Source organism: Mya arenaria, chromosome 14, assembly GCF_026914265.1.
Source record: "Mya arenaria isolate MELC-2E11 chromosome 14, ASM2691426v1".
NCBI classification, from domain to species: Eukaryota; Metazoa; Mollusca; class Bivalvia; order Myida; family Myidae; genus Mya; species Mya arenaria.
In genome coordinates this window covers 25,370,649-25,659,006 of record NC_069135.1, presented here as the reverse complement: position 1 = coordinate 25,659,006, position 288,358 = coordinate 25,370,649, and the positions used below count along the sequence as shown (strand labels likewise).

The 288,358-nt window shown below is 35.4% G+C and overlaps 3 protein-coding genes and 2 long non-coding RNA genes across 7 annotated transcripts; 4 read left to right on the top strand and 1 right to left on the bottom strand.

The window, feature by feature from the left end:
- The first annotated feature begins 37,755 nt into the window (after positions 1-37,755).
- Positions 37,756-90,150, top strand: LOC128217880 (plexin-B-like). The gene is made up of 31 exons (XM_052925317.1): positions 37,756-37,852; positions 40,496-40,598; positions 42,410-42,512; positions 42,907-43,002; positions 44,331-44,435; positions 45,764-45,860; positions 46,832-46,992; positions 48,344-48,546; positions 54,806-54,926; positions 60,841-61,031; positions 64,585-64,785; positions 65,313-65,400; positions 66,131-66,412; positions 66,832-66,993; positions 67,373-67,490; positions 69,425-69,532; positions 69,709-69,857; positions 73,666-73,796; positions 75,074-75,133; positions 76,366-76,440; positions 76,814-76,880; positions 77,684-77,869; positions 78,167-78,323; positions 79,571-79,744; positions 80,329-80,462; positions 80,940-81,011; positions 81,745-81,899; positions 83,359-83,506; positions 84,156-84,293; positions 85,885-85,962; positions 86,486-90,150. The coding sequence occupies exons 5-31, from the start codon at positions 44,433-44,435 to the stop codon at positions 86,573-86,575; spliced, it is 3,549 nt and encodes a 1,182-aa protein (XP_052781277.1). The 5' UTR covers positions 37,756-37,852; positions 40,496-40,598; positions 42,410-42,512; positions 42,907-43,002; positions 44,331-44,432; the 3' UTR covers positions 86,576-90,150.
- A 1,761-nt stretch (positions 90,151-91,911) lies between these two features.
- LOC128217883 (uncharacterized) lies at positions 91,912-95,343 on the top strand. The gene is made up of 3 exons (XR_008258281.1): positions 91,912-91,976; positions 93,838-94,040; positions 95,214-95,343. It is a non-coding gene; the product is annotated as an uncharacterized LOC128217883 (long non-coding RNA).
- An 11,212-nt stretch (positions 95,344-106,555) lies between these two features.
- LOC128217881 (uncharacterized) lies at positions 106,556-108,518 on the top strand. The gene is made up of 4 exons (XR_008258280.1): positions 106,556-106,596; positions 106,941-107,033; positions 107,734-107,811; positions 108,360-108,518. It is a non-coding gene; the product is annotated as an uncharacterized LOC128217881 (long non-coding RNA).
- A 21,605-nt stretch (positions 108,519-130,123) lies between these two features.
- On the top strand, positions 130,124-241,961 carry LOC128217879 (plexin-A1-like). Of its 3 annotated transcripts, none has more exons than XM_052925314.1 (38): positions 130,124-130,220; positions 152,571-152,621; positions 163,239-164,225; positions 164,509-164,730; positions 169,432-169,566; positions 170,649-170,764; positions 171,160-171,283; positions 180,407-180,536; positions 181,043-181,133; positions 181,583-181,712; positions 190,583-190,672; positions 190,909-191,016; positions 192,576-192,672; positions 193,970-194,124; positions 195,230-195,417; positions 198,540-198,660; positions 205,341-205,513; positions 208,452-208,628; positions 208,930-209,017; positions 209,502-209,780; positions 212,101-212,259; positions 214,895-215,012; positions 218,520-218,621; positions 223,737-223,885; positions 227,145-227,275; positions 228,532-228,591; positions 229,961-230,035; positions 230,410-230,476; positions 231,257-231,442; positions 231,740-231,896; positions 233,148-233,321; positions 233,906-234,030; positions 234,512-234,589; positions 235,323-235,477; positions 236,935-237,082; positions 237,732-237,869; positions 239,436-239,513; positions 240,023-241,961. In XM_052925314.1, the coding sequence occupies exons 3-38, from the start codon at positions 163,266-163,268 to the stop codon at positions 240,110-240,112; spliced, it is 5,574 nt and encodes a 1,857-aa protein (XP_052781274.1). In that variant the 5' UTR covers positions 130,124-130,220; positions 152,571-152,621; positions 163,239-163,265; the 3' UTR covers positions 240,113-241,961. The 3 variants fall into 3 exon arrangements, with proteins under 3 accessions (XP_052781274.1, XP_052781276.1, XP_052781275.1); XM_052925316.1 differs by having other exon boundaries at positions 130,125-130,220; positions 223,737-223,870; XM_052925315.1 differs by lacking the exon at positions 130,124-130,220 and adding an exon at positions 136,686-136,723.
- A 24,515-nt stretch (positions 241,962-266,476) lies between these two features.
- LOC128215948 (uncharacterized protein DDB_G0290685-like) lies at positions 266,477-267,744 on the bottom strand. Its single transcript, XM_052922548.1, has 2 exons — positions 267,608-267,744; positions 266,477-267,440 (listed from the first exon to the last, which is right to left on the bottom strand). Exons 1-2 carry the CDS (start codon positions 267,742-267,744, stop codon positions 266,477-266,479), a joined length of 1,101 nt encoding a protein of 366 aa, XP_052778508.1.
- Between the last annotated feature and the right edge of the window lie 20,614 nt (positions 267,745-288,358).

The window sequence follows — 288,358 nt, the reverse complement described above, 5'->3', positions numbered from 1 at the left end:
TTGTTCACAATAAGTGGCCAAAGATGACATGGGTAAGTTTAACTGCTAAATAAAATTACTACGCGATCAATTGCAGCAGACATAAACGTAACACTTTTTGTGTAATTTAACCGTCCAAATACATCTTGGGTTGTTTTCGATAGAAATAACCACATAAATATTTGAGGAAATTGGGACAGCCAAGTAGGTAGGTAACTTAAATGTGTTGATTGTTCTCAGTCCCTTTTCCATGCAATCCCTACATGAGCGAAAATATGTATAATATTGGCATAAAAGTAACTGAAAAACACATGAATCGTGCTACATTCGAAGTGTAAACACACAAGATAGATTGTAAAATATGACATATATTCAGTTTGTCGTCCAGTCTATCGATCACTTCTTCATTCATTGATCAAATGATCCAAAACATCCACTGTGCTGTCCATAGAAGTGAACCAAAAATGCCTTGATAATACTTAATTTCGGCTTAATTAACCGAAGTTTGCACTGTTCATTCGATAGTTATAGTAACGCAACACGCGTGGGAGTACAATCAAAGCCCTATAAATTAACAATAATAAGTAGATCATGTACATGTAGATATTTTTTTTCAATTTAGCTTTGTTCAAAACATACAAAGATCGAAAACAATCAGTGGTCTGCTAAGGTATAACAATTCTTTGATTCACTGTCATGTGTTAATAAAGGGGTGGGGGCGAAGAAGTCACTTCCAAATTTATGAAATTTGCGCTTTCTTCGAAACTGTTTTGGGCACGCTCAAATCTGCAGCTCGGCTGAAAACCTGTTGTTTGCTTCCGTGGGGTTTGAAAAATGCAAATTCGACTCTGGTTTACAGTTTTAAAATTAACAATGGCCACTGAACAAAATCCATGCATGCATTGTTGACATCATTCGCCTGCAATTTGGTTGCCCAGACTGCCTAGTTATGCCATGGACATATAAACCCGTATAGGTCCGTGGTAATCTATAGAAAACTTGAGCTTTTGAATGTATTTTTCGCCTAAATTCCATTTTTTTAACGTCAACAATGCCTTTATTTCCAACATTTTTGTAAATCCACAGCCTGTCGGAAGTTGCAAATGTGACTATTATTTCAGGTTGACTGCAGCTCCAAGAAGCTCCGATGACACGACGCCCATTGACGAAAATAATGCTGCCTCCCGCCTTATATTTCATTTTTTAAAGTTATTCAGTTATTCCGTTTTTCGGTAATTCCGTGCATGTGTATGAAGTAGTTAATACGTCCTAGTATGAAACGGTCAGCTCTTCAATCCCAGGAATTACCAATGACCAACAATCTGTGAACATATTAGAACTTTTTTTGTAAAAATCTGTAAGGTAATTGAAGTGTGACATATTTTGATTAATTAAATAACTATGCTTTTATTGCGTTTTAATAACTGTATATCCATCACTTATCAAAGTCTCCGCTCTAATTATAGAGAGTGTAACCCCCTTCTGGTACGCTGGGCCATTTTTAGACGGTATTGCAAATGCCGAGGTCGGGTATGCTGGGCCATTTTTAGACGGTATTGCAAATGCCGAGGTCGGGTATGCCGGGCCGTTTTTAGACGGTATTACAAATGCCGAGGTCGGGTATGCCGGGCCGTTTTTAGACGGTATTACAAATGCCGAGGTCGGATAAGCCGGGCCGTTTTTAGACGGTATTACAAATGCCGAGGTCGGGTATGCCGGGCCGTTTTTAGACGGTATTACAAATGCCGAGTTCGGGTATGCCGGGCCGTTTTTAGACGGTATTACAAATGCCGAGGTCGGGTATGCCGGGCCGTTTTTAGACGGTATTACAAATGCCGAGGTCGGGTATGCCGGGCCGTTTTTAGACGGTATTACAAATGCCGAGGTCGGGTATGCCGGGCCGTTTTTAGACGGTATTACAAATGCCGAGGTCGGATATGCCTGGCCATTTTGGATGATATAACAAATTCCGAGGTCGGGTACGCCTGGCCATTTTGGGTTATATTACAAATTCCGAGGTCGAGTACGCCGGGCCATTTTGGGCGGTATAACAAATGCCGAGGTCGGGTACGTATAGTACAACTTTACAAGATTCGGATTCCATAAGAAAACAAGCAAACATACATTACAGTTCGTCAATTTTGCATCATTATCTAAGGGAATATGTATATATATATTTATTCGCACAACCGCTACCGCTGGTGAAGCGAGAAAATTGTTCTGCAAAGTTCCAGTGACGATACTGTTAACGTTTTTTTTTTGATCAGGAAAAAAAGTTGGTTAGCTTTGACTTTGGGTGAAAGACGGACATCCTCCAACAACGTGATGCTTATGAATTTAGCATGTTTGCATACATGTAACACTTTTTAGCTTAATTCATTTATAAGCAACTTATAAAGAATACAACAATGGCTTAAAAGTCATGTGTTTATTTTCATTTACCTTTATAATGTAAATTATCCATAAACATAATGAACAACAATTGTAGATAAATAACTTATATATCACAAAACATGACAAATGCCCCTGACCATTTGTTTAAATTGGCAAGTGCATGAGCTCAAACATGGGTAATTTTACTTGCTACATGTATGATAGTGTTATAATCATAATCAAACGTTTTTGTATGTTTATCAGCTGTTAGTTGCCTTTTTTTAAACATGATCGGTTTTTACAACAATGATATAGCATATATACATAAAGCAAATGGCTTGGACTCCCTGATAAACATACAAAAAAAACATGCTAATAACAAATATACTAGCCAGAGTGACTGGACTTACTTAACATATGCATGGTTTTCTTTATGTTTAAAATGTAGTATACATGCATATACCAAGTTGCATGTGAATACAAGTATCTACGGGTTCCTGAGTTCTTGTTTTGGTGTGACTGTCCCTTACGATATCCAAGCATACCTTGACTTATTTTTATTTCAATCTAACAAGCTAATAATGGCAAGATGATCAATGCTTTAACCCTTTTCTCGACTAAAAGAAAAAAAATGATGAAATAAAAACCTTTTATCACATACTTATTGCAATAAAAAAGCGTTTTTACCCAGAAGAAAATCCGACTTTACCCAACATTTAAGTGTTATAAGTGTATAAAAAGGGTTTCACAAGAAAGCGCCTTTTAACCAAAACCCACTAACCAACTTAATTTTTTTTGTGAGTAACACTTTCATTTGAGCTTTCTGGTACAAACGAATATACTTTTCTTAATGCTTAATGACGCCCGTTTTTAAATTGTTGGTGTTAGGTGGTTTAAAGTGAGTCTTTGAAAAAAGCTTGGTCATAACCTTAAAACACACACCAAAACCCATGCCTCAAATAAATATTTATTATAATTTGAGTTGTTGAAACCTATTAAATTTACTTATCATAAGGAAGACACCACATGAATGACACAATGTAATATCAAACCTAAAATGAACATTTAAAACAAGAGCATTTGAGCTAGTCTGTTTTCCTCAGTTGGTGGAGGGCATACTTTAATATGAGTTCAGGCAAACGGGACAGCATTGCCACACAAAATATAAGTATTTTCGCAGTAACAGGTATACTTAAGTTAATGAGAATATCTCGAGCGAATTATGAGAAACAGTGATTTTTTTTTCTAAAAACTCATTTATGTCAAGACTTTTAGCGCTTCGAAAACAGAAAAAGGCACATGCATGAGTATATGAAAGACAAGATAAAATACTTTAAATATGTTCACAAAGAAACAAATCTTACAAATAAATATGTATTATTTACAAAGAATAATGGTGTAATAGTGAGTAAAATAAAACAAAAAAACAAGAGCTTACGTAGGACGGCACGCTCGACTAATACTCTGCTCTGTCTTAGAAATGAATACAATAATGTAATATGTGCCTGTCAAAAGCAATAAAAAAAGTCAAAATTAAAAGTGTTAAAAACAAGATACGCAGCAATGCGACAAAACCAGGTTTTCAATGATTGACAGAAGAACTATAGCATTTGTTGTGATTCAGTTTCAACTGTTTTTTTTCAATCTTTAGTAACAGTGACCTTTGACCTAGGGGCCCCAAACCCATTCCATGGAAGTCCTCCATAAACTCTTCCTACATACCAAGCGATTTTTTACTAAACAACATAAATCATTTTTCATTCGAAAATACTTGCATCACATTTATTTTAAAAACAGTTAATGTTAAATTTTATTTAGAAAAGTATTTCTCTAGTTATAACCTCAAAAAGAGTCCGGCAACTGCTCAGGTACTGTTTGTGCAAAGCGCTATGCTCCGCCCACTTATCTACCTCATTAGCATATAGTGAGTCAGTATCGAGTTAGGGACCCCCTTGGTATTTCCCGATCATTCCTCATTAATAAAGCATCGTGTGAACCTCGAGATTTAATCAAACATTATCTGAGATTTTATCAAAGTTATACACGCACTTTATATTATTCTCTAAATATTTAACTCTAAGATTAATAAAATTAATTAAGTGGTACCGGGACTTTAACCTATGTGTGCTTACCTGCAAACCCTTAACCAGAATTTCTAAGTTGAATTATAAAGGCCAATTATTTATATCATTTTCAAATAAGTGGTATTTTCCTTCATTAATTAAGTAGGTTGGATAGTTGGTAACTCTTATCTTAATTTCAATGCAATACATGATTCATTTGCTGAGATAATGACATGAAGTTGCTTACATGCAAAAACTTAACCAAGGTGTGACGCCGACGCTTTGGTGAGTAGTATAGCTTGAATAGTCGAGCTTAAAAAAGCAGCAATTGAAATTTCACCAATATCCATGTGTCAAAATTGATGAACATCGTACCCGGCACTGTTGAGATATCACTGGGAGAAACCTCGTTAACATTTTCATGTTCAAGGTCACGGTGACATCAACCTTTGACACAATGACGCCCCAAAATCAAAAGTTGTCACTTACTGGTCAGGCCCAAACTTCACGTCAAATGTGATGACCAGGAACAGGAAGTGTCGAGTTTGCCTTTAAGGTCACTGTGACCTTTGACCCAATGACCCCTTAAATCAATAGGGGTCATCAACTTGTCAGGCCCAACCTCCAAGTGAAGTTTGAGAATCATGGATGCAGGCATTGTCAAGTGATCACTCGGACAATCTTTTATCATTCAAGGTCACTGTAATCTTGACCTTTGACCCAATGGCCCCTTAAATCAAAAGGGCTCATCTACTGGTCAGGTCCAACCCTCAGGTCAAGTTTGAGGGCCATGGGTGCAGGCATTGTCGAGTTATAACTCATTTTTTTTATCATTCAAGGTCACTGTGACTTTGACCTTTAACCCAATGGCCCCTCAATCAATAAGGGTCATCTACTTTTCAGGCACAGCATCCACGTCAAGTTTGATAACCATAGGCCTTGCCATTGTTGAGTTATCAATCGGACAAGCTTTAAAATCCTTTTACCATTCAAGGTCACTGGTCTAGGCATTGTTTAGTTATCACTATTTTTGTGCACTGCACTTCCTCTCATTGCCATCTATCTAAATACCAGGTTTTATTCCAATCCCAACATTAGTTTTAAAGTTATATCCCGGACATTCACCAACTATAAAATTTCTCCTAAATTGGCCCCTAAAAGGATTACGGAGATTAACCGTGAGGTCTCCAGAAATTAATCTGGGCAATACCCCTCGGTTCAATCTATAAACAAAGGAGTCCTCGGAGTAAATAACCATCTAACACAAGAAGAGTAGCCCCTTAAATAAATACAGACACATCCCGAGAGCGGCACTATCAATTAATATGGGCAATATCCCTTGGGTACATCCGTTAGTAAATTATAAGCTGGTCCTATGAACAAATACGTATTTTTACAACCGAGGGAGGCGCCTAAAATGATTACAGAGATTAGCCATGAGTGGCTCCAGAAATTAATCTTGGCTATACCCAATTGGCTCAATCCATAGGCAAAGGAGTCCTCGGAGTAAAAAAACATCTAACATAAGAATGGTCGCCCCTTAAAAAAACAGACACATCCCGTGAGTGGCACGATTAATTCCGTTAGTAAATAATGAGCTGGTCCTATGAATAAATACGTATTTCAGACCCGAGGGTGGCCCCTAAAATGATTAAGGAGATTAACCGTGAGTGGCTCCAGAAATTAAACTGGGCGATACCCCTCAGCTCAATCCATAGTCAAAGGAGTCCTCGGAGTAAATCGCAAGAAGAGTAGCCCCTTAAATAAAAACAGACATATCTCTAAAGGCGATGGCTCCATAAATAAGTAAGGTACCTTGAATAACAAGGTTCCTATGAGTAGCCCAAGGCAGTTGTTTTTCTGGCAATGTCACCGACTGGTGGTTGGATATAATTCTGTTGACTTACACTTTCAAGATGACACAGTTCAAGCCGTATGTAAGGAAAAAGATATCAATCATATTGGATATGCAATATTCTAAAAAAAATGTAAAAAATCCAATGAAAGGTCTTCATAAAATCTTCCTTAATACCAAGTAAAGTCAAGATATGTCAGTCATATCTAAAGTTATTCAGTTTTAACCGTTTTAATATTTTTATTAACAATGATCTTGATCCCAGGGGCCCCAAATTCAGTCCCATGACAGGTGTCCTTAATCTCTTACTATACACAAAGTTTGATAAAGATATGTCAACCCTAACTTGAGTTATTTAATTTCATAGGTGAGTTTGACCCGCATGCCAGCTCAAATAACGACGTACGTAATTCTTATGTTTTACTTTGTGAAAACCTGGTTAAAAATGTGCTTGTCGAAAGCAATAAAATAGTAAATAAAAAAGTAAATCAAGGGCCATAACTTGTATTAAGGTTTAAAAGGGAGTTGTGTAACCTAATTGTAAAATAGTTGTCAATATTTGTGTGAAGTATTAAGTCAATTAAAAGAAGGGTATAGAAGTTATTAATACAAATACCAATTTGCCCTTAAACTTTAACCTGACACAATGTGCCCTAAAACATTAACCTAAGTTTCTACGTCGACCAGAGGCCGTAACTTATATTTAGAATAACATGAAGTTATGTTTAATACCATGAGCTACAGGGGCGCTTCGCCTCCTCTGAACCCCCACAAGGGCGCTTCCCTGGACCCGTAAGGGGGCCTTTTTGCGGCCCCCTTTACCCCTGGCGGAAAAGTGGCGACAACTGTTTAAAACCCAGAGGGAACCCCGGTTGAGGGACATGGAAAATGGCATGACATGCGAGTGGTGCTCCTGTTTCGGAGATGATCCATTGTCCGTACTTGTAACAAGCTGTCAGAATAACAAGTAAGAATATATACACCGGGCTCTTAACCGCACCATGTTGTCCACACTAGCCAGGAAGGTCCCCATCTTTCCTGAACCTATGCGCAATACTAACATCCACCAGGTAGCATTGCTACCCAACCGTAGTGACCTTTGCACTATCTATGAAAGTGTAACGGAGACAGTGCAATCAAGCATTTGCCCTCGTAGACGGCTGTTTCCAGGTCCCGAAGACCTCCCAAACAGTCCTGACCCATCAATATGTTGCAGACTGCTTTGTCTGGCACTAACAGCAAACCTTGTCTACACTAGCCAAAAAAGCTCGTAGCTCTCTTGAACCATTGCGCACTCCTACCCCCGCCACACGGCAATTCAGCTACCCTATCATGGCAACCCTTGCACTCTCTTTTTAAGAGTAACCGAGAAAGTGCTTCTCAATCCATGATCTGGGCCAGCATGGTACTTTTGTACCATATTCACTAAGGGCTGATCAGGCCCTCTCACACGTTGCCCCTGTGGTTCCAGGAAATATGTCAACCCCTTCAGACTATTATAAATGATAGTCGATCATTCACTAGGCATCTAACTTGGCTTGCAGCTACCATCGAGAGAGCTCCCCCCCCCCCCCCACCACCCCCGACTGATCTCAAACCAATTAGATAGTACCCAACGTTGGTTACCACTCAAAATCTGTCACTAGGGTCTGTAAGGCATTTCACGTATCCCTTTAGTTCGTAGTAAGGCAAAACCTCACACGTACCCCTTTATTTCGTAGTAAGGCAAAGCCTCACAGGCATCCCTTTATTTCGTAGTAAGGCAAAACCTCACACGTACCCCTTTATATCGTAGTAAGGCAAAGCCTCACACGTATCCCTTTTATTTCGTAGAAAGACAAAACCTCACACGTACCCCTTTATTTCGTAGTAAGGCAAAACCTCACAGGCATCCCTTTATTTCGAAGCAAGGCAAAGCCTCACACGTATCCCTTTATTTCGGAGTAAGGCAAAGCCTCACAGGCATCCCTTTATTTCGTAGTAAGGCAAAGACTCACACGTATCCCATTATTTCGTGGTAAGGCAAAACCTCACACGTATCCCTTTATTTCTTAGAAAGCAAAGCGCCACACGTATCCCATTATTTCTTGGAAAAGCAAAGGGCCACACGTATCCCTTTATTTCTTAGAAAAGGAAAGCCCTACCCGTATCCCATTATTTCTTAGAAAAGCAATGCCCCCCCACGTATCCCTACTTTGGTATTTAACTAAAGTCTCTTATTAAAAAAATCTCTTATTTCCTAAGCTACACCTCAAAATATATATTTGTATTTTATATGAATGATATAATGTTTGTATTGTACTGTTCGGTTGCATGTATGCTTGTGTGTCATTTTAATATATTGTGGCCATTTGGATGTGGATAGGCTAGGATATTTGTTTTATCATTTAAACAGTAATTGGTTTAGATACGCAATATCTCATTAATCTCGTGTAAACTTTACAAACATTTAAAAACATTATTAGCGTGTTTGAAGAGCCTATTAGCTGTGTAATTAAGTACGAAAGCTCCGGAATTATGAAATTCATTTACAGGTATGAAAGTAGGGAAGTAAATACATTCTATAAATTATCAAATAATGAGGGCAACAAGAGATATCAAAGTTGAGACTTCTGAAACTCTCGCTTCACCACAGAGGCATGTATCAGATATTTTGTAACAAGATAAAAACAATTTATAATTGTATAGAAAATCCAAATATTGCTGACAAATGTAAGTTTTACGGGTTAAGGAAGAATACTTGAGAGATAAAGCCATATTTGAGTTGGCACGTTTCGCTATCAGGCAAACATTTAATAGAAGCATTCAAGAGGACTTATGCAGCTTGTAGTCGTTACTATTAACAAATAAATTGATTAATCAACAGATCGTATCTTTCAAGGGTCGTTTGTCTGAGTTTGAGGGTCAGGTATTAAACATCCTAATTGTGTGTGCAATATTAACACAGTTTTTTTTACGATAGATTCAAGAAGTCATCACCTAAGGCTTATTTACCAAGTTTTTTGGTCGTAAAAATGAAAATGACAGGAAATGGTTTATCATTTAGAATTATGAGTAGAAAATAAAATACCATAGTAGGTTAGAATAAAAAAGAATATTAATTAAATAATCAACTATTTGAATATAAAACACATTTGAAAATATTTTCGGTACCAGAAGTCTGTGGGCGAATCCCTTGAATAGCGTTCTAAACTATAACGTGTCATTGTTAAATACATTTAACTTTGTTTAGTCAGTGTGTGTTCACACATTTTCTAACAAATAAAAATATAAAAGAGAAATGAAATTCGCCAAACATGTACCATTGTGATAGTTGTGTTATGTTTGTTGTCCCTTGTTTGACGTTTGTTTTGGTCTTCATTGGCGTGCCTTTAAACATAACAATTTTGTAAAGTGTGAGTGTATATGGCTGAAATTTTGATTTAAATTTTATTTTGATAATAAATCACTTTGAGTAAACTCGTTGACCTGCAAATCTATATAAAAGACACGTCGAAAGTCTTTATCGTTTTAAATCAATAGATAACGTTAACTTCCTAGTTTGTCTTTATTTTGTCAGAGGACAAATAGCTATCTAGATTCGATTAGGATAGCCTAGCTGTTTATTCGACTAAAATTCAGTAAGTTCTTTTTTAAGTTAAACTTTGTTTGTATTTATATCTTTTTAAAAGAAACATTGTTTTATTGTTTTTAGATTGTATAGTAGTATTTGTATTGTATTTATTGACTATATTGAAAGTGCCATGCTTTTACATTAATATTTTTAATAATAATAATAAATACAAACTGCATTATACAATAAGTAGATATTAAAACGGAATCTTTTCAAGTGTTTGTGTTTGTAATTATAATATAAATAATGATACTAATTCTAATTAAAATAATAGTAGTTTAATAAAACCAATAATAATATTTAATTTAAGTTTTAGTTTAAGTTTTAATTGTTTAAGTTAACTGAAGTTTGCATCTTCGAAATCAATAGTTGTATAGCGATTAGTGTAACCTTTCCGTCGTTTTGTAGCTGTTACACTTAAGGTCGTCGTTGTTTCCCCAGCGATCACCATAAGTAACATTTCCGTCGAAATTGTTATCCTTCCCATACACATGATTACCATTGACCATTGATCCCACTTCCATCGGAAATGTGGCCTCGTATAGTCGCCGTTGTTACCCTTCCATCGCTGTTGCTACCGCTTCCATCGGAAATGTGGCCTCGTATAGTCGCCGTTGTTACCCTTCCATCGCTGTTGTTACCGCTTCCATCGGAAATGTGGCCTCGTATAATCGCCGTTGTTACCCTTCCATCGCTGTTGTTACCGCTTCCATCGGAAATGTGGCTTCGTATAGTCGCCGTTGTTACCCTTCAATCGCTGTTGCTACCGCTTCCATCGGAAATGTGGCCTCGTATAGTCGCCGTTGTTACCCTTCCATCGCTGTTGCTACCGCTTCCATCGGAAATGTGGCCTCGTTTAGTCGCCGTCGATACCCTTCCATCGCTGTTGTTACCGCTTCCATCGGAAATGTGGCCTCGCATAATCGCCGTTGTTACCCTTCAATCGCTGTTGCTACCGCTTCCATCGGAAATGTGGCCTCGTATAATCGCCGTTGTTACCCTTCCATCGCTGTTGCTACCGCTTCCATCGGAAATGTGGCCTCGTATAGTCGCCGTTGTTACCCTTACATCGCTGTTGTTACCGCTTCCATCGGAAATGTGGCCTCGTATAGTCGCCGTTGTAACCCTTCCATCGCTGTTGTTACCGCTTCCATCGGAAATGTGGCCTCGTATAGTCGCCGTTGTTACCCTTCCATCGCTGTTGCTACCGCTTCCATCGGAAATGTGGCCTCGTATAGTCGCCGTTGTAACCCTTCCATCGCTGTTGTTACCGCTTCCATCGGAAATGTGGCCTCGTATAGTCGCCGTTGTTACCCTTCCATCGCTGTTGCTACCGCTTCCATCGGAAATGTGGCCTCGTATAGTCGCCGTTGTAACCCTTCCATCGCTGTTGTTACCGCTTCCATCGGAAATGTGGCCTCGTATAGTCGCCGTTGTTACCCTTCCATCGCTGTTGCTACCGCTTCCATCGGAAATGTGGCCTCGTATAGTCGCCGTTGTTACCCTTCCATCGCTGTTGCTACCTATTCCATCGGAAATGTGGCCTCGCATAAACGCCGTTGTTACCCTTCCATCGCTGTTGTTACCGCTTCCATCGGAAATGTGGCCTCGTATAGTCGCCGTTGTTACCCTTCCATCGCTGTTGCTACCGCTTCCATCGGAAATGTGGCCTCGTATAGTCGCCGTTGTAACCCTTCCATCGCTGTTGTTACCGCTTCCATCGGAAATGTGGCCTCATATAGTCGCCGTTGTTACCCTTCCATCGTTGTTGTTACCGCTTCCATCGGAAATGTGGCCTCGTATAGTCGCCGTTGTTACCCTTCAATCGCTGTTGCTACCGCTTCCATCGGAAATGTGGCCTCGCATAGTCGCCGTTTTTACCCTTCCATCGCTGTTGCTACCGCGTCCATCAGGAAATGTGGCCTCGCATAGTCGCCGTTGTAACTCCTCCCATCGCTTTTGCTACATCTTCCATCGGAAATGTGGCCTCGTATAGTCGCCGTTGTAACTCCTCCCATCGCTTTTGCTACCGCTTCCATCGGAAATGTGGCCTCGTATAGTCGCCGTTGTTACCCTTCCATCGCTGTTGTTACTGCTTCCATCGTTGTTGCTACCGCGTCCATCAGGAAATGTGGCCTCGCATAGTCGCCGTTGTAACTCCTCCCATCGCTTTTGCTATCGCTACGGTCGGAACCCCGGCGTTGATGGTGCCACTGCCGTTATCTTTATTACTGTTTCTGTCGTCTATGATGGCACCCTTTGTCGCCATCGTTGTAATAATTTTCGTCATTGTTATAACCATTCCTTCTGTCGATTATACAAGTCCAGTGTTCGTTATTATTTCTACATCCGGTCTCTGAATGTCCTTCGATTAATTTGAATAAAGAGTCTAGGTTTTCTACCCCCACCTGGCAACCATTATCTACATTTAAGCGGCGTTTTAAAATATTTGTTTCGAAGAAGTTACCGTTTAAGCCGCTGATCACGAGTGATTCCGAGATATACCATTCTGAGCCAGATTCATATCTCACTCTAGAATTTATCTAATTTTGCTTTATTTCTGAATAATTGGATAACGCCTAAAGGAGCTAGTTGTCTGATCGCTCCATGAACCTTAATGTTAGATAATGATGCCTTGAGACCCCAATCAATCTATGAAAGATATTGCTTGCCGATTACCAGTATGTTAAATAAACAACTTGTTTATTGTATTATTTCTAGCAATGGTTTCACATTTTCTTTATCGATTAACACAACCCTCTGAAATTATACCAAATAATACGGGGTCCCCATGCATTTGGAACTAGTTTGCACATACATTTTGATTGGTCAACAGACAAATTATTGGATGATTTGACCAATTATTAAGAATTTTGGCTCACTTAAACAAAATGAAAGAAACTCTGTTGCTGGAGAACAGTAAACTAATTCAAAAAAGATTGCTGTTAACCACTATTTTGAACAGCCTTTGGATGCACAAAACATAATTTAAGGTGCGTAAACAGCAATCACAGTTGCTTGAAATTGTTTAATTCAATAAAACGTTAATTGCAGCACTGTCAACGCGCCTTCCCATTGACCTCCCATAACACAAAAACTAATGATCCGAAAGGACCAGAATATAAATGACTGTGATGTACATTATACTTACGGTTGCATGTTAAGCTTCCTTAGAAACCAACGCTGCTAACTCCCTGTCCTTCGATTGCCACTTGCAGAATCGCTGTGTGGTAATAATGATGATATAAATGAATAACAAATATAATTTTACAGATATGTATTCTAATTAGAAATGAAAGAGTTTGAACAACAGCTATTGATATTTATGTATAATCTTCGGCGCATTTATCTCCCTTGACGAGCAGAACAGATCTCTGCCAACAAGTTCAGCTAGATAAGAGAGTGTTTTGGCAAAACATATTTTTATGTATGTAACATGAAATTATTTATTGTTCATTAAGATAAAACACTTTTTACTTTTGATTACCTAGAGGCTTATGGTTTGGCTTACCCTAGCGCCTGTCAAGTTTTCTATGTCCTTTGTTAAATATTGTTAAACTTACTCTAGCGAATGCCATTTTTTTTGCAAATGATAGTTGACCTGCCCTAGTCGTTGTTTACGGTAATTTTCTTTAAAAGAAACATTGAACAGACCCTTTTTAAACAACACTTCTTCGGAGCAGTAAGAAGTATCTGCGATGGATGGAGTCAGGTTTTTTAAAGTGTTATTTTTCTCAAAAACAAGTATTCATTTATGTCTGCTAAGTTTCTGACCATCTTGAAGATGATGGTGTTTCTGGCTACTATTGTTTCCTCAAAATAAATGTTGCTCTATTGGTGTTATGGTTACTGTTGGTGTTCAGGTTTTTGTTGCTTCAATGGTAACTGTCGGTGAAGAAACTTGCAGTTCTTCTCTGAACGTTATGTGTGTGTGTGTTTTAGTGTTGATATCATATACTAGTACATAACTTTGGTTGTGCGGTATTCTAGACGCGGGACAGGCATTGATTTAGATTTATTAGATATTCTATAATTTCGTCGCAAAAGATATTGCTCTTCTAATTCTAATTCTAACTAGATAGTCGACCCATATATTATAACAGATGAAATTGCATGACGCAAATAATTTCCGTTTCTGTGAGCGATCTCATAACGCAAGGACAAGCTAGCCAAGTAACCAAACATAAAAGATAACCCTATTTGTTTGCCGACCGGCTAAGGCCAAGGAATGGCTGGATGGCATCATCAACCACAACTCTCTGAGTCCTGTTAAACATTTATTCAGGATAGTTGGATTTCTCTTATCAAATGATTTGCTAGTGTGATATTTTTAGCAGACTTGACTGTATGAGGGGTTGCATCAACGGGTTTACCGGGATAAGAACTGTGTCTTACATTTTGGCTATTCATAAACGAATGTCGGTTGGAAGTTATCTCGAACGTTATTATTGTGAAGATATTTGATCATACTTGCGTTATAAAGATTAACAGGGAATGTTTTTTATATGTTTAATATATATCGTTTTATTTTTTGACAGCTTTCTAATTGTGATATGCTATAAATGAAACAATTAAGGGATATCTCATTTGGCGATGCATGTTCTGCACATCATGCAGGGGAATTAGGGTAATGCGAGGTCCGACACCTTGCAACTGGGTTGTATCAGGCTACATTGAAGTGCGGCTTCCTGTGGTATGGGCTGATATTTGTTATTTTAGAAGTTTCCTGGTCTTAACTGATATCGCATATAACGTTGTCTATTTCTGGTTGTTGTGTTTACAAATTATCCTTGTATTGATTAAAACTTGTGTACGAATATGTTTACAAATGATTTAGTTTTGGCTTCCGATGTTAGTTTTTTCTATTAGATTATTCTTTAGAACGGTTGGGTCTATTCTTGCAGAGGGCAATAAACCAGAAAGTGCACCGAAACATGAAATATGAAAGGATTTAAGTTTATAAATGACAAGCTGAATGAAGGAATTATTTTAAAAAAGATTCTCATTTTTAACACACTATCTTAGACTAAGCAGTTGAATAATAAGCATAGAAACGTAGTTGGCTATTATGAATTTCTAATTTCTCTTTAAATCAGTAGTTTTTTTTTAATTGTAGAGTGTAGTTATTTAGTTATTACATACTTTCCTCCAAGAAACCCTCAGGCTTGCAATAACAGAAATAAATATGAGCTAAAAGACAAGGATAAAAATTATAAACAGCATTGGTAGTTGAAAGTGCACTATTACTCCCAAATAAGATTTACCATATTTAATACAATTGTTTTAATTTACAAAAAAGGATTAATACAAGTCAAAAACAATGGTTCTTATGAAGGATACTGCGTTTAATTTGAAAGAAATGTGCAGAAAACACGGTATTTCTACCTTATGAGCCGAAGGTAGACCACAGTAAATCTTTTAGCATTCACCAATCATTTAATATCTTAGCTATTAAATACACGGTTATAAACTTGTTATCAGTCATTAATATATTCTATAAATGCATTATGTAGTAAGTAGTTGAAGGTTTATCACTCAAAATTTATGTTTGTTGTACATGTGTATGTTTTGATTTCGAGTGTCACTTTAAGACATTTCGGCCAAAGTTTGTGGACCATATAGCACAGAAAAGCTGACCACAATGCCAAAATATGTTTTTTGATATATCATACAGAGGTTTATACAATAGTTATGCAATTGTATATGAATGCTGATCTGGTCCATATGGTACGCACCTATCTGAGCTGTTTTTGCTTTAAACCTGGGCTGAGGCGTCTCAACGACAATTCTGTATTGAATATGTGATGGGCCGTATGAACTGTATACCATTTGACTAGTTGTAATAAGCATGCACGAGGGCTGCTCGTAAAGTTCATGGACACCATTTAAATATGATTAGTATTTTTAGATATAGAAAATAAAATGATACAGTAAAAAAATACATTTAATTCTGCAATGGATACACGAACACGTGTCAAAACATATAACATAAACTCGCATACTTATAAATGGCCAATGAAACAGCATTGATAATTTGAACTCCCATACGTTTTAAGCAATATCGAGGATTTTAAAATAAGTTGAATGTCTTTCAATTTATTGTATGTATGATTCACAACCTTTCGAAGCTTCTTCGATGACAATTTCACATGGGTTCTTGTGATCAACCATATTTGGAAAAGAAGCGTTCAACTTTGTTTCAAGTTATATAACACTTTCTGTTTAAAATCTACATTGTATTAGTTAATATGACTAAAACATTTAATTATTGTCCAAATTCTGCATTGTAGGAGTGGTTTAATAAGACATTTGAGCTGCATTATCACACCGAAATCTTGACTGTACTGTTTCACAGTCTGGGGTTGAATATGCTTACATTGCTGAATATATTTCAATTTAAGTTTTGAAAGATAGAAATAACTTTTAAAGGAGGCATTTGACCTTTTCCTTGAATCAGTAGTGATTTAATCTGGGAAGGGAAGTATATTCTATTCATATAGTGTAGAAATAGTTTGATTATTTGCCCAGTTTTATGGTAACATTATTTCCATTTATTCATAAACCCAATCTAAGGATCATACATAGGTTTTACTGTTAGATTCACAAGGTCCATGGCATCATTGCATCACACTTCATGAGGCTCAGATCAGTGAATACATATGTTTGTAGATTTAGTCGTAGGCAATAAGTTGTTTTTTGTTAAGTCAATAACAAGGGCCTAAAAATGGTAGGATTTCTAGGCCGTCTGAAATCACCCTGATTTCCTGTAAAATTCATAGAATACTAAATAAAATAAATGTTTTCATTGGTCGATATAAACTTAAAATAGAAATCCCTTTGAGCATCATTAAATTAAAAAGTAAATAAATAAGGAGTTCCAGAAACAAGCTCTTTTGAATAAATCTCTGATTGTTTGAAGTTGAAGAATTTAATAAATTATTTCCCTGCGACTATTTTTCTTGAAATGTAACAAAGATCATCTTTTAATGTTAAATCATCCAGCAAAAAAAACTAAAAATAGTTTACACATTAGTTTTTTTTTTATTTTGTAAGATTGTTATGTTTCAAGCTAAATTTACTTGGTATCCTTTTATTTTATAAGGTCGTTTAGTTTCCAGCTAAAACTGGTGTACTACCTTCAAGGTTGATCAATATAGTCTAAACAAATGTTCTCAAAATCTCAATTTCTGTGGGTCTTTTATATTGACGTCCTACAATAAATCTTATGATACAGCACACAATATTATTGGTGTTTCGTTACCTTCATAGGAGTGGAAACATAAATTTCTGTATTGAAAAGTCGCATGTGTATAGTGAAACATTTTAATACTCTGTTATACTGTAGGCTGAGGGTGAGCTATTAGGATCGATGAATGTCCGTCGTTTGTCGCCCGTCCACACTTAGTTTGTTAACACTATAGTTACATTATATTTACTCTGACGAGTTTGAATATGGGTCATCTGGGATGAAAAACTAGGTCACATGACCCTAAAAAATACAAAAACTTGTTAACACTCTAGAGGCTTCTTTTTCAGTCCACATATCCTGGAAATTTGTCAGGAAGGTTGTTTCGATGATTTCTAGCTCAAGTTCGAATATGGGTCATCTGGGGTCAAAAACTAGGTCACAGAGCCCAAATATGGAAAAACCTTGTTAACACTCTAGAGGTAATATTTTCAGCCCAAATATCCTGGAAATTTGTCAGAAAGGTTGTTTAGTTGATTTCTACCTCAAGTTTGAATATTGGTTATCTGGGGCCAAACATTAGGTCACAGAGCCCAAATATGGAAAAACCTTGTTAACAATCTAAGGGTAACATTTTCAGCCCAAATATCCTGGAAATTTGTCAGAAAGGTTGCTTCAATGCTTTCTAGCTCAAGTTCGAATATGGGTCATCTGGGGACAAACATTAGGTCACAGAGCCCAAATATGGAAAAACCTTGTTAACAATCTAAGGGTAACATTTTCAGCCCAAATATCCTGGAAATTTGTCAGAAAGGTTGCTTCAATGATTTCTAACTCAGGTTGGAATATGGGTCATTTTGGGTCAAAAAATAGGTCACAGAGCCCAAATATTGAAAAACCTTGTTAACACTTTAGAGGAAGTATTTTCAGCCCAAATATCCTGGAAATTTGTCAGAAAGGTTGTTTCAATAATTTCTAGCTCAAGCTCGAATATGGGTCAATTGGGGTTAAAAACTAGGTCACAGAGCCCAAATATGGAAAAACCTTGTTAACACTCTAGAGGTATAATATTCAGCCCAAATATCCTGGAAATATGTCAGAACACTTTTTTCAATGATTTCTAGCTCAAGTTCGAATATGGGTCATCTTGGGTCAAAAACTAGGCCACATAGCCCAAATATGGAAAAACCTTGTTAACACTCTAGAGGTAACATTTTAAGCCCAAATATCCTGGAAATTTGTCAGAAAGGTTGTTTTGATAATTTTTCAGTCAAATTTGAATGTGGATCATGTTGTTTTTTATTGTTATTTTATTGTTTTAAAATCATTGAAAGTACCGACTTCAAACAGTTCCCCGCTGGAAAATCGCAAAATTGGCGACAACTTTTCAAATTTGGCGAATTTATGGCGACAACGATGTTTTCTAAAATATTTTCTAAAAATGACGTAAGTGGTGTCCATGTGGCCTGCATGATAATCGATTCTGTCACTGTCATAAATCAAGCGCATCTGCTGGTGCGACAACAAAAATTAATCCGATAATTAGGGCAAGCAGTCACGGCACTGTCACTCCTCGCTAAATATTGCAGAATTTTATGGCTTTCACGGATAAACAATGACACCCTTCCTTTAACTGTTATGTATCTTTTTAGCAAAACAATTTTAATATTTAGCTCAACAGCTTTGTTGTTGCGTAATTTTCGTGTAAGCTTTAAAATGCAAATCATAGAATTTTATGTTGTCGGATGGTCACGTGATATGCAAATTTCGTAATGACGTTTACGCGCTAAAAATAGATTTGCTTTCGGTTTTGTCGCAATTTGTAATCGCTATAAATACAGCATTCTAAGGGTTCAAAAAGATTGGGTATGCTTACAAATAAAAAGAATTAAACCCTATTTGATAAGGCTTCTAATAAGTTGGCTGGAGTAAAGAGTAGGTAGACGAATTTCTATTAGGAAAGTTATGGCCCTAGTTTGACAATGTATATTTGTTTGAGTTTCCTTCTATTTTAAATTTATCTCATAATTTCACAATTGTATTCTTTAATGCTATGACACTATTGTAAGCAGGCATTAGACTGAAATCAACATATTGATGTTTATGTCACTTTTTTGCAATATTTTCATATTTTTTTTAATTTACATACTAGTCCATATACAATGTATTTTGTCAATAGAATAACAATTTGCTAATATCTTGTGCTTCATTTACAACAAAATATTATGTTTTTGCACGATAATGTGCTAATTAAATGCAATTTAAGGAACTTAAAATGCTTAAACCCCATGAGCTTCAGGGGGCTTTGCCCCCTTGGCCCCCACAAGGGGGCTAACCTGGACCCGTAAGGGGGCCTTTCGCTGCCCCCTTAACCCCCCCCCTCGCGAAATAGTGGCGACAAATTTTTAGAACCCAGGGGGAACCTTCATGAACTTATTCACAGTAAATTGTGCTTTTTTGTGACGAGTTATATAAATCCAACCTAAATATTGTAAGAGTTATTGCCCTTTGTATCTTTTTAAACAAATACGTATTTGTCATGTTTTTACACGCTTGTTTGAAAAACTGGATATATAATAGTTGCACCTTTTTTATTATAGAAATTGCCTAAAGTTGCTCTTGTCCTATCAATAACTTTTTAGGCATTTGTCCAATCTTCACAAAATTTGGTGAGAATGTGAATGGGCATAATACATCATAGAAGCGAAATCCCTGTTATTGCCCTTTAAGTATCAGCAAGTCTATAGCACAAAGTTTTACTCAGGTGAGCGATATAGGGCCATCTTGGCCCTCTTGTTTTAAGTAAACAATTTTATTTTATACAATAAATGCCCTATTAAACAGCAGGGTGAGTCTTTTTAGGAACCAAAAATTGCGCGCTAAACCCCCCCCCCCCAAATGTTCCCCATTACAAAATCTAGTCAATTCCAGTTAAAAATATAAAATACCAGTCAGTATATACTGCATAATGCAGCTATAAACATACCTTGCTGTGTAAATCAATTAAATGGTTTACTGAGCACATGGCTTTAATATATCACAAAGCACAATTCAGCAAGGATGAGGAATGACTTACAGCTCTGTCATAGTATACACTAGTGTACCTGGGTAGGGTTTTTCTGTTTATGCATGTCAGGAGGAACTCTAAAATGGTGATAGATGGAAATCTTTTTATTGGAATAAATTCCATTTTGTTTTGGAGTTAAAAGGTAATCATTGTTTACATGTTGCAGAATCAGAAGATATACCAACAAAAAGACCTGTCTATTAGGGCATGCATGTTTAAATGATATTTACATTCGAGCAGGCATATAAATCTTTACTAATACTTATGTGAAAAACTACAGAAACAAGCTCAGTAGCCAAAAGTTTAAACATAAACCCTGCACTGGGTAAACGCCAAAGACTTAGAACACAAAAATTCACAAACAAGAAACATGGAAGCACAGCACAAAACTCCACAAACAGCACAATGCATATATACTATATAAAAATCTAGGTATGTTTATCAAGGATTGTTAGGTACCGCCTTGGTCAGTAAAATGTAAATTTACTGGGGGTTTTAACCAGTTTGTGTGCACAAACCTCACTCGTATCCCAACAATCCTGAATAAAATAATAACGTAAATTGTTGAACATCAACATTTCAAGGTGTTTCTTTAACATTTGCTTTCCGAGTTTTTGCCAAAATCTCATCTAAATTGGACTTCTTTAACAAGGATTGTTAGGTACTGCTTTGGAGTGGTCAGTAAAATGTAAATTTACTGGGGGGTTAAACCAGTTTGTGTGCACAAACCTCACTCTTATCCCAACAGTCCCGAATAAAGAAAAAACCTAAAAGGTAAATCTTATCAAAGTATGCATTAACTTGAGGAAACTTAACAATAAAACAAATAATGATAAACTAAGGTAAACCCCAAGTATTTCAATAATCAAGATCCCAACTCTATCTGCAGACGGAGGAATACAATTCCATGGTCTAAGACTCCTATTTTACATTTAATAAAGTCCCCCAAAAGTGTTAAAATTAACATCTAACATTTTTAGCATTATATCTACTATCCAATATTTTTATATTCTATGTATTAAAAATACCAATATAACATACCAGCTAGCCTGATTCTGTGTACAAAAAATCAATGAATTAGAGTTCTACCAATGTGGTAAAGTTCATTGAATTCCAAACGGAGTTTATGAAAATGTTTTCAAGAGGTTAAATCATGCACAGCGCAGTCATCATACCTTAACAAAAAAGCAATGGGAACTTCCAGAATCTGTTCATGATATTTTTTGCAGGACTTTATTTGGACCTTTATGTTTTAAACAGTATTAATTTTTAAAATGTAGAACATACCTGAATTTTAAAATTGAGTTACATGGAAAGCTACAGTAGCAAAATTTTCTTTTTAGGGTTTTGAATATTCTGGTTGACATATTTCCTTTCATTTCAGAAGAACAGGCCATGGAAGGAATAAGAATGCATGCCATCCTCCTCCTAGTTTTGACTACTTTTGCTGCTGTTATAGATAGCGAGGCTGAAATTGTCCGAAGAGGAAAGGAGTTGTCAAAAATAGTTCCTTACAACGGCAGTTTTTACATAGCTGATGGAAATAAAGCGTACAAGTTAAATTATAGATTTGATGAGGTGATGAAAGAGGACATAAGTGTACCAGATTCAGATACAGTAGCATTGATTTTGGTTGATGACAAAACGGATTGTTTGATAGTGTGTGGACATTATGGGGGTATTTGTAAATGTTTAGGTCTTGATAGTTTTAATGAAACTACTCAATCTGATCAAAGAGTAATCCAGCCCCATGCTACATATGTAAACGGAATCGTTACACAAACAGGAAATCAATCTTATTTGACTCTAGCAGTTTCCTGGAAAGAAACAGACGACAGTCTACGAATGATTGAACAATTTAAAATAGGAGATGAATTCAAAAAGACAGGTTCTGTATATGTTGAATTAAAAGAGCATGTAGAAATAGATTACAGAGCAGTTTTTCAGTTTGATGGACACATTTTCTTTTTTACTAATCAACAGGAACAAAACTCTTCAAAGTATATTTCCAAAATATCAAGAGTTTGCAAAGACCGGTTTTTAACGTTTGTTGATATGCAACTGCTATGCAATTCTTATGAATCATACAATTTAGTTCAAGATGCTATTTTGGTTGAAACCAGTGATGCTGTAACGTTATTTGTAACTTTTGCGAATGGAATTAACACAGAAAAAATAGAAAGTGATCATGGCATACTGTGTTCTGCAGATTTTAGAGGTATAAATCAAAGCATAACAGAAGAGCAAAAAAAAGTTATTGATTGTGAAGATTGGGTAAAGCCAACATATTTTGAGAGCAAATGCCTACCAAATGTAAGTTGATCATGATTTTATATTACACTCAAAAATTGACATGGAACCATTATTGTAATATTCTTCAAAATAAAAGTATCCAATATTAAGCTGGGATTTCCCCATACGTAAATGTGCGGAACCAAGCATCAATAATATCTTAAGTATATAAAATATAAGGGCATGACCATAAACCATTAGAAAAATGATAATGGGGTGATGAGCTGTACGCCCGGGGTTTCATTTCTCATCTGCATTTGGTAAAACTAGAACTATGGCCCCTAAACTGGCAAAAATTGGAATGTTGTTTAGGCCACACCAAATTGATGTTTCGTTCCGCGGATAATTTACTGCTCGTATTTTTTGAAAATGTAAAAATATTATTTTTGTTGTGCGCCCGCTCCTATGTTTTAATCGCGAACCAGCGAAATAATTTTTTTATAGGCTGAAATAATAGATTATAATTTTCTATGCTCTTTGAAGTATTTTAGTCAAGGAAAGTATTTTTAACTGATGCATAGTGTTTTATACTGTATATCTATCGAATCAGCATTGGTTTCAATAAATTCAATCAAAATGGCGGCTTCCGGTATAAACACTGTGGCTCGAATTTTGGAAATTAAATCTTATTTTTGACAATAAATGTGTTTGACCATACTGGAAGTTATTTTCATCGTCTCATGCACTAAAGGATCATTAATCCAATCAATAATTATGCAAAAAACATGTGTATACATCTGATAATGGTGGTTATAATATTGCGTAATTATTGATTCGTTTTGGATGGAAGTCAGAATGATGAAAATTAAAGGACTCAATTAAGTATTATTTGATTCAAGTCATAATGCAAGTGACCAGAATTTTACCTTAAAATGTCGATTCTGAAGAAGACACCTTCACTTAACAGGAACATGGTTCATTGTTTGGTCCAAATTGATGTATCATTTTTTTTTACCATAGTCTGACAAAACAACAGATATCTTTTCACAAATACCGTATTATACTATGTATAGGAAGCTAGTATAAATAGGACGCAGGCAAAACAATTGTGAAAAAAACGGGTAAAAAGCCTTAATATATAAGATAGGACGCAGCGGAAAAATGTCAAAATCAGAGCGTAAAAATTTAGGTTGGTAAAGTATTTATAATATATATAAAGGTAAAAACAATAAAATAAAATGTATATGAAGGCATATTTCGATAACTGTGTATTTCGTTAGTTATCATCGTATATCAGTAATTTAGCATTCTTGGTTAGTCCAGTATCCGCCATTTGTTTTGACGATTTATTTATTGGGATCGTGAAAATGGCAAAGGTCATTATAAGCCATGATGCGATATTAAATTTCATAGCAAACTGATATGTACTTCGTTGTTTATTTCAAGTAAATTTATACTTTGGATACGTAAGAAAAGTAACAGTAGCACAGATAATAATACAGTTTTATTCCGTCAACCTGATGACGGTTTTCATCAATTTGACTTAGTTGTCTTCTGACGGTGTATCGAAAAGAAAAAAGTCTTATAGTATGCGTGAATGTTCTCAAAATGTCAACACCCTCAGATAAGTATTAAACACGTGGTAAAGTGCGAACAAACAACCATACGGTATTACCATCGCAAATATTTGTTCTATTGATATTTTTCTAATGACAGCGAGTGTTTTTTTACACCTTTGCACATTTGAAAGATTTGATAGTGACGATAATGCTTCTTTGCAGTATGCACATACCATTATTATTTTTTTAAAACAGTGACATCCAACAAGCGCTGACTCACATCAAGTTTTGTGAGTAGTTCCCTTTGGTAAAAAAGTAAACACTCACTCATGTTTAGTTTATTTCTCAATTAATCATTTTAAAGTAAACATTCAATATGTTTATGCGTGTGTTAACTTGCGTGATTTTTACCTACGTCAGTTGTTCTCTTCTGTGGGCACTGAGTATCAGTACTTACCATTTCCACGTTTGTCTCCGGTCTGACATTTTCTGTCTGAAATGGACTTGTGACAAACAGGTAAAATCCTAATAGCATAGAAAGGACGCAGGCAATTTTTTAGGTGATAATCTGGGGTAAAAAAAATGCGTCCTATGCATAATACAATACGGTAGCATATCAACATTGGCCCCGATAGACCAATAATAGGTAAAGCGTAATCACCTTAATTTCTCTTTTCTTTTACAATAATCTGTGATTATTAAAGCATCTCACTGACCATAAGAGAATGGAGTCTGATGTTTGATGATGCCTGTGTAAAACATCATTTTATTAACACCTGAAATCAATCCTAATGAATGTCAGTAAATACAATTGCAAATTATGTTAAAGTGATTCAGGTAGATTAATATTGATAATAAGAAAAATAAAATTATTTCGCTCTTCGCTCGCTTCAGGTTTTATGAAAACTGACAAAATTGTGTGTTTTTTCGATCGCTCGTTCGCTCCCTATTTTTTTTTTTGCAAAAATCTGAGGAACGAAACATTAATTTGGTGTGATGAAGTTGTGCACCTGTGGTTTCATTTCATGCTGCACTTAGTAAAACTAGAGTTCTGGCCCTTTGATTAGTAAAAAAATGGCATTTCTGGACTTGTGTCGATCAAAACTCCAAGACCATTTCACATAGAAAAATGAAATTTGGGGGAATGTTCTTCAGGTGATAATGTTGTGCAAATTTGGGGGAATTTTCTTCAGGTGATGATGTTGTGCAAATTGGGGGAATGTTCTTCAGGTGATGATGTTGTGCAAATTGGGGGAATTTTCTTCAGGTGATGATTATGTGCAAATTTAGGGGATTTTTTTTCAGGTGATAATGTTGTGCAAATTTGGGAGAATGTTCTTTAGGTGATGATGTTGTGCAAATTTGGGGGAATTTTCTTCGGGTGATGATGTGCAAATTTTGAGGAATTTTCTGCAGGTGATGATGTTGTGCAAATTTGGGGGAATTTTCTTCAGGTGATGATGTTGTGCAAATTTGGGTGAATTTTCTTTAAGTGATGATGCTGTTCAAATTCGGGGTTATTTTCTTCAGGTGATAATGTTGTGCAAATTTGGGGGATTTTCTTCAGGTGCAGATGTTGTGTTAATTTGGGGGAATGTTCTTCAGGTGATGATGTTGTGTAAATTGAGGGAATTTTCTTCAGGTGATGATATTGTGCAAATTGGGGGAATGTTCTTCAGGTGATAATGTTGTGCAAATTTGGATGAATTTTCTTCAGGTGATGATGTTGTGCAAATTTGGGTGAATTTTCTTCAGGTGATGATGTTGTGAAAATTTGGGGGAATTTTCTTCAGGTGATGATGTTGTGTAAATTTGGGGGAATGTTCTTCTGGTGATGATGTTGTGCAAATTTGAGGGAATGTTCTTCTGGTGATGATGTTGTGTCAATTTGGGGGAATGTTCTTTGTGTGATGATATTGTGCAAATTTGGGGGAAAGTTCTTCAGGTGATGTTGTAGAAATTTGGGGTAATGTTCTTCAGGTGATTATGTTATGCAAATTTGGGGGAATTTTCTTCAGGTGATAATGTTGTGCAAATTTGGGGGAATTTTCTTCAGGTGATGATGTTGTGCAAATTTGGGGGAGTTTTTTTCAGGTCATAATGTTGTGCAAATCTGGGGGAATTTTCTTTAGTTGATGATGCTGTTTAAATTTGAGGGAATTTTCTTCAGGTCATAATGTTGTGCAAATTTGGGGGAATTTTCTTCAGTTGATGATGCGGTTCAGATTTGGGTGAATTTTCTTCAGGTGATAATGTTGTGCAAATTTGGGTGAATTTTCTTCAGGTGATGATGTTATGCAATTTGGGGGAATTTTCTTCAGGTGATAATGTTGTGCAAATTTGGTGAAATTTTCTTCGGGTGATGATGTTGTGCAAATGTGGGTGAATTTTCTGCAGGTGATGATGTTGTGGAAATTTGGGTGAATTTTCTGCAGGTGATGACGTTGTGCAAATTTGGGGGAATTTTTTTCAGGTCATAATGTTGTGCAAATCTGAGGGAATTTTCTTCAGGTGATGACGTTGTGCAAATTTGGGGGAATTTTTTTCAGGTCATAATGTTGTGCAAATTTGGGGAAATTTTCTTCGGGTGATGATGTTGTGCAAATTTGGGGGAATTTTCTGAAGGTGATGACGTTTTGCAAATTTGGGGGAATTTTTTTCAGGTCATAATGTTGTGCAAATCTGGGGGAATTTTCTTTAGTTGATGATGCTGTTCAAATTTGAGGGAATGTTCTTCAGGTCATAATTTTGTGCAAACTTGGGGGAATTTTCTTTAGGTGATGTTGTGCAAATTTGGGGGAATTTTCTTCAGTTGATGATGCTGTTCAGATTTGGGGGAATTTTCTTCAGTTGATGATGCTGTTCAAATTTGGGGGATTTTTCTTCTGGTGATGATGTTATGCAAATTTGGGGGGAATTTATTTCAGGTGCTGATGTTGTGAAAATTTGGGGGAATTTTCTTCAGGTGATGATGTTGTGAAAATTTGGGGGAATTTTCTTCAGGTGATGATGTTGTGTAAGTTTGGAGGAATGTTCTTCAGGAGATGATGTTGTGAAAATTTTTGGGAATTTTCTTCGGGTGAAGATGTAGTGCAAATTTGGGTGAATTTTCTGCAGGTGATGATATTGTGCAACTTTGGGGGAACGTTCTCCAGGTGATAATGTTGTGTAAATTTAGGGGAACATCTTTTCGTGCAAATTAAGGGGAATTTTCTTCAGTTAATGATGCTGTTCAGATTTGGGGGAATTTTCTTCAGGTGATAATGTTGTGCAAATTTGGGGGAATTTTCTTAAAGTGATGATGTTGTGCAAATTTGGGGGAATTTTCTTCAGGTGATAATGTTGTGCAAATTTTAGGAAATTTTCATCGGGCGATGATGTTGTGCAAATTTGGTCGAATTTTCTTCAAGTGAAGATGTTGTGCAAATTTGGGTGAATTTTCTGCAGGTGATGATATTGTGCAACATTGGTGGAACGTTCTCCAGGTGATGATGTTGTGTAAATTTAGGGGAACATCTTTTTGTGCAAATTTAGGGGAATTTTCTTCAGGTGATGATATTGTGCAACTTTGGGGGAACGTTCTCCAGGTGATGATGTTGTGTAAATTTAGGGGGATTTCTTTGGGTGATGATGTTGTGCAAATTTTGGGGAATTTTCCTCTGTTGACGGTGATGTGCACAAGTAGAGTTTTGTTTGCCGCTGCACATATTATATCCAGAGTTAATGTCCTTTAATTAGCAAAAATAGCATTTTAGAACTTGTGCCGTTCAAAACAACAATTATTTGACCTAGAGTCATATAACCTTAGAGGAGTGTAGTTCAAGGGATGAAGCTGTGCGCTTTCTGCAAAGAATTGCTGTTTCCAAGACAAAAAATAAAAAAAGTTGTAAAAATGATATATCTGTGAGAGTGCAGCTTTAAAGAAAAATTTATTACGCACAATATCAAAAAAATATAGTGCGCTTAGCTTAATTAGGTTAAAAGAGACTTAATAAGTTTCAAGTAATTGGAGATTTTTTCCCCACTGCACATAGTACAACCTGAGTTTTGGCCCTTGAATTAGCAGAAGATTTTGGCTTGTGTCACTTATTACTGTAATGTAATTATTTTTTTTACACTCATGAGAACTCTGGTTTTTGATTGATGTTATGTAGTTGTGGAACTCATAATTTTGTTGCACATTTATATTAAAAATGAACAAAATGACCATTGCTTATTTATATTGTGACAAACACGGAATATGGGGGCCTACTTGTCGGATGTGAAGATGGTCCTTTCTTTAAGGAAAGTATAAGTGACCAGGTTTTGGTCAAAAATTGTTATTTTTGTCAATAATATGTTATAAGATTAACTTTATATATCATTTTAGTTCAAACAATTAGTCAAATTCCTGTGCTCCGTCAATACATAGATTTATCATGACCACATTTAATCTAATGGAAAAACGTTCCAAGAAAAATTCATAATAACACAGTATAAATATCCGAGGGGCTTCCAGGGCCGTTTTACCAGGCCCTTGCTTTTATATATTAAGGCGTTGAATTCTCCAGTTCATTTCCCCTTGTCAAATCATGTCCAGTCAAGTCCTATTTCATTAAGAAGGGTTGTTGAAAGAAAATAGATGGCAGACAAAAGTTTGCTCACATGCTGTCACGTCATTGTGACTCCGCCTTTTCACTGTTGACATTAGAAGGGAACATCTTTTCGTGCCTGACTGATATTAAAAAGACGATGTAGCTATTGCTGGCGTGCAAGCATATATACTTCCTAGTGAAATATTTTGAAATTTTGCCCCTTTATGAGATTTGAAGAAAACACACACTGAAACAATAAAATCCACACATATTTTTTAGCTCATTGGTGAGGTATAGTAGTATTTTGTTGTCTGGCATCCAGCATCAACAAAAAGACATTTCATTCAATACCGCTTTTTCAAATTCAGCAGTTAGGATAGGAATGGTTATTGTGTTATACTCTTCCAAAATTGTTCAAAGAAATATGTTTCCCCTTCAAAAGTCTGGTTACATTTGCAATCAAAAGAGCTAAATGAAACACTGAAAACCCCCCACATTTATTCCAAATTAACAAGGCTCAGAATTCAGTTTTTTTACCATGTTGTATTTTTTGTAGTCCGTACCAAGATTGTTCAAATCATGACCCACACAGTTGTCAAATATGAGACATATGTTTTAAAGGACTTGTGTAAGGAAAATTTAAAAAATATTTTCCTAAAAGTGAAATATTTGCTAGGTAGTGTGGTTGAGTGGGTGTTGGCAACAACGCTTATAATTGGCTTATTATCTTTTACTGAATTGAATTACTAGTCAGATCGCCATTCTCACTCTATGCTTCCAATCTTTTGTCGGCATAATGTGCACTCCTGAAAGATACCCACATTGGATTCACGTCATCAAAGTTGTTATTAAAAGTTCTTTACACAAGTTAATCTAAATCTTTTCACTGTTATTTTTCTATCAATAATTTCAGGCGACCACTGATCTTGAATCTATAGAATGTTCGGAATGCTACAGGTACTACTCAAGTGGACAAAGTCCGATTAAGCTTGACTTTGTTAATAAGACAAGTGCGGAGGAAGGATATATTACAACATTTTCCAAGACCAACCTGGAAAGTTCTGATGTTATTTTAGCAGGAACAGCAAATGGATTTGTTCTTAAAGTGAGTAGACTACAAGAAATCGATACATTCTGTGATGTTAGATACTTTATCATTTAATTTGATTATAAAATATTTTATTTCTTACCTTATTTCTTTGTAATGTTTGGAATAAAAATTAGTGTATTCTTAATGAAAAAGAAGGTCATAGTATTTAGTAAAGAAGGAAAGTGCCCAAGTTCTTAATACTTGGCATATAGCAATTAATGTTCATCTGATAAAAGTGTTCCATAATACCCAAAACAATTAAATTGATGCCATTTGAGTATTAATAGGCTTTTGAGGATTATCACTTACTAGGCATAACTATTTAATGGCTTCTACATTTGCTTAAAAGCTGTAACAAATTGATCACCTTCATTATTAACATAATGATTAATGAATTGTTATATGTAATATGGGGTTGTTTAAATTGAATGCAAGACTTGAACAATTGTGTAATTTGACCTGCATGTTTTTTTAAACTCGCCAGCTTTTTTGGAAGAAAAATGTCAAAATATTATTTTCTCCCACCCATTGAAGGTGCAACATTATGCTCTGTTAATGCCTGAAAACCAGTGGGGCAATGTGAAGGTGCAATATTATGCTTTTTACATGCTTTAAAACCAGTGGGGCGATATGAAGGTGAAATATTATGCTCTGTAAATGCTTCAATACCAGAGGGGCGATGTGAAGGTGCAATCTTAGGTTCTTTTAAAACTTTAAAAGCAGGAGGGCGATGTGTAGGTGCAATCTTAAGATCTTTAAAAACTTTAAAACCAGGAGGGAGATGTGGTGATGCAATCTTAAGCTCTTTAAGTGTTAAATACCAGAGAGGCTATATGTAGGTGCAATCTTAAGCTCTTAAAATGCTTGAAAACCAGGAGGGCGCCATGTAGGTACTATTTTAAGCTCTTAAGATGCATTAAAACCAGGAGGGTGATATGAAGGTGCAATCTTAAGCTCTTCAAATGCTTTAAAGCCAGAGGGGCGATGTGTAGGTGGAATCTTAAGCTTTTAAAATGTATAGAATTTCAGGTGTAATTCTTAATTATCTAAAATCGGTGTAAAAGTCACAATTGGCAAACTAATACATTTTATTTATTTCCTCAATTCCTTGTTCATCTCCAATGCTGATTAAGTACTGTTCATACAAATAAATTTTGTAGCAAAATAATGAAACTATCATAGGCACTGAGATAATTTTAATTTACGAAGATCTACATTGAAACGCCCCCATTCCAATATCTTTAAGGGGGCTTCCCCCCTGTGAAACCTGCCAAGGTGTTGCCCTTGGCCCTTTGGGACTGTGGCATGAAATTCAGGAATTTTGCTAGCCACCATAGTCACCTCTGATTTTCCGCCTTTTTAACAAAGCATCTGCATCTGTTTGCAGTCATTTCATGAACAAAGAGCAAATATTCAATATGTAGAATGAATTTATTGTCGTTCATTTAATGTTTTAACAATCAAGAAGCAAAATTACCAAAATTATATGGGAGTAACTAGGCATCAACATTTAACAATATTTTTGCAAAGCTATCAATTTAGCTTTAACCTATTTGTGAATCTTATTCCTTAAAATGAGAAAAAAAACTGATGTCGCCTTTTGCAATTGAACTAATTAATGCCAGTTTTTAACCATTTTTTAACAATTTTTAATTTTGTAACACATATTTACCTCATCATTGTTAAGAATATATATTTTGTCGTATGCTTTTCATAATGACAATTGAATATATATTTAATAACTAGCCCTGTATGTTTTTTTTACAGTATTTGCTCCATGGAGATAAAAACATATCAAAGTTTACATCATTTCAAATGGAGAAAGATGGCCATACACCAGTAAAAAGTGTTGTTCAGATTGAGGATGACTTGACCTTTGTTTCAACATCTTCAAAGGCAAGATTTAGATGTTTCTGGTCATCATAATGATAAAGTCGAGCACATTCTTTTGTAGTAAACCTTTAATCTTTGAATGAGGCATTCAAAGCGTGATTGTTCCTGGTAACCTATCTTATTCTGTAAAAAGACACTGACCAACCCCTTTTTCTCTCAAATGTAAAATTTGTTATTTTTCTAGTATATTTGATTATATTTAGCTCACCTGAGCACAATGTGCTCAAGATGAGCTATTGTGATCGGTTTATGTCCGGTGTCCGCCGTCAAGCGTCAACAATTGCTTCTCATCTCCTCCTAAACCGCTTGGACAATTTTGATGAAAATTCACAGTACCTTGGGTGGTGCTTTTTTAAAATTGTCCAAAAAAACTGAATTCCATGCCGAACTCTGGTTGCCATGGCAACCGAGCTTAGATATTTATGTGTAACATTGTCTAGTGGTCGTCTATCAAGTTTGTTCAAATTATGCCCCTGGGGTCTAAACTGACCCTGCTCATTGGATCACATATTCCTTGCACACTTTCTTAATGAAATCCTTGAAACTCTTCTTGTCTTAAACTGTAAGGCATAAACACTCGGTATTTATCCTCTTATACATTTTGTTAAAATTTGATCACGTAAAAGTTTACTCTTGAAGAAAGGGTTTTAAAAACGTTTAAGATCGATGAAACTGGGTACACAAGAAATATTTCCAGAGACTTTATACAGCAAAGGTCATCTATCTTTCTTCATAAGTTTAAGAGTTTATACCCTTTTTGACTGAAAAAACAACAGTTGACTGGTAAGCATTTGCATTCATTCTCTAGCGTGCTTGTTTTACTGCAAGAATTGCACATCTTTGTGTTTATAAAATATTTACATAGGTGAAAGCAAGCATGTTATGGACATTATAATAAAACCTGTTAGTAATTATAACCCACTGATTTGGCATTGATAATAATTTCAAAGTAACTTTTGATTGTTGATCATGCATATGGAGCTTGTGCATAAGTATTATCAAATGTTATTTTACTGATTTTTAATTTGAAGGTTTACAAGTTTTCAAGTACAGATTGCTCTGAGTTCATGTCTTGTGAACAAACAATGGAAGGAAAAAATCCTCTTTGTGGATGGTGTGTTTATTCTCAAAGGTATGGTGATTATCTTTTTCAATTCTTTCAGTGAATACTGCCAATTGCAGCATTTTACACTGCATGCTTTTGGCTGGATAGTTTTGATTTTGATTCAAAACAATTAAATAACAATTTCATCTCTCTTAAAATGGATATGCTTTGTAGCATCTAATTACAGTATCTGTGAAATGCCTATGCTGTGACTTTATTGTAACTTCTGCCTGTGTTTATTGTAATTCTATCAAGTGCATTCACTTAAAAAATAAAATTTGACTTAAGTATCCCTTGTTAATTGTGCCTGTACACTCATTGAATAATCTACCTGAAAGTGCTACCAGTATACTCATTGTAATATCTAATATCATTATGGTAAATTCTACCTTAAAAATATGTCTGTAGACAAACTATAAATTCTACATGGGCACTTACCGGAATTGTAAAATCTTGATGTATATTACAGACTGTAAATTATATCTATTATTATAAAATCTGCATGTACACTGACTGTAAATTATATATATAATTGTAAAATCTGCATATTCACTGACTGTAAATTCTATGTATAATCGTAAAATCTACATGTACATCAACTATAAATTTTATAGGTAGACATACTTGGAATTATGTCTGTACATATATTGAAAATGTCCCAATAACATACAAAAGTGTCTTATAAAAAAGTTCAAATTAATCTGTATTTTGATGAAAATCAAATTTGTAGATTTTCTTTAGCTTAATAGAGGTAGACATATTGATTATTACAAAATGTATTTGGACTTTTGTTTTCAGAATTGTTAATACATTGCATGATTCTGATGTTGTTTTTTCTTTGTTAGAGCCACCAGGAGAATTGCTTGTACATACCAGAAATATCAGAACCACTGGCTGTCGGCACTGTCTAATTGCTCATCACTACAATTGCAACCCACAGGGATTCTCATTGGCAAAAACAAAACAGTAAGTTAAAAGAAGAGGTGGGTTAAAAACTAACCTTGAATCTTGAACCTATTGTATTACTACATACCGAGAACATTTTTTTTTTTTATAATAGCCATGCTTACGATGCTAATAAAAAGGTGTTGTATGCGAACATAAGTATCTACATGAAAGTAGGTACATACAAGGACCATTTAAGAAGTATGTAGATTCATATTCACTTTAAGAATTTGACGTCTTCTCATGATATTTTGTGAGAATATAGACTAAGGTTTTCTTTTGAAGAAACTGCAAAAAAGATAGAACATATGCATTAGCTTTGTATGTAAATGCTTTAGTGATTAACAAACAAACGCATCTTAATAAAGTTTCTTAACTTTAGAGAAAATATGACAATTTCTGTGATATGTATGAATATAATCCTTTTCTCTATTAAATATTTTATGTACAGTGTCTTCATATTTTTTTCAATGGTCCTTGTATACTATGTTACCAGTGACAATATTTGTATTATTATGCCCCCCTTCGAAGAAGAGGGGTATATTGCTTTGCACAGGCATGTCGGTATGTCGGTCGGTCGGTCGGTCGGTCCGTCGGTAGACCAAAGCTTGTCCGAGTGATAACTCAACAATTCCTGGACGTATGGTCATCAAACTTCACATGAAGGTTGCGCCTGACCAGTAGATGACCCCTATTGATTTTGAGGGTCATCGGGTCAAAGGTCAAGGTCACAGTGACCTTTAATGGTAAAATAATTTTAAAGCTTGTCCGAGTGATAACTCAACAATGCCTGCACCCATGGCCCTCAAACTTGACATTGAGGTTGGGCCTGACCAGTAGATGACCCCTATTGTTTTGGGGGGTCATCAGGCCAAAGGTCAAGGTCAAAAAGACCTTGAATGGTAAAAGGTCATCCGAGTGGTAACTTGACAATGCTTGCACCCATGGCCCTCAAACTTGACATGGAGGTTGGGCCTAACCAGTAGTTGACCCCTATTGTTTTTGGGGGTCATCAGGCCAAAGGTCAAGGTCACAGTGACCTTGAATGGTAAAAAGGTTGTCCGAGTGATAACGTGACAATGCCTGCACCCATGGCCCTCAATCTTGACTTGGAGGTTGGGCCTGACCAGTAGTTGACCACTAATGTTTTTGGGGGTCATCAGGCCAAAGGTCAAGGTCACAGTGACCTTGAATGGTAAAAGGTTGTCCGAGTGATAACGTGACAATGCCTGCACCCATGGCCCTCAAACTTGACTTGGAGGTTGGGCCTGACAAGTAGCTGACCCCTATTGTTTTTTAGGCTCAATGGGTCAAAGGTCAAGGTCACAGTGACCTTTAATGGTAAAAGGTTGTTCATGTGATAACTCAACAATGCCTGCACCCATGGCCCTCAAACTTGACATGGAGGTTGGGCCTGACCAGTAGATGACCCCTATTGTTTTTGGGGGCCATTGGGCCAAAGGTCAAGGTCACAGTGACCTTGAATGGTAAAGGGTTGTTCGATTGATAACTCAACAATGCCTGCACCCATGGCCCTCAAATTTGACTTGGGCCTGACCAGTAGATGACCCCTATTGTTTTTGGGGGCCATTGGGCCAAAGGTCAAGGTCACAGTGACCTTGAATGGTAAAGGGTTGTCCGATTGATAACTCAACAATGCCTGCACCCATGGCCCTCAAATTTGACTTGGAGAATTGGCCTGACCAGGAGATGACCCCTATGGTTTTTGGGGGTCATCTGGCCAAAGGTCAAGGTCACAGTGACCTGGAATGGTAAAAGGTTGTCCGAGTGATAACTCAACAATGCCTGCACCCATGGCCCTCAAACTTGATTTGAAGATTGAGCCTGGCCAGAAGATTGTCCCTATTAATTTTAGGGGTCATTGGGCCAAAGGTCAAGGTCACAGTGACCTTGAATGATAAAAGGTTGTCCAAGTGATAACTCAACAATGCCTGCACCCATGGCCCTCGAACTTGACATGGAGGTTGGGCCTGACCAGTAGATGACCCCTATCGATTTTAGGGGTCAAAGGTCAAGGTCACAGTGACCTTGAAAGCAAACTCGACAATTCTTGGACCTATGGTCATCAAACTTGACATGAAGGTTGGACCTGCCCAGTAGATGACCCCTATCGACTTTGGGGGTCATCAGGCCAAGGTCAATGTCACAGTAACCTTTAACGCAAAAAAGTTAACAAATCTTCCCCCACTGATTTCTCAACAATGCCTGAACCTATGATCATTAAACTTGACATGGATGTTAAGCCTGACCAGTAGATTACCCTTATTAATTTTAGGATTCATAGAGCCATAGGTCAAGGTCACAGTGATTTTGAATTGTAAAAGGTTGTCAGAGTGATAACTCAACAATGCCTGAACCCATGGCCTTCAAACTTGACTTGGAGTAACATCTGACTTGTAGATGACCCCTTATGATTTAAGGGGTCATCAGGTCAAAGGTCAAGGTCACAGTGACCTTGAACGAAAAAAACTTGTCTTTTGATAACTTGACAATGCCTGCACCAATGGCCCTCAAACTTGACATTTAGGTTTCTGGTGACCAGCTGATGACTCTGGATTTTGAGTTCATAGAGTCAAAGGTCATGACGGTCATAACACACTTTATCCTCACACTTTAATGGTCATAATCTTAAAACAGCAACAAATCAGCTGTCATTTCGGTCCATGCATATTTCATTCAATTGTACATTTAATCCTGACAACATGGCGCTCAGGGGGGGGGGGGCATAATGTTTGACAAACATCTCTTGTTGATATTGGATGAATATTTGGGAAATACAGTCAACACATGCTTTATCTTATTAGCTCACCTGAGCTCAGGTAAGCTAATAAGATAAAGCAGGTGTTGACTTGATTGTGATCGCCCTGTGTCTGTCGTCCGTCGTAGTCATCCGTCGTCGTCAGTCGTCAACAATTTGACTGTTAACAGTCTAGAGGTCGCAATTTGGGCAAAATCTTAATGAAACTTGGTCAGAATGTTACCCTCAATAAAATCTTGGATGAGGTCGATATTGGGTCATCTGGGGTTAAAAATAGGTCACCAGGTCAAATTGAAGGAAAAGCTTGTTAACACTCTAGAGGTCACATTTATGACTGTATCTTCATGAAAGTATCTTCAGAATGTGCATAGTAATAATCTCTAAGTCAAGTTTGAATCCGGGTCATGTGTGGTAAAAAACTAGGTCATTAGGTCAAATCATAGGAAAAGCTTGTTAGCACTCTAGAGGTCACATTTATGACTGTATGTTCATGAAACTTAGTCAGAACGTTAATATTGATTAGCTCTAGGCCAAGTTCGAATCAGGGTCATGTGTGGTCAAAAACTAGGTCACCAGGTCAAATAATAGGAAAAGCATGTTAACACTCTAGAGGCCACATTTATGACCATATGTTCATGGAACTTGATCAGAATGTTATTCTTGATGATCTTTAGGTAGATTTTGAAACTGGATAATCAAAGGCAAAAACCAGGCCACTAGGTCAAATCATAGAAAAACTTTGTAAACACTATAGAGGAGGTTACATTCTCTCTTTAATCACCATGAAACTATATTCAGAATGTTTGTGTTTATGAAGTCGATGTCAAGTTTGAAACTGGGTAACCTGAGTTCAAAAACTAGGTCACGAAGTCAAATCATGGAAAACATTGTTAAAACACTGTTGAGGCCATATTTTCTACTTTATCTATATGAAACCTGGTCAGAATGTAGTTATTACAGCAAGGTAAGGTTTGCAACTGGAACATCCGTGATATTAAAAAAGTCATTGGTGATATTAAAAAAAACCTTGTCACTAGGAAGGATCTAACCCCCTGTCACAATTGCCCTCGCCCTGAAAACACTTATTTGACACTTGAATTGGATCAGGTGAGCGATACAGGGCCTGGGCCCTCTTGTTGTTTTTTTGCTGTTGTAGTTTATCTTGGCAGCATGCTAAACCTTAACTTGTTAAAAGTATTCGATACTACCATGGCTCTTGGTACTTATGCTAACAGTTAGCACATACACATGGATAGCAGGTACATCTTAGAAAAGCAAATTTTAGTTGAGTTATGCAACTTGGTCAATGGAAAAAACAACTGATATGTGTTGGTTTATGTTCTTTGAGTTGTATAACATAATTCAACTAATAATAATATAAATCTTTGCCTTTATTTTAGGTGACGTTAAATGTGGCCAATTTTCCTGAACGCTTGGGAAATGATACATACTTCTGTCAAGTGGAAGGTGATAAAGATTTCGTGCGTGCAACTGAGGCAGAGGGAAAACCAATAAATTGCACCATTGCTGGCACAAAAGGTATAATGAATGATGTTATTGAATATCAACCTGGCAAATTGAGTTTATGTGAATGCGAATAATTATGTTTTATTTAGTTTTGTTATGTTTACTGCATTGATAAATAATGAGCTAAGCTGTTTTCTTTAATTTTATCGATATCATAATTAAATGTTTACCTTACTTTATTTGTTAATGTGTTGAAGGTGGCATTAGTAAACTCTCATAACGATTGCCCCAAGTTGTTTTAATTTTAGAACACTACACAATGCGCACAAAATGATTGGTCATGTCAGTCATGTGATAAGATATTTTCGCTGGAACTTCATAAATCTTACACTTTGGTTGGTTCACGTGCTGTTCACACTTGCTTGGGACGTATGTGATTAAACATATGCTTTAGCCTATGTTGTTAAGCAAAGGACTACAAAAAATTGAGAGTTTCATGGTAGCGGTTCGCATTCAGCTAGACGCATAAAATAATTCTCCTTTTTTTCTCAGTAGCTAACATTTGTATATTCATTAAACAGTAATTAATACATTTTTTCACTTATCAATTTTAATGCTTTAGCCTATGTTGTATGTGTGTAAGCACAAATATGCCATAATTAAAACTACTGATGTGATTGAAATAAAATTAAGTACATAGATACATGGCAATGAGAGTAAGTGCAGTGCACAAGCACCATAACCGTATCATGTAATTATTAAGGTAGCACACCCCTAATGAAAATCTCCACTGGAAACTCTTCAATTTTAATTCTTTAGCTTCTATGTTGTTAAGCACAGAACTACGAAATCAAGACAGTGGTTTGATTCCATCCAGAAGCACAATTTCTTTTTCCTTTTCCCAGTAGCTTCCATTTTTGACAGAAGTTTATATTGTATTTATATTAAACAGTAACTATCACAGAGTTATTGCCTTTCGTTACTTTTCCTTGTTCGCAGCGTCACTTCTAAATTACTATGATGGATTTTAATTGAACAACATACTTTGGACAATCATTATGAGTTGAAGTGCAGTGTACAATAACCTCGAAGTTATGGATTTTCTTCAAAGAAATATTTTCCCATTCCTGTTTCCAGGCAGCATTCTGGGGTATTCGTCACTCATGTTACATCTCTATTTTTCATAAATAGACACGTGTTTAATTTTTTTAACCAATACAACAAATGCGTACCACATGTTACTACTAACTACATTCAAATCTACATTCAAATTCGTAATTACAGGCGAAAGGTCATACAACTATATTTTGATTCTGCACCATAACTGTTTAATTGCTAGAAGGACTTTGAAATGAATCGACACAAATGATCATAGTAAGTCGATATCAAGACCATAAATAACAATCAGCTTGTATTAAGGTCCAGGACGCAATTGCATTTGAAGCCTAATAAACACTTCTCAATGCAGTGAAAAGTTTTGATTACAGATAAAAACATTGGGTAATACACCCTGAAAAGAACAATTTTCCCTTAGTTTGTTTGCATCATCATGTGCTCATTGACCGTTTCTATTCATTGATTTTAAACAAATGCATAAACTATTAAACGGCACCCTTTGATGATTTGCATCAATGGTCTTTCTTTTATACTTAATATACTGAAGAAAAAAAAGGATTGATGCGGGTCACAGGTTGGATATTGCTGAAACACACTTCTAAAATTATGTGTTACATGTACCTAGCTTGAAAAAAAAACAACATGCAAAGTGCTTTGTCAACTTTTTCCAAGCATTATTAAACTTCATCCAAAAACCTTCAGATGTTGATTTTTTTTTAACCTGCAATTCTATTTACATTGATAAATACTTTCACCCAATTTATATGACCAAATTTGAGTATTTTAGGACTTGTTTATGTAGATAAAATTTATACTTATTGCACAGTGAAAGGAAAGCAACCCTTAATACTTTGATACAAGCCTTAATTTAGACCAAATGGCTAAACATGAAAAAATCAGATGTGAACATTGTACTGTCACATATCTGTCGCTTTAGCCGGAATCATTGAATAAAATTTGGGTCATATAATAGCGAAAATCGGCGGGCTGGGGGTTTATAAGTTTGTGGGCTGTCCTGAACAATTCTGTGTTAAAGGTTTTATTCTATGTCATAAAGTGAATAGTTTTTATCAGATTGTTATGAAATTTTGTCAGAAAACATATGGTCTGCTTTGAATGTGTGCTTTAACTAGTTTGTACATGCTTTGGATATGACCTGACTGTCACTCGCACATATTAACTAGTTCCAATCAATCCGCTTCCTACATTTTCTGTCTTCACGTGTTAAGCACTTAACGTTTCAGTAAACCCAAACACGAAATATTCCAATTGAACTATAAGCTTTGTGCATATAACCCATACAAACAAGCTCTGGATTGAACATGACCTTACGCGCCATGTCAGTAGAGCATAGACACTCATGGGCCTCTTGTTTATTTCATTGCTTGAAATTTTGTTGATATTCTAATTCTCAAAACTGCCCATATCCTTCCGTGTAATGATTTTTTCCACTTTGTATATAATAATGCTACAACCATTTGTCTCCTACCAGCACATTGCAATCCGATTTCTGCCTGTTCATAGACAATTGTCTATGGGCAGCATCCATCGCTTCACGCAATATTCTTATTTCAATAAATTTTTGTTTTGATTTTTCAGAGCATAAAAAGGTCGCAATAAGTCTTATAGTTGCGCACGATTCGGTGAAAATTCCAATAGCCAATGCATCTTTCCTATTTTATAATTGCTCAACTTTTGATAGGTAAGTCTAAAATAATGGGATGTCTTATTTGGGTTATACCTTTTAGAAGCAAATATGCCTGTTGTTACAAAATAATAGGATACTTCTTGATCATCTGCATTTTTGTGAGTTGTTTTATCCAGATTTCTTTTATTTGTCGATGGAAAAATGTTATCAATTGTTTCATTTTAGAATATTAGTTTATCAATAAAAGAATTGTATGTGTATGTGTGCCACAAGTCTAAAGCACCTGACCCTTGTTATTTTTACGGTTAACATTTAAAACAGTTCTTCATTATATATACATGGAAAACCAAATGAGGCATATTTCCCTTTAAAAACGTATTAGAGAATTGTTAGGCTGAGAATTATTATGTAGTTAGACATAGTTGTTACTTTTGAGTAAATGATACTGCCTCTGTGTATGCCTCCTGTGGTCTTTGCCGGAAGGTAATATGCACGCATGGATATATTTTAAAATGAGTTTGCACACATGTATTACCATGTTTGGACATGTTTGGACAGTGTGTTGTTCGCAGGACCGAACATGGTTTACTAGTTCTGAGATGGGACTCACGCTAATGAGACAATGGTCAAGATTTTAAATTCACCATGTATATATCTTATTTCAATGATGACTCATATATCACATATATATCCCTGGAGTTTTCTAGGTTTGTAATTATTGTTAAACTCATATATGAAGAGGATACGAGTATGAGTGAGTTTGTATAAGCCGTATTGATGTTTAAAAAAATTGATAAATATTTATAGAAAGGCAAGATGAGTAGAATATAACCATGTAAACACAATAAGACACTCACTGCAGCTCCATGATGTTGTGTTTGTTGCCTTTGTATGTATTAATTTGGTTGGTAAATCTGTTATTAACATTATCTGGTTTTGGAAAACAAGGTAGATTTATGTGATTTAGAATTGATACCTTAAGTGTCATTGTTGGGATGCAAACACATTCAATTTGGTCATAACTGAAATACAAACATATAAAACTTTGCACACATATTACCAGAGGTAAACACACAAGTGTAGCAATGCCCATATCTCGAGCTTTAATCATCACTGAAATAGCTATAGCCCCATTTGGCTGAATAAGTACATTTAAATGCACATAGCGAATATAGTTTGATCTAACTAAAGCAATTCTTATTTTAATGCATTATCGTATATAACTCATTTTACTTTAATGATCAAAAACAAAAAAACCGCATGCAATTTAGGTACCGATAAAAAATATAAGTAATGTGTTGGTGCTTTTTTTTAACTGGGGAATTGGTGGACACGTAGCTATTAATAAAACAGGCTAATACTTGTTTAAATGAACCTTAATCGTATGCTTGTTTTTTATCAGTAAAGTCAAATGAGTTATACATGATTATGCATTAAAATTAAACAAACAAATGCCCTTTAATGATGGCATCCGCATGTGTTTCTTTGGCTAAGAGTTTACGATATATCTGTTTAAATGACCTGATGCCAGTTTCTCTAATAACTTGATAATTATAACTCAAGTAATTCAGCCTCTTTACAGCAAAGAATGGTTCATAATGCAAATTGTTTTGACCCTGAACCATATGCTTTCAAAGATTATATAATTATGGATTAAGTTTTTTGTTCAAAAGTTCAAGAAATATACTTGAGTAATTACTTAATAACATTGTAACAAAAGTTGACTCACAATATTAAGTAATAGCTAAATAGCAAAATATGAAAGAATCAGAATTATTTTCCAGTCGTATTTACGGTATACTCGAAATTTATTTAGTGTACTCTGTTTTATAAACTGGGGTCAGGATACTATTATTAATTTTTAGGTGCGGTAAATGTGTGGAAACCTTTGGTGCTAATTGTACATGGCACCCAGACAGTGGTACCTGTTCTTCGACTGAAGCTGATGGACGAAATAGAGTTTACCAGGTCAGTTTTTAAAACAATTGGATACTGCAATAATATTGTGCAGGTCTAAGAGTTGTTTTTGCCTGATTCATTTTCACAAGTTTACATTAATTAAAGAGTTAAAACATGTTAATATATTTTAACCTTAAGTTGCTTGTGTTATACGTCCTTGGATTATTGTGCCTTTAAATACGCTCAAAGGTAAATTCTTCATTACTGGAATGTATTGTTTCTTTTGTATTATTGGAGATAAAAATCAGAAAAAACAACAACAAAGAAAACTTAAAAATACATAATTAAAGAACAGGTCAGCGAAAAAAGCGAAATAACAGGTCAGCGAAAATGGTAATTATGTAAAAAAAAACTATCATATGAGTGTAAGAATGATACTTATTTATCAATCTTTAAATTTCAGGTCAAAGATTGCCCGCATCTTGAAAGAATACACTCAAAATATATTCCAAGCGGAGTTGAAACAAATTTGACATTGGAGATTGGAAACCTGAATAATGTATGTAACTATTTGGTATTTAACTACCGGGTATGCAAATTCAGTTCGATTTGGGTACATTATATTGGAGTTTATATATTGCTGGTTGGGACATACTCTGTTGGTCTCTGTTGGTTACCGTTTGTTGCTGAATGATAGTATTATTTTCTGAAATCTTATTCCTTAGTACTTATTATCAACCTGAACTGCAGAACTGCCTTAAAAATACTTTTAGTGAGCCCCTGAGTCTTTGAAAAGATAATAGCTGTTTTGTGCCCAACTTTACTTGTGAATTAAGTCTATTTTCAAGATGTTCATAAGATTGTACTAAAACTAATAGTACACATTACTTCTGTTTACAACAGCATGTAGCTTTTCAATGTTTTGAAGCATTTTGTCTGTGTTAAATCTGCATCAATCCATGGTTGCATGCTAAATGATTTATATTGCCGAAACATCAACACACAGCTAATAAAACATGTATAAATGTTATGTGACAGAACCAACAAATTTAAACAGCCAGTCTGTTCAGAAACATTAATCTAAGACATGTTGATACGTCACTTCAATGATTGACAGCCCACAACAGGCTCTTCTGCAAATCACAATGCAGCACAGTGACTATTGAAATGTTACTTAAATCTCGTTTGAATGTTTCTTCTGATTTTTTTTTATTTGGGTGGTATAACATTATTATAACTGCGTCATCATTGCAAAATTACAATGTGACTTTGTTTAAATGAATGCCAGGCATGTTTCACTTAATTTGTTAACAAAACAAAAATACATATCGCCATGTAGTGTATTAGCGTGTTCTTAACCTTCATGCCTAATAGATGTGCAGACGGTCATGCACATATTCCCAAAGCCTATCTAGGTTACAGTCCACCTATGTTGATAACAGTCCAAAACGTTTTTCAATCTTTCGGTTATTCTTTGATTTACACACCACTGGGTGTAGCGGATACTGATCGCAGATTGGTCAGTCACGATATTTCGACACCGCCTTCTACCTTGGCGATGGGTAATTGTGACAAGCGTCATTGATATTGGATATTTATGACTCGAAACAATACTGACCAGTTGATTTAACGGATTTAAAAAAAGTCTAAATGGGGAAAATTAGTTATTAATTAGTGCACAGAGTTTTAAAAAAGTACATTTCCAGTATGTCTTTCATTATTTTCGTAAAATTATCATTTTATTTTACTTGATATAGTATTGATGGCATTGAATGCCATAAAATTGAGTTATAACTTTTGCACACAACTGAGTTGAACTGTAATCCCAATGTATGTTGACCAAATATAACGTATAATCTGCTAACGAATAAGTTGTTGTTTTTTCAGTTAAATATAACTACAGAGTTTTCTATTCATGTGGAGTTCCAGCAAAAGCCATTTGGTTGTTCTGATATTACTAATGGATCCATCAATTGTACAGTTAATTGGATGGTAAGTCATAAATTAAATTTATTTTAACCACGATATTTTAAATTTTTTAAATTCTAATATTTATAAATGTGTTCCAGATTTGTTCCATTACAAATTAAAGATACATGTTCATATTTTTTCTTTAGTTTTATAACTTTTAATTTTTATTGCAATTAAATGTTAGTTTTAAATTCATAATAAAATAACTAATGAACTTGACTTGATTATTAAAATACCTTAACTGTAAACATTCATAGAAGGTTGAAAATGGAAGACAAGAGTATATTAAATGAACGCTTCATTGTTTTTAAAAATAGAACGCTTGATTAACAACACACCAGGTTATAAGAATGTGGATGCATGAAGTGCGATTAGCAAGCGGGCAGTAGTTTCTTGGTTTTTGCACAAAACGATAAGTTGGGAATGATGTACATTGATGTATAGTGATGACTGAAGTTTTGTGTACAAAGTAATACTTACTTTGTGGATACTTCCTTAGGGATTGCATTCGGGGTCCCTGGGGTCATGGTCAAGGTTGTTGAGCACCTTAAAATAGAAAAACGGTTTGCACTCGCTAGCTTTTATTAGATATGAAGCATAGTGGTAAACTTTGTGTATAGCAAGCTCATGTGAAAACTTACCTTCGAGTTACATTTTGGGTTGGTGGTATCCAGGTAAAAGTAACTGTTGCTTAAAACCGAAAAATGTTTTTCACCCAATAACTTAAGTTAGGATAAAACTTGGTGTATATTAAAAAGTAGAAGAAATATTTTTGGATTGTATTCCAGTTAAGTTATGGTCAAAATGCCACTAAAAGCGGAATAGTTTTCATAATATTTTGAGTTAAGAACATCATATACTTATACACTTGTTTAATTTTCAAGCTCATGCAGAGATCTGCTAAGATTTGCGCTTTGTCTTGGTACATCAAATGTTCAATTATCTGTTTGTTTTCAAGGAGTAAGTTAATACTTGTATTTAAATACCCAAAACTTAGATTGCCCTATTTGAAACCTTATTCCTCATCGCATACAGTCTTTATAGTTTTTAATGTTTTAATAAAAATGGATATTTTACATCTAAATGTCAGCCTCGTTCTCCTGGTTTTGCACCCTTTCTTGCTGAAGCCACGTTGTGTTAAATTATGCTCAACAAATCTTGTCTGTCCTTGTATTATCACTTCTACAATAAATAAAAAACAAAGCAAAAAATATTTCAGTGTTCCTTCTGCTATTTTATAGATGTCAACAACATTGTTGATAGTTTTACTGTGCTGACTAATTTTGTTTTTCTTGAAGTTGCTTCAGATTATTTTTTATGTTGCTAAATGATTATATTTCCAATTGCAGACAAGCATGAAAAAGGAAACCTTGACTCTTGAAGTATTTTATAAATTGAATTCTGAAGGTCCCGGAGTTTATCTAGACAATCCAAACCAAATTGATGGTAAGTTTTGAGAATATCTTTTCTCTTGTGCAAATACTTTTTACATGTGCCAGCACTTGTATAGTGACAATCTGGTAGGCGAAAACACATATGATTTTATTTTAGGTTACCGAGAACTTAGATTATGCCCTTAATTAGTGATCCAGAACTTGATTTAAAATCAAAACATTATGTTTTTATCACGTCCATAGTTGTAAAAATGGTGGTCGAGTGTAATTGTTTGATTGAGTGTGTCTGTCCCTCTTTTTATCTTGGTCATTTCTTATTAATCTTATTCTGGCATTTCCTCACATAAGCCGATTTCCTTAAAATATCAAAGTAAAATTAATTGAAGTAAACGTTATAGCAGTATTTCTTTTCAATGAGTTAAATGAAAGAGTATCGCAGAAATTATTGAGTAATTGGGATGCTTAACTTAGGAACATGACAAAAGCTCAAAAGATATGGTTTATTATATTTTATGGCTTCCGGCACTGTTCATTAAATTCTGGTCTTGTACAGGCTGAAACACGATCTGGATGTCATGCATTGGCAAAATATAATTCGGCATACATGTTCATCATGCGACTATATGTAGGGCACAATACACTGGAGGACCTCTTTAAATATTGATCTTGTTCGCAAATCGAAATGATCATATTGGCATAATTACTCATTTTTTGGCCAAATGTTGAAGATTAGAGTTACTCTGAAGCCATTTGTGGCATTCCTACATATTGAAGAGTTTTGCCTTTACAACTTGGCTATTTTATTGGAATGAAGCTCTGATTCTTTGGTTATTAAGTTCAAATTCTCGATTTGAATGATTAGAACAACGGATTGAACAAGTTACTTTGGTATATTTTTAATTGTATTTAGCATTTTAATGTTAACCAGTTGCAGGTTTGACATTGAAGATATTCCGCATATAAACACATGTTGAAATTGTTATGCACTGTTAATAAAGTTGTTACTTAAACTTGTCTTTTCAGTAATTGTGTACAACTGCTCCATTCTTTCCCAAGGGAAATGCAACTTTTGTAATGCACTTAAGTCCGAATATATATGCCATTGGCCTTTAAACTCTGGTGATTGTAAGCACGGTCAAAAGGTGGGTGAAGGGTATACATGTCCTATGCCAGAAATACCTAAGGTAAGAACAAGTGTTTTTTTTTTGTTTCTCACACAACAATGATTGTCGTTCAACCGTTAAATTGTTCAAAATAGGGTTTATATTTCATCAATATATAAATCGGGTAAATAGGAATAACTTATTTGTAGTATGCGTTGGAAATCCATTTCTCCCACCTCAGATAAGTAGATCCAATTATTTAACCATGTTAGAAATTCTTATTTTGCCCACGGGCAAAGATAAAATAACTTTTCAAGAAATAATGCTTTACTCTCCTTAGAACTATTTAAAGGCCGATTGGACTTTTCACATAATCTGAATTACTGAGCGCATATCCATGACAACCCCGAATTATCGCATATCCATACGCCACTATTTTCACTAAGCAAAACAATCATAACGTTCTTAATTTTGTTTAACTGAAGTGGGAGAAAAAGCATCTACCATAGCCGCTCGTGTAAGATACATTCATCTCGACCCTCGCGCTGGGTATTTTGCGGAAACTCGGTAAACCTCGTTTCCGCATAACACCCTATGCTCGGGTCGGAATGAACCTATCTTGCACTCTCGGCCATGGAATATACTAATAGTCTACTGTTGTGGTAACAATTAGTTTGAAATTGGGGTAAACAGTCTGGAGTGTTATGGCTCAATAGGTTTTAGGTATTACTTAATGCATACATGTTTCCACCTTTACAAGATGATATGCTTCATGCACGATCAATGTCAAAAGGTCAAAGGTGAAGGTAACGCTTAATGGTCATTTGTCAAAATTTCTTTAATATGGTGTCATCATTTTTTTTCTAGGCTCTTAATTGGCCATGCGTAAGGGGATAATAAAATAACTTGGTACAAACAATTATCACAATTGCAACTCGTTTTGATGCTTTATATGTTGCCTGCAATACCCTATTTCTTTAAGTCAAATGTCGAGCTCACATTTCAGGGTCAACATTCCTTAGAAATTTAATTGTCCGCTTTATAGCTTGGCCTTACAGAGGGAATTTTTAAATAACTTGTGCAAGACAGTATCATAGGTCAAGGTTGCACTTAAGGGTCATTTGTAAAAAGAATCTCTCGTTTGTATGGTTATCCTGGCTTTAATAAATTTGGCCATGTGTTTGAAAATTAAACTGTTAACCATGAGTCGGTGCTTGTAGCCTGAACTAAGCCAATTGGGTACCACATTCATTCAAGTACTTAAACTTTTAATTTAGCAACTTTCCAACTTTTTCCTTCTCTGTCTGTATGCCATCCCTATACACCCCTTTTTTAATTTGCCCTAATTTTGTATTGTGCAAATTGAAAAACCTGTTTTTGGTGCATTCGTGTAGTTATTTTAAAATTTACTTTAGAATATATTTTTATTCAGATTTTGCCTAGGGATGGGTATACCGGAGAAGGAACAATAATCACTGTGTATGGAAATGAGTTTGGAACAGAAAATGATACAATTGTATACGGAGATACCTCTGTTAATCCAGTTGTTGTTAATAAAAGGTGTATTTCGGTAATTGAAAGCAACTACAGAGATAGTACGGACGCTGAAGACTTTAATCCAGGAATTCGAGAAAGGTACTGAGGATTACATGATAATCTGTCATATTTCATATACATTTTGATCCAACTCTACTCCGTGGCACTCATGTTTTTAACCAGGTTTTCAACGAAAACCGGGTTATTAGAATGAGGTTGTCGTTGGGCGGGCGGGCGGGCGGGCGGGCGTCAAACATTGGTTTCTGTTCAATAACTTTGTTTAGCATTGATAAATATTGATGAAACTTGGTGTGTAGGTAGCTTATGGGAAGAGCTAGCTTGGGATTGCTTTTGAGGGGGGTGGGCTAAGGTCAAGGTCACTGTTACTAAAAATAGAAAAATGGTTTCTGCCCAACAACTTTAGTTAGCATTGATATATATTGACGAAACTTGGTGTGCAAGTTGCTTATGTGAAGAGCTAGCTTGGGGTTGCTTTTGAGTGGGGAGGGGCTATGGTCAAGGTCACTATTACTTAAAATAGAAAAATGGTCAAGGTCACTGTTACTTAAAATAGAAAAATGGTTTCTGCCCAATAACTTTATTTAGCATTGACAGATATTGATGAAACTTGGTGTGTAGGTAGCTTATGTACAGAGCTAGCTTGGGATTGCTTTTGAAGCGGGTGGGGCTAAGGTCAAGGTCGCCTGTTGCTAAAAATAGAAAAATGGTTTCTGCCCACTAACTTTAGTTAGGATTAATAGATATTGAGGAAAGTTGGTGTGTAGGTAGCTTATGTGAAGAGCTAGCTTGGGATTGCTATTGAGGGGGAGGCGCTAAGGTCAAGGTCACTGTTACTTAAAATAGAAAAATGGTTTCTGCCCAATAACTTTAGTTAGCATTGACCGATATTGATGAAACTTGGTTTGTAAGTTGCTTATGTGAAGAGCTAGCTTGGGGTTGCTTTTGAGTGGGGAGGGGCTAAGGTCAAGGTCACTATTACTTAAAATAGAAAAATGGTCAAGGTCACTGTTACTTAAAATAGAAAAATGGTTTCTGCCCAATAACTTTAGTTAGCATTGACAGATATTGATGAAACTTGGTGTGTAAGTTGCTTATGTGAAAGGCTAGCTTGGGTTGCTTTTGAGTGGGAAGGGGCTAAGGTCAATGTCACTATTACTTAAAATAGAAAAATGGTCAAGGTCACTGTTACTTAAAATAGAAAAATGGTTTCTGCCCAATAACTTTAGTTAGCATTGACAGATATTGATGAGACTTGGTGTGTAAGTTGCTTATGTGAAAGGCTAGCTTGGGGTTGCTTTTGAGTGGGGAGGGGCTACGGTCAATGTCACTATTACTTAAAATAGAAAAATGGTCAAGGTCACTGTTACTTAAAATAGAAAAATGGTTTCTGCCCAATAACTTTAGTTAGCATTGACAGATATTGATGAAACTTGGTGTGTAGGTAGCTTATGTACAGAGCTAGCTTGGGATTGCTTTTGAGGGGGTGGGGCTAAGGTCAAGGTCGCCTGTTACTAAAAATAGAAAAATGTTTTCCGCCCAATAACATAAGTTAGCATTGATAGATATTGATGAAACTTAGCGTGTAGGTAGCTTATGTGAAGAGGTAGCTTGGAATTGCTTTTGAATGGGGAGGGGCTGAGGTCAAGATCACTATTACTAAAAATAGAAAAATGGTTTCCGCCAACAGTAATTTTCAGTTACGTCTCTTTTTAATAAAAGTAAAGATAAAGTCATACAACAAATTAATTGGCTATAATTTCTGATTGCCCATAACAAAAACCTGGTTTCGTCGCATTGCGGCGCTTCTAGTTTTGTATAAAATGAGCATTTATTTGTTTCAGTGATCCATTATTATCATTATCTTTGTCGGTCTTTCGACTTCTCGTCTGAAATCCTAATGCCCCCCTCTACCAACTTTCACAGACCAAATGCATAACTTTGATTCTTTAAGACTGAAAACAACAGCAATAAACATTTAGCATTTGCGTTCATTCCACCGTGCTCTTGTTTAAATTAAAGCTTTAAGGACGGGCATTTGGGGGTCATTATCAGTTTTGCATTTAATTTTAAATCATATACAGAGTAAGCTTTCATCAATACAAAATATTAACTTAATGAAACCGGGTCAGAATATATGTCAGCATAGTATTTAAGACAAGAGTGCATATGATATTTGGTTATCTCTTGTCAAAACTAGGTAATTACGGAAACTTTAAAGACAAAGTTTTGTATAAGAGTTTCATTTTTATGCCCCTGAAGGTAGGCATATTAAAATCGCACCGTCCGTCCGTCCGTCCGTCCGGCTCTGTAACTTGCCACATGTGTTCCACATACCAAGACGACGTGTGGCATGCAAGACTCGTGTCCCTACCTCAAAGGTCAAGGTCCCACTTAGTGTTTATTCACAATAGAGTGCTGCATATAATGACATAGAGTATAGGTTTGTCCGGGCTGTAACTTTCTCTTGTATGGACAGATTTTAAAATAACTTGCCACATGTGTACCACATACCAAGACGACGTGTCGCGTACAATACCCGTGTCCCTACCTCAAAATCGCACCGTCCGTCCGTCCGGCTCTGTAACTTTCCCTTGTATGGACAGATTTTAAAATAACTTGCCACATGTGTACCACATACCAAGACGACGTGTCGCGTACAATACCCGTGTCCCTACCTCAAAGGTCAAGGTCACACTTAGTGTTTATTCACAATGGAGTGCTGCATATAAGGACATAGAGTATAGGTTGTCGTGTCCGGGCTGTAACTTTCCCTTGTATGGACAGATTTTAAAATAACTTGTTCTTTCACATATTCATTAGTGTTCATCCAATTTCAAGAAACTCAGTCAGAATATAACTCAGCATGATGATATTTAAGAATATTGGTCATTAAGGCCATTTTTTGTATTCTTTTTTACGGCAGCGCCGGAGCAATTCTTCTCAAAATTGAATGAAAACTAATACAGTTTTGAGGAACTTTATTTTTTTTCCGCAAACCAAAATATTTCATATTTAACAAAAATAAAACCGACAGCATATATGAACATCTTTCTTTCGTCAAGGAAAATCACTGCATATATAGGATTACCAATTATTAGTTTAGTCAAGGCTCATGTTGAGCATCTGACAAAACAATGCAATAACCAATAAAAACATGTCTAAACAGGGTAAGATGAATAGTAAATCAAAAATGGAGAATGCGACATTACAAATTTGTATAATATAAAAAAGCAGTAATGGCATTTTGTCAGAATATTAGTAGATATTTGAAACAACGTTGATTTGTTAATGGTCACTGAATTTTATGATCTTCCAGACCTTAACTGCTTTTGCCTTTGCATGATTTCAATCGTATGCATAACATAGATGTATATACCAGTGTAAAACCAGGGTCCCAGGTCAATATTCATGCAAAAAGCTACAGAAACAAGCTCAGTAGCAAAAAGTTAAAACATAAACCCGGTTTAGTGGCACTGGGTAAATGCCAAAGACATAGAACATAAAATCACAAACATGAAACATAGAAGAACAGCACAAAACTCCACAAACAGCACAGTGCATACATACTATATATACAAAAATAGGTATGTTTATCAAGAATTGTTAGGTACCGCCTTGGAACTGTCAGTACAATGAAAATCAAACCGCAATGCCAACAATCGTTTTGTTAAAATGGACTTTAAACAATAAGGTTTGATGCTATGAAACATTGATAAAAAACAACAACAACAAAACGAGTTAATAGTATGCGCATGTTAAACTTTTCCCCCCAAATGATCTAGCCCTATTGGATCGATTTCCAGGTTTTCTGGTACGGGGGATAGTAATTTACACTTAGTTAAATTACACAATCAGAATTCCTCGACCATTTTCCATCGACAACAACCAGGGATGTATATGGACGGTAACAATGTTACATTTAACCATGCTGCAAGTAAATTGCGAACTAATTTCATTTTAGCAGTTAAACCTTAGGCAAAGTTATTTATGCAATAATACACTTCACTGGGAATTAATTTGAACTTATTAATACAAATTGCACGTTGAAATACTTCAATTTATCATTATTATTATTATAATTATTATTATTATTATAATTATTATTATTATTATAATTATTATTATTTTATAACAATGACCTCAGCCATTGATCCAATATTCAAAGGTAATAAGCACAAAACATAAAATGAAGCGTTTTCCATTACTATTATGTTGTACCTAAATATATATACCGGTATGCCTTTTTATGCTCCCGATGGTGGGCATATTAAAATCGCACCGTCCGTCCGTCCTTCCGTCAGTCCGTGTGTCCGGCTCAATAACTCGTGTCCGGGCTGTAACTTTCCCTTGTATGGACAGATTTTAAAATAACTTGCCACATGTGTTCGGCATACCAAGACGACGTGTCGCGTGCAAGAACCGTGTCCCTACCTCTAAGGTCATGGTCACACTTAGGTGTTTATTCACAATGGAATGCTGCATATAATGACATAGAGTATAGGTTGTCGTGTCCGGACTGTAACTTTCCCTTGTATGGACAGATTTTAAAATAACTTGCCACATGTGTTTGGCATACCAAGACGACGTGTCGCGTGCAAGAACCGTGTCCCTACCTCTTAGGTCAAGGTCACACTTAGTGTTTATTCACAATGGAATGCTGCATATAAGGACATAGAGTATAGGTTGTCGTGTCCGGGCTATAACTTTTCCTTGTATGGACAGATTTTAAAATAACTCGCCACATGTGTTGGGCATACCAAGATGATGTATGGCGTGCAAGAACCGTGTCCCTACCTCTAAGGTCAAGGTCACACTTAGGTGTTTATTCACAATGGAATGCTGCATATAAGGACATAGAGTATAGGTTGTCATGTCCGGGCTGTTACTTTCCCTTGTATGGACAGATTTTAAAATAACTTGCCACATGTGTTCCACATACCAAGACGATGTGTCGCATGCAAGAACCGTGTCCCTATCTCTAAGGTCAAGGTCACGATAAGGTGTTTATTCACAATGGAATGCTGCATATAATGACATAGAGTATAGATTATCGTGTCCGGGCTGTAACTTTCCCTTGTATGGACAGATTTTAAAATAACTTGCCACATGTGTTCGGCATACCAAGACGACGTGTCGCATGCAAGAACCGTGTCCCTACCTCTTAGGTCAAGGTCACACTTAGTGTTTATTCACAATGGAATGCTGCATATAACGTCATAGAGTATAGGTTGTCGTGTCTGGACTGTAACTTTCCCTTGTATGGACAGATAATAAAATAATTTGCCACATTTGTTTGACATAACAAGACGACGTGTCGGATGCAAAACCCGTGTCCCTACCTCTTAGATCAAGGTCACACTTACTGTTTATTCACAATGGAATGCTGCATATAAGGACATATAGTATAGGTTGTCGTGTCCGGGCTGTAACTTTCCCTTGTATGGATAAAATTTAAAATAACTTGCCACATGTGTTCGACATACTATGACAACGTGTCGCGTGCAAGAACCGTGTCCCTACCTCTAAGGTCAAGGTCATTCTTGGGTGTTTATTCACAATGGAGTGCTGCATATAGGGATACAGAGTATTGGTTGTTATGTCCGGGCTGTAACTTTTCTTGTATGGACAGATTTGAAAATAACTTGCCACATGTGTTCAACATAACAAGACAACGTGTCACGTCCAAGACCCATGTCCCTACCTCTAAGGTGAAAGATACACTTAGTGTTTATTCACAATGGAATGCTGAATATAAGGATATAAGAATGTAGGTTGTCAAGTATGGTTGGTATTTTTTATGTTCTGAGGCAATTTAAAATAACTTGCCATATGTATTTGTTTGATCTTTAACTTTTCACGTACTGACCTTGTTCATAGGTCAATGTCACATTCGGGGGCATTCGTCACATACTGTGACAGCTCTTGTTATTTTTTTCTTTTATCTCAATAGTGCTCAATCTGAGATGTTATTTTTTTTTCCCTGCCAGACTATCTTTTTCCTCCAAAAAAAATGCCGTCAAACAGAATATTGAAAAAAATAATGGCCTTAATGAAGAATGAGAATAATTTGTTCAGCAGCATTAACTTCCATTAACATACACTCTTCCACAAAATCGCATTTGTGAAAATAAATTATCCAGCTTTAATGCGGTTTCCGAAAGTCCTTGTTGTTATTAATGTGATTTCCATTAATATGTATCATTCAAAGTAAAGTGCTTGGTACCAGTAATTTTAATGATGAAAATATATAAACAACATAGAATTTTCAATATTTGAAAAATTATTCAGATTCATAAAATGAGCTTTCTTCAAACACAAGTGTTTTTATATTTTTCAGCTTTCAGTGTACACTAGGTCGGTATAGCTATGATAAGCAAAATAAAACTGGATTTTCCATTTATGATGTCATGTACAAATCTGAAGAACCAACGGTTTTGTTGCCCATATGGAAAGGGCAGGTAAGCATGAAATTTGTTCTCAGAATTCAACAAATTGCTGAACATAATTTTAAACTGAAATAATATGTCAAATTATCTACAATTTTTAAAGTCATGGGTGAACTATGTTTTCTTAATAGTTCAATAAAATTAATGAGGTATGCCATTTTGTTTTAATACTCCGGAAGGAGAGCATATAAAAATTGTATTTGTCACGCACAGTGATTTTTTTAATTAAATTAAGCATGTGTTCTGTACATAATGTGTAGCGTGTATCTTCAACATTCCTTCCTTAAAATTCAAGGTTTATTTATTATGGAATGCTGCATATAATATGAGCATTGAGAATAGTTGCTTGTGTCCGGGTTGTAACTATCATGCACAGAGGGATTTGAAAATATATTGGCACATGTATTCAGTAAATTAAGGCAATGCTTCGTATGCAAAGAACCACGTCCCTATCGCACAGTTCAAGGTCAGACTAAGAAATAAATTTTCATGGAATGCTTCATTAATGCATACAGAGTGTAGCTGGTCGTGTCTTGTATATGTGTTCGGAATTTGTATTGAGTGCAAGGCCAATGTCTGTTCTACTTAATGCATCACTTATCCACCATCATGATGGCATGTGCATTAAGTTTAATTTGTCTGCATGGATGTTGCTTTTTAAAGCATACTAGTAATTGCATAATTCATTGAGATTGATTGGACTTCCAGGGCATTTGATATTTACTTGTACAACGTTTGTAAGCTCACCTGTGCACGAAGTGCTCATGGTAAAATACTTAAGGATCGGTCTTTGTCCGTACGGTCGTCAACAACTACTTGAAAGACGTCTTCTCTGAAACCGTCTGGACAAAATCAATGCAACCTCACAGGAAGGTTTCTAGGGTGACATTCTACTAAAATTACAATAAAACGTATTGATTGACCTACGACAACATCAAAATGGCAAACTTCCTCGTTTGCTTTAAAATATATCTTCTAAAACTACTGAATCAGTGATATTGAAACTGCATAGGAACTTCCCAATTACTATTACAATGACTGTTTACAAATATGGAACAACGCGTCTTAATTGACTTACAGCAACATAAAGAAATGGCCGACTGTCTCTATTATATTAAAAAATATCCTTTTTTCTTCAGCTATGTATAAAATCAAAATCATTAAAACCTGATTAAACTTTGATAAAGCTTTTCACTTGATGTTTATAGTTATAATTGTAAATTGTAAATATGAAAACTTGTATTTAGATGAGGTTTAAAATTCAAAATACATTGTGTATGTCTTTATTTCGACAATTGTTTTTTAAAAACAATGGGAAATACTTAATTTTTCAAATAAATCATTTCTAATGTAAAAATTGTCCTTTTTATATACTTAACAATTAAAGTGATGGATAATATTTCTTGTGTTTGTAGAACTACATTTTCCCCATTATTTTAATCTATAAATCCAGAATTTTCCATTGAACCTTAGGCCACTGTACAGATGTAAAGCTCTTGCATCCTTCATACGAGGGTTAGTCATAAATGACTGAGCCAGAGATCACGCCAGGATTTAGAAAGAGCAGGGTGCTAGGTCAGAAAGGGCATTTTTTGATGCGAAACAAATTTTCCTTAATAGGGTACTTGCAAAGGTCAATGTTCAAATCATTTTGTGTAAAAAATTGTTGTAACTTCTTTCAATACTAGTTTTCTTATGAGTACATTGGCTTTCTTTACGTAAGTGTCAAGATATGTTTATTTATTTATTTTTATATTTATTTCCTAAAATTGACTTAAATATGAATATCACATATAATTTATAATCATCAAATAGGGCTCTGTCAAAAAAAAGGGCACAGCAGGGCATAATAAAAAGGCAGTAAGATGAAGGAAAAAGGGCATCATGGTACCCCACTGCTTTGTAGGCCTAGCTGTAGCACTGATGAACCCTACCCATCATGATTTCATTATATAATATATGATAAAAATATTTTGTGCATCTTTTGCGCAGAAAAAAACTTACGTAACATGAAGTCATTCATATGAGATATCATTTTTATTAACATCGTGGCGTTCGTAGATAAAATTGCGTTTATTAAGGTTGAAGCTGGACGAAGAAAAAGCGCATCTGAAATTCTAAAAAGCGCTTCATGAAGTTGCTTCAGAGTCTCTCCTCGGATATATTACTATCAAGCGATGGGTGCGAGAATTTAGTACTGGGTGAAAACCCTTTAGCAACAAGCACCTGTGTGAAGGAACTTTGTCTTCGAGATGTAATAAAATGTTGAATATGTAGTAAAACTGCTAAACAGTGATTGGCGATACACTTGCTTTAAGATAACTTATAAGTTGAACATTAATCATGGATCAGTATATAGAATTCTGACTGAACGTTTGCAAAGGAAAATCGCTGTTTGCAGGGTTGGAAAAAGTTAAAAGTTTGAATATCGCTCACTCACTCCTACAAAGGTCTGGGGAAGAAGGCGATGAAATGCTGCAAATAATCTTTGCTAATGATGAAACTTGGGTACGATCCTTTGAACCTTACTAAAGGGACAGAGTAGTGAATGACACACTAATAACATGCCATGACCTGTAAAATTCCGCTGAAGTGAGACTGTCCCTAGATGATTATGATATTTGCTTATGATTTTCGCGGGGTATTGACATCACATAGGGTACCAGCGGATTAAACAGTTAGCATTGATTACAAAAAAATGTTCTAATGATAATATTCCATCCAGCATTTTGCCGCAAGATAGTTTTAACCAAAGTGAAACCTGTACATTTGGATGCTGTCATTGTTGCTGGAAAAGTTCGGCATGAAGGCGGCATCAAACTCACCTTTTGCCTAGAATAACTTTCGTTTTGTTTCACAAATGGTGACCAAACTTGGTATATTGGAAGAGTTTATGGACACCGTTCATGAGATTGTTGTTGAGGACGCTAGGGTCAAGGTCACTGAAACTTAAATATGAAAAACGGTTGTTACAGAATAACCTTAGTTAGGGTTGACATATTGTCACCATACATGGTATATAGGAATAATTTATCACGACCTTTAATAGGGATGCGTTTCGGGCCCTTAGGGTCAATGCCACTGTTACTAAAATAGATAACCGTTTAATACTGTAATAAGTTAGGGTTTACATATTGTGATCATACTTCGTATGTAGGAAGTGTTAATTGCAGCTTAACACGGGGTTGTATTTGGGGCTCCTAGCATGAAAGCAATATACCTAAGCGTCAGCGTCACACCTTGGTTAAAGTTTTTCATGTCATTATCTCAGCAAACACATCATGTATTGCATTGAAACAAGGTAACAATATACCTTAGCATCAGCATCACACCTTGTTTAAAGTTTCGCATGTAAGCACCTTCATGCTATTATCTCAGCAAACACAGCTTGTATTGCATTGAAACTTAAGTAATGTGTTACCAGCAGCTGCTATCCAACCTACTTAATTAATCATGTAAGATAACACTGATTTAAAATTAATGCTAATTATGGCACTTTAATAATTGACTTTGAAATTCTGTGGTTTTGCTTGTAAGCACACATAGAGTAATATCACAGCAACTACTTGCTGTACATCATTGAGACTTTATACAATAGTACTCAACCATCCCACCTACTTGAATAATCAAGTTAGATAACTATTTTTTGCATATTATAATGCTTATCATGGTGATTTATTATTTGCCGTATAAATTTTAGGTGAGGTTATGCATTTAAGCAGATTTAATTGAAAATCTCACTGAATACATTATTTATGATTGCATTGAGACATGTGTTCCCAATCATCCAACCTACTTTAATAATCAAAGAAGATAATCGAATATGCATATTGCAAAATAGAAATTAATTTTACACCTTTCTTTTTCAGCTTTCTGGTTAAGGTTTATCTAAACACATAAAAGTCAATAACTCTGCATGTTTATAAACCGTGTTTTTCTTCACACATCTCAGGTTAGCAATTCAGGGCCACCATGACTCTCTCGTTTTTATATTAATGTTTAACTCAAATTACAAACTTATTTGCCAGCTAACCAAAACAACAACACCCCCACCAAAAAAAACACTGAAACGGTTTTTTTTGCTAGAAGGTCAGCACACCAGCCCATGTAAACAACACGTAATACATACATGGAAACTACTTGTGCAAATTAGTGAACATCATACCCAGTTTTTTAGCTCTACTTGCCAAAGGCCAGAAGAGCTTATGCGATGGTAATGTGTACGTAGTATGTGCATCCGTGCGTCCGTGCGGTCGTGCGGTCGTGCGTTCGTGCGTCTGTAAACAATTGCTTGTGAACACGATACAGTCTTCTACAGTATCTAGATATCCATTAGAGCTCGGTTCCTTTCGAAAACCAGCCAGATCCGCCCATAAATGCCTAGATTATGGGCCATGAAAGTTTTAAAGAAATGCTTTCTATTTTTAGCCAGGTCTGCATGAGCGAATTCTATTTTTAGCCAAGTTTACATGTACATGTAAATTTAAGTCTAGAGTTGAGGGAGACAATTTGCAAGTCTAGGATTTTGAGAGACAATTTGCTTTTTGCTTCTGCAGTTGATTTTGTGAATTACTCTGCCTTGTTCTTGTTGAAAGCCCAAAGGCCATTTTTTAGCTTTCAGTTCTGTAGTTTGCGCATTCATCTTAACAAAATTGGTTGTGAATGTTTAAGTTATGCACCTGGTGTCATTACTGGCCACACCCAGGGTTCACAGGTTTGGTAAACATAAATCTGGAAAGGTTTGAAAATCTTTTTGTGTGTTCATGCATCCATCTCAGCACAATTGATTGTGAATGGTTGTTCAAATTGATCAATGTTGTCCTAGGATGCCCTTGACTTTGACCTTTTGACCAACTTTTTTAACTTTTAAAACTACTGAAATTTTTACTATGAGTACAGTTTTGAAAGCATTTTTTTTTGTCAGATGACTTTTACTTGGCACATATTAAAATAGTTCATGCAACTAATCTGCTTACAATACTTTCTGGGCTCAGATGTTGAACGTGCTACGTTTTCAGGTAACCCAAACACAAAACATAAAGTATATGTCTGTTGCCTTTTACCCATACATACATGCTCTGGATTGATATGACCACAAAAGCCATGCCAGTAGAGCATAGGCCCTTTTGGGCCTCTTGTTATATATAGTATAAATTCACTGTGCTGTTTGTGGAGTTTTGTGGCTTTTACCCTGTGTCATTAAACCGGGTTTATGTTTAAACATATTGCTGCTGAGTTTGTTTCTGTAGCTTTTCGCATAAATATGGATTAGACAACAGTATCTGTCAAAACATAGTTTGTAAATTAGAGTACATTTTAATACACTTACATTGTATTTCTCTATTCAAAAGCTGCATGAAAAAAAATATAGTGCAGTTTTTTTACAAGATTTTCAAAATTACAAGACATCTGTATATATTTGGGTTCTTATAGTATGTTCTATTTATATATTCTTGTCTAATTGTATAAAATAAAGGACACCAAAAGAAAGTGATATTCTGTCTCTATAACATCTTTTTAATGAGGACTAAACCTTAATTATCTTTCAACGTTTGTATGATGGTCACGCTCTTGAAATTGCTAGGGTATAAGCTGTTCAGCTCGGAAACGAACATACACATTCCTAGACTTCCTAACACAAAGACAATTAACATACGCTTCAGTTCTAAAATTGTATTTAAATCCTATATAACACTAACCATTTGATTGACTATGTAATGTTTGATCACAGAGAATGGTTAAATTAAATTAAATCATTTAAATGTGACACAGTATGCAAGGGCATTGAGCTATATGTTTCACATTCAATTTGCATACATTTTGCAAAACAATCATAAAGTATCAATTTCCTTCTGAAATTGGGCCGCATCGCAGGTAGATAATGAATAATTGTTTCTTTTTAATATTTATTAAAAAATGGTTTCAGGATGATGTGTATGTGCAATCAATGGAACCCAAAAAAGGTCCGGCAATCGGGGGAACAGTTATTTCATTATTTGGAAAGAATCTTGGTATTGGTAATCGAGTTGTTCAGAATGTAAAGTTCCTGTCTCGAGAGGGTGTGCTTCCAACAAGTACCTGTAAACATTCAAAAGTTCAATCAGAACATTTGGCTATGTAAGTTTTTTTAACCATTACCCTGATGTTTAGTGTTTTTTATGCATAGATTAGTTATATGAATTGTGAAATTGTCTTGTCTCAAAAATTGGTTTAGTTGCCATGCTAAGTGAATGTTACAGAAAACTTAGATAAAGTTTAGAATTTCTCATAAAATTACTACATTTTACATTGCATTTTGTGACAGTTTTTCATAATGATTATTTATATATTATACCCTCATCGCTCACCACATTAAATTACAACCTGATTTATAAACTTGCGTTTAATCCTTAATGTGATGATATTCATTGGCTATTATCTAAAGTACTAGTTTTTTTCACGACACCCCAATTTACGCCGAAACTTAAAAAGAATATTATATAACAACACAATGGCTGGATATTAAACATTGTCTAATCTCCTCTAACAACAACCATGTATTACATTCTCGTTAATATCATTCACATATTGCTCTTATTTCAGATTTTTAAAAATAATATTTTTGGTTGTGAAAGGTTAATTGGGGGAATTAGTGTAGGTTTTGTGGGTAATTAAGAACCAGCCCTTCGGTAAACCCAGTTGTGTTCCCGCGGTCGTGGATTCGAGCTTTTTACATCAGGGCCACTTTTAAGTTAAGAAGACCTTTTTAAACTCAAAATTAATGTTACCGAAGACGGAGTGTAATTTGTGTTTCTTGTCAATGTGGTTTTCCCTTTCTTGATTATTTTCACGACCTATAATGTCACACAAATGTATGTAATGCAGCTATGTAGAGTTTTAAATAAATCTGAAAACCAAAATTCAATATTTACAAATAAACACTAATTTCAGTGTAGATGTACTGAGCCTTACTTGTTGACAAATGTAGTAAACCACTGTGATAAAACGGACTTAATTCAATGCACTAGAATAACGTAGTGGGGGAGATTAGTTCAAATTACTAAGGGCCATGATCATAATTTGAAAGTCATTGGCAATACGCTGTAAACATTGATTAATAAAATATATCTGAAATATTTTAATCAGTGATGGGAAAAATACAGCTAATACATGAGACTGATATCATTCTTAACAACAAGGTTGTGGTTTAAAAATATATTGATAGAATAAATATAGGGTACTAGGTAAGTGTTGAATATGTAATATTGATGGCAAGACTAAAAAAAATAATTTCTAAGTCTCACATGATACTCTTGATATGTGTTCAACACTATAACCCATTATTTGACAGGCATTGTTTGGAAATTTTATAATTAGCTCTACTGGCCAAAGGCCAGCAGAGCTAATGCGATGGTAATGTGTACGTCGTATGTGCGTCCGTGCGTGCGTCAGTGCGTCTGTAAACAATTGCTTGTGAACACGATACAGTCTTCAGTTTTGATTGTATCTCGATGAAACTTGTACAGTATTTAGATATCCATCAGTACTCGGTTCCTTTGGAAAACCAGCCAGATCCGCCAATGCATGCCTAAATTAAGAAAGTATAAAAAAAATGTTATTTTAGCTAAATCTAATTTTAGCCAAGTCCACTTGAGCGAAGTCTATTTGTAGCAAAGTTTACATGTAAAGTCAAGTCTAGGGTTAAAGGGAGACAACTTGCTTTTTGGTTATGCAGTTGGTTTTGTGTACTACTCTCCCTTGTTCTTGTTGAAAGGCCAGGGCCATTTTTAGCTCTAATGGCCAAAGTGTCTGTCAGTCGCGCATCAATCTAAAACAATTGGTTATGAATGTTTGTTCAAATTATGCTCCTGGCGTCATTACTTGCCATGCCCCAGGTTCAACGGTTTGGTATACTTAAATTGGGAAATGTTTGAAAATCTTTTTTGTGCTTGCGCATCCATCTAATCACAATTGCTTTTAAATGTTTGTTCAAAATATGCCCCTGGGGTCATTACTGGCCATCCCCCGGGGTTCACAGGTTTGGTATACTTAAATTGGAAATGTTTGAAAATCCTTTTGTCTGAAACAGCTATGCAGACCCTTGCTATTTTGAATAAGGCATAATTTAGTGGTTCGCTACCATGGTTGTTCAAATTATGCCCTGGGTCAAAACTGGCATTGCCCCATGGGTCACAAGTTTCCTAGATACTTATTAAGAAATATTTTCAAAATCTTCTTGTTTCAAACCACAAGGCTCATACCTTTGATATTTGTTGTGGAGCATCATATGATGACCGTCTAGCAAAACAGTTGAAATTATGTCCCTGGGGACAAAGCTGGCCCCACCCCTTTTGACATAATTTTATATTTTTAAAGCTACAGCAATGAAATTTGGACCATGTGTTCAGTTTTGCAAACAAGCATCAAATTTGTCCTCGAAGACCTTGACTTTGACCCTTTGACCAAATGTTTTGTTTTTAAAAGCTACAGAAATGATATTTTGACCATGAATACAGTTTTGAAAGCAAATATTTTTTCCTCAGGTGACCTTTACTTGGCACATATTAAAATAGTTCATGCAACTAATCTACCATGGTTGTTCAAATTATGCCCTGGGTCAAAACTGGCATTGCCCTTGGGGTCACAAGTTTCCTAGATACTTATTAAGAAATATTTTCAAAATGTTCTTGTTTCAAACCACAAGGCTCATACCTTTGATATTTGTTGTGGAGCATCATATGATGACCGTCTAGCAAAACAGTTGAAATTATGCCCCTTTGGGACAAAGCTGGCCCCACCCCTTTTGACATAATTTTATATTTTTAAAGCTACAGCAATGAAATTTGGACCATGTGTTCAGTTTTGCAAACGAGCATCAAATTTGTCCTCGAAGACCTTGACTTTGACCCTTTTGACCACATGTTTTGTTTTTAAAAGCTACAGAAATGATATTTTGACCATGAATACAGTTTTGAAAGCAAATATTTTTTTCCTCAGATGACCTTTACTTGGCACATATTAAAATAGTTCATGCAACTAATCTGCTTACAACACTTTCAGATGTTGAACGTGCAACGTTTTCAGCTAACCCAAACACAAAGCGTTAACTATATGTGTGTTGCCTATTACCAATACATACATTCTCTGGCTTGAAAATGACAACAAGAGCCATGCCAGTAGAGCATAGGTCCTTATGGGCCTCTTGTTTTTTTGTAGTTAAGGCACTTCATGGCCATCAGAAACTTGAAAAAAAGCAAACAATAATGACTGTGTCAGGTTCTATTAAAATGAACTGTATACATCAAAAGTACCTGCCTCATTTGAACAATTTGTTCATAAGTAAAACCTAAAATACTAGCATCTAACCACGTTTGTTTTTGGAATACATTGCTGGTATCATTGAGGTGACGTGGCTTTCCGCGTTATGCACTTACGACACTTATTCATTGTTACCCCCCCCCCCATCAAAGATGAACATAAAACATAGTTCATAATTTTGTTTAATTGAGTCGAGGTACATGTAGCTAGATGAATAATTCCTACTATGATATTTCTTTAGTTAAGCCCTTTGAGCTAAAATTGCCAATAAAACAAAATTATTATTGTATAAATCGCTGAACTGCTTTTCTTTAAAATGTTTGTGTCTGTGTTTATTATACATCTAAAAATCTTTAACCACTTTCTATTGCAGGACAGTTTTTGAAAACTTTTACGTCACATGCGAAGTAAGTATTGATGTCGACAGAGAACCAGGAACAAATATGACATTTAAGGAACTGGAAATTCCAGTAAACCAGCGTATAGAGGGAAAAAATGTACTTTCGGATCTGATTTTCAAATTTTTACCAAACCCTGAAATTAGAAGCATTCATCCAACAAAGGGTTTCTTGAGGTAAGCTAACATTATCAGGGGTACCTGCATAATAAATTGACAGTGTAACGGTGTTATGCTTCCAGGACGGAGATTATTATTTTTATTATCATAGTTCCCATATTGTCTGAGCATCTGTTCGCTGTCCATTTCGATATTATCAACAATGATACAACTTAAATCATGAACGGTATAACACTTAAAATAGTTTTATTAGCGAAAAGTGCTTGTACGTCAGCTGACTATATAAGGATCACGATGCAATTTTAACTCTTCTGTTATTTAAAAAAAAACTGGAGGTATGGAATAGCCTTGATGTCGTCATCGAGACCGTCACAGCTGATATTTTGTACACATTTTGCCATAGACAATAGATAATGTAAAGCAATGCCTGGCTTTAGTAAGTGTTGAGTTATGCCCCCTTTTCGACTCCCCTCTTCCGATACGTGTTGCCGTTCACTCTATGATTCTCTTGTTAGATTATAATGGCCCACAAGGTCTTATTATACAGTGGTGTTTTGTTCATGATGCTGGTTTATTGATTTCAGTGGTGGTACAATATTAACAGTCAAGGGACAACATCTGAACAGTTCGAATGTTGGTACTGTATCCATAAGTAACGAAAAAGAGACACAGGTAGGCTAAAATAGACATGTTTTATGTTTAGTACTTAGTGAAAAGGCCTGAAAGATTTTCCTAAATATTTGTCTTTGATTGTTCTTCATTCATGAGCTTAAAATTACATACTTTGAAAGTAACAAACTTTGGTGCAAATAGCAACATAACAGTATGGTACAATGTCATGAAAATGCCACGGTTCTTTGCAGGATTTGTCTTCAGTATTTGACCTCAAAGTTAACCATTAAATAACAAAATATGCAACTCCTTATTGTGCTTTGAATGATGAGATTTGCTGTCTGGCGAATTAATATCAAAATCATCTAAGCGGGCTCACTGCAGAACATTCGTAAACGAGTACTATGGGTTACTCTTGGAGATATTTAAGATTTCATCACATATTTTCATGTCTATTTATGTCGTTATGCTGTATGAACACAGGTGAGCTCCGAGCGAATCTTTAAACAGTACTAACCGGAAAATAAGCTAGCATTCCAACCTCCATTCATATAGCATGGAAACATTTAACAGATGTTAAAGTTTTAATAATTGTTTATCATATCTGTAAATGTATATGTATAGGAATGATTCCAGACAGATTTCCACTGGTCTTATTCACTGCAAATACAGTGAAATTGAAGACTGATTTCGAATGGTTATAATCAATACTACTCGTACAAAGGAAAATTCTGGAAATTTTAGCAAATGTAGCAAAATATTATGTTAATGCCTTTTATTTATTTGATAGGAAAACTGCATAATAGATCCCAATTCGGCCGACCAAGTTCTCTGTAAAGTACCAAATGCCACAGTTGGTGTGAGGAATGCATTAGAAAGTAACACGCCCTCCAATAGCCAAAGGAAGAAAAGGTCATCACACTGCGATGGATGTGTAACAGTTGATATTCTTGTAAAACTGGACGGTGTTGAATCGCATTTTACCATTTCATATTATCATGATCCTTCCATCAACAAATTTGATGAAAATGTTCTGCTTTACCAAACAGATCAACAGTATTTGGAAATAAAGGTTTGTAGTTCACAATAGTTTTAGAATAATATTATTTAAACCTTTGTAAGTAATTTACTAGCACGGCTAATGCGTTGTATGCAATTTGCTGAAACAGTTATAGCTCTGTACGCAATTTACAAGCACTGTTAAATAACATGGGACTTTAATACTAAGCTTTTCAAGCTATGTATGCCATTAACATTATCGCGGCAAATGAAATTAACTTTAACAATTAACGAGTGTATGCACTAAACTGATAAAAGATGTGTATGCGATTAATTCGCTTTGCTTCGTATGCGATTTACTTGGATGTTTCGCATGCAAATAAGCATGTGCACAATTCTGTAACTACTTTTGTGATGGAGTTGAATGTTCATCAATATTATGTTTTGCTATTAGACAAGTTACACAATTATCCTATCTATGTTGTGTTAAAGGGCGAAAATCTTAACCTTGTTGCGGAGATGCATGACATCAACGTTACGATTGGATTAGGTGAATGTAATGTTGTGGAGCTCACAGGCACTTATATGCGATGCAAGGCCCCAAGTTCTCAACCACAGCCAGGGATACCAGGAGCTACTTTGCCCGAAGTCAATGTAAGAACTCTAGCATAACTTATTGCTAATAAGTAGAATTGGCCTTTTCTCGAAACGTACCATTAAAACTTCACAACTGACTTAGGGTAGTAGGATATCTGAAAGTTTAGTTATAGAGAATTAAGGTATCATATATAATAGAATTGACAACATTTTTTGTGATTATAAAAGCCTTATACCTTTGGCAGGCAGTTATGATAAAAGCTTCTGATCAGTTTGCTGCAACATGTTGAGCTTATTTTCCTTCATTCACTGTAAAACATATTTTGCTAGTTATATGACCGACGGTACTTGATTAGGACAGAGTAGTATCAAGTATCCAGGGTTTAGTGATGATCTGAACTTAATGATGTTAGTTTTTTCATTCCTTACATTATAGGTGACAATAGGAAACATACAAAGAACTGTTGGATACATTGAGTATCAAAAGAAGTTCGAGAACGTCCTTATCATAGCCGGAGCAGCAGCTGGAACTGCACTGTTTCTTCTTGTTTTGGGTGATAATTTTATAACTCACGCACAATATAATTTTTAAATATTATTGTTTTGTTGAGAGCATAAACCAAGTAAATTTGATTTGTAATTTTATTTAACCATAGTAGACATTATGGGTTAATAATTGAAATAAATGCTCCTTTTAAGACTTATTTATCATAAAATACTTGAAACTTAATGAATAAATATTTAACACATACTTTATCAAAATGTTCCTGTGCGTAAAGATGTTTTCAGGTACAAAATACAAATTACCATGTATGTATTTTCACTGATATTATTTTTATGTAATACTTCCAATGAAAGCATTCTTGGGTCTGATACATCCAGTGATATCATTTTGCCACCCTTCGAAGAAGGGGAGGAATATTGCTTTGCACATATCGGTTGATCGGTATGTCGGTCGGCCCGCCTGTCTGTCGGAAGATTAAAGCTCGTCCGAGTGATAACTCGACAATTCCTGGACCTATGGTCATGAAACTTGACATGAAGGTTGGGCCCGAGATGACCCCTATTGATTGGAGGGATCATGGGGTCAAAGGTTAAGGTCACTCAAAAAGGTTGTCAAAGCTTGCCTGAGTGATAACTCAACAATGCCTGGACCTATGGTCATCAGACTTAAAATGGTGGCTGGGCCTGACCAGTAAATGAACCCTATTGATTTTAGGGGTCATTGAATCAAAGGTTTAAGTCACAGTGACTTTGAATGCAAAAGGTTGTCCGATTGAAAACTCGACAATGCCTGCACATATGGCCACCAGACTTGACCTGGAGGTTGGTCCTGACCAGTAGACACCTTTTTATTAAAGGGGTTATCGGGTCAAGGGTCAAGGTGTTGTCACAGTGACCTTGAACGCAAATAAAATTTGTCCGTATGATTACTCAACAATGCCTGCACAAATGGCCCTCAACCTTGACATTAAGGTTTGAGGCCTAGATGACCTCTATTGATTTTGAGGTCATAAAGTCAGAGGTCAAGGTCACAGTGACCTTGAACGAGAAAACTTGTCCGAATGATAATTAGACATTGGGTAGATTTTTGGGCCTCATATTTTACGTGGAGTTTGTGCATGACCAGTTGATGACCCCTATTGATTTTGGGACCTTCAACACAAAAAGCTTGTCTGAAGAATGCTATTGTGAATACCAGATGGAGAAACTTCAGACGCATTTATTTCTAGTAACAAGGTGTATATAAGGTACCCTCAGCTGACAACTCTTGATCATCCTGCAAGACAAGTTGTGTTTTTTAGACTTAGTGGTAATAAACTTACATAAATTGCCAAAATGCTACAAGATCTTGACTATTAACATATTACTAGTTTTTTTATAACTCATACTTGTAAAACTTACATCATATTTACTGGTTCCCTGCTTCTAGAAGGATACATGTTTATCTGCATATATCAGTCATCATAAGAACATGATTAAAAATTGTACCTTTTATCTTCACACTTTGGTCATAATCTTAAAACTGCCTCAGAGGCATGCACTGTCATTGAAAAATCAGCTGTCATTTAGGTCCAAGCATAATTCATTCAATACTCCAAATATAACATGACCCTTAGGGGGGCATAATGTTTGACAAACAAATCTTGTTCTTTCTCTCTTTTCATGCAATAATAGTAGTATGTGTCTTTATATTTATCTGATGTTTCCAGTGATAACATTTATTGTCTGATACCAGTGATAGTATTCTTTGTCTAATACTTCCAATTTGTATTATCCTTCCAGTGAAAACATTAATTGTCTAATACTTCAAATGAAAACATTCTTTGTCTGATACTTCTAGTGATTATTTCATGTTTTCTGGCAGTAATAACATTTATCTGATACTTCCAGTAAAATCATTAATTTAAGCATTCTTCGTCTGATGCATCCTGTGTATTATTTTCTGTTTTTTTTTCAGTGATAACAATTGTTTGTTTCCTTACAGTGGTAGCGTTCTTTGTCTGCAAGTATCGGAAGGTGGGATCCAAAGCGAAAGCCCTGGAGAAACAACTAAACGACCTTGAATTGGAAATCAAACATGTTGCAAAAGAGGGTCAGTTAGAGCGATTAGTACATAAAGAATGAATTATACTGATAAGGGAAACATTTTTTTATGCTTTAATTATACAATGAGGAAAGGATCTCAAGTTGATCAACTAATTAAGGCGAATCCTAGAATAAGATGTAATAGCTGAATTAGTTTGAATATCATTTCCCAAACTATTTCAGAGTTCCTTGACATGCAGACGTCCATGTCGACAGTTAACCGTAACCTTATAGAGCAAGGATTCCCCTTCCACTCGTATCAACAGTACGCGTGTAATGCCATGTTCGCTACCGACTATCTGATGTCAGATCCTGTAGTAAGTAGTTACAAGGTACGCATGCTTTCTAACCCTTTCCCACCTTGTATATCAATCACAGCATCACCTGTACAACATTGAATACACTTATCGATTTGAAACACAAAGGCCATTTGTTCATAATTTTAAGTTTACTTAAGTTCATGGTTTTAACTTAATATTCACATGGGTCTAGAACAACCTGGCCAATGGCTCTTAGCAATAATTTTGCTTAAATCGGATTACGTCCGACCTCATAAAATAACTACTTTATTAAACAAACGTATATATTGAATCCAAGCCTACTTGCCTTTGTTTTGTCCAGTATATCATGTGGCTCGTAAATCTTTCCATTCGTTTAACAGTTTTTGAATATTTCTATCAGGATTGTTAAGCATAATGTGAATGGTAATAATGCAAAGCTGCCTAAAATAGAATATTTATAACCTGGAAACCAATAAAATGATGTAAGATCATTGAATTTACAAATGCATGTGGACCTGGATTCAACTTTTTTGTTAAAGCCCTTTTATATATCTATTATGACCAGCGTATTTGATTATGAAGAATAAAGTAGGAAATAACTGGCTTGGTTATGTCTCTTGAATGCTTCTTATTTATCTTTTGTCTGATAGTGAAAATTGTCGACAAAAAAATTGTGTTCAAAAGGAGACTGGTATAACATAAGAATATAATGTTGACATGTTCCTCTGCAGTGATGACAATTACAATTACAATTATGTATTATAAATTTTGTTTTATGAAACCCTTGAAAAGTATCTTTTTGGTGTGCAGCAGTGCACATAGCTCCCTTTTACAAACTAACACTCTTAAGGTGTAATTCCTGCCGCCATCTCTTTTATCTTTCTGTTTATAAAGTTGATTTCATTTTTTATCTTTACGCATTGAGATGTTTTTCAGAATTTTATTTTTTTATTTTACATTTGATTATATCCAAATATTGGCTAATGTGCTTTAAACATTGATGGTAATATAGCAATACTTTGTACAGGTAATGCTCAAAGTAACCACTTCCTTATGCCATGTTTCATCAAGTATTATTGTATTGTTTGTTGAATGTTTCAAAGATGTCAAAAGGTACTTACATACAATAAAATAAGTGATATTATATGGGAAAAATGCATTTCTAAACTCTGTTTGCTCAATTTTGATAGCATGTTGGTTCCATGAATCAATTTTTGACACAAGCAATGGTATGGTATAGTCTTTGTTTTGTACTGACTTTTAAAGCCTCTTCGATTGCTGCATGCCACATTGTCAGACACAACTCAGGATGTTAGAACTATCAAACTCTGGTGAGGCAAAATGTAGATTGATTTTCATTTGTTCCAGCAAGTTGAATGTGTAAATTGTTATGTGACTGTTTCCCTCCTTGCATTGTTTTTGGATATATATGAATGTCGACTTAACTGTTTCTTTTGTTTGTTTTTTGTGGAGTAAAAACAGGCTAGAATCAATTATTGGCATTACGTTTGGTGTCCCTATTGCAAATGTGGAGTTTTTCAAAGACTTAGATTTTGTAATAGCTCTTGCATCATTGACAATACCATGAAACCTTTAAGACACACTCTTAGTTGTCATTCCCCTCAAAGAGATGCAATTCCCATGTTTAAGCATATTTGTTGTATTAATCCCTACGTTGTTTGACTGAGTAAAGTGGACGAGCAAGCAGGATTTGCTTGCAGTGCTCGATACTGGGCTTAGCGGCTCCAAATGATTTTGTCTTCTAGTGTGTGTTATGTTTTGGATTGTCTGCCTTTCGAAGAAAACATGACATGTTATTGTCATAGCCTTGGTGTAGTTATCATTGGAGTCTGCGTCATCAGCACATTTGTTGTGTGCAAGAACACAAGAATTGGCTTCAACCTGTAACAAGTCAAAAACAGTTTGAGTTTTAAATGAAACTTGGTAAATATATAGCAAGGGGCAATACACTCATGTAGCAAGACTTTAACTCTTGTTTTACTAATGTTCAAAATAAAACAGACATAAATTTAGCCTTCGCTTTCACTCTGTAACTGTCTTATGTAAAGAATGAAATTACTCCTTTATCATTCTATATTTCATATTGTCTTTTTAATTTGCTGGTTGTATCAGTTTGACTATGCCTTTATCTATGTGATAAAAGACTTTGATTGAATGAAGAAATACCTCTGGGAAACTTGGGCTTCTGATAAGCTTTTTGTTTGATCTCCCAGCTTAAATCTCATTAACATTATGTTTATGTACTTTTATCAATTTATAGGTCCTAACATTTAATGTTGATAGATGCTATTGTTAATGTACTTAAGTTTCTCTTCATACCGAGAAGCAGTAAATGAACTGTTAATCTACTAAGGTACATTTAAGAGTTCCACAAGCTCATAGTCATAGTAACTACAAACTTTCACTATGCATGCATGGATGACACACCTTAATAAGTAGGCTTCTTATTTTTTATGCCCCCCTTCGAAGGAGAGGGGTATATTGCTTTGCAAATGTCGGTCGGTTCGTCGGTCTGTCGGTAGACCAAAGCTTGTCCAAGTGATAACTCAACAATTGTCGAATGGTCATTAAACTTGGCATGAAGATATGGCCTGCCCAGTAGAGACCCCTTTTGATTTTAGAGGTCATCAGGTAAACGGTCAAGGTCACAGTGACCTTAAATTTTAAAAAGATTTTAAAGCTTGTCCGAGTGATTAATCAACAATGCCTAGACCTATGGTCATCAAACTTGACATGGAGGCTGGGCTTGACCAGTACTTGACCCCCGGATTTTAGGGGTCATTTGGTAAAGGTCACTGTGACCTTGAATGATTAAAGGTCGTCTGATTGGTAATTTGACAATGCCTGCACCCATGGCACTCAATCTTGACTTGGAGGTTGGGTCTGACCAGTAAATGACCCCCTGTAGATTTTGGGGTTCATCAGGCCAAAGGTCAAGGTCACATTGACCTTGAATGGTAAAAAAGTTGTTTGATGGAAACCCCACAATGCCTTCACCTATGGCTCTCAAACTTAACTTGTAGGTTGGGCCTGACCAGTTGATGACCCCTTTTGATTTTGGGGGTCATCAGGCCCAAGATCAAGGCAACATTGACCTTGAATGATAAAAGGTTGTCCGGAAATAACTTGACAATGCATCCACCCATAGCCCTCAAACTTGACTTGTTGGTTTTTCCGGACCAGTTGATGACCCCTATTTATTTTGGGAATCATCAGGTCAAAGGTCAAGGTCACAGTGACCTTGAAGGCAAACTCGACGATTCCTGGTCTTATGGTCATCAAACTTGACATGAAGGTTGGGCCTGACCAGTAAAAGACTCCTCTTGAATTTTGTTTTGATCGGGTCAAAGGTCAAGGTCACAGTGACCTTTTACACGAAAAATTAACAAAGCTTCTCCCAGTGATATCGCAACAAAGCTTGGACCTATGATCATCAAACTTTACTAGGAGGTTGGGCCTGACCTGTAGATGACCCCTTTTAATCTAAGGGGTCATCGGGTAAATGGTCAAGGTCACAGTGTTCTCGAAGCAAAAAATTGTCTGTGTAATAACTAGACACTACCTGCACCCATAGCCCTGAAGCTTGACTTCATTCAATTGTCCAAATCCTGACAACATGGCGCTCAGGGAGGCATAATGTTTGACAAAAAACTCTTGTTTATAATTGTATATGTGGCAGTAACATAAATATAACATCTCATCAAATATCATTTTGCTATGATGTGTACGTACATATTGATGTTTTCCATATCTAATATATTTTTAAAAGATTAAAAAAACAATCTGATATGCCACTCAATGACAGCTGATGTTTAATGATTATTTATCACCTTTACAGATGTCTGATGAACTGCGGGCTCGAGCGAGGACAGGAATGGAACGTTTCCAAGGTCTGCTTGAGAACAAGTTCTTCCTCGTTTCCCTAATAACGACCATGGAGAAACAGAAACACTTCTTTATCAAAGAAAAGTATGTGATATCGATACAATTAATAATGTAGTTGGAGATTGAGTAATAGATTCTGCACGTATTACTCGAGTTATTCAAATTGTACACACCTAGCAGTTGCACAAATTATTTGTAATTCTAATCACAAGGGTAGTGGGTGTAGTAACTGTTTTGTACCATATATGTGCAATAAGTAGCGTGCCTATTATTAATAAGAATATTGATGTAATTTATATGCAGGCTGCTTAATGCATGGTAAGAACTCGAATAAGGGATTTAATGGATAATGAAACGAGAGCAAGCACTCTCAAATATTGTACAAGTAGAAGATGTGGCACTGTGTTGATTGTGAAGTTTATTTCAAAAATATTGTTCACATATTAATCACAGTAAGCTGTATTGGATGACATAACAATGAGTGGAAGTGTAATTTTCTGTGATCGCAAGCCAAATGATTTTACATGTTATACCAAAACCGCTTATTGTATGTTTTCGTTTGAATCTTATCTTACAAGAGGAACATACTATCGGCTACTCATTCAGCCACAGTTCTGGTTTCTGCCAAGAAATGGACTTGATAGCATTTCATATCAGCGTTCAGCTATCATCACAATCAAACTAAATGAATTTAGAATAAACCAAAGTTATCTATTTATCATTGTGGATGTCCAGTAAAGATATTGAAACTTTTCATTGAATAGAAAAAATAAAATATTGCTCTTTTTTTGGCAAGTTAACTATATTTCAATAATTTGCAAAATCCATTGAAAAATATAATGATTAAGCTATTTTTAAGTACATATGATGAAATTTGGAATCATGACGTAAGTGGAAAAATATGACGTAATCCAGAAATATGATGTAAACGGGAAACAATATGTTAGCGGAAAATATTATGCAAACGGGAAATATGATGTTACAGGGAGTAGGTTTGCAAGCGGGAAATATGACATAATTGTGAAAAATTACATATTCGGGAAATATAATGTAAGCTGACGTAAGCTACAGGAAATATGGAATCATAGTTTGCTGTGAATTGAAATATTGGCAATCCATTGTGTGACTGACATGTTAACATGTAGCAGATACTTTTAATGATTTGAACATTTCTTTGTTTTGAAAAACATATTTTAAATGCTAATGTATAACACCATAAGAACTGTCACAGCATGTTCCTGCATGTTGTGGTTCAAATATTATAGTTTCAGATGTAGCTGTATTGTTGAAGTGTTGGCCGTAATAATTTTGGTATGTTGTTTATATCAGTGAATGGTAATTGACTATTTTTGGTATTACAGATCCAATTTTGCTGGCAATCTATGCGCCATCATGATGGGACGTATGGACTACATGCATGAGTAAGCTTATTATACGCCCGAAGGGTCGTATTATGTTATGGCCTCCATCGTCTGTCCTTCTGTCTGTCCGTCTGTCCGTCTCTCCGTCCGTTAGCAATTCCGTGTCCGGGCCATAACTTGATAACTAATAAAGCGATTTTCAAATAACTTTATACAAAGCATCATTACATTAAAAGGATGTGTCGCGCGCAATTTCCAGGTCCATACCTCAAACACTAGAATCACCATGGAGGGGCGTTAGCAATTCTGTGTCCGGGCCACATCTTTGTTACTAATAAAGTGATTTTCAAATAACTTTATACAAATCATCACTACATTAAAAGGATGTGTCACATGCAATTTCCAGGTCCATACCTCAAAGTCTAGAATCACCATGGGGGGGACGTTAGCAATTTCATGTCCAGGCCATAACTCAAAGACTAGAATCACCATTGGGGGGGGGGCGTTAGCAATTCTGTGTCCGGGCCACATCTTTCCAGGTCCATACCTCAAAGACTAGAATCACCATGGGGTGCGTTAGCAAATCCGTGTCCGGGCCACAACTTGGTCACTAATAAAGTCATTTTCAAATAACTTTATACAAAGCACCATTACATTAAAAGGATGTGTTGCGCGCAATTTTCAGATCCATACCTCAAACACTAGAATCACCATGGGGGGCGTTAGCAATTCTGTGTCCGGGCCACATCTTTGTTACTAATAAAGTGATTTTCAAATAACTTTATACAAATCATCACTGCATTAAAAGGATGTGTCACATGCAATTTCCAGGTCCATACCTCTAGAATCTAGTCTAGAATCACCATGGGGGGACGTTAGCAATTCCATGTCCAAGCAATAACTCATAAGACTAGAATCACCATGGGGGGGGGCGTTAGCAATTCTGTGTCCGGGCCACATCTTTGTTACTCGTCCGTTAGCAATTCCGTGTCCGGGCCATAACTTGGTAACTAATAAAGCGATTTTCAAATAACTTTATACAAATCATCACTACATTAAAAGGACCTCAAGCCGAATCTTCTTCGGGCGTATAATGCTCCGTTTCGCGGTGCTCTTGTTATTTATGTGTTAATACAGGGGCCATAGTGCAGAATCATCTTGAGGAATTGAAAAAATAATTTAACAGATGTCTAGAATAAAAATCTTAGTTTCGATAAAACAAACAAAAACACTTTTGCTTTGAAATGGTATTTTTATTTTAAAAAACCCTATGTTGTTTATGATGTTTTAAGAGTGTTACAAGTTCTGATCACCCAATTGGTTGAGGACCCTTCTTCCAAGAGAGGCGTGAAATCATTGTTCAGAAGGTAAATTTATTTCCTTTTATGGTATCCGGTAGACATACATTGTATATGTGAACTATGCATGCTTGGCAACATTATATTATTTCAGTAGCTATGTGCGGAAGAAAAATATATAAAAAAACATAAAGATATATAAAAAAAAACTGTTTTGATATTGAAAGCTTGCAAATAGGTCTTAGTTGAAATAAGGGGCAATTATACACATTGTAACAAGTTTTTTCCAATTGAAAAAAACAACAACAACAAACAAAAAAGTTCGAAAGCAATCGATGAGCGAGGGATTGTAAACAATACATTTCTGCCATTACCTGTTCCTCATTTTGCCAACAGTTATGTCTTGCATACATGTGCGATGTTAACAAATTACTATTTACAGGAGTGAGAGTATCACGGAGAAGCTTCTGAGCAACTGGCTGTCCCTCTGTTTGTACCCTCACCTAAAGGTAATGTTCTTAGTTGAGTTGGGACGATAATTCTGAACAGATCTTAGTTTATCTAAGCAATGTACCCTAAACTTATTGTTAAGGTAGTGTTCCTTGTTGAGTTGAGTTCTTCTGAGAAACTTCTTAGCTGATAATCACTAAACTATGACAGACAAGTTCAAAGTTCTTATTGATCAGCGTAAAACAAACTAGCGCAAAACCAATAAATTGAGTTCCATTTGATGTAGCGTCACAGTGCAACAAAAAACATGTGTGAGTTCAAAATAGACTTTGCCAAGGTCTAATTTTAAACAGCTTGTACAAACAAGTTTTTTTCTCTCCCCAGAACTTATCTATTAAATTAAACTGATTAAATGATATTATTCTGACGAGACCAATGTGTTTAGTCTTGAATAGCAGGTTTTAATGGAGATTATATATAAATTATATATATATATATATATATATATATATATATATATATATATATCCTATAAACATATGATTTAGAGGAGACTTAGAGGTGACCTAGATGAGGCAGAAAGGGGAAGTTAAGCGTACTTTACGAATAGTCTCTGACATACGTGAGTCAAGACTGATAAATTGGGTGAGGTCGGCCAAGTTTGATATAGACAAAGAGAATGATATAGACAAAAAAAAAATTGTACTTCCGTTTCCATTTTAATAAGGCCTCGCTGTCATTCTGAATATCAATGAATAAAAGCAATACATTAGACATGAAAGAACGACATATTTATGCAAAAGAACCTTGTTTTACTACTTAATTTGGTGTTCACTCATACCTGTGTGAATTCAATTTTAAGGATCACACCGGTTCACTTCTGTACCTGTTGTACATCGCCACGAGGAAAACGATGGAGGCTGGCCCTATCGATGCTTTAACCAACGATGCAAAGTACACACTTTCGGAGGAGAAACTGCTCCGGAAATATCAAGGCTCGGCCACAGACGAGGAAACGACGGATGTGAAGTTTGAGGCTAAAGCATTGGTAGGTGCTCAACATAAAGAAGGACATGATATTCTGTGTTTTAATTTCTTGTTAAAAAGTATATTATTTTTAAAATAATGGAAATCTTTAATTCGTGAAAAAAGGGAGAAACTTATGTTGTCATAGCGTGGTCAACATTGTTGGCGTAAACGTTAAATTAACATTATGTCTGTTGGAAGCAACATCAGGATTGCATTTAAAATATTCTATGTTTCATCACGGTAATTGCTGAAACAACAAACTCCTATTGCATCTGTATGTTTTAACTATATTGCTGAATGTAAACTTGCTTCCTAGACATTGAACGTAGTGGTCGACAATGGAGAGGAAATCTACCCATGTAAAGCTCTCGACTGCGACACAGTTAACCAGGTGAAAGCAAAGTGTCTCGACCAGATCTATGTCAACTACCCGGCCTCGCAACTTCCCGTAGATCCCACTGAACTTCTTCTTGGTAGGCATAGCAATTTCATTGTGTCTGATACTTGCTCAAATGACTTATATAGGATCGTACATGAGTTGCCAGTTCATACAAAATATATTAAAAATAAGATAAAGGAACTATGTGAGTCTTTGTCAAACATTTCACCCTTGCCTAACTATATTCAGAAAATTTGAATTCAAGGACAAAAGGCAATTCAATTTATAATGACATCACCATTCATTGCCTAAATTACAATTTTTACTCGTTTGTCAGTAAAGGTTTTAATAGTGAATAGGTTGTATGAAATGACGCCAACTAAAGTTACATTACACTTGTGTAATACAATGAAATACTTAAGTGTTGTATTACGCCCCAAACAAGGAACGACAAGATATAAGTTTGCACTAATGGCCATTTGTGCGACTGCTCAAAGGCAATGGTATACTGATATCTATTACAACCATTATCTAGAATAATTGATCCTTAAAAATCAATTTATGTTATGTTTTGCTTATCTGTTGTTAAAGAAACATGCAGCTCTTGTGTTGTTATTGTCATGTTCATATAAGAGTCGTTCAAATATGAGGAACGTTTTATTGGTAGTCGTAGTGGCAACATTGCTGCAAAATGATGGTTTCCTTGTTCATATACATTTTTAGCATTCCACTGGAATTGGCATTGACTAATCTGTCCTAGAATTTTACACTTCTTCCACATACACAAGTCGTGTTATTCAATTTGAAAGGCAACATAGCAAGTCAAACAGCATTTCATACCGACTTAAATATGGCTAAATCTGGCAAAAATATCCAAGAGCAAAGAGCGTATGGTTAGATTGGCTGCTCACTGGGTAAAAACGCATTCGAAATTAAAGCAAATGATGGTGTAAAAGGCTATTTTGTACTGGTAATGTTGCACGATGGGTATTCTCCAAAGGAATGGATCAAAGATCATAAAAGATGAGCGGTGACCTGGCTGACCATAATGGTAGGCTCTGATAAAGATATTGATACTGTCAAATACATAATATTTATTGTGGGACTTAAATAGACATTTCTGCAAAGACTCAAGCTATAACGATAACGCACCGCTGCTTCCACAATAAAATGCACAATTACATGCTAAACGTCTTTCGAGTTATTCGACACTTAATAAGCTGAAAAAATAGATGAGCTTTGGCATGTGTGTGTTGGGATCTTGTTTTAATGGATGGTTCACAAATGTTTAAAAGTAACATCTAATTTTCAGCATTTTTTTCATATTATTTCTTATATTAGAGTGGCATGCCGGATTCAGCGGACGTATGATACTTCGTGATAAAGACAACACGTCCAAGCGTGATGATGAATGGATTCGTGTTAACACACTGGCGCACTACGCAGTGGCCGACCAAAGTAACATGGCCCTAGTAGATCCACGGAATGCTGAGCTCAGTCAGCAGGAGGATTATGGTACTGTAGATTGTATTAATTTCACAAGGATTCAATTATGATTGTTTTGCTAATCAATCATGTAAGGATTTGAAGACCAGACAAAGTATTAAATTTACAGTTACTTTTAAACGTCATAAATTAGCAAAAAATAATAAGTCAAAAAAGTACCAAACGAAATAATGCAATCTACGTCTTTTTATTACCGTTAAAGAATATTACCAACAAAATTGTGAATCTAATTTAAGTGAAATTATAGTCTCTGGATTTAATTTAAAGGATATATAACACACTTTGGTTATAAAATCGATAATTTGGAATGATAACAAAACAGAATTTTGTATTGCCACAATTTTTATCAACCGCGTACGAAAACATAACTTGATCATTTTGATGCTGCACATAAGCTTTGGAATTAAATAAAGGAGTTATTGCCTTCCTCATCTCTTCACCTGTTTGAATGTTTTGACAACAACAATATACATGTAGTTTACTATTTTAGTTTATGTTATACCCTTTCTTATCTCGTACTACAACCATGCTAACTTTATATAAATTATACAGGACAAGAATCCCCCCAAATTAACACTTATATCTATTTACAGTGAACTTGGCACAGATTGACCCTGGCTTCGATGTCAACAGTATGGGGTCAGACCAACCGTTGACTGCCGAGTGTTCCACTTCGCATGACGAAGAAAACCCGATGGAACTGAAACAGTGGCACTTGGTATTTAATGTTAAACATCACATACATTTAGTAGTTTTTAATTGCAGGTTACGAGTCATCAAATGATACACACATTAAGCTCTGAAAAACAATAATAGTAAGCGAGCCTTTCGCACGCTTTCAAAAATATTTCCTGGGTGCTTTGAATATAACTGTGTATAATGTGACAGATTCTTTTTAACGCAAGCCTTCTCCAGTATAAACAGAAAAAGGACCAACCGGTTTTACTCGTGCTGTTATATTGATTTATTTACGTCGGGTTAGTTAATGTAACCAAAAATACATTGAAATACCATATATTTTTTAAAACAGTCTAAAGATTTAATGATTGTGCTATGATATTTTATAATATATACCCTGAATAGAAACAGAGTCATAGTATTTAATTAAATATGTAAGTTGAAGAACTATTATTTATAATAAAAAAGATTTTTGTCTTATGTTGCCTGCTTATAATTTAAATATAACATAAAATTTAAGTTAAAGGATGATGATGCAAACAAGAAGGAGAAATCTGCCATTGATGAGCTGTACTTGAACAGGCTTATAACAACCAAGGTAATTGTTATATAATGGGATGTGAATCACTACTAAAACCTGAACATAGCGTAACATTATTCACTTAACTGACAGCGGTGTTTGTGATAACATAAGCCCAAGAACAGTACAATTGTCAAAGGGCAAGGGAAAAACTCAGTCGGCTTATCTGACTGGGCAAGTCAAATAGAAGATAAGTTGTCAGCAGAAACAAGATCAGAAATATTTTTCATGGTTTAAGGCTTAGTTCGTGAATTAAATAATGAAATTTTATGTATTTTATATAATCAAATAGAAATGGATCTGATAAAATGTTTTTATTCGGTCGATTAAAGTGACTCCAAAATCGAACGTTTGTCTTGTGTTTTAGGTGATCTATTGACCGCTTTTTCATCTTGCGAAACTTGTATTTGCTTACTATTGAAATGTCGGGTATATTTTATAGAACCTGCACCAGTACAAGCATTCATACCTAAGTCAATCTTAGTAACAAAAGTAGCACTTTGGTATATGATGCTCTTGTTTTATTGAGGAAATAAAGAATGGGAATCACATTCAATGATTTTGACCTACTGAGCTTAAACATTTATTTGCATAACGTCTTAAGTTACTTATGTTTTATCATTTTACCACATAACGTATAAATTGTGATTTACATGTAATCTACCCCTATGCACTATGACTAGGTAAAGGAAATAAACCGTATCTTATAATGTCGAAGACATGTTATACAAACCTACTTCTTTCCGCGCAGTTGTCACTTGTGAAGTACATTGATGACTTGTTCAGCCTGGTATTGGAGAGCAGCAAGTGTCCTCCGCCTGTCAAGTTCCTCTATGATTTCCTGGATGATCTTGCAGAAAAACAAAAAATAGATCCCGACACACTACATGCGTGGAAAAGCCATAGGTAAGCCTAGTAGTTTGCTGAAAGGAATGATGATCGTCGTAAAAGCTTGTTCTTTTATTAGCATACTACCAGGTAACATCATTGCAAATAATATGCCTTCAAAATATATGTTATATAGATTTATATGTATTAAAGCATGCACGAAAACATGTTATGCTCTTACAAATATGTTGTTTTCACATTTTTTTTTAAAATAAGTTTAACATATAATTATTTTATAAATACTTATGTGAAAAACTTCAGAAACAAGCTCAGTAGCCTAAAGTTAAAACATAAACCCTGTTTAATGGCACTGGGTAAACGCCAAAGACATAGAACACAAAAACAAAATATTACAAACGAGAAACATGGAACAACTGCAAAAAACTCTATAAATAGCACAGTGCATATATACTATATAAAAAACTAGGTATGTTTATCAAGGATTGTTAGGTACCGCCTTGGAACGGTCAGTAAAATGTAAATTTACTGGGGATACTTAGTGTAATCATTTATTTTCGTTGGCATGAAATTTCGTGGTTTTCTGAAAATTTACATTTTCGTGGGTATTGATTTTTGTGGTTTTTCATTTTTTGAAGAAAATTAATCCGAAACTGCGATCATCCTAAGTTGTTCGAAGAATCTCCACGCGCTGTGCATGTGATTTTTGTATTCTACGTCACACCGTTTATGACACCCTCTAGAGTAGTACTACATGCAAATTAGTGCATGTACCCATGTCAATTATCGATTTAATTGGAAATTAAGGTCATAAAAGAAGATGTACCCTGATGAGAGATATAGTTATGCATAACCATTTAATGCCAATTAAGAATTTTGCAAACTGTGAAAACACCGAAAAGTTGCGTATATTTGAGTAAACAATCAATGTAATTGGTTAAATATTTCATTAAAGAAAAATATCGAGTACTGATATTCAACACGCACATAAAAGACACAGTGAATTGATTTGGTAAAAAAACACAGTGAATTGATTTGGTCTATTATTTGTTAAAGGCAGATATAATATATTAGCAAAACATTAACGGTACGATATATTTTGAGATCGGTTTTTACGCCGTATACTGCCGTATACTGAGATCTCTATGAAAACTAGACTAGAGTATGTTCATAACATTGCAAATGAAAACGTGAATAAAGGGTCTATATTTCGTGGGATTTTGAATTCGTGGATCACACAACCCACGAAAACCACAAACATTAATGTCCCGCGAACATTAATGATTTCACAGTATTTAGCAAACGTCAGCCTAAAAATGATCATGATAAATGTATTAAATGATATTGATCCATGTACAGATACTATTTGATTTTGCAAGTTACTTCATTCGTATCCGGCTATCCTCTGCCGGTCCTTTTTGACATCATGGACGGCCGTAACTACCTAACAGAGGTCTTGAATGCAATCCACTGCTTGAATTGGTTTGTATTCTCAAATATTCTCCTATATTTTGTCTAGCTACTCCATTCGCATCTGGGCCATGCTTATCAAGACACCGTCAATTCTGTTCGATATCAATGCCCCGTCCTATGTTTCGGAGAGTCTGGATGTGATCAGTCAAGTCTTCATTGAGAGCTTCAGTCGCACGGAACAGGCCGTGTCAAAGGTTGAGAAAGCTTTTATTATTAAAATTCTTTGGGAATGATATTTGTACATTTTAAGCTTGCTTGTGACACATGTAGCAAGGGACAAGTCACAAGAAAGACAGGTTTTCAAATTTATTGACATCTGCCTGCCACTTGTTTTTATTTGATCATTTTTACCTTTTTATAATATCTGTTAAAACTTTATGTATAGTGTAATTTGGATCATCTATTTTACATATTAGTAACGCACGCAAAATAATTTCAAATGCTACCTGATGACTTCAAAATGACATGGGGACAACAGGCATCAATATTTAACATTGAGCTATCCGAAAAGTAGCATGTGGGTCGGCTGCCTGAATAGATTTACTCCGTAATGTTATTAATCTATAGGTACCAATACTTGGTTAACCGTTATGACTTATGTCATCTAAATAATTTATTATGGACAAAGGACATACGAATTAGCTGAATTTTAATATGAATAGATCACCACAACAATCTGGGCTTAATGTGTTTGTACCTACATGCAAATTAGCGGAAAAACCTTTCTCACTGAATTCCGGATTACAACTATTAAAGGCAAATTGGTACACAACTGTAGTACATTATGCACACATATTACAAAACATATTGATGCTTATCTATTATGAAAATTCTTTATTCTAGGAATCGCCAACTCAGAAGCTTATTTTCCGAAATGAGCTGACGAAGTTCAGAACACATGTTCAGGAGTTCTACAAAAATGTCAAAGAGAACGTGCAGAAACCCGATGAGCTAGGACAATACCTGACAAGTATTAACAGAGTACGTATTCATTTAACCTGGTAGTTTTAATGGGTCTATCAACCAAATAGTTAAGGATTCTAATTACACCAAGACGAAAGTTGTCATGTAATGTAGGTGTCCACCTTTCACCAATGAGGTGGTGGATTCAAGTGCCTCAAGCGTGTGAGTTGTCTCTTGGTGTAGGAATCCACCTTTTACCCAAGAGGTCGTGGAGATTCAGCCCAACACGTTTGGGAGTGATGAAGTGGTGTAGGTGTCTACCTATCATCCAAGTGGTCACAGATTAGCGTCCATCCAGGGTGAGAGTGCTTTAGTTGTGAAGGTGTCCGCCTCTCACCCAAGAGGTCTTGGAATAAATCCCAATTAATGTTAGAGTGGTCTAGGGTTGTAGGGGAATAACCCCAGGGTAAGGTGGTCTAGTTTTATGGCTGTATTTCACTCACTGAACACTTGCTCTACCAAGGAAACAAACCCTAGTATGAGTGTATGAGCAACCAACTTTCTTCTAAATTGTGCTTAACAAAATAAGAATAGTCTAATCAACATGGTAAAGGAGACATCTCTCCGTTAAAGGATTGCATGAATGGTAGAGTAGCTAGGTATATATTCCTCAACAAAGGTCACATTTATAAATGTTTCTTCATGAAAGTTGGTCAGAATGTTTCTATTAATAATTTCTAAGTCAAGTTTAAATCTTGGTCATGTGCGGTCAAAAACTAGATCATTAGGTTAAATCATAGGAAAAGCTTGTTAGCACTCTAGAGGTCACATTTATGACTTTATGTTCATGAAACTTAGTCAGAATGTTTATATTGATTAGCTGTAAGCCAAGTTCGAATCTGGGTCATGAACTGTAAAAAACTAGGTCACCAGGTCAAATTTAAGGAAAAGCTTGTTAACACTCTAGAGGTCACATTTATAACTGTATCTTCATGAAAAATTGCCAGAATGTTATATTATTAATCTCTAATTCAAGTTTGAATCCGGGTCATGTGTGGTCAAAAACTAGTTCATTAGGTCAAATCATAGCAAAAGCTTATTAGTACTCTAGAGGTCACATTTATGACTTTATGTTCATGAAACTTAGTCAGCATGTTTATATTGATTAGCTCTTGGCAAGTTCGAATCTTGGTCACCAGGTCAAATAATAGGAAAAGCATGTTAACACTCTAAAGGCCACATTAATGACCATATGTTCATGGAACTTGATCAGAATGTTATTCTTGATGATCTTTAGGTAGAGTTTGAACTGGGTAATCAGAGGTCAAAAACCAGGCCACCAGGTCAAATCATAGAAAAACTTTGTAAACACTGTAGAGGTTACATTCTCTCTTTGATCACCATGAAACTATGTCAGAATGTTTGTATTTATGTACTCTATGTCACACCTGACATTGGATCAGGTGAGCGATACAGGGCCTTCAGGGCCCTCTTGTTTTTTAAGGTTATTTTTGTTTCTTTCAATTAACCGTTTTTAACACATTGAATAGATATAAAACTCATTAATGCTTGAGGCGTAGTACGTATGTAACACATAGTACTGGCTACTGTGACAATGAATCCAAGATTGATTCATATAATGTGATGTTATTTGGCGTACCATTTTCAGAACCAACAGGAAACAACTTTCAACAAGAACGCAGCACTTTACAGATTATACGAGCAGATCAAGCCATATACAGACGAGGTATCAGAACTTTATTTGATACATATATTTTTTAGTTTTTTTGTATAGGATTGTCTTGTTTTAGCTCACCTGAGCACAAAGTGCTTAGCGTTTGTGCTCAGCGTTGTGTTCTCAGCATACTGCCAAGACCAATGTCCTGTTTTTGTTGTTGTCGGCTTATGCCCCTTTTTGACTGAACAAAACCCAACCTGGATAAAAGTAGCCAGTTTGCTGCAATGTCCTGTTGTTTATCCGATTAAAAAAAATCCTTTTCGCATGACTTGTATAACAATCCCTGTTAAGATTCTGTTGGTACTAAAATCTTTAAAACTCAGCCACAATCTTTATTAAGTATTTTTTAAAGTGGATTATCGTTAGGCCGTTGCATTGCTTATGACAATGTTTTACTAATGTCTATTTTATTGATCATTGACTGGTTTCAATCTCTGAAAATATATCGTAAAAATTTGGTTCTGATTTCAAACACCTGTAGTGATATTTAATTGATTGTAGCTTACTTGATTATTTTCTTTTTCTTTTATAGATTCTAGACGACCTGTCAATCTGCCAAGAGACCAGATGTCTGCAGTTGAACAAGAAGTTAGATGACATATTCTCTATGATGGAAGAATAGAAAGGGAGTTTTTCGGAATAGGGCAGTGTTTAACAAAACAAAGATATTTGATATTAGTGATTTCAGTTTAAAGGTGTTTGCACAAATAGTTGGTTCATTCAGTAAACAAGACAGCATTCCTTTCATGATAATTGTTACATGCATTTATTGAATTATACAAACAAAACGACCTTAAAGGCTATCATAATATTATCTCCATGACATTAAAGATGTATATACGTATAGTTTGTGTAAAGTGAAGTTGTTTTTATTACCCATAATGTACATTGAAACGAAGTATTATACAACAATTATGTTACACGTAAATATTTCTATGTATATGCATGTTGATATATTCAGTATATTGAGTTTTGTTTTATATGTAATCAGATTATTGATAATATGGATTTATAAATAGATTATTGCATTTAGAAAGAATATACATGAACAGTTTTTGTATGATATCACGCATATTTAATTATAAATTGTGTTATTCACATTTGTGTGTTTTTCAAAAGTGCTAGTATAAAGGTATATTTGATCATCTAGCTTTATGTATAAGCAACGCTCAATGTATTCTAAATTTTCTCTAATTTTATACTATCATTTGTGATTGATTTTGTAATGATAACTGTGTGATATATATAATAATATTATATAGTTTATTGCTCATTTATTATATTAAAAAGTGCCTTTGTCAACGTCCCACATTTATCATACTGTATTGTTATGTATGCAAACATTCCCTTGATATATTTCTCCACAAACGTGTACATTGTATTTATATTTCCTTCGATCATTGCGGGTTAGACTGATTGATATGTTATTATCTATTCAATGTTTGGTATTTTTTTATTAATTATAAGTAAATGAATCGTGTGAACTGTATCAGCCATCTTAGTGTTTCACAAAAGTAGCTTTATGTATAATTAATTTTTAAAAATCCGATTCTTACAAATCTGCTGATAAATTGCGGATAAAATAGAAATTATATCTTTTACCAAAACATATATCCACATAAAGCCTAACTTATACTGCCTGTTTGACCTGGATAAGGTTTTAAAATCCTTTGATCTCGAATAGATTTTGCCAAAACTTTTTTTCTGCAATTAACATGGACGAGTAAATTAGTCCCAATGGTCCATATTCATCAACAACCCGAGTCTGAGATTGAGGCCCACACTCACAATAATACATCATGTTCTTGCGTGTTTCTCACAAAGAGTTGAGTATTGAAAATGTAGAATTTATAACTTACACAGCAAATTTTCAACAAGCTATTTTGACAATAAACTGGGTCCATAATGACCAATGTCTTGAGTCTGAAATACAGATTGTCTTAAGTACATTCTAAAACTGCATGAGAAGAGCATTCGTTGTTCAAAGCATTGACTATTTTATAATGAACACATTTTACAGTGCTATAAACTTATCAGTAATAATTAGAATCTCAGATTTATTTTGCTTCTCAGACTCGGGTTCAAGACGTTATTCACTAAAGGCCCATGTACGTGAACGTACATTTTATACTGTATATAATGATACTGTTTTCGAAACATCACACTGTTCTCATATCTATTGAATAACATCATACTTAAATATATGATTTAGCCAAATCATTTTGATATCTCAAATATATATTGTTAGTTTAAAAACAGTTTTAATCAAATGTGTCAAAATGCCTACAATGTAACTTTGTATAAGAGTTCCTTGCCATTCCAGCCAGCTTGCTTGTTTCAAAATATAATTCGCTACATACCAGAGCAAAGCCGTCTACAGCTCAGAATGAAATATTTGAAACAACGATGTTATGTTAATATGTTATTCACTTGTTGATGTGATGGCCTCTCTATAATAAAATATATGTGGTATGTTAATTTCTCATCGAAATTCAGGAAATCTTCACTAACTTAAACGCACTAAGAAAAAGTAATTGAAGATAGAAATATTTTGATCATCATTTTTATATTTTGTTCCTCATTCTTTCTGCAAAAGTTATCAATTGCTTTACACAGATTTTATCAGAATGGGATATACGTGTACTGTTGTGATGCGGCGTCGTTTGCTGCATCATTGCGGCGTCAGTGTCACACACCTGTTCCCGATCAATAACATTTCTATTGTTGTGGAGTCCTTATGTTTTTGGTAAATGACCTATTTAATTTTGGGATCAGTCAGTCAAAGGTCAAAGACATGGTCACCTAATTGATATATGATGGATACCTTCGAATGGCGACACATCCTATTTGCCACATACTTGAAATATACTACTGTTGAACAATAAATGTATCTGTGATTGTAAATTCAAATTATGAATAATTTCTTATGCTTGCCAAAATGATGATGAGATTTTAGTTAAGTTTCATTTTTTTGTCTGAATGAAATCAACGTTAATAGCTTTTTGTAATCGTTTGCAATGAAGCTTCCATTGATTTGATAAGATGTAATTGTTTAAGTGAAATAACTTGCTAAAATTTATTGTTTACATTTGTAATTGTCAAATAGATTGCTAAAATGAAATTTTTGGAATTGTTTGGATGTAATTTTGTATTGTATTTGTTTTGTTTTTATGATTTTCGCTTGACTGCATAAAACTGAACTGTTTGTTTATTAACCTGAAAATCAATATCGCCATATTGTAACATCTTTACTGTATTCATCATTTCGGAATTTGCTTTGTTTGTTTACAATACATATTTTTAGCTTTAATATGCGAAGAATTAGGAAGAATAAGGAAAGTTATTCTATGCACTCTAGAGTTGGTGTCACCCACGCCTTCGGTGTCACACCTTGGTTAAGGTTATGCGTGTAAGCACGTTAAAGTCATTATCTCAGCAAATACATAATATATTGCATTTAAACATTCGATATGTTCTCCCTACCATCCCTCCCACTTCATTAATTGAATTAAAAGGATTTGCGTGAAGGACACTTACCGGTAAGTCAATATCACAGCCAATACATATATTGCATTGAATCACACATGGGCTCTCAACCATCTTAATTTATCAAGATAGATAACTCTATCTGGTCTTTAATATACATTTTGACCCTTGATTATAAGACTTGGAAATTCTGGTAAAGGTTTTGCATTTAAGTCTCAATAACTGTGATTCATGCATGTTTCAATATAACATTTCAACCGTTCAATGCGGCGGAAAAGTCGAGCGCGCTGTCCCTATGACAACATTTTTTTTAAATAAACATCAGTCAATTGTACAGACCTGGATAATATATAATATCAAGAATTTCAATTGGATAACAGTTTAAGTCACGTTTTGAATCGTATAGGCTACAAGTTATTAGTTTCGAATTCGGTAATAAAACAATTCAGAAATAACCATTGAAGCGACCACACTCGTATTACGTTGGTTAGATGGCACATTATGCTAAGTGCTTGTTGTGTTTCACTCATGTTTGTTTTTCGAGTAATTCAGTGTGTCCTTTTTTCAGTTTTTTTCTTCTCGTTGATATCAGTTGTTTGATTTCAATATAATGTTCAATATATTAAAACTTCGAGAGAATTCCCTCTACTTTTAATATTTATCCTAATTGAAAATATTTATCAATGTTATTTTTGTGCTTGTCTAACGGATTTCTTGTTAATTTTTAGATTTAAAAGGGAAACGTTCAAAAACTGTTAAGCTAAAAAAATGTTTTTTTCATTGTTGTTTGTAAAAAAATATCATCACATACCTCTGTATTTACATATTACTCTTTGCAATAAAAGTCTAACCCAAAAGCTTTGTTTGTTGAAAAGAGCATACCGAATAAAAGATACTGATTTTATGATGACGTGAACTAATCAAGCCCACATGAAGTCGTCCCTTAACTAGATTTTGATAAATCGTCACAAAGTACAACATTACCGATAATTGATTTTATAGCACCAATAAGATAAGGATTATATATATTTCGGTTAAGGTTTATCAAGTTTATAACATGTGAAATAAAATGTGCATTAATGTATTTGATATCACTAAATTGTAGGTCAAACTTCATCTGAACAATGAAATAAACATGGGACGACTTGTCCAAATTTAGGACGACTTCGTTATTGGTAAGACTTATGGTTGACACGATTTCTCTTGCATCTGACTTAATTAGAGAAACAAGAGATAAATACACGAACGGAATGGGGGATTTTTGATGTCCATCGAAAGACATATGAATATAAATGCAACACATAATGTACCGTTTAAGCTTTGAAATATACATATTTCATATTATCAAAGGTTAACCATAAATATTTCGTTTTGACGCATTGAGACGCTCACCGTAAGTTAAATCCCCTAGTTGCGCTATTTCTTACGCCGAATCCTGGACACACCTGTTATTTAGCGTTGTTAATTCGTTTGACAGATATTAATAAGTATTAAGTTTGTTCAGGTTATATCACGTGCATTATATTATACTGATTTTCGTTATGCCGTGTTGACCTTTCGTTATATTCTCCCTGTGTCCGCGTCTGTTAAATGGTGCATATAACCTGTCTATGTATATTAACGCACCACCCAGAAGAGATTTACCCTTTTCAATTTGTGCTTATACATAGTTTAACAATTTTAAGTGTTATTGGTTTTTAGACTGTCGGCTGCAAGCCGACAGTCTTTAGAGAGCGGTATTTCAGAAACGCGACTAGTCGCCTGACACGACATATTGAACATGAATATATTAATACACACCACCTGCGTAGCAACAGAACTACTTATGTGAATGTGGGGCGTCAAGTACCTGCTTATGTGTATTTAACGCGTTATTGCCTTTTTTATGACAAACATTGCGTGTTACTCTTAGTATAGTTGTACCGTTGCAATTTGGTGAGTTTTATTGAACAAAATAATGAAAAAAAATAATGAAAGTATAGCATTTACATACGAAGTCATTTTACCCTACATCCAATAGTAAGCTACACCACATGTTTGCACCCCGTGTGACGTCACACATATCCCGGCATTCAAGACTGACCCGGCAAACCCCGGCAAAGAACTTATTTTATGAATGAAAGCTATTAAGAAATAAATCATACGCGGTTAAAGAGTTCATGTCATGTAATATTTTGTGAAATAGCTTTTATGTTTCAAATGGGTTTTTTTCAGCAGCAATCGAACTAGTGTATTTGTTTGAGTAAGTTATTTGGATTATACCTATCACAGTGTGTCAACGTTATGCCTATTGTTATTTTGGACTATAGGGTGTAGTTTTTAAAGTCATACACAATATGGCAGCGATTATGCGGAAATGAAATTGAATGTTACTTCGAACACGTTTTTCTACAAAATAACCGACCTGTATTTAGTGCTATTGCTTTAACATCAATCGAAGCAAAAATGGCATCAATGTATGCGTCTAAAAATGTTAAATTTAGATGGGGACAATCCAGAAATGAGCTACCAGGAAGTGATCGATTTCGGACACGAAGGTTCATGTACATTAGTCTGAAATAAAAGACGTGTTATACGGGATTCTTCCAATCCCTAACGTCTAAACGGTTTTGTGCAAAAAGCGGGGGTGTTTGAAAAATATTGAAATTGTATTAAGTGAAGTATTTTATGGTTGAAATGGATAATAAAGTAAAGATTTATATTCATATTTTACCATGGAAGTGCAAAGCTACTTTGCAAAACAACAAGCATTTAATGCATTAAAACACATTATTTACCTTTTCATTAAAAGGAAAGTTGACTGACACAGACAACAATTATGCCAAGTGGAACAACTTGACCCAATCGTAATAATTCGGCCACCTCCGACAAGCTTCGAGATAATACAATCGTAACAACTCGGCCTTGGCCGAACAATCTGAACACCTCAGCCATATCCAACAGGGATTGACTATCTCGAAGCTTACCGAAGATGGCGAGTTGTTACAATTGATGGCCGAAATGTTCCGATTGTTGTAAAATTGTGAACTGCAGCCTTGCAGGTGCCTTCATGTATATATTGTTATGTTTTGACAGAATGAAATGAAGAAAAAACCATCAAACACATAATTATTTGCTTGATATTACTTTTTGGTTATGGAATTTATATAAAATAACATTATCTGGTAATATTTCTTGTTTTTATGATATGTTATAGATGCAAAATGCTTTAACCCGGAATCCCGATCGGAATATCTATCCACTTTTCGTACAAAACAATTTGTACGTGAAGGATTTGCTGTATCAAAAATCGTAAAAAAATCTGTCAACGTACAATTATTTGGACTAGAAGGTACATCTAGCTGATTTACATCTCTTAGTCTAAATATTTGTACGTTGACGGACTCTTTTTACGATTAAAAAAATGTATATATATATATATATATATATATATATATATATATATATATATATATATATATATATATATATATATATATATGGCAAATCCTTCACTACAACATCTTCATGTTACTTTCAATTCAGAGTTGATTATTCACTAAAATTATTTCGCATTTTTAATTGTTGTTTAACCTGAAACGTCTCAACCATCAAAAAAGAACATCTATGCTTCAATAGTCTAAAAAAATAGACGTGTTATATGGGATTCTTCCAATCCCTTACGTCTATTCGGGTTTGTGCAAAACAGGGTGGGGGTTGAAAGATATTGAAATCGTAGTTAGATAAGTATTATATGTTTGAAATAGATATTAAAGGTTTATATTTGTATTTTAGTTATTACCATGTAAGTGCAAAGATTTTTTTCACAAAACAAGCATTTAATGCATTTAAACACAACCATTTTACATTTATGTAAATCTATGCACCGCAGCCTTGCAGGTGATCTTCATGTATAACAGTTTATATCATTATGTTTTGACAGTATGAAATGAAGAAAAACACTCATCAAACTCATAATAATTCGTCAGCTTTTATTTTTTGTGTACATAACTCATATTTTAGATATATATAATTATCTGACCCGGAATCCCAATCGGAATAGCTACCCACTTTTGGTACAAAAAAATTGTATGTGAAGGATATGCCATTTCAAAATTTGTAAAAGATCAGTTAAGTTACTATTATTTGGACTAGTGCTTCAAGTGTTTGATTTATTGTCTCTATAATGTATAATGCACCTGTCAATTGTAGAGCCAAGCTGGGAGCTGCCTAAAAATCAGCTACCCGGTTAGCTCAGTTTGACAGATCTCCATGCAAGTGTTCACATGGTCGTGGGTTCAAGCACCATACCAGTAGCATCTTTTCTCAAAGGTTTAATTTAGAACCCATCATCCAGGAGTAAACAATTATGATATTTTTATTAAATATTACAGGCCATGTTCTTTTGTAAACTTTCAGATTGAGAAGTGCCTGGATACAAGGCTAGTATTGTTAACATCATCTGATACAATCAACTGGAACAAAGCTGAAATGGCTGCCTGACCTGACTTAAAAATTGGATGGCAGTACATCAGACTAGAAGATTACAAGTATTGAGGTGGACAAAATGAAACCTGAGCCTACCAAAGCTGACAGATTGCACAAGAAACACATAAATGCAGGTATTTACTGAGATATTGTAATTATTTTTTGAAACTTCTCATTCATTTAGGAAGTTCAGTTGAAACAGAGTTTGCAAAAAAAAAGAACAAAGGTATATACATTTTGAATTCTAATTCAAATGAGAAAATTACTGGCCAGCACAGAATGGTAAAATGCTAGTCTATCAATATAAATGTGCCTGGTTCGAATCAGTAAAGCTGATGAATGTACTGGTTGTGTAGCCAGGATGTGAGTAGGTCTGCACTTGGCTGATAATGCATATCATATGTTTAAGCTGCACTCTCACAGATTGTCTGTTTTACCAACTCTTTTTTTTTTATTTCTTGGTCGTGTAATGAATTATTTTATGCGAATTTCTGAACACTGGACATAACAGACAACTGGAAAAAGTGGATCGCTGCTTTCTTATATAATAATTCAGTCAAAAAAGACAACTGAAAATATTGGAACGCTGTTTTCTTATTTTAATACGGTCAAAAGATGATGTTATATGCCAAAAATCTCATTATTAGTAAAGCGTTAGTTATGCTTTTAACCATAAAACCAATAGTTACAAATGTAAATATAAAAAAAACATGATCTTATCTTTTGTCAGCAGTATTTCATCAGTTTTCATACTGCTTTTCATTAGCTTATTCCAAGCCAAAAAGTAAAAGAAGTTGTCAAAACCTTCAATCTGTGACTGAGAGTGCAGCACTCTTACAGATTGAACGTTTTGACTACTTTATTTTTTTTTTGTCTTGGAACGGGCAAATTTATGTGAACATGCATGTTAACCATTCATATAAGATTGCTGACAATAAATTTGTCAGAAAATGTTTATATTTAAGTTCAAAATGTTTTATGCATTTTTCTTAAACCGTTAGTAACGCTTTAAGCCACAAAACCTTTGTTTTCGACCTGAAATATGGAAGTCTGCAACTAATATTTTGTCAGTAGTCTTATATCACTGGTTTGCAGATATTTTAGCAAAAAAATAGGTCATTCCAAGACAAAAAATACAAAAGTTGTAAAAACAGTAAATCTGTGAGAGTGCAGCTTTAAATGACTAAATGTTTTGATTTGTCTCAATTTTCACCTAAAATCTTATAGTTTTGTGCCATCTAAATGGTTTGTTTTTAACAACATTACATGTGCATATGTACATATTTGTTCTTAAATTTGTAATTTAGATTGGAAGATTCATTCTCTGGAAAGTAGAAAAGGGCATGTTACATACTGTTATCACTGCCATGACAGAAACCATATTGAGGAGCTGGTCCACCTGTAGGAAGAATTGCACTATTGGTTGGAGCAGCACTATTACCCAGCCTTACACCAGCACTTAGTTTGTCATAGGGAGCATTTCTGAGCAGTTATGGAGACCACTAACTATGCAGGTATGTCATAATCAAAATCTTGGTTTATATATTTTTTTATAATTTAGCATCTGTTGAGAAGAAATTTATTTCTAGATTGAAGGCACACACTATAAATTGATACCCAAAAATATATTTCTTATTTAATGCATTATCATGTCTAACTCATTTGACTTAAATGATCAAAGCAAAAGAAATGCAAATGATTAATCTGCAGATATACAAATGTAAGCTTTTTTAACTGGGGAAATTGTTGCCACTTGTCTATTAATTAAAGAACACATTAATAATTAATAATGTTTAATCTGTACACAAATCATATGCCTTCTTTGTTTTAACCATCAATGTCAAAGAGTCCAGCATGATAATGCATTAAATTGAAAAAAATGCATTAATTTATATGAACCCTTTAAAACAAAGACATTTCCTAAATCCAATAAAAAATAAGTGAATATTGATGCAGAGTTCAGTTAGAATATAATATAACTTTTTTGCAGTTATTGCAGTGAAACTTGCACCCGTGTGTTTTCTGTGGAGATAAAGAGATAGTGTCCAGCAATGAAGACCCAACTCAAGATCTGACCTTGTAAGGCCAATATGAAATAACTGTGTGGGAAAATGGGAAAACCTGCAGTCAGGAATGCACGGAAATCATCAAAAGAACAGTGTTAAATTAATCTTGAATAACTTGACATTTATTTTGTTTGACAAATTTATTCATGGTGCAGTGAAAACATTCTTTTTTTCTCATGGTTATTTAAATTTAGAATTGATAGGAGGGAACATCACTATGTAGTTTCATGTTCATAGTCAGATCAAAACCCATGTACATGCCCAAATGAGCATTCGAAAATATCAAAATGGTACTTGTTGTATGTAGTGTAAGTTAATTAACATAATAAACAAAAATATTTAATCAATTTCAATTTATTATGCCCCTTTCAAAGAAGAGGAGTATATTGCTTTGCACATGTTGGCCGCTACGTCCGTCTGTCTGACAGTAGACCAAAGCTTTTCCGGATGATAACTCTACAATTCCTAGAGCTATTGTCAAACTTGACATGAAAGTTTGGTTTAACCAGTAGATGACCCCTTTTGATTTTAGGGGTAATATGGTCAAAGGTCACAGTGACCTTGAACAGGAAGGTGTCAAACCATACATCTGACTGATAAGTTGACAATGCCTGCACCTATTGCCCTCAAACTCAACATGGAGGCTAAGTCTGACTATTAGAAGATCCTATTGATTTAAGGGGTCATTGGGTCAAAATTCAAGGTCACAGTGAAAGGTTGTACTAATAATGACTGGACAAAGCCTGCACCCATGGCCCTTGAACAACTTGACTTTGGGGTTGGGCCTGACCAGTAGGTGAGCCCTATTGATTTGTCACAGATCATTGAACGCAAAAAGCTTGCCTGTGTGACAACTCGACAAAGTCTGCACCCATGGCCTTCAAACTTGAAATTTAGGTTTGGGGTGACCAGCAGATGACCCCTTTGGATTTGGAGGTCAAGGTCACATCTCCAATATTGGTCATTTAAACTATGTCATTTACTTATTCCCTGCTGCTAAGACGATACATGTTTATCAGCAAATATCAGCCATCATCTGAATATGAGTGAAAACTGTACCAACTACCCTCATACTTTGAATAGCATAATCTTAAAACTGCCTCAAAGGCATCTTTTGTCAATGAAAAACCAGCTGTCATTTCGGTCCATGCATATTTCATTCAATTGTGCAGATATTCTTGACAACATGGCACTAATTAATGCTGCAGGTTTGAAATTTAAGACATTAGTTTTTTTTCTTCAGCACCATGCAGATTTATTAACACTTTTATAATAAAAACAAACTAGAAAACAAATTTTAAAGATATTAGTTTTTTTCATGGTATGATGCCACGGCACCATGCAGATTTGTTTTCACTTTTATATCAAAGAAAGTAACTCGAGCACAAATTTTGTAGATATGTGGACTCTGTTGATAGAAGTTCTGGGAGGCATTTTTAGGCTTGAAAGAGCATCATTTTAAAGTTATATTTTTAATATGTCCCTTGAATCTTGGGTATAGTTTGTATTGTATTTGCATTTTAAAGACATTGGCTTCAACAGACCCTAATGAAATGAAGGAATGTAATTGCTTACTGAAACTGTTATAAGCGACGTCATAAATTGAAGCAATTTTAACATAATAAATATGCATTTAACTAATTTAAAGCGGTTCAAAATTAGGAAATTTGAATTAAGAATCTTTGGATACATGATTAAGTAGGGCCAATATATTTGTGCTTATTATAATCACATTTATCCTTCTTCATCTACCTTAAAGAGTGTTCATCATTTGTATGAAATCATTTGATCACGTTTCATTTGAAAGAACTTTGCGGTAGTGTTTGCTTGCTTCAGTTACGTCACCGACAGTCTTGCAGCGCTTTCAGCGCTTTGATTAAGTTAGCGAGTGAACATAAAACATAAATAACCTTTATCCCAATGCTCTTCAAAGAAAAAAACAGAGCAGACACTTGTTTCTGTCTCTGAGGTAAGAGAGCATCATTATATAACTAGCAATAACAATCGAATGTTATATTGTATAAATCATGTGTATCCATTCTAACACATGAAACACTCATGCCCGATTGCATTACATCGTTAATAAGTCATTGCTTTAGAACGATTGCTCGCTCGCTTTAAAACAAATGATGGAACATCCTAATAATTGTGTGATAGATAAATATCAATCTCTTAAATTTCATAAACAAAATTTGCGAATCAATTTTGTTTTTACTAATCATTAAAAAGGAGATGATGGATCACGATGAATTCACATTACTTTCGTTTCATAACCGTAATCGGTGTTCACATGGTGCACATGTATGAAATCAGAGACATGCTGATAGATCAAATAAGTGCCACCGTCTTTTATCGAAGTTATATTTATTTCATTTTAAACACAGTGTTTCTCACAATGATATATAAACATCATACTTGATAAACTAACAACTTGCAACATCTTGCATGCTAACAACAATCCAAATATCTATGATGACAATTATTATAGCAATATGATATTTTGCCGTAAGGTCGATAAGTGTAAACACATCCGAATTTAATTAATCATTTATTATTTTCAACGGGCTTTTTTGCTCGTGCAGGTAAAGGAACAGTAAAGACATCGGCATTAACATGAAATGAAATGTTTGGGAGAAATATGTACTGTCGGGGTATATCTTTAAGTATTTTACTGATTCACGTGACGGAATTGCAAATGAAACGTGTTTCATATTTAACATCGTTTTCTATCTATTTCAATTTGCCTATATTTCAATGTTCATTTTTAAACAATTAAGAGTACTTACGTGTAAATTTGTTTAACTTACTTTGTTCGTGCTCATGCTACGACTTTGTCTTTTATGTAGTTTTCTGGATCTATGACCAACCTGTAATTAATTCAAATACACTTTTTCATTAATATTCATAGGTCTATAAAATGAAACACAAATATACATTAATTGAATCGTTAACGTCATAAAAGTAAATTCAAAATAAAGAAAAACACTGAAACTATTAATTCTACACGTTTTTATGTACATTGATGGCTGAACCACGTGTTCGCTGAAGTTAACCAGTGTTAAGCTCCAGTTAACGTTTCTCTAGTTAATATGCAAATGACCATGGGCGTATTTGTTGTGATAAAAAGTACCGTTCTTCCCTTGTGACAAAATGACTTTTTATTTAAACACGTACACAATATATACTTTCTTGATGCAAGGGGGAATTGTATACAATGAAACCATGTATAACATTAAGATGCTATTTTAGATATAAAATTTATCATGTTATGAAAATTTACAATACTTCATCACATGCAGAACATTTTCAAGTGTCCGGGGGTCTTGAAAATTTGAATGTTGAACTACATCACTCAACAAGTGATCAAAATCGAACGATCCACCATCGTGTTCCACGAGGAAATCACATTGTTCTTGTTTGTGTGTTTAAATTTAGTTAATCACGACGTCTTGTCTTTCGTAGAGGCTGACATTGCAGTTGGGACCCTCAGAAGAGGCTTTAAAACATTATTCTTAAGAGGTCCTTTGAAACATTTGAAGGGTTTAGAGCTAATACATGTGAGAATTAAACAGATTTTCACAAAGTGAAGCCCGGTTATAAAATTGACGAACGGTGTATTATGACGGGTGGCGGTAATTCAATCGTGGCGTTGAATAACTTACGAGGGGTCAACATATTGTATAATACTTTAATATGAGTTCAGGCAAAAGGGACAGCCTGTCATACATAATATTAGTATTTTCGCAGTAACAGGTATACTTAAGTTAATGAGAAAATATCTCGAGCGAATTATGATTAACAGTGATTTTTTAAAAAAAAACTCATTTATGTCAAGACTTTTAGTTCTATGAAAACAGAAAAAGGCACATGCATGAATATATGAAAGACAAGCTAAAATTCTTTAAATATGTTCTCAAAGAAACAAATCTTACAAATAAATATTTATTACTTACAGCAGAATAATGGTGTAATAGTGAGTAAAATAATACAGAAACAAGAGCTTACGTAGGACGGCACGCTCGACTAATACTCTGCTCTGTCTTAGAAATGAATACAGTAATGTTATATGTGCCTGTCAAAAGCAATAAAAAAAGTCAAAATAAAAAGTATTAAAAACAAGATACGCAGCAATGCGACAAAACCAGGTTTTCAATGATTGACAGAAGAACTTTTAGCCTTTGGTGTGATTCGCTTTCAACTGTTCTTTTCGATCATTAGTAACAGTGACCTTGACCCTAGGGGCCCCAAACCCATTCCATGGAAGACCTCCATAAACTCTTCCAACATACCAAGCGATTTTTCACTAAACAACATAAATCATTTTTCATTCAAAAATACTTGCATCACATTTATTTTTAGAAACAGCTGGTGTGAAATTTCATTTGGAAAAAGTATTTCTCTAGTTATAACCTCAAAAAGAGTCCGGCAACTACTTAGGTACTGTTTGTGCAAAGCGCTATGCTCCGCCCATTTATCTATCTCATTAACATATGGTGAGTCAGTATCGAGTAGGTTGGATAGTTGGGAACACATATCTTAATATCAATGCAATATATGATTTATTTGCTGAGATAATGACATGAAGGTGCTTACATGCAAAACCTTAACCAAGGTGTGACACCGTCGCTTTGGTGAGTAATATAGCTTTCCTTATTCTTCGAATAATCGAGCTTAAAAAAAGCAGCAATTGAAATTCCACAAATATCCAAGATATGGTCGGGTCAATCTCCGATCAGAAAAGGGGAGTTTTAGGGGAGGTTACTAAAATATGCAAGGCAGGATTATGGTTCTTGTGCACTGCAATTTCTCTCATTGCCATCTATCTATATTTGAAGTTTCATTTCAACTCCTATAGTATTTTCCAAGATATGGCCTGGACAAGCCCTAATAATGAATACAATGGATAAGCCTTAAGGGGAAATTACTTAATGAATATGTATGATAGGGTTTTGGTTATTATGCATTGCACTCTCATTGACATCTATCTATAGACCGAGTTTTGTTTCTATCCTTTTAGTATTTTCCCAGATATGGACAGGAACTAATTTTCGTAAAATATCATGTATAGGAGAAAAAAACTAAAACAAAATGTAGGGCAGGATTATGGTTCTTGGGAATGCACATCCTCTTATTGCCATCTATCTACATTCCAAGTTTAATTTTAATTTGTTCATTATATTCCAAGAAATATCCCAGACAAACACCAATTATGAAAACATGATTAAGGGAGATAACTTCATATGTATATGTATGATAGGATTATTGTTCTTGTGCACTGCACTTCCTCTCATTGCCATTTATCTATATTAATATACCAAGTTTTTTTGCAATCTCATCATTACTTTTGAAGATATTCACTGGACAAGGTTGTACAAAAACCAATTATGAAACAAGAGATGTTTGTCAACCATTATGAACCCCTGTGCGCCATGTTGTCAGGATTATTTTGACAATTGAATTGAATATGAATTGAAATGACTGCTAATTTGTCATTGACATTGGATGCCTTTGAGGCAGTCATGAGATTATGACCATTCAAAGTCTGAGAATAGTAGGTACAGTTTTTAATCATGCTCAGATAGTGACTGACATTTGCAGATAAAAATGTATCCTCTTAGCAGCAGAGAATAAGTAAATATAATGAATACGAGTTATGACCATGTTACTTGACTCTATGACTTCAAAATGAATCGCAGTAATCAATTGATCACCCCTAACCTTAATGTAAAGTCCGAAGGACGTGGACGGGGGCATTGTAAATTTATCAAACAGACAAGCTAAAATCAAATTGGGTCATCTGCAGGTCAAGTTGAGGGCCATGAGTGCAGGCATTCTCGATATATTAATCGAACAACATTTTCGCATTCAATGTGACTGTGACCTTAACGTTTGACCAGATGACTCTTAAAATCAATAGTAGTCATCTATTGGTCAGGCCCAGCCTCATTGTTAAAATTGATGAACATGAGATATTACTGGGAGAAACCTCGTTAACATTTTCGTGTTCAAGGTCACGATGACATTAACCTTTGACACAATGACGCCCCAAAATCAAAAGGAGTCATCTACTGGTTAGGCCCAAACTTCACGTCAAGTGTGATGACCAGGATCAGAAAGTGTCAAGTTTGCCTTTAAGGTCACTGTGACCTTTGACCCGATGACCCCTAAAATAAATAGGGGTCATCAACTTGTCAGGGCCAACCTCCAAGTGAAGTTTGAGAACCATGGATGCAGGCATTGTCAAGTGATCACTCGGATAATCTTTTATCATTCAAGGTCACTGTAACCTTGACCGTTGACCCAATGGCCCTTTAAATCAAAGGGCTCATCTACTGGTCAGGCCCAACCTCCAGGTCAAGTTTGAACGCCATGGGTGCAGGCATTGTCGAGTTATAACTAAAAAAACAAACTTTTATCATTCAAAGTCACTGTGACCTTGAGCTTTAACCAAATTGCCCCTTAATCAATAAGGGTCATCTACTTTTCAGGCCCAGCATCCATGTCAAATTTGATGACCATATGCCTAGCCATTGTTGAGTTATCACTCGGACAAGTTTTAAAATCATTTTAACATTCAAGGTCACTGGTCTAGGCATTGTTTAGTTATCACTCTTATTGTGCACTGCACTTCCTCTCAAAACTATCTATCTATACACCAGGTTTTATTTCAATCCCACCAGTAGTTTTAAAGTTATATCCCGGACATGCACCAATTATAAAATATATGGTTAAGGGGATATTTAACTTAATAAATATGAATGATAGGATTATGGTTCTTGTGTACTGCACTTCCTGTCATTGTCATATATCCATATCCCGTGAGTGGCACCATCAATTCATTTAGGCAATACCCCTTCGGTACATCTGTAAGTAAATAATGAGCTGGTTCTATGAAAAAATACGCTAAAATGATTACGGGGATTAACCTTGAGTGGCTCCAGAAATTAATCTGGGAAATACCACTCGGCTCAATTAATAACCAAAGGAGTCCTTGGAGCAAATATTAAAGCCTCTAACACAAGAATGGTGGCCCCTTAAATGAAAACAGATATATCCCATGAGTAGCAATATCAATTCATTTGGGCAATACCCCTTTGGTACAGCTGCAAGTAAACAATGAGCTGGTCCTATAAATAAATACGTATTTTACTATCGAGGGTGGCCCCTAAAAGGATTACGGAGATTAACCGTGAGGTCTCCAGAAATTAATCTGGGCAATATCCCTCGGTTCAATCCATAGACAAAGGAGTCCTCGGAGTAAATAACCATCTAACACAAGAAGAGTGGCCCCTTAAATAAAAACAGACATATCTCTAAGGGCGATGGCTCCATAAATAAGTAAGGTAACTTGAATAAGGAGGTTCCTATGAGTAGCCCAAGACAGTTGTTTTTCTGGCAATGTCACCGACTGGTGGTTGGATATAATTATGTTGACTTACACTTTCAAGATGACGCAGTTCAATCCGTATGTAAGGAAAAATATATCAATCATATTGGATATGGAATATTCTAAAAAAATGTAAAACATCCAATGAAAGGTCTTCATAAAATCTTCCTTAATACCAAGTTAAGTCAAGATATTTCAATCATAATTATTTAAAGTTATTCAGTTTTAACCGTTTTAATATTTTAGTAACAATGATCTTGACCCCAGGGGCCCCAAATGCAGTCCCATGTCAGGTGTCCTTAATCTCTTACTATACACAACGTTTGATAAAGATATGTCAACCCTATCTTGAGTTATTTAATTTCATAGGTGAGTTTGACCCGCCTGCCAGCACAAATGACGACGTACTTAATTCTAATGTTTTACTATGTGGAAACCTGATTAAAAATGTGCTTGTCAAAAGCAATAAAAACAGTAAATAAAAAAAGTAAATCAAGGGCCATAACTTGTATTTAGGTTTAAAAGGGAGTTATGTAACCTAATTGTAAAATGGTTGTCAATAATTGTACGAAGTATTAAGTCAATTGAATGGAGGGTATAGAAGTTATTAATAAAAATCCCAATTTGCCCTTAAACTTTAACCTGACACAATGTGCCCTAAACATTAACCTAAGTTTCTAAGTCGACCAGAGGCCGTAACTTGTATTTAGAATAACATGAAGTTATGTTTAACACCATGAGCTTCAGGGGCGCTTCGCCTCCTCTGAACCCCCACAAGGGCGCTGCCCTGGACCCCTAAGGGGGCCTTTTTGCGGCCCCATTAACCCCCGGCGAAAAAGTGGCGACAACTGTTTAAAACCCAGAGGGAACCCTGGTTGAGGGACATGGAAACTGAATAACAAGTAAGAATATATACATCGGGCTCTTAACCGCACCATGTTGTCCACACTAGCCAGGAAGGTCCCCACCTTTCCTGAACCTATGCGCAATACTAACATCCACCAGGTAGCATTGCTACCCAACCGTAGTGACCATTGTACTATCTATGAAAGTGTAACGGAGACAGTGCAATCAAGCATTCGCCCTCGTAGACGGCTGTTTCCAGGTCCCGAAGACCCCCCAAACAGTCCTGACCCATCAATATGTTGCAGACTGCTTTGTCTGTAACTAACAGCAAACCTTGTCTACCAGCCAAACAAGCTCCTAGCTCTCCTGAACCATTGCGCAGTCCTACCCCCGCCACACGGCAATTCAGCTAGCCTATCATGGCAACCCTTGCACTCTCTTTTTAAGAGTAATAGAGAAAGTGCTTCTCCATCCATGACCTCGGCCAGCATGGTACTTTTGTACCATATTCACTAAGGGCTGATCAGGCCCTTTCACACGTTGCCCCTGTGGTTCCAGGAAATATGTCAACCCCTTCAGACTATTATAAATGATAGTTGATCATTCACTAGGCATCTAACTTGGCTTGCAGCTACCGTCAGGAGAGCCCCCTCCAACCACCCCCGACTGAGCTCAAACCAATTAGGTAGTACCAAACTTTGGTTACCATTCAAAATATGTCACTAGGGTCTATATGGCATTTCTATCATCAACTAGAAATGTGTCCATAGGACACGGATGCCCCCACTTTTTTGTCACAGAAAATAAGCCATAATGATTATTCAGGATAATCTGCACATATAGGATAAGTTGAGTTGAGTTGGGTTTTACGGCATCGCAAGACTGTATAGGTTATATGGCGCCATTCAGGCAGGAAAAAACTTGTTGGATCCACATTGGACACATACTTTTCAAGAATTAGATTGGAAACATATATTTTTGAAGTATTTTTGGCAAAAAAGGGCCGTAACTCCTAAATGACTAAAGCGATTTCCATGACTATCGAACTTGATCAAGATATTATGGTCACAAACATGTGTTTAAAGTTTGGTGAGGATTGGACAAACGGTTTTCAAGAATTAGATCGGAAACAATCTTCGGGACGTACGTACGTACAGACAGACAGACAGACAGACAGACAGACGTACGGACAAGGGCAACCCTATATGTCGCCACTTTGTGGGGGCATAATTACAACATACCAGAGTCCAACCCCCAACATCAGGATGGACATGGTTACCTGGACGGCACCCGCTGCTCTACCTGCAGCCGGAACCACGGCAAATACAATGTACAACCATCTCTGTACTAGAACAATACACAGTAGAGTGAACATGTTGATACCTTTGTACCAGTTGTATTGCCGGCATTCATAAACTTTTCAAGAAAGTGTCAAAAGGTTTCCAAAGGTCATAACTCAGTTCCTGTCAGCTCAGTGTTACCAAAGCATCCCTCACAATTTGAGTACGAATTTGCTTTCAAAACGTAATAATCAGTTCCTTTGCCTGAAAGGCACTAGCAGAGAGCACACAAACATTCTTTCTGTCCAACCAGAACACCCAGAATAAGTGAATTTACTGCACCCCAATTCCCCACCCTATCCCAAATTAGGAATAATTGAAGATTACTCGGAAATGTTTGTTGCCGATTATTACGGAACCGAGTCAGAGTAGCAGTGACACCATGGTCGCTGCAACTATCGACAGATTTCCGTGTAAAATCTGTTGGAGTCGTTAAAATCAGGCCAGTTTGTTTAACCTTTACTTTTAATGAGTATTTTCAGTCATTTTGTAAAGAAATAGTAAAAGTCCCAGCCGCAATCAAAGGATCGAAATCAGAATGATGAAAGAAAATGGCGGCCAATTTGATTTTTTTTTTATTTTTCCGGCTACGAAAATTCAGAAAAATGCAATATTTGACAAATTGCAATCATATTGTTTTAGCAATTCAATAAAGCTCGTAGGCATTACTGTTTAGAGCTTTATTGCATTGCATCTTTAAAATCAAGCCAAACAAGAAATGTGAACCCAGCCAGAACAGCTGAGTCACACCTCTTTCCGAGCGGACGAAAATCTCAACGGGTTCTTTTCAAACACCGCTGCCACCATTGTGGTGTTTTTCAGCTCACTTTAATATACCAATAATCATAGGTTGTTTGGGACAATTACCTCTCCTTTAGGTATCTGCATAACCCGTAGATTCGTCTAAAAAGAGGCCTTTTACCTTCAACTACAGCAAGCATGCTCCTGGCCTCATGCCTCGGATTCACTAGTCTGGAGTTCCTTCCCCTAACACTATCGTTTTCGGGTCCGGCAAAGGCCAATAATGGCGGCGCCCAGTGGACGCTATAAGGTTACCATTTATTTTACTTTTGTTGATCAAGTTAATATAACAACGGCATTTGAACACTATTTATATGTAGAATATAACGGTACACTCGAGTTTCGGTGATCACTTGTCTTGAAAGAAATATTATGACTTAAGTGAAGTTTACGTAATTCGGACGTTGTGTATTTTCGGATGTTTGTCAGTTGGAAATGAATGTCTTATTTGACTTCACCCTGTCTTATTAAGACTGATGGTTAAAATGGGAAATTCAAATGAATAGTGGAACAAGTAAATATAACTATTACACTGTATTTATTGCATGATTTGATAGTTTGCTTAAAAATAAATGGAGATGTTTTATGTTTTAGATTTTTCAAGTTTCTAGTTCTGATGTCGGAAGACGTTTGCTGCTCACCGACAAACATCAGGCCAAAAATGGCTATGCCCAATGGCCATTAAAGGTTGCCGTTTATTTTATTTTTTGTTGATTCCATTAATGAAATAACGGTATTTGAACACTTTTTATCTGTAGCAAATAATTACACAATTGATTTCAGTTATTTCCTGACTAGACAGAAACATGAGGCATAAAAGCTACAATTCCTATTATCTAGGACAAGTAACAATTCCCCAATCTTAATATATCAGCCTTGGAATAATTTTAACTTTTTGGTAATTGTGAAGAAGGACCATAGGGGTATGGCATTACAACACACCATGCCCCTGCGATCAGTTTTTACTACTATTATTTCATTGACCTGGTTTGGGTTTATGTCTTGTCTGAAGCAATGTCAATACAAAACATTTATTTGTTAAGGGTATTGGTTGCAATGGCCGAGAGGTCAGCTTATCAGACACTGATTCAGAGGGTCCGGAGTTCGATCCCTACCTGAAGTTTTGATGAAAATAGTTCTGGATATAATCAGTAAATGGTTCTTTATTACATACTCAAATCAGATTTTAAAACTACACATCAGTTCATTGCTAAAAACCTAGAATACCTAGTGTACAGTTTTGACCATATAAGCTATCCAAACTGATTTGAGCAATTGCAATCATAAGTATTGTATGAAATATAAAAAAATGTAATACATAGGAACAAAATACTTGTTTATATTGTACATCATTAAAATCGTAACACATGTCTTTTATAATTATCAGACCAAGAGATCACCCTAGGGACCAAATCGCTGGAATTGGATAGTTGGGATAGCTCGTCCGGCCAAATCCAAATATGAGGTAACTATGCTTTAAAGGCACTTACATAGCTTACCGGTAATGCTGTTACACATTTCTGACCATCATGACATACATAAATCTGTATGTCTTGCGACTGTGAGTTCATCTAGATACAGAAGAAATCATTAATATAGAACTGTCTAGTGTCGTAATGCACCTTTAATGATTTCTGAGACTAGATACCACAGGATAATATAGTGTACTTTTCTTGCTTTATTTTTAGGATAATTAAAAAAATTCTGCTACATTTAGTGAAGTTAACCTTCCTATGAACCAGATCTTCAAAGAATTAAAAGCATTACAGATAATACAATTACTTTCCTTTCTCGATTTTTTAACAAATTTGGTGTTTGCGGAAATATTTTCACTTGAGGTTTTATTGGCAACAGAAAACTTTCATGTCACACCCACCTGCTCAGCAAATCATATTATGATGAGTTATCAGTAAAGGTAATTATGTGAAAAACTATGTTTTTATAGTTAAGATTGTTATGAGGATGAATTAATATTAAATATATGTTTAAGATTTGAAGCTATTTTGGTTTCAGTTTACTCTTGTTAAGTTCTGAGAGCTCAGTCAGTTATGTTAGACGACCTTCACATCCCATCCAGAAGAACCAAGGGCCAACTGATGTGGCCAAGCAGGCATAAAGACACATATTCAATCTATTTATCTTACAATGTAAAAATTGTTGTCAATTACAAGCCTTAATCCTTGTTTAGTCTTGTTGTTTGGTGAAGGTAGTCATATCTTCAGTCATCTCCCGTCTGTATGGCCTTGTGGTAAACAATCCGCCTGCGGAGCAGGGGATAGTGGGTTCGATCCCTGGCCGCATCATACCAAAAGACTTTAAAAGTTGGTACAAGTAGCTTTCTTGCCTGGCGCACGGCATTTAAGGGTAGTGCTTGGAAAAGTGGTGTACTCAATACTGGTTTAACCCAGGCAGGAAAGTTGTACCCCGTGTATCTGTGCTTTACTCGTAAAAGAACCAAGGGGTCTCTTTGAAAAAGAACTTTCTCTTCAGCATGCTTTCCCTTCAGCAAAAACAAAGGACCCCGTTGGAAATAAGTGCTTGCACGTTCACGGGTTATCCTTGACCGAAAGGTCAAAAGAAAAATACATATATACATCCTTACAATATAGTAAGCCAAATCATTCTGTTGTTTGTCAAGCTTTGTGTTCAGGTTACCTTACTCTTCCTTTGACCTCAATATCTCAAATAAGGACTCATCTTGTGTCCTTCACCAATCTCTCTACCAAGTGTTAGGACCAAGCTAGTCTTGAGCATTTCTAGTTTCAACCTCACAAGCATTGGTCTACTGACAGAATGACCAGCATATGCAAAGTAATGCACACCCACTTGTTCAAAGTGGGGCAGAACTATCACAATAAATAGATGCTAACTGTCACTGTCACAAAACACTCCTGTCCTAATTTTATGACATCAGGTTTGGTGATGAATGGTTGTATGTTAAGCAATTTTTAGAGAGCAGACACTGTGAAGAAATAGTTTGCCATTTCAATGGTCCTATCTCTAAGAGTGATAGTCTGATATAATAAATGGATATGGATGGTTAAATGAACTTGTCCAAGATATAATGGCAAACACATTTTGACCGAACTTGCAGATAAGACCTAAATAAATTTGTTTGGTTAGGGTTACATCCTTTTCCGAAATAGGTAGGGTAGGTTTTCTTTTTATTAGGCTTTATTAATGTCATTTTCATCATTAGATAATAGTGTTAAAATTATCTTTCCTGTATAAGCATTTAGGTTTTAACTACAAAGTCAAAAGCGATTAAACTTTTTTGGTTTTTCATTTTTTTTCCAAACTGACTATAAAACAGTAGTGTCGGCGCCTATTCTGTAGGTAGGGTCGGGTAACCCAAAGCAAATGTATTTTTATAGGCCTTAAAATTGGAAAAAGAGCTTCTAATTTAATTGAGCTGAGAACTTATGCACCAGTCAATTGTAACCACGGGTATTTTACCATCAGTTTGTCCCCCCAGGGCAGGCATTTTACCCGGGGTTGGCTGGACCGAAAGTCAAAGTCCCCGCTATTCCTGACCGGGGGGGGGGGATAACTAGTCACAATTTCGTCTTTTTAATACTTTCTGTACTGTGACATCCATTTTCCACTTTATGTAGGTTGAAAGTTCAAACATGTATGGCGAGCTTTATATTCTGTATCTATGGTGAAAGCTTACACACCCAGATAGAAAACTCTTACGACAAATGGAAATAAACTGACACACTTGTCAATAAGAATGTTTAAATCAGGTGATGTAAGTCATTGAACAGCAAACTTCTTCCAACATCAGAACTGGGAAATCTGAAACATAAAAATTTAATCTTTATTCAACCAAACAAATCATGCAGTAAATACAGTGTTAAAATTATACTTACTTGTTCCACTATTCATTTAAAATTCTCATTAAAATCATCAGTCGTAATAACAAAAGGTGAAGTCATAAGGCATTCATTTCCACTTGACAATCATCCGAAAATACACAACGTCCGAATTACGTAAACTTCACTCAAGTCAAAATAGTTTTTTCCAGACAAGTGATCACGGAAACTCGAGTGTACCGTTATATTCTACATATAGATAGTGTTCAAATGCCGTTTTATATTAACTTGATCAACAAAAGTAAAATAAATGGTAACCTTATAGCGTCCACTGGGCGCCGCCATTATTGGCCTTTATCTGACGTACTGTATGAAATATCAGTAAGCAGGGAACCAGACTACGGATTCACCTCTTCCCAGGTCCTGGTTCCTGGTTATCTCCCTTGGACTTATCTACTAGCTGGGTACCAGTACCAAACGAAATCACAAAAGCAATATTAACCATTGACAACAGCTGGGAATAGTAATGGAAATGTTAAATGTAAGAAATTTATCAAGTAATAAGTTTTTCAAAAAATCCGGATGTCATCATGTGACCTGGCAGTCAAAATGCTCGTAACAGAAACGGTCGAAATCAACCTAGCCTGGATTCCCTGCCCTTACCATTTTATCATCGGCATCACGACAACAGTACCGCTTTCCAAAACTGGAGTGGACGGTTGCAAATGTGTATTTAACAAAGGGATGATACTACGAGCGTATGTAATACGATTTTTGCGTATATGTTTTTATTAACGGGGGCATATGTATAAGAGATCGTCACAGTGTATTAAAGAGGGGGTATGTATAAGAGATCGCCACAGGGTATTAAAGAGGGTGGTATGTATAAGAAAGAGATCGCCATAGGGTACTAAAGAGGGGAATTTGTATAAGAGTTCGCCACAGTGTCGGAAAAATGGGAACATGTATAATAGATAAAAGATCGCCACAGTGTCTTAAACAGGGGAACATGCATAAAAGATCGCCACAGTGTATGCAACAAGGGAACATGCATAAAGGATCGCCACAGTGTATGAAACAGTGGAACATGCATAAGAGATCGCCACAGTGTATGCAACAGGGGAACATGCATAAAAGATCGCCACAGTTTGTGCAACAGGGGAACATGCATAAGAGATCGCCACAGTGTTTGCAACAGGGGAACATGCATAAGAGATCGTCACAGTGTATGCACAGGGGGACATACAGAAGAGATCGACACAATGTCTGAAAATGTTTCATGTTTTAAATTTCGATATAGCGTCTGAAAAAGGTGTCATGTGAAAAGATCGTCACAGTGTATGAAATGATTCATGGTAGTGCGTTTTGTGGATCTTACTAAAAATCCATCTAACATCACATATTTTCACCCATGTCTTTATTGAGCAAAACCCAGGGCGTGTCTCTACAATGTTTATAAAAGAAATAACACTCTCATACACTGCTCACTATATTTCGTATAAAAGCAAAGCCTCTCCTACGGTATCCCTTCATTTCGTTTAAACGGAAAGCCTTACATATATCACTTCATTTTTTATAAAAATACAAAAAACTCTTTCATTTCTTATAAAAACAACAAAAACTCCAACTTATTCCTACATTTAGTAGAAATAAAACATTCACACTATCCCTACTTTTCCTTTTAAGTAATGCATCCTATACTTATTCCTTTATCTAATTTACATGACAATTATCGTTTCGTATAGTAAGCGTGTCTCCCACGAATCGCCACAGTTCGTATAAAGGTAAAGCGTCATACGTAACCCTGAATTTCGTATCAAAGCCTAGCCTCTAGCGTATCCCTATAATTCGTATCTAAGAAAAACCTTCAACTTATCCTTACATTTCGCATAAAAATAAAGCCTCCCAATTTTCCCGATACTTCTTATATACAAAGAATCACAATCAAGAAACATGGAACAACAGCACAAAACTCCTCAAACAACACAGTGATAAACTTTTTTTATAAATGAACTAGGCATGTTTATCAAGGATTGATTGAGGTACCGTCTTTACCAGTTAAATGTAAATTTACTAGAGTTTTAAACCAGTTTGTATGCACAACCGCATTCTTATCCCAACAATCAATCCCTACTTTAAAAGGACAAACCCTTACTCTTATTCCTACATTTCGTATGAAAGTAAAGCCTTACAAGTAACTCTTCATTTTCATAGAAGTAAAGCCTCACAGGTATCACTTTATTTTGTAGTAAGGCCAAGCCTCACACGTATTCCTTTATTATGTAGTAAGGCAAAGCCTCACACATATCCCTTTATTTCGTAGTAAGGCAAAGCCTCACACGTATCACTTTATTTCGTAGTAAGGCAAAGCCTCACAAGTATCACTTTATTTCCGTAGTAAGGCAAAGCCTCACACGTATCCCTTTATTTCCGTAGTAAGGCAAAACCTCACACGTATCCCTTTATTTCGTAGTAAGGCAAAACCTCACACGTACCCCTTTATTGCGTAGTAAGGAAAAGCCTCACAGGTATCATATTATTTCCGTAGTAAGGCAAAGCCTCACACGTACTCCTTTATTTCGTAGTAAGGCAAAGCCTCACACGTATCCCTTTATTTCCGCAGTAAGGCGAAGCCCCACACGTATCCCTTTATTTCCGTAGTAAGGCAAAGCCTCACACGTATCCCTTTATTTCCGTAGTTAGGCAAAACCTCACACGTATCCCTTTATTTCTGTAGTAAGGCAAAACTTCACACTTACCCCTTTATTTCATAGTAAGGCAAAGCCTCACACGTATCCCTTTATTTCCGTAGTAAGGCAAAGCCTCACACGTATCCCTTTATTTCCGTAGTAAGGCAAAGCCTCACACGTATCCCTTTATTTCGTAGTAAGGCAAAACCTCACACGTACCCCTTTATTTCGTAGTAAGGAAAAGCCTCACAGGCATCCCTTTATTTCCGTAGTAAGGCAAAGCCTCACACGTATCCCTTTATTTCCGTAGTAAGGCAAAACCTCACATGTATCGCTTTATTTCATAGTAAGGCAAAACCTCACACGTACTTCTTTATTTCGTAGTAAGGCAAAGCCTCACACGTATCCGTTTATTTCCCTAGTAAGGCAAAGCCCCACACGTATCCCTTTATTTCCGTAGTAAGGCAAAGCCTCACACGTATCCCTTTATTTCCGTAGTTAGGCAAAACCTCACACGTATCCCTTTATTTCTGTAGTAAGGCAAAACTTCACACGTACCCCTTTATTTCATAGTAAGGCAAAGCCTCACACGTATCCCTTTATTTCCGTAGTAAGGCAAAGCCTCACACGTATCCCTTTATTTCCGTAGTAAGGCAAAGCCTCACACGTATCCCTTTATTTCGTAGTAAGGCAAAACCTCACACGTACCCCTTTATTTCGTAGTAAGGAAAAGCCTCACAGGCATCCCTTTATTTCCGTAGTAAGGCAAAGCCTCACACGTATCCCTTTATTTCCGTAGTAAGGCAAAGCCTCACACGTATCCCTTTATTTCCGTAGGAAGGCAAAACCTCACATGTATCGCTTTATTTCATAGTAAGGCAAAACCTCACACGTACTTCTTTATTTCGTAGTAAGGCAAAGCCTCACACGTATCCCTTTATTTCGTAGTAAGGCAAAGCCTCATACGTACCCCTTTATTTCGTAGTAAGGAAAAGCCTCACACGTATCCCATTATTTCGTAGTAAGGCAAAACCTCACACGTACCCCTTTATTTCGTAGTAAGGCAAAGCCTCACAGGCATCCCTTTATTTCGTAGTCAGGCAAAACCTCACACGTACCACTTTATTTCTTAGAAAAGGAAAGCCCAACACGTAACCCATCATTTCTTAGAAAGCAAATGCCCCCCCCCCCCCACGTATCCCTACTTTGGTATTTAACTAAAGCCTCTTATAAAAAATATCTCTTATTTCATAGGCTACACCTCAAAATATATATTTGTATTTTATATGAATGTTTGTATTGTACTGTTCGGTTGTATGTATGCTTGTGTGTCATTTTAATATAGTGTGGCCATTTGGATGTGGATAGGCTAGGATATTTGTTTTATCATTTAAACAGTAATTGGTTTAGATACGCAATACCTCATTAATCTCGAGTAAACTTTACAAACATTTAAAAACATTATTAGCGTGTTTGAAGAGCCCATTAGCTGTGTAATTAAGTACGAAAGCTCGAGCATTATAAAATTCATTATTACAAGTATGAAAGTAGGGAAGTAAATACATTCTATAAATGATCAAATAATGAGGGCAACAAAACATATCAAAGTTGAGACTTCTGAAACTCTCTCTTCACCACAGAGGCATGTATCAGATATTTTGTAACAAGATAAAAACAATTTATGATCGTATCGAAAATGCAAATATTGCTGACAAATGTAAATACTATTAAGTTTTACGGGTTAAGGAAGAATACTTGAGAGATAAAGCCATATTTGAGTTGACACGTTTCGCTATCAGGCAAACATTTAATAGAAGCATTCAAGAGGACTTATGCAACTTGTAGTCGTTACTATTAACAAATAAATTGAACAATCCACAGATCGTATCTTTCAAGGGTCGTTCGTCTGAGATTGAGGGTCAGGTTTTAAACATCCTAATTGTGTGTGCAATATTAACAAAGTTTTTGTTACGATTTATTCAAGAAGTCATCACCTGAAGCTTATTTCCCAAGTTTTTTGGTCATGAAAATGAAAATATGACAGAAAATGGTTTATCTTTCAGAAGTATGAGTAGACAATAAAATACCATAGTAGGTTAGAATAAAAAAGAAGATTAATTAAATAATTTAGTATCTGAATATAAAACACATTTGAAAATATTTTCGGTACCAGGAGTCTGTGAGCGAATCCCTTGAATAGCGTTCGTTACTATTATGTGTCATTGTTAAATACATTAAACTTTGTTTAGTCAGTGTGTGTTCACACATTTTCTAACAAATAAAAATACAATAGAGAAATGAAATTCGCCAAACATGTACCATTGTGATAGTTGTGTTATGTTTGTTGTCCCTTGTTTTACGTTTGTTTTGGTCTTCATTGGCGTGCCTTTAAACATAACAATTTTGTAAGTGTACATGGCTGAAATTTTGATTTAAATTTTATTCTGATAATAAAATACTTTGAGTAAACTCATTGACCTGCAAATCTATAAAAAAAGGCACGTCGAAAGTCTTCATCGTTTTAAATCAATAGATGACGTTAACTTCCTAGTTTGTCTTTATTTTGTCAGAGGACACATAGCTATCTAGATTCGATTAGGATAGCCTGGCTGTTTATTCGACTTAAATTTCAGTAAGTTCTTTTTTAGTTAAACTTTGTTTGTACTTATGTCTTTTTAAAAGAAACATTGTTTTATTTTTTTTCAGATTTTATAGTAGTATTTGTATTGTATTTATTGACTATATTGAAAGGGCCATGCTTTTACATTAATATTTTAAATAATTATAATAAATAAAAAACTGTATTATTAATAAGTAGATATTAAAACGTAATGTATTCAAGTGTTTGTGTTTGTAATAATGATATTTAATTTAAGTTTTAGTTTATGTTCTAATTGTTCAAGTTAACTGAAGTTTTCATCTTCGAAATCAGTAGTGTATAGCGATTAGTGTAACATTTCTGTCGTTTTGTAGCTGTTACACTTAAGGTCGTCGTTGTTTCCCCTGCGATCACCATAAGCAACAGTTCCGTCGAAATTGTTAGCCTTCCCATTCACATGATTACCATTGACCATTGATCCCACCTCCATCGGAAATGCGGCCTCGTATAGTCGCCGTTGTTACCCTTCCATCGCTGTTGTTACCGCTTCCATCGGAAATGTGGCCTAGTATAGTCGCCGTTGTTACCCATCCATCGCTGTTGCTACCGCTTCCATCGGAAATGTGGCCTCGTATAATCGCTGTTGTTACCCTTCCATGGCTGTTGCTACCGCTTCCATCGGAAATGTGGCCTCGCATAGTTGCCGTTGTAACTCCTCCCATCGCTTTTGCTATCGCTACGGTCGGAACCCCTGCGTTGATGGTGCCACGGCCGTTATCTTTGTTACTGTTTCTGTCGTCTATGATGGCACCCCTTTGTCGTCATCGTTGTAATAATTTTCGTCATTGTTATAACCATTCCTTCTGTCGATTTTACAAGTCCAGTGTTCGTTATTATTTCTACATCCGGTATATGAATGTCCTTCGATTAATTTGAATAAAGAGTCTAGGTTTTCTACCCCCACCTGGCAACCATTATCTACATTTAAGCGGCGTTTTAAAATATTTGTTTCGAAGAAGTTACCGTTTAAGCCGCTGATCACGAGTGATTCCGAGATAAACCATTCTGAGCCGGATTTATATCTCACTCACCATTTAGAAATTAACTCATTTTGCTTTATTTCTGAATAATTGGATAACGCCTAAAGGAGCTAGTTGTCTGATCGCTCCATGAACCCTAATGTAAGATAATGATGCCTTGTGGCCCTAATCAATCTAAGAAATATATTGCTTGCTGATTACCAGTATGTAAAGTAAACAAGTTGTTTATTGTATTATTTCTAGCAATTGATTCACATTTTCTTTATCGATTAACACAACCCTCTGAAATTATACCAACTTATACGAAGTCCCCATGCATTTTCGGCTAGTTTGCACATACAATTTGCATGGTCAACAGTAATATTATTGGATAATTTGACCAATTAGTAAGTAGTTTGGTTTACTTAAGCAAAATGAAAGAAACTCTGTTGCTGGAGAACAGTAAACTAATTCAAAATAGATTGCTGTTAGCCACAATTTTGAACAGCCTTTGGATGCACAAAACATAATTTAAGGTATGTCAACAGCAATCACAGTTGATTGAAATTTTTTAATTCAATATAACGTTCATTGCAGCACTGTCAACGCGCCTTCCCACTGACCTCCCATAACACAAAAATTAATGATCCGAAAGGACCAGAATATAAATAACTGTGTTGTACATTATACTTACGGTTGCATGTTAAGCTTCCTTAGAAACCAACGCTGCTAACTCCCTGTCCTTCGATTGCCACTTGCAGAATCGCTGTGTGGTAAAAATGATGATATAAATGAATAACAAATATCATTTTACAAATATGTATTCTAGTTAGAAATGAAAGAGTTTGAACAACAGCTATTGATATTTATGTATAATCTTCGACGCATTTATCTCCCTTGACGAGCAGAACAGATCTCTGCCAACAAGTTCAGCTAGATAAGAGGGTGTTTTGGCAAAACATATTTTTTGTATGTAACATGGAGTTATTTATTGTTCATTGAGATAAAACACTTTTTACTTTTGATTACTTTTGAGGCTTATGTTTTGGTTTACCCTAGCGCCTGTCAAGTTTTCTATGTCCTTTGTTAAAGATTGTTAAACTAACTCTAGCGAATGCCATTTTTTGCAAATGATAGTTGACCTGCCCAAGTCGTTGTTTACGGTAATTTTCTTTAAAAGAAACATTGAACAGACCCTTTTTAAACAACACTTATTCGGAGCAGTAAGAAGTATCTGCGATGGATGGAGTCAGGTTTTTTAAAGTGTTATTTTTCTCAAAAACAAGTATTCATTTATGTCTGCTAAATTTCTGACCATCTTGAAGATGATGGTGTTTCTGGCTACTATTGTTTCCTCAAAATAGATGTTGCTCTATTGGTGCTATGGTTACTGTTGGTGTTCAGGTTTTTGTTGCTTCAATGGTAACTGTCGGTGAAGAAACTTGCAGTTCTTCTCTGAACGTTATGTGTGTGTGTTTTAGTGTTGATATCATATACTAGTACATAACTTTGGTTGTGCGGTATTCAAGACGCGGGACAGGCATTGATTTAGATTTATTAGATATTCTATAATTTCGTCGCAAAATATATTGCTCTTCTAATTCTTATTCTAACTAGATAGTCGACCCGTATATTATTACAGATGAAATTGCATGACGCAAATAATTTCCGTTTCTGTGAGAGATCTCATAACGCAAGGACAAGCTAGCCAAGTAACCAAACTTAAAAGATAACCCTATTTGTTTGCCGCCCGGCTAAGGCCAAGGAATGGCTGGATGGCATCATCAACCACAACTCTCTGAGTCCTGTTAAACATTTATTCAGGATAGTTGGATTTCTCTTATCCAATGATTTGCTAGTGTGATATTTTTAGCAGACTTGACTGTATGAGGGGTTGCATCAACGGGTTTAACGGGATAAGAACTGTGTCTTACATTTTGGCTATTCCTAAACGAATGTCGGTTGGAAGTTATCTCGAACGTTATTATTGTGAAGATATTTGATCATACTTGCGTTATAAAGATTAACAGGGAATGTTTTTTGTATGTTTAATATATATCATTTTATTTTTTGACAGCTTTCTAATTGTAATATGCTATAAATGAAACAATTAAGGGATATCTCATTTGGCGATGCATGTTCTGCACATCATGCAGGGGAATTAGGGTAATGCGAGGTCCGACACCTTGCAACTGGGTTGTATCAGGCTACATTGAAGTGCGGCTTCCTGTGGTTTTGGCTGATATTTGTTATTTTAGAAGTTTCCTGGTCTTAACTGATATCGTGTGGAAAGGTGTCTATTTCTTGTTGTTGTGTTTACAAATTATCCTTGTATTGATTAATACTTGTGTACGAATATGTTTACAAATGATTTAGTTTTGGCTTCCGATGTTAGTTTGTTCTATTAGATTATTCTTTAAAACGGTTGGGTCTATTCTTGCAGAGGGCAATAAACCAGAAAGTGCTCTGAAACATGAAATATGAAAGGATGTAAGTTTATAAATGACAAGCTGAATGAAGGAACTATTTTAAAAAATATTCTCATTTTTAACACACTATCTTAGACTAAGCAGTTGAATGATAAGCATAGAAACGTAGTTGGCTATTATGAATTTCTAATTTCTCTTTAAATCAGTAGTGTTTTTTTAATTGTAGAGTGTATTTATTTAGTTGTTACATACTTTCCTCCAAGAAACCCTCAGGCTTGCAATAACAGAAATAAATATGAGCTAAAAGACAAGGATACAAATTATAAACAGCATTGGTAGTTGAAAGTGCACTATTACTCCCAAATAAGATTTACCATATTAAAAAAAATTATTTTGATTTACAAAAAAATGATTAATATAAGTCAAAAACAATGGTTCTTATGAAGGATACTGCGTTTAATTTACAAGAAATGTGCAGAAAACACGGTATTTCTACCTTATGAGCCGAAGGTAGACCACAGTAAATCTTTTAGCATTCACCAATCATTTAATATTTTAGCTATTAAATACACGGTTATAAACTTGTTATCAGTCATTAATATATTCCATAAATGCATTATGTAGTAAGTAGTTGAAGGTTTATCACTCCAAATTTATGTTTGTTATACATGTGTATGTTTTGATTTCGAGTGTCACTTTAAGACATTTCGGCTGTTTGTGGACCATATAGCACAGAAAAGCTGACCACAATGCCAAAATCTGTGTTTTGATATATCATACAGAGGTTTATACAATAGTTATGCAATTGTATATGAATGCTGATCTGGTCCATATGGTATGCACCTGTCTGAGCTGTTTTGGCTTTCAACCTAGGCTGAGGCGTCTCAACGACAATTCTGTATTGAATATGTGATGGGCCGTATGAACTGTATACCATTTGCCTAGTTGTAATAAGCATGCACGAGGGCTGCTCGTAAAGTTCATGGACACCATTTAAATATGATTAGTATGTTTAGATATAGAAAATAAAATGATATTGTCAAAAAATACATTTAATTCTGCAATACACGAACACGCGCAAAACATATAACATAAACTCGCATACTTATAAATGGCCAATGAAACAGCATTGATAATTTGAACTCCCATACGTTTTAAGCAATATAGAGGATTTTAAAATAAGTTGAATGTCTCTCAATTTATTGTATGTATGATTCACAACCTTTCGAAGCTTCTTCGATGACAATTTCACATGGGTTCTTGTGATCAACCATATTTGAAAAGAAGCGTTCAACTTTGTTTCAAGTTATATAACACTTTCTGTTTAAAATCTACATTGTATTAGTTGATATGACTAAAACATTTAATTATTTTCCAAATTCTGCATTGTAGGAGTTGTGAGAGTGGTTTAATAAGACATTTGAGCTGCATTATCACACCGAAATCTTGACTCTACTGTTTCACAGTCTGGGGTTGAATATGCTTACATTGCTGAATATATTTCAATTTAAGTTTTGAAAGATAGAAATAACTTTTAAAGGAGGCATTTGACCTTTTCCTTGAATCAATAGTGATTTAATCTGGGAAGGGAAGTATTGAATTCATATAGTGTAGAAAAAGCTATTTGTCCAGTTTTATGGTAACATTCTTTCCATTTATGCATAAACCCAATCTTGGGATCATACATAGGTTTTACTGTTAGATTCACAAGGTCCATGGTCATCATTGCATCACACTTCGTGAGGCTCAAATCAGTGAATACATATGTTTGCAGATTAGGTCGTAGGCAATAAGTTGTTTTTTGTTAAATCAATAACAAGGGCCTAAAAATGGTAGGATTTCTAGGCCGTCTGAAATCACCCTGATTTCCTGTAAAATTTATAGAATACTAAATAAAATAAATGTTTTCATTGGTCGATAAAAACTTAATATAGAAATCCCTTTGAGCATCATTAAATTAAAAAGTAAATAAATAAGGAGTTCCAGAAACAAGCTCTTTTGAATAGATCTCTGATTGTTTGAAGTTGAAGAATTTAATAAATTATTTCCCTGCGACTTCTTTTAATGTTAAATCATCCAGCAAAAAAAACTAAAAATAGTTTACACATTAGTTTTTAGTTTGTTTCAAGCTAAATTTACTTGGTATCCTTTTATTTTATAACGTCGTTTAGTTTCCAGCTAAAACTGGTGTACTACCTTCAAGGTTGATCAATATAGTCTTAACAAATGTTCTCAAAAAATTCTCTGGGTCTTTTATATTGACGTCCTACAATAAATCTTATGATACAGCATATAATATTATTGGTGTTTCGTTACCTTCATAGGAGTGTAAACATAAATTTCTGTATTGAAAAGTCGCATGTGTATAGTGAAACATTTTAATACTCTGTAATACTGTGCATGGTTATGATATACCTTTAAAAAGCTACACTGACATAGGAATTACCCATAAACAATTAAACCAAACACAATCTCTGTTACATGTGGAACACTCAAACTATTCTGACACTAGTCATCCCGCTGGTGTTCCATGGCTGAGTATTTTTTGAAGAAATTCTTGTTAAAATATCTTGCTAGTACACATAAATTGGTTTAGATTGTCTATAGACTAAATATCATTATGCTCAGGACAAATATACTAGCGAAGGAATAATTCTCCAGCCATGATTTAAAAAGGGCAGGATGCTGGGTCAGACAGGGCACTTTAGATGCGCATTGAATGAGCCTTACTGGGGCAAAAGGCAAAGGCCAATGTTCAATTTATATTGTGTATGTATTGTGACTACTTAGTAGTTTGTTATGAATACCTATGTTGTTATCTTTATTGAAGTGTCAAATTATGTATGACAATATGCCCAATAAATATCCATTATAGCTCAAAATCTTCAAAGAGGGTTCTGTCAAACAAAAGGGCACAGCAGGGCAAGATACATGTAAATGCCGGGCAATGCTAAAGGGAAATCCCCTTATTTTTTCCGCATCTGCTAGTATCCATGAGAGTGTTTTTCTGTTACAATAGGGATACTTGCCTTTAAAGAAAAAGGACTTCATAACATTATAGAACGGGTACTGTTACTTAATTGTGACAAAGGTAACCAGTTAATACTGCATGAAATGTGATTAATACTGTTGACAGCAGATGTATTGTTTTTTTTTTCATTATCATCCGTCTTTCTCAGTTTTGTTCCCATAATGTTAGCATTTAGCACATCTTAGTCAAAAAGGAAGAAAATAACGCTGATATAATAGCCTTTTTATATGCAATGTCAGATTTATGGGATATTTGGGCATGCAGCCAAGTTTCACAAATATGATATCTTTTTTTTTTTAAAAGAAATCTTAATCATCTATTGAAACAGGTTGTTATCTTTGAAGAGGGTATTTTTATTCTTTTGAAACTGTCAGTTATCTGAGATACACTTAGAAGTAATAAAATAATAAAAGAGGTTGTTCAACACAGCTTGTAAAATTTCATAAGGCCTATAAAACAAAGAAATTAGTTGTGCCTGTCCTAATTTGTTTAACCTAACCCTAATGTTTTATTACCACTGGACAAAAAAATCTTACCTTTCAACTTTACTTCTTGGTTTTTCCTTACATTTGTAGCTATATTTATTGGCTAAACGTTGATTGTTCTGTTTTTATAGGGTTAAGTCAATAATGAACCTGACAAAATGGGTACAGTTCAAGCGTGGAAATGAAAAAAAGTGTTGATACACTTCTTCGATCAAATCTAAAAATGATGATTCTGACCTGCCTACATAAACCCTATGTTTTGGGACTGAGATAACAAACAAATAAATATTTTGCACTTAGTTTTACAAAAATATGTAATTTAGCACATGTGGAGCAACTCGTATAACTCTTGGTTTAGTATGTGAGGAGTCATTTCCCTTATATGTAAAAATAGACTGAGAATAAAAGACATGCATTGGTATCCTGTTGTGGTGCTTCTGCTTCTTTTCATATATACATTATCTTAGGTTTGGAGAAATTAAAGGGCTGGATTTGCTTTTAGAATCAACCTCGTCTGATAAACAGGCTATACAAAAAAACCCTAGATTTCAGTGGCAAAGTAAGGGGTAGTCTTATAAGCAGATCACCTCATAGGTTGTGATATTTTTAAATTTTGAAACTGGCCCAATTTTCGACCCACTTCAGTTTAAGAAAAACACTGGTGTATGAATTGAAGTATTCAATTCGTATAATATATAACCAACAACCTATTTCCAGCCTGCATGTATGTTTATCACATCCATATTCAATAGGTTATTTTCTGACTTTTTCACCATTTGAGGAAGTTAATGTTTTGAAAAAAAATACGATTTGGACAAGAATCATACTTGTACGGAAGTGTTTGTGTATTTGTAACTAAACAAACATGATCTTATATCAATTTTTTAAATCATTTCTGTTTTTCTAGACAAATCTATAATTCCTTATTGAAGACAAGATATTTGTGTTGAATGTATTGCATTGTTTCATGCAGCTTTTACCATGTTGGAATGTGTTTTCTTTATTTTCGTCTTGATTGTGTTCATTTACATTAACTGTTTCTTGGAACTCTTTGTGATTGGAATCTAAACAATAAATCGTATTCTAGCTATTGTTAATAGTTTTAAAAACATGGGTAGCAGACGCATGAACTATTTATAATAGAGTAAAAATGAAGGAGTTATTTTAAGTTGAAAGTCACTTATTAATGGACTTTGAAAACTCGCCTTCTTAGTGCTAATTGAAAATCCCATTAATGACTCAGTAACAACACATTTAATTGACTTGTTAGTAATGTCATATATTTTCCGTGATTACGCCTAATCACTTTTGTATTGAGGATATTACCTATTTAGCTTCATCATAGTATTTTAAGGCGTTACCAAAAAAAGTTTGTTTCCAATTTCCAGACCGACCCTACATGTAATTATTTTACATAGCTCTCAAATTTCATTACCAGCAGACAATTATGTTTTTGGACCATTGATATCTCTTCTTTCCAGAATATATTTCCAATTTTTTATTGCACTTGAAAGAGACATAATATGTATTCGTGTTATTTAGCGCTTAAGTTGTTGTTGTTGACCCAAACAAAATAATGAAGGTTTAAAGTGTGAAAGGCAAATTTACCTAGAATAAAGATACTATTTCTGTTTTTGGCAGTGAAATTGGAAACACACATTTAATTTTCTTGGCCTAAACAGAAGGTAATCCACTCGTAATTGTGGTAATCATTGTTTTTTGGGCAAAACAATGTGTCAGTGACATTATGTGACTTTAACATTAATGCTAGATCGCTCACTTGTATACATGCATTGATATTATAAATATAATATGTTACCTCAGCTTTAACATGCAGGTATATTAATGTTTGCAGATACGGAAGTTTGGAACTAATTACCATGACACAAGTTTTCTCAATATTGACAGATATACTCCATGTATTACAATAATTATACAGATTATTTAACAGTGTTTGCAGACTATCAGCAGTATATGAAAATAACACAGTATCATCTGCAAATAACAACATAAATATACGAATATCATCTATAGTAACAGCATCTACGTCATCGCTATTCAAATGCTGTTGCATATCGTTAATGAAAAACAGAGATAAAAGTGGAAAGAGTGGTTCCCCTTGCTTTACACCCATATGACTTTTAAAGAAATCAGTATACTCTGAATTTACTCTGACACATGAAGCAACGACATCATATATTTTCCTAAGCATTGATACCATTCTACTAGAAACGCCGTAGCGAATAAGCTTAAGCCAAATACCTTTCCGATAAACAACATCAAATGCATTACAGAATTCAACAAATGCACAATACAACTTTCGTTTATCATTGTTAATTACTTTCTTAATAATAGACCATAAAACAAATATGCAATCAGAAGTACTTCGTTTGCTTCTATTGATAGTCTGACAATAAGTTGTTATTGTCCGCCCACAGCCGCTGTCTATTATCTAGAATAATTGACTATAATTTCGAAAAAATACTTGTGAGGGTAATGCCTCTGTAGTTATTTACATCGTTTAGATTACCTTTCTTAGGTACGGGGACAATAATACCTTTTGTCCAGCTAGTAGGATAAAGAGAGTTGAAATACATATAGATAAATAATTTGCATAACATCGGAGCAAATATGTCTTTTACATGCGATAAACATTTCCGGAGTTAACTTGTCTGTACCAATCATCATTGGCAGCTGTTTTGGTTAATTATTCCCATTAGCCACACTTTTAAAGTTACTGTAATTATCAATTATCAATATTTTGATAACAAGTCTAAAACAAACATTTAAAGTAAGAAGTTTTGTAATGAAATGTTTTTCATAAGTATATAACTAACAAAACAACCTTTTAAGAATGTTATTTTTCTCTTGTTTTAGTTGAATTAATAACTGCCATTGAATTAAAATCTGATTATTTACTGTTAAGGAAATGTGATCCACACCAGGAAGAGATTTTACTTACGAGTCTTTGTGTGTATGTACATTCTGGCAGCAAGGATTTCTTCAACATTAATACATGTAATGCATTGTATGTATCTATTATCAGAAATGATGAATATTTTCAGGCAACAGAACAAAACTGATAAAATAATGTAAAGACACCAAGCAGTATTTTTAATACCTTATTTTTAGGTAAGTTTATGAAGATTCTCATTGATTACTTTTTTGACTTCATAATATGTGGAAGGAAGACTTGAAGCAAGTATGTTTTCTTCTGAGGCTGTTTTTTGGGTACAAATAGAATTTTGATAGTTTTTATAGTGTCAAAATATTATCTCATGCAAATACTTAAATGAATGGTGGGAGGGTTTATTTTCTGATTTAATTGAGAAAAAGAGACATTTGTTTCTAAACTGAAAATTAATGTTGGATATTTATACCTATTTTAAGCTCACCTTAGCCGTAGGCTGAGGGTGAGCTATTAGGATCGATGAATGTCCGTCGTCTGTCGCCCGTCCACACTTAGTTTGTTAACACTATAGTTTCACTATATTTACTCTGATGAGTTTGAATATGGGTCATCTGGGATGAAAAACTAGGTCACATGACCCTAAAAAATACAAAAACCTGTTAACACTCTAGAGGCTACTTTTTCAGTCCACATATCCTGGAAATTTGTCAGAAAGGTTGTTTCGATGATTTCTAGCTCAAGTTCGAATATTGGTCATCTGGGGTCAAAAACTAGGTCACAGAGCCCAAATATGGAAAAACCTTGTTAACACTCTAGAGGTAACATTTTCAGCCCAAATATCCTGGAAATTTGTTAGAAAGGTTGTTTAAAAGATTTCTAGCTCAAGTTCGAATATGAGTCATCTTGGGTCAATAACTAGGTCACAGAGCCCATATATGGAAAAACCTTGTTTACACTCTAGAGGTATAATTTTCAGCCCAAATATCCTGGAAATATGTCAGAAAGGTTTTGATAATTTTTCAATCAAATTCGAATGTGGGTCATCTGTTTTTTTTATTGTTATTTTATTGTTTTAAAATCATTGAAGGTACCAACTTCAAACAGTTTCCCGCTGGCGATCGCCATTGTCGCCATTTGCGACAAAATCGCAAAAGTGGCGACAACTTTTCAAATTTGGCGAATTTATGGCGATAACGATTTTTTCTAAAATATTTTCTTAAACTGACGTAAGTTGTGCCCATGTGGCCTGCATGATAATCGATTCTGTCACTGTCATAAATCAAGCGCATCTGCTGATGCGACAACAAAAATTAATTCGATAATTAGTGCAAGCAGTCACGGCCCAGTCAACACCTCGCTAAATATTGCAGAATTTTATTGCTTTCACGGATAAACAATGACACCCTTTAACTGTTATGTCTCTTATTAGCAAAACATTTTTAATATTTAGCTCAACAGCTTTGTTGTTGCGTAATTTTCGTGTAAGCTTTAAAAATGCAAATCATAGAATTTTATGTTGTCGGATGGTCACGTGATATGCAAATTTCGTAATGACGTTTATGCGCTAAAAATAGATTTGCTTTCGGTTTTGTCGCAATTTGTAATCGCTATAAATACAGCATTCTAAGGGTTCAAAAAGATTGGGTATGCTTACAAATAAAAAGAATTAAACCCTATTTGATAAGGCTTCTAATAAGTTGGCTGGAGTAAAGAGTAGGTAGACGAATTTCTATTAGGAAAGTTATGGCCCTAGTTTGACAATGTATATTTGTTTGAGTTTCCATCTATTTTAAATTTATCTCATAATTTCACAATTGTATTCTTTAATGCTATGACACATTGATGTTTATGTCACTTTTTTGCAATATTTTCATATTTACAATGTATTTTGTCAATAGAATAAAAATTTGCTAATATCTTGTGCTTCATTTACAACAAAATATTATGTTTTACGATAATGTGCTAATTAAATGCAATTTAAGGAACTTAAAATGCTTAAACCCCATGAGCTTCAGGGGGCTTTGTCCCCTTGGTTCGCACAAGGGGGCTGACCTGGACCCGTAAGGGGGCCTTTTGCTGCCCCCTTAACCCCCCCCCCTCGCGAAAAAGTGGCGACAATTTTTTAGAACCAAGGGGACCCTCATGAACTTATTAACAGTAAATTGTGCTTTTTTTGTGACGAGTTATATAAATCCAACCTAAATATTGTAAGAGTTATTGCCCTTTGTATCTTTTTAAACAAATACAAATTTGTCATGTTTTTACACGCCTGTTTGAAAAACTGGATATATAATAGTTGCACCTTTTTATTATAGAAATTACCTAAAATTGCTCTTGTCCTATCAATAACGTTTTAGGCACTTGTCCAATCTTCACAAAATTTGGTGAGAATGTGAATGGGCATAATACATCATGGAAGCGAAATCCCTGTTATTGCCCTTTAATTATCAGCAAGTCTATAGCACAAAGTTTTACTTAGTTTAGCGATATAGGGCCATCTTGGTCCTCTTGTTTTAAGTAAACAATTTTATTTTATACAATAAATGCCCTATTAAACAGCAGGGTGAGTCTTTTTAGGAACCAAAAATTCGCGCTAAAACCCCCCAAATGTTCCCCATTGAGCAGCTTTACAAAATCTAGTCAATTCCAGTTAAAAATATGAAATACCAGTCAGTATATACTGCATAATGCAGCTATAAACATACCTTGATGTGTAAATCAATTAAATGGTTTACTGAGCACATGGCTTTAATATATCACAAAGCACAATTCAGCAAGGATGAGGAATGACTTACAGCTCTGTCATAGTATACACTAGGGTACCTGGGTAGGGTTTTTCTGTTTATGCATGTCAGGAGGAACTCTAAAATGGTGATAGATGGAAGTCTTTTTTTATTGGAATAAATTCCATTTTTTTTTTGGAGCTAAAAGGTAACCATTGTTTACATGTTGCAGAATCAGAAGATATACCAACAAAAAGACCTGTATATTAGGGCATGCATGTTTAAATGACATTTACATTCGAGCAGGCATATAAATCTTTACTAATACTTATGTGAAAAACTACAGAAAAAAGCTCAGTAGCCAAAAGTTTAAACATAAATCCCGCACTGGGTAAACGCCAAAGACTTAGAACACAAAAATTCACAAACAAGAAACATGGAAGCACAGCACAAAACTCCACAAACAGCACAATGCATATATACTATATAAAAAACTAGGTATGTTTATCAAATCAAGGATTGTTAGGTACCGCCTTGGTGAGTAAAATGTAAATTTACTGGGGGTTTTAACCAGTTTGTGTGCACAAACCCCACTCGTATCCCAACAATCCTGAATAAAATAATAACGTAAATTGTTGAACATCAACATTTCAAGTTGTTTTTTTAACATTTGCTTTCCGAGTTTTTGCCAATATCTCATCTAAATTGGACTTCTTTAACAAGGATTGTTAGGTACTGCTTTGGAGTGGTCAGTAAAATGTAAATTTACTGGGGGTTTAAACCAGGGCACTTTAGATGCGCATTGAATGAGCCTTACTGGGGCAAAAGGCAAAGGCCAATGTTCAATTTATATTGTGTATGTATTGTGACTACTTAGTAGTTATGAATACCTATGTTGTTATCTTTATTGAAGTGTCAAATTATGTATGACAATATGCCCAATAAATATCCAATATAGCTCAAAATCATCAAAGAGGGTTCTGTCAAACAAAAGGGCACAGCAGGGCAAGATACATGTAAATGCCGGGCAATGCTAGAGGGAAATCCCCTTATTTTTTCCACATCTGCTAGTATCCATGAGAGTGTTTTTCTGTTACAATAGGGATAATTGCCTTTAAAGAAAAGGGACTTCATAACATTATAGAACGGGTACTGTTACTTAATTGTGACAAAGGTAACCAGTTAATACTGCATGAAATGTGATTAATACTGTTGACAGCAGATGTATTGTTTTTTCATTATCATCCGTCTTTCTCAGTTTTGTTCCCATAAAGTTAGCATTTAGCTCATCTTAGTCAAAAAAGGAAGAAAATAACGCTGATATAATAGCCTTTTTATATGCAATGTCAGATATATGGGTTATTTGGGCATGCAGCCAAGTTTCACAAATATGATATCTTTTTTAAAAAAAAATGAGATCTTAATCATCTATTGAAGCAGGTTGTTATCTTTGAAGAGGGTATTTTTATTCTTTTGAAACTGTCAGTTATCTGAGATACACTTAGAAGTAATAAAATAATAAAAGAGGTTGTTCAACACAGCTTGTAAATTTTCAAAAGGCCTATAAAACAAAGAAATTAGTTGTGCCTGTCCTAATTTGTTTTACCTGACCGTAATGTTTTATTACCACTGGACAAAAAAAATCTTACCTTTCAACTTAAGGTCTTGGTTTTTCCTTCCATTTGTAACTAAATTTATTGGCTAAACATAGATTGTACTGTTTTATAGGGTTAAGTCAATAATGAACCTGACAAAATGGGTACAGTTCAAGCGTGGAAATGAAAAAAGTGTTGCTTCACTTCTTCGATCAAATCTAAAAATGATGATTCTGACCTGCCTACATAAACTTGTTGTTTCGTAGTGTTGCATGAATCTCTTGTTTGGCCTTGACAAGCCTTCCTTTAAACAGGATGTTTTTGGTAATTGTTGGCTGATGGTAGTGTCCATGTAGTGCACACAATTCATATATTGAATTATATTTAACAACAATTTGAACCTCATTGCTGTAAACTCGTTGACCTACAAGTGTATCTAAGAGGCATGTGAACAGTCTTAATCGTTTTAAATCTTCAAATTATGTTAACTTCCTGGTTTGTCTTTATTTTGTCACCGGGCATATAGCTATCTGAATTCGATTAGGATAGACTGGCTGTTTATTCGACTTAAATTTCAGTAAGTTCTTTTTTAGTTAAACTTTGTTCGAATTTGTTAAAATAGAAGTTTTTTATTGTGGCATTTGCATTTTTTATTGACTTGGTGGTTTATATTTATAATTTAAATAATTTTTTAATGCATAAAATAAATATAAAATAGGTAATTATATATATATATATAAGTAAAACGGAATATAATAATAATAATAATAATAATAATAATAATAATAATAATGGTTAATAATAATAATAATAATAATAATAATAATAATAATAATAATAATAATAAGAATAATAATAATAATAATAATAATAATAATAATAATATATGATGATGATGATCAAATAACATTAATAGTTTGTAATAAAATGATGATATTTAATTTCTTTGTTTATACTTTTACTGAAGTTTATATCTTTGAAACCAATAGTAATTGTATGATAACTGTAGCCTATCCGCTGTGTTAATTATTATCCCGTCCTCGTAGCTGTTACTCTTCAGAGCGTCGTTGTTTCCCCTGCGATCGCCATAAGTACCATTTCCTTCGTAATTGTTAGCCTTCCCATACTCAAAATTACCCAATCCCCTGACCGTTGCTCCCGCTTTCTTCGGCAATGTGGTCTCGCATAGTCGCCGTTGTTACCCTACCATCGTTTTTATTATCGCTTCCATCGGAAACGTTGCCCCACCCGAACTTTCATAAAAATGTTTTTACGTATTGTTGTAGTAATGCCTACATAAAGAAATGGCAAATTACGCATGAAAACTATGACAAAATAGCTGACAGTTATTCCGTGATGTACCGTTATCAATTTTTGTCTTTAAATCTTTCATTTTGAATTTAACCAACTTGATTCAATTCTAAATAATTGGATTACCCACAAAAGAGCGAGTTGTCTGATCAATTCATTAACCTTAATGATAGATGTCGATGCCTAGTGACCCTACAAAATTTTGGAATCATATGAAAGATATTGCTTGCAGATTAATGTTAATATGTGTAATAAAAGACAGGAATTACATGATACACACAAGTATTACAGTGGCTATACTTGCTCGTCAATGACATATTTTTTCAATCTATGGATGGCAAGACAATTATTGGTTGTAGTATTTCCCGTAAAAGTTTTCTTTATCTACACATACAAATAATACCAAAATAATACGGGTTCCCCAGGCATCCAAAATCCGCATAATTGTCTACAGCCTGTTGTATATAACTGGTTATCAATAGGCTTTTGGGCTAGTTTGCATATAAAAGAAATTTGATTGGTCAACAGTAAAATTATTGGATAACTATTGACCCATCAGTTATTATGATTAAGTATAGCTATAACCAAAGAAAACTCCGTTTAATACATTGAGCTGCTTGAGTACACTGAATTCATTTCGAATGTAATTTGAATTAACCATTATTTTAAACATATATCGAAAGCACAAAATAAAACCCAAAGTATGAAACAGCTATCTTAGTAGATTGAATCTGTTAAAATACTAAAACGGCCATTGTCACACCTTCATTTAACACGACGTAAGCGGTTATCTGTTCAAGAATCATTCATGAGACAATGATCCGAAAGGACAAGAAAATATATAACTGTGTTGTACATGTTACTTACGGTTGAATGTTAAGGCTTGCGTATGGAACCAGCGCTGTTCACTCTCTGTCTCTATGGCCATCAGGTCGCTCGAGTGTCACTTGCATAATTGCTGTGTGACAATATAGATATTAATAACAGGTAATATTTATCGTAGCAAGAAATAAAAGGAGTTGGACAACAGCTATTGTTACCATTACCAATATGATATGATAACCTGCTACGCAGTGATTTCCTTTGATGAGTAGCCACGTACGAAAATAGCTGGAATCAGCTTCTTGTATATTAATGTGTATTTTTAAAAAAAATATTTTATAAACGTTTTTCATATAACAAGTTAAGTTAGTAAAGTTCCATTTATTAAAGTTTTTACAAAAAAATGTACTGCAAATAAAAGAATATGCTCACATTTGGAATAAATATCTTCGCGTGATGCGTGGTGGCGTGATGACTTTGCTAGCAGTTTTCTATGTCTATTGCATATAATTGTTTGACTTACTCTAGCGGTTGCCCAGTAGTCTATGTCCATAGCAAATTATGTACATTGCAAATGAGTGTTTGACTTACTCTAGCGGTTGCCCAGTTATCTATGTCCATAGCAAATTATGTTCATTGCAAATGATGGTTTGACTTACTCTAGCGGCTGCCCAGTCATCTATGTTCATTGCAAATTATGTACATTACAAACGAATGTTTGACTTACGCTAGCGGCAGCCCAGTTATCTATGTATATAGCAAATTATGGTTTGACTTACTTCATCAGCTGCCCAGCCTTTTATGTCCATTGCAAATTAAAGTTTGGCTTACTCGAGCGGCTGACCAGTAAACTGTTGTAAGCGCTGGTTTGTTTTCCCAGTGGCGGCTGACCAGTTTTCTATGTTAATTGCAAATGATTGTTTGACATGACCTAGCAGCTGACCAGATTCCTATGTTCATTGCAAATGATTGGATGAATTAACATAGAGGCAGCCCAGCTTTACATGTTAAAAGCCAATTATGTCCATTATAAGTGATTATTTGACTACCCCTAGCGGCTGCCCAGTTATCTATGTACATAGCAAATTATGGTTTGACTTACTTCATCAGCTGCCCAGTCTTTTATGTCCATTGCAAATTAATGTTTGACTTACCCGAGCGGCTGACCAGTTGTAAACGGCTGGTCAGATTGCTATGTTCATTGCAAATGATGGCTTGACCTGACCTAGCGGATGCCCTGTTTCCTATGTTCATTGTAAATGGTTAAAACTCCAGCGGCTTACCAGTTGTTTATGTCCACTGCAAATGATATTGTAACTTACCCTGGCGGCTGACCAGTTTTATATGTCCGTTGCAAATTTATAACAACTTGATTGATGGGCAATCCAACCATGGGAACATGCGCAGAAAACTACAAATTAATATCAACGATGTTATACTCAAACTGTTAATAAGGAATCCAACCCACAAATACGTGCATTTAGTGGATTTTGTGACCCATATGATTTAGGTACCATTTGAAAGGGTTTTGAGTACAGAGATATAAAAAGTAAACATTTTTTCCGAATATATAATATTGTCTTCAAAGATTGCTTAACAGGTTATTTTTCGTTCGATTTCGTTTGGAATAAAGAGAGTTATTTCTTTTATGTAGAATGTGTTTACACATTATTGGTAAAATAAGCATTAAATAGTAAAGATTTTTTCACAATTGTTTTAAAATAAATTAAGTATAAAATAACAACATTAGAGGCAAACATGTGTCCTTTTCAAGCAATTCCGTCATAATAAAATTAAAAACGCCAACTTACCTTGAGCTACCAAAGTAGCGCCAACAATTATGGACGTCCACATAATGATATTGTTAGTGTGGAGTTGGTGTTATATTATTTCGTACTTCCCGCGACATTATAAAGGTAGAATGTTCCCAATTTTGTTCTGATTTTCAACACCACGTCCAGTTATCAAAAACTTTGTCATATATATGGCGACTTTTGAGATAAGCCTTGTTTTGTCTTGCACGAAAGGACATTATCGAGTTAGCAATCTGTCCCACATGAAATTGAACTGGAATGCATATCTAAAGTGACAGTATTCTTATAAACTTGATGTTATGTGAAGCGCGTAATATGTTACCTATGCTTTCTGCAAAGTGCGGTAAATTTCATGTAAAAAGATCAAAAACCGATGATTTTATTTCAAAAGTTAATGTGCCATTTTTATCTCTTTTTGCTCTTTGCTCTGGATCAATATTCGTCCACATATTAGGAGAGGTTGATCTCATACTTGAAACACATCATCACCACTAAGTGTGCTAGTGTATTACATATTTTTGTCGGTTTATTGGCGGTCGTTGAAGAGTTATTTGCCCATGTATTTTATTCAATTTTATAGCTATATTTGGGCTTGTGAAGTCATTAACATTTAAGAGGTATTATTCTGAGGATTGGTTCACACGACCGCCATAAAATGTAGTACACTTCAGGATGATAAGGTATTTCAATTGCATAGTTTAATTAGGAGCAACATTTTCGTCTAACACTCGAATAAACTGTTGAAACTAAATATTATATATATAGTTGAATAGGTTTCGGAAGTGAAGTACTTTTATAGTTTAATATTTGTTTTGACATCGTTGTAGTGCCCTTGTGGCGAATATAATAACTTCACTATAAATAATCATGTAGTATAAGTTATATTTTGATATCTGCCTGAATCAATGATAAATACAATGTGTGTAAACGGCGTTTGGGGGTATTCGTCATTCCTGTGATAGCTGTAGTTTATTTTAAGGAATGTTAAGAACGGGATATTCTTAAGGACACTTTTGTTCGTCAACGGACCTATATCCATACAGAAAGGACCCGTGAGAGTTCCATGCTGTACGATAGTGTGGTTACAATATTCATACATATCATACAATGCAAACTTATATGAAAATAAATAAAAATATATAGAAAAAAATACAAACCAATAAAAACCCCCATAAAAAACCGTACTAAGCCTCATCTCAGCCAGCAATTATCTTCAAGTACTCAATGACCGAACACAGATAATACTTTAAAATGTCCGAATACAGTCTTAGAAACAGTGCTTATCCATCTAGGCTAAGATATGCATAATCCCTCTCATACATTAGCCTGTCACAGGTCAGCAAATGAGTGCAGGTTTAATTAAAAATATGCATTCATAAATATATATATGAATGCATATACCGTCATGATAAAAGACAGGTGGGAGACTTTATGAGCTATGCTTTCGTTTCAATCCGATTCAATACATGTAAATCATAAGTAAATTTATTACTGCATTTTTTGAGAATTTTCATGGTTAATATACATACATGTTGAATAAAATATATTAAACCAGGAGGGCAAAAGCAATAGGGATTCTATATCTGACTTAATGTTCTCGAGCTGAACAAGATAACCACTATAAACTTAATTGCAAATATGCATATATACGTATACAATACACTTATAACAATTGGATCGGCCTAATACTCGACGCGTTAGCGATAGAACAAGGAAGACAATAATATAGACACGTAATACAGAAAAAACATAACAAATAAACAGGAAGAAAACTTTCCTAGCTCTTGTTCCCTATTCTTTTCAAGCTTCTTCGATTATGCAGATAGTTATATCCGGTAGAGCGAAGAGGATCATTAATAGTTTACTTAAAGATGCACTCTTACTCCCAATTAAGATTTAACACAATTTTTAATATTGTTTAATATTCCAAAAAAATGAATAAATGTGGAAAACAATGGTTCTTATGAAAGATACCGAGATTAATTTGAAAGAAATGAGCATAAAACACGGTGTTATAACTTATGAGACCATAGTAGACCAGAGTGAATCTTTTAGCCTTTACCAATCATTTAATAATTTTGCGCTTTCTGAATACACGGTTACAATCTTGTTATCAGTAATTAATATTTTCCATAAATGCATTATTTAGTAAGTATATTAAGGTTAATCAGTCAAAATTGATGTTTGTTATATATGTGTATGTATTGATTTGAATAAGATTGTCTTTTTGAACGAGAGACATCGATGAGACCCTTTTTAAGTGATACTAAGTCGGAGCCACGGAGGCCTTTGCGATGGATGAAGTCTGTTGTTTTACAATCGTTCTTGGAACGAAAGATTTCCTTTAGCGGGCTGTTAAATTGATGTTGGCTGATCTCAAAAACTACATGTGTGGTGTTCATACGTTTTTGTCTCTAGTTCATCGCCGTTTTGGCCCTGGTTTTGTGGCTCTAAACTGAGTTTAATTTTTAATGTGAATGGGCCTTTCCATGCATTTTGCTATGTATTACTTATAAAAGTTCAACAAGATATTTTTTATTTTGATAGCCATTGGATGGCTACCCTTTAATGGTTATATTGTCACATATGCAGTTTGATACAAATATGGGATGTCTCATTTGGCCGATGCATGCTCTGCATATCATACGGCAGTGGAATGGACGCATTGCATTGTCAGACGCCGATGTGCTACTTGTTTGTATCATGATTTATGGATGTTACACTTTTGCTGGCCTCAACTGATATGCCAGGCATGGAAAGGAAGTAGTCTACTTATTCTTGTTGTGTAAACGAGGTATCCTCACATCCATTTATACTTTCATATTTCTACAAATACCGTTAAATTGGGCTTCTGATTTTAGCTTTTTGTATTAGATCATTGATTGAATAAAGATTGCCTAATTATTTCAGAGAAAATGAGTTGAACAGTACGCTTTGTAATAATAAAATGTAGTCTCACAATCGTTGTTAGACACGCATTTTTTGTGGTGAACTTCTGACATAGGACCGTTTCTAAAACGTCGTTTTGACTAACACCTGAAAGTTACTTCCCTTTTACCCGCGAAATTAGGTGGCATTAAACCAGGAAGTGCAACGAAAAATTTCAAGTAATGAGAAGTTTTGATGAAATAATGTAAGTGTTTCAATAACAATCTGTTGTATAACTATTTTCAAAATATTTTCTGTATCAAGTCAGCAAGCCCTGCACTATTAAAATGCTTCCTTCAGTGTTTGGGTGTTAAAAAGGTTAATGCCAAACAGTAGTATATGAATTCGGGCTTGTTCATCCAAAACACTTATTTCGATGACTGTATATGGATCCTCTTAACTGGGCTGTTATACCTTTTGTCTACCTTTTGTCGTCTAGGGAACTTCTTTAGCCCTAAAAGGCTAGTAAATCCCTTTAAACTGCTTCGTCTATAAGTTCTCCGCCTCCGGTATGACTTAATATACTTCAGAAGTATCAAACCGTTTGTTTTTCCAGAGTTTATCAAGACCTGCCTTGAAGGGCATTCACAGATGTGGTGTTCACTCATTCATGTGGCAAATTATTCCAAGTTGAAACTGTACGATTGCCGAAAAAAAATTGACGTAATGATTTCCTTGCTTTAGGTTTAAATAATTTCAAATTGTGTCCTCTGGTACCACTATTGTCAGCAAAGGTGAAAATTAAAATGTTGTCATACTAATGTCATCAATATTGTTTACTATTCTAAACACTTGAATCATGTCGAATCTTTTCCTTCTAAAGTCTAAAGATGGGAGGTTTAATTCTCGTAGGCGATCGTTGTAAGTCAATCCCCTCAAGTCCGGAATTAATCTAGTTGCTCTTCTCTGAGCGTTTTCAATCATCTGTTTACACTTCTTGGTTATTGGGAAATATATCAGGTTTCCATAATCCAGATGCGATCTGATCAGTGATTTGTATAAGGTCAGGAATAGAGTATTGTCAATATGAGTAAACTTTCTTCTTATTAATCCAATAATCATGTTGGCTTTGTTCAAAGTATTACTGATGTGCTTTTCAAAACTCAAACTTTCAGTAAAAAGTACTCCTAAATCTTTCTCAGAGTCTTCCCTTTTAAGCTGTTGTATATTTCCATCTCTGTCAGTCATATGGTAGTCAGTGTCAACTCTTTTGCGACCAAAAGAAACTACTTTACACTTCTGCACATTAAATTTTAAAAGCCAGTCCTTGCTCCATTGACACAGGTTATCTATATCTTCTTGAAGATGTTGTTGATCCACTCTTGAAGAAAGAGGAGTATAAACTTTGCAGTCAGCAGCAAACATCTTACATATACTTCTTACTACATCAGGTAGATTGTTTACAAAGATAATAAAAAAATTGGTCCCAGGACAGATCCTTGAGGTATTCTGGATATAACTGAATTCCAGTTTGATTTATGGCCATTCAATACAACACGTTGCAAGCGATCACTCAGGAAACTTTGAAGCCAAACTAGTATTTTCCCTGATATTACATATGATTCCACTTTCTTCAGAAGTCTACGATGCGTTACACTATCGAACGCTTTACTGAAATCCAAATAAACTGTGTCAACCTGCAAATCTTTATCTATCGCCTCTGTCCAATCTTCAAGTACCAATCATTATATTTATATATATAATTATATTGGCTTTAGATCTAGAGCCATGGCATCTCAACTACCAGTCTTGTATTTTTGATGGGAGATTATCGCCTACATACCCTCCAACTTGTTGTACTACACAAAAATTATATATATATATTTTGCTGAAAAAAACGTTTTAAAAAGTAATTCATATTAAATGCAGATTTTTTCTTCATGTACAATCAATCAGTCTTTAATTGGGCACTGTCATTGGCTCCTGGAATACTGCTTGTAAACAAAGCTTTTGTGCCTCTACAATCAAGGATTGTGGATTTAACCCAGTTAGAAAATCCACCAAGGCTTTTAAAGCAAAAATAACCCTTTCATTTAAGATTTTTTTTTCTAGAAAATGAATCAAAGAAGGAAAATTTAATATGTCCACTTTAAGCTCATGTATTTGAATAATTTAATGTTGGCATATGATGAGAAACTATTATATATAAAATATTCCATTTTTTTTCAGATAGTTTTTAGGGAACAAATGTCTAAACATTGGGAAGGCTGTTCTTTTTTTAATTGGGAAGTAGCCGAATTCTGGCTCCTGCAAAAAAAAGGTTGAAATCAAATTCATTAAAGCCCTGTCCATGTGCGCCTAGAAATTTAGTCTAACCCAACAGTCATAAAATTTAGATATTTCGATAAATGAGACTTAATTTTACACCAATACTTATTGTACCGCTGTGATCACCCATATTTGAAAAGAAGTATGCAATATTGTTTCGACGTATTTAATAACTATTTTTTAATTTCTACATTGTGTTGGTTTATTTAACTTATACATTACCAGTTAGAATTAACTTATACATTACCAGTAAGAATTAATTAATAATTCACAATTTATACACTGTAAGAGTAATTTAATTAGAAACTTGAGCTACATGTACACTACCAATCATGCGTGTTTTGCAAAAATGGCATTTTTGAGGGAGAGATTGGGAATGCGGTAAAATTTGGGGATATATTCTGCGGTAACCAATGCTTTTGGTACTCATATCTACGTTTTCATCAGCTGCTACTGCATAAGACTTGCATAACTTGCATGTGGCATATCTCCCCGAAGCATCTAACTGCAACATGAAGATTAATTTAAACATGTCCTGCATATACATATATTTTTTGTAAATTGTACCATGCTTGTAAATGGCCCCTTAACTTGAGGGTGAACAAACTCATTCCCCTCATGATAATTAGGTCGTTGGAATATTGAGTGTCCAAGCATTTTGGGAAAATTGATACTAAAATAAACATTGTACCTGCAAAAGATCTTTCATGCCGAATTTGCTCAAGTAGCTCCGTTCGTTTTTCTTCTGTCTTTGTTGGTAGGGCACAGCTACGGTTATTGTATGTTTTTGTAAGTGTCAAAACTTAAAAAACAAATTTGAATTTAGTATTCAATTAAAATGTAATCATTGTGCAAAGAACTTGTTTAAATGTGATTTGTGAGGTATGTTACTTATATATAATTTAAAGATTTTTGGAAAATTATGACTGAAAGTGACTGGTGTCAAACACATGTTCAAAATTCACAGAGGTGGTTCAAGGTCTTCTAGCCTCATTTTCAGTTGGACAATATCCATAAACCACACTAGCTATTTTAACCTCCAATAATAAATAACATATAATATATGCTACAATAGCTTCAGAAAACTTTCACAGTTGCAAACCATAATTTCCAATGATCAATCTACATTTTGAGTTTGAACCAAGTGATTTTAGATTACTGGTAGAGTTTGTATAAGTTAGAACAAAGAAATAGCCTTCAGAAAATTGAAAACAGCTACCTTAATTACCGTTAATTAACACTTCGCAACTCCACTGTGACCACATATAGCATTGATGGGAAACAGGGCAAATGATAGAAATGAACAGGGTGTGTGATTATGCTTGTATTCAGGGGTATTTTGAAAATAAGATTAAACAGATAATGTCTGCGGTAAGGAACAGACCCAAATCATTACTGTATCGCAGTACGGGTGTGAATATGCTTACTTTGTTGAAAATATGTTAAATTTAAGTTTTGAAGTTTTAAAGGAGGCATTACCATTTCCTGGCTTGTGATTTCAACCACTGAATATGTTTGTGGAATATACATGTTTTTTTTATTTTATGCACCATTCGTAGTGTCATAAAAACTCGAAAAGGAGTGTTCATTTAAAAAATAGCTGTAAGAAGTAGTGTTTTAAATTCAATTAAATTTAAGGATCTGATTACAGTGTACGAAATTGGATTTGAATCTACTAGCCCATTCGGGCTACCAGATAGGAAATTTTACTAGCCCGAAACCAATTTCACTAGCCCAAACTTAAACACTATAAAGTATCACTCGGTCGGAATAATTTTTGGAAGTTTGAATATGATTCCACAACGATTCTGATCATCTAATCAAGCACGCTCATACAGTTTCAATAAATGTTCCCCAATCTGAACAATGCGTCAATAATAAATTATAGTTATACATAAAATAGTGTAGTCATCAAAACGTCAGTAATGCTACGTTTACACTATGTTCCCGGTGGCCACGGCAGCCCCGTTTCAGACAACCGTGGAGAAAACGGGATAAACATGAGACAGCGCGGGGGAACGGGATATGCAAACGTGACAGACCATTATTGCCATGCGTGCTGGGCCAGAATTTTAAACTGTCCAAAAAATTGCCACGGCAGCCACGGTGTGGATGAGAAACGTAGTAGGTCGTAGTAAAACGGGGTAAACGCAATGACACGTGACAGTACATAATAGGCCGTTTCACAACTTATAAATCGTCCGTAGGTGGGCGGGGATCATATGTAATTCCCGGCATCTGAAGTTCCTTTCTAGTTTTGTTACGTCGTGCTTCGTTTTGTCACGGTTTTCACAGTAAGCTGAGGTGGACGATAGCCGTTTCGTTACGTTTCATTTGCGGTGAAAACACAAAATTGTCTTCATCTTGGGAATTCATGTTTACTTGTCGAAGTATTCTGATACAGTAATTGCTGTTGCCTGTGGGATTTTCTTTATACCGTGGACACAAACGTAATCCAAAGCTCTGCGGTGTTCGCATTCGATGCCTAGGAGGCCTTGACAAAACGTGGAAAACGCATCAGACCTTGATCAAGATGTGAACAACGTGAGGGATCCTATCAGAACGTATCAGACCAGGACGCAACGTACATGCATCCCTGGTAGACCACGCCCGGACCTAAGTGCGCCTTGGACGAACCACTTTTTCGCCCCTACGGCTTGTCACGGTTACCACGATAAAACGTGAGGAAACTTAGCACAACCTAACAAAACTTGTTTATGGAGACAAAAATGGCCAAAATCCCACGGCGCAATACGTTTCGGGCAAACGGGGCTGTACATAGTGTAAACGTAGCATAACTAATGCACCAGTCAATTGTAACCACGTCCCCCCCAAGGTCCGGGGTTATATCGGGGATAGCCGGGGAATGGGCCGTGTTTTTAACTTCCCGGTGGCCCCGCCGGGTGATTGCGGTCACGGTTTTGTATTCGCGCCAAATATAGCGGGGAATGTGCCTTACTTAGGGTCTCTGGGGTGCGGGGGCATTTGGCGGGGATTTTACTTATCAGTTCGGGGGGTTTACCTGGGCTTGGCTGGACCGAAAGTCAAAGTCCCCACTATTCCCCGGACCTGGAGGGGCCGTGGTTACAATTGACTGATGCATAATAAAGTTTTCAAAAAGGTAATAAAAAGAGAAACATGTTTTCTGGACATATATCATTTATTTAATGGAAAGAATCCTGCATGTACTTTAAGTTCTGTTATCCAATGCATCCTTGTCAAATCCGATATGCCCCAGCGATTTTGCAATGACATTTTTCTCTTTTCAACTTTCAGTTTCACTTTCAAGTTTCGGAAGAAACAACAAAAATATATCGATGTTTATATTGCCAATATTACTATAATTGTTCTTTAAAATAAATGGCAAAGCAATTCAAAGGTATAAAATAGAACCTTACTGTACTGTACACTGACAACGATTTAACTATATCCGACAGTTCTCCTGTCACTTTGATTAAATTTGTCAGGAAGTAAACGGGCACCTGTTTCCTGCGCATTTAAGACTTGTAGAATGATTATTTTCTGTTCGCATTACAAACTTAAATATCTTTCTTTTTATTTTAGCTAATAAATAAAATATATTTAAACGAAATAAATAAAATATCAATGTTGATATTTCTATTTTGGCATTGTTGATTTTCATAGCCATCGTAGTTGTCGAAAACTGCCGATGTCATCCGTTAATTTACATAATGGGCGGAGTTATTGACGTCATAGAGTTTGACTGCTGCTAACAGACACAGTTACTGGTTAAAAACTGATCGATAATTACTTGTCACTTCGGGCATTATTAATTTTTACATGTGTTTATATTCATTGATTAAATAAACAAACATTCAGCACATGGCTTGAGCCATGAATCGCAGAGCATTTAGCTTTTTGATCATCATAAATTTCGGCCAATCCGAATTCGCCGTTGTCAAGGCGACTTAGTCGTCCAGTCGCCTTAAAGGACGCATTCTTAAATAATAAGGCATGGCGAAAAATAAAAAAAAAACCCGATGTGTTACGCATTTAATTGGCATGGTCTTTTTTAACTCACATAAGGAAAAAACGGTAGCCCGGTCGGGCTAGTTTCTGTGGAAAATCGGTAGCCCCAGCTGAAATTTGGTAGCCTCGGATGGCTACCAGACAAAACGGCCCCTTACCAAATTGGCCCCTAGCTCAAACGGTTACCTTTTCGGCCCCTTACCAAATCGTCCCCATCCCGTAGACGTTTCGGCCCCTGATTACCGAGAGGTTTCGGCCCTTATTTTTTCTATTTTTTTTTATAAGTTTCAGTAAATTTACAAGAGAAAATAAAAATCTCCTTAATTTTATGATGGTGCAAACTTTCTAACGGCTAAATATATCATTTGGTCCTAGACAAAATATTACTAAGGACCAAATTGTTTTGAAAAAATGGTTTTAACTTTCAATATTGTAACACTAGCACAATCGGTATGGTGATACAAAAATCCGTTTCTTTTAAACAATAAGTGGATTAATCATTGCAAATCTTCTCATTTATGATCAATTAGGAGTTCTTTTAATAGTTTCAGTTGAAAGCAATGACCTGCAAAAAATTTAAAACATCAATTTTGACCGGGAACTTTATGGTCACATTTTTGTGAAATCTGCCATATACATGCATACAAAGGTATAGATAAAAGTAGATTTAAAGAAAATGTCTGTACACCCGAAAACATATTTTTATTATTTTTTTTTATTTCTAAATATAAGTAAAAAACATGTAATTTCATTTTTTTATTTTAATAGACAAAGCTATATATACATGCATACAAAGGTATAGATAAAAATAGATTTAAAGAAAATATCTGTACACTTGAAAACATGTAAAGATTTATTCACGAGATATTTTTATAAAACGAAATAGAATTGAAGAAGAAATGTTTAAACTTTTTTTTTTTTTAAATAATCTTTAAATATTATACATAAGTATGTTGCTAATATTATGTATAAGTTATACATTTTATGAAATTCAGTAATTTATATTCAAATGAGGTCAGGATGAATTTTTTTTTTATTAATCTTATATTGAATACGTATGCAAAACCATACTGGCTTAAAAGGTGTTTTTATTCAGACGGTCTTATGGCGAATTGGCACATTCCACAGAGGTATCAGGCGTTGGAATTGTGACACTTTGTGTTTACAAGCTTATAAATACATCTACAAGGTTTGTTCCGACTTTCCCAACCGCTAATTCTCACACTTACAGCATAATACCAATTATCTCTTCGCACCTCAAACAGACTATTATTTCACTCTTTTATTACGGATATATTGTTTTACTCTTTTTAAAATGCAAATTTGTTGTAGAATATCTGTAGAACTATCAAGTTGTCACTTGTTTGCAATTCATATCTATAAAACAAGCATTATTCAGGTATAATATGAAAAGGTAATGATTTCGGTGTTATATATACCGCAAGGTTCATGCTGCGTGATTAACATACAACACAAAAGGAACAAGAATATGTACATCGCGTATGTCCTAAGGATCTACAGAATTATGTTTAAACACTACCGTTAATGATAAAATAAACATAACACAATAAACATAACAAAGAAACATAGCAAAAATGTTATACTAGGGAATCACAAGTCAGACACGCGTGTAATCAGAAATGATAGCAAAATAAAAACCACGAAAGCCAGTCCAGTGTCAATGACAACAGCTTTGATATACATTTGACCGTACGTGCATTTTAATCTAAATTACATGAGTTATGGGAGTACTCGTCGGTAAACATAGCCATACCTGGAAAGTGTTATACATTTCTATACGTTTTTTGTGTCTATAAAACATTTTACTTGCACCTACCTGTATCGCAGACTCGATGCTGCAACGGTCACATACATCGCAGGTGATGGCATGTTGCAGTGGCCTCACAACCGTATCACACTCAATACACAAATCAAAATCAGACATTACAATTTTTAACAAAACTCCATTACACAATAAAATAAAAGTAGCACAACAACGCGTGTTTAATGTCCAATACACGAAAATTTAACAGTAGCACAGCAACACGTTTAAAACAAATGGTACTGACTTTTAGAAACGTTTTAATATATATACTTACGTTGTTTATATTACTCAAATCTTCTTTAATCAACTGTAAATAACATTAACAAATTAAAGACAATTATTCATTCACCCGTCTTTGAATGTCTTTTTCACACCCATAACACTTACAGTTTGCCTTGCAAAGAACGGATGGTTCAAAGACAAATTTTCTTTGAATGATCAATTAATAATTAACAGTTATAACAAATAAACTTTCTTAGATTTTTAACATTTTATATTAAAAATCAGGGTTAAAAGTTACTTAGATTTTAATTATATTTTTTATATCAGTTTTTTCAATGTTTTTCATGCATATTTGTCTATTTGTAAATTTAAAGATGTTATTTACAACTTATTTACAGATCTCATTTCCATTTATAAGACGACCTACAATGTTTTTCTTTATACTCAAGATAAAAATAAAATAATATTAAGGGGCCGAAATGTCTCTGTTGAAAATCACTAAGGGGCCGAAACGTCTCTAGTCATTTTAATTAAGGGGACGAAATGGCAGGGCCGAAATGTCTTAGAGGCCGATTTGGTAGTAGGCCGATTTGGTAAGGGGCCGATTTGTCTTGCTCCCCCTCGGACTATCGGGCTACCGCGAATTTCGAACACTGTGATTATCTAACCCACTTAGGTTCCCGCATCAAAATTGATTTATCTGGTTAGGAAAATTAAATGTATTTATATACTACATAGAAATAGTTTGATGATTTGCCTAGTTTTGTTTGAAAATTATTTTCATTTGTGCATAAACCTAATCTATTGAGGATCATACATATCTAGTAATGGGAAAATTAATCTTACTCTTTTATAGGCAAATACTTGAGATCTATGTTCCTTCTATATCTAATATGAAAACAGTGTATACATAATTTTCCGTGTTTTTGATGCATAAGGTCCATGATCATCATTCAGTGCTCCAGCTAGGATTTGAAAAGGGCAGGGTGCTCAGGGTCAGAAAGGGCACTTTTGATGCGCATTGAATGAGCCTTAATGTTGCACTAATGCAATGTTCAATTCATATTGTGTATGTACTGTATCAACTTTCAATACTAGTAGTTGGTTATGAATACCTAAGTTGTTATCTTTATTTAAGTGTCAAATTTTGAATATTTCTTATTTTCATACTTATATCAGATAATTGACTTGACAATATGTCCAATAAATATCAAATATAGTTCAAAATCATCAAAGAGGGCCCTGTCAAACAAAAGGGCACAGCAGGGCAAGGTACATTTACATGTAAATGCCGGGCAATGCTGAAGGGAAATCCCCATGTTTTTTCCCACCACTGCTATTATCCATGAGAGTGTTTTTCTGTTACAATAGGGATACTTGCATTTAAAGAAAAAGGACTTCATAACATTTTAGAAGTGGTACTGTTACTTAATTGTGACAAAGGTAACCAGCATGAAATGTGATTAATAATGTTGACAGTAGTTGTATTGGTTTTTTCATTATCATTCTTCCTTTACAGTTTTGTTCCCATAAAGTATATCATTTAGCACATCTTAGTCAAAAAGGAAGAAAATAACGCTGATATGATAGCCTATTTACATGCAATGTCAGATATGCGATATTTGGGCATGCAGCCAAGTTTCACAAATATGATATCTTTTTTTCAAAAAGAAATCTTAATCATCAATTGAAGCAGGTTGTTATCTTCGAAGAGGGTATTTCTATTCTTTTGAAACTGTCAGTTATCTGAGATACACTTAGAAGTAATAAAAGAGGTTGTTTGACACAGCTTGTAAATATTCATAAGACCTAACAAAGCAATTAGTTGTGCTCAGGTCCTAGTTTTTTTACCTGACCCTAATGTTTTATTACCACTTGACAAAAAAAATCTTACCTTTCAACTTTACTTCTTGGGTTTTCCTTCCATAATTGTAGCTTAATTTATTGGCTAAACGTAGATTGTACTGTTTTATAGTGTAAAGTAAATAATGACCGTTACAAAATGGGGACAGTTCAAGCGTGCAAATGAAAAAAATGTTGCTACACTTCTTTGATCAAATCTAAAAATGATAATTCTGACCTGCCTACATAAAACATACGTATTAGGACTGTGATCACAAACAACTGAATATTTTGCGCTTAGTTTTAAAAAAGATATCATTCAGCACATGAGGAGCAACTCATATATCTTGAGGTTAATATGTGAGAAGTCATGTCCTTAAATGTAAAAATAGACCGAGAATAAAAAACATTCATTGGTATCCTCTTGTGGTGCTTCTGCTTCTTTTCATATGTTCATTATCTTAGACTTGGAGAAATCAAAGGGATAATGAACCAGTTTAATGAACCTGAGTCTATACAAAAAAAACCCACCGGATTTCAGGGGCAATTTAGTAGGAGAGTTTTCTTTAGGGCTTTAACGAGTACCTGAGTAATGGCCAGTCAAAGCAAAATATTGCACACAAATACTCGCCAATGCTGAGTTGCTGGATCGCGATTCAAATGCAAAATTTAATAAATGAAAAAAAAAAAAAACACAAATAGATTTGATTCAATTCAAGCAAATATTGTGGTTGTTCAAAATAAAATATAATGCATTGTTTATCTGAAACCTCCAACTATATAGAAATGCCCCAGCATCCTATTCTTCTAAAATCTGGATATATTTCAGGTTTGATGCAAAGGATGACAAAAAAAGGATGAAAACTAAACAAATATGAAGCTTTTGTTATTCTTTTATTATTCATTTACTTTCAAAGTATGTATTGCTTTAAATAACCAAGTGAATCCTGGATCGCAAGTCAAAGATCGCGATTAGAATTGGATCGCCTTTTGTCTGGCAATACACAGCCCTAGTTGTATTACATGTATAATCTTATGCAGAATGCAGGTGGGGGAATCATGGTACTAAACAATTTTTCTCACCCTTTTGTGAACAGGGTAAGGTCTGTGAAACTTGAGACTAATGTGCAAAGTGTGAAAAGTGAAGAAGTCAGGTTTAAAAAAAAAATATTATTAAAAAAAAATGTCTAAAAATTGGGCTTACAATGTACCCATTGGTTATTTGTAAATTCATTACTAAAGTATTCTAACTGTAAGAAATTTACAAAAGAAAGACATTTACTACATATATATGGCCTATATGAGGTTGAGAAACAAACTGCTGCATAGAAAAATATATATAACAACAACCTAATTCCTTTATCACATTCATATTACAAATGTAAATGGGTTGTTTTATAACGTTTTCACCATTATTAGAAACTTAATGTTTTGAATCATATGTAAAAACTTTGACCCGAACCATTATAACTTGTACAGAAGAGTTGATGTATTCATAATGAAACAAATATTATCTTTGCCTCCGTGATTATCCAATTCTTTAATTAATCTTCTCTCTTTTTTTCAAGGCAAATTTGTAATTCCCAATTTAAGACAAAATGACACAGTTTTCCAAAGCTTCATTCCCCAAATGATGCATTTAAAAAAAAATATTTTTACCTGTATGTCATTGGAGTCTTACCATGTAGGAAAATGTTCTTTTTATTCTCATCTTCATTGTATTCATGTACATTAAGTGTGCAATTACTAGCGTGATATTCTCTTTAGTCTTACATGCACACTAATTATTTTACACTATCCTTGTTAATATTGTACAAATCAGTTTCTTCGAACTCTTGTGATTGGAATTTAAACAATACATGTACATCTTAGGCTACACTATTGTTAATGATTTCAATATCTCGGGTAGCAGTTACATGAACTATTGACAATACAGTATAAATGAATAAGATATTAAAAGATGAAAGTCGCTTATTAATGAAATATTTTCTTCTTAGTGTTAGCTAATTAAAAATCACATTAACAACTTATGACTTTGCCATTTAGGCCACACCAAATTGATGTTTCCACAGATTTACCGCTCCTATTTTTTTTAAATGTAAAAAGAATAATTTTTGTGCGCCCGCTCCTATATTTTCATCAAAATTAAAAGCTGAAGAAATAATCAATTATAATTTTTCTACGCTAGTTATACCCCTGACAAACAAAGTTTGAAGGGGGTATATTGGAGTCACCCTGTGGTCGGTCGGTCGGTCCGTCGGTTCGTCGGTCAGTCCATTGCATATTACCTTGTCTGGAGTATAACTTAAATACTACTGGATGGAATTGGATTAAACTTCATACAATGGTAGAGCATAATGATGGGGAAGTGCAGTGTACAATAACCATAACTCTATTCTTGCCTATTACTGAGTTATTGCCCTTTGTTACCTTTTTTGTCCGGAGTATAACTTGAAAAGTACTGGAATCATACAATAGTAAGGCACAATGAGAGGAAGTGGAGTGTTCAAGAACCATAACTCTACTTCAGCTAATTACTGAGTTAATGCAATTTATTTGTTTTGTTTTTTTGGCTGTCATTTTTTTTTCTAGACATTAACTTGCAAACTACTAGATGGAATTTATTAAAACTTAATACAATGGTAAAGCACAATGAAAGGAAGTGCAGTGCACAAGAACCATAACTCTATTTCAGCTATTTACAGAGTAACTACCCTTTGTTACTTTTTTCTTGCCCGAAGCAAAACTTGAAAACTATTGGATTGAATTTAATTAAACTTCATACAGTGATAGATCATAATGAGAGGGTATGCAGTGTACAGGAACTGCAACTCTAATTAAGCTAATTACAGAGTTACTGCCCTTTGTTACTTTTTCTTGTCCGGAGCATATCTTGAAAACTATTGGATGGAATTTAATAAAACTTCATACAGTGATAGATCATAATGAGAGGGAATGCAGTGTACAGGAAGCGCCATTCTATTTCAGCTAATTACAGAGTTACTGCCCTTTGTTACTTTTTCTTGTACGGAGCATAACTTGAAAACTATTGGATGGAATTTAATAATACTTCATACAGTGATAGATCATAATGAGAGGAAGTGCAGTGTACAGGAACTGCAATTCTATTTCAGCCTATTACAGAGTTACTGCCCTTTGTTACTTTTTCTTGTACGGAGCATAACTTGAAAACTACCAGATGGAATTTAATAAAATTTCATACAGTGATAGATCATAATGAGAGGAAGTGCAGTGTACAGGAACTGCAATGCTATTTCAGCCAATTACAGAGTTGCTGCCCTTTGTTACTTTTTGTTGTACGGAGCATAACTTGAAAACTATTGAATGGAATTTAATAAAACCTTATACAGTGATAGATCATAATTAAGAGGAAGTGCAGTGTACAGGAAACACAATTTTATTTTAGCCAATTACAGAGTTATTGCCCTTTGTTACTTATATTTTGTCTGGAGCATAACTTGAAAACTACATAAAACTTTATACAATGGTACAGCACAATGAGAAGGAGTTCAGTGTACATGAGTTATTGCCTTTTTCTGTGGTTTTTTTTTTGTCAAACTTTTGTCCGGACAGTAACTTGAAAACTACTATAGATGGAATAGCATAAAACTTCATACAATGATAAATGATAATGAGAGGCGGTATTCGGGGGTATTAATCACCTTCAGTGATAGCTCTAGTTATGCAATCAAACATGTGTATTTGACACTTGTAGCTATACTATTGGGTTATTAGGGATTCTTTTTGGATGGAAATGGGAATGATGAACAATGACTCAAGTACGTATTTTTTTATAACAAGATTGTATTTTATTATTTTTTTCGCTCGCTCGCTCCAATTTATTTTTTTTTAATCCGAGGAACGAAACATAAATTTGGTGTGGCCTTATCATTTCTGTATTGAGGGTATATTGCCGCTTTCATTGAAGTACAACTATCATCCTAGTATTTTACAGCATATGATAACCAAATTATTTTTTTCCGGTTTTCACTGAACCTATTTTTTGCACCAAGCATTAATTTTTTATTACCGTCGGACAAAAATAGTTTTGTGACCGTTAATATTTCCTCTTTTGGGAATACATTTTCAATATTTTATTGCACTTGGAAGAGGCGTATATGATTTTTTTTTATTTAGTGCTCTATATAACATTGACCTATAGACAAAATGGTGACAGTTTAAAATGTGACACTAAAATAATTTGACTTAGAAAAAGAGAAATATTTCGACCTACTAACCCTGTTTTTTGCAGTGGAATTGAAAACAAACGTTTATTTTTTGTGGCCAAAAACAGTTGGCCATCACTCATTTTTATGTAAATCATTGTAATGTGGGCAAAACACATGTGTCAGTTACATTATTAATAACTGTCAGATCACTTACTATTAAACACGTATTTATATACAAAAGCATGGTTTACTTGTAATACCTAGTTTGGAATTGCTTGTATAAGAAACTACGGAATGGCAGGCTTATGATTTTAGGTCAGGCCTTCATCAAGGATGAATATGATACATATCAAGATGTTAAAATTATTCAATATCCAGAGCATTTCAACTCTAGTTTAAATAATTTTGCACTTATATCTGCTATAATATTTTTGGCTCAAATGTTGTTGTGCATAATCTACTATCGGGTTTAAATGCAGGTGATTTATGTTGAAAACAGAATTTAGGACTTTCCAATTTTCCTAATCACCAAATTTGGTCAGAATGTGAATTGGCATAATATCTCAGACAGGTTCAATAACCAGCAATTTTTCTTGGGTCACTTGAGAGTTATCACCCTTCAGTTAGAATTATTATAGAAATTATAGAAATTACCTGAAACCAGCCATATTGCATGGTTCATTCGAGATCTATCGATCTTTAATTTAAGAAATTATACTATAGAAGCCTTTGTCTAATCATCACTAATTTTAGGTCTGTGTCATATCTTTGACAAATTTTATAACCAGCCATATCACTTTTGTCAGTCCAGAGTTATAACGCAATTTGATTATAGAAATTTCCTTGTATTAGCCTTGTCCAATCAATAACTTTAAAAGCCTTTGTACAATCATCTTCGAATTGGGTCAGAATGTGTATGAGCATAGTATCTCAGACATGTCCAGTAATTGGTGTGAGTCAGTTGAGAGTTGTCGCCTTTTACTTACAGAAATTACCTAAAATTGGTCCATGTCAAATCAATAATTTTAGAATCCTTTGTCCAATCATCACCAAATTTGGCAAAGATGTCTTGGTCAGGTTTTTATAACCAGCCATGTTGCCTCAGTAACTCCAACAATATGTCTCTTATATTGGCAGAACCTGTATTAATAGTGTCCACTCTTTAATTCTGGATTTTCGTACAGCCATTTTTACACCAAACTTGGTGTCTTTAAACTAGGATGGGTGTATTTTGAAACCTTTGGCGCTTTTGTTTTCATAAGATTATCTTCCAAATTTCTATAAAAAAGACGGTTGATGATTTTAATTTTTTTAATATAAACACTCTGCGTTATCACTGATGATAAGTTATGACTGATGATAATATGTTAGTGCTATTTCCCTAATTTTGTCAATGGTAGGATGTGACCTAATTTTTTAAAAGAAGTGAAGAAACAAATTGGAGAGGGGTGTGTGTAAACAAGAGGCTTTTTCCTTCTTTGGGTGAATTGAATGAATGTTATGCAATTTAACTGTCTGATTATTTGTTCATAAAAATGAAATGTTTTAAGATATATATTGGAATAGGCCAGAAAGAGCATTTATGAAGAACTCAACTATTTTGATTATTGCATGGTACTTGTATCTAGTTGATTTTAAAAAGCTTTCATTTCATTCTTAAAATCAGTAATGAATCGGACATATATTCAAAATAAGATATATTAAACATATTTCAGGGAATAGAAAGACGACCTTTTATATGATGTAGAAAAAGAAAATTTTCAGAGGTAAGTTTATGAATATTCTTAATTTAAAATATTATCCTTTGTCTAAATGTCAGCTTAATTTTGACTTAAAGTTAAGTGTGATTCTAAGACTTAGTATCCAATTATCCAGTAACCAATTGTATAAAAACTAAACTAAATTTCCCCAAGGTAATGCACATTTAAATTATTATTCCCCGCCGAATCGAAGATTTCGGGAGGGGGATATTGTTGTGGCGTTGTCCTTCTGTCCGTCTGTCCTTCCGTCCGTCCGTAATTCCATCCGTCCAACCGTCCGGTACCATATCTTGGTAGGTATTGATCAGAAAATGTTCAAATTTGGTCAGAATGTTCCCCTTGATCATATCTCGACCACTTTTAAAAGTGAGTCACATGGGTCAAAAACTAGGTCAAATCTTAGAAAAATCTTTGGAACATATTAGAGGCATTGATTGGTCAAGTTATGTTCAAAATTGGTCATGATGTACCCCTTGAAGAAATATGGACCACTTAAAAAAGTGGGTCACATGGGGTCAAAAACTAGGTTCATGAAACTTAATAAGAATATTTTCCTTGATGAACTCTTGGTCGTAAATAAAACTGGGTCACATATGATCAAAAATTAGGTCACTAGATCAAATCTTAAAAAAACCTTTGGAACATACTAGAGGCCAGGGCTTTTTCTATAGTACCCAGAGGTCCGACTAGCGGACCCATTCCCAAAGCAAAATATAAGATATTTTTCCCAATCTTCAGAAAAAAATCCCAAATTAAAAAAGAAAAGAAATTCTTTTACCTGTACTGGTTCATTTTCAACATCCTAATAAATTATATGATGTGAAGTTTTTTTGGTAATTGAACTCAGAAATCGTTGATTTTTATCACATTCAGAGATATGAAATATTATCTGTCATGATTTATTGCAATAGATATTTACACCCCAAGGATTGATATTTCAGCCATTGTGGGTCTTTTAAAGGGAAAATAAACTTATATTAAATCATTTTCTAATTCACAGGAGACTAGACAGCTTTTTCTTTTCACTGTAAAATTTCACAATTTCCTCATTTTCACGACGAAAAATTACCCAAAATATCTAGGGTCTTTTTCCCAAAATGGACAGAAAAAGCCCTGGAGGCATTATACATGGTCAAATATTCATCAAACTTAATCAGAATGTTTTCCTTGATGAACTCTTGGACATGTTTTAAACTGGGTCATATGTAATAAGAAATTAGGTCACTAGGTCAAATCTGTCAAAAATCTTGTCGGAAACTATTTCATGGTGGTGATTGGTCTAATTAGTTCAAACATGGTCAGAATGTTCCCTTAGGGTAACTTTCGACTGTGTTTCAAAAGTGGGTGATATGATGTTCACTTCCACAAACTTTTGTATAACAAAGTTGGGGATTACATGACCAAAATGCGCAAAACCAAAGGTACTTTGGTGCCTTATGTTCAACTATATCAAATATTAAAGTGCTTTGTTGGTGGGCTCACCAAAAAATGTACTTTGTACTTTTAGGAACAGACATTATTTAGAACACTTCAAAAAAGCTACTCTGTTGGTGCGCGCCCCAACAAAGGTACCGGTACTTTGCATTTTTAGGAACAAGAACACTTCAACAAAGCTACTTTGCATTTTTTTTAGAAACAAGAACATTTCATTTTTATACATGTGGAAACTCACAAAAAGTTGAGCTTCTTTCCACTGCTATGCAACTACGTCAATCAAATATTAGGAGTTAGCTCGATCAGGAGTTTCTCGAGTAAGTTTATTAAGGATCTGATGGAACATAGCTTAGATATATTAACCAACAAAGTCCATTTGGTAAAATTTTAACAATAAAAGGGGCATAACTTAGAAAATAAAGTTTGGTTGAAATGTATGATGAATGGTCACATTAGAGGGTGGAAAAAGTAAAACAGCATTTGACTGTAAGTGCCAATGGCTCAATACTGTTCATGAAACTTAGTCAGAATGTTTATATTGATTAGCTCTAGGCCAAGTTCGAATCTGGGTCATGTGCGGTCAAAAACTAGGTCATGAGGTCAAATAATAGGAAAAGCATGTTTACACTCTAGAGGCCACATTTATGACCATATGTTCATGGAACTTAATCAGAATGTTATTCTTGATGGTCTTTAGGTAGAGTTTGAAACTGGGTAATCATAGGTCAAAAACCAGGCCACTAGGTCAAATCATAGAAAAACTTTGTAAACACTATAGAGGTTACATTCTCTCTTTGATCACCATGAAACTATGTCAAAATGTTTGTGTTTATGAAGTCTATGTCAAGTTTGAATCTGGGTAAACTGAGTTCAAAAACTAGGTCATGAAGTCAAATCATAGAAAACATTGTTAAAACACTGTTGAGGCCATATTTTCTACTTTATCTATATGAAACCTGGTCAGAATATACTTATTACAGCAATGTAAGGTTTGCAACATGGTCATCCGTGATATTAAAAAAAATCATCCGTGATATTAAAAAAAATATCTTGGTCACTAGGAAGGATCTAAGTAATATATTGTTTAATTCCAGCAGGTATAAATGTTTTGATTCCATACCTCATGATTATATGCAGATGTATTGAAGTATACTCTGTAATTTAATAAAAAAAGTCCTTCCATGATGTAGTCAAATGTATGTGTAAGGCCACATCAAATTGATCATTTATTCTACGGATTTTGCCAAGAAAAAAGTAGGAGCAAGCGAGCGAAAAAAAAACAAAACTTTTTTATTAAATTTAAGGCAAATCAGAGGTGAGCGAAGAGCGAAAAAAAAATGTAATTTCTTACCAAATTTATCATACAACTATGTTAAGAAATCCTTTTTAATTCAAAAAAAAGGTTCTCAGTTATAAATGAAAAGGTTTTGATTGTATCACATGACAATCTGTCTCAATATTTAACAAATGCAATAAGATCCAGTGCTTTACTATTAACTTCCATTGCATCAGCAATTTAAATGTGGATATTATTGTGAAGACAGCATTCCTCACAGTAACATGCAATTATTCGAAGACCAAAAAGAACATCTATTGTATTCATTCCGTACAAACTAACTATCACAAAAAACATTTTACACAAGTAAGAGTAATTCATCATTTGAGCATTTCTAAATATTGGTTCAGGTCTAAATTTTAACCTCTTGAATCACACGATAAAATTGTAGTGACATTTACATGGCAGAATATCGAAAATGTAAATAAAACAGAGAACATTTCTGAAAAAAATATACACTGTGAATTGAATTGTGGGACAATATAATTGAAGCAGTAGCAAACAAATCTGCAAATGTGGCACTGGTCATTATATTAAGTGCAGGTGTTGGATTAAAGATGTTTCCATTTCAAGACCTCGCCTTGACCACGAACCTATGGTTTATAGGTCTGTGCCTTGAAAAAGAATAACATGACAGCCTCCATAGCTTCAATGCCTGTAAGAAACAGGCCACTTTATCACTAATTGATCAAAGAAAATAAGTGTGATAATGCACCAGTCAATTGTAACCACAATATAGTGGGGACTTTGACTTTCAGTCCAGCCAAGCCCGGGCAAAGTCGCCGTCCTCCGGGGACGAACTGCTCGTGAAGCCCCCGCCAAATGCCTGATTTTACTGATGTTATTATAATACTGTATGTGTAAATACAGACTGTTTCTAAAACATTTACAAGTCCTACTTTTTTATCTGTTTATAACACTAAATGCATTTTAGAATTTAAAAAAAAATAACTCACGAAAACATGTTCAATGGTTGTAAGTTGTGTGTCCGGCGTGTATTTGAATAGAAGTTTTGCACTCAAAATCTGATTTAGTTATTATTTAGCACTAAATTTTGAGTACAAAACAATAAATTACTTAAAACACATATAGAATTTTCGTTTCCGGTTTCATGGCGAAGTAGGGATATATTTTTGTGTGGACAAAAGTGTCCACCAATATCAACCTTTCCCATCATGCTATACTTCATACCTTGATAGCTTTCTATTTTAGAGCGTTAATTCTCCATTTCATTGTCATGTGTTCCTTTGTCTCACTTCGATTATTATGCTCTTTTTTCCTCACTTCTATTTCATTCTCGCATTTTAGTTTCATAGGGTGGACTGAGTCAATCCATTTCTTTTTTGTCAATTTATCGATTCGCAAAGTTTCTAAGTTAAGCAGGTCAACTGAATACTGTTTCGTATTTTTTAACTCATAACTATTTTTTTGACCAAATAGAGGTTGTCATGCCTCATTTCTGTATTTCTGCTCGATTCCCTTTGTTATTTATGCTGTTCTTCGCATTACCAATACTCAATAACAACTGTTGTATACTTTCATTGAAATCAAACTTGCATAGTTCCTATACTGCCCATCTCCTCATCTCTTTTGGAACTTCGACGTATATTGTAGGCGAAACATATTGTAGAAACGCAAGATTTTCATATCAGTGTACCTGTAGCATACTTCTGTTTGTTGCACTTAGTTGGTTAGGATATCTTTTACTATTATCCGGTGACATTCACCCGAATCCTGGCCCAAGCTCAAGAAACACCACTTTTTCTGACAGTTCGGTCGGGGACAACTCTTGTAACCTATGGAAGTTTTTAGGTAGTCCTAGCTATTTTTCTGTCTTGCATTACAATGTTCAAAGTCTAGTACCGAAATTGGACTTACTGTCCAGTGAACTTTGCTCTTTCGATATACTTACATTTTCTGAAACTTGGCTTTCTGACGTCATCTCTGATGATGACATCATCATAAATGGTTTTTCTAGACCAGTTCTTAGAGATCGGCATGGAGGTTCGTACGGTGGTGTTGTCGCTTATATTAAAGATGGTATTAGATTTGTCCGAAGAAATGATCTTGAGTTATTTGATGTTGAATGTCTCTGGTTAGAAGTCAAGATCAGTAGAACAAAAAGTTTACTTGTTGGCGTTTTCTATCGCTCTCCCAATTCTAATAACAACTATTATAAACTCATTGAGGATTCAATTGGGCTTGCGAGAGAAAGCGCGATCGATGATATTATTATAACTGGCGACTTCATTGTCTTAACAATTTGGACTTCAGCAAGTCATTTCGGAGCCAACGCATTTTACCGAACATTCATCGTCGATTATCGACCTTTTATTTGTATCCAATCAAAACTCTCTAGTTCATAGTGGTGTCAGTGATCCATTAATCGACCATAACATTCGTTTTCATTGTCCTATATTTGGAATATTCAGATATCATAAATCAGTTAAAAAAATAATTCGACGTCTTATATGGAAATACGACAATGGTGATTATGAATCATTACGACAGAAACTATCGGATGTTGATTGGTCAGCTGTGAAGTGTAATAATGTTAATGACTTACAAAAATCATCACTGATATTTCTAGCTGTTGTATTCCAAGCAAGGTTGTTAATGTTAATCATAAAGATCCCCCATGGATGAATGCTGATATTAAATTAAAAATTCGAAAACGCAAAAGGGCATTCAGAAAGGCTAGGTCCAGTAATAATCCAGTACACTGGTTAAAGTTCCGTGGTCTTAGAAATGAAGTTGTTGCTCTGATTCGTCGGTCCAAATCCTTGTATTATGATAATCTTGCTTCCAAACTCAAATCCAGCGAAATTAGTTCGAAAGATTGGTGGAAAACTCTTAAATCCTTCATTAGTCCGGATACATCCAAAGCTATTCCTCCACTTCTTAACCCAGCTGATGGTGAACTAAAGACAGACGAACAAGATAAGGCCGATATTCTGAACGATTTTTTTGCTCGTCAAACATACATCGACGACTCCAGTCAAACGTTGCCTCTGCTTGATTCAAATCCTACTCATGATATTCTTAATAACATCCACATTACGCCATCTGAAGTAAAAGATGCGATAAGTTGCCTGGTTGTGTGTAAAGCATCTGGTCGGCCGTCCTGACGGAGTAAGCAATCGCATTCTTCTCGAAGCCTCTGCTCAACTCAGTCAGCCTTTGTGTGATCTGTTTAATGATTCATTAAATACTTCTATTATGTCGTCAAGTTGGAAGTGTTCAAATGTTTGTGCAAATTTCAAAAGGGGTGATCCTTCAAACCCATCAAATTATCGTCCAATATCACTCCTAAATACCATATGGAAAAGGTCTTTGGACGGATTATATTTAAACATGTTTTTAACTTTCTCCTTGATACTCACTTCTTTACATGTTTTCAATCCGGTTTCATGCCGGGTGACTCTACCGTTAATCAACTGACATATATCTATAATAAGTTCTGCCATGCCCTTGACGAAGGTCTTGAAATAAGAGTTGTTTTCTTTGATATAAGTAAAGCCTTTGACAAGGTTTGGCACCGTGGCCTTTTGTACAAACTCGAACATGCAGGCATATGTGGTTCACTTCTTTCTTGGTTTTCAAATTACTTGGAATATCGTGGACAAAGAGTGGTTATTCCAGGAGCCTCTTCATCATTTACTGAGATTAAGGCTGGTGTACCCCAAGGCTCTATTTTAGGCCCCCTTTTGTTTCTTATATACATTAATGATATTGTAAATGATGTCAATTCTAACATCAATTTATTTGCTGATGATACTAGTCTATTTGTCATAGTCGAAACACCCCAAGTTGCAGCTGAGCAACTACAGTCCGATATCAACAAGTTGACTCATTCGGCTGACAAGTGGCTTGTGAAATTTAATCCATCTAAATCCGAATCTATGGTGCTAACCAAAAAAAGATTAAAGCCCCTTCATCCTCCTTTGCAAATGTTTGATACAGTGATACCCTCTGTTGAATCCCATAAACATCTCGGAATACATATATCTGAAGATTGTAGTTGGCATGTTCATATTGATTATATTAAAGATAAAGCTTGGGCTCGGATCAGCGTGATGAAACGTCTAAGATTTCAATTAGACAGGCAATCTTTAGAAGTTATTTATTTATCTTTTGTCAGACCAATCCTTGAATATGCAGACGTTATTTGGAGTAATTGCACCCAACATGAAAAGAATGAATTAGATAAAATCCAGACCGAGTGTGCCAGAATTGTAACTGGTTGTACACGTTTGGTTTCCTTACGTCTTCTCGAAGTTGAAACTGGCTGGGAAAGTTTACAAACTAGGCGCGAAAAGCACAAAGTTGAAACTGGCTGGGAAAGTTTACAAACTAGGCGCGAAAAGCACAAACTTCTCCTTTTCTTTAAAATGAAAAATGGGTTCACTCCTGATTATCTTTCAAACTTGGTCCCCCAACAGTAGGGCAAGTATCAACAAGATCTCTCAGAAATTCATCTAAAATCTCCATTCCTAGAACTCGCACATCATTGTATATGAACTCTTTCCTTCCTTCGGCTATCTCATCCTGGAATGGTCTTCCAGCTGAGGCATCTTCTTTAGATACCGTGTCTGGTTTCAAAGAGTATCTCAAGTCAGTTACTTCTAAATCTAGCAAGTTATTCTATTATGGGAAGCGTAAGCTTCAAGTCCTACATACTCGCTTACGAACGGAATGCAGCTCATTAAACCATCACCTTTATTCGAAAAACATCGTATCTTCTCCACTCTGTATTTGCGGACGCCAAGAAACAACATATCATTTTCTTCTTTTATGTCCACTCTACTCCGATCATAGACTTTCTCTGATCGACTCTGTGGAAGCACTGACTGAAGTAACTCTTCGTTAACTATTGTATGGTGCTGACACTCTGACTGAAGAACAGAATTTCAAACTGTTTGATGCAGTCCACCAATATATTCACTTAACAAAAAGATTTGATTAATCGACTCCAGTTTAAATCCATCCTATGACTTTTACTCTGCCTTCCTTCTTTCCTTCTCCTATCTCAACATAGCTTATCATTATCTTCTTTTGCATTTCTTTTTTTTTTCATTATCTGATATTAAATTCCTTTAAATTTGAAATTTTACCACCGTTCTATCTAAAATCATCTTACTACTCTGAGAGTTATCATATTAATCCTTTATTTAGTAAAACCTGTATTTAATACTATTGCAAATAACCATTCAAGGAAAGGAACTTTATTAGTTAATTCTACCGTTCCAATCCTTTATTTTATATGTTTGTAACAAATGCTGTATTGTTGTTTTTCTGCATAATAAATATGTTTAAACTAACACATATAGAAAATTATTGCCTTCGACGCTGTGAAACTGCTGTTGTTTACTGAAGACTATAATCCATTGACTATGACACTGATTTTCACTTAAAACGTGTATTTTACATTACGAAACCGATTTAGTAACCTGAAAATTAATACCAGAAATAAATAACAACACTGCGTCCTGCAAAATATGCCCGACAAAAAAGACTGTAAAAATATCAGCTGTTTTGCAGTTACCCGGACCTGAATTTGTCCTGACACGAGGAAAGTTTGCTCGCGAAGAAAGTAAAGCATGGAAATACCTTAAAAAAAGACGAAGTCGACGTTGCAGGTTTAAATTTTAAGTAAAAGAAATTCAGAAAATAGAGGAAATTCAGAAGTATACAAAAAAATAATTGGCGCGGCCAAATAATATGTTTGGGCACAAAAAAGTGTTTTTTTTTATATTTTTTTCGTTTTTCGAATTTTGGGTGCGGCAAATTCGATGAACAAATGATCAATTTGTTGTGGCCTAATAAGTTTTCAATGTTTTCATGTAGAACAAATGTTTTGATTACACTCACTGCTAAAATACATTCTGAATTAAATGAAACAATTTTCATGTTTATACTCCAACCATAACAAGAACAGAAAATAGAAATGTACAAACAAAGACAAGTAGGCGTCCTTTCTAAGGAAGCAGACCACCAGACTGATATTTCAAATTCTCTAAAACTGTAATACCCTCAACTTTAATATTTAACATGTAGCATTGAAAACTAGTCCTAAATTTGTTTTAATTAACTCCCCGCTCGTTGCACTTTCTATCACCCTGAAAAACACTTATTCCCTACCCCTGTCACAATTGGCTTCGCCGTGAAAACACTTATTTCACACTTGAATTGGATCAGGTGAGCGATACAGGGCCTTCAGGGCCCTCTTGTTTTTTATTGTTATTTCATTGTTTTTTTAGTCTTTGAAGGTACCAACTTCAAACTTCATGAACTTATTCACAGTAAATTGTGATTTTTTGTGACAAGCTATATAAATCCAACCTAAATATTGTAAGAGATATAATGCCTGTTGTATCTTTTTAAACAAATATATATTTGTCATGTTTTTACACGCCTGTTTAAAAAAACTGGACATATAATAGTTCTACCTATGGTGTATGGAAGGGCAGACAGGCACCATCCAATAAGTAGTCCGATCAATTACTTTTGAACCCTTTGTCTAATCATGACCAAATTTTGTCAGAATGTGTATGAAGGTGTTTGAAAATTAGCATACCTGAGTGTCATTGCGCTTTAATTATTAAAATTACCATAAATTGCTCTTGTCCTATCAATATTTTTTTTAAGCATTTGTCCAATCATCACAAACTTTAGTGAGAATGTGAATGGGCATAATACATCAGAGAAGCTAAATCCCTGTTGTTGCCCTTTAATTATCAACAAGTCTATGGCACAAAGTTTTATAAAGGCCATCTTTTTCACAAAGGGAAAACCATCATTAGAATTACTTGCATCATTGTTTGGGCACGCTGTTGGGAGAGCAGCGTCAAAGTCACCTTTTATATCATTTTTTTTAGCTATAGGTTTGACATATAGTGACCAGACTTGTTATATAGGAAGAGTTTATGGAGACCTTTCATGGGATTGCGTTTGAGGCTCCTAGAATCAAGGTTAAGGTCAAAGTTACTATTTATAGAAAAATTGTTGGTATTGAATAACTTAAGTTAGGGTCGACATACTGCGACCAAACTTAGTTTATATGAAGATTTTTCCAGAGATCTTTCCGGAGATTATGTTTTGGGTTCCAAGAGTTATTGTTTAAAAAGGTCACTGTTGTTAAAAATGGAAAAATGGTTAGTACTGAATACCTAATGTTCTGGTTGACATTTTGTGACCAAACATGGTATATGGGACAAGTTTATGGAGACATTTCAATGGATTGCCTTTTGGCCCCCTAGGGTCAATGTCACTGTTACTAAAAATAATAGATTACCGGTTGGTACTAAATAATACTAGTAATGGTTGACATACTGTGACTTAACTTGATATGTAGGAAGAGTTTATGGATGTCTTCCATGGGATTGTGTTTGGGGCTCTTAGGATAAAGGTCACTGTTACAAAAAATAGAAGAAAGCAGTTGAAACTGAATATCTTCTGCCAATCATTAAAAAAAAGGTTTTGTCACATCAGGGTTCGGGTTTACTTTTTAATTAGATTTTTTGATTGCTTTTCACAGGCACATATTACATAATTGTTTTCACTTCTAAGACTAAGCGGCATAGTGACAGCTCTTGTTTTATGAACTCATCTGTTTTGTTGTTATCATTTATCTTTAAGTTTTTAAGCTTTAACTTTGAATATAGCTAAATTAGTGTTCAAGATAAATTCCTAAAATTTAGTACTTATCATACCAGTGCTATATGGAAATGCAGAGCAATACCTATAAATTTATCTCTCATAATGATTGAGTTGTACCCCTTGAAAAATGAAGCAAGACTAAGTGTTTAAGTCCCTTCCATGTAAATTATCATTGTAAACATTATTATTTGCAGATATCTCAATACTGGAAGTCACCAAACATGGAACTGCAGATTGCACTTCAGCTTTGCCTTCTACTCTGTCTATTTTATTTTGGTACATCAATTCGTCCACCGGTCAACTTAGTGTTAAACAATCCATCAAACATGCTGTACTACAATGGATCTCTGTTCATAGGAGCTATGGACAAACTTTTAGAAATCGATGAAAAAAAATTCAGTGTGATTCAAAATGGCTCTACTTGCGTAGATCTTTGTGTGGACGTAAACCATAATAAGGTTTTATTGTTGAACAAGCAACAACATCAGTTGATAACATGTGGAACAGCGAATGAAGGAAGATGTGAAATTCGTGGAATACGAAATCTGAACACAATAATAAAGAGAAGTGGTTCAGGTGGCAATGACGATTTTAAAATTCCAGTGTCACTCTCTTCACCAGTGCAGGCATTTGTTGATGATAACAGTTTCATTCCTTTTGCCATGTCTGACAGATCGGTACCTCTCCAGATTTTGGATACTAATTTTACACTTAGGAGCATTGGTATTGGTGGTAGAACTATTACTTTTCTAGGAAATTACTCTGTTAAATTCAAAGCTGCTTTTCACCACAATGGATTTTATTACTTTTTTACGAACCAGAAAAGGCACAAAAACTCGATGGAAATGGTCTCCAAAATAATTAGAATTTGTTCCAATGATGCCAGCATGCGTTCCTACATCGATACAATTCTGTCATGTTCACAACATGGTGTTGTTTACAACATATTGCAAGATGTTGCATTATTACAAACAGATGTTCGAACTTTGCATTTTGTTGCAGCTTTTACAAAACAATTGGTGTCTGACTCTGGAAGCATTTTATGTACAATAAGCTTTGATAAAATCAATGAAGAAGTTAATCAAGCTAAAATTAAATTTGTTGTGAACAAAACTGGCTCTGGTATTGATGAATCAGATCACTATTTGAAGGAGGATATAATATATAATCTATCAAATGAGGTATAAAAGTTTATATAATACATGTACTGGCTATTTGTCTGTATGTCACTTTAGTGAGTGTATATTATGAATGTATACTGATAATTTTATGACCAAAATAATTAATTATGAATTAATAATTCTTATGCTGTTTTTGAGAAAATTCTTGGGAGCTATCTTAATAATTTGTGTATTTCCAATTATATAAATGCCGCTTTGAAGGTGACAGTTTTTGAGCAAAAGGTGATTTTTCATACCTTTGCATGGAATCAATTTTAATATTTATTATTGTTCATTTTTTCAGACAGAAGCAGCAGGATTTTTAAAACCAGAGTTCCTATGTAAAGAGGATTCTAATAACATGCATCTTGCTGTGGGTGCAAATCCCATTGAATTAGATTATGCTGCCTCTACTAGCAAATCTGATGGCTGGATCACCAAGTTGCATTCCACTATGATCAATGGATTTCCTGTTCTTGTAGCAGGAACTGGAAATGTTGCTGGTTTAAAACCATCAATCATAAAGGTTGTATATTTCTTAGTTATCATAAATCTATAAAATCTAATGAAGCCCTATTTCTGCCTATGACATGCACATGAACATAATATATAGGGACAATTATATGTACAATGTTTTAGTACTGATGATGCAATGATAATGCTATGCCTAATATTTATTTATCTTAATTACTACACAAATAATTCTCAAGGATCCTGGTACTGAGTAAAACGAACTTTCAAGGAATTAGCTCAGAATACTGAGCAGGAAACATTTGACTGTCTTGCTGCCGATTCACATGTTCCTAAATGCTGATTATAACTGTAACTTCTTAAAGCTGCACTGAATAGTTTGATGCATTTTGTTTTAAATGTTTGATGCATAACTCATTTGACTCGATGATAAAAACAAAATTAGCATATATATGATTAAAGTACAGATGAAAAGATCAGCCTTTATAAATGTTTTATTTTTAGCTTAAATGAGCACAAAGTGCTCAGCAAGCGTGGACTATTGTGATGGCGTGAATGCCCATCATTTGTGGGACACTGTTTGTCCGTCTTCACAGGAATGTTCATTAGGTGGTCCTCTTCAGATCCTTCAATAATATAAAGTTGTTGCATCCAGAACTCTGGTTGCCATGGCAATGGAAAAGAAAACTTTAAAAAGTTTCAACCAGAAATCACTGAATAAAATAATTTTCACAGAAATGTTCTTTTAGTGACCCTTTAGCAAATTCCTTTACCCAATTTTGATTTGAAAAAAAATTGCGACCAAGAGTGGCTTCTTTTCACTATATGTTTATATGATAATCTTCTTCACAGGATCCGCTAGCCTGATTTTAAAATAATTTCACATCTATGTTCCTTCGGTGACGCTCTATCAAATTCCTTTACCCCATTTTGATTCGTAAAAAAATTATCAAGGGGGGAGTATCTGTTCACTTCATGTCTATTTTGAAAACTTTAAAAATCTTTTTCTCAGAATCCTCTGGCCCTTTTTAATAATGTTTTCACAGAAATGTTCCTTATTTAACCATATATATCAAATTTCTTCATCCCATGTTGATTCATTAAAAAAACCTGGCACTAGGGGCAGGGCTAGTTTTCAATATATGTCTTAACGGAAAACTTTGAAAAACTTCTCTTCAGAAATAATTGGCCTGATTTCAAAATAATTTCATAAATGTTTGTAAGGTGACTCTTCCTTTACCCCATGTTGATTCATAGCAAAAACATGGCTGCCTGGGGCAAGGCTATTTTTCATTAAATGTCTAATATGGAAAAAAAATTCTTTACAGAAACTATTGGCCCGATTTTAAAATTATTTCACAGAAATGACCCTTAGGTGATCAACTGTCAAATTCCTTCAAGCCATGTTGATTAATCAAAACACATGGTGGCAAGGGGAGGATCTAGTTACCACTATAAGTCTATATGGAAACTTTGAAAATATTCTCTTTATCAACCATTGACCCTATTTAAAAACAAATAATCAAGGAAATGTATCATGTATTAAATTTCTTCATTCCATTGTGATTGATAGAACAAAACATGGCCACCAGGGGCTGGGCTAGATTTCAATAAATGTCATTATAATAGAAAACTTTAAAAATATTCTCTTCAGAAATCTTTTGCTCAATTTCAAAATATTTACACAGAAATGTTCCTTATTTGACCCTTTTATCAAAATTATTTTTATTTTTTATTTTTTGATAGGTTTGTATAGTTATTATGCCCCCCTTCGAAGAAGAGGGGTATATTGCTTTGCAAAGGCATGTCGGTCAGTCGGTCGGTCGGTCGGTCGGTAGACCAAAGCTTGTCCAAGTGATAACTCAACAATTCCTGGACGTATGGTCATCAAACTTGACATGAAGGTTGGGCCTGACCAGTAGATGACCCCTATTGATTTTAGGGCTCAACGGGTCAAAGGTCAAGGTCACAGTGACCTTTAATGGTAAAATTATTTTAAAGCTTGTCCGAGTGATAACTCAGCAATGCCTAGACCTAGGGTCATCAAACTTGATATGGAAGTTGGGCCTGACCAGTAGATGACCCCTATTGTTTTTGGGGGTCATCGGGCCAGAGGTCAAGGTCACAGTGACCTTGAATGGTAAAAGGTTGTCCGAGTGATAACTCGACAATGCCTGCACCCATGGCCCTCATTCTTGACTTGGAGGTTGGGCCTGACCAGTAGCTGACCCATATTGTTTTTGGGGCTCATTGGGTCAAAGAACAAGGTCACAGTGACCTTGAATGGTAAAAGGTTGTCCGAGTGATTACTCAACAATGCCTGCACCCATGGCCCTCATAATTGACTTGGAGGTTGGGCCTGACCAGTAGATGACCCCAATTGTTTTTGGGGGTCATCGGGCCAAAGGTCAAGGTCACAGTGACCTTGAATGGTAAAAGGTTGTCCATGTGATGACTTGACAATGCCTGCACCCATGGCCCTCAAACTTGGCTTTCAGGTTTGGCCTGACCAGTAGATGACCCCTATTGTTTTTGGGGGTCATTCGGCCAAAGGTCAAGGTCACAGTGACCTTGAATGGTAAAAGGTTGTCCGTGTGATAACTCAACAATGCCTGTACCCATGGCCATCAAACTTGACTTGGAGGTTGGGCCTGACCAGTAGATGGCCCCTATTGATTTTAGGGGTCATTGGACCAAAGGTCAAGGTAACAGTGACTTTGAACGATAAAAGGTTGCCCGAGTGATAACTCAACAATGCCTGCGCCCATGACCCTCAAACTTGACTTGGAGGTTGGGCCTGACCAGTAGATGACCCCTATTGATTTAAGGGGTCAAAGGTCAAGGTCATGGTGACCTTGAAAGGAAACACGACAATTCCTAGACCTATGGTCATCAAACTTGACATGATGGTTGGGCCTGACCAGTAGATGACCCCTCTTGACTTTGAGGGTAATCAGGCCAAGGTCAAGGTCACAGTTACCTTTAACGCAAAAAGTTAACAAATCTTCTCCCAGTGATATCTCAACAATGCCTGAATCTATGATCATCAAACTTGACATGTAAGTTGGGCCTGACCAGGAGATGAACCTTATTGATTTTAGGAGTCATTGGGTCAAAGGTCAGGTTCACAGTGACCTTGAATGCGAAAATGTTTCAAGTGATAATTAGACAATACCTGCACCCATGGCCCTCAAACTCGACTTGGAGTTGTGTCTGACCTTTAGATGACCCCTTATGATTTCAGGGGTCATCGGGTCAAAGGTCAAGGTTACAGTGACCTTGAACTTAACATTTAGATTTTTGGTAACCAGCTTATGACTCCTATGAATTTTGAGGTCATAGAGTCAAAGGTCATGGTCATAACACACTCTATCCTCAAACTTTGAATGGTCATAATCTTAAAACTGCCTCAACGGCATCCAATGTCAGCGACAAATCAGCTGTCATTTCGGTCCATGCATATTTCATTCAATTGTCCATATAATCTTGACAACATGGCGCTCAGGGGGGGGGGGGGGGGCAAAATGTTTGACAAACATCTCTTGTTAATATTGCTTTGCACATGTCAGTCGGTCGGTCGGTAGGTAGGTCGGTCCGTCGGTAGACCAAAGCTTGTCCGACTGATAACTGGACAATTCCTGGATGTATGGTCATCAATCTTGACATGAAGGTTGGGCCTGACCAGTAGATCTCCCCTATTGCTCTTAGGGGTCATCAGGCCAAAGGTCAAGGTCACAGTGACCTTTAACGCGAAAAGGTTAACAAAGATTCTCAACAATGCCTGGACCAATTATTGTCAAACTTGACATGGAGGCTGGTCATGACTGGTAAATGACCCCTATTGATTTTAGAAGTCATCGGGTCAAAGGTCAAGGTCACAGTGACCTTGAATGTGAAAAGGTTGATCGAGTGATAACTCTACAATGCCTGCACCCATGGCCCTCAAACTTGACTTTGGGGTTGGGCCTGACCAGTAGATGACCACTTTTAATTTTAGAGGTCATCAGGTCAAAGGTCATGGTCAGAGTGACTTGAATGCAAAAAGTTTGTATGTGTGATATCTGACTATGCTTGCACCCATAGCCCCTAAACTTGACAGTTGGGTTGGTGGTGACTAGTTGATGACCCCCTATGGATTTTGAGGTCATAGAGTCTACCTACTATCCTCACACTTTGAATGGTTATAATATGAGAACTGCCAAATCAGCTGTCATTTCGGTGAATGCATATTTCATTCAATTGTCCAAAAAATCCTAAAAACATGGTGCTCAGGGAGGGGGGGGTCTTTACTTTTATTAAAGGTATAAATTTCAAACTTATGAACTTATTTACAACTTATGAACTTATTTACAGTAACAAAGTCCTCTTTTGTGACTGGTTATATAACTTTGGCCCTTAAAATCCTTTAAAACAAATACATAACTTTCATGTTCTAATATGCCCGTTAAATTATTATAGTTTCACCTATAGACGGTGGGTGGGGTCCAGTGTTTTCTCAATATTCGATCAATAACTTTATAACCATTTGTCCAATCAGGAGAGTGATATGAGGCCCTCATTGGCCCTCTAGTTTTATCTATACCTGAATCATAATTTTTTTATTTATTATTCATCATTCTTGTTAAATGCGTTAAACACGAATGAAATATTTTTTATTTGTTTGAATCAACCTATATATATATATATATTAAATTGACATAACTGTGGAATTAAATTGAAAATATTACATTTTAATGTTTTGTTTAATTGTTTACAGTATGTACTTGATGATGGAAAACTTTTGAGATATCATAGCTTTAATGTGACATTAACTGGCTACAAAGATGAAGTGAAGGCATTGTATCAGAAAAATGAAACTGACCATTCCCTGTTTGTGATGACTTCAAAGGGGGTATGTATACAAAATTATTAGACTTGAAGCATGCTTTCTGTAGACTAGTTAAGTTAGTTTTAAAAACAACAAATACATTCATAGCCACCAAGTGGTGGGGGCTATATGTAAGTATATTTTTCTCAATATTTTCGTTTGTTTTTGAGGAATTAACTTCAAACTTCTATACAAATAAAATACATATTGATTGTGTTGTGTATGGTATTTTTAATCATATGATTTTTAGGTATTGACTTTAAAATTCATACACATATTTCCTTTGTTGGGGAGAAGAGCTTTGACAAATAAACATTGTTTTTTGTATGGTATTTTTAGAGTTATTGCACTTTCAATTGTCGCCATAGCTTTAAATGCTTATAGGGTATTGATGTCAACTGTACAAACGAAACATAAGGGCCATTTACTTGAGACTCAAAAAGGATACATCACTCTTATTGATACTTCTTATTACATAATTAGGAGGTCGTGTTGTTTGGTAACTTGTCACATCTAGTGATAGCACTAGTTAATAAGGACCCATCACATATAATCTTGTGTTTTACATAAAACATGCAACTTAAATGAAGTTAAACCATCAAACCATCTCATGGAGTGAACAGTAGCAGCCAAATGCATAAACTGTGGAAGTTACATAGTTTGTTAAAGTTAGCTAAAATGGTTAATAATTGCAATCATGGTCAATATTTATCCAATAATTAGTATCATTTGAATAAGCAAATAAGCCAAAAGATAACTAGTGGACAGCTCTAATCTATAACCCTAACTTATAGATTTTAAATTCCATTATATAAAGTTTATACATCGAAAAAAATTCTATAATTAATTTATATTGATTAACCATTGTTACATTCTTTGATAACACCATAATGACGATACAAATAATATGATTATTAAAGAGAGGTTATATTTTTTACCAAGATTATATCGCAATTTTATTAATTTGTTTCTTAATTTACTGAATGTATATATAAAAATTTCTTGGCAATAACTTATTATTGAAACTAAACATGTTGTACCTTTAAAATGAAACTTAACAGGTAGCAATTTCTTGTGTAAATGATGGATGGATTACCTTATTTAAGGTGGAAAAATTTGGAACTGAAGAAGACTGTAATAGTTATGAAGGAACCGATTGCAAAACAATTGATTTTAGCGGAAGGAAGAACCCTCTTTGTGGATGGTGTGTGTTTAAACAACGGTAGGGCATTTTGATATCAAATATACACAAAAATGCGTTATTTCTATGGTTGCATCTTTGACTGTTTGCATTTTTCAATGCTCTACTAATATGGCTTGTCTGTTTGAAAAAAAAACCCACTTAAATTGTGCAAATATTTTAAACTAGGGAAACAATTAAACAGACTTTACACATGTTACCAGAGACAGTGATCATCACAGATCAGGCTTATATTGTTATCGGCTATACCTGTTATTAAATGCAAAATAAACTACTACTTCTAGGTTGACTTAAAAATAGATGAAAAAAGATGAGCATTGTCAACTAGTTTTTGTGGTTTTGTAATAAAAAACCCTTGCATCTCTTGTAATGTACCTTTTATGACTTTTATCCTATATAACTTATTTGTTTTTCAGAGTGACCTTGAAATCCGAATGCAGCACTAAAAAGAATCACTGGCTTTCCCCTCTTGGCTCATGTCTGTCTGCAAATCTACATCCAAAAGCAGTCTCAATAAACCACTCAACATCGAATGTTACAGTAAGATTATATAGTTTTAGTTAGCAATCAATATAACAGACCAACAAAAGCTTTGTAAAGCTTGTAAACCGACTACTATGTAGTCATGTGAAGTTGAATCTGTTATACGTTGTGCAGTTTCCGTTATTTTAGTGTTCAGTTTTTGTCTGTATTAATTCTTATGATGCGTAACAAATGACTTTGAAAAAAAATCGAGGCCAACAATTTCCTGTTTATACATAGATGAAAAATAAGAGTAGTTGCGTAATAAAAGGAAAAGTGTTATGCCTATCTGTCTTTCATAGAATTTTTTTTGAGATATTGTGATCACCTTTGTCAACATCATTTGAATCCTTATTGTTGTGCAAAAACTTCGATCATAATCTTTTAAACACCAACAATAGACAAACACAGCGCTCTTGTTTGCATCTTCTTACAAAATGCAGCTGGTAATTTCAACAGACAGAAATAAGCTTTTTTTCTAATTTAACTTTTGTAGAATAAGAACATCATGAATCTTTGATGTCATATTTAGCTCATCTGAGCATAAAGTGCTCAGCATGATCGGGTTATTGTCCTTCATCCCTCTGTCGGGACCAATATAGCGGTTTAAAGGGAGGGAGCTATTGGTTATGTTTTCGAGCATAACAAATATAACGGCATGTCTTAGGAGATTTCTGTAGTTTTTCATATAAATATTTTAAAGATGCACTCTTACTCCCAAATAAGATTTAACAATATTAATACATGTAGTTATGTTAAAATATTCAAAAAAGGATGAATAAATGTCGTAAACAATAATTCTTATGAAGGTTACCAAGATTAATTTGCATAATTACATACGTATTTCTACCGTATGAGATTATTAAATATATTTGCGCTTTCTGCTATTAAATACATGGTTACAAATTTTTTATCAGTTATTAATATTTTCTATAAATCCATTTTTTAGTAAGTAGTTTAAGATTTATAAGTCAAAATTGAGGTTTGTTATACATGTGTATATATTGATTTTGAATAAGTGTGTGACTTTTAGAAGGAATAATCCCATCATCCAGAAATGTTATTGGGTTCCTTAACATTTTCCTTCAAACAACAATTCTTCATAAACCACTGGAGTACTTCCAAACTTCACAGGACTGGTCCTTGAGTGGCTCCCTTCAAGATTCCTTCAAAAGCATTGGTTCTTTGCAGGACTCTGGTTGCCATGGCAACTGAAAAGAAAAACTTCTGAGAAACCGCTGACCCTTTATCAATTTACATCACCCCATGTTGATTCGTATACAAACCTGGCAGCAAGGGGTCGGGGCTACTATTCACTATATGGACAATTTAAAAAACTTTTCCCTCAAAATCCGCTGGCCTGATTTTAAAATAAATTCTTAGAAATGTTCATTAAGTCATTCATCAATCTTCCTCTATCGAATGTCGTCACCCAATGTTGGTTCATAAAAAACATGGCCGCCATTTTTACTGGTATGAATGTCTATATGGAAATCTTTTAAGAAACGTTTGCCCCGATTTCAAAAAAAATCAAAACAAATGTTTTCAAAGGTGATCCTCCGTCAAATTATTTCATTCCCTGTTGAATTAAAAAAACAAAACATTATTGGAAGGGGCAGGACTAGGTACCTCTATATGTCTCTATGGCGAACTTTGAAAATCTTTTCTTCAGAAACCATTTGCCCGACTTTAAAATATCTTTACAGAAATGTTATTTTGGTGACCCTTTTTCATATATGTTTTGAATTATTTGATTGTTTTATGATCATTGAAGATATCAACTTCAAAATTAATGAACTTATCAAAGTAACAATGTGCTTATTTGCGACAAGTAATATAATTTCAAGTTAAATATATATAAGGGCAATGGCCTTTAAATGGCTTTGAAACTTTTTAAACAAAGACATAATTTGAACAGTCAAAACTCATTGGCTCGATATTCTAGGGACCGGCCAAAATACTTTCAGCCCCAAGAATATCGAGACAAGCGGGATTGCTTACAGAATGTGATTTTTTAGCTTGACTATTCGAAGAAATGGTGGGCTATACTACTAGCCCCGGCGTCGGCGTCCGGTTTAAGTTTTAGGGCAAGTTGGGATTTTCACTTATATACCCTTCATTCAATTGACTTAATACTTCACACAGTTGTTCAGGGCCATCACATGAGGAGGTTAGATAACTCAATATTATTCTTTACACTGATTATGGCCCCTGATTGACTATGGAACTTAGGTTAAAGTTTTAGGGCAGGTTGGGATATTTATTAATAACTTCTATACCCTTTGTTCAATTGACTTTATACTTCACACAGTTGTTCAGGGCCATCACACAATGAGGTTAGATAACTCCATATTATCCGTAATACAAGTTATGGCCCCTGATTGACTTAGGTTAAAGTTTTAGGGCAGGTTAAAGTTTTAGGGCAAGTTGGGATTTTCACTTAAAACTCCAATATTATTCATTCAATTGACTTTATACTTCACACAGTTGTTCAGGGCCATCACATAATGAGGTTAGATAACTCCATATTATCTTTTATACAAATTATGGCCCCTGATTGACTATGAAACTTAGGTTAAAGTTTTAGGGCAGGTTGGGATATTTATTAATTACTTCTATACCTTTCATTCAATTGACTTAATACTTCACACAGTTGTTCAGGACCATCACCCAATGAGGTTACATAACTCCATATCCTTAGTACAAGTTATGGCCCCTGATTGTCTTAGGTTAAAGTTTTAGGCAAGAAAAAGTTAAGGGCAAGTTGGGATTTTTATAAAAAAACTTCTATACCGTTCATTCAATGCACTTAATAAAATTCAAAATTATTTACGACCATCTTACAACAATAAACATAACTCCATTTTAACCATAAATACAATTTATGGCCCTTGATTGTTTTGGATTTTTTTTATTTTTTTTTTAATTTCTTTTTAAAGGCATATTTGTATATTCTTAACCACATTTGCATAAAGGGAAATCATGTTATGTGAATGACTTGCGTCATTGTTCAGGCAGGCTGGTGGGAGGTCAGCATCAAAGTCACCTTTTTTATTGAATAATTTTAGTTGGGTTTGACATAAAGAGACCAAACTTTGTAATATTACATCGTTATTGTATTCACTTCTAAGTCAAAGCAGCGTAGTCGAGTGGGCTGTCTTACGATGGCTCTTGTTCTTTGATTCGTTACAAAAAGGCACGTTTACCTCGTTTGTTATTTGCTACGATATGTCGGCATGAGAAGAGGTAGCCTACATAAGGGCTCTATTATAGCGGTGAGGAATCTGGCTTTAATTTGTTTTCCAACCAAGTTGAAAGAGTATTCTGCGGAATGCTGAAGTCTTCTGCAATTTGGTTTTTAGAATTTCGTCCACTCTCAACAGCCATTATGGCCTCATATTATCAGGATAATACTTAACAGTAAGTTTAGTTCATAAGGCAGAAACCTTTGAGGTTGCCGATCTAGATATCCCCCCGGTTGTATTGGGTCCTTCTCTAGATTGCTCAGCATTTGAAATTTGTAAGAATTTATCCACTGAGAAAAGTATTCAGCGCAATATTTTATGTGAATGTCGCCTTAATATCAAAATGCATTAAAATGTATACACAGATAACGATAACAATCAGAGACAGAACATAAAGTGATGGCATGTTTGCTCAAACAGTATAACCATTTAAATTTGATGATAATTATAATACCAATCAAGCAATTTCAATTGATATGCACCTTCCCCAGTAAAAATGTCAGTGGTATACCACTGGAATACCAGTGCTATGCCAGTGGTATACCAATGGTATTTCAGTGGTATACCAGCTGTAAATTTTGGTGGTATTTCACTAAAAGTTTACCGCTGGTATTTCAGTGGAATTACCCCTGGAATAAAGTAGCTCAAATACAAATCATTCCAAAAGAGCAGATACAATAGCAAATACATATACATGTACAAATTTTGCCAACATATTTACTTCCATGTCAGCTTAAACAACAGCTTTACAAAAAAAAATCTTACAGAACAAAAACATTTGATATTAAAAAAAGCTAAGTAATGCAATTGAACACACATTCATTTATAATACTAATTCGTAATTTTTGTATAATGGTTTAAGAAGTTATAGTGAAACAAGACTAATCATTACAAAATATGACAGTTCTATGGGTTTTGTCAGGAAGGCGTCCATTTATAACATTACCACTTTTTATGACACATAACACTGTTGTGAGTATATACACATTGCCAAATGATGCAATCATTGTAGATGATGATTTTTTAGATGTTCTTCTTTAGGGTTGATGTGAAAGTTTCAGATTTATTTTATCACTGCAACTTGCCCAACTTTTTTAGCATGAAGTTTGTGTAAACCATTCCTTCACTATACAGGAAACAGTTTTTCACTTCTTCTTTAGTTAAGATAGTGTAACACGTATTTTTGAACAGTTTCCAAAATTGCATCTGTATCAATGTTGATGCCCACAGCAACTAACATGGAGTTGGTAGATGATTTGATTCTATACTGCTGTGCAGTAATATTTATCACCCATGTCCTCTTTTTCTTTCTCAAATGGCGGTTGTCTTCCTCTATTTTAAGTCTGTTTTCCCTGAAAAATGTATGACATTGAATTTCAATTTTGATGATAAGAAGTTAGTTTAATATACATAAATAAAGTATTCTTTCTTTAAATAAGGCCAATTTAAATTTATTTTAACTCCAGAAGATTATAAAATTGATGAGATTTTAAGCTGTTCACATTGAAGTTTCACTATGCAGTTGAAACAAATTTCGTTAGTATTAATTGTAGGTACAGGACGATTCATATAAGCCTCAAAGTAAAAGTAAACTATGTGCGATCGACTGTAAAGTTATTGAGTCATATGGCAAGAAATGACAGTAAATCGGCATTGCTTTCGTAGTAGAACGGTTATGTTTGAGAGAAATGGGTCCTCCCGGGAAACAATAAATAAATATATGACTTTGTATTAACAGCTACACTCACTTCTGTCAAATATATATTTGGTTCCATCTAGATCCACTTTGACGCTTTCATAACAAGAAAAAAACTTGTTATATATTACCTTTTTGGACGTGTTCGCTGAAGAGAACGCGGTATCCAAACCCTACCAGAATTCGTGACATTTTTATGTCAAGCTGTTTTTTCACTTGTATGCATTGTACAAACAAAATAACTATATCCTCAGGTAAATGAAGTAAAATGTAGTTCACAAACACATTTTCAAAACCAAAAAAACGCTTTATAGATAGTTGATTTATCATTTTAATAAATCTGATTATAAGCATTCCATAACTAAGTCATAGTTGTGCTCAAATTTTCACGTGATAACAAGATTTTCAGGAAATACCCATGTGACCTACATTTGACCTCACAAATGTAGCGTTTATTTTCCTGTTATTTTTGTGTCGCCTGAAAAGACGACATATAGGGGTTACTTTTGTCGGCGGCGTCGGCGGCGGTGGCGGCGGCGGCGGCGTCCGCGTCCCATTTTCGCTTGTCCGGGGTATATCTCCTAAACTATTAGTGGTATCAACTTGAAATTTCATATGTAGATAGATCTAATTGAGGGCAAGTGCAGTGCACAAGAACTGTTACTCTTGCTTCCATATTTTTAGAGTTATTGCCCTTTGTTTTTTTCATGCTTAAAGTTTTGTCCGAGGCATATCTTGTAGAATATAAGAGTTATCAACTTGAAACATCATATGTAGATAGATCTCATGGAGGGCAAGTGCAGTGCACAATAACAGTAACTCTTGCTTTCTTAGTTTTAAAGTAATTGCCCTTTGTTAATTTTCATGCTTCAAGTTTTGTCCGGGGCATATCTTGAAGAATATAAGAGGTATCAACTTGAAACTTCATAGCTAGATAGATCTCATTGAGGGCAAGTGCAGTGCACAAGAACTGTTACTCTTGCTGCCATATTTTTAGAGTTATTGCCCTTTGTTAATTTTCTTGCTTAGGTTTTGTCCGTGGCATATCTCGTAAACTATAGGAGGTATCAACCTGAAACTTATTCCATAGGTATATCTGATTGAGGGAAAGTGCAGTGCACAAAAACCGTAACTCTTGCATCTATATGTTTAGAGTTATTGCCCTTTGTAAATTTTCAAGCTTAAAGTTTTGTCCGGGGCATATCTTGAAGAATATAAGAGGTATCAACTTGAAACTTCATAGGTAGATAGATCTCATTGAGGGCAAGTGCAGTGCACAAGAACCGTAACTCTTGCTGCCATATTTTTAGAGTTATTGCCCTTTGTTAGTTTTGTCCGTGGCATATCTTGAACAATATAAGAGGTATCAACTTGAAACTTAATAGCTAGATAGATCTCATTGAGGGCAAGTGCAGTGCACAAGAACCGTTACTCTTGCTGCCATACTTTTAGAGTTATTGCCCTTTGTTAATTTTCTTGCTTCGGTTTTGTCCGTGGCATATCTCGTAAACTATCAAATGCCACCTACACTTGAAAGTTAAATGGCAACAGCATTGTCTATAAATGAATAAAATGCCAATCTAACAGCTATAATGTCGACAGTAAATAATTCGTCAGGCGACACATCCGACTCGCGGAGTTCAGTTTTCTATTTCGAATAATTAGTAAATAACTAATAACAAATTTGGAATAAATTGTTTTTGCTTATCAAAAGGTATTACCTTACTGCAATTGGTTTTAACTAAATGAACAATGTGAATCTGGTGCTATAAATAGAATTCATGGACGTCATCACGGTCATGTGATTGCAGAGTCATTCAATTGCATCATCATACTCAGTTGATTCTGGTTGACTTTGGTATGGGGGTTACGCCATAATTTTAATGTGTAGTAAACGTAAAAAAATATCAACATTAACGTTATGGAAGCCAGAACTACCTTATGAGTTACTCTAGTGTCATAAACAAGTGAGGCCCCTGTAGAAATTGTACAGGACATGTTGGTGTGTTGGGGCTCTATAGGGTGGCAAAGTGATCAGGGGTCAGGCGTAACGGTAACGGGAAAGGTTGACATCCTCACTTTCGTCACATAGCTGTCAGTAGCTGCATAACTGGTTGTGTATTACTTGTCTCCATTGAGTCTAAAATGGACAATTATTTTAGTGAATATAATAAACAATTATGATGAAGACATGTTTTCTTCACCCAATCACCCAAGAACATTAAATGAATGCAGACACATAGCGTAAATTCTAAAATGTCACATATTTTCGCGACTTCTTTAAATTGTCTCTTTTCCCATCAAATGAAAGTATGACACAAGTAAAACCATTTCAAAATGATAAAGCCAAATTAATATAAGTGCTAATGATTTTTTGATAAGAATAATATATAATTTATACGGTTGACATGCTTTTTCCAGAAATTACAGTCACTTTATATTATCATTGAATAACATTGTACATTCAGTAAGGAGTCAAAACCAATTTAATTCAACAATGATGTACTAGTGACAGGTAAAAACTCACCAGTTTGCCAACGTGGTCATACTAATGACCTTCATAAAAATTGAAAGTTTTCATTATCGTCTGCAGAAATGTACTTCCGTTTCAATTCAAAATGGCGGATTATTGTTTTTGTTCAGCTGTGTTTGCAAATTTTGTCTGTAATGAAGACAACTAATGGACTTTGAATTGCTCTAGAGGATAGAAATCACATATATTAATGATCTTACCAGCTATCAGCCAATGTGTAACATTTTCACGCTGTCTAATAGTGGCGATTAAAAACTACTGTTTGGCACATCAACGTCATCGCAAACCAAAGACTCCATATCATATCCAAATCATATAAAGGACTATGAAAGCCTATCAATTATATATATATACAGCATGGTCACTAAAACAGAAGTTGTATGTGAAAACTATTTCTTAATGAATTCAAAAAATATTTTAGAACCAGTTGTTTATGAGAAATTCTTCCTTTGTTTTTTAACATCTTGTTAAGAAATTTTCTTGAGGCAAATATCACTGAACAACTGTTCAATGAAGTTGTTGAACACTTAGAAAGGTAAACATACCACATTCCCCTCTCAAAACCTGGTGTGTACCCCAGCCCCGGGCGGGGGGAGGGGTCACAGTTGTCTGACTGGTGCATTAACAACTAGAAAAGATATGTTAAATGCAATCTTGGAACTAAAAATGCTTATTTCCCACAAGCTTCAAGAGGACCAGCCCCCCTATAGTGCCTATCAACAGAGTACATCCCTAAGGCAAAGGGGCCTACTGTGTCCCCTGTCGACCAAAAGAATAGCATGTATTAATAATGTAACCAGAATCCAAACTAACCCTTATATCTTATCATACATTTAGCACTTAACCTGATTTAATTTCATTCATTATCTTAATTTTCTTAATCCAGTCCACTGGAAATACAACTGAAATAAATTTGACCAATGGCATACCACTACTGATTATTGGTTACCAGTGGAATACCAGTGTAAATATGTTTACCACTGAAATGCATTTGTATTCCACTGGTATTATGTGGTATTTCATTGAAATACCAGTGTATTTATGTATTCCACTGGAACACAGTGGTATTCCACTGACATTTTTACTGGGGTTGTGCTAAATGAAGCCAAGCAAACAAATCAAGGTGTGAAAGTCTTACCTGAACCCGCAAAAATGACATCTACCCAAGCAAACAAAACAGAGTGTGAAATTCTTACATTGGACTGCTAATATAACAACAAGCGTGGAGAAATATTGACCCTTGAGATATCGAGCCATCTGATCGACTTTTATATGAACAAAGAGTAAAAAAAATCGGTCATTTTAATCTGGTTTGAGCCCAGGAGAATATTGAGCCATGAGATATCAAGCCAACGAGTTTCGACTGTATATTTGTATCACATGTTTTTACATGACATATTATATTTTCACCTGCTGTGTGCAGGCGTGCGGGATCAGTTATTGCCCTTTTATTATAAAAAATAAAATCCTCTTTTCCGATTTTACCTTACAAACATTTGTCCAATCTATAACAACTTTGGCAGAATCAGTCAGATTTATTCCCTTAAGTAATTTTAGAAATTTTTAGAGCAAGGATAAAATTGAACTCCGGTGAGGGATAAAGTGCAATCTTGACCCTCTTGTTTCATTAATTATAAAATGTCTCAGCACACATTAATTGTTTTCAGATAAACATAAGCATCCCATATTTGCCAACGGAATCAGGATCTGAATACAAATGTAGCTTTGGAGACACTGAAGAAGTAAATGCGCAACAGTTTGGAGAGATTTTCAGTTGTCAACTTCGCATGAAAACAGGTTTGATTCGTTTCTTTTTTAAATAAAAAGGAAATTTTGGAAATGATTAAGGACTGCAGGAGCATAAAAATTTATGTAGATTCTGAATGATTAAATGTTTTTTTTTATTTGTATGGCCTGGGTTTTAGATTGTCTTGTATGTTAATCTTGTACGTGTCCCCTGTTTATTGCCTTAGTTTAACCGCATAAAGCCAAATTATATGTGTTTAGTTTAATGGCTATATTATAATGGCCAAGTCCAATAGTGTTCCATGAGTTTTTTTTTATCTAAACTGGGGTATTAATCTCATCTGGTAAGGGCCATCATAGCAGGGGCTAATAAACATCCAGTGCACTACGTTGAATTTAGGAAGTGGTCATATTAAAGTTTTATTGAAACTTTCAACTTAAGCCTTGAAGTTCTCAAGTATGTTTAAATCTAAAATTAATCTGAATCCAGATATATTTGATTGTACAACATTTTGTTTTTTGCATGAATTTAATGAAAAAAAAAAAACTTTTTACAGAGCATAGTTATGAAATGTTGAAGTTCAAAGTGAACACTACTGTGATTGCTGAGGAGAAATTTCTATTTTACGACTGTTCTAAAGTACTAAAGTAAGTATGTTTATATACAGGAAATGTAAATAAAACACCATAACCTTATTTTATTTAACAGAGTGGACATTAACAATACTGTGTAAGATGCAGATTTTTAAAAAAAAGTATTGTCAAAAAAAGAGAGTTTGGTTAACTTAATAGAAACTCTATTAAATCTACTATTTATAACACATTTACTGCAGAAATAAAACAATCCTTATGTTTAAATTTTGAAATACATTTCTTTGTACACTAAGGGCTAAATCTGTTTCTTTATAGACAATTATTTTGCCAATTGGCCAAACTGAAGCATATCATTTTGGGATTTTAAGGAATTTAAAAAGTCTAGGAGCAAAATAATGACAATACATTTATTTAACAAGGCCTATTTACAAATGAACAGTTATTGCCTAATTATATATCTGACATTGGTGGACTGTTATCTAACACAAACCTAATCGTTATAGATGTGGCGAATGCGTTAATATACCTGGAGAAGCGAGTGAGGACTGTGTCTGGTGTCCACTCAAAGGAGAATGCAAACAAGTTACTGATAATATAAATGATACTTGTGAAGGTCTACAAGGGATAAATACGGTATGAAAGCATTTTTGAGGAAGGACACACAAATTGTTTTCTTGTGTGTCACTTTATTTTTTCTCTTTTGTTTGAAGAAAAATAATTTTGGTATTGCTATGACCTTGGGTTATAGTGGCTTTATACATATATTTTAATCTTGGATATAAATCTCTTACAATCTTATAATTTAAAGATACTTTACTGAGACTTGGTACAGTTGTTTCCAGTGACAAATGCATACTTGTATGTATAATTGCAAGTCCTATCACTCTGGCATAACTTAATTTCAGTCATTTCCTTATTTTTAGTGTTTAGAAAAAAGCAGACGAGTTTTAGTTTGCTCTGGGTCATTCTTAGAATAATGTGTTTTTATCGAGAAGGCATATGCTGATGTAGTTTGCCTTTTGTAACATCTTATAGAGAACGGTTATAGATGTGTTTAATTCTTGTTGTTATTGTTTTAAGAATGTTTTTTTATGCTATGTTGGAGGAGATTGAGAGTCTGTTTGTTTCTCAGTCCATTTGTCACACTTTCATATCCGCCCAGTATGTCTGAAACATCTTACAGGATCTTATATAACTTTGGTAATGTTTAGCTCTACTGGCAAAAGGCCAGGAGAGCTAATGTGATGACGTGGTGTACGACGTATGTGCATCTGTACGTCTGTAAACAATTGCTTGTGAACACGATACAGTATTCATTCTTCAGACCTTCGTTTTCTCGATCTAGATAAAACTTGTAGAGTAGTAAGATGTCCATCAGAGCTCGGTTCACTAAAAAAACAAGAGCCATATTCATCCATGCATGACTAGATAATTGAAGTATAAAAATGCTATTTTTAGCCAAAGCGATAGCCAAGTCAAGGATTAAAGAGAGATAACTTGTGTTTTGTTTGTGCAGTTGGTTTTATTTTAACTCTCCCTTGCCCTTGTTAAAAAAAGATCAAAATTATAGTTTAAAGGGATTGGCTGATTTGTTTAGCTTTATTGGCGAAGGGCCATTTAGGTCTATTGGCCAAAGACCAGATGTGTCCGTCGTTTGTGCATACATCTGAACACTATTGCTAGTGAATGTTTGTTCAAATGCCGCTGGGGTCATTACTGGCCATGTCCCGGGGTTCACAGGTTAGGTATACTTATATAGGGAAATGTTTTAAAATATTTTGCCTGAAACCGCTAGGCCCAGACCCTTGATATTTTGAATAAGGCATCATTTAGTGGTCCTCTACCAAAATTGTTTAAATTATAAGCCAGTGGTGAAAACTCGCCCTGCCACACGGGGGTCACAAGTTTCCAAAAGACTTATCCTAATTTTTTTAAATCTTATCGTTTCAAACCACTAGCCTGATACCTTTGATATCTGTTGTTAGAGCATCATATGATGGCCCTCTACCAAGACAGTTACAATGATGCCTCTAGGGCCAAAGCTGGCCCCACCCCTTTTGACCTACTATCTTATTTTTAAAGCTACAGCAAATGAAATTTGGACCATGTGTACAGTTTTGGAAACAAATATTTATGTTATTCTCGGATGACATTGACTAAGACCCTTTGACCTTCTTTCTTGTTTTTAGCACTATAGCAATAAAATTTGGGCCCATGTGTGCAATTTTGAAAACAAATAATTATTTTGCACTTTGATGACCTTGTTGGTGACCTCTTCACCTACTTTTTATTTTTGTAGGTACAACAATGAAATTTGGACCATATTTTAAAGTTTTGAAAACAATTATCAATGTTGTCTATGCATACCTTGAATGTGACATTCAGACCTATTTTCTTATTTTTGAAGCTACATCAATACAATTTGGCACTCTTTTATTAACAAATATTTATTTTGTACTTTGATTATATTGTTTGTGGCCTCTTGACCTAATTTCTCATTTCTGAAGCTATAGCAATTAAATTTGGACCATGTGTACACTTTTTAAAACAAACATGAATGTTTTCATTGGATGACCTTTAATGTGACCTTTTGACCTACTTTCTTATTTTTGAAGCTACAGGAATAAAACTTTGACCATTTGTGCAGTTATTGCAAACAAGTATCAATGGTTCCCTTGGATGACCTTGAATGTGATCTTCTGACGTACTTTCTTATTATTGAAGTTACAGCAATGCATTTTTGACCCTGTGTACAGTTTTGGAAACAAGTAACAATGTTGTTCTCGGCTGACCTTGACTGTGACCTTTTGACCAACTTTGTTATTTTTGAAGCTACAGCAATAACATTTTGACCATATAGACAGTTTTCAAACAATTATCAATGTTTTCCTTGGATGACCTTGAATGTGACTTCTTATTTTTGAAGCTACAGCAGTAATATTTGGACAGTGTGTACATTTACATTTATTTTTGTACTTTGATGACCTTGTTTGTGACCTTTCGACTTACTTTTTCATTCTTGAAGCTACATCAATGAATTTTGGACCATGTGATTAGTTTTGAAAACAAGTAACATTTTTGTCCTTGGACGGCCTTGACTGTGACATCTTGACCTACTTTCTTATTTTTGATCCTACATCAATGAAATTTAGACCATGTGTACAATTTCGAAAACAAATATTTACTTTGTACTTTGTTGACATTGTTTGCGACCTTTTAAAATACTTTCTTTTTTTGAAGCAACAGCAATGATATTAGGATCACGTATACAGTTTTGCAAACAAGGATCAAATTCGTACGGGGATGACTTTGACTGTGACCTTTTGACCTACCGTCTTATTTTTGAAGCCATGGCAATACAATTTGGACCATGTGTAAAGTTTGACAGTAAACAATTATGTTGTCCTCAGATGACATTGTTTGTAACCTTTTGACCTACTTTCTTATTTTTGAAGGGACAATCTTCACAGTATTGATAACAAATATCAATGTGCTTTGATGACCTTGATTGTGACCTTTTGACCTACTTTCTTATTTTTGAGCTTCAGAGAATCGTTATAACATGATTGGTTGTTGACATTTTCACTTGATGTTATCGTGGTATTCTTCAAAGGAACATCGACTGTCGAGTTATATTTTTTTATGCTCCCGTTCGTCCGTCCGGCTCTGTAACTTTCCCTTGTATGGACAGATTTTAAAATAACTTGCCACATATGTTCCACATACCAAGACGACGTGTCGTGTGCAAGACCCATGTCCCTACCTCAAAGGTCAAGGTCACACTTAGTGTTTATTCACAATGGAGTGCTGCATATAAGGACATAGAGTATAGGTTGTCGTGTCCGGGCTGTAACTTTCTCTTGTATGGACAGATTTTAAGATAACTTGGAGTGCTGCATATAAGGACATAGAGTATAGGTTGTCGTGTCCGGGCTGTAACTTTCTCTTGTATGGACAGATTTTAAAATAACTTGCCACATGTGTTCCACATACCAAGACAACCTGTCGTGTGCAAGACCCGTGTCCCTACCTCAAAGGTCAAGGTCACACTTAGTGTTTATTTACAATGGAGTGCTGCATATAAGGACATAGAGTATAGGTTTTCGTGTCCGGGCTGTAACTTTCTCTTGTATGGACAGATTTTAAAATAACTTGCCACATGTGTTCCACATACCAAGACGACGTGTCGTGTGCAAGACCCGTGTTCCTACCTCTAAGGTGAAAGATACACTTAGTGTTTATTCACAAGGAAATTCTGAATATAAGGACATAACAGTGTATGTTGTCAAGTATGGGTGGTATTTTTTTATGTTCAGAGGCAATTTAAAATAACTTGCCATATGTATTTGAGACGTAAAGGCAATATCAACTTTTCATGTACTGACCTTGTTCATAGGTCAATGTCACATTCGGGGGCATTCGTCACATACTGTGACAGCTCTTGTTTTAAATAATTTTACTGCCTGTGCCTTTTTAATTGGGAAAATAAGCGTGGAAAGTCCAACGTTTGGGAAAATTATAATACTGTTATTTATCTATAAAAAAGTTTAATTTTCTGTCTTTACTGATGTTATTATGCCCACCTTCGAAGAAGAGGGGTATATTGCTTTGCACATGTGTGTAGGTCGGTCGCTCGGTCGGTCGGTCCGTCGGAAGACCAAAGCTTGTCGGAGTGATAACTCAACAATTCCTGGACATATGGTCATCAAACTTGACATGAAGGTTGGGCCTGACCAGTAGATTACCCCTTATGATTTTAGGGCTCATCGTCAAGGTCACAGTAACCTTTAATGGTAAAATAATTTTAAAGCTTGTCCGAGTGATAACTCAACAATGCCAAGACCTATGGTCATCGAACTTTATATGGAAGTTGGGCCTCAACAGGAGATGACCCCTATTGTTTTTGGGGGTCATCCGGCCAAAGGTCAAGGTCACATTAACCTTGAATAATAAAAGGTTGTCCGAGTGATAACTGGACCCTGCACCCATGGCCCTCATACATGACTTGGAGGTTGGGCCTGACTGGTAGCTGACCTCTTTTGTTTTTGGGGCTCATCAGGTCAAAGTCACAGTGACCTTGAATGGTAAAAAGTTGTTCGAGTGATAACCCGACAATGCCTGCACCCATGGCCCTCGAACTTGACTTGGAGGTTGGGCCTGACCAGTAGATGACCCCTATTGTTTTTGGGGGTCATCCGGCCAAAGGTCAAGGTCACAGTGACCTTGAATGATAAAAGGTTGTCCGAGTGATAACTCGACAGTGCCTGCACCGATGGCCCTCATACTTGACTTGTTGGTTTGGCCTGACCATTAGCTGACCCCTATTATTTTGGGGGCTCATCAGGTCAAACGTCAAGGTCACAGTGACCTTGAATGGTTAACAGTTGTCTGAGTGATAACTCAACAATGCCTGCACCCATTGCCCTCATTATTAACTTGAAGGTTGGGCCTGACCAGTAGATGACCCCTATTGTTTTGGGGGGTCATTGGGCCAAAGGTCAAGGTCACAGTGACCTTGAATGGTAAAAGGTTGTCCATGTGATAACTAGACAATACCTGCACTCATGGCCCTGAAACTTGACTTGGAAGTTGGACCTGACCAGTAGATGACCCCTATTGATTTTAGGGATCGAAGGTCACGGTCACAGTGACCTTTTATAGCAAACTCAACAATTCCTTGACCTATGGTCATCAAACTTGACATGAAGGTTGGGTCTGACCAGTAGATGACCCCTCTTGACTTTGGGGTTTATCGGGTCACAGTTACCTTTAATGCAAAAAAGTTAACAAATCTTCTTGCAGTGATATCTCAAAAATGCTTGAACCTATGATAATCAAACTTGACATGGAAGTTGGGCCTGACCAGGAGATGACCTTTATTGATTTTAGGAGTCATTGGGTCAAAGGTCAAGTTCACAGTGACCTTGAATGCGAAAATGTTTCAAGTGATAATTCATCAATGCCTGCACCCATGGCCCTTAAACTTGACTTGGAGTTGTGTCTGACCTGTAGATGAACCCTTATGATTTAAGGGGTCATCAGGTCTAAGGTCAAGGTTACAGTGACCTTGAACAAAAAATAGCTTGTCTGAGTGATAACTTGTCAATGCCTGCACCCATGGCCCTCAAACTTGACATTTAGATTTTTGGTGACCAGCTGATGACACCTATGTATTTTGAGGTCATAGTGTCAAAGGTCATGATCATAACACACTCTATCCTCAAACTTTAAATGGTCATAATCTTAACACTGCCTCAACGGCATCCAATGTCAGTGACAAATCAGCTGTCATTTTGATTGACAATAAATAATCAACAAATAAGAGTGATAAGTTTTTAAATAGTTATGATATAAATATATATATTTAAATCCATTTTAAATGCATGGTCATCATTGTTATATCCAAATTGTGAAGCATCCTGGTTAAATAATATTAATGGGCTGTTACAGGTATATATAACATAACTCTCATTCTTATTCAAAGGCATTGTAACAGTAATATTATTATCATTTGAAAACAACAACAACAACAACTAAAACACTTTGCAGGTTTAAATTAAAAAAAGTCAAAAGAAATTCAGAAAATAGGGGGAGTCGAATGAAAAATGTTCTTTGGAAAACATAGCGATTGTTTTTGGAAAAATGCAGGCTTTTTGACGAGGGGCAAGGGCCGATAGTCGGCCCTTATATTAGCCCCAAAAATCACTGGTTGTATATGTCCTTGTGGACTAGATTATAGCGCGGGTTATCATTTTTTTCCTTCACTTAACTGGCATGGGTTCGCACTCCACTGAAACCAAAATATTTTTTGATACTTTAATTGTATGTTTTCTGCAATTTCGCGGTATCATTGAATATCCTTGTGGACTAGAAATTAGGCGTGGGTTATCATTTTTTTTCCTTCACTAGTCCAGCGTGGGTTCGCACACCACTGAAACCAAAATATTTTTTGATACTTTAATTGTATGTTTTCTACAATTTCAGTATCATTGTATACAATAATGATAAAATAAGTGTTTTTAGATGTAATACCACGAAACTAATTTTTGGTCCAAAACTGTGAGCGAGTCCCTTTGAAACATATGGTGCTGTAACTAGCTACTGTCAATGGCACATATTAAACAAATTAACCTATCTGCTTACAACATTTTCTGTCCTCAGATGTTGAACGTACAACGTTTTCAGCTAACCCAATCACAAAACATTCCAATTGAACTATATGTTTGTTGCTTATTACCCATACATTTGGCACAGCGCACCCCAGTTAAGTCGTGCAGCGTCGGGAACGGGCCAGTATATACACTCCGGTATAGTAGGGGTGGTCACCGAGCCCGAGACACACTGTCTAAGGGGCACGTGCAGTTGGCCATTAATTTGGGGAATTAGCTGGCACAACTGCGAATTACCGTTTAAGTTCAGATCACGTTTAATGGTTCACTTTGATTAACAACTCAAGTCCAATTAAGATGTTTAAAAGTTGGTTCTTTATTAATTTCACATTTAAGTTGAATAGTTAACAAAGATAAATCCAAAGACTTATTTAACAAGAAACATTCAATAGTCCATGTGATATATTAAGTTATGAAAGTAAGTGAATTAATTATATAGTCACAAAAAAAGTAGTTCAAAGATATTTCCTTAGTAAAAGAAGAAGTACAAAGTTCCTAGTCTATATGCATATCTAATGTATATATTTCTCTCTTTCCTAAATGAAAAATGTACATACTTATATACTAACTTAAAGAGTTGAAGTTACCAATCAGAATTAAGTGATAAAAAGATAATGATCGAAGATTTTAGAAAGTGTCACTCAAAATTAATTACTGTCAAAAATAAAATTTACAATTAGATTAAGTCTGAGATAATTGAGAAGTGTCAAAGTCTCAGAGAGTAAGGTTTATGATTATGATCTGAGATAATTAACTGATAATAATTAAGAAGAGGAAGCAGTAAAATCTTATCAGAAATGTCAAAACACTCAATTGCAAATAGAATGACTGACAAAAGTCTCTTTAGGAAATTATGAAAGTAAATATCATAGAAAAATGAGATGTTACCAAAAAAAAGAACAATAAATTTTCTAACAGAATTTGAAAGAGAAAGTCACACGGTGACACATTCATGCTCTTGATTAAAAATGACCACAGGAGCCATGCCAGTAGAGCACAGGCCCTCATTAGACTCTTGTTTCACCAAATAGCGGAGATGGGCAAAACCCAAACTCTAGGGCCATGGTTGCAGTTCAGAGTAAATGGTTCGAGACATAGTTTGGGTATCTACTCTTCTAAATCATTTGAATGATTGTCATGTTCTTTTTAATGTTCACCACATGGGGAAGACGTTCAGAGCCTACGTTCCAGGCATGCTTGATTAAGATTAAGGTCTCTATTTGAGGTCAATTGTTCCAGGCATAAGTTTCGTGTCCACTTCATGTTTACTAAGTTTTATGAATTCTATGTCAACTATTTTCAACACCGAGCCGACTTGCAGAAACCACGTTACACACATGGCAGGTTACAGATCAAGTTTTGAGGGTTGAGCCATAGATTTCGTGTCCTCTTTAAATATCAAAATCTCCTGGAATATTTTTTTAGGAAATTCAGGTCAAATGTTCACAACATTTAGACGGCGTGCCGACACCACATTACAGGCGCGTTATCCCACAGTCCAAGTTTAAGGTCAAATGTTCTACTCAAAGGCTTCATGTCAGAACCATATCTTCTCAACGCTTAAATGGAATTTTATTAAACTTGATAAAATGTTAATGGCATATACATGACATGCAAATCCAACACTGGGTGCGCGTTCAAGTTCAAATGATTGAGCATATGTATTGTATCGCTCAATATCTTTTTAAGAGTTTGAAACAGTTGTGCCGGCTCAAAATCAAGGTCACAGCTAAAGGTGAAAAAATGAGTCATTAGGATATTGTTTATACGTTCGGGGATGCTTTCATGAATCTCTTACATCCCTTAAAATATTTTCATGAAGCTCATGTCCAATATTCACCACGTCCAGACGAACTGTAGAGATCACATTCTAGGCATGCTGACTCCAGTTTTTATGTTCGTTCTGTATATTTGGGCCATTGCATGTGTATATCCTAAACACCATAAAGGATTTGCATGATGCTTTTGTAAAATATTTGCTTTCTAAAAACAACGGATGTACAATTAATTCCAATCAAGCAAGCTCAATCCACAGTGAACTGTTGCAAAACAGGAAGATAAATCATCAAAAGCGATTCATATTGCCTTTTATGACTGTTATCAAGTGACTAGTGTCAGAATATGACTATCAATTGTTTTGATAACGAGTGTTTGCAATGTCCACCTCATCAACATAGCACCCACAATCCACACAATATCTGCCTATGTGAAATATCTATGGAACTGAATGAAACAAGCATGGGGGAGAGGTCTGGTTTTGAATCTAAAATTTGTTTACAGGTTTTGAATCTAAAATTTGTTTACAATATTTGTTATTCTCTTTTTTATTTTCAGTTTGCTAGTTGCCCGCAGCTTAGCAATAACAAGATTTATGTTCACACAGATGAGGAGACACCTATTCCTATTGCAACAATGAATTTTATGGTAGGAAGCAAACACATTATTGCATGATTATGATTATATTACTATGCATACAATTTGAGATCCTTAAACACCACATAGTTTAATTAGTTTGTCTGATGGTTTCTTTTTTTCATATTTTTGTATCATGAATAATATGATTTTTATAGCAGTTGTTTTAGGCCCTCTTTAATAACCCGCCTTCTTAAATAACTCATTTGCAAGAGCTGCATTCTACCTTTGTTTTCTCTTTATTTTAGTCACTACAAAATAACCAATCACACGAATATAAAATAGTCTATAAAAACCTGAGTAACATCTGTACGAGGGAAGCTGGTGAAAATATAAATTGCAGCTTTATAGTACAGGTATGTAAACTTTTTATCTAGTATTGACAGATTTTAACATACAATTGACTATACCTATAATTCAAATGTTCTCTCTTTTTTTAATAAAGGCTTTTTTATTGATTGAATCCCCTTTACAATATAGAAATGTTGTTATATCAGCATGTTTTTAATAAAAGCATTGAGTGTTTATCCAGCATTATGGCAGATTTAGTGTTGTATTAGGTGGTCCTGAAAACAATTTTGTTGAGGGTTTGTTATAGCGTTAGCGTTGTCGCCAACTGATTTAGTGAACTCCCTAACACCATCTTTGTTGTTTGCAGTGATGAAATTGACACGTCAACCATGGCTGTATTCAATTTTATTACCAATGAAGGGTGTTGTTTCCTTAATCGCCATCCAGTCATGCAAAACTATTTAAGCTCATTTAGCACTTCCTTAGATACACGTTCATCGTTTCCTTGCATTCGTATTTACAAAGAGTGATATTTGACAAGTGATGTTATTGACCATGTGATGTGTTGAACCAAAAAAAAAAATCGGGGTTATATAAACCTGGGCTGAGGACATTTTGGACAGGCGTTGGGTTTCGTTATTAGTTTCTCTGTAAGTTCTTTTCCCAGTTTTAATCCGATTGTCCTGAAACTCTGTCTCAATATTGTAAGCATTCTATTTACAAAAAGTGTGAATACGAGTTACCTCAGTTAAACAATTATGTCATTAGGTCAAACATTGAGACAAAAATTGTTGGGTTAAAGTTGTATTTCCTTCACAGATACATCCAAGTTCATCATATTTTCAAAATCTCAATCAGAATATTTTTCAGGATTTTATCAGGTATATGCCAAATATAAAGACAAAATTTTGTGTTCAACTTCCTTATTCTTTTCGAAGCCAAAACACCTTTTAGCCAATTTTCAACTAATTAAGTTACAATACTTTTAAGCATGAACATTAGGACCAGTGTGAGAATATGGGTAATCTCCCAAACACTAGGTATCTAGGTAAAATTTTAGGACAGTTAAATTTCTTATTCCTTTCTTAAGTGCGACAGTGCACATCTAATTTGAAGGAAACTCAATCCGAAACCACAGCGTGATATTAAGGGGTCATGTTTGGTCATACCTAGGTCTTGCAGTGTGGGAATGAGACAGCACCATTTTCATTTTGCTCAATAAACATACATCCTGCTTCAAAATTGCATGTGTCAAAATAAGAGTCCGGTTTTACTGCAGTGTCCCCATTAACCAATTTTGTTCAATTGTCTTGGAAGCTTTTCTTCAGTGTTGTAGTTCGATAATCCTAGAGGGAAAAAAAAAGATCGCAAATGCAAACATTCATTAAATTTGATTTGCGGTTCATCTGTGAATGATCACATTTGGTCAGTGCGCAGATAATCATGAAGTCAATTAGACTTCACTTAAAGGGCACTGACCAAATGTATTTTCTCATCGCTAAAATGCAATCCCAAAAGATTCTGAAATCATAAGTGATCCTTCATACCCACTGTAAAAAAACTCGATAAGCAGTCGTTGTTATTAATGATGGCCCAAAGCATGATTACACATACTTTGTTTTAGTCTAAGGAACCTTACCAAAGATTCAATTTATCTGTGTGGTACAAGCATCAAGGAAGTTCGAAGTGGGTGCAGGTGGATGATATTCACAACACAGAAGGTAATTTGCATATTTTCTATGATTATGTTTGGTCATATTTAAACTTGTATTAGTTTAACAAGTATGTGTAGCTATCCCTACAATTAAAAATTGCGGTTCGAGTTAAATTTTGTTCGTGAAGGGTCTCTGAAGCAAAAACGCTTTCCTATTTATTTTGTACATTCACTTTCAATTAAGAATTAAACCATGTGGTAATACATCTAATTGAAACAATTTGCATGAGCCTAAAGTTCTACCTCTGTCACATTTCACATTTTCCTACAATATTGAATGTACTTTTTTAAAATTGGCACATTATAATCTTGATGTCATTGCTCTCAAAATACACGTCAAAGTATATTTTTGCAACCTCTCTATTGACCAAATGCAGTCTTAAAACCTGGTTAAACTATCTCTGGCAAGCTTTCTGCAAACGAAGGATTGGAAGTTCTATATAGACGGTCATCATTATAAATTTAATGGTTCAAATAGCCAAATTGATCGTTTGACCAAAGTTGATAGTTGGAAAAACTTGTACAACCTTTAATCCCCTGTGTAGAGTTCATCAAAGAAATATTTGCTTTAAAACTAAATTATTTAAATCACAATATATTGTTTTTGTTTAAATCAAGAAAACCTAGTGCTCCTGGGAAACCATTTATTTTTCCCCATTTTTTTCCACATGTCTTACTAAATTGTTTTATACTTATATAACGCTGTTTAACAGTGTAACATGTGCACATACCAACATAAGTGCAGTTATACTTATTGTATTATGATTGATATTCCTGATATAACATAATAGGTTGATACACAAAATGGTCTAGCTACAGGTTATGAACAACATCATTCGGATCTCCTCGGCCATTTTTTTCAAAAACAACCTCAGATGTATGCCGGTACATCTGTTGAAGTAGTTCGTAAAATTTTGAATTATACCATTAATTAAATGTAGTGTTTTAGAGTTGTATTTTTTATTTCAGTTTAAATCGATTGCTTTTAAATTGTATTATTGCAAACATAATTAAGAATCCCAAGAGTTAAGTCACAAAGTTTAACTGCAAAATAAAATTATTACGCGACCTACTTGCAGCGGACTTAAACGTACCACTTTTTGAGTATGTAAACCGTCCAAATACATCCGAGGTTGTTTTTGATAAAATGGCCAAGGAGCTCCGAATGGAACAACATAAGTTAAGTTTTCTGAATTATTTATAAGGTTTTGACAGATTGAATTTTGAAAGTGTGTAAAGGGCAGACTTGTTGATATTTATTTTAAAGTTATGTGCTACTTGCTATATTTATATTTAATTTGCAGTTGCCGTGTACAGTTGTAGAAAATTGGCAGAGGGCAAATGCAACGTTTGCTTTGCACTCAAAGATGAGTTTCCTTGTAATTGGAATAACACCGGTTGTGTGTATGATCGAGCTAGTAGTGATGAAGCTATATGCCCAGATCCTACTATCACAAGTGTATGTATTTTAAATGAGAAATGTTTTTACTTATGAATGTTATACTGTTGCCTGTTTCAATAAAGGTCTAAGTCGTAAAGTGAAATGATCTTAGTGCCATGTTTTCAGTATTTGGCAAAATTGATTTGAGCCTTTTTCCTGATTTCTAATATATTTACGTACACATTCCCGTTGCTAAGAGCTGATGTCATCGTCCTCAAAGCACCCAAAATAGCTTAACAGTGCTAGTAGATTCAATGATGCCAGGCAGGACAAACAAATCAATCGATATATATCCTACTGTTTTACATTGATGAGCTTAATATTTAAACCCCTTTTCAAAAAAGAAATAAGCATAATTTTGTTTGCTATTAAAAAGAATATCGGGTTGTAATATTACCTTTAGCAGTTCCTAGACTTAACAAAAAGTATCTTTTACACAATAATTGGCCTTGGCAAACCAGCAGAGTCTGAATTGTTTGAATGTTCGACATGTAATATAGATTGATATTGGTTTAATTGTTGTTGGGTAATTCCTAAGTCAGTGCAGCTTTTTGAAAGGGATATCATAACCATGCAAAGTTTTCAAGAGTATTGCAATGATTGACTAGACACTGTTTAGTTCTTGAAAGCATTCGTTTAGTAATGATCGACCTTGAATACTATTTCTTGTGTTACGCTCTTATCAAAAAAAGTATACAGTTTATTTTGTGGTTATTTGGGTAACAGTCAAACCGTTGTTCAGAGCTTGTTTTCGAGATACTTTTATTTATTTAACTAAATTTGAAATGACCGATGGGTTTTTAAGTTTAAAATGACCAATTGAAATCTTGATTTCATTTCTATAAATTTCTCAGGAAGGCAGGTTGAATAAAGACAAAAAGGTGCAGCTTATTTCTCTGTTCTCTCAATGTCGCCGTTTAACTCTTAGCGCAACATGCTGACATCAATTATATAACATGCTTCATTTTAATGTAATAGAATGCACCTTTAAATGAATTGTCCCACTTACCTTGTGATACTGTGATCTGGAAAATAGATTTTTAAGGCGTTTTTTTTTGTTCCTTGAATGTATAGGAAGAGTCGTACCATACACATTCTGAATAAAGCCTTTTGTTAACATTAGATATATCCACTGGATGGACCAAAAGGGGGTTCAACAAAACTTACCGTTTTGGGAGAAGAGCTTGGTAGTTGCAATAAAACCTTTATTGAAACACTTTCGGTGAATAATACAGTAAATGCCTTGGGATGTCAAGTAAATCAAAGCATCTGTAACACAACAATTCATTTGAAGGAAAAGGTCAGAACTGGGTGAGTATGTCTATGTTCATTGTTTACTTTGCACTGAATCATATATTCGTGCAATGCACTCGGGTATTTTTATGAAATGTTTGCCTTGAGAAGCTTAAGCAAGTTTCGTGTAAGACCAATTATGTTCGTCAGAGGTCAAGGTCACATTTAAAGTTCATTGGTATTTTGCTCGGTATTTTGGCTTGTACTGGCTGTAACTTGTCTATGTATTTAAAAATAACTTGAAATAAATGATCACCATGGTAAGACGTTGTGTCAGGTATAAAACCCATAACAGTAAGTTAAATGTGAAGGTCATATTCGCATTCCTTTCGTCCGTCCCGTTGTTGTCAAGTCAATACATTTCTCTTTTATTGGTCGGGTTGTTAAAGTAATTGGCAGAAATGACAACCATACTATGAGGATGTGTCGGGCCTAAGACTGGTGCCCCTACAAGTGTCAAGGGCACATCAACATTCTGAACATAGTATCTTTTACTTTTTATGCCTTACTGATGAAAGTTGGTTCACGGTTCCAATTATTTCCACTCGTTCTCATGTCTCTTTATTATTGACAAGTCTGTGGTATATTAACCTTAAGTGAAACATGTTGTACTTGATTTGTCGAATTGTTCTATCCAGGCTGAGTTTTTCCAGCGGAGAATTTATCACATTCTTTAAAGCTCGTTTTTATGCCCCTGAAGGTGGGTATATTCAAAAACCACCGTCAGTCGCTCCGTCTATCTTCCCGTCCGTACGTGTCAAGCTGTAACTTTTTCTTGTATGGACCTATTTTTAAATACATTGCCACATGTGTTCAACATAAAAAGATGATGTTTCGTGTTCAAGAATGTGTTCCAACCTTTAAGATCAAGATCACACGTGTTTGAATTCTATGGAATGCTGCATAAAGGAACATAGGTATAGGTGGTCATGTCCGTTTCTCATGTATTTACATATTTAAAAAAAAACAACTTTGCTGCATGTGTTCGACGTACCATGAAGACTTGCTGTGTGCAAGACCCGTATGCCTACCTCTAAGGTCTAAATACACTTAGTGTGTGAATACTTTTAAATGCTGCATATAAGGACATAGAGTATCGGTTGTCGTGTCCGGGCTGTTACTTTCTCATGTATGGACATATTTTTAAATATACTACTCAAAGTTTGCTAAGCACCAAAACTATACACATGCATACCTTATACTACATTTGAAATACAGTTTTGAAAAGTATTTATACTTTTAGATAGATGATTTATTTAATGATGTCGACAGTTTTTAAAGGTTTTTTTTTGTTCTCTGTGACTTTTTAGAAGTTTAGTAGGGTGACCCTTGAAAATAAAAAAAATTGATTGAATGTGAAATTTTGTAAATTTGCTAAAAAAGGAATATTGTAAGCTGGTATAGGATTAATATCGGGTATGTGACCCGTTGCTGTTAATAACAGCTTCACATCGCCTCCTCATGCTCCCTATAAGGTTCCTGATGGTTCTTTGTGGAATATTGTTCCATTCTTGGACCAACATAACACCAAGCTCCTGGAGACTTCTTGGTTAGACCTGACGTGCTGAAAGTCTAACCTGTAGCTCATTCCACATGTGTTCGATGGGATTGAGGTCAGGGGATCGTGCTGGCCAGTCCATACGTGTTATACCCTCTATGTACAGATACCTCTGTACAATATGGGCAGTATGGGGGCGGGCATTATCGTCCATTAAAATGAACTGATCACCCACTGCACCAGCATACAATCTCACCTGGGTATCCAGGATCTCATCTCGATACCGCTGGGCAGTCAGTGTACCATGGTTAAGGACCACGAGATCCGTGCGTCCATCCCAGCTGATCCCGCCCCAGACCATAATGGAGCCGCCGCCATAGCGATCATGTTCAGCAATGTTTGCCGCATGGAATCTCTCGCCTGGTCTCCGCCACACCCTTGCACGCCGATCGGTGTAATCAAGGCAATACCTGGACTCATCTGTGAAGAGTACATGTCGCCAATCCATTCGACGCCAACCAACATGATCCAAGGCCCAATCATATCGTGTCTGGCAGTGGTTCCGAGAAAGCGGAATGCGTATACACGCTCTTCGTGACCTAAGACCACGTTCGTGCAACCTAGATCGAATGGTTTGAGTAGAAACTCTGACCCCTGATGCATTCTGGAGGCCGGCGCGAAGCTGTGTCGCTGTCGCGAAACGACTTCTGCGAGCCTGAATAACCACAAAACGGTCTTCAGCTGCAGTTGTTGCCCTTTCTCTGCCACCAGCATGTCTCCTAAGTGGTGTACCATACTGAAGAAACCTCGCCCAGGCCCTGGTGACAACTGTATGGTGCACACCAAGGGCCTCCCCTACCTTGCGATGGGTAGCCCCTTGTTCCACCATCCCAACTGCCCGCCACATTTCTCCATTTGACAAATGTCTTCTAACATTTCCGTTTTCCATAATTAACTCATACAACTTCAGATTTTTAAGTTGAAGTGAAGATTAAATACCCTACACATTTCGAGTACATGTTTTCAATGCACCTAAATAACGTGAAAACCGAGGGGTACATCATTTCCATGCCATGCACGAATGATTTACCCGTTATTGACGCTTATGTGTACGCTGGTAGTCATGTCAATACATCACCAAACCATATCCAATAAGCATATCGCAAATATATTAAATGCATACTTCATAGTGGTGTGGGCATTTTTTGGTGCTTAGCAAATTTTGAGTAGTATATACTTTGCCACATGTGTTTGACAAACCAAGAAAGACAATATGTCTCGTGCAAGAACCGTGTGCCTCCCTCTAAGGTCATGGTCACACTCAGTGTTTGGATACTATGGAATGCTGCATATGAGAGATAGATTATAGGTGTTGGTGTCTGGGCTGTAACTTTCAACAAAAACACTGAAATATTACAGTGACCATGCATGGGTCTCATGTGGTATTGCAAAACATCAATGAGAGGTAATTAGTGTTTTAATATATTCCACTTGTTCATAAACACTCATTGCTTTATGCACACATTGCATTGCAATTTACTTTCCTTTTAATGTACTGACATTTGTGGAGCCTTTGTTAAATATTGTGACAGCTCTTGTTTTTTTAACTTGATTGCCAATATCATATTTATTTTATTTTCAGACTGATCTGTATAACTTATTATACATTGACGGAGCCAGTAAGCGACGGCAAAATCAATATGTACACCAAAGAAGATAAATTTGAAAATAATATCACCAGCAGCACCAATTTTATATCGAAGGTAAGCAAACAAAATGATTTCAATACAGTTTAAATCCATGACAGATATATTTGTTAATTCCTTTCATGGATGGACCTTACCTTAAAGAGGGTAATGAAAGCAATAAATGAGAGCTTAAATCGTTACGTAATTGATAAATTGTTTTAATTTTTAGCTCACCAGAGCACCAAGTGCTCAAGGTGAGCTATTGTGATCGGTCTTTGTCCGGCGTCCGTCCATCAGTCCGTCCATCAACAATTGCTTAAAAAACTTCTCCTCTGAAACTACCATGCCCAATTCAATGAAACTTCACAGGAAGATTGCTTCGGTGACCATATACAAAAATACAACAAGGGGTCACGATTGATCGTCAACCACAACAACAACAACAACAAAATGGCCGACTTCCTGTTTTGCTTTAAAAAACATCTCCTCTGAAACCACCCGTCCAAATTCAATGAAACTTCACAGGAAGCTTCCTTGGGTGACCATCTATAAAAATACAACAAAAAGTCACGATTGATCAACAACAACAGCAATAACATCAAAATGGCTGACTTCCTGTTATGCTTTGAAAAACATCTCCTCTGCAACTACTGCTCCAAATTCAATGAAACTTTGCAGGAAGCTGCCTTGGGTGACCATCTACAAAAATACAACAAGGGGTCACGATTGAACAACAAAAACAACAACAGCAACAACAACAAAATGGCCAGCTTCCTATTTTGCTTTTAAAAAAACATCTCCTCTAAAACTACCAGTCCAAATTCAATGAAACTTTGCAGAAAGCTTAATTGGGTGACCCTCTACAACAATACACCAAAGGTCAAAATGGCCATGATGTTAAAATCTGATAGTAATGTAAAGTTTACTTGAAGTAAGGGCAGCAAGTCTTGCTATTTGGTCTCCCTTTTTGTTGGAGATTCCACTACTTTCTATTTTTAGTAACAAGGTAAAAGATTTATAACTTTCAACATAGTCACTCTAAGGGAATTATTGTTCTTTTTTTAGGTTCATTGATTAAAATAATTATTATCCACTTTATTCTTTAGAAGAAATTTAATTTTTGCTTAATGATAAATTTAAAAATCAGACTTTTCCATTGAACTTGATGTAGATTATTCTAAGCTACCAACTTTTGAGTGGATAGTGAATAAGGCTTAATGTCTTTTAAGAAAAATTTGATTTTGAACATGGATTTTATTTGTGTGATGAAATGTGATGTTTACCTAGATGGAAGAAGCAATGGTATTAGTGGAAGGTACTGAATGTATTCTGATATTTGATTTTTAGAGCTTAAGTTAAGGCAGTTTATTGATTTTATTAGATGGTGCACTGTTAGTTGTTTGTGTATCTATACTAAAAGTTCTTTCAGTGTGCAAGCAATTTGACATAGTTTTGTCAGTGTGCAGGCAATTGAACGAAGTCCTGTGTTTGTGCTCAGGCAATTGAACTTAGTCCTGTCAGTGTGCAGGTATCTGTACCAAGTGCTGTCAGTGTGCAGTCAATCATTAAGTCCTGTCAGTGTGTAGACAACTGAACAAAATCCTGTCAGTGTGCAGGTATCTGTACCAAGTGCTGTCAGTGTGCAGTCAATTATTAAGTCCTGTCAGTGTGTAGACAACTGAACAAAATCCTGTCAGTGTGCAGGTATCTGTACCAAGTGCTGTCAGTGTGCAGTCAATTATTAAGTCCTGTCAGTGTGTAGTCAACTGAACAAAATCCTGTCAGTGTGCAGGTATCTGTACCAAATCCTGTCAGTGTGCAGTCAATCATTAAGTCCTGTCAGTGTGCAGCCAACTGAACAAAATCCTGTCAGTGTGCAGGTATCTGTACCAAATCCTGTCAGTGTGCAGTCAATTATCATGTCCTGTCAGTGTGCAGCCAACTGAACAAAATCCTGTCAGTGTGCAGGAATGAGAATCAAATTATGTCAATTATCATGTCCTATCAGTGTGCAGGCAACTGAAGGAAATCCTGTCTGTGTGCAGGAAACTGTGACAAGTCCTGTCAGTGTGCAGGCAACTGTAACAAGTCCTGTCAGTGATTATCCAGGCAACATGTTTGATCCGTATGTTTTTCAATATTCTTTGATAACAAATATCAAGCTATATTGATTACAAAGTTATTTTTTTTACTAAGGTGAGCGATTTAGGGCCATTATGGCCCTCTTGTTTATAACCGTATGAGATGAATATTCGTAGTGCTAATACACAGAAGTTCTGCGGATGCTACTCTCAGTATTTTGGACGCACAGGTTTGTAGATTTCAATGCTATTTGTATTGACCCGTCAAAAAACTTTACAAGCATATGTAACATCGATCATTATATTAAAAAATCGTTCAAGATACTGAAATTTGGTGCACATTTTGCAAGAGACAATACAATCAACGAGTGTTTGGTTTTCGTTCCGTCGCGCTTTTTTTTTGCTCTTAGTGCATTTCGCCTGTGCCTCTACCAATGAAATTGCTTTACATTTAGTATGATATAATCATATAAAGAGCCTCTGACGAAAACATGGGTATTTTTAAGTCATGAACTGGTTTTATTAAGTAAATAATTTAGCGCGCATGCTATCATAGAGACATATGCAGCAAACTCTTAGGAAGTTATTTTTTATTTTTGCTTAACTTGACAATTATTGAGGCAGAAGCCTGGCCTGTTAAGTAAAATAAACACTAACTGCTACATAGCATATAATTACATTCACACATGTTCTTTAATTGTGTCTGTCTTTTGATAATACTGGTGATAACCCAGCTGTTACATGGCTTCATTTCTTTAACGCGTTTTTAGCTCCACTGGCCGAAGGCCATGGAGCTTATGTCGTCACAGATTGTCCGTCGTGAGTGCGTGCGTGCGTGCGTGCGTAAACTTTTACTTTAAACGACATCTCCTCTGAAACTGATGAGCGGATTTTGACAAAACTTCACAGGAATGTTCCTTTGGTGGTCCTTTACCAAAATTGCTCAAATGGTTCCGGTCCATTGCACAATATGGCTGCCAGGGCAAAAAAATAGAAAAACCTTTAAAGAACATCTTCTCAGAAACCGATGATCAGATTTTGATGAAACTTAACAGAAATGTTCCTTGGATGGTCCTTTATCAAATTTGCTTCAATGGTTTCGGTCCACTGCACAAGATGGCCCCCAGAGGTAAAAATAGAAAAACCTTTAAACGACTTCTCCTCAGAAACCGATGATCGTATTGCAATAAAACTTGACAGAAATGTTACTTGGGTAGTCCTTAACCAAAATAGTCCAAACATTTCTGGTCTGCTGCACAACATGGGCACAAGAGCTAAGAATAGAAAAAAACGTTAAACTACATCTTCTCAGAAACCGATTATCAGATTTTAATGAAACTTTACATAAATGTTCATCGGGATGCCCTTTAACCAAAATTGCCCAAATGGTTCCGGTCCGCTGCACAACATGGCTGCGAGAGTTAAAAATAGAAAAACCTTTAAGGACTTCTCGTCCGCAGTCTTCACGAAAAACATTTTAACCTACTAGCCAGTTGGACTAGCATAATGGCATATTTTACTAGTCCGAATGACAATCTAGTAGTCCGACTATTTTGCCACATTATAAAACTGTATGCTTGAGGTAAATACCTATTTCAATTGAGCAGCTTGCAGTTTGAGTAAACATTTCTTTATTATGATGCTCATGCAGTGATAGGGAGTGACATCCTTCTGTTGGGAATAGTGCTCCTTGTTTTTCAGAACCTATGGGTACTATGTAAAAACAAAAGGCATCTTGCTTGAATAGACTGTAATAATATCAACATGGTTAGAAAAGAAATGCCATGCTTTAATAGCTTTGATTACATTTTACTACTGAATTACCTCCCTTTAATAGAAAAAAAAAATAATGTCTTAATTTTTCACCTATAGCATCTTTAAATAATTTTTAAACAATAATAATTTATGAGTAAACATATAAGCATAAAGTTCTCACAAAAAGATCAATTTAAAAACCTTACATTTATACATAGGAAAGTATATATAGACTGAACATTAATTTTCGTTTAAGTGACATTCTGAAAGTTTATGAAACAGCTATTTTTAGTAACTTAAATGGCCGAAAAGTGTAAGTGAAACACCAAGTCGATTCTATCTCGTCAGTTCTTGTTCAGGTTAGATATTTGCTTCATAATCTATTCAGATTAAATGTTAACCGATGATCAGATTTTGATGAAACTTGACAGAAATGTTCCTTGGGTGGTCATTAACCAAAATTTGTTAAATGGTTCCAGTCCACTGCACACCATGGCTGCCAGAGCTAAAAAAAAACAAAACTTTATACGACTTGTCGTCGAAACCGATGACCTTTTTTCGATAAAACTTGACAGAAATGTTTGTTTGGTGCTCCTTTACTCAAATTGCCCAAATCATTTCGGTCCACTGCACAACATGGCAGCCAGAGCTATTAAAGTAAAAATTTTTTTTAAATAACTTCTCCTCAAAAATTGATGATTGTATTTCTATGAAACTTGACGAAAATGTTCGTTAGGTGGCCAGTGGAGCACAGGCACTGATGTGCCTCTTGTTATACGCCCGAAGGGTCGTATTATGTTATGGCCTCTATCGTCTGTCCGTCTGTCTGTCTGTCTGTCCGTCTGTCCGTCCGTTCGTCCGTTAGCAATTCCGTGTCCGGGCCATAACTTGGTAACTAATAAAGCGATTTTCAAATAACTTAATACAAATCATCACTACATTAAAAGGATGTGTCGCGCGCAATTTCCAGGTCCATACATCAAACACTAGAATCACCATGGGGGTGCGTTAGCAATTCCGTGTCCGGGCCACAACTTTGTCACTTATAAAGTCATTTTCAAATAACTTTATACAAAGCATCATTACATTAAAAGGATGTGTCACGCGCAATTTCCAGGTCCATACCTCAAAGACTAGAATCACCATGGGGGGGGGGCGTTACAACTTTGTCACTTATAAAGTCATTTTCAAATAACTTTATACAAAGCATCATTACATTAAAAGGATGTGTCGCGCGCAATTTCCAGGTCTATACCTCAAAGACTAGAATCACCATGGGGGTGCGTTAGCAAATCCGTGTCCGAGCCACAACTTGGTCACTAATAAAGTCATTTTCAAATAACTTTATACAAAGCATCATTACATTAAAAGGATGTGTCGCGCGCAATTTCCAGGTCCATACCTCAAACACTAGAATCACCATGGGAGGCGTTAGCAATTCTGTGTCCGGGCCACATCTTTGTTACTAATAAAGTGATTTTCAAATAACTTTATACAAATCATCACTACATTAAAATGATGTGTCACATGGAATTTCCAGGTCCATACCTCAGTCTTGAATCACCATGGGGGGGACGTTAGCAATTCCATGTCCAGGCCATAACTCAAAAGACTAGAATCACCAATGGGGTGCGTTAGCAATTTTGTGTCAGGGCCACATCTTTGTAACTCGTCCGTTAGCAATTGCGTGTCCGGGCCATAACTTGGTAACTAATAAAGCGATTTTCAAAAAACTTGATACAAATCATCACTACATTAAAAGGATGTGTCGTGCGCAATTTCCAGGTCCAAACCTCAAAGACTAGAATCACCATGGGGGGGGGGGGCGTTAGCAATTCTGTTTCCGGGCCACATCTTTGTTACTTGTCCGTTAGCAATTCTGTGTCCGGGCCATATCTTGGTAACTAATAAAGCGATTTTCAAATAACTTTATACAAATCATCACTACATTAAAAGGATGTGTCGCGCGCAATTTCCAGGTCCATACCTCAAAGACTAGAATCACCATGGGGGTGCGTTAGCAAATCCGTGTCCGGGCCACAACTTGGTCAATAATAAAATCATTTTCAAATAACTTTATACAAAGCATCATTACATTAAAAGGATGTGTCACATGGAATTTCCAGGTCCATACCTCTAAGTCTAGAATCACCATGGGGGGACGTTAGCAATTCATGTCCAGGCCATAACTCAAAGACTAGAATCACCATGGGGGGGGGGGTGTTAGCGATTCTGTGTCCGGGCCACATCTTTGTAACTCGTCCTTTAGCAATTCCGTGTCCGGGCCATAACTTGGTAACTAATAAAGCGATTTTCAAATAACTTTATACAAATCATCACTACATTAAAAGGATGTGTCGCGCGCAATTTCCAGGTCCATACCTCAAAGACTAGAATCACCATGGGGGGCGTTAGCAATTCTGTGTCCGGGCCACATCTTTGTTACTAATAAAGTGATTTTCAAATAACTTTATACAAATCATCACTGCATTAAAAGGATGTGTCACATGCAATTTCCAGGTCCATACCTCAAAGTCTAGAATCACCATGGGGGGACGTTAGCAATTCCATGTCCAGGCCATAACTCATAAGACTAGAATCACCATGGGGGGGGGGTGTTAGCAATTCTGTGTCCGGGCCACATCTTTGTTACTCGTTCGTTAGCAATTGCGTGTCCGGGCCATAACTTGGTAACTAATAAAGCGATTTTCAAATAACTTTATACAAATCATCACTACATTAAAAGGACCTCAAGCCGAATCTTCTTCGGGCGTATAATGCTCCGTTTCGCGGTGCTCTTGTTTGGAGAATCTCATAATCAGTCACGATACACTATTTATACAATACATATTTTATTAAGGTTACGTTTAAGGACCCAGAGGGGGAGGGAGTTTGTTTAATTTATTTTTTTTATTGCAGGAACCTGATTTATTTGAGCCTAATATTAATCCAGCATTTGGACCCGCAATGGGAGGAACAGTGATAACGATGAAGGGAAGTAATATCTGCATTGGTAATGGAAGGATATCTGCATACGTTGTAGATGATAACAAACGAACACATGTGATGGATCAATGTCTTTGTTTAAAAGGGTATGTTTTCTTCGGGCAGTATATAGACAAAGGAGGGTTATTCCAGAAATATGTGGTGCTTTTTGCATGATTATTTTATTTTTTAACTTGTTTTAATAATTTTTGGAGAACTGAATTGAAGGTTTTATTTCATCAAGGAAAAATGATGTGACGCCAAAAAATGTTATTGCTAAGCAAAATGAGAACGTTCTATAAACAAATAGTGTGTATCACCATTTTGTTACTTTTTCAACTTCAATCTGTAAATTGCCATGTACAAGGGTTATACGGTCAAAATTGCCATTCCACCCCAAGAAGTGAGAGATTATGAATGTATGACATTTTTAATTACCATATTTAAGTAACCTATTTAAAGTCTTCTCAAAAACTACAAGGCCTTTAGATATTTGGCATGGTTTTCTCGCGGTCATTTACATAGTTCAAAAGGTTTACATTGTGACTCTTGTGGTCCTATCTGGTGCCAGTCCGTGACGGTCACTTGTTTTACAAACACTTATGTAAGGTAAATATTTAGGAATATTTTTATCGATAACTAAATACTTCCTCCTGAAAGTTTCGCTTCCCCATTCACCATCAGTTTATTTAGCAACAGTTGATCTCATAAGCAACTTCCTTAGCCTAAGTAACTACCTTTTGTCCGAACGACCAATGTCTTTACTGGCCATTGAACGTAGGACTTGCAAAATCTATGGCATTGAATTATCTTTTTCTAAAGCCCAACCCTATCAATTAAATGTATTTAAAATTGAATGCAACCTTTATAGCCTGTTGACTTGTTGACTTCACGCATCAACCAACTTCGACTATCGCCACCAGCGATTTTGCCAAATCTTTTTTAAGGTGTAACTTTTCAAAAGGCGGGCCCATATCTCGTTACGGTTCCATCAATCAGGACGGTTTAAACTTGTTTCACATCAACTGATCAATTATTGTTCATATCTTAACTCAGTTCAAGCCAGATAGCACATTTCACTATACAGTTATGTCTGTTGACTTGCCAAATAAATCCAAATTCACTTAGTCCTCTATGTATGGTCATTTCTTATCTAATATTTCCAGACTTGGTTACATTATTCTATTTTATTTTATTTTTGATAAACATACCGATTTCTGCAATAATGGCCCGTTCATTTCACATTTTGACCATATTCACTTTGTACATGACTATGCCAAAGGCCAGAAGAGCTTATGCGATGGTAAAGTGTACGTAGTATGTGCATTCGTGCGTCCATGCGTTCGTGCGTGCGTGTGTCTGTAAACAATTGCTTGTGAACACGATACAGTCTTCAGTTTTGATTGTATCTCGATGAAACTTGTTCAGTATCTAGATATCCATTAGAGCCCGGTTCCTTTCGAAAACCAGCCAGATCCGCCCATGCATGCCTAGCCCTGCATGGCCCTTGATAGTATAAAAAAATGCTATTGTGTAAACACTAGCTTGTGAACCTGATACAGTCTTCTGAGTTTTGATTGTGTCTCGACGAAATTTGTACAGTATTTAGATGTCCATTAGAACTCTATTCCTTTTGAAAACCATCCAGATCTGCCCATGTATGTCTTGAAAGTTTAAAAATGCTATTTTTAGCTAAGTTTATTTTTAGCCAAGTCAACATGAGCAAAGTCTATTTTTAGCTAAGTTGACATGTAAAGTCACAATTGCTTGTGAAGGTTTGTTCAAATTATGCCCCTGAGAGTTCTCTTTTCTTTGTATGGGATGGACCCCCCCCTTAAATTGGGAAATGTTAAAAACCTTTTTGTCTGAAAGAAACCACTATGCAGATCCATGCTATTTTGAACAAGGCTTTATTTAGTGGTCCACTACCATGGTTGTTTAAATTATGCCCCTTGTGTCAAAACTGGCACTGCCCTGGGTGTTTAAGAAATATTTTCAAAATCTTCTTGTTTCAAACCACAAGGCCCATACCTTTGACATTTGTTGTGGAGCATCATATGATGCAATTGAAAACATTTGAAATAATGCCCCTTGGGAAAAAGCTGGCCCCACCCCTTTTTACTTACCTTTTAATATTTAAAGCTACAGTAATGAAATTTTGACCATGTGAACAGTTTTGTAAACAAGCATTAATGTTGTCCTCGGATGTCCTTGACATTGAGCTTTGACCGACTTTTTTATTTTTAAAGCTACAGAAATGAAATTTTGACGATGAGTACAGTTTTGAAAGCAAATATTTTTACCTCAGATTACCTTTACTTGGCACATATTAAAATAGTTCATGCAACTAATCTGCTTACAACACTTTCTGTCCTCAGATGTTGAACGTGCAGCATTTTTAGCTAACCCAAACACAAAAAATGAACTATATATTTGTTGCCTATTACTCAAACGTACATCCTCTGGAATGAAAATGACCACAAGTGCCATGCCAGTAGAGCAAAGGCCCTTTTGGGCCTCTTGTTTATCTAGTCGCTATGAAGCAATGTCTATGGACCTACTTATATTGATGGGCCTTTAATTAGATGTGACCATCTCTAGAATAATAACTTTGTATGTTTTATTGACATTCATCTAGTTTAACATATCGCTTTTGTAACATCAGTCATAATGATAGAATGTGATCTAAGCACGCAACACTTATTCAATTGGCGATTTGTTGCCTAGCTGAGAGCCTCTTAAGAGGAGTTAACGAGCATATTTACAGTCAATAAATCGGATAGTTTGTCTTGTTACTTGAATTTGTATATGTTTAAAATCAGGATTAGGATAAATAACCGCCCAGAATCAGTTGAATAAGACGACGAAAAAATAACAACATTTTACGTTTTCTATATATTTGCATCTATGAGCAAAAATACGGAAATTGGTTACTCAATTTAAGTTAAATTCCATTCCGGTGCCTAGTGTGAGCCTAGGAGATTGTAATTTATCATTTAACGAAGATATCAGTTTCAAGTTATTTTTGTTTTTTGTCTGTTTCAGACTGAGTGGCCCAGATACACTTGTTTGCACCATGACAAAGACTGACAAAGAGCCTCCTGTCTTAGCGAGGAAATTATATCTGGTTGTTGACGATAAAGAATTCCATTTCGAGATTTATTATGAATTCAAAACAAATCCAACTGTAAAAGTTATCGATCCAGTTATAGGATTTATGAGGTATGTGTCATCTAATAGCATTGCTTGATATGTCAGTTATTTTCAGCAGATGATACTTAAAACAACCTCTTCCGAACCGCCTGGCAACTTGAACTAAATTTTACAGGATTGATCCTTCACTGGTCCTCTTTAAATATGACTAATGCTTAACCATTTATAGCTTGTGTTGAAATTTAGGTCATATTGTTGTTAGGCCTTCATGTTGACGTCAGTAGCTTGCGCAAATTGTTGGCACTTTGTCATTCTACCAAAGTTTCACTTGCATCATTATGAAAAAATATGATCCCAACATCCATTTCAGTGGTGGAACAATTATAACTGTTTCTGGTGATGACCTGAAAAATGGACATGACGCTTTTATAATTGCAAAATTTGATTTTGCAGAGACGGTAATTGTTTTATTATTTCACTTACATGTCCCCAGTCTACAATGTGTTTATAGCTCGTTTGAAAATGTCTAAGTATTGTCGAATATTTTGTGTAGTTTTTGGCGGCGTTGTTAGCATCGTCGTATGTTTTTTTAACTTTGACCATAATGCAAACGGTATTATTCATGGACTCACATTCATAACCGTACCCAAACTTAACGCTAGCTTCAATAATTATGTTTCCTTTCGAAGAAGTTGTGAAACATTGCTTTGCACATATACGTCCGTAGACCAAACCTTTTCCGATTTATAACTAGACATTCCTTGGACGAAAGGTTATCGAACTTTGAAGGGAGGTTGGTCATGGCCTAAAAAAGGTTCATATTGATTTTCAGTTCAGCAGGTCAATGTCACAGTTACCTTGAACACAAGAATATTGTCCTATCAATGAAAATAGTATGCTTGGATCTACTATCGCTTGCTTACTTTATCTTTATCTTTTCAGAAAGAAAAATGTGAGTTCGATAATAATTCCACAACAACTATGCACTGTCCCGTTCCAAAGGCACCTGAATCTGTGCTGCAAATGTTAAACAGTACCAATTCTGAAACAAAACGGCGAAGAAGGCGTGAAGCTTGCTCAGAGTGCTTGTCTGTGGAAATCGTAATCAAAATTGATGGAGTGGAAAAGACATTCAGCCTAACTTATTATCATGATCCGTCCTTTTCAAAATTTGATGGAACCAAACTATTTTCCTCTAAGGATCAGTATCTTACGATCGAGGTTTGAATTTGTTTTAACATTTACCAACACAGTCACAGTTAATATTGTAAAAAAAAACAATTGCTGTTATTTCTACACAGTCAAAAGTTATTTGAAGCAGAGAATTGAAATTGTACTGATACATAATGATATACACACAAGCTTTAAATGTGGTTAGCGTAATTAGTATGTATGAAAGGCGCGTGTATCAACAACTTATTTTAGAATCCTTAAACTGTGTTTGCATACTTGTCATGGTCGGTATTGATTCAGTGTGTGTATACCACGTGATAAATTGCATCATAAATGCTACGTCGGAAGGCAATTTTTTTGCTTCAAATGGAGACATTAAACGCAAATTACTTCACTATTTTTTAACCATTTTTAATGAAACATAGCACAGTCTACACTGCTTACGGAGCCCTGTCTTTGGTCTTCTACCAGAGTTTGATTAAGAGTGAAGTTTCTGAAAACACCTTTTCACAATACAGCCGTCTGACGGAGCACTGTCAAAACATTATTTTGGAAACAGTGTTTGATAAAACTAATCACCTTATGAATCTTAAAAGGAACACGGGACTCTTAAATTCTTATTTTAAGCAAAATGTCTTCTGACGTAGCATATATGACGTAATTTATCACGTGGTATACACACACTGTGATTGTTGGGTCAGAAATGAAAGTTCAAGGTCAGGGTGATCTTCATAAACGGATTCTGATCAATTGTTGTGAAATCTTCAAATACATTTGGTTTTGGTTCAATAGATGAAATATCATGTTAGCCTTTGTCGAGAAATACTTTCCAATCAATAAATTCTGAAAAAAATAATATTTGGTAGTCTTCATACACTTTATGCACATTCTTAAATTTTATTTGTTTTTTTTTTCAATAAAAAACTTTGAGCATACGGTCCTCAAATGAAGCTAAAGAGTCTTGAATATAACCTGTATGATATCCATTTTAATTCTGACATTAAGCGCAAACTATTAAAGTCATAATTAAGTTTTGTTTGACAACACTGGACACGCCTACGTCTAGTGGAATCGCAGTAAATTCACAGATTACTAAGATGAGCTATTTTGTCGAGACTCGTGAAGTTGTATTTCAAGGTACCATAACAGTATCATCAAAGACAAATGGTAATTTTATGTTTTGCTTTTTTTTTCTTCGACCTTATTACACGATAATATCACCTCAGCTAAGACACTCTTGCTAAAAATACGGCATTTCCTACTTAAAGCACAAATTAGAGCACAAATCAATAAATTTGCCATATACATCTACTTATAGTCAAAATTTGTTGTATTGCCTTCCATTAATATATCATAATAGCCTCTTTACAGTAAGGTTTTCTTTTTGATTTGTTCAATCTTCCCTGCAATCTATGTAAAGGAATCAGAATCCAAAATAGAAATGCTGATGTATATATCTGATATATGCAGTAACACACATTTGAAGACTATTATTGGCGTTCTACCTTAAACATCTTAGGAAACCTTACTATTTTAGACCAAGTGTAATGAACTTCAAAGAACTATTGCCAACAACAAACACGAATGTACTTGTTTGGTTATGTTAAAGCTGCACTCTCACAGATTTACCATTTTTACAACTTTTTTTTAATTTTTTGTCTTAGAAAGAGCAATTTTTTGTGTTAATATCTGCAAACCAATGATATAAAATCGCTGACAAAAGATCAGATCATAGATTTTCATACTTCCGTTCGAAAATTAATGTTTTATGGCTTAAACCGTTACTGTAATTTTTATGTAAAATTAAATTAATTAAATTAATGTTTTATGGCTTAAACCGTAACTGTAATTTACATAAGTATTTTTTTGTCAGCACTCTTATATTACTGGTTTCCATGCATTTTCGCAAAAAATGACTCGTTCCAAGATAAAAAATAAAAATGTTGTCAAAACGTTCACTCTGTGAGAGTGCAGCTTTAATATATACATAAAGCTGAAAGTATGCGTTTGAATAATGTAAATAATGTATCGTAGGTATAAACGATAACGGTCATGTTTGTGTTTGATGCACTGCACTTAATACAAGTCCATCCTCATTTGTGTTAAACACAGTCATCGAAATTAAGATTTTCTAGAACAAGCCCGAGTACTATAAGTTAAATAATAATGCGATTTAAATCTGGCCAAAACATTTCCTAAGGCGTCAATGTGAGTCATTGCATGAAAAAGTGTAGCTTTACATTAGCACATCCTTAATTCTTATAACAATATGCGATTTGTCTTTTACCGTCGAAAAATTGAAATAATAAACAATAAATATTTTCAATTAGAATAAGTGCAGAAAATAACACCGTTGCTTTTATTGCAGGGCAATGATTTAAATCTTGTTGCTGGCACAAGTGACTACAAAATAACCATTGGCATAGAAGATTGTAAAATGATAGAGGTGAACAAGAATTACATGACCTGTGCTGCACCACGCAACCAGCCCAAGGCATCCCAGCCTGGTCAGCTACCGGAGGTTAATGTAAGCATAATTGTTTGCCTATCCTTTTTACAACTACCAGAGTTGTGTTGCACAGTGAATACATCCACAGGGCTCTGAGACCTGGGACCTGTTTCATTAAAGTTTATTGATTGTCAATATTGTCCATATTTCGCACCGTTGAACAGCTTGTCACGTGGACTAATGTACACACTATTGCCTACAAGGGAGATCTGATGACGATCGATTAGAATGTGTATTGTGATTAATCCTATATGTCGGCCAATAGTAATCATTCTGTCTGTCTGTCTATAAAATTGTTGAAAAACTCTAATGACAATAGGGTTTAGGACTTTTTGTTTACTTTTCCCAATGGAAACCTTATGTGAGGAACATATAAGTCTTGTTTGTTTTGCAAAGGGGAAGGTCAGACTTAGAGATCAATATCATACAATAATATTTTCATGGCAAAAATTATTGTATTAGCCATAACCTTTTAACCATTGAAGTGAATTCAATTAAACTTCACAAAACTGTAGAGCACCACGCGTAGTTCTGGAGCGCATTTAATACGGGTCCTTATCTCAATGGTGAAGATCACATACAGAAATCAGTATTATACGATAGCAATGATAAAGCACTCACTTGTGTATCTGAGCCATAACGTTTTAACTTTTAGTTGGGATTACATTTTACTTCACAGAATTGTAGATCACCATATGAAAGTGAGTTGTGCATGATATTTGTCTTGTTATCTCAAAGGTTAAGGTCACATTTGGAGGTTAACATTCACCAGTACTTGTCACAACCATACAGCTATGTCTGATAATTCAACTTCAATCAAATTAAAAGATTGTACACCACCTTTGAAAGGAAAGCTGAGCAGTTAAATGGGATTTTAATCAAGGGTGTTATTTAATATATTTTTTTAATATTTTTTAATCTTATTTACAATCCGACAAGACGCAGTCGGGGGCATGTTTCTGTGAATGCGTTATTCTATGTAAGTGTCTGGAAATTTGCTGGGTTTCTTAAACTTCATCGAGTATACTAATTAAGGATTAAAATTCGACATGTTGCATTTTATCGGGGTATGGTATGCAATGGGGCTGTTCAAAATGGGTGGAGTCCGAAGGACTCCACCAACATATTGAACTGCGCCATTGCATACCATACCCCGATAAAATGCAACATGTCGAATTTTAATACTTATATTTACATTCATTTAAATTTACATTTCTTACATTCCTACATTGATTATTCAAGAGCATTTTCTCTTTTCTTTCTCTCGTTGTTCTCAACGGTGGGTAAATTAGAACAGCTATCGTAACCTAATTGTATACGACAATGAATGCACAGATAAAATAGTTCCTTATTTATATGTTTATTTTCTATCTTTTCAAGGTCAAGAATATTATGAATACGTATTTTTGCATACAATGTGTGTTTTCGGTCCGTTATAGTGGTGTATTAAAACGCAAAAACCCGGGCGTTATCGGTAGAAAACGGTCATTATTCAGTAAATTCACGTGCCGTTTATGCCCGGTTTTTTGTTTTACATATGCGCTTTAAGGGCCCGCATCATAACAATGAAGGCTGAGCGACCTGGTTTCTGACCGAAAGTTGGTCAACGATGCAAACTTTTGCACAAAAACATATTTTAGAATATATAATGTAGCTGCATACAAATACCAAAACAGGAAATAAACCACAAAAGTCATATAACTTACATATTTTCTGCTGAGTTGTCTTTTCCTGGCAAGCTGATGTGTTTACCAAATAGTTTTTTTCTGCAGTTGTTTTGACTATTAAAAGCACTAAATTATGTCTAAAACTCCTCCGAACTTTAAGTTATTTCTGTCGATTTTATTCAGAACATACGACTTATATGGACATGATTCCACTATGTCGTATGCAATGAACAAAGAAATTTCAAATATTTTTTCTCTGATGCTGAAGATGCTGTACATTTTATCAAGAACATGTTTACAAAATTTTCAGGCTTACATTAGTTATCAAAACAAATAATGGTTAAAGTAGGACTGAATAGGTAATTAATTGATTACCCACTAGGTATTGTGTGTAAATAATCCCAGTAATCCAGTCACTTTTCGAAAAACAACACTTTCAAAACGAATGAACACTGCAAAAAATGGCGTCGAAACAAAATGTAGCTGCCGAGTTATGTTGCGGCCCGAATCGAGCTTAATGTAAAACTTTTTCAATGACATCACTCATTACGTCATACAAGCACCCGTTATAGAGGTTATTTTGAACTAACTGTTTTTGCATTTTCGTGACATTTAACAGCATTTTTAAACACAAACGTTTCTTCAACTTTCCATCCATCATGAAATTATCTACCTTAAAATCAATCAAATAATCGTTGCTTATTTTGTTTTAACTGCTTTACTGCAGATTTCAGTTTTGCATGTTGCCAATAATTGTACTACGATTTCATTAAAAAAATAGTTCCGTAGTAAATATGCCCCGCCCCTTGGTATTATTGCGCCCAATGACAGGACAGAAGTATCGATCAAACGCACGTGATATCGATGGGAAATGCCATTGCACTTTATACAGAAATAAAGTGCAATTGATAAACAACAACCATCGTTAAGGAATGAAGTGTGAATGTAAATAATACTATTTATTTTATTATATTTCCTACGTATAGGTAAAAGTTGGAAACATCCATACGACTTTAGGATACATCCAATACCAACAAGAGCTGAACATCATTCTAATCATTGCCGGAGCATCAGGTGGAGCAGCGGTGTTTCTTCTTGTGATGGGTAAGAATATATAATTATAGATCTGCTTGTGTTAAGTTTTAATTTCTGTAATTATATGTTGATTAAAGCTTTGCTGTTTGCCCCTAAACAATTAAGGTTAGGTTTTTCCATATCATGGGAGTTGTCATTGTCATTTCAAAACTTAGTGTATGTGTTCATGTGTTTAAATTGACGAAATCATATATGCTTGCACAAAGTACAATCTCTCTGGCAAAAATACTTGCCCAGTTATGCCCATTGGTTACCAGAAATCATTGATAAATGGACAGTCACTGGCATGCATTTCCGGTGCATTTTGTTTTTAGCTCTACTGGCCAAAGGCCAGAAGAGATTATGCGATGGTAATGTGTACTTAGTATGTGCATCCTTGTGTCCGTGCGTCTGTAAACAATTGCTTGTGAACACGATACAGTCTTCAGTTTTGATTGTATCTCGATGGAATTTGTACAGTATTTAGATATTCATTAGTACTCGGTTCCTTTTGAAAACCAGCCAGATCTGCCCATGCATGCCTGGATTATGGGTCTTGAAAGTATAAAAAATGCTTTTTTAAGCTAAGTCTATTTTTTATCCAAGTCTACATGAACGAGGTCTATTTTTAGCCAATTTTACATGTAAAGTCACAATCGCTTGTGAAGGTTTGTTCAAGTTATGCCCCTGGGGTCATTACCGCCCCCCCCCCCCACGGAGATTGTCCCACAAGGGACCAGTGCGGCAAATGCAAACAACCTCGGCGACGTTGGCGGAGGCCCAGAAAAGAGTTCTCTTTTCTTTGTAAGGGACGCCCCCCCCCCCCCTAAAATTGGGAAATGTTAAAAACCTTTTTGTCTGAAACCACTATGCAAATCCTTGCTATTTTGAACAAGGCTTTATTTAGTGGTCCACTACCATGGTTGTTCAAATTATGCCACTTGGGTCAAAACTGGCACTGCCCTGGGTGTCACTATTTTCCTAGAGACTTATTTAAGGAATATTTTCAAAATCTTCTTGTTTCAAACCACAAGGCCCATACCTTTGACATTTGTTGTGGAGCATCATATGAGGCAATTGAAAACATTTGAAATAATGCCCCTTGGGCAAAAGCTGGCCCCACCCCTTTTGACTTACTTATTCATTTTTAAAGCTGCAGTAATGAAATTTTGACCATGTGAACAGTTTTGCAAACAAGCATTAATGTTTTCCTTGGATGTCCTTGACTTTGACCAACTTTTTATTTTTAAAGCTACAGAAATGAAATTTTGACGATGAGTACAGTTTTGAAAGCAAATATTTTTTACCCTCAGATTACCTTTACTTGGCACATATTAAAATAGTTCATGCAACTAATCTGCTAACAACTCTTCCTGTCCTCAGATTTTGAACGTGCAGCGTTTTCAGCTAACCCAAACACTAAAAGTGAACTATATATTTGTTGCCTATTACTCAAACGTAGATGCTCTGGATTGAAAATGACCACAAGAGCCATGCCAGTAGAACATAGGCCCTTTTGGGCCTCTTGTTAAATTAACTTAAGGAAATACTCCTTAGGTGTCCCTATAAAAGTCCTCCATCCTATGTTGATTTATAAAAACATAGCCGCCAGGGGCGGGACTACTTTCCAACTTAAGTATATTTAGAAAATTCTTTTCAGAAACTATTGGCCCGATTTCAAAAATATTTAATAAACTTTTTCCTAAGGTGACCCTTTGTCAAATACCTTCACCCAATGATTCATTAAGAAAACCTGGGTGTCAGAGGCGAGGCTAGTTTTCACTTTTTATCTATATGGAAAATGATTTTTTATTGGATGACACTCTTATATTATTTTTTTTAAATGTTTTAAATTTTTTTTTTATTATTTAACAATCATTGACGCTATTAACTTAAAGCTACATGAACCTTATTTACAGAACTAAAATTCTCTTTTGTGACAAGTCATATAACTCCAACTTAAATATTGTAAGAGTAATGGGCATGTGTTACTTTTTAAACAATACATACTTTGCATACGCATATTTATAAAACGGCACATACTTGTCCAATGACTACCAAATTTGGTCAGAATGTGTATTGGCTAAAACCTCGGACGAGTTTGATAATTAGCCTTATAGCTGTAGTCACCCTTATTGCCCTTCCATTATAAAAATGTCAAGAGCACCATTACAGTTATTTCAAATTGTATAACATTGTGGAAGTTGGAAAGGTATTTTGAATTAATGGTAACTTACCGAAAAATCATTTAAAAGGAATCGACCAAAAAATATTTATCTTAACCATGATACGTCTTCGGAATGGATTATTATCGATTTGTGTTGTTGATTCTGCATTGCCATGGCCATAATTTAAAGGGCACAGTACACAAATGAAAATCTGTGTTTCTACCTGATGACCTGTTGAACTGATTCCAGTAACATCTTTGTGATTGCGTTATTATCCCCCGCCGATCTTCCGTCCGTCTGTTCGTCCATCCGGTATCATATCTTGGTAGGCATTGATCAGAAAATATTCAAACTTTGTCAGAATGTTCCACTTTATCAAATCTCGACCACTAATAAAAGTGGGTCACATGGGGTCAAAAACTAGGTCACTTAAATTCAAATCTTAGAAAAACCTTTGGAACATACTAGAGGCATTATACATGGTCAAATAGTTATGAAACTTAATCAGAATGTTTTACTTGATGAACTCTTGGTCGTAAATAAAACTGGATCACATATGATTGAAAATTAGGTCAAATCCGCGAAAAATCTTTTGAACGTACTAGAGGCATTATACATGGTCAAATATTCATAAAACTTAATCAGATTGTTTTCCGTGATGAAATCTTTGACTTATTTAAAATTAAGTCACATATAAATTAGGTCACAAAGTCAAATCTTTTTCATTTTTTTCTGTCCGGAATGGTAATAATTGGTTGGATTATGTTCAAACTTGGTCATGATGTACCCCTTGATTAAATATGGACAGCTTGTAATGGAAGTGGGGCACATGGGGTCAAAAACTAGGTCACTAGGTCAAATCTTAGAAAAATATTTGAAACACATTAAAGGCATTATGTATGGTCTAATATTCATGAAACTTGATCGGAATGTATGCCTTGATGAAATCTTAGATTAGTTTGGAACTGGGTAACATGAAGTCATAAACTAGGTTTCTTGGTCAATTCTAAATGCTACATTATATACAATATTTTTTTTTATTTCAAACAGTTGCAATCAAACTCAAACTCATATATATATCCCCCGATATATATATATATATATATCACCAACAATTGATTTCCATTCCTTGACTTATCCCAATCAGGTGGGGGATATCAATTTAACAAATTTGCTTGTTTGTGTTTTTGTTCCATTGCTAGCATTCTTTGATTTACTCTTACAGTGAAAGCATTCTTTGTCTGTTTCCTTGCAGTGATATCATTTTGTTTGATACTTTCAGTGAAAACATTCCTTGACTTGTATATCAAGTGATAGCATTCTTTCACTGATATTACAGTGAAAGCATTCTTTGGCCGTTTATTTGCAGTGATCTTTGTCTGCAAGTATCGAAAGGTGGGGTCAAAAGCTAAAGCATTGGAAAAACAACTCAACAACCTTGAACTGGAAATCAAACATGTGGCAAAAGAAGGTCAGTAGATTTGCTCAGGCTAAGGAAATATGATAACGAATGTTTTATGCTTTTAATTAAAAAAAAATATGCTTGAAGTGATTAAATGATATGATGATCAGATCTCACATTGATCAGCTAATCTATATGACAACTTGTATTGTCTAGAGATTTAAGGTAGTGGGGTACGTTGCTCAACCAATTTTCGACGTTAAAAATAAATATTTTCTAAATGTACTTAAAATTGGTAAGCATAAAGTGCTAAGCTTCCTTTAATCATTTATGCGAAATAAAATACCTTTCCGGTGAAGGTTAGTGCAAAAACCGGCTATCTTATATGGCACCGTAATTTCTTTAATTTCATTTTCATATTTGCACACACAAGAAAGATAAATTAGAAATATCAGAAAAACTCGCATTTTTAATATTCATTTTCTTCGTTTTTTAACGTACCCTTGCTGTCTTCAACGTCAAAATAAGTGTTTAAGATGATGGCGGTCCCCATGGCTATTTTTTGATATGTTATAGCCAAATGTTCAAACTTTCAAAATGTAAAATAAAAAATAATTAATTTTTGCAATATTAACCTTCACAATATAAACAACACGTAATTTCAAAGTAAACGACTGACGTCGACGTCATTGGTTATAATGAACTAACTAGCATATTTAATAACGTTAAACGTCTATATACTGACTGCTACTACTACTACTAATAATAATAATGATAATAATTATAATGCTGGTAATAATAATGCTAATAATAATAATAATAATAATAATAATAATAATAATAATAATAATAATAATAATAATAATAGAAATAATATCGATAATAATGCTTATAATAATGCTTATAATAATGCTAATAAAAATACCCTTGAGGCATCCCGATAGGGCGCATGGTGCACGTACGTTTGTCAATCCAACGCTCGTCTACTTTTACCATATATGAAAGGGCGAAATTGTTAAGAGATCCATTCGCTAGATTTATTAATGTATAGTTATACACTAATTAACAGGGATAGGTTACACATGTGAATATCACGGGATTTAAAATACTATAGGGAATACCCTTATTTGTAAGGGACGTATATGTACCATGTGTATGTGTTGATTGAACTTTATAAACGTATCTACCTTTAGCTCGATACGACGCCTTTTCTGTTTTTCAATCCTGTATTGTGTGGCGTTAAACTGGCGTTTCTAACTCCTGGCAACGTTTCGTTTTGATATGTCCTGGTGATAGACTGTGGGCATTGTTCACCTGAAAGCCATTCATCATCATCATCATCATCATCATCATCGTCTTTGTCGTCATCGTCGTCGTCGTCATTATCATCATCATCGTCATTGTATAGGATATAGAAATATTTGTTTACATTTGTTTTATAAATATGTAGAAGTTGTCCGGTTAGCCCAGTGGTTAGCGCACTCGCTTCTCACCAAGGCGACCCGGGTTCGATTCCCGGCCTGGGCGCATGTGAGTTTGGTTAGTGGTCACCAAGCCGGACAAGTGGATTTTCTCCGGGTACTCCGGTTTCCCCCACAACACAAGACCACACTCTCGCGCAACATCGTGCCAACGAAAGTGACTTAGTATAAGCTATCATAGCTTCCTTCAAAATCGTTGTGAAATATATAATGGTTGAAGTAAATATGTATAAGTATAAGGTCGTAGACACAAACAAACCTTTAATATATAAGCGTGTCCTTCATTCTTTTGTGCTACTGCCGCCGAAACACAAATATCAAGGCTCTCAGACTCAGAGTAATGGGATCCTTTAGGCGCTTTTCTTGATATCATCATGTTAATGTTCTCGTTTGGATTCGTTGTTGAAAGTGTTGCCAGCTTTTCCGTCATTTTTGCGCTGGTGTAGGGATCTATCACCTTTTCAATGTCCTCTCTTACGGCCTGATCCGTGAGGTTTTTCCCGCGCGGCAAGCTCGAATGACGGTAATTTGCGTCCACAGCACGGCACCACTTCTGGTCACAGCCGCCATGTCCCCCGTAGCTGTGTGGAACAATGGCGGTAAGGTTTCTCTTTATGCCGGCTGGATCACCTTGGTTTTGGGATACAGCGTAAGAAAAGCACTTCTTTACAAATGAAATGGTTTCATTGCCTATTTTTTTGTTTTTTATTTTACTTTGTAAAGGCAGTTGGTCATGTTTTTCACGACATGGTTTTTATCACTGTTTTTTCGAAGGGACGGGAAAAGGCATCGTTTCACTCTAGCATACGTTGACGTGTCGTCGTCCATTGTTAATGCATTCACCTCGAGGCCTTTTCTTTTCAAATCCTGAAGGCATTTCAATGTCAGGAAAGGCTCCATTGCTTTTGAAGAGCCCGTCCAGTTCTTCCCGTATTTGTGCTTAGTTGCTGGAACTTTTCTTCTGATTGCATTCTTGCAAAATCTACAATTGTTTTTAGCAACGCCAAAGCTCAAACATTTCTTTGAAGATTTGCCGACAATTGTCACGTGCCCTGATGAAAAGAAGAATATATGCATTAAAGACGTTTACAGAAGTGTATGAATTCAATAATTCGATTCATCAAAATATATTTAAGAATGAATTTGTACTTATACAAATATTTTGCAAAGTATCAAAATATGGACACTCAAGATGATATAACTTTTCGGTTTACATCTTTATAATTATGGGGGACAGACATGCATGTGCATTACAAAGCAGGGGCGGTTCCTTGATTCGACGTTAGAGGGGGCGTAAGTTAGGAAGCATAAACTTTCTACTTGTGTCTCTCCATCAGAAGCGAAAAAAAATGGTTTAACGATTTAGCTGGAGTGGATACGTCCCTGAATTTTTTTACAATATCTAGTCCGAAATACTGCATTTTGGGCGTACTGTTACTTTGTTCCTTCTATATATTCTATATATTGTAATAAAAGTAAACTCGGACGATTGGGGTGTCCTCCCCCCCCCCCTCCCCACCAGGGATATGCTAGTGCAGGGTGTTTTCCATAACTCATTTTGAAGAGCACACTGCGCTTGTTGCAAGCTTTCTGAAAGAAATGTAACTGGAATCCTATTTACCGGACAAAGCTGTTGTTACTGTGACCAGTTCCTCGTTTCTGCCAGCCGCCAGCCGCCGAAACCTCTACCCACTGTTCATCTGTTTACCTACAATTCAATTATTTTCAACATTTAAGTACAATAAGAAAGATACTATAGAAGCATTTCCTTGTATAACTAAGCTTCTAGTTCAATAATATCCGTCATTGGAATGCGTTTACTTGAATTAAGTACAGTTATGTTTTATTCCATAACTTTATAATAGTTCATTTGTAATGTATGACTAGTTACTCAGAATTTCGAATTTCTTCTTCCACTGCACGTGAACATGACTGGGCGGCAACTGCCTCAATGCTCTCGCCGATTTAACGCTCCCTGTTCTTGAGTGTCTTCTTATTAACAAAGGGGAGGTTCATGTAGACAAGAATATTATTCATTTGTTGTTCCCCAACGCCTGCGTTAATCATGGCTGAAAGAATCGAAGCATTTCAAAACATATATACAACCTGTTTGGCGTTAATTAGGGATTTTTGAGAGGTAACATTCATTAAAATAATAGTAATATTTATGCATACTGAAAACTGCAGCAAACTATTACTCTTTAGATTTGTAATTTTCGAAATAAATATTTACCTGCAGCTAACTTTGTATTTACATCAAAGCATCGAGTCCCGGTTTTGTGCTCACTAGCCTTGTGTCGTTTTCCAGTCGGCACTGTGTTGTCAGCCAGACATGACATGCATTTTATATGAAGAATACTCCCAAGACCGTAATTAGTTTCTGATGTTTTGTTCGTAAGCGACAACTGTCCCGCGCACTTGCAGCATTTTTTCAAGCCGTCTATTAAAATCTTTAATTCAACAACTCGTCTTCCTTCCAAGTTACACTCGCCTATCTTACGAATCTGTACGAGGTTCTGCATCCGTTTCTTGGTGTTTTCTTTAGTAAACTTTCCATTTTTCTTGCGAATAATCATGTCTTCTGCTTAATTGCATCGATCTTCTGCATTTGTATTGTATATGATGTTGTTTCCGGTTTTATTGAGCACGTGCACGGTTTCGACAAAAACGAGCACTTGCTAACACAGATTGCACTTATCGGCCTTTTGATCAGAAGGTCCTGGGTTTAATCCCCACTCGGAGCATCATTTGATGAGAGTACTGGTTATCATCCAGGAATGTTAAATGGTTATGATTTTATGTATATGATATAGATCTTAATAAAGTTATGTAACATTCTTATGTATAGGTGATGATCGCAAATTATAATAAATCTTACCTTTACCAAAACGCATGCACGTGTATGTGCATAATCGCTATCATTCATGCAACATATAAATTTAATCAATCATTAATGCAAACCTATCAAAAACATTTTGTTTTAGAAAATCATATTTCCGTTGCATTGGCAAAATGCTATTTTAACATTTTTTTTGCATTCAATTTTCAAAATATCAAGATTTAACGCCAGCATTACAACAACGTACATCAAAACAACGTTTACGTCAGCAATGTTAAAACAAACGTTTCTGAACGCATTGTTTTAAATTGGTTGCTTATTTAGCCCGAAAACACATATATTTTATTACATAACACGAAAGACTGAATATCAGGCTATTAAATGATAGAAAAAAATATAGGAAGTGCCGTGCATTTAAGGAAGTTATTTTCACTTCAATGCCAGCCGTTGAACGTAAATATACGTGCACAATTATCTAATGAAACTTAGCTTATCTCCTGCAAATTAAACAATATGCACATTTGTTGAAAATGCATATTGTATTAGTTATATAACTGTATTAAGGCATCTTTACAGCAATTTCCATAAATTTATAAACACAAACGGCTGATCAGTAACGCAAAACGTATCAAAAACGTAAAAAGGGGTATCGTGGTAGATAGCGTCTATTTGCACTTACCGACAACGCCGACATAAGTCATTTTGGCAAAAATGAGGAAAACATGCCTGACACATCATTCTAGCCAAATTTCAAAGAATTTGAAAGATATTTTATTTTGAACGTCAATTTTGACGGAGCAACTTACCCCACCACCTTAACTGTTTAAAGTAATTGTTCGTTTGTCATTCACTAACCCTTTTCAGAGTTCCTTGACATGCAGACGTCCATGTCAACAGTTAATCGTAACCTCATTGAGCAGGGATTCCCCTACCACTCGTATCAACAGTACGCGTGTAATGCCATGTTCGCTACCGACTATCTGATGTCAGATCCTGTAGTAAGTAGTTACAAGGTACGCATGCTTTCTAACCCTTTCTCACCTTGTATATCGAACACTGTATTACCTGTACAACATTTAATGCATATAAAAAACAAAGGCCCAATAGTTAAAAAAAATTGTTAGAAAACTTAAGCTGATACATTAACCCTGTAACATGATTTTTTTAACAAACTGGCATATGGCTCTTAGCAATACTAATGATTGGTATGATACTTAAATTGGATCACGGCGAAACATTATTATCATCTCCTGCCGCCGTATTTATATATTTTTTTTCTTATTTTCTTCTATATCTTTTTGTTTATAAAGTTGCTTTTATTTATAATCTTAACACATTGAAATGTTTTTCAGAATTTTATTTTTTATTTTACATTTGATGACATCCAAGTATTGGCCAATGTGCTTTTAAACATTGATGGTAATATAGCAATATTTTGTACAGGTAATGCTCAAAGTAACCACTTCCTTATGTTATGGTTCATACAGCAATATGTATTGTTTTTTGAATGTTTCAAAGATGTCAATAGTTATAGTTATATACAATAAAAGAAATGATATTATATGAGCAAATGCATTGCTAAACTGTTTATGCTCAATTTCAATAGCATGTTGGTTCCATGAATCAATTATTGACACAAGCAATGGTATGGTATAGTTGTATTGTCTTTGTTTTGTACTGACTTATAAAGCCTCTTCGATTGCTGAAAGCCACATTGTCAGACATCACTCAGGAATGTTAGAACTATCAAAATCTGGTGAGGCAAAATGTAGATTGATTTGCATTTGTTCCAGCAAGTTGAATGTGTTAATTGTTAAATGACTGTTTCCCTCCTTGCATTATTCTTGGATACATGTGAATTTTGGCTTATCTGTTTCTTTTGTTTGTTTGTTGTTGTGTAAAGCAGTTGAGAATCAATTATTTGCATTATGTTTGGTGTTCCTATTGCCAATGTGGAGTTCTTCAAAGACTTTGATTTTGTAATAGCTCATTGACGATATCATGAAACCTTTAATTCACATTCTTAGTTGTCATTCCCATATGAGAGATGCAATTCCCATATTTAAACATATTTGTTCTTTTAATCCCTAAGTTGTTTGACTGAGTAAAGTGGACGAGCAAGGAGGATTTGCTTGCGGTGTTCTTGTTCGATACTGGGCTTAGCGGCTCAAAATGATTTTGTCTTCTTGTGTGTGTTATGTTTTGGATTGTCTGTCTTTCGAAGAAAACATGACGTCTTATTGTCATAGTATTGATGTAGTTATCACTGGAGTCTGCGTCATCAGCGCATTTGTTGTGTGCAAGAACTTTAAGCTTCAACCTGTAACAAGTAAAAAACAGTTTATGAGTTTTAAATGAAACTTGGTAAATATATAGCCAGAGGCAATACACTCATGTAGCAAGACATTTAACTCTTGTTTTACTAATGTTCAAAATAAAACAGACATAAATTTAGCCTTCGCTTTCACTCTGTAACTGTCTTATGTAAAGAATGAAATTACACCTTTATCATTCTATATTTCATATTGTCTTTAATTTGCTGGTTCTGTCACAGTTTGACTACGCCTTTGTCTATGTGATAAAATAGTTTGATTGAATGAAGAAATACTTCTGGGAAACCTGGGCTTCTGATAAGCTTTTTGTTTGATCTCCCAGCTTAAATCTCATTAACATTATGTTTATGTACTTTTATCAATTTATAGGTCCTAACATTTAATGTTGATAGATGCTATTGTTAATGTACTTAAGTTTCTCTTCATACCGAGAAGCAGTAAATGAACTGTTAATTTACTAAGGTACATTTAAGAGTTCCACAAGCTCATAGTCATAGTAACTACAAACTTTCACTATGCATGCATGGATGACACACCTTAATAAGTAGGCTTCTTATTTTTTATGCCCCCCTTCGAAGGAGAGGGGTATATTGCTTTGCACATGTCGGTCGGTTCGTCGGTCTGTCGGTAGACCAAAGCTTGTCCAAGTGATAACTCAACAATTGTCGAATGGTCATTAAACTTGGCATGAAGATATGGCCTGCCCAGAAGAGACCCTTTTGATTTTAGAGGTCATCAGGTCAAAGGTCAAGGTCACAGTGACCTTAAATTTTAAAAAGATTTTAAAGCTTGTCCGATTGATTAATCAACAATGCCTAGACCTATGGTCATCAAACTTGAGGCTGGGCTTGACCAGTACTTGACCCCCGGATTTTAGGGGTCATTTGGTAAAGGTCACTGTGACCTTGAATGATTAAAGGTCGTCTGATTGGTAATTTGACAATGCCTGCACCCATGGCACTCAATCTTGATTTGGAGGTTGGGTCTGACCAGTAAATGACCCCCTGTAGATTTTGGGGTTCATCAGGCCAAAGGTCAAGGTCACATTGACCTAGAATGGTAAAACAGTTGTTAGATGGAAACCCCACAATGCCTTCACCTATGGCTCTCAAACTTAACTTGTAGGTTGGGCCTGACCAGTTGATGACCCCTTTTGATTTTGGGGGTCATCAGGCCCAAGGTCAAGGCCACATTGACCTTGAATGATAAAAGGTTGTCCAGAAATAACTTGACAATGCATGCACCCATAGCCCTCAAACTTGACTTGTTAGTTTTGCCGGACCAGTTGATGACCCGTATTTATTTTGGGAATCATCAGGTCAAAGGTCAAGGTCACAGTGACCTTGAAGGCAAACTAGACGATTCCTGGTCTTATGGTCATCAAACTTGACATGAAGGTTGGGCCTGACCAGTAAAAGACTCCTCTTGATTTTTGTTTTCATCGGGTCAAAGGTCAAGGTCACAGTGACCTTTTACACGAAAAAAATAACAAAGCTTCTCCCAGTGATATCGCAACAAAGCTTGGACCTATGATCATCAAACTTTACTAGGAGGTTGGGCCTGGCCTGTAGATGACCCCTTTTAATCTAAGGGGTCATCGGGTAAATGGTCAAGGTCACAGTGTTCTTGAAGCAAAACATTGTCTGTGTAGTAACTAGACACTACCTGCACCCATAGCCATGAAGCTTGACTTCATTCAATTGTCCAAATCCTGACAACATGGCGCTCAGGGAGGCATAATGTATGACAAAAAACACTTGTTTATAATTGTATATGTGGCAGTAACATAAATATAACATCTCATCAAATATCATTTTGCTACGATGTGTACGTACATATTGATGTTTTCCATATCTAATATATTTTTAAGATTAAAAAAACAATCTGATATGCCACTCAATGACAGCTGATGTTTAATGATTATTTCTCACCTTTACAGATGTCTGATGAACTGCGGGCTCGAGCGAGGACAGGAATGGAACGTTTCCAAGGTCTGCTTGAGAACAAGTTCTTCCTCGTTTCCCTAATAACGACCATGGAGAAACAGAAACACTTCTTTATCAAAGAAAAGTATGTGATATCGATAAATTAATAATGTAGTTGGAGATTGAGTAATAGATTCTGCACGTATTACTCGAGTTATTCAAATTGTACACACCTAGCAGTTGCACAAATTATTTATAATTCTAATCACAAGGGTAGTGGGTGTAGTAACTGTTTTGTACCATATATGTGCAATAAGTAGCGTGCCTATTATTAATAAGAATATTGATGTAATTTATATGCACGCTGCTTAATGCATGGTAAGAACTCGAATAAGGGATTTAATGGATAATGAAACCAGAGCAAGCACTCTCAAATATTGTACAAGTAGAAGATGTGGCACTGTGTTGAATGTGAAGTTTATTTCAAAAATATTGTTCACATATTAATCACAGTAAGCTGTATTGGATGACATAACAATGAGTGGAAGTGTAATTTTCTGTGATCGCAAGCCAAATGATTTTACATGTTATACCAAAATCGCTTATTGTATGTTTTCGTTTGAATCTTATCTTACAAGAGGAACATACTATCGGCTACTCATTCAGCCACAGTTCTGGTTTCTGCCAAGAAATGGACTTGATAGTATTTCATATCAGCGTTCAGCTATCATCACAATCAAACTAAATGAATTTAAAATAAACCAAACATATCTATTTATCATTGTGGATGTCCAGTAAAGATATTGAAACTTTTCATTGAATAGAATGAATAAAATATTGCTCTTTTTTTGGCAAGTTAACTATATTTCAATAATTTGCAAAATCCATTGAAAAATATAATGATTAAGCTATTTTTAAGTACATATGATGAAATTTGGAAAAATATGACGTAATCCGGAAATATGATGTAAACGGGAAACAATATGTTAGCGGAAAATATTATGCAAACGGGAAATATGATGTTACAGGGAGTAGTTTTGCAAGCGGGAAATATGACATAATTGTGAAAAATTACATATTCGGGAAATATAATGTAAACTGACGTTTACAGGAAATATGGAATCATAGTTTACTGTGAATTGAAATATTGGCAATCCATTGTGTGACTGACATGTTAACATGTAGCAGATAATTTTAATGATTTGAACATTTCTTTGTTTTGAAAAACATATTTTAAATGCTAATGTATAACACCATAAGAAATGTCACAGCATGCTCCTGCATGTTGTGGTTCAAATATTATAGTTTCAGATGTAGCTGTATTGTTGAAGTGTTGGCCGTAATAATTTTGGTATGTTGTTTATATCAGGGAATGGTAATTGACTATTTTTGGTATTACAGATCCAATTTTGCTGGCAATCTATGCGCCATCATGATGGGACGTATGGACTACATGCATGAGTAAGCTTATTATACGCCCGAAGGGTCGTATTATGTTATGGCCTCCATCGTCTGTCCGTCTGTCTGTCCGTCTGTCCGTCCGTTAGCAATTCCGTGTCCGGGCCATAACTTGATAACTAATAAAGCGATTTTCAAATAACTTTATACAAATCATCACTACATTAAAAGGATGTGTCGCGCGCAATTTCCAGGTCCATACCTCAAAGACTAGAATCACCATGGGGGTGCGTTAGCAAATCCGTGTCCGGGCCACAACTTGGTCACTAATAAAGTCATTTTCAAATAACTTTATACAAAGCATCATTACATTAAAAGGATGTGTCGCGCGCAATTTCCAGGTCCATACCTCTAGACATTAGAATCACCATGGAGGGGCGTTAGCAATTCTGTGTCCGGGCCACATCTTTGTTACTAATAAAGAGATTTTCAAATAACTTTATACAAATCATCACTACATTAAAAGGATGTGTCACATGCAATGTCCAGGTCCATACCTCAAAGTCTAGAATCACCACGGGGGGACGTTAGCAATTTCATGTCCAGGCCATAACTCATAAGACTAGAATCACCATGGGGGGGCGTTAGCAATTCTGTGTCCGGGCCACATCTTTCCAGGTCCATACCTCAAAGACTAGAATCACCATGGGGGTGCGTTAGCAAATCCGTGTCCGGGCCACAACTTGGTCACTAATAAAGTTATTTTCAAATAACTTTATACAAAGCACCATTACATTAAAAGGATGTGTCGCGCGCAATTTTCAGGTCCATACCTCAAACACTAGAATCACCATGAGGGGCGTTAGCAATTCTGTGTCCGGGCCACATCTTTGTTACTAATGAAGTGATTTTCAAATAACTTTATACAAATCATCACTGCATTAAAAGGATGTGTCACATGCAATTTCCAGGTCCATACCTCAAAGTCTAGAATCACCATGGGGGGGGGGACGTTAGCAATTCCATGTCCAGGCCATAACTCATAAGACTAGAATCACCATGGGGGGAGGGCGTTAGCAATTCTGTGTCCGGGCCACATCTTTGTTACTCGTCCGTTAGCAATTCCGTGTCCGGGCCATAACTTGGTAACTAATAAAGCGATTTTCAAATAACTTTATACAAATCATCACTACATTAAAAGGACCTCAAGCTGAATCTTCTTCGGGCGTATAATGCTCCGTTTCGCGGTGCTCTTGTTATGTATGTGTTAATACAGGGGCCATAGTGCAGAATCATCTTGAGGAATTAAAAAAATAATTTAACAGATGTCTAGAATAAAAATCTTAGTTTCGATAAAACAAACAAAAACACTTTTGCTTTGAAATGGTATTTTTATTTTAAAAAAACCCTATGTTGTTTATGATGTTTTAAGAGTGTTACAAGTTCTGATCACCCAATTGGTTGAGGACCCTTCTTCCAAAAGAGGCGTGAAATCATTGTTCAGAAGGTAAATTTATTTCCTTTTATGGTATCCGGTAGACATACATTGTATATGTGAACTATGCATGCTTGGCAACATTATATTATTTCAGTAGCTATGTGCGGAAGAAAAATATATAAAAAACATAAAGATATATAAAAAACAACAACTGTTTTGATATTGAAAGCTTGCAAATAGGTCTTAGTTGAAATAAGGGGCAATTATACACATTGTAACAAGTTTTTTCCAATTGAAAAAAATACAACAACAAACAAAAAAGTTCGAAAGCAATCGATGAGCGAGGGATTGTAAACAATACATTTCTGCCATTACCTGTTCCTCATTTTGCCAACAGTTATGTCTTGCATACATGTGCGATGTTAACAAATTACTATTTACAGGAGTGAGAGTATCACGGAGAAGCTTCTGAGCAACTGGCTGTCCCTCTGTTTGTACCCTCACCTAAAGGTAATGTTCTTAGTTGAGTAGGGACGATAATTCTGAACAGATCCAAGTTTATCTAAGCAATGTACCCTAAACTTATTGTTAAGGTAGTGATCCTTGTTGAGTTGAGTTCTTCTGAGAAACTTCTTAGCTGATCTTCACTAAACTATTACAGACAAATTCAAAGTTCTTATTGATCAGCGTAAAACAAACTAGCGCAAAACCAATAAATTGAGTTCCATTTGATGTAGCGTCACAGTGCCACAAATTAAATAAAAACATGTGTGAGTTCAAAATAGACTTTGCCAAGGTCTGATTTTAAACAGCTTGTACAAACAAGGTTTTTCTCTTCCCAGAATTTATCTATTAAATTAAACTGATTAAATGATATTATTCTGACGAGACCAATGTGTTTAGTCTTGAATAGCAGGTTTTAATGGAGATTATATATAAATATATATATATATATCCTATAAACATATGATTTAGAGGAAACTTAGAGGTGACCTAGAGGAGGCAGAAAGTGACAGTTAAGCATACTTTATGAATAGTCTCTGACATACGTGAGGAGTCAAGACTGATAAATTGAGTGAGGTCGGCCAAGTTTGATATAGACAAAGAGAATGATATAGACAAAAAAAATTGTACTTCAGTTTTCATTTTAATAAGGCCTCGCTGTCATTATGAATATCAATGAATAAAACCAATACATTAGACATAAAAGAACGTCATATATATGCAAAAGAACCTTGTTTTAATACTTAACTTGGTGTTCACTTTTACCTGTGTGAATTCAATTTTAAGGATCACACCGGTTCACTTCTGTACCTGTTGTACATCGCCACGAGGAAAACGATGGAGGCTGGCCCTATCGATGCTTTAACCAATGATGCCAAGTACACACTGTCGGAAGAAAAACTGCTCCGGAAATACCAAGGCTCGGCAACAGACGAGGAAACGACGGATGTGAAGTTTGAGGCTAAAGCATTGGTAGGTGCTCAACATAAAGAAGGACATGCATATTCTGTGTTTTAATTTCTTGTTAAAAAGTATATAATTTTTAAAGTAGTGGAAATCTTTAATTCATGAAAAAGTAAGAAACGTATGTTGTCTTAGTGTGGTCAACATTGTTGGCGTAAATATTAAATTAACATTATGTCTGTTGGAAGCAACACCAGGATTGCATTTAAAATATTCTATGTTTAATCATTGTAATTGCTGAAACAACAAACTCCTATTGCATCTGCATGTTTTAACTATATTGCTAAATGTAAACTTGCTTCCTAGACATTGAACGTAGTGGTCGACAATGGAGAGGAAATCTACCCATGTAAAGCTCTCGACTGCGACACAGTTAACCAGGTGAAAGCAAAGTGCCTCGACCAGATCTATGTCAACTACCCGGCCTCGCAACTTCCCGTAGATCCCACTGAACTTCTTCTTGGTAGGCATAGCAATTTAATTGTGTCTGATACATGCTCAAATGACTTATATAGGATCGTACATGAGTAGCCAGTTAATACAAAATATATTAAAAATAAGATAAAGGAACTATGTGAGTATTTGTCAAACATTTCACTCTTGCCTAACTATTTTCAGAAAATTTGAATTCAAGGACAAATGGCGTATGATTCAATTTATAATGACATCACCATTCATCGCCTAAATTATAATTTTTACTCGTCTGTCAGTAAACGTTTTAATAGTGAATAAGTTGTATGAAATAACGTCAATTGAATTTACATAACACTTGTGTAATATAATGAAATACTTAAGTGTTGTATTACACCCGAAACAAGGAACGACAAGATATAAGTTCGCACTAATAGCATTTCGTGAGACTGCTCAAAGGCAATGGTATACTGATATCTATTACAACCATTATCAAGAGTAATTGATCCTGAAAAATCAATTTATGTAATGTTTTGCTCGTCTGTTGTTAAAGAAACATGCAGCTCTTGTATTGTTATTGTCATGTTCATATAAGAGTCGTTCAAATATGAGGATTGTTTTATTGGTAGCCATAGTGGCAACATTGCTGCAAAATGATGGTTTCCTTGTTCATATAAATGTTTAGCATGCCACTGGAATTGGCATTGATTAATGTGTCCTAGAATTCTACAATTCTTCCACATACACAAGTCATGTTATTTAACTTGAAAGGCAACATAGCAAGTCAAACAGCATTTCATACCGACTTAAATATGGCTGAATTTGGCAAAAATATCCAAGAGCAAAGAGCGTATGGTTAGATTGGCTGCTTACTGGGTAAAAACGCATTCGAAATTAAAGCAAATGATGGTGTAAAAGGCTATTTTGTACTGGTAATGTTGCACGATGGGTATTCTCCAAAGGAATTGAATAAAGATCTTAAAAGATGAGCCGTGACCCGGCTGACCATAACGGCAGGCTCTGATAAAGATACTGATACTGTCAAATACATAATATTTATTGTGGGACTTAAATAGACATTTCTGCAAAGACTCAAGCTATGACGATAACGCACCGCTGCTTCCACAATAAAATGCACAATTACATGCTAAACGTCTTTCGAGTTATTCGACACTTAATAAGCTGGAAAAAATAGATGAGCTTTGGCATGTGTGTGTTGTGATCTTGTTTTAATGAATGGTTCAAAATGTTTAAAAGTAACATCTAATTTTCAGCATTTTTTTCATATTATTTCTTATATTAGAGTGGCATGCCGGATTCAGCGGACGTATGATACTTCGTGATAAAGACAACACGTCCAAGCGTGATGGTGAATGGATTCGTGTTAACACACTGGCGCACTACGCAGTGGCCGACCAAAGTAACATGGCCCTCGTAGATCCACGGAATGCTGAGCTCAGTCAGCAGGAGGATTATGGTACTGTAGATTGTATTAATTTCACAAGGATTTAATTATGATTGTTTTGCTAATCAATCATGTAAGGAATTGAAGACCTGACAAAGTATTAAATTTACAGTTACTTTTAAACGTCATAAATTGGCAAAAAATAATAAGTCACAAAAGTACCAAACGAAATAATGCAATCTACGTCTTTTTATTACCGTTAAAGAATATTACCAACAAAATTGTGAATCTAATTTAAGTGAAATTATAGTCTCTGGATTTAATTTAAAGGATATATAACACACTTTGATTATAAAATCGATAATTTGGAATGATAACAAAACAAAATTTTGTATTGCCACAATTTTTATCAACCGCGTACGAAAACATAACTTGATCATTTTGATGCTGCACATAAGCTTTGGAATTATATAAAGGAGTTATCGCCTTCCTCATCTCTTCCCCTGTTTGAATGTTTTGACAACAAAAATATACATGTAGTTTACTATTTTAGTTTATGTTATACCCTTTCTTATCTCGTACTACAACCATGCTAACTTTATATATATTATACAGGACAAGAATCCCCCCAAATTAACACTTAAATCTATTTACAGTGAACTTGGCACAGATTGACCCTGGCTTCGATGTCAACAGTATGGGGTCAGACCAACCGTTGACGGCCGAGTGTTCCACTTCGCATGACGAAGAAAACCCGATGGAACTGAAACAGTGGCACTTGGTATTTAATGTTAAACATCACATACATTTAGTAGTTTTTAATTGCAGGTTACGAATCATCAAATGATACACACATTAAGCTCTGAAAAACAATAATAGTAAGCGAGCCTTTCGCACGCTTTCAAAAATATTTCCTGGGTGCTTTGAATATAACTGTGTATAATGTGACAGATTCTTTTTAACGCAAGCCTTCTCCAGTATAAACAGAAAAAGGACCAACCGGTTTTACTCGTGCTGTTATATTGATTTATTTACGTCGGGTTAGTTAATGTAACCAAAAATACATTGAAATACCATATATTTTTTAAAACAGTCTAAAGATTTAATGATTGTGCTATGATATTTTATAATATATACCCTGAATAGAAACAGAGTCATAGTATTTAATTAAATATGTAAGTTGAAGAACTATTATTTATAATAAAAAAGGATTTTTGTCTTATGTTGCCTGCTTATAATTTAAATATAACATTAAATTTAAGTTAAAGGATGATGATGCAAACAAGAAGGAGAAATCTGCCATTGATCAGCTGTACTTGAACAGGCTTATCACAACAAAGGTAATTGTTATATAATGGGATGTGAATCACTACTAAAACCTGAACATAGCGTAACATTATTCACTTAACTGACAGCGGTGTTTGTGATAACATAAGCCCAAGAACAGTACAATTGTCAAAGGGCAAGGGAAAAACTCAGTCGGCTTATCTGACTGGGCAAGTCAAATAGAAGATAAGTTGTCAGCAGAAACAAGATCAGAAATATTTTTCATGGTTTAAGGCTTAGTTCGTGAATTAAATAATGAAATTTTATGTATTTTATATAATCAAATAGAAATGGATCTGATAAAATGTTTTTATTCGGTCGATTAAAGTGACTCCAAAATCGAACGTTTGTCTTGTGTTTTAGGTGATCTATTGACCGCTTTTTCATCTTGCGAAACTTGTATTTGCTTACTATTGAAATGTCGGGTATATTTTATAGAACCTGCACCAGTACAGGCATTCATACCTAAGTCAATCTTAGTAACAAAAGTAGCACTTTGGTATATGATGCTCTTGTTTTATTGAGGAAATAAAGAATGGGAATCACATTCAATGATTTTGACCTACTGAGCTTAAACATTTATTTGCATAACGTCTTAAGTTACTTATGTTTTATCATTTTACCACATAACGTATAAATTGTGATTTACATGTAATCTACCCCTATGCACTATGACTAGGTAAAGGAAATAAACCGTATCTTATAATGTCGAAGACATGTTATACAAACCTACTTCTTTCCGCGCAGTTGTCACTTGTGAAGTACATTGATGACTTGTTCAGCCTGGTATTGGAGAGCAGCAAGTGTCCTCCGCCTGTCAAGTTCCTCTATGATTTCCTGGATGATCTTGCAGAAAAACAAAAAATAGATCCCGACACACTACATGCGTGGAAAAGCCATAGGTAAGCCTAGTAGTTTGCTGAAAGGAATGATGATCGTCGTAAAAGCTTGTTCTTTTATTAGCATACTACCAGGTAACATCATTGCAAATAATATGCCTTCAAAATATATGTTATATAGACTTATATGTATTAAAGCATGCACGAAAACATGTTATGCTCTTACAAATATGTTGTTTTCACATTTTTTTTAAAAATAAGTTTAACATATAATTATTTTATACAATACTTATGTGAAAAACTTCAGAAACAAGCTCAGTAGCCTAAAGTTTAAACATAAATCCTGTTTAATGGCACTGGGTAAACGCCAAAGACATAGAACACAAAAACAAAATATTACACACGAGAAACATGGAACAACTGCAAAAAACTCTATAAATAGCACAGTGCATATATACTATATAAAAAACTAGGTATGTTTATCAAGGAGTGTTAGGTACCGCCTTGGAACGGTCAGTAAAATGTAAATTTACTGGGGATACTTAGTGTAATCATTTATTTTCGTTGGCATGAAATTTTGTGGTTTTCTGAAAATTTACATTTTCGTGGGTATTGATTTTTGTGGTTTTTCATTTTTTAAAGAAAATTAATCTGAAACTGCGATCATCCTAAGTTGTTCGAAGAATCTCCACGCGCTGTGCATGTGATTTTCGTATTCTACGTCACACCGTTTATGACACCCTCTAGAGTAGTACTACATGCAAATTAGTGCATGTACCCATGTCAATTATCGATTTAATTGGAAATTAAGGTCATAAAAGAAGATGTACCCTGATGAGAGATATAGTTATGCATAACCATTTAATGCCAATTAAGAATTTGCAAACTGTGAAAACACCGAAAAGTTGCGTATATTTGAGTAAACAATCAATGTAATTGGTTAAATATTTCATTAAAGAAAAATATCGAGTACTGATATTCAACACGCACATAAAAGACACAGTGAATTGATTTGGTAAAAAAACACAGTGAATTGATTTGGTCTATTATTTGTTAAAGGCAGATATAATATATTAGCAAAACATTAACGGTACGATATATTTTGAGATCGGTTTTTACGCCGTATACTGCCGTATACTGAGATCTCTATGAAAACTAGACTAGAGTATGTTCATAACATTGCAAATGAAAACGTGAATAAAGGGTCTATATTTCGTGGGATTTTGAATTCGTGGATCACACAACCCACGAAAACCACAAACATTAATGTCCCGCGAACATTAATGATTTCACAGTATTTGGAAAACGTCAGCCTAAAAATGATCATGATAAATGTATTAAATGATTGATCCATGTACAGATACTATTTGATTTTGCAAGTTACTTCATTCGTATCCGGCTATCCTTTGCCGGTCCTTTTTGACATCATGGACGGCCGTAACTACCTAACAGAGGTCTTGAATGTAATCCACTGCTTGAATTGGTTTGTATTCTCAAATATTCTCCTATGTTTTGTCTAGCTACTCCATTCGCATCTGGGCCATGCTTATCAAGACACCGTCAATTCTGTTCGATATCAATGCCCCGTCCTATGTTTCGGAGAGTCTGGATGTGATCAGTCAAGTCTTCATTGAGAGCTTCAGTCGCACGGAACAGGCCGTGTCAAAGGTTGAGAAAGCTTTTATTATTAAAATTCTTTGGGAATGATATTTGTACATTTTAAGCTTGCTTGTGACACATGTAGCAAGGGACAAGTCACAAGAAAGACAGGTTTTCAAATTTATTGACATCTGCCTGCCACTTGTTTTTATTTGATCATTTTTACCTTTTTATAATATCTGTTAAAACTTTATGTATAGTGTAATTTGGATCATCTATTTTACATATTAGTAACGCACGCAAAATAATTTCAAATGCTACCTGATGACTTCAAAATGACATAGGGACAACAGGCATCAATATTTAACATTGAGCTTTCCGAAAAGTAGCATGTGGGTCGGCTGCCTGAATAGATTTACTCCGTAATGTTATTAATCTGTAGGTACCAATACTTGGTTAACCGTTATGACTTATGTCATCTAAATAATTTACTATGGACAAAGGACATACGAATTAGCTGAATTTTAATATGAATAGATCACCACACCAATCTGGGCTTAATGTGTTTGTACCTACATGCAAATTAGCGGAAAAACCTTTCTCACTGAATTCCGGATAACACCTATTAAAGGCAAATTGGTACACCACTGTAGTACATTATGCACACATATTACAAAACATATTGATGCTTATCTATTATGAAAATACTTTATTCTAGGAATCGCCAACTCAGAAGCTTATTTTCCGAAATGAGCTGACGAATTTCAGAACACATGTTCAGGAGTTCTACAAAAATGTCAAAGAGAACGTGCAGAAACCCGATGAGCTAGGACAATACCTGACAAGTATTAACAGAGTACGTATTCATTTAACCTGGTAGTTTGAATGGGTCTATCACCCAAATAGTTAAGGATTCTAATTACACCAAGACGAAAGTTGTCATGTAATGTAGGTGTCCACCTTTCACCAATGAGGTGGTGGATTCAAGTGCCTCAAGCGTGTGAGTTGTCTCTTGGTGTAGGAATCCACCTTTTACCCAAGAGGTCGTGGAGATTCAGCCCAACACGTTTGGGAGTGATGAAGTGGTGTAGGTGTCTACCTATCATCCAAGTGGTCACAGATTAGCGTCCATCCAGGGTGAGAGTGCTTTAGTTGTGAAGGTGTCCGCCTCTCACCCAAGAGGTCTTGGAATAAATCCCAATTAATGTTAGAGTGGTCTAGGGTTGTAGGGGAATAACCCCAGGGTAAGGGTGGTCTAGTTTTATGGCTGTATTTCATTCACTGAACACTTGCTCTACCAAGGAAATAAACCCTAGTATGAGTCTATGAGCAACCAACTTTCTTCTAAATTGAGCTTAATAAAATAAGAAAAGTCTAATCAACATGGCAAAGGAGACATCTCTCCGTTAAAGGATTGCATGAATGGTAGAGTAGCTAGGTATATATTCCTCAACAAAGGTCACATTTATAAATGTTTTTTCATGAAAGTTGGTCAGAATGTTTCTATTAATAATCTCTAAGTCAAGTTTAAATCTGGGTCATGTGCGGTCAAAAACTAGATCATTAGGCTAAATCATAGGAAAAGCTTGTTAGCACTCTAGAGGTCACATGTATGACTTTATTTTCATGAAACTTAGTCAGAATGTTTATATTGATTAGCTGTAAGCCAAGTTCGAATCTGGGTCATGAACTGTAAAAAACTAGGTCACCAGGTCAAATTTAAGGAAAAGCTTGTTAACACTCTAGAGGTCACATTTATAACTGTATCTTCATGAAAGTTTGCCAGAATGTTATATTATTAATCTCTAAGTCAAGTTTGAATCCGGGTCATGTGTGGTCAAAATCTAGGTCATTAGGTCAAATCATAGCAAAAGCTTATTAGTACTCTAGAGGTCACATTTATGACTTTATGTTCATGAAACTTAGTCAGCATGTTTATATTGATTAGCTCTAGGGCAAGTTCGAATCTTGGTCACCAGGTCAATAATAGGAAAAGCATGTTAACACTCTAAAGGCCACATTAATGACCATATGTTCATGGAACTTGATCAGAATGTTATTCTTGATGATCTTTAGGTAGAGTTTGAACTGGGTAATCAGAGGTCAAAAACCAGGCCCCTAGGTCAAATCATAGAAAAACTTTGTAAACACTGTAGAGGTTACATTCTCTCTTTGATCACCATGAAACTATGTCAGAATGTTTTGAATTGGATCAGGTGAGCGATACAGGGCCTTCAGTGCCCTCTTGTTTTTTAAGGTTATTTTTGTTTCTTTCAATTAACCGTTTTTAACACATTGAATAGATATAAAACTCATTAATGCTTGAGGCGTAGTATGTATGTAACACATAGTACTGGCTACTGTGACAATGAATCCAAGATTGATTCATATAATGTGATGTTATTTGGCGTACCATTTTCAGAACCAACAGGAAACTACTTTCAACAAGAACGCAGCACTTTACAGATTATACGAGCAGATCAAGCCATATACAGACGAGGTATCAGAACTTTATTTGATACATATATTTTTTAGTTTGTTTGTATAGGATTGTCTTGTTTTAGCTCACCTGAGCACAACGTGCTTAGCGTTTGTGCTCAGCGTTGTGTTCTCAGCATACTGCCAAGACCAATGTCCTGTTCTTGTTGTTGTCGGCTTATGCCCCTTTTTGACTGAAAAAAAACCCAACCTGGATAAAAGTAGGCAGTTTGCTGCAATGTCCTGTTGTTTATCCGATTAAAAAAAATCCTTTTCGCATGACTTGTATAACAATCCCTGTTAAGATTCTGTTGGTACTAAAATCTTTAAAACTCAGCCACAATCTTTATTAAGTGGATTATCGTTAGGCCGTTGCATTGCTTATGACAATGTTTTACTAATGTCTATTTTATTGATCATTGACTGGTTTCAATCTTTGAAAATATATCGTAAAAATTTGGTTCTGATTTCAAACACCTGTAGTGATATTTAATTGATTGTAGCTTACTTTATTATTTTTTTCTTTTATAGATTCTAGACGACCTGTCAATCTGCCAAGAGACCAGATGTCTGCAGTTGAACAAGAAGATAGATGACATATTCTCTATGATGGAAGAATAGAAAGGGAGTTTTTCGGAATAGGGCAGTTTTGAACAAAACAAAGATATTTGATATTAGTGATTTCAGTTTAAAGGTGTTTGCACAAATAGTTGGTTCATTCAGTAAACAAGACAGCATTCCTTTCATGATAATTGTTACATGCATTTATTGAATTATACAAACAGAACGACATTAAAGGCTATCATAATTTTATCTTCGTGACATTAAAGATGTATATACGTATAGTTTGTGTAAAGTGAAGTTGTTTTTATTACCCATAATGTACATTGAAACGAAGTATTATACAACAATTATGTTACACATAAATATTTCTATGTATATGCATGTTGATATATTCAGTATATTGAGTTTTGTTTTATATGTAATCAGATTATTGATAATATGGATTTATATATAGATTGATTGCATTTTGGAAGTATATACATAAACAGTTTTTGTATGATATCACCATATTTAATTATAAATTGTGTTATTCACATTTGTGTGTTTTTCAAAAGTGCTAGTATAAAGATATATTTGATCATCTAGCTTTATGTATAAGCAACGCTCAATGTATTCTCAATTTTCTCTATTTTTATACTATCATTTGTGATTGATTTTGTAATGATAACTGTGTGATATATATAATAATATTATATAGTTTATTGCTCATTTATTATATTAAAAAGTGCCTTTGTCAACATCCCACATTTATCATACTGTATTGTTATGTATGCAAACATTCCCTTGATATATTTCTCCACGAACGTGTACATTGTATTTATATTTCCTTCGATCATTGTGGGTTAGACTGATTGATATGTTATTATCTATTCAATGTTTGGTATTTTTTTTATTAATTATAAGTAAATGAATCGTGTGAACTGTATCAGCTATCTTGGTGTTTCACAAAAGTAGCTTTATGTATAATTAATTTTTAAAAATCCGATTCTTACAAATCTGCTGATAAATTGCTGATAAAATGGAAATTATATCTTTTACCAAAACATATATCCACATAAAGCCTAACTTATACTGCCTGTTTGACCTGGATAAGGTTTTAATTTTTGATCTCGAATAGATTTTGCCAACACTTTTTTCTGCAATGAACATGAACGAGTAAATTAGTCTCATGGTCCATATTCATCAACAACCCGAGTCTGAGATTGAGGCCCACACTCACAATAATACATCATGTTCTTGCTTGTTTCTCACGAAAAGTTGAGTAATGAAAATGTAGAATTTATAACTTACACAGCAAATTTTCAACAAACTATTTTGACAATAAACTGGGTCCATAATGACCAATGTCTTGAGTCTGAATTACAGATTGTCTAAAGTACATTCTAAAACTGCATCAGAAGAGCATTCGCTGTTCAAAGCATTGACTATTTTATAATGAACACATTTTACAGTGCTATAAACTTATGAGTAATAATTAGAATCTCAGATTTATTTTGCTTCTCAGACTCGGGTTCAAGACGTTATTTACTAAAGGCCCATGTATGTGAACTTACATTTTATACTGTATATAATGATACTGTTTTCGAAACATCACACTGTTCTCATATCTATTCAATAACATCATACATAAATATATGATTGTGCCAAATCATTTTGATATCTCAAATATATATTGTTAGTTTAAAAACAGTTTAAATCAAATGTGTCTAATTGCGTACAATGTAACTTTGTATTAGAATTCCTAGCCATTCCAGCCAGCTTGCTTGTTCCAAAATATATCGCGCTACATACCAGAGCAAAGCGGTCTACAGCTCAGAATGAAATATTTGAAACACCGATGTTATGTTATGTTATTCACTTGTTGATGTGATGGCCTCTCTATAATAAAATATATGTGGTATGTTAATTTCTCGTCAAAATTCAGGAAATCTTCATTAACTTAAACGCACTAAGAAAAAGTAATTGTATTTTGTTCCTCATTCTTTCTGCCAAAGTTATCAATTGCTTTACACAGATTTTATCAGGATGGGATATACGTGTACTGTTGTGATGCGGCGTCGTTTGCTGCATCATTGCGGCGTCAGTGTCACACACCTGTTCCCGATCAATAACATTTCTATTGTTGTGGAGTCCTTATGTTTTTGGTAAATGACTTATTTAATTTTGGGATCAGTCAGTCAAAGGTCAAAGACATGGTCACCTTATTGATATATGATGGATACCTTCGAATGGCGACACATCCAATTTGCCACATTCTTGCTATATACTACTGTTGAACAATAAATATATCTGTGATTGTAAATTCAAATTATGACTAATTTCTAATGCTTGCCCAAATGATGATAAGATTTTAGTTAAGTTTCATTATTTTGTCTGAATGAAATCAACGTTAATAGCTTTATGTAATCGTTTGCAATGAAGGTTCCATTGATTTGATAAGATGTAATTTTCTTTTATATTTGTTTTGTTTTTATGTTTTTTGCTTGATTGCATAAAACTGAACTGTTTCTTTATTAACCTGAAAACCATTTTCGCCATTTTGTAACATCATTACTGTATGCATCATTTCGGAATTTGCTTACAATACATTTTTTTTGCTTGAATATTCGAAGAATTAGGAAGAATAAGGAATGCTATTCTATGCAATCTAGAGTCGGTGTCACCCTCGCCTTCGGTGTCACACCTTGGTTAAGGGTATACATCATATATTGCATTTAAACATTAGATATGTTCTCCCTACTATCCCATCCACTTCATTAATTGAATTATAAGGATTTGCGTGAATGGACACTTACCGGTAAGTCGATATCAAATACATCATGTATTGCATTGAATCATACATGGACCCTCAACCATCTTAATTTATTAAGATAGATAACTCTAGCTGGTCTTTAATATACATTTTGACCCTTGATTATAAGATGTGGAAATTCTGGTAAAGGTTTTGCATTTAAGTCTCAATAACTGTGATTCATGCATGTTTCAATATAACATTTCAACCCTTTGACTTCAATGCGGCGGAGAAGTCGAGCGCGCTGTCCCTGGCCTTTTTTTAAAAAATAATCGTCAGTCAATTGTACAGACCTGGATAATATATAATATCAAGAATTTCAATTGGATAACTAGTTTAAGTCACGTTTTGAATCGTATAGGCTACAAGTTATTAGTTTCGAAATAGGTAATAGAACAATTCAGATATAACCATTGAAAAGCGACCACACTCGTATTACGTTGGTTAGATGGCACATTATGCTAAATGCTTGTTGTGTTTCACTCATGTTTGTTTTTCTAGTAATTCAGTGTGTCGTTTTATCAGTTTGTTTTCTTCTCGTTGATGTCAGTTGTTTGATTTCAATATAATGTTCAATATATTAAAAGTTCGAGAGAATTCCCTCTACTTCTTATATTTATCCTAATTGAAAATATTTATCAATGTTATTTTTGTGCTTGTCTAACGGAGTTATTGTTAATTCTTTGACTTAAAAGGGTAACGTTCAAAAACTGTTAAGCTAATAAAATGTTTTTTTTCATTGTTGTTTGTAAAAATATCATCATATACCTCTGTACTTACATATTACTCTTTGCAATAAAATTCTAACCCAAAAGCTTTGTTTGTTGAAAAGAGCATACCGAATAAAAGATACTGATTTTATGATGACGTGAACTAATCAAGCCCACATGAAGTTGTCCCTTAACTAGATTTTGATAAATCGTCACAAAGTACAACATTACCGATAATTGATTTTATAGCACCAATAAGATAAGGATTATATATTTCGGTTAAGGTTTATCAAGTTTATAGCATGTGAAATAAAGTGTGCATTAATGTATTTGATATCACTAAATTGTAGGTCAAACTTCATCTGAACAATGAAATAAACATGGGACGACTTGTCCAAATTTAGGACGACTTCGTTATTGGTAAAACTTATGGTTGACACGATTTCTCTTGCATCCGACTTAATTTGAGAAACCAGAGATAAATACACGAACGGAATGGGGGATTTTTGATGTCCATCGAAAGACATATGAATATAAATGCAACACATAATGTTCCGTTTAAGCTTTGAAATTTACATATTTCATATTATCAAAGGTTAACCATAAATATTTCGTTTTGACGCATTGAGACGCTCACCGTAAGTTACATCCCCTAGTTGCGCTATTTCTTACGCCGAATCCTGGACAAATCTGTTATTTTGCGTTGTTAATTCGTTTGACAGATATTAATAAGTATTAAGTTTGTTCAGATTATATCGCGTGCATTATATTATACTGATTTTCGTTACGCAGTGTTGACCTTTCGTTATATTCTCCCTGTGTCCGCGTCTGTTAAATGGTGCATATGACCTGTCTATGTATATTAAAGCACCACCAAGAAGAGATTTATCCTTTTCAATTTGTGTTTATACATAGTTTAACATTTATTAAGTGCTATTGGTTTTAAAGTTAGCGAGTGAACATAAAACATAAATAACCTTTATCCCAATTGCTCTTCAAAGAACAAAACAGAGCAGACACTTGTTTCTGTCTCTGTGGTAAGAGAACATCATTATATAACTAGCAATAACAATCGAATGTTTTATCGTATAAATCATGTGTATCCATTCTAACACATGTAACACTCATGCCCGATTGCATTACATCGTTAATAAGTCATTGCTTTAGAACGATTACTCGCTCGCTTTAAAACAAATGATGGGACATCCTAATTATTGTATGATAGATAAATATCAATCTCTTAAAGTTCAAATTTCATAAACAAAATTTGCGAATCAATTTTGGTTTTACCAATCCTTAAAAAGGAGATGATGGATCACGATGAATTCACATTACTTTCGTTTCACCAGAGACCGGGAACCAGTGGTCAACAGTGAATGGTTGTAAACATCCGGTTTTAAATTGACAGACGATTTTGGTGACATTTCGTCTTATTTATATTTCATTTGACACTTATATAATAAGTGCTTGGTTGTGTTTGATATATATATATATATATATATATATATATATATATATATATATATATATATATATATATATATATATATATATACGTGTCTTGTGAGAATATTGACACTATTTAGTGCATTATTTCATTGGAAGTGAAACTTAGACTATTTAAATAGCAGTTTCCTTGATTTGACAGCTGATTAAATCAAGATAAGTATTTCATCAGTGACATTTTACATTGATCAACTTTACACATTGGGACTTCAGACTTCATACTACATGGACAATTTATTTAGTGTTTTGAATATTTAATTAATTACTTTTGATATTTTGATTGATTGCTTTATGAATTTATTTTTCATTTTTTTAAATTTTTGATGTATTGTTTCAGATAGTATTTTGAGTGAACATACCTGGGCACAGCACAGCATGCAGCTCTTACACATCCTGTTGCAGTTGTAGCATAACAAAGGTGTTGGTGAGCAATTAACATCGCATTTCATTCATTTACTTAACAACTTATTGATAATATAAAGGCATTTGATTGACTTGAATAAATCCATTCTTCTCTTTCTTTCTACAAGTCCCTTGTGTCTGTTTTTCACTTTGTCTTTGAGTCCACCGGTATATTATACCCCTATTATACCCCTGTGTTATTTATATATTTTGTAAAGAAAAAAAAAGCATAAATCTTGGTCAGATTTACTAGGTTCTTTTTGTCTTACTTCATACAGATAGACACATAGTTGTTTAGCTTTTAGCAAAGTTTAGTGTTTACACTGTGTACGTAGAGGAGAAATTGCAGTTGAACATAGTAGTAGTAATGTATGTAGTATCTAGGTCTCTTTAGTAGTCATTTTTATTGCCATATTTTTCTAGTTTCTGAATACTGATCTTTTATTTTAAAAATACAAGAACAGTATTATTTTGAGAGCGCTCTCATAGAAGGTATTGTGAAGGTTTTGAAGTTAATTAAATGAAATAATTTTTCATTTAATGAATTCAATTTACAGTATAATTTAACTTTGCAAATCTGGTTATTTAATTATACAGTATACTGCACATACTTGGTCATCTTCATAGTGATACATATATTCATTGACATAATAGTTTTACACATTTATCTAGTGATAAACATTGTCAAACCAGTTGATAACATCAATAAATAACAAAGTGTTGATTTTAAACACTTAAAATTCTCAATTCAATATAATTACTATTATTTAAATTCATTCAAACTCATAGTCATATATGTACCCAGTTTGAATAGATTCCAATTTTCTTGTTCATACAACTTAAACATTTGTAAATATTCAGTCAGTTGTTGATACAATGGACACTACTGGTGAGATCACTGGGATCCCAGATGAGGAGCTGAATTATTTTGCGGAGCAGCTACGAAAATCAGGGAGGTACAAAGTATTTGAAACTTCTAGCTCTCCTCATTTTGATGCAGACACAACTCGTGTCCTTACGCCAACTCCTGAGAAAGTTGTGCGTCAGTTGCGACAGTTTGATTTTGATACAGAGTCAGGTGGAGGCACTCGCCAGAAACTTCTTTCATTTTCTCCTAACAACCCATTTCTGGATGACAAGCCTAAACCAGTGTTGCTGCTGTTCAGTCTTCATTTCAACCACCAGTTACTCGCTCAGATCCTGTTTTTGATCCTTTTCATTCACTGAAGTTTACTAACGATCGCAAAGATAGCGCATTCAAGGTTCCAAAACTTGTTGAGTTTTCTGGTGAGAAACCAGATGAATTTGACCTTTGGCTTTATGACCTGAAGTGTTTGTTGCGTAGTCAGGTTTATTCTACACCAATTATTCTTGAAGCCATTCGAAAGAGTCTTAAGGGTAGGGCTCGTTTGGTACTGTTACATGTTGGCGAGTCAGCCACTGTAGAAGATATTGTTGATGAACTGGAGGCTGTCTATGGTAATATTCACTCCAGTGAGAAACTCAAAGAGAAGTTTTATAATGCAAGGCAGGGAGCTGGTGAGTCGGTTGCTGAGTATAGTCTTCGTTTAGAGCAGATCTTGTCTAACATCGCCCTTGATTCAGCAACAAAAGATGAAATGCTGCGAAACAGATTGTGGGCTGGGTTACGTAAGTCTGAGCTGCACAACATGTCTCGTTATAAATACGACACTGCTCTTGGTTTTAACAAATTCCACAAAGAGCTACGTCAGATGGAGTTGGACATGCAGCCAAAGCAACAGATTGTTGAGCCTGCTATCCAGCAAATGAATGTAGTCGAGAGCAGATTGTTGCAGCAGATGCAAGATATAACTGCTCAGTTCAAGTTGTTAAACACTAGGGTGTCTAATATAGAGAAAGACTTCAGTGTCATCAAGAAGGGACAGAATCAGCCCAATACAAACAGAAATGCCCCAGCTTCTCCCGTCAATGAGAATAAGCCTGTGGTGGGTTTAAACAAGAACGGACCGAAAGGGAGCCGATAGGAGGTCCGGTGCCCATTCACACAGCGCCCTTGATTGGTAGACCGAATGAGACGACTGTTCTTTTGAATGGCACATCCTGTTCTGCCTTGCTTGACACGGGTTCAATGGTTACTACTCTAAGCCAACGTTTTTATAGCTCTCTTTACCCTAGGCCTATACTTTATAGTCTAAAAGATTTTGAACTTGATATTTCTGGTGCAAATGATGCGAAGGTTCCATATTGTGGATACTGTTTGATTGATATGACATTTCCGTCGCTGGATATTGTTCCTGTTTCTGTACCGGTACTGATCCTACCTGACACAGCTTATTCATCCAGTGTTCCTATGCTGGTAGGCACCAATGTTATCAATTATGTCAAGTCATCTTCACAATTACAGAATATGCCTCCTGTATGGCAAGATGTATTGTCTTCCTTGACAACAGTTAACACACTTTCTGTGAAGGTATTTTCAAAGAAACCAATCATAATTCGGCCGAATGAGACTAAGACAGTTACCGGTTTGGTCAGAGGAGTGGGAGATTTTACTGATGGCATGACAGACACTGACGAGCGGTCACAAGGATTGAGTGTTAGCCCCAGAGTTGTTCAGGTTAATCCAAACACGTCGTTCAGTAAGATTCCTGTTAGAATTTGCAATCTCTCTGTTAAGACTTTATCTATCATTCCCAAGTCTGTCATTTGCTCTCTTCATGAGGTCGACGTTGTTAGGAAGGTTGATCCATCGGAGGGTTCCATTCCCAAAACACGTAACGCTGATAAGACTCTTGAAGAGCTAGGCATTTGTGTCCCCAGCGGTACATTGACACATGGTGAGCAGGAACAGGCCAGAACTTTTCTTTCTCGGTGGAAACACTTGTTTTCAACAGACATTACTGACTTGGGTTGTACGTCTTTGGTTCAGCATGAGATTAACCTTACAAATTCTACTCCATTCAAAGAGCCATATAGACGGATTCCACCTGGGATGTTTGAAGAGGTGAGGGAGCATTTGCGTGAGATGTTAGATGCAGGAGCTATTCGAGAATCTAAATCTCCTTTCTCTTCCAATGTGGTTCTCGTTAGAAAAAAAGACAAGTCTTTGCGTTTCTGTATTGACTTCCGGCGCCTTAATAGTAAAACTATTAAGGATGCTTACGCTCTTCCTCGTATTGAAGAGACTATTGACGCTCTCGCTGACGTATTTCAGTAAGCTTGACTTACGTTCTGGCTATTGGCAGGTTGCCATGAAAGAGGCTGATAAGCCCAAGACTGCTTTTTCTGTGGGGCCTCTCGGCTTCTTTGAGTGTAACAGGATGGCCTTTGGTTTAACCAACGCCCCAGCCACATTTCAGCGGCTCATGGAACGTAGCATGGGAGAACTGCACTTGAAGGAGTGTCTCATCTACTTAGATGATATAATCATATTTAGTGATTCTCTTGATAGTCATTTCAGACGTCTTGAATCTGTCTTTCAGCGCTTGGAGTCTGCTGGATTGAAACTGAAAGGGAGTAAGTGCGAGTTCTTTCAGCGAGAGGTTAAGTACTTAGGTCATGTTGTGAGTGAGGATGGAGTGCAGACAGATTCTGAGAAGATTGAAGTATTGAGGAGGTGGAAGGTGCCCTCTAATCTGAAGGAGTTGAGGAGTTTTTTCGGGTTTGCGGGGTATTACAGGCGGTTCATTCTCCAATTTGCCCATCTCGCCAAACCACTCAACGATTTGCTTGTTGGGGACAAGAAGGAGAAGAAGAAAAGCAGAGAACGTCAGCCTTTGGAGTGGGGTGAAATCCATCAGAAGGCATTTGAGATCATTATCGATCGTTTGTGTTCGGCTCCTGTTCTTACATATGCAGACTTCTTTAAGCCATTTATTCTCAACATTGATGCAAGCAGTGTTGGTCTTAGAGCTGTTCTATATCAGAAAGTTGACGGGGTTGAAAAGGTCGTCGCATACGCGTCTCGTGGGTTACGCGGTGGTGAACGCAACTACCCGGCTCATAAGCTTGAGTTCTTATCACTCAAATGGGCTGTCGTGGACAAATTTTACGATTACCTTTATGGTAATGAATTTTGCGTTCGCACCGATAATAACCCCTTGACCTATGCGTTCAAATCAGCGAAACTTGACGCTTTGTCACACAGATGGTTAGAGCGTTGTCAGCCTTCAATTTCAATATTGTCTACCGTTCAGGAAAAGAGAATATAGATGCAGATTTTCTTTCCCGTCTTCCTGGTGTTTCGCGGAGTGAGGAGAACGTTATGTTTCCGGACGTCATCAAAGCTTTGTTTGATTACCATCTAGTGATAGTTTGTCCTATTATTGAGTGTTTGTCATTCTCACAAACAGCAGCTCAGACACCAAGGGACGAGTTTGATCTTGACACTCAATTAGCTGATATTGATTGGAAAGTTGAACAGGCTCGGGATAGAGCTATCAGTAGGGTGGCAGAGATTTTGAAGTCAAGTTCTAGACTGACTCGGCGCCAGATGTGCTTAGAAGATGAGTCAGTCAGGAAGTTGCTGAGGGAGCGGAACATGTTATTCTTTCGGGATGGTTTGTTGTACCGTCATGGTATGTCAAATGGTCATCCCGCAGACCAGTTGGTTGTTCCAGACGTCTTTTACGATATTATATTTGCGGGTCTACATGATGAGGCAGGTCACCAGGGCAGGGAACGTACACTTTCTTTGATAAGATCTCGATTCTTCTGGCCAGGTCTCGACTCGTTTGTTGAAACACGTATCAGGCTCTGTGAGAGGTGCATTTGTCGTAAGACAAGAGAAAAGGTCTCTGCAGAATTGGTTTCCATCGAAACCACGTACCCTCTCGAGCTTGTATGCATTGACTTTCTTACCTTAGATATGTCCAAAGGAGGAATTGAGAAAGTGTTGGTCATCACAGACCATTTCACTCGGTATGCGCAGGCCATACCAATGAGAAATGAAACAGCTCGGTCCACTGCCAAAGCGCTATTTGAGCAGTTCATTGTACATTACGGGTTCCCAAGTCGTCTACATAGTGACCAGAGACGCAACTTTGAGAGTGTTATCATAAGGGACCTTTGCGACATTGCAAAGGTCGAGAAAAGTCGTACGACCCCGTATCACCCACAATGCAACGGCATGGCCGAACGTTTCAATCAAACACTTATGAACATGATTGGGACACTCGATGATGAGAGAAAACAGAACTGGAAAGCCCATTTACCAACATTGGTAAACGCTTACAATGCTACTCGGCATGAGAGTACCGGCATGACGCCATACTTTTTGATGTTCGGGAGACATTCGAGACTAGCTATAGATGCGTTCTTGGGCATTGAGCCAGATTTTTCTTCTTCAGATAGGTCAACTTTTATTCAGGGTATTCAGGAGCGTCTTGGGTTTGCCTACAAAGCTGCGACTCGCGAGGCTCGACGCCAAGCACGTCGTCACAAGAGACGTTACGATACAAGAGTACGGGAAGCGAAAGTAGCGGTTGGCGATAAGGTTCTTGTCAAGATGGTTGGTATCAGGGGTCGCCACAAGCTTGCGGATCGGTGGTGCAGGGACGTGTATGTCGTCATCAGTCAGCCGAATCCTGATATCCCCGTCTTTCGAGTGAGGAAAGAGTTTGCTAGAGGTCCAGTGCGAACCCTTCACAGGAACCTTATCCTGCCTTTGTCTGGCATTCCACTTCTTGCACCTCTTCGTTCCCCTGATTCAAGGGATCTGTCTGGCATCGATGTAACCGACGATACAGATTGTTCTGGCAATATAAGTGAGGCTCAGCAAGCGTTACCGCAAAGTTCATTGTCACCTACTGCAGCTGTAGCTAATACTGCCGTTCTATGCGACAACTTACCGGATATGACACATGCGGATGTATTACCTAGTTTGTCAACGCCATCGCCAAGGTATGTGATACCACAGCGGAGAACGAGACGCATCACTCAGCGCCCTGCTTGGATGCAGAGTGACACGTGGGTCACATAGTCACCATTTACCGTTACACCAACAATGAAATAAAATAGTAACATCAAAGGATTCACATCATTTACAATAAGAGTGTTTTTTTTGTGCGGATTGAGATTTTTTTTTAATACACTTGAAGAAATTTTGGTAAAATCTTCTGACAAGATTTTCCGTGATATGTTTTTATACAACTTTTGTGCCAGTTGTATAATATATGATGATTATATAATGTGCATCATTCTGTTTAAGACATTGAGCATGTCTTAATTCAGACTACGCCATAAAGGCAGGGTCTGGTATTGCATGGAAATAGGCCTATTTCAGTTGTTGTTTTTTGTATGATTATTTAGTTTGTATGTATATGTGTAGCTAGTGTTTAACAGTGCACTTAAGTATAGAATGTAGTAGTAGTTACTGTATGGAATGTTAAGGTATTCATTTAGCTTGCAGTTGCTAATTACGGTAAACCTAAATAGACAAGCTTGTGCTCTGACAGCATTTGTTTTCATGTTAGTAACTATGGACAGTAAACTATGTACTGAATTTGAAATGTCGGGACGCCATTTACCCGAAGGGGGGAGGGTGTCGCGGGGTCAATTGCCCTGCCCTATATGTTTGTGTTAGTGTCATATGTCTACATGTATGTTTATCCAGTACACGTACTTTCTAAGTCCATCTTTCTTGTGATAATCCATTTTCCTATTCTTCCATTCCTTTCAGTCATTCCTATCATTCACTAATTCATATACTAATTTCACTTTCATTTTCGCTTTCAGTTTCTATATTTATTAAAGTAGTTCGCCTCGTGCACAGCTGGTGGCGGTATTTTCCTCGTGCACAGCGCACTCATATTTTGTCGATGGAGACGTAAACATCGTTGGATAAATTTGGAAACTTTATTGTTTCATTTCTTTATAAAAGTGTATTTGGATAATTCACGGTATGATTTATTACTATAATATACATAATATACATGTTGGCAATGTGTAAATTTGTCTTTTGTGTAATTTGATGTATTGGCACTCATATTTTGTCGATGGAGACGTAAACATCGTTGGATAAATTTGGAAACTTTATTGTTTCATTTCTTTATAAAAGTGTATTTGGATAATTCGAGTCGCCCTGAGAGACGAACCATTTTCATTCGCGACATTGTCATTGCTTTAGAACGATTACTCGCTCGCTTTAAAACAAATGATGGGACATCCTAATTATTGTATGATAGATAAATATCAATCTCTTAAAGTTCAAATTTCATAAACAAAATTTGCGAATCAATTTTGGTTTTACCAATCCTTAAAAAGGAGATGATGGATCACGATGAATTCACATTACTTTCGTTTCATAACCGTAATCTGTGTTCACATGGTGCACATGTATGACATCAGAGACATGCTGTTAGATCAAATAAGTACCACCGTCTTTTATCGAAATTATATTTATTTCATTTTAAACACAGTGTTTCTCACAGTGATATATAAACACCAAACTTAATAAACTACGAACTTGCAACATCTTGCATGCTAACAACAATCCAAATATCTATGATGACAATTATTATAGCAATATGATATTTTGCCGCAAGGCCGATAAGTGTAAACACATCAGCATTTAATTAATCATTTATTATTTTCAACGGGCATTTTTGCTCGTGCAGGTAAAGGAACATTAAAGAAATCGGCATTAACATTAAATGAAATGTTTGGGAGAAATATGTACTGTCTTTAAGTTTTTTACTGATTCACGTGACGGAATTGCAAATGAAACGTGTTTCATATTTAACATCGTTTTTTATCTATTTCAATTTGACTATATTTCAATGTTCATTTTTAAGCAATTAAGAGTACTTACGTGTAAATTTGTTTAACTTACTTTGTTCATGTTCATGCTACGACTTTGTCTTTTATGTAGTTTTCTGGATCTATGACCAACCTGTAATTAAATTAAATGCACCCTTTCATTAATATACATAGGTCTATAAAATGAAACACAAATATACATTAATTGAATCGTTAACGTCATAAAAGTAAATTCAAAATAAAGAAAATCACTGAAACTATTAATTCTACACGTTTTCATGTACATTTATGGCTGAACCACGTGCTCGCTGAAGTTAACCAGTGTTTAGCTCCAGTTATCGTTTCTCTAGTTAATATGCAAATGACCATGAGCGTATTTGTTTGGATAAAAAGTACCGTTCTTCCCTTGTGACATGAAAACTTTTTATTTAAAACACGTACACAATATATATTGTCCTGATGCAAGGGGGAATTTGATACAATGAAACCATGTATAACATTAAGATGCTATTTTAGATATAAAATTCATCATGTTTTGAAAATTTACAATTCTTCATCACATGCAGAACATTTCCATATTGTAAGTGTCCGAGGGTCTTGAAAATTTGAATGTTGAACTACATCACTCAACAAGTGATCAAAATCGAACGATCCACCATCGTGTTCCACGAGGAAATCACATTGTTTTTGTTTGTGTGTTTAAATTTCGTTAATCACGACGTCTTGTCTTTCGTAGAGGCGGACATTGCGGTTGGGACCCTCAGAAGAGGCTTTAAAACATTCTTCTTAAGGGGTCCTTTGAAACATTTGAAGGGTTTAGAGCTTATGCATGTGAGAATTAAACGTATTTTCACAAAGTGAAGCCCGGTTATCAAATTGACGAACGGTGTATTATGACGGGCGGCGGTAATTCAATCGTGGCGTTGAATAGCTTACGAAGGGTCAACATATTGTGACCAAATATAATATATTCACATAATTAATGGAATCCTTTCAAGGGACTGCGTCTTGGGCTGTTCATATAAATATATCTGAGAAAAAAAAGTTGAATCTCCACTTTTTAAATCAAAGTGTACACCTCTGTAGCCTATGGCATAACTAACTATAGATCTACCTGTGCCGACATGTCATAACTATATTCTTCACTAATCCTTTTTACTACTACACAGGTGGTTGTCATGAGATATGTTGGCTAGTGTTCACATCTAGAGTCTATTGCATCAACAACTATACCTGTGCCGGCATTTTATTTTGTTCCCTCATCTGTTTTACGCCTTCACAGGTGGTTGTTTTAAAAACGTTTCCAGAGCGTCCTAGAACATTTGTGCGAATAAAAAAGCCGGTGTAAATATAGCATTCCTAGACTTTATATTAAAAAAATAACGTATAAAATGTTGGTTTAGGATACGTAAGTTGTGTCTTATGCCCCCAGAGGGAAGCAAATTTATATTGTAGCAATTTTAATGCAACTTCACTAGGATGTTCATTTGATCGTGCCTTTTAAAAACCAAATCATAAAAATAAGTTCCATGCATAACCCTAAAGGGAAAACATCCATCTTTGACAATCTTGTCTGAAACTGCTAGGCACAGACCCTTGATAAGTTGTATGTAACCAAATAAAGATTTACATGTTGGAGTAAACAACACTGCCCATACGGATCGACACGCTTTTAAATTCTGGCTTTCGTCATCCAACATTGGTTGATAAATTGACAAATTTGTAATTAAGTGTACATATATTTGGTTCCAGTACATTTCGAAGTGTTTTAAATTATTCAAAGCATGGCAGGCAATCATTGGATCCACAACATTTCTTTTTTGTAAATGTTTCAATGCATCTACTGTTTTGTGAAAATATCAATTATCATTTGGGATATCTTTCATATGTACTTTTAATCACATATCAAGTTGGAATTATACACCATAATCATCATTAGCATTATCATACATTGTAAGCATCAATAAATAAGCCTCAATTTATATTCACATTCACCTTGAATGCATTTACTGGATGGAATATTCATAAATATATTTCAATGTGTGTTTATTGTGTTGTCACACTACATTTTCTCATTTGAAAACACATATTAATCAATAGAAGTGGCTCAAAAATCAAAATGGCTAAATAATTCCGAAAAAAGATGTTGATGGGCGAGTTTCGCCAATTTTAGTCGTGAATTTCATTATTAAACAACACATATAGTGGTGGATGTTAAAGACTGACCTTTCAGTTGAACTGGATATTAATTGATAATATACAGCATTGCAGATAACATGATTTTAGAAATTTCATTTTCTGGATTTTAACGAACGCGTGTCCACATGCAACAATAAATTTATGGTGATTATAAATCTCAATACCGTCTGGATTTGGGTTTTTCAAGTAATTTATTGTTTTTTTAATAAAACATTTTATAAATCAACAGAACTCCACTTCAAAAGATATTTTCGTGAATTTCATTTATTGAGAAATGCAAATGGTGTGTTCGACGCTTGTCAATGGATAAATAGGTTAAAAACATGGAGAAACACAACCAATCAACACACACAAGAGTATTTAGAGGGGCGCAACCGGCTTGCGCCGCTCTAAAAACTTCAAAAGTGTACTGTGATATATCAATATTGGAGGAAAAGGGAGTACACTCGAAAAGCACCATTTCGGACTTCAAATTGCTAATTTTTCTTCAAAGAAATCCCACATGCAGAACATACCATGTACGTTCAGTTCTGTAGGGACACATGTTAAAAGGTTGCACCCCTAAGTTACGCTCGCTTGGACGTCAATTCCTGGCGCGGCCTCTGGACACAAGAACCTTGACAATGACATACACCTAAGTTTTGATTTCATGAATTTAATTCAGTAATACTTTTATTTCAAACTTTCAGAATGCTTAAACATTCTTAACTTCCGCAGACCTTTACTGAAGTGAGCGACTTCCCAAGTGAACCACCGGACCCCCGACTCATCTTTTAGCTCCAACTTTCAGCCCGTAAATACAGCAAACATGTGACTACCTGAGACATACGCCGCCCTTGTTCACAATAAGTGGCCAAAGATGACATGGGTAAGTTTAACTGCTAAATAAAATTACTACATAATTGCAGCAGACATAAACGTAACACTTTTTGTGTAATTTAACCGTCCAAATACATCTGGGGTTGTTTTCGATAGAAATAACCACATAAATATTTGAGGAAATTGGGACAGCCAAGTAGGTAGGTAACTTAAATGTGTTGATTGTTCTCAGTCCCTTTTCCATGCAATCCCTACATGAGCGAAAATATGTATAATATTGGCATGAAAGTAACTGAAAAAACACATGAATCGTGCTACATTCGAAGTGTAAACACACAAGATAGATTGTAAAATATGACATATATTCAGTATTTCGTCCAGTCTATCGATCACTTCTTCATTCATTGATCAAATGATCCAAAACATCCACTGTGCTGTCCATAGAAGTGAATCAAAAATGCCTTGATAATACTTAATTTCGGCTTAATTAACCGAAGTGTGCACTGTTCATTCGATAGTTATAGTAACGCAACACGCGTGGGAGTACAATCAAAGCCCTATAAATTAACAATAATAAGTAGATCATGTACATGTAGATATTTTTTATTTCAATTTAGCTTTGTTCAAAACATACAAAAATCGAAAACAATCAGTGGTCTGCTAAGGTATAACAATTCTTTGATTCACTGTCATGTGTTAATAAAGGGGTGGGGGCGAAGAAGTCACTTCCATATTTATGAAATTTGCGCTTTCTTCGAAACTGTTTTGGGCACGCTCAAATCTGCAGCTCGCCTGAAAACCTGTTGTTTGCTTCCGTGGGGTTTGAAAATGTAAATTTGGTTGCCAAGGCTGCCTAGTTATGTCATGGACATATAAACCCGTATAGGTCCGTGGTAATCTATAGAAAACTTGAGCTTTTGAATGTATTTTTCGCCTAAATTCCATTTTTTTAACGTCAACAATGCCTTTATTTCCAACATTTTTGTAAAACCACAGCCTGTCGGAAGTTGCAAATGTGACTATTATTTCAGGTTGACTGCAGCTCCAAGAAGCTCCGATCACACGACGCCCATTGACGAAAATAATGCTGCCTCCCGCCTTATATTTCATTTTTTAAAGTTATTCAGTTATTCCGTTTTTCGGTAATTCCGTGCATGTGTATGAAGTAGTTAATACGTCCTAGTATGAAACGGTCAACTCTTCAATTCCAGGAATTACCAACGACCAACAATCTGTGAACATATTAGAACTTTTTTTGTAAAAATCTGTAAGGTAATTGAAGTGTGACATATTTTGATTAATTAAATAACTATGCTTTTATTGCGTTTTAATAACTGTATATCCATCACTTATCAAAGTCTCCGCTCTAATTATAGAGAGTGTAACCCCCTTCTGGTACGCTGGGCCATTTTTAGACGTATTGCAAATGCCGAGGTCGGGTATGCCGGGCCGTTTTTAGACGGTATTACAAATGCCGAGGTCGGGTATGCCGGGCCGTTTTTAGACGGTATTACAAATGCCGTGGTCGGATATGCCGGGCCGTTTTTAGACGGTATTACAAATGCCGAGGTCGGGTATGCCGGGCCGTTTTTAGACGGTATTACAAATGCCGAGGTCGGGTATGCCGGGCCGTTTTTAGACGGTATTACAAATGCCGAGGTCGGGTATGCCGGGCCGTTTTTAGACGGTATTACAAATGCCGAGGTCGGGTATGCCGGGCCGTTTTTAGACGGTATTACAAATGCCGAGGTCGGGTATGCCGGGCCGTTTTTAGACGGTATTACAAATGCCGAGGTCGGATATGCCGGGCCATTTTGGATGATATTACAAATTCCGAGGTCGGGTACGCCTGGCCATATTGGGTTATATTACAAATTCCGAGGTCGAGTACGCCGGGCCATTTTGGGCGGTATAACAAATGCCGAGGTCGGGTACGTATAGTACAACTTTACAAGATTCGGATTCCATAAGAAATCAAGCAAACATACATTACAGTTCGTCAATTTTGCATCATTATCTAAGGGAATATGTATATATATATTTATTCGCACAACCGCTACCGCTGGTGAAGCGAGAAAATTGTTCTGCAAAGTTCCAGTGACGATACTGTTAACGTTTTTTTTGATCAGGAAAAAAAGTTGGTTAGCTTTGACTTTGGGTGAAAGACGGACACCCTCCAACAACGTGATGCTTATGAATTTAGCATGTTTGCATACATGTAACACTTTTTAGCTTAATTCATTTATAAGCAATTTATAAAGAATACAACAATGGCTTAAAAGTCATGTGTTTATTTTCATTTACCTTTATAATGTAAATTATCCATAAACATAATGAACAATAATTGTAGATAAATAACTTATATATCACAAAACATCACAAATGTCCCTGACCATTTGTTTAAATTGGCAAGTGCATGAGCTCAAACATGGGTAATTTTACTTGCTACATGTATGATAGTGTTATAATCATAATCAAACGTTTTTGTATGTTTATCAGCTGTTTATTGCCTTTTTTTAAACATGATCGGTTTTTACAACAATGATATAGCATATATACATAAAGCAAATGGCTTGGACTCCCTGATAAACATACAAAAAACATGCTAATAACAAATATACTAGCCAGAGTGACTGGACTTACTTGACATATGCATGGTTTTCTTTATGTTAAAAATGTAGTATACATGCATATACCAAGTTGCATGTGAATACAAGTATCTACGGGTTCCTGATTTCTTGTTTTGGTGTGACTGTCCCTTACGATATCCAAGCATACCTTGACTTATTTTTATTTCAATCTAACAAGCTAATAATGGCAAGATGATCAATGCTTTAACCCTTTTCTCGACTAAAAGAAAAAAATTGATGAAATAAAAACCTTTTATCACATACTTATTGCAATAAAAAAGCGTTTTTACTCAGAAGAAAATCCGACTTTACCCAACATTTAAGTGTTATAAATGTATAAAAAGGGTTTCACAAGAAAGCGCCTTTTAACCAAAACCCACTAACCAACTTAGTTTATTTTGTGAGTAACACTTTCATTTGAGCTTTCTGGTACAAACGAATATACTTTTCTTAATGCTTAATGACGCCCGTTTTTAAATTGTTGGTGTTAGGTGGTTTAAAGTGAGTCTTTGAAAAAAAGCTTGGTCATAACCTTAAAACACACACCAAAACCCATGCCTCAAATAAATATTTATTATAATTTGAGTAGTTGAAACCTATTAAATTTACTTATCATATGAAAGACACAACATGAATGACACAATGTAATATCAAACCTAAAATGAACATTTAAAACAAGAGCATTTGAGCTAGTCTGTTTTCCTCAGTTGGTGGAGGGCATACTTTAATATGAGTTCAGGCAAACGGGACAGCATTGCCACACAAAATATAAGTATTTTCGCAGTAACAGGTATACTTAAGTTAATGAGAATATCTCGAGCGAATTATGAGAAACAGTGATTTTTTTCTTCTAAAAACTCATTTATGTCAAGACTTTTAGCGCTTCGAAAACAGAAAAAGGCACATGCATGAGTATATGAAAGACAAGATAAAATACTTTAAATATGTTCACAAAGAAACAAATCTTACAAATAAATATGTATTATTTACAAAGAATAATGGTGTAATAGTGAGTAAAATAAAACAAAAAAACAAGAGCTTACGTAGGACGGCACGCTCGACTAATACTCTGCTCTGTTTTAGAAATGAATACAATACTGTAATATGTGCCTGTCAAAAGCAATAAAAAAAGTCAAAATAAAAAGTGTTAAAAACAAGATACGCAGCAATGCGACAAAACCAGGTTTTCAATGATTGACAGAAGAACTATAGCCTTTGTTGTGATTCAGTTTCAACTGTTTTTTTTTCAACCTTTAGTAACAGTGACCTTTGACCTAGGGGCCCCAAACCCATTCCATGGAAGTCCTCCATAAACTCTTCCTACATACCAAGCGATTTTTCACTAAACAACATAAATCATTTTTCATTCGAAAATACTTGCATCACATTTATTTTAGAAACAGTTAATGTGAAATTTCATTTGGAAAAGATTTTCTCTAGTTATAACCTCAAAAAGAGTCCGGCAACTGCTCAGGTACTGTTTGTGCAAAGCGCTATGCTCCGCCCACTTATCTACCTCATTAGCATATAGTGAGTCAGTATCGAGTTAGGGACCCCCTTGGTATTTCCCGATCATTCCTCATTAATAAAGCATCGTGTGAACCTTGAGATTTAATCAAACATTATCTGAGACTTTATCAAAGTTATACACGCACTTTTATTATTCTCTAAATATTTAACTCTAAGATTAATAAAATTAATTAAGTGGTACCGGGACTTTAACCTATGTGTGCTTACCTGCAAACCCTTTACCAGAATTTCTAAGTTGAATTATAAAGGCCAATTATTTATATCATTTTCAAATAAGTGGTATTTTCCTTCATTAATTAAGTAGGTTGGATAGTTGGAAACACATATCTTAATTTCAATGCAATACATGATTTATTTGCTGAGATAATGACATGAAGGTGCTTACATGCAAAAACTTAACCAAGGTGTGACGCCGACGCTTTGGTGAGTAGTATAGCTTTCCTTATTCTTTGAATAGTCGAGCTTAAAAAAGCAGCAATTGAAATTTCACCAATATCCATATGTCAAAATTGATGAACATCGGTCCCGGCACTGTTGAGATATCACTGGGAGAAACCTCGTTAACATTTTCATGTTCAAGGTCACGGTGACATCAACCTTTGACACAATGACGCCCCAAAATCAAAAGTTGTCATCTACTGGTCAGGCCCAAACTTCACGTCAAATGTGATGACCAGGAACAGGAAGTGTCGAGTTTGCATTTAAGGTCACTGTGACCTTTGACCCAATGACCCCTAAAATCAATAGGGGTCATCAACATGTCAGGCCCAACCTCCAAGTGAAGTTTGAGAACCATGGATGCAGGCATTGTCAAGTGATCACTCGGACAATCTTTTATCATTCAAGGTCACTGTAATCTTGACCTTTGACCCAATGGCCCCTTAAATCAAAAGGGCTCATCTACTGGTCAGGCCCAACCCTCAGGTCAAGTTTGAGGGCCATGGGTGCAGGCATTGTCGAGTTATAACTCAATTTTTTATCATTCAAGGTCACTGTGACTTTGACCTTTAACCCAATGGCCCCTCAATCAATAAGGGTCATCTACTTTTCAGGCCCAGCATCCATGTCAAGTTTGATAACCATAGGCCTAGCCATTGTTGAGTTATCAATCGGACAAGCTTTAAAATCCTTTTACCATTCAAGGTCACTGGTCTAGGCATTGTTTAGTTATCCCTATTTTTGTGCACTGCACTTCCTCTCATTGCCATCTATCTAAATACCAGGTTTTATTCCAATCCCAACATTAGTTTTAAAGTTATATCCCGGACATTCACCAATTATAAAATTTCTCCTAAATTGGCACCTAAAAGGATTACGGAGATTAACCGTGAGGTCTCCAGAAATTAATCTGGGCAATACCCCTCGGTTCAATCTATAAACAAAGGAGTCCTCGGAGTAAATAACCATCTAACACAAGAAGAGTAGCCTCTTAAATAAATACAGACACATCCCGAGAGCGGCACTATCAATTAATATGGGCAATATCCCTTGGGTACATCCGTTAGTAAATTATAAGCTGGTCCTATGAACAAATACGTATTTGTCCTCGGAGTAAATCGCAAGAAGAGTAGACCCTTAAATAAAAACAGACATATCTCTAAAGGCGATGGCTCCATAAATAAGTAAGGTACCTTGAATAAGAAGGTTCCTATGAGTAGCCCAAGGCAGTTGTTATTCTGGCAATGTCACCGACTGGTGGTTGGATATAATTCTGTTGACTTACACTTTCAAGATGACACAGTTCAATCCGTATGTAAGGAAAAAGATATCAATCATATTGGATATGCAATATTCTAAAAAAAATGTAAAACATCCAATGAAAGGTCTTCATAAAATCTTCCTTAATACCAAGTAAAGTCAAGATATGTCAGTCATATCTAAAGTTATTCAGTTTTAACCGTTTTAATAATTTTATTAACAATGATCTTGATCCCAGGGGCCCCAAATGCAGTCCCATGACAGGTGTCCTTAATCTCTTACTATACACAAAGTTTGATAAAGATATGTCAACCCTAACTTGAGTTATTTAATTTCATAGGTGAGTTTGACCCGCATGCCAGCTCAAATAACGACGTACGTAATTCTTATGTTTTACTTTGTGAAAACCTGGTTAAAAATGTGCTTGTCAAAAGCAATAAAATAGTAAATAAAAAAGTAAATCAAGGGCCATAACTTGTATTAAGGTTTAAAAGGGAGTTATGTAACCTAATTGTAAAATGGTTGTCAATATTTGTGTGAAGTATTAAGTCAATTAAAAGAAGGATATAGAAGTTATTAATACAAATACCAATTTGCCCTTAAACTTTAACCTGACACAATGTGCCCTTAAACATTAACCTAAGTTTCTACGTCGACCAGAGGCCGTAACTTATATTTAGAATAACATGAAGTTATGTTTAATACCATGAGCTACAGGGGCGCTTCGCCTCCTCTGAACCCCCACAAGGGCGCTGCCCTGGACCCCTAAGGGGGCCTTTTTGCGGCCCCATTAACCCCCGGCGAAAAAGTGGCGACAACTGTTTAAAACCCAGAGGGAACCCTGGTTGAGGGACATGGAAAATGGCATGACATGCGAGTGGTGCTCCTGTTTCGGAGATGATCCATTGTCCGTACTTGTAACAAGCTGTCTGAATAACAAGTAAGAATATATACACCGGGCACTTAACCGCACCATGTTGTCCACACTAGCCAGGAAGGTCCCCATCTTTCCTGAACCTATGCGCAATACTAACATCCACCAGGTAGCATTGCTACCCAACCGTAGTGACCTTTGCACTATCTATGAAAGTGTAACGGAGACAGTGCAATCAAGCATTTGCCCTCGTAGACGGCTGTTTCCAGGTCCCGAAGACCTCCCAATCAGTCCTGACCCATCAATATGTTGCAGACTGCTTTGTCTGGCACTAACAGCAAACCTTGTCTACACTAGCCAAAAAAGCTCGTAGCTCTCTTGAACCATTGCGCACTCCTACTCCCGCCACAAGGCAATTCAGCTACCCTATCATGGCAACCCTTGCACTCTCTTTTTAAGAGTAACCGAGAAAGTGCTTCTCCATCCATGATCTGGGCCAGCATGGTACTTTTGTACCATATTTACTAAGGGCTGATCAGGCCCTCTCACACGTTGCCCCTGTGGTTCTAGGAAATATGTCAACCCCTTCAGACTATTTTAAATGATAGTCGATCATTCACTAGGCATCTAACTTGGCTTGCAGCTACCATCGAGAGAGCCCCCTCCCCCACCACCCCCGACTGATCTCAAACCAATTAGATAGTACCCAACGTTGGTTACCACTCAAAATCTGTCACTAGCGTCTGTAAGGCATTTCACGTATCCCTTTATTTCGTAGTAAGGCAAAACCTCACACGTACCCCTTTATTTCGTAGTAAGGCAAAGCCTCACAGGCATCCCTTTATTTCGTAGTATGGCAAAACCTCACACGTACCCCTTTATATCGTAGTAAGGCAAAGCCTCACACGTATCCTCTTTTATTTCGTAGAAAGGCAAAACCTCACACGTACCCCTTTATTTCGTAGTAAGGCAAAACCTCACAGGCATCCCTTTATTTCGAAGCAAGGCAAAGCCTCACACGTATCCCTTTATTTCGGAGTAAGGCAAAGCCTCACAGGCATCCCTTTATTTCGTAGTAAGGCAAAGACTCACACGTATCCCATTATTTCGTGGTAAGGCAAAACCTCACACGTATCCCTTTATTTCTTAGAAAAGCAAAGCGCCACACGTATCCCATTATTTCTTAGAAAAGCAAAGCGCCACACGTATCCCTTTATTTCTTAGAAAAGGAAAGCCCCACACGTATCCCATTATTTCTTAGAAAAGCAATGCCCCCCACGTATCCCTACTTTGGTATTTAACTAAAGCCTCTTATTAAAAAAATCTGTTATTTCCTAAGCTACACCTCAAAATATATATTTGTATTTTATATGAATGTTATAATGTTTGTATTGTACTGTTCGGTTGTATGTATGCTTGTGTGTCATTTTAATATAGTGTGGCCATTTGGATGTGGATAGGCTAGGATATTTGTTTTATCATTTAAACAGTAATTGGTTTAGATACGCAATACCTCATTAATCTCGTAAAAACTTTACAAACATTTAAAAACATTATTAGCGTGTTTGAAGAGCCTATTAGCTGTGTAATTAAGTACGAAAGCTCCGGAATTATAAAATTCATTTACAGGTATGAAAGTAGGGAAGTAAATACATTCTATAAATGATCAAATAATGAGGGCAACAAGACATATCCAAGTTGAGACTTCTGAAACTCTCGCTTCATCACAGAGGCATGTATCAGATATTTTGTAACAAGATAAAAACAATTTATGATCGTATCGAAAATGCAAATATTGCTGACAAATGTAAATAATGTTAAGTTTTACGGGTTAAGGAAGAATACTTGAGAGATAAAGCCATATTTGAGTTGTCACGTTTCGCTATCAGGCAAACATTTAATAGAAGCATTCAAGAGGACTTATGCAGCTTGTAGTCGTTACTATTAACAAATAAATTGATTAATCAACATATCGTATCTTTCAAGGGTCGTTTGTCTGAGTTTGAGGGTCAGGTATTAAACATCCTAATTGTGTGTGCAATATTAACAAAGTTTTTTTTTTTTTACGATAGATTCAAGAAGCTTATTTACCAAGTTTTTTGGTCGTAAAAATGAAAATGACAGGAAATGGTTGATCATTTAGAATTATGAGCAGAAAATAAAATACCATAGTAGGTTAGAATAAAAAAGAAGATTAATTAAATAATCAACTATTTGAATATAAAACACATTTGAAAATATTTTCGGTACCAGAAGTCTGTGAGCGAATCACTTGAATAGCGTTCTAAACTATTACGTGTCATTGTTAAATACATTTAACTTTGTTTAGTCAGTGTGTGTTCACACATTTTCTAACAAATAAAAATACAAAAGAGAAATGAAATTCGCCAAACATGTACCATTGTGATAGTTGTGTTATGTTTGTTGTCCCTTGTTTGACGTTTGTTTTGGTCTTCATTGGCGTGCCTTTAAACATAACAATTTTGTAAAGTGTGAGTGTACATGGCTGAAATTTTGATTTAAATTTTATTTTGATAATAAAGTACTTTGAGTAAACTCGTTGACCTGCAAATCTATATAAAAGGCACGTCGAAAGTCTTTATCGTTTTAAATCAATAGATAACGTTAACTTCCTAGTTTGTCTTTATTTTGTCAGAGGACAAATAGCTATCTAGATTCGATTAGGATAGCCTAGCTGTTTATTCGACTAAAATTTCAGTAAGTTCTTTTTTAAGTTAAACTTTGTTTGTATTTATATCTTTTTAAAAGAAACATTGTTTTATTGTTTTTAGATTGTATAGTAGTATTTGTATTGTATTTATTGACTATATTGAAAGTGCCATGCTTTAACATTAATATTTTAAATAATTATAATCAATAAAAACTGCATTATAAATAAGTAGATATTAAAACGGAATGTATTCAAGTGTTTGTGTTTGCAATTATAACATAAATAATGATACTAATACTAATTAAAATAATAGTAGTTTAATAAAACCAATAATAATATTTAATTTAAGTTTTAGTTTAAGTTTTAATTGTTCAAGTTAACTGAAGTTTGCATCTTCGAAATCAATAGTTGTATAGCGATTAGTGTAACCTTTCCGTCGTTTTAAGCTGTTACACTTAAGGTCGTCGTTGTTTCCCCGGCGATCACCATACGTAACATTTCCGTCGAAATTGTTATCCTTCCCATACACATGATTACCATTGACCATTGATCCCACTTCCATCGGAAATGTGGCCTCGTATAGTCGCCGTTGTTACCCTTCCATCGCTGTTGCTACCGCTTCCATCGGAAATGTGGCCTCGTATAGTCGCCGTTGTTACCCTTCCATCGCTGTTGCTACCGCTTCCATCGGAAATGTGGCCTCGTATAGTCGCCGTTGTTACCCTTCCATCGCTATTGCTACCGCTTCCATCGGAAATGTGGCCTTGTATAGTCGCCATTGTTACCCTTCCATCGCTGTTGCTACCGCTTCCATCGAAAATGTGGCCTCGTATAGTCGCCGTTGTTACCCTTCAATCGCTGTTGCTACCGCTTCCATCGGAAATGTGGCCTCGTATAGTCGCCGTTGTTACCCTTCCATCGCTGTTGTTACCGCTTCCATCGGAAATGTGGCCTCGTATACTCGCCGTTGTTACCCTTCCATCGCTGTTGCTACCGCTTCCATTGGAAATGTGGCCTCGTATACTCGCCGTTGTTACCCTTCCATCGCTGTTGTTACCGCTTCCATCGGAAATGTGGCCTCGTATAGTCGCCGTTGTTACCCTTCCATATCTGTTGCTACCGCTTCCATCGGAAATGTGGCCTCGTATAATCGCCGTTGTTACCCTTCCATATCTGTTGCTACCGCTTCCATCGGAAATGTGGCCTCGTATAGTCGCCGTTGTTACCCTTCCATCGCTGTTGTTACCGCTTCCATTGGAAATGTGGCCTCGTATACACGCCGTTGTTACCCTTCCATCGCTGTTGTTACCGCTTCCATCGGAAATGTGGCCTCGTATAGTCGCCGTTGTTACCCTTCCATCGCTGTTGCTACCGCTTTCATCGGAAATGTGGCCTCGTTTAGTCGCCGTTGATACCCTTCCATCGCTGTTGTTACCGCTTCCATCGGAAATGTGGCCTCGTATAATCACCGTTGTTACCCTTCCATCGCTGTTGTTACCGTTTCCATCGGAAATGTGGCCTCGTTTAATCGCCGTTGTTACCCTTCCATCGCTGTTGCTACCGCTTCCATCGGAAATGTGGCCTCGTATAGTCGTCGTTGTTACCCTTCCATCGCTGTTGTTACCGTTTCCATCGGAAATGTGGCCTCGTTTAATCGCCGTTGTAACCCTTCCATCGCTGTTGTTACCGCTTCCATCGGAAATGTGGCCTCGTATACTCGCCGTTGTTACCCTTCCATCTCTGTTGCTACCGCTTCCATCGGAAATGTGGCCTCGTATAGTCGCCGTTGTTACCCTTCCATCGCTGTTGTTACCGCTTCCATTGGAAATGTGGCCTCGTATACACGCCGTTGTTACCCTTCCATCGCTGTTGCTACCGCTTCCATCGGAAATGTGGCCTCGTATAGTCGCCGTTGTTACCCTTCCATCGCTGTTGTTATCGCTTCCATCGGAAATGTGGCCTCGTATAGTCGCCGTTGTTACCCTTCCATCGCTGTTGCTACCGCGTCCATCAGGAAATGTGGCCTCGCATAGTCGCCGTTGTAACTCCTCCCATCGCTTTTGCTACCGCTTCCATCGGAAATGTGGCCTCGTATAGTCGCCGTTGTAACTCCTCCCATCGCTTTTGCTACCGCTTCCATCGGAAATGTGGCCTCGTATAATCGCCGTTGTTACCCTTCCATCGCTGTTGTTACTGCTTCCATCGTTGTTGCTACCGCGTCCATCAGGAAATGTGGCCTCGCATAGTCGCCATTGTAACTCCTCCCATCGCTTTTGCTATCGCTACGGTCGGAACCCTGGCGTTGATGGTGCCACTGCCGTTATCTTTATTACTGTTTCTGTCGTCTATGATGGCACCCTTTGTCGTCATCGTTGTAATAATTTTCGTCATTGTTATAACCATTCCTTCTGTCGATTATACAAGTCCAGTGTTCGTTATTATTTCTACATCCGGTATCTGAATGTCCTTCGATTCATTTGAATTAAGTGTCTATGTTTTCTACCCCCACCTGGCAACCATTATCTACATTTAAACGGCCTTTTAAAATATTTGTTTCGAAAAAGTTACCGTTTAAGCCGCCGATCACGAGTGATTCCGAGATATACCATTCTGAGCCAGATTCATATCTCACTCTAGAATTTATCTAATTTTGCTTTATTTCTGAATAATTGGATAACGCCTAAAGGAGCTAGTTGTCTGATCGCTCCATGTACCTTAATGTTAGATAATAATGCCTTGAGACCCCAATCAATCTATAAAAGATATTGCTTGCTGATAACCAGTATGTTAAATAAACAACTTGTTTATTGTATTATTTCTAGCAATGGTTTCACATTTTCTTTATCGATTAACACAACCCTCTGAAATTATACCAAATAATACGGGGTCCCCATGCATTTGGAACTAGTTTGCACATACATTTTGATTGGTCAACAGACAAATTATTGGACGATTTGACCAATTATTAAGAATTTTGGCTCACTTAAACAAAATGAAAGAAACTCTGTTGCTGGAGAACAGTAAACTAATTCAAAAAAAAATTGCTGTTAACCACTATTTTGAACAGCCTTTGGATGCACAAAACATAATTTAAGGTACGTAAACAGCAATCACAGTTGCTTGAAATTGTTTAATTCAATAAAACGTTAATTGCAGCACTGTCAACGCGCGTTCCCATTGACCTCCCATAACACAAAAACTAATGATCCGAAAGGACCAGAATTTAAATAACTGTGATGTACATTATTCTTACGGTTGCATGTTAAGCTTCCTTAGAAACCAACGCTGCTAACTCCCTGTCCTTCGATTGCCACTTGCAGAATCGCTGTGTGGTAATGATGATGATATAAATGAATAACAAATATAATTTTACAGAAATGTATTCTAGTTAGAAATGAAATAGTTTGAACAACAGCTAATGATATTTATATATAATCTTCGGCGCATTTATCTCCCTTGACGAGCAGAACAGATCTCTGCCAACAAGTTCAGCTAGATAAGAGAGTGTTTTGGCAAAACATATTTTTATGTATGTAACATGGAATTATTTATTGTTCATTAAGACTTTTTACTTTTGATTACCTAGAGGCTTATTGTTTGGCTTACCCTAGCGCCTGTCAAGTTTTCTATGTCCTTTGTTAAATATTGTTAAACTTACTCTAGCGAATGTCATTTTTTTGCAAATGATAGTTGACCTGCCCTAGTCGTTGTTTACGGTAATTTTCTTTAAAAGAAACATTGAACAGACCCTTTTTAAACAACACTTCTTCGGAGCAGTAGGAAGTATCTGCAATGGATGGAGTCAGGTTTTTTAAAGTGTTATTTTTCTCAAAAACAAGTATTCATTTATGTCTGCTAAGTTTCTGACCATCTTGAAGATGATGGTTGTTTCTGGCTACTATTGTTTCCTCAAAATAAATGTTGCTCTATTGGTGTTATGGTTACTGTTGGTGTTCAGGTTTTTGTTGCTTCAATGGTAACTGTCGGTGAAGAAACTTGCAGTTCTTCTCTGAACGTTATGTGTGTGTGTTTTAGTGTTGATATCATATACTAGTACATAACTTTGGTTGTGCGGTATTCTAGACGCGGGACAGGCATTGATTTAGATTTATTAGATATTCTATAATTTCGTCGCAAAAGATATTGCTCTTCTAATTCTAATTCTAACTAGATAGTCGACCGGTATATTATAACAGATGAAATTGCATGACGCAAATAATTTCCGTTTCTGTGAGAGATCTCATAACGCAAGGACAAGCTAGCCAAGTAACCAAACATAAAAGATAACCCTATTTGTTTGCCGACCGGCTAAGGCCAATGAATGGCTGGATGGCATCATCAACCACAACTCTCTGAGTCCTGTTAAACATTTATTCAGGATAGTTGGATTTCTCTTATCCAATGATTTGCTAGTGTGATATTTTTAGCAGACTTGACTGTATGAGGGGTTGCATCAACGGGTTTACCGGGATAAGAACTGTGTCTTACATTTTGGCTATTCCTAAACGAATGTCGGTTGGAAGTTATCTCGAACGTTATTATTGTGAAGATATGTGATTATACTTGCGTTATAAAGATTAACAGGGAATGTTTTTGATATGTTTAATATATATCATTTTATTTGTTGACAGCTTTCTAATTGTGATATGCTATAAATGAAACAATTAAGGGATATCTCATTTGGCGATGCATGTTCTGCACATCATGCAGGGGAATTAGGGTAATGCGAGGTCCGATACCTTGCAACTGGGTTGTATCAGGCTACATTGAAGTGCGGCTTCCTGTGGTATGGGCTGATATTTGCTATTTTAGAAGTTTCCTGGTCTTAACTGATATCGCATATAACGTTGTCTATTTCTGGTTGTTGTGTTTACAAATTATCCTTGTATTGATTAATACTTGTGTACGAATATGTTTACAAATGATTTAGTTTTGGCTTCCGATGTTAGTCTTTTCTATTAGATTATTCTTTAAAACGGTTGGGTCTATTCTTGCAGAGGGCAATAAACCAGAAAGTGCTACGAAACATGAAATATGAAAGGATTTAAGTTTATAAATGACAAGCTGAATGAAGGAATTATTTTAAAAAAGATTCTCATTTTTAACACACTATCTTAGACTAAGCAGTTGAATGATAAGCATAGAAACGTAGTTGGCTATTATGAATTTCTAATTTCTTTTTAAATCAGTAGTGTTTTTTTTAATTGTAGAGTGTAGTTATTTAGTTATTACATACTTTCCTCCAAGAAACCCTCAGGCTTGCAATAACAGAAATAAATATGAGCTAAAAGACAAGGATAAAAATTATAAACAGCATTGGTAGTTGAAAGTGCACTATTACTCCCAAATAAGATTTACCATATTTAATACAATTGTTTTAATTTACAAAAAAGGATTAATACAAGTCAAAAACAATGGTTCTTATGAAGGATACTGCGTTTAATTTGAAAGAAATGTGCAGAAAACACGGTATTTCTACCTTATGAGCCGAAGGTAGACCACAGTAAATCTTTTAGCATTCACCAATCATTTAATATTTTAGCTATTAAATACACGGTTATAAACTTGTTATCAGTCATTAATATATTCTATAAATGCATTATGTAGTAAGTAGTTGAAGGTTTATCACTCAAAATTTATGTTTGTTGTACATGTGTATGTTTTGATTTCGAGTGTCACTTTAAGACATTTCGGCCAAAGTTTGTGGACCATATAGCACAGAAAAGCTGACCACAATGCCAAAATATGTTTTTTTGATATATCATACAGAGGTTTATACAATAGTTATGCAATTGTATATGAATGCTGATCTGGTCCATATGGTACGCACCTATCTGAGCTGTTTTTGCTTTAAACCTGGGCTGAGGCGTCTCAACGACAATTCTGTATTGAATATATGATGGGCCGTATGAACTGTATACCATTTGACTAGTTGTAATAAGCATGCACGAGGGCTGCTCGTAAAGTTCATGGACACCATTTAAATATGATTAGTATTTTTTGATATAGAAAACAAAATGATAGTCAAAAAATACATTTAATTCTGCAATGGATACACGAACACGTGTCAAAACATATAACATAAACTCGCATACTTATAAATGGCTAATGAAACAGCATTGATAATTTGAACTCCCATACGTTTTAAGCAATATAGAGGATTTTAAAATAAGTTGAATGTCTCTCAATTTATTGTATGTATGATTCACAACCTTTCGAAGCTTCTTCGATGACAATTGCACATGGGTTCTTGTGATCAACCATATTTGAAAAGAAGCGTTCAACTTTGTTTCAAGTTATATAACTCTTTCTGTTTAAAATCTACATTGTATTAGTTAATATGACTAAAACATTTAATTATTGTCCAAATTCTGCATTGTAGGAGTGGTTTAATAAGACATTTGAGCTGCATTATCACACCGAAATCTTGACTGTACTGTTTCACAGTCTGGGGTTGAATATGCTTACATTGCTGAATATATTTCAATTTAAGTTTTGAAAGATAGAAATAACTTTTAAAGGAGGCATTTGACCTTTTCCTTGAATCAATAGTGATTTAATCTGGGAAGGGAAGTATGTTCTATTCATATAGTGTAGAAATAGTTTGATTATTTGCCCAGTTTTATGGTAACATTATTTTCATTTATGCATAAACACAATCTTAGGATCATACATAGGTTTTACTGTTAGATTCACAAGGTCCATGGTCATCATTGCATCACACTTCGTGAGGCTCAGATCAGTGATTACATATGTTTGTAGATTAAGTCGTTTGAAAGTCATAGGCAATAAGCTGTTTTTTGTTAAGTCAATAACAAGGGCCTGAAAATGGTAGGATTTCAAGGCCGTCTGAAATCACCCTGATTTCCTGTAAAATTCATAGAATACTGAATAAAAGAAATGTTTTCATTGGTCGATATAAACTTAAAATAAAAATTCCTTTGATCATCATTAAATTAAAAAGTAAATAAATAAGGAGTTCCAGAAACAAGCTCTTTTAAATAGATCTCTGATTGTTTGAAGTTGAAGAACTTAATAAATTATTTCCCTAAGACTATTTTTCTTGAAATGTAACAAAGATCATCTTTTAATGTTAAAACATCCAGCAAAAAAACTAAAAATAGTTTACACATTATTTTTTTTTCTTTATTTTGTAAGATTGTTTTGTTTCAAGCTTAATTTACTTGGTATCCTTTCATTTTATAAGGTCGTTTAGTTTCCTGCTATAACTGGTGTACTACCTTCAAGGTTGATCAATATAGTCTAAACAAATGTTCTCAAAAACTCAATTTCTGTGGGTCATATATATTGACGTCCTACAATAAATCTTATAAAACAGCACATAATATTATTGGTGTTTCGTTACCTTCATATGAGTGGAAACATAAATTTCTGTATTGAAAAGTCGCATGTATATAGTGAACATTTTAATACTCTGTAATACTGTGCATGGTTATGATATACCTTTAAAAAAGCTACACTGACATAGGAATTACTAATAACAATCAAACCCAAAACAATCAATGTTACATGTTGAACACTCAAACTATTCTGACACTAGTCATCCCGCTGGTGTTCCATGGCTGAGTATTTTTTGAAGAAATTCTTGTTTAAAATACCTTGCTAGTACACATAAATGGGTTTAGATTGTCTGTGGACTAGATATCATTATGCTCAGGACAAATATACTAACGAAGGTATAATGAGTCAGGATTTAAAAAGTGCAGGATGCTGGGTCAGAAAGGGCACTTTAGAGGCGCATTTTAATGCCGGAAATTTTTTACTTCCTGGTTTTCGTTTTATTTGTATCTAAAATTATTGGCTAAAATAGTTTGCACTGTTTTTATACAGGGTTAAATTAATAATGACCCTGACAAAATGGGGACAGTCCAAGCATGGAAATGAAAGAAATGTTGCTACACTTCGATCAAATCTAAAATTTATAATTCTAACCTGCCTACATACACCCTATGTTTTGGGACTGTGTTATCAAACAACTGAATATTTTGCACTTAGTTTTTTTTTTAAAAGATATAATTCAGCACATAAGGAGCAACTCCTTTTACTCTAGGTTGATATGTGAGGAGTCATTTTCCTTATATGTAAAAATAGACTGATAATAAAAGACATGCATTGGTATCCTCTTGTGGTTTTTGTGATCGGTCGGTCTTCCGTCCGTCAGTCAGTCCGTCCGTCCGCCGTTTGTCAACAATTGCTTAAAAAACATATTCTCTGAAATTACCTGGCCGAACTCAATTAAACTTCACAGGAAGCTTCCCTCTACAAAAATACAATAAGGGGTCACGATTGATTAATAACAACAACAAGGAAACTGTCGACTTTCAGTTTTCCTTTAAAAACAATCTCCTCTGAAACTACCAGTCCCAATTCAATGAAACTTCACAGGACTTGCTTCCTTGAATGACCCTCTACAAAAATACAACAAGAGGGTCACAATTGATCTTCAAAAACAACACCAAATAACAACAAAATGGCTGACTTCCTGTTTTGCCTTTAAAAAAACATCTTCTCTGAAACATCCATTCCAAATTCAATGAAACTTTACAAGACTTGCTTCTTTGGGTGACCCTCAACAAAAATACAACAAGAAGTCATGATTGATCAAGAACAACAACAACAAAATGGCTGACCTTTTATTTTGCTTTACAAATACATCTCCTCTGAAACTACCTCTCCAAATCCAATGAAACTTCACAGGAAGCTTCCTTAAGTGACCCTCTACAAAAATACAACAAGGGGTCACGATTTATCAGCAACAACAACAACAACAACAACAAAATTTCACTGTTTTGCATTGTGTCATGCAACCTTTACCATGTTGATTTTTTTTATATTCTCGTCTTGATTGTGTTCATGTTCATTAACAGTTTCTTGGATCTCTTTTTAATTGGAATTCAAACAATAAATCATATGCTTACTATTGTTTATAATTTCAAGAACTTGGGTAGCAGACACATGAACTATTGATAATACAGTAAAAAGGAAGGAGTTATTTAAAGTTGATAGTCACTGATTAATGAACATTGAAAACTCGCCTCCTTAGTGCTAATTAAAAATCCCATTAATTACTCAAGTACAACACATTCACTTGACTTGTTAGTAATGTCATATATTTTGACAACGCCTTATCATTTTAGTATATTAAGGCGATACCAAAAAAAGTTTGTTTCTGGTTTCCGGACCGACCCTAATTTTTTTTGCACAAAGGCTTAATTTTCATTACCACCAGACAATTATGTTTTTGGACCATTGATTACTCTTTTTTATGCCCCCAAAGGTGGGCATATTAAAATCGCACCGTCCGTCCGTCTGTCTGTCCGTACGTCCCTTGTATTGACATATTTTAAAATAACTTGCCACATGTGTTCCACATGCCTAGACGACGTGCCACGTGCAAGACCCGTGTCCCTACCTCTAAGGTCAAGGTCGCACTTTGTGTTTATTCACAATGGAGTGCTGCATATAAGGACATAGAGTAAAGGTTGTCGTGTCTGGGCTGTAACTTTCCCTTGTATGGACAGATTTTAAAATAACTTGCCACATGTGTTTCACATACAAAGACGACGTTTCGCGTTGAAGGCTTGTGCCCTTACCTCTAAGGTCAAGGTCACACCTAGGTGTTAATTCAAAATGAAGTGTTGCATATAAGGACATTGAGAATAGGTTGTCGTGTCCGGGCTGTAACTTTCCCTTGTATGGACATATTTTGAAATAACTTGCCACATGTGTTCGACATACCAAGATGACGTGTCGCGTGCAAGACCCCTGTCTCTACCTCTATAGTGAAAGATACACTTAGTGTTTATTCACTGTGGAATGCTGTATATGAGGATATAAGAGTGTAGTTGTCAAATACAGGTGGTATTTTGTTATGTTCAGAGGCAATTTAAAATAACTTGCCATATGTATTTGACACGTAAAGGCAAGATCAAATTTTCATGTACTGACCTTGTTCATAGGTCAATGTCACATTCGTGGGCATTCGTCACATACTGTGACAGCTCTTGTTTGAGTTTATATTTTCAATATTTAATTGCACTGGAAAGAGACATATATGTATTCGTGTTATTTAGTGCTATAGTTGTTTTTGTTGACTAAAAATAGGGATGTGTAAAGTAGTGTTGTGCCGATGAGCGATTATAATTGACAAATGATCGCAAAGGCCTATGTCGGCGACAATCTATAGTAAAGTTTGAACAATCGGTTATCGAAACAAGGGACGAAACCGCTACCGACTTATTTACTTGTCTCTAGTTAATGTTAGTTTATGTTGAAATGTAACGGTGTTACTATGTTAAGTTGTGTACTCATATTCTTATCAAGTTAATAAGTCACTACAGTACCTTATTACAAATTTCCTTTGTAATTTAACTGCTAAAGTATTGGTTATCAACTTCTCATGTTTGTAGTTTAAAAGTGATTTTTAAAACATGTTACCGTTTACTTCTAACCATGTAAGAATTTAGTTTTCTCTGTTTTCTGAGAGATACTGTTCCTGTAAAACATATAATATATTCAACTACTTGTTGTACTTTTTACTGACTGATTATTAAAAAAAAATGATATCTTTCTTTGTGTTTATTTTACACATGTATACACTAATAAATGTAAAACAATAATTAGAGCCTGTGGTCTCATGTTCTGTAATAGTTACTGGTAAACACTAAAAGATAGTCGCTTTCTGAATAAGAAATGTAATTTATATAAAAAAAATATTGTAAGGGATCATTGGTGCTTAAAACTGGTGCATGCACAGTGTATCTGTTTGCCTTTAATATGATTAGTAAAGATAATTAAATAATAATTAAATCGATAAATGATCAATCATTGAACCGTTTCATAAACCGATTATCGATAGTAGTTTTTCTGTCCGATTCCCAACACAAGTTTAAAGTGTTAAACGCAACTTTACATAGAAAAAAGAGAAATATCCGGACCTACATTAATTTTGTACTATTTCTATTTAATTGGCAGTGAAATTGGAAAAAAAACACATATAATTTTCTTGGCCTAAACAGTAGGTCATTACTCATAATTGGGGTAATTATTGTTATGTGGAGAAAACAATGTGTCAGTGTCAATTATTTGACTTATTAATGCCCGATCGCTTACTTATATACATGCATTTATATTATTAAGCTTGATTTATATGTTATACTTAGTTGGGAATCGCTTGAGTAAGAACATATGGAATGGCAGGCTTATCATGCTTGGTCAGGCCTTCATCAAGGATAAATAGGATACATATTAAGTTTTAAAACTTCAATATCCAGAACAATTCAGCTAAATTTAAATTATTTAAAAAGTATTTTTCTTATTAACGTGATGGCTTAACTACACATTCATTTAAAGCTGCAACCAGAGCCTTTGTCATCACTTTAGGGTCGTCAATGGCCACTGCCTTGGTTTATTTTGAGAGTTATGGTTAAATCAGATAGAAAACATTTTTATGAAAAAACCTGGAAGGAAAAATGGCTAGAAATAAAATGTAATCCATTATAAATAACAAAGGAAATATAGAAGAAAAACAATCGTTTAAAAAAAAATGCTGCAAATAGAATCGTGTTGATAGAGGTTACTATATAGCCCAGCAATGAAGCCTGGGCCACAGAGAGAGTTAAGAATGAGATGGGAGTTTATATATATCAGGGATCATATAAACGATGATCGAATATTGTTGAAAATCGATCGTTTATTATTGAGGTTGCCGATACACCATTGTATATAATCACTATGAGGCTTTAACATATGATTCTAGTAAAATAGAAAATTATTTCAGAACAGCTGAGTATACATTTTTTCATATTCAAAAATCTTGTGTTATAATTACCTCAAAATAACAAAAATACAGCTTAATAATTTGCTTTCAGTAACTGTTAAGTACAATTTTTTGTACACTCAAATTTATGTTACTTTAAGGTTATTTTGTGAATCAGTCTCGAATTTGGTACCAGTATATTGTGCTTTTGTATTAAATGGGAGTTTGGGTGGCATTTTCTTTTTAACCATTAATTGACTGTAAACAAAGTCTGATACATAAATCATATACAAAATATTATGAAACCTATATTTGCCTATTCTCAATGTTAGACCTTGAACTGATCTTGACATATCAAAATATGGGTTAGACTAACGAAAATCACAACTGTCACTATATGCAAAAAGGTTCCATTTTTTAGAATAAAACACTCAATTCTTTATTATTAAGTTTAAACTGATAATATAATCTTGACCCGGCTGCTGTCAGAGATGGGTACTCCAGAGAACGACCAATGTTAATGTTTTCTACAAAGAAAGGCTTCTCTTCCAGAGTCCAACGGCTAGCTCTAACTTTTTTGAGGCACTCTACCCAGACACCAACGCCAGGAAGCGCTTCCATGTTGTTAGGAGTCTGTATAACCTGTGAATATATAACAATAGAATTAGGAAAGCATCTCAAACTAGCATTACAACTTTGACAAAAACTGCTCTGCTTGGACCATTTGGACATAGTTACTAGCCTTTTATGTATAACATCCTTTTTGTTACTATCAGAAAAATTGTTATGTTGATGCTTTCATTACTGGTGTTGTCAAACAGAGATTGTTGCCAATAACAAAAACCTGAAACAATCGGATTTTACATGCATTTTCATTGACTAAACTTTTTCATCTGAGTGTACATGTATAGATATTCAAAACTGCCATCTGAACAGATTTAACTATCAAATCCAACAGTCAACAGTCTGGATAGCTGCATTCAAAAATTAGAAACACAAATTTATAAACTTGAACAAAATATTAAACAGTAATAACGCAAGGCTTACAATACATGGGCAATTTTGACTGCCAAAGTTAGCAAGAATGAAGTCTCCAACTGTGCACCTATCAATTAGTATTGTAATATTCAGTTTGCATGAGTATGTATATGATAGATTGTTGCTAAGCTCAAAAAATGGAAAGCATGTTTTTCCGTCTCAATATACCCATATTTCAACCGAAAAGAATTGCATTTAATTTTTAAGTCATTTAATATAGTCAGTATTACATTAACCCTTTGCATGCTGGGTAAAATATGTTGCCTGCTAAAATGTTGTCTGCTTTGTTTTCCTGTTAATTTACTTAAAACTTGGAGAAAATATTGACCGAGTGGCAAACAGCTTGGAACCAGACCAGATGCCGAGTAGCTCTGCGTCTGGTCAGGTTCCAAGCTGTTTGCAAAAACTATAATATCGCCGCCAGCATGCTAAGGGTTAACCTAGTACAGCTTTATACTACATTTCATGGTCAGTAAATGCATTAGTTGTTCTATGTTAATGTTATAAGACTATACATGGCTAATTTAATTATATGGTTTGTTTGTTTGAATGTTGAGGCTAAAATATGTTGTCAAGACTGTGGTTTACAAGACTGAGAGCATAATAATCTGGGGCTATGTACAACTTACTTATTAGTGTCATTAGTGCTCAGTGAAACTACTTCATGGTGTATCTGCTGATTGTCATCAGTAATCTGAAACGATATACAAACGTTTAGACAATATGCTCATATAATAATTTACTGTGGCAAACACATACTTGTAAGTAAATATAACAACAATTACTGAGTAACACACGCCTCATGAACAGGGTTATCAGCACAAATCTGGTCCACATCAGAGGTAATATCCATGTTGTTGACCTCAATTTTCGTCTCAGTAACATGCGATTGGTCCGCTTGTTTCTTGTTGTCAGTGTTCTGAAAAGATATACAAATGTTAAGACAATATGGTGAGGTAACATTACTGTGGCAAACACTTACAAGTTACATAAGAGCAGGTTAACAGAACAACAATTACTGAGTAACACACACCTCATGAACAGGGTTGTCAGCACAAATCTGGTCCACATCAGAGGTAATATCCATGTTGTTGCCCTCAATTTTCTTCTCAGTAACATGCGATTGGTCCGCTTGTTGCTTGATGTCAGTTTTCTGAAAATATATACAAATGTTAAGACAATATGGTGAGGTTACATTACTGTGGCAAACACTTACAAGTTACATAAGAGCAGGTTAACAGAACAACAATTACTGAGTAACACACACCTCATGAACAGGGTTGTCAGCACAAATCTGGTCCACATCAGAGGTAATATCCATGTTGTTGTCCCATATTTTCGACTCAGTAACATGCGATTGGTCAGCTTGTCGTATGTTGTCAGTGTTCTGAAAAGATATACAAATGTTAAGATAATATTACAATCTACTGTGGCAAACACAGAATTGCACAATTGCAATATCTAACTATACTATGGAAATGATATTCACAACACATGAATAGCCTGTAAACCTCTTCTGATATATGTTCCTGTCCTTCTATAATGTGGTCAAGGAAGATGCTGTTGAAGATCAAGTCGCTTGAATCATCATCGTCATATTCTATGAGAGGAGACATCTCTTCCTCGGAGTCCTCGACAAGAAGGGTTCCATCATTTTGTTTGTCAGTACTTGTAAAGAGCAGTGGCACAAAATGGTTTGGCCGCCACTCTTTTGCTGCAATGTTTGGACCATTTAAGTTGCTCCACATAATGAAGACTTTATCAGAGTTTGTCATTTCTTTCTTTTCAACTTCTGGTTCAAATGTTCTATGTAGGAAATTTCTTATAGTTTGTCCGCCATACATTGGATAGACTGAAACAACTTGTCTGTTTAGAAAATTTGCTAGTGCAGCTACCTGCCATATTCCCATGTATCGACCACTATTGCATATATTCATTATTTCTGCACGAAAAATTCGTTGTATGGCTAAATCAGTCAATTGTTCATTATAAAAATGTTCAGAGAACATTGCAAACATTTTGGCTATGTTTGTTCTACCATCTGTATCAGCCCCTTCCCTCAAATACTGGTTGTCTAGGTACTTGTCTTCATGTTTGACGAGATCACATACAATTCTTGCTCTCATCTCTAAATGGTGTTCCTCACTACCATACACAAATAGGCTTGCACATCTGGGCAGGCAATTACCATCACCATATACTGTAGACGGAAATAAACCAAGGTCTTTCATATTCTCAGGCAACAAAGAAAGAGCAGAGTGTCATCAATAGTTCGCTTATGAGAAGCAAATGTAACATCTGGAAGACGAGGTAGTGGTGGAATCTCCATTTGAATTACAGAATGCTTTAAAGCTTCATATGTACTGCAGCCAACAACTTTTTCATAGAGTGTACCCTCTACTTGTGTTTTGACAAGTTTCGGGTCCTGCTTTGAGGTTTTCTTTTCGCATGATGACATGGTTGGTTTGGTCTTAATTGTCTGTTTTTCTGTTGACTTTCCAGCATGCTGATCACCTGATTCTTCCTGTCGAGCTAAGCCTTTTTCATTCAGCTGTATGGTTGATGATGTATTCGGGAGTACCTCACTAGTTGGTTGCAGAGTAGATCGTGTTTTTGGCAGCTGATGTACTGCATTTGTTGGATGTAAACTTCTTTCTTCAAATTCTCCAGTATACGTTTTGTTTGCACATTCTTCTTCTCGACCATTTCTGCAGTTTGCACAATAACACGAAAGTCTCTTTACCTTCAGTTGGTAAGTTGATTTCTCCACTTCTTACATTAAGGAAAGTTCTTTTTGATCCTGCCTCATCAAGGGAGAGATTACTTGTAGAGCACCATGAGGACATATCTTCAGCATTTTTAATGATTACTTTTCTACCAACCAGTGTAAGGTCAACAGCTCTGTTAATCGATCCTAACTCCCCATCACACTCCGATTTTCCATGATCTGAGCCAAAGTAGCTTCTGTCGACATGTATGCTTTTCAAGCTAAGGTCAGCAAAACTGCCTTTACCCTTATATTGCCCGGCACATCCATCTGAGAACACATACAGTTTGGAAAATTTGATTCCAATGTCATTCAGGTATTCTAGGGACTTCTCAAAAAATGGTCTACAGCATGATGATCATGGGTATGGTCGTCACTTAAAAAACAATCGAGTGCCTTACTAGAAGATTTGGAATGTGAAGTGAGTGATAGAATGCAACCACAGGATAGATGGTAATTTGTTGTGCTGTAAAAAATACAGACTTTGGTTCATCTTGATACCTTACAGTGCGGTTTTTTCCATAGTCCATAATAAGAAGCACCGAGTCATTTGGCAAGTTCTTATTAAGTTCTGAGAACTGATGCTGCTGCCAGTTGCCAACAAACAAATGTTCCGCAAAACTAGAACCCTGAAAAGGCTGAACAATATCGGTTAACAGCTCTTCAAACATGTCGGTAAAACTTTTTCTCTTTGTTCTTAATACCTTTCTTGGCTTTCCGTCTTCAACAACTTTTTCCCAATGGTTCCTAGTTACCAAGGAATCGTCTACCTTTTGATTTGTGGAGTCAAAGAATGACAGCAACCTTGACTTTGTGTCCTTACATTTATCACAGCTCCTGAACAAGCAATTTACTGAATGAAATTGCTGCGCATCACTTTTTGGACATAGTATTACTACTAAAAAGTTGGTTGAAATCTTTTATTTTCTCTTGGAGGAATCGGTTGAGCGTTTTCAATTTGTACGAGACATTTTGACAAATTAAACATACACAGTAGTTCCAATGGCAGGTGGTTAACAACCGGACGTTCTTTGGTCTTAGGGCCGTGAATTTAGTCAGTCCAATTCGACAATCTGGGTTCTCCTTCTTGAACAATGTGAAGGCAACTAACAGCGTTACTTGCATGACGTAGCCTGGTCCGTGCTTACTAGCATATCGCTTTTGAGGGAGAGGGGTTGCGATATCTTCTCTAATGAAGAAATGCTTTACTTTACACAAGGTTTTCTGTCGAAGATAGTAATACTGCTGTCTTTTTGTGCACACATTCTTTTTCTTATGTTGCTTCGTTGTATTACCAGACGATTGTTCATACATAAATTTTTCGAGTATAGGTTGTTGTGATACTTGTTTACATAAGTTTTTCGAGTATAGGCTGTTGTGTCCGGGCTGTAACTTTACCTTGTATGGACATATTTTAAAATAACTTGCCACATGTGCTCAATATACCAAGACGACATGTCCTGTGCAAGACCCGTGTCCCTACCTTAAAGGTCAAGGTCACACTTAGTGTTTATTCACAATGGAATGCTGCATATAAGGACATAGAGTATAGGTTGTCCTGTCCCGGCTGTAACTTTCCCTTGTATAGACAGATTTTAAAATCACTTGCCACATGTGTTTGACATACCAAGACGACGTGTCACGTGCATGACCCATGTCCTTCTCTCTAAGGTCAAGGTCACACTAAGTGTTTATTCAAAATGCAATGCTGCATATAAGGACTTAGAGTATAGGTTGTCCTGTCCTTGCTGTAACTTTTCCTTGTATGGACAAATTTTAAAATCACTTGCCACATGTGTTTGACATATCAAGACGACGTGTCGCGTGTAAGACCTGTGTCCCTACCTCTAAGGTCAAGGTCACACTTAGTGTTATTCACAATGGAATGCTGCATATATTAGGACATAGAGTTTAGGTTTTTGTGTCCGGGCTGTTCCTTTCTCTTGTATGGACAGATTTTAAAATGACTTGCCACATGTATTCGACATACCAAGACGACGTGTCATGTGCAAGACCCATGTCCCTATTTATAAGATCAAGGTCACACTTAGTGTTTATTTACAATGGAGTGCTGCATATAAGGACATAGGGTATTATAAGGTTGTCCTGTCCCGGCTATAACTTTCCCTTTTATGGACAGATTTTAAAATAACTTGCCACATGTGTTCGACATACCAAGACCACATGTCGCATGCAAGACCCATGTCTTTACCTCTAAGGTCAAGGTCACACTTAGTGTTTATTCACAATGAAAGGCTGCATATATAAAGGACATAGAGTATAGGTTGTGGTGTCCGGGCTGTAAGTTTCTCTTGTATGGACATATTTTAAAATAACTTGCCACATGTGTCCGACATTCCAAGACAACGTGTCATGTACAAGGTCTGTGTCCCACCTTCTAAGGTCAATGTCACACTTAGGTGTTTATTCACATTGAATGCTGTGTCATATGCAAGATCCACATGCATACATCAAAGGTCAGTGTTTTATCTTTAACTTTTCATGTACTGACCTTGTTCATTGGTCAATTGTCACATTCTGGGGCATTTGTCACATACTGTGACAGCTCTTGTTTACTTTTTGGTTTTTCCTTTCATTTGTAGCTTTAAATGGCAAAACGTAAATTGTACTGTTTTTATTTAGGTTTAAATTAATAATGACCCAGACAAAACAGGGGCGGTTCAAGTGTGGAAAGGAAAAAAAAATGTTTGTACATTTCTTCGATCAGATCTAAAAATAATAACTCCTACCCAACATTTATAATTTGGGTCTGTGATATCAGACTACTCGTTATTTTGGACTTGCTTTACAAAATATATAATTCAGCTCACGTGGAGCAACTTGTATTAAACTCTAGGTTAATATGTGAGGAGTCATGTCCTTATATGTAAAGATAGACTGAGAAAAAAAGACATGCATTGGTATCCTCTTGTGGTGCTTCTGCTTCTATTCATATATACATTATCTTAGACTTGGAGAAATTAAAGGGCTGGATTTGCTTTAAGAATCAACTTAGTCTGATAAACAGTCTATACAAAAAAACACCAAATTTCAAGGGCAAACGTTATAGGTTTGTAATATTTTTTTTAAATTTTGAAATGGGCCCAATTTTGACCCACATCTGAGGTTGAGAAAAACACTGTATGTATAGGTATTAAAGTATGTAGCTACAATAATGAGCGATCAGGGATACTTTTTTTATTATTTTGACATTTCATGTGTATCCCTGTAACACGAGTCTGCCATAGTCTAAAAATCTTCAAAAGACTCATTGACGGCCATTTAGGTGGACTATTAAAGTATGCAGTTTGTATATAACAACAACCTATTTCCAGCCTGCATGTGTGATTATCACATCCATATTCAAAATAGACAATGGGTTATTTTCTGACTTTTACACCATTATGAGAAAGTTAATGTTTTGAAAAAAACTACAAAATAAAAAAAACAGTTGATCTAGTATGGACTTGTTGGTGTATTAGTAATCAAAACAAGCACGATCTAATATCCAGATCTTAAATCAATTCTCTTTTTAATCTGTTTTTTTCCAAATTTAATTCAAAATGACATCAACCCACATTGATGTTTCGTTCCGCATATATACTGCTCCTATTTTTTTGAAAATGTAAAATAACTGTTGTTTTTTTGTGCACTCGCTACTATATCATAATCGTCAACCAGATTTTTTGTGGTAACACTTTTTTAAAGGCTGAAAAATAATCGATTGTAATTTTTCTATGCTAGTTCAAGTGTTTTTGTAATGGACTCTAACCAAATATACATCTCGTTTATGCGACCTTTGCTTGAATATTCATCTTTAGTTTGGGATAATTGTGCCGTGTATGAGAAGGAATGTTTAAAAAAAATGCAATACACCCGATCAGTTTCTAATCATAGACTTTTAATTGAAATTGGTTTGATTCCACTAAGTGAGCGCAGGGAAATGCAAAAATTAATTTTCATGTATCGTAAAAAGTTTGGAAGCTTGCCACAGTATCTTCGCGAACAAATACCACAGACAATTGAACAGACAACCAATTATCCGCTTCAAAACAGACATAATTATGTCACCATACCTAGACTTTTAAGTATTTACTCGAAATCAACAATCCCATCCTGCATAGTTTTGTGGAACCGGCTTGATGTTCACCTTCATAACAGAGTTACAGGCTTAATCAATTTAAGGCACGTAAGTAATTATGCAACATGTGTATCTGATACTGGTGGCTATATGTAATATTGTGTTATTAGTGATTCTTTTTTGATGACGAACAAAGACTTTCAGTATTATTTGATTCACGTCCTAATACAAGTGACTAGAATTTTACGTTAATACGTTGACGCTGAAGAAGACACCATCACTTAACAGGAACATGGTTCATCGTTGGTCCAAATTGGTGCATCAAAGTCATTTTTGACTAAATTCTGACAAAACAACAGTGTCGAACAAATATCTTTTCACAAGAAGCATATTATAACTGGTCCTGATAGACCAAACAACATGGAGTCTGATATTTGATGAAACCAGTGTAGACATCATTTTTAGCTCGACTATTCGAAGAATAAGGCGAGCTATCCTAGTCACCCGAACATCGGCATCGGCGTAACCACTTATGTCAAAGTTTGCGTACCACCTCAAATATTTTCAAAGTCCATTGACATATGGCTTTAAAACTTTGCACACTTGTTCACCATCATGCCCCCCAACCTGTACACAGGAGGCAGTAACCCTATCAAGCATTTTGACAAAATTATGCCTCTTTTTCTACTTAGAATTTACGTTAAAGTTTGCGTGCCACCTCAAATATTTTCAAAGTTCATTGGCATCTGGCTTTGAAACTTTGCACAATCACAATCATGCCCCCAACCTATACACAGGAGGAGGTAACTCTATCAAGCATTTTGACAAAATTTATGCTCCTTTTTCTACTTAGAATTTACGTGTAAGTTTGCGTACCACCTCAAATATTTTTCAATTCAATTTATGTAAATATCTCAGCACATCATGTATTGCATTGAAATTTAATCTAACAGGGATCCATGCATGTTTCGCCAAAACTTTTCAATCCATACACCGAAAAGCGGCGGAAAAGTCGAGCGCACTGTCTCTGCATGTGACAGCTCCAGTTTAATTATATAAGTCGTGTGGACTAAAAAAGAATGAATAAATTGTATGTATTCGAACATTCTCCCTGTCTTTTTAGAGGTTCAGTTTTTGTATTCAAATGGGTTAAAGGGCAATTTTTTTAACAATCTTTCTTATTTAAATTGATCGTACGAAAAACATATTTTTCACTCTTCGCTCGCTTCGGGTTTTATGAAAACTGACAAAATTGTTTTTGTTTTTTTTCTCTCACTCACTTTATTTTTGTTGGCAAAAATCCGAGGAATGAAACATGAATTTGGTTCGGCCTAGAGGATATTATATGAACTCAGTGTAAGATTGTATTTTATTTCACGAGTGGTCACAGTTAAAAGTGTATTCATGAGTGGCATAGTCAGGAGTGGAAATATTATTTTTCTGTGACTCCACGATTGAAATAAAATACAATGTGGGGTGTGTGTGTGTGGGGGGGGGGGGGTTGGAATTCATGCTTTGCAGCCAAAGGCTGTTTGATTGTTGAGAAAGTGAATTAGTTTCATACCTATTAGAGTTGAATGTCACGTTTCCGTTAAATTTTGGGTTTATGAAAACCCCAGAGCAAATGTCGAGGAACATCATCACTGTGCCCGAAGATGCTTTTGAGAAGGATGGAGCTTAGACTTCGGAAGTTTTCTAGACAAGATGTCTGAAATCACCATGGCCTGATTGTTTTTCAATCTGCTTTTATTTTTAGCTCATCTGAGCACATAGTGCTCAAGGTGAGCTTTTGTGATCGGTCTATGTTGTTTGTCCATAAAATGTCCGTCGTCTGTCATCCGTCTTTCGCGATAAAAATTGGTTATAATTATCTTCTTCTCATAAACTGGTTCAACTGTTTTGATGAAACTTCATAGGAATGATCCTTGGTTGGTGCTTTAAAATATCAAAATTGTTCAAAGAAATGTATTCCATGCAGAACTCTGTTTGCCATGGCAACCTCAAGGAAAAGCATCAACAATTGGTTATAATCATCATCTTCTCCTAAACCCCTTGGACAATTTTAATGAAACTTTATAGGAGTGATCCTTGGTTGGTGCTTTTTCAAAAATTGTTCAAGGAAAATAATTCTATGCAGAACTCTTGTTGCCATGGCAACGTAAAGGAAAAATTTAAAAAAAATTGGCAAATACTTTGACGCCTAGTGCTTAAATAATTGGTGTGTAACATTGTCTATTGGTTATCTTCCATGTTAATTCAAATTATGCCCCTGGAGAAAAACTGGCCTCACGGGTTACAAGTTCATTATAAATACATTTTGTTAAAATCTGATAGTTAAGTAAAGTTTATTCATGAAGCAAGGGCAGCAAGTCTTGCTATATGGTCTCCCTTTTTGTTGGAGATTCAACTACTTTCTATTTTTAGTAACAAGGGAATATATTTTTATTAAGTCTTCAACATAGTCACTTCTAAGGTATTTATTACTCTTTTTTTAGGTTCATAGATTCAAATAATTATTATACACTTTATGCTTCAGAAAAAAATTCATTTTTACTTAATGATAAATTTAATAATCAGACTTCTCCATTGAACTTTATGTAGATTTTCGTTAACTTCATATGGATTATTCTTAGCTACAATCTTATCTTCTGTGTGGATAGTGAATAAGCCTTATGTAAAGAAAATTTTGAATCTTAACATTTATTAGACCGTCTCCGTGGCCTTGTGGTTAAGGCGTCCGCCTACGGAGTGGGAGGTCGTTGGTTTGATCCCGGGTCGCGTCATACCGAAAGAGGTTAAAAGTAGGTTCAAGTAGCTCCTTTGCCTGGCGCTAGGCATTTAAAGGGTAGTTCTTGGAAAAGTGGTGTACTCAGTACTGGTTCAATCCAGGAAAGTTTTATCCAGTGTATTGGTGCTTTACACCGAGCACGTTAAAGAGCCAGGAGTTCTCTTCGCAAAGAGCAAGGGTATCGCACTCGGATCTTTTGTATCTCATTCTTTTTTTCAAGTCTTCCAATGTCTGAATTTGACTACGAATTGCTGTCACTTCTATCTCATGTCACTTATGG

What these genes read in the sequence shown, in the direction of transcription:
- LOC128217880 (XM_052925317.1), top strand. An exon ending in GTTTGTACCCTCACCTAAAG is followed by an intron (nt 76,881 to 77,683) that starts GTAATGTTCTTA and finishes TTCAATTTTAAG; the next exon opens with GATCACACCGGTTCACTTCT. An exon ending in TCAAGCCATATACAGACGAG is followed by an intron (nt 85,963 to 86,485) that starts GTATCAGAACTT and finishes TTTCTTTTATAG; the next exon opens with ATTCTAGACGACCTGTCAAT.
- LOC128217879 (XM_052925314.1), top strand. Translation starts at nt 163,266, where the DNA reads ATGGAACTGCAGATTGCACTTCAGCTTTGCCTTCTACTCTGTCTATTT. An exon ending in CAGATCCTACTATCACAAGT is followed by an intron (nt 194,125 to 195,229) that starts GTATGTATTTTA and finishes TGTTAACATTAG; the next exon opens with ATATATCCACTGGATGGACC. An exon ending in CAAACATGTGGCAAAAGAAG is followed by an intron (nt 218,622 to 223,736) that starts GTCAGTAGATTT and finishes AACCCTTTTCAG; the next exon opens with AGTTCCTTGACATGCAGACG.
- LOC128215948 (XM_052922548.1), bottom strand. Translation starts at nt 267,744, where the DNA reads ATGGGAGGAGTTACAACGGCGACTATACGAGGCCACATTTCCGATGGA. An exon ending in GTAGCAACAGCGATGGAAGG is followed by an intron (nt 267,441 to 267,607) that starts GTAACAACGGCG and finishes TTCCAATGGAAG; the next exon opens with CGGTAACAACAGCGATGGAA.